This window comes from Callorhinus ursinus, unplaced genomic scaffold, assembly GCF_003265705.2.
Source record: "Callorhinus ursinus isolate GAN/ISIS: 27379988/994484 unplaced genomic scaffold, GSC_fseal_2.0 scaffold4, whole genome shotgun sequence".
Taxonomy (NCBI): Eukaryota; Metazoa; Chordata; class Mammalia; order Carnivora; family Otariidae; genus Callorhinus; species Callorhinus ursinus.
This window is the reverse complement of record NW_027397066.1, coordinates 32,464,373-32,752,730: the sequence shown is the minus strand read 5'-3', so window position 1 is coordinate 32,752,730 and position 288,358 is coordinate 32,464,373. Positions and strand designations below refer to the sequence as shown.

At 38.9% G+C, this 288,358-nt stretch overlaps 4 protein-coding genes, 2 long non-coding RNA genes and 1 other non-coding gene across 16 annotated transcripts in view; 3 read left to right on the top strand and 4 right to left on the bottom strand.

Annotated features, from left to right (window-relative positions):
* Positions 1 to 18,212: 18,212 nt before the first annotated feature.
* UBE2K (ubiquitin conjugating enzyme E2 K) lies at positions 18,213 to 88,027 on the bottom strand. Of its 2 annotated transcripts, XM_073891551.1 has the most exons (8): positions 87,794 to 88,027; positions 46,391 to 46,449; positions 44,241 to 44,334; positions 39,958 to 40,016; positions 31,057 to 31,139; positions 23,049 to 23,148; positions 18,802 to 18,930; positions 18,213 to 18,486 (listed from the first exon to the last, which is right to left on the bottom strand). In XM_073891551.1, the coding sequence occupies exons 2-8, from the start codon at positions 46,415 to 46,417 to the stop codon at positions 18,412 to 18,414; spliced, it is 567 nt and encodes a 188-aa protein (XP_073747652.1). In that variant the 5' UTR covers positions 46,418 to 46,449; positions 87,794 to 88,027; the 3' UTR covers positions 18,213 to 18,411. The 2 variants fall into 2 exon arrangements, with proteins under 2 accessions (XP_073747652.1, XP_025743054.1); XM_025887269.2 differs by lacking the exon at positions 46,391 to 46,449 and having other exon boundaries at positions 87,794 to 88,016.
* On the bottom strand, positions 72,584 to 72,729 carry LOC112836174 (U12 minor spliceosomal RNA). Its single transcript, XR_003211414.1, has one exon. It is a non-coding gene; the product is annotated as a U12 minor spliceosomal RNA (small nuclear RNA).
* A 38,084-nt stretch (positions 88,028 to 126,111) lies between the features above and the next one.
* Positions 126,112 to 139,730, top strand: LOC141372592 (uncharacterized). Its single transcript, XR_012377886.1, has 4 exons — positions 126,112 to 126,490; positions 132,822 to 132,891; positions 135,133 to 135,233; positions 139,594 to 139,730. It is a non-coding gene; the product is annotated as an uncharacterized lncRNA (long non-coding RNA).
* On the bottom strand, positions 134,300 to 144,356 carry LOC112835635 (uncharacterized). The gene is made up of 3 exons (XR_003211273.2): positions 144,088 to 144,356; positions 136,399 to 136,553; positions 134,300 to 134,944 (listed from the first exon to the last, which is right to left on the bottom strand). It is a non-coding gene; the product is annotated as an uncharacterized lncRNA (long non-coding RNA).
* A 79-nt stretch (positions 144,357 to 144,435) lies between these two features.
* On the top strand, positions 144,436 to 228,774 carry SMIM14 (small integral membrane protein 14). Of its 3 annotated transcripts, XM_073891552.1 has the most exons (6): positions 144,442 to 144,653; positions 165,464 to 165,631; positions 176,530 to 176,639; positions 200,945 to 200,993; positions 223,421 to 223,563; positions 225,660 to 228,774. In XM_073891552.1, exons 3-6 carry the CDS (start codon positions 176,565 to 176,567, stop codon positions 225,690 to 225,692), a joined length of 300 nt encoding a protein of 99 aa, XP_073747653.1. In that variant the 5' UTR covers positions 144,442 to 144,653; positions 165,464 to 165,631; positions 176,530 to 176,564; the 3' UTR covers positions 225,693 to 228,774. The 3 variants fall into 3 exon arrangements, with proteins under 3 accessions (XP_025742951.1, XP_073747653.1, XP_025742950.1); XM_025887166.2 differs by lacking the exon at positions 165,464 to 165,631 and having other exon boundaries at positions 144,436 to 144,653; positions 228,358 to 228,774; XM_025887165.2 differs by lacking the exon at positions 165,464 to 165,631 and having other exon boundaries at positions 144,450 to 144,653.
* Positions 228,775 to 241,211: 12,437 nt separating this feature from the next.
* On the top strand, positions 241,212 to 273,410 carry UGDH (UDP-glucose 6-dehydrogenase). Of its 5 annotated transcripts, none has more exons than XM_025887815.2 (12): positions 241,212 to 241,509; positions 249,277 to 249,445; positions 257,418 to 257,519; positions 260,607 to 260,807; positions 260,913 to 261,110; positions 262,199 to 262,346; positions 264,914 to 265,008; positions 267,516 to 267,646; positions 267,885 to 268,018; positions 268,989 to 269,080; positions 269,201 to 269,311; positions 272,037 to 273,410. In XM_025887815.2, exons 2-12 carry the CDS (start codon positions 249,284 to 249,286, stop codon positions 272,145 to 272,147), a joined length of 1,485 nt encoding a protein of 494 aa, XP_025743600.1. In that variant the 5' UTR covers positions 241,212 to 241,509; positions 249,277 to 249,283; the 3' UTR covers positions 272,148 to 273,410. The 5 variants fall into 5 exon arrangements, with proteins under 5 accessions (XP_025743600.1, XP_025743603.1, XP_025743602.1 ...); XM_073891549.1 differs by lacking the exon at positions 241,212 to 241,509 and adding an exon at positions 242,406 to 242,892; XM_073891550.1 differs by lacking the exon at positions 241,212 to 241,509 and adding an exon at positions 246,288 to 246,415.
* A 9,451-nt stretch (positions 273,411 to 282,861) lies between these two features.
* Positions 282,862 to 288,358, bottom strand: part of LIAS (lipoic acid synthetase) — a 16,057-nt gene continuing 10,560 nt past the window's right edge. The window contains exons 5-8 of one of the 3 annotated variants that reach the window (XM_025887820.2): positions 288,206 to 288,351; positions 286,415 to 286,485; positions 285,512 to 285,623; positions 282,862 to 283,377 (exon numbers count right to left, since the gene is read on the bottom strand). In XM_025887820.2, the coding sequence (XP_025743605.1) occupies positions 283,322 to 283,377; positions 285,512 to 285,623; positions 286,415 to 286,485; positions 288,206 to 288,351 (385 nt within the window). In that variant the 3' untranslated portion in view covers positions 282,862 to 283,321. Of the gene's footprint in view, positions 283,378 to 285,511; positions 285,624 to 286,414; positions 286,486 to 288,205; positions 288,352 to 288,358 lie in introns of those variants that run through there. The other 2 variants (XM_025887819.2, XR_003211389.2) reach the window with 2 other exon arrangements.

The window sequence follows — 288,358 nt, the reverse complement described above, 5'->3', positions numbered from 1 at the left end:
AGAAGCCTGCTTCTCCCTCTCCCACTCCCCCTGCTTGTGTTCCCCCTCTTACTGTGTCTCTCTCTGTCAAATAAATAACATCTTAAAAAAAATAAAGGGGTGCCTGGGTGGCTCAGTCGTTAAGCGTCTGGCTTCGGCTCAGGTCATGATCCCAGGGTCCTAGGATCGAGCCCCACAATGCGCTCCCTGCTCGGCAGGAAGCCTGCTTCTCCCTCTCCCACTCCCCCTACTTGTGTTCCCTCTCTCATTGTGTCTCTCTCTGTCAAATAAATAAATAAAAAATCTTAAAAAATAATAAATAAATAAATAAATAAATAAATAAAAGTAAAAGGATAGAGAGAGCTATATCATGCAAACACTAGCCAAAAGAAAGCTGGAGTATTTAATTAACCTCAGATAAACAGACTTACGAACTAGGAATACTATCAGAGACAAAGAGGGATATTAGAAAATGACAGATGTCAATTCTCCAACAAAGGACAACCTAAATGTACAAGCACCTAAAATAAATGAACTTCAATATACACAAAGCAAAAATAGATACGAAAATAAAAATATATAAATCCATAAGTATAACTGGAGACTTCAACATTATGCTCTCAGTAATTAACAAGTAGGCAGAAAATTAGTAAGGATAGAGATGACCTGAACAACACTATCAACCAACTTGACCTGACATTCAGAATACTCTGCCCCAAAATGTCAGATTATATATTCTTTCCAAGTATACATGGAATCCTTCCCAACATGGACCATGTTCTGGGCCATATGGCAAATCTTAACAAATTTAAGCAACAAAAATTTGAAAATATATGTTCTCAGACTATAACAGAACTAAATTTAAAATCAATAGAAATATTTAGAAAATTCCCAAATATTTGGAATTAAACAATAAACTATCTAGTCCTTAGATCAAAGAGGAAGTCTGAAGAGAACTTAAAAAAACAATTTAGTCTGAAAGGAAATGAAAATACAACACAGTAAAATTTGTGAGCTACATCTAAAGCAGTGCTTAGAGGAAAACCTACAGCATTAAATGTTTATATTAAGAAAAAAAAGAAAGATCTAAAATCAGTAACTTAAGCCTCCACCTTAAGAAAAATAAGCAAACTAAACCCAAAACAAACAGAAGTAAATAAAGATTAAAGGGAAAGTAATGAAAGTGAAAATAAAAAAAGCAAAAAAGTAAATGAAACTTAAAGCTTGTTTCATAAAGCAATAAGATTGATAAAGCTCTAGCCCAAATGACTGAGAAAAAAATGGAGAAGATAAATATTACCAATATCAGCAATGAAAAAAGAGCTATCACTAGAAATCCCACAGACATTAAAAGAATAATAAGGGAATACTACAGAAATCTCTATACCCGTAAATTCAACATCTTAGATGACATGGACCACTTCCTTCCTCGAAAACAACAAAACTCACTCAAGAAGAGACAATCTGAATTGTTCTATATCCACTAAAGACATCAAATTTGTACCTAAAAATCTTCCAAAAAAGAATATCCTAGGTCCAGATGGTGCCTGGCTGGCTCAGTCAGTAGAGCACACAACTTTTTTTTTTTTTTTTTTGAGCACACAACTCTTGATCTGGGGTGATGAGTTCAAGTTCCATGTTGGGTGTACAGCCTACTTAAAAAAAATAATTTTTTTTTTTTAAAGTATAACCACCAATTGAGGAGACTCCAGAGAAAACAGTGGTTTCAGGAAGTAATCAAGATTCAATTTTGCTCCTGAGAATTCTATGAATTAGGGCATGGTGGAAAGAGGTGGAGAGGGCCAGTTAGTAAGATTGGGTCAGATCAGGCAATAGCTTTATAGGGTAAAAAGTCTAGGTGTCGTCAAATAACTTTAAGAGTCTTGAACTGGGGTGCCTGGGTAGCTCAGTTGGTTAAGCATCTGCCTTTGGCTCAAGTCATGATCCAGGGTCCTGGGATCGAGCCCCACATTAGGCTCCTTGCTCAGTGGGGAGCCTGCTCCTCCCTCTCCCACTCCTACTGCTTGTGTTCCCTCTCTCTCTCTGTCAAATAAATAAATAAAATCTTAAAAAAAAAAATCTTGAACTGGGTGAATGGGGTAAACCAAGACGAAAAGCATGATGGGATTAAGTCTTGAAAAGTTTTAGAGGTTGGGTAATCAGTTGGGATTATAGCTTCCTTATTGGGATCAGTTTCTTAGGCAGTTTGTTGTGATGAAGTGGGTGACAGATGGTGGTGGTCTTACCAGTATTACAAGGAATGTTTTGGGTGTCCCTTAAAACTGGGGGAAAATCAAATTTACTTTTTTAACTATGTAAGCATTAAAATTTTTAAGTGCTTTGTTATTCTAAGTTCCTTTTTCATAGCATCCTGTTCTTTTTGGATGGGTGCAACGAATTCTTAACTAGATTTGTTTTAACTACTCTTCTGTTCCCTATGTTATTTCTTCCAGGTTGATTTTTTTCTTTTTACATTGGTTTCTTTCATGTTGAAGACTTTTCTCTAATCTTTATCTTAGTTTTCTGCATATGGCTAGTAGTGAGGCACCGAAAGATAGATTAAGAGTACTGTGACTATAGTTATTGACTGTCAGGCTTTTCCTTTAAGATAATCGTGCAGGGGGCACCTGGGTGGTTCAGTCAGTTGACCGCCTGCCTTCAGCTCAGGTCATGATCTTGGGGTCCTGGGACTGAGCCCCACATCAGGCTCTCTGCTTGGCAGCAAGTCTGCTTCTCTTATTCTCCCTCTGTGCTCCGTCTCAAATAAATAAAATCTTAAAAAAAAAAAAGGTAATCCGTTAACTAAGTAAAGTTTAAAGTAAAAAAATATATATATAATTGGGATGCCTGGGTGGCTCAGTCAGCTAAGTGTCTGCATTCAGCTCGGGTCATGATCCCAGGGTCCTGGGATCAAGTCCCATGTCAGGCTCCTTGCTCAGTGGGGAGCCTGCTTCTCCCTCTGCCTGCCGATTGCCCTGCTTGTGCTTGTAGTCTTTCTCTGAGACAAATAAAATCTTAAAAAAATAAAACAGATAATCATGCAGGGTGGGGATTAAGAGTTATATATCCTCATTTTCATTCAATTCACATTTTTAAGCCTCTTATCCAATTTATATCTTCACACAATACCTAGGTTCTTCAAGGCCCATCCTTTTCCACAGTTCAAAGCTCTCTGCATTCTAGCTAAGCTGTGGCTTTTACCATTATGTAGCATTACTTCACACCCATTGGGTAATACTTTGCAGGACTTTGCCTTATCCACTGTTGAGTCTATCCTATTTTTATTGTTGTCAGCTTATATGTATAATTACCTTGTATTCCTTTTTTTTTTTAAATTTTTATTTGATAGAGAGAGAGGGAGAGGATAGAGGGAGAAACAGACTTCCTGCTGAGCAGAGAGCCTGATGTGGGGCTTGATCCCAGGACTCTGGCATCATGACCTGAGCTGAAGGCAGACAACTTAACCGACTGAGCCACCCAGGCGCCCCCCTTGTATTCCTTTAAATGTGACCTTTTAAAAGAAATGTAGGATAAATATACCAATCCATTTTAGCTTTAATCAGAAGTCAGCACTGAAATGCTAAAGAGAGAAATCAGATATTTAATGTAGTTTTGAAAATAACTAAGGTGTCTTTTTTTTTTTTAAGATTTTATTCATTTATTTGACAGAGAGAGACACAGTGAGAGACGGAACACAAGCAGGGGGAATGGGAGAGGGAGAAGCAGGCTTCCTGCCGAGCAGGAAGCCCGATGTGGGGCTGGATCCCAGGACCCTGGGATCATGACCTGAGCTGAAGGCAAACACTTAAAACTGAGCCACCCAGGTGCCCCATTTAAGGTGTCTCTTAACAGGAAGATAAAACAGGAAGTTGGGTTACTATTCATTGAGTCCTGGTCAGCTGCTCATCCTGTTTCTTCAGTGTAAAACAAATAGAATTTAAAAAGTACTCCATTTGTTTTGAAGTATTAAGTGAGATAATACATAATATCTAAAATGCCACCTGAGGATGCCTGGGTGGCTCAGTAATTAAGCATCTGCCTTCGGCTCAGGTCATGATCCAGGGTCCTGGGATAGAGTCCTACATCAGGCTCCTTGCTCAACAGGGAGCCTGCTTCTCCCTCTGCCTGCCACTCCCCCATGCTTGTGCTCTCTCTAACAAATAAATAAAATCTTTAAAAAATTAAATAAAATGCCATCTAAAGTAAAAACCCAGTATTAATTCACATTCTGCTTTGAAAAACAATGCTAAGATTATTCTAATTTCTTAAGAAATACTTAAGACTGCAAAATTCAAGTGAACAAGGGACCTGAACATACCAATGCAAATTAACCCTTGAAATGACAAGCAATCACACTATACCTTAAAAAACAAACCTACATTACTTGCACCTTCACAGTTTTTTACGATTTTATTTGACAGAGAGGCAGGCAGAGGGAGAGGGAAAAGCAGGCTCCCTGCTGAGCAGAGAGCACAACAGTATTTTTTAAATGAATTACTTACATTTCAGAAAGAGTGGGGTGACCCTTTCATGTATGTTAGTGGTAATATTAATTAGTACATCATAGGAAAGTATTTTAGCAATAAAGCAAACCCCTACAAATTGTCCTTTTTTAAAATTTATTTTTATTTAAAGATTTATTTCAGTGAGAGACAGCACAAGTGAGCATGCGGAAGGAGGGGCAGAGGGAGGGAGTGTCCCAAGCAGACTCTGTGTTGAGTGTGGAGCCTGACACGAGGCTCAATCTCATGACCCTGAGATCACAACTTGATCTGAAACCAAGAGTCTGATGTTCATAACCAACTGTGCCACCCAGGAGTCCCTTTAATTTTTATTTTTTAGGTAATCTTTACACCCAATATGGGGATCAAACTCATAACCCCGAAATGAAGAGTCACATGCCTCACTGACTGAGCCAACCAGGTGCTCCTGCAGATTGTCCTTAATTAAGGAAAAAATCTGAAATGCATACAAAGTGATTCAATATGGCATTTTTCATTTTATCAAAGTAGTATATATAGATTTTAAGTCAACTAAAGGATTATTTTTAAAAAACAACTAGTAAAGGCTGTTTTGGAGTAATGAAAATGACTAAAATGAGCTAACAGATGCACAACCCTGTGAATATACTAAAAGCCAGTGAACTGTGTATTTTAAGATTTTATTTATTTATTTGACAGAGAGCAAGAGACAAGCAGGGGGAGAGGGAGAAGCAGGCTCCCTGCTCAATGCAGGCCTCAATCCCAGGACCCCAGGGATCATGGCCTGAGCCAAAGGCAGAAGCTTAATGGACTGAGCCACCCAGGCACCCCTGAACTGTATATATATTTTTTTTTACATTTTATTTTTTTAAAGGTTCATTTATTTGACAGAGAGAGAGTGCACAAGCAGGGGGAGCAGCAGGCAGGAGAGGGAGAAGCAGGCCCCCCCTGGAGCAGGGAGCCCAACACAGGGCTGGATCCCAGGACCCCAGGATCATGACCTGAGTCGAAGGCAGATGCCCAACCAACAGCCACCCAGGCACCCCTGAACTGTACATTTTAAATGGGCAAATGATATGGTATGTGAATTACATCTCACCAAGTCTGTTAAAAACACACACATAGCTTATCTTGACACACACAGCCTATAATTTCATTTAAGGGCAAACATTTTCAAAATATACTTACACGACTATATTTTTATTCATTGACTTAAAACATACTTTAAAGGTAGACAAGTTCTTAGCTCTCTTAGATCATCCATCCCCCTTCCATTCTTCATGTTTTAGTATTTGGCAAATCTGGTAAAATAGTTTACATTATGACTATGTGGTTATTGATTGCTAAATGACCATGCTTTGAATGTTTTTTACATCTTTATTTTCCTAGAACAATTACATCTTTTTTCTAAGATTTATTATTATTTTTAAAGATTTTATTTATCCGACAGAGAGAGACACGGCGAGAGAGGGAACACAAGCAGGGGCAGTGGGAGAGGGAGAAGCAGACTTCCCGCCAAGCAGGGAGCCCGATGTGGGACTCGATCCCAGGACCCTGGGATGACCTGAGCCAAAGGCAGACGCTTAACGACTGAGCCACCCAGGCGCCCTAAGATTTATTTTATTTTATTTTATTTTATTTTTTTTAAAGATTTTATTTATTTGAGAGAGAGAGAATGAGAGATAGAGAGCACGAGAGGGATGAGGGTCAGAGGGAGAAGCAGACTCCCTGCTGAGCAGGGAGCCCGATGCGGGACTCAATCCCGGGACTCCAGGATCATGACCTGAGCCGAAGGCAGTCGCTTAACCAACTGAGCCACCCAGGCGCCCCCCTAAGATTTATTTTAGAGAGAGAGCAAGCACGCGTGAGCAATCAAGGGGAGCAGCAGAGGGAGAGGGAGAATTCTGAAGCAGACTCTCCACTGAGTACTGAGCTCAACTTGGGGCCCAATCCCAGGACACTGAGATCATGATCTGAGCTGAAATCAAGTCAGCTGCTTAACCGACTGAGCTACTGCAGTGCCCCACATCTTTTTTTTAATTAGCTTTCTGTATACCTACTACTGTCAATTTTTTCCTTGCACTCTAATTCCAATGTAATTTCACATATGGTAAAATATATTAGATAATCTATTAGTTCCTTTCCTTTTGTTGATCTTCTCCAGACTATTTCATCCTTCTGGTGGGCCCTCTATATATTGGAATGGCTGTTCAAGCCTGCTGCACAACTGGCATTTGGATTTCCCTTCACTCATTCCAGAAACAACCAACTCCTATATTGTATCTCATGTCTTTCTTTTGCACAGCTTATTCCTCCATTTTGGTGAGTGCATGATTCAAGTGCTTCCCAAAAAAAAGACAATAAAAGACAAAAATGTTTTGAGACTTGAATATATGAAATTTTTTTTAAAAAAGATTTTATTTTTTTATTTGAGAGAGGGAGAGCACAAGACGAGGGAGGGCCAGGGGGAGAAGCAGACTCCCTGCTGAGCAGGGAGCCAGATGCGGGACTCAATCCCGGGACTCCAGGTTCATGACCTGAGCCGAAGGTAGTCGCTTAACCAACTGAGTCACCCAGGCGCCCAACTGAGCCATCCAGGTGCCCAAAACTATCTTTAGCCTACACTGACACCTCACCTGGGAACAGAATTTAGAAATAATTTTTCACTCAAAGCTTCTCAATCTTCATTGTCCTAGCTTCCCATATCACTGCTGAGAAACTTGACATTTTTCCCCCAATTTTTATTGTTATGTTAATCACCATACATAACATCATTAGTTTTTAATGTAGTGTTCCATGATTCATTGTTTGCGCATAACACCTAGTGCTCCATTCAATACGTGCCCTTTAACGCCCATCACCAGGCTAACCCATCCCCCCACTCGCCTCCCCTCTAGAACCCTCAGTTTGTTTCTGAAGAGTCCAGTCTCTCATGGTTCGTTTCCCACTACGATTTCCCCCCTTCATTTTTCCCTTCCTACTTTTTTTTTAACATATAATGTACTGTTTCAGAGGTACAGGTCTGTGGCTCATCAGTCTTACACAATTCACAGCGCTCACCGTAGCACATACCCTCCCCGATGTCTATCACCCAGCCACCCCATACCTCCCACCCCCCACCACTCCAGCAACCCTCAATTTTTTTCCTGAGATTAAGAATTCCACTTGAGGACATTCTTACCCCCGTTCATTTAAGGGGCCTATTTCCCAAACCCCCAATTCCATTTTTTGGGCGGTCTCATTTTCCTAATGTTTTGAAACAAAACATGCCTCACTGTGGGTCTTTTCCCATTGCGTTGGGTGCTCAATAGGCTCCCTCACAGTACAGTGTCCTGAAATGTCCTTGATTATTTTAATACTTTGCCTCATTCCATTTTCTTAAGTTCCTATTAAGGGTGCCTGGGTGGCTCAGTTGGTTAAGCAACCAACTCTTGGTTTTAGCTCAGGTCCTGTGTTGAGCTCTGTGTGGAGTCTGAGATTCTCTCTCCCTCTTCCCCAGTTCGTGCTCTCTCTAAAATAAAGAAAATATTTTTTTAAAAAAAGTTCCTAGGGCGCCTGGGGAAACTGCCTTCGGCTTGGGTCATGATCCCAGGGTCCTGGGATAGAGCCCTGCATCGGGCCCCCTGCTCAGCGGGGAGCCTGCTTCTCCCTCTCCCTCTGCCTGCTGCTGCCCCTGCTTGTACACTCTCTGTCAAATAAATAAATTAAAAATCTTAAAAAAAAAAAGTTCCTATTAGATGTTGGACCTTCTGGAGTGATCCTGTAATTTTAAACATTTTGTATTTTTTAATTTTTATTTTACTTTTTTTAAAAAAAGATTTATTAGAGAGAAAGAACATGCAAGAGAGCCAGGGGAGGGGCAGACGGAAGGGCCTGATAAGGGGCTCGATCTCATGACCCTGAGACCATGAGCCGAGCTGAAATCAAGAGTTGGATGTTAAGAGATAAAGCCACCCAGGCGCCCCTTTATTGTTGTACTTATTAAACTTCAAATGTTTTAACTAAATTTTGTCATAGTAATTTACAAAATCTATTTTATAAAGCATTCTGTACTTTCCTCATGGACGCAAGAGCTTATCTTGTCTTTGAAGGTAGTTGTATTTTCAGATTTTCTTCTCCCTGTACTGATCTTGTTTTGGTCTTGGTCATTAGCCTTGGGGCAATTTTCACAAACCTGGTGCTTGCTGGGGCGCCTGGGTGGCTCAGTCAGTTGAGTGATCGACTCTTAATTTCAACTCAGGTCATGATCTCAGGGTCATGAGATGGAGTCCCATAGTGAGCTCCACACTCAGTGCAGTCGCTTGAGATTGTCCCCCCCCCACCCCGCCCACTCTCTAAAACACATAAAATCTTTTTAAAAAACTGGTAATTTTTGAGTTTGTTCATACTTTGAGGCTCATTGTGTAGGGCACTCTGCTTTCTCACTGGAAAACCTTCAAATGTCTGAATCCCTTTGAAGGTCTTTTCTCTGGGATCATGGAGTTTCTATAGGAAAGGATCCTCCCAGGGCACCTGGGTAGCTCAAATCAGTTAAGTGTCTAACTCTTGATCTCTGCTCAGGTCTGGATCTCAGTCATGAATTCAATCCCTGCATTGTACTCCATGCTGGGCATGGAGCACACTTGGGGGTGAGGGTGGGGTAAGGATCCTGTCTCCCTTTCCCTGAGATTTAACTGTCAGCATTCTAGAAACTAGGAATCTATTATCCAATATACTGAATTTTAATTGATCTTCATTTTCAAACTATAACTGGTATCTGTCTGAAGACTTATTTTAAATTCTCAAGAGTAATTCTCCTTCCATGGTAAGAGTACAGTAGTTAAGAGAATAGCTAGGTTACTACTATATATATATATATATTTTTTTTTTAAGATTTTATTCATTTATTTGACAGCACAAGCAGGTGGGAGCAGCAGGCAGAGGGAGAAGCAGGCTCCCCATTGAGCAAGGAGCCCGATGTGGGACTCCATCCCAGAACCCTGGGATCATGACCTGAGCTTAAGGCAGACTCTCAGCCGACTGAGCCACCCAGGCATCCCTACTGATTTCTATTTTTAAAAATATGTCATTTCAGTTGAGTTTTAGGAGGAAGCTAGCATTAAAGCATTTGTTGTAGGAATCATGTTTAATCAGAAGCCCCTGCAGCATAATGTGTAATTGAAAACAATTTGCACATCAAATAGGTAACTGGTATGTAAAATATGGTAACCCTATTCAATGGCCTGTCTTTAGCCATTCAAAATATTTACATAAAGTTTAAGAGCTGTGATGATCAGTTTTAAAAAGCTGAATATTGGGCGCTTGAGTGGCTCAGTTGGTTAAGGGACTGCCTTTGGCTCAGGTGATGATCCAGGAGTCCCTGGATTGAGTCCCGCATCAGGCTCCCTGCGCAGCAGAGTCTGCTTCTCCCTCTGACCCTCCCCCCTCTCAAGTGCTCTCTCTCTCTCATTCTGTCTCAAAAAAAAAAAAAAATCTTAAAAAAAAAAAGCTGAATATTGATAATTATATAGGATTACCTTAGTTGCATTAAAACAGTAAAGAAGAGAATACTCCAGAATATTAAGTCTAGGAGGTAGTAGGATTAGGACTTTTTTTGGGACTTATTTTTAAGTTCCCTGAATGAGCATATTTTTATCACACACACACATACAAATGCTTTTAAAAATAAAGAAGTATAGTGGATAGAAAACCCAAATTCTCAATCTAATAACATCAGTCATCAGGTTACTTTTGGGCAAGTAAAGACCTCATTTTTTTATATCTGTAATTTGAAGGGCTGCAGAATTTTCAGGCCAACTTTAGTATTATAATGGAGGCCAAGACCCAAAATTTGAGAATTAAATAAAGAAAAGGTTAAGGAAGCAAACTATTCAGGAAGCACCATTTTGTTCAGTGTGACAGAAAGTAGGGGAAAAAAATAAAAGCATGAACAGTTTAATGGAAAAAAGCATTGGAATAAAGAACTGCTGGATGATGAAAAAATCATCTAAGAACCATGGAAATAAAGAATATAAGGAAGTTTGTCTGGGAGGAGAAGCTCCTCAAAGGCCCAGTGAAGAAAGTATTAATCTACTCAATTGAGAGAATTGGGGATAGAAGGTTGGTACAGCAACTTGAGCACATTAAAAGGATTACCACTTAGGGCCCCGTTTTTGGCTGCACTCCCTACATGGATGTCTTCCAACATAGCACTCCTTTCCCTTCCTCTCCTGCCCTCCTCAGGTTTACAGTCTTGATCTTTTACTACATTTTGATTTTTCTTTCTTCCTTTCATGGTCTCTCCATTATATCTTCTCCTTCTAATTATTACCGTAATCTAGATATAATTTCCTTGTTTCAGTCATTCCTTATTTCTACTTCAGTTCCAATGAGTAGGTGCCCCTTACCTATCCATGTCCTGCCCCCAAAGTCACCCTACTTTCTCAATGCTTTCATGCATGTAACAACCCTCCCTCAACCTAAATTCCATTGTAGATCCTCATCAACTTACAATGGAGTTACATACCAATAAAACAATAGTAAGCTGAAAATACCATAAACTGAAAATGCACTTAATATTACCTAGTATCACAGCTTAGTTTAGCCTATTTTTTTAAATTTTTAAAAGATTTTATTTATTTGAATGAGAGAGTGAGCACAAGCAGGTGCAGAGGGAGAGGGAGAAGCAGACTCCCCACTGAGCAGGGAGCCTGAGGCGGGGCTTGATCCCAGAACCCCGGGATCACATTGAGTCGAAGGCAGACGCTTAATCAATTGAGCCACCCTCCCAGGCGCCCGAGTTAGGCCTCTTTTAAACGTGCTCAAAACACATTAGCATACAGTTGGGTAAAATCTCTAACACAAAGCCTATTCTGAAATAAAGTGCTGAATATATCATGTAATTTATTGAATACTGTATTGAAAGTGAAAAACAGGATGGCTATGTGTACAGAATCATTCTATCATTATTTACCCTTGGATTACGTGGCTAACTGGGAGCTGCAGCTCACTGCTACTGCCCAGCATCACAAGAGACTATCATACTGCAAACTACTAAGCCAGAAAAAGATAATAATTCAAAATTTGAAGTATGGTTTCTAAAGAATGCAAATTGCTTTTGCACCACAAGGTAAAAAAAAAAATTGTAAATTAAACCACTGAAAGTCAGGGACTATCTGTACTAAATGAAGGTTAGGGATAAAATAAGAGTGAAGAGATACTACGTATAATTGATGGAACAGAAATGTAATTAATATAGGTGTTACAAAGCCTAGAGGTAACCTAAAAAGGAAAACCAGAAACATTTAAAAGCTACTTTCTCAATGGATTAGTACTACAGGTAGGAAGAGGACTACAGATTTCCCATTATGAACTCTTCACTACTTCTTATTGTTAAAAATCCATGTTTATCATTTGGAAAACATATTTCTTAAAGGAAAATCAACCACGCTAATAATCACCTCAGCAGACTATCATCCTGAATTCGTTTTTTGTTTTTCTAAATAAACTCTACGTCCAATGTGGGGCTTGAAATCACGACCCCAAGATCAAGAGTCACATACTCTACCTACTGAACCAGCTAGGTGCCCCACATTTGTTCCTTTATAAAAATTTTGCCTTTTGATTTTACCTTAATGTCATGACATCTTAGTAAGGTTAACCTGAAATGAGCTACACCTCTCTCATAGAAACAGAAGTATGACATTATTCAATTATGAACTTGAAGTATCTGTAGTGGAATAAAATATTAAAACAAATGGAATAAAATAGTTTTTAGGGCCAATTAGATTTTGTGGTTTAAAAAATCATCTTCTATGGGCTCCATAAACCAAGAACACTGCTATTTATTCTATTACAAAAACAGAAAATAGTATGTTTGGTACATGTAAAGCAACTTCATAAGAAGTCATGGAACCTTAAATACAGCTGAAGCTAGTTTACCAAAATATTCTGTTCAATTCATACCATTGATTTGACTGGTTTGGGTACATTTTCCTTGAAGACCTTACTCCCACCTGAACTGGTTTTCCTTTTCATGCTTGCAAATGATCCCTTCATATTTCCTATTTTTAAGGAAAACAAGAATAGCATTAAAACGTCTTAAAAACGCTACCTAGTAGGCACACATAAATATGATGGGGTTTCTACAACAAAAACCCTGTGACTCTAGGTATCCAAGTGATTTAATTTTCTATATTAAAAAAAAAAGTGAGCCTGGAAGCTCCCCCTTTTCCCTTAAAATTATACAATTCTATAAATATTGTTAGGAGATACCAGTGCAATGTCAATGCCATTACTCTTGTTCCTCAATATTGCTCAGGACACAAGGTCATTCATCTAATATAATGCAAATAATAATGTGCATAAAAAGGAATACATGTACTTCACATATTAAAAATGAACTGAGGAATAAATACAATAATTAAAGAGCTGTATGTTAGTTGTGAGTGAAAAGGCACTACTAGTTGCCCTTAACTCAAGTTAGGCATACTCTGTACATGCAGCAAAGCTTTTATGCTGTAAATGAGAAACAAAGTATTAGGTATATTAACTCTGTTAAGAAATATACTTTGGGTTTCTCAAATGTCTAAGTTTCACAGTATTTGTCTTATTTTACCTTTATTAATAAAAGGCTCTATAAATATTGTACACTGAGTATTTAAACAGCTTGGCCTTTTTGACTTTGGTTCTATATCTTACTAAAAGGTACTACTTTACAATACGGAGATTAGAATACAGTTGTGCTTTAATGTCTTTTTACTGAAATGGGGTAAAATGAACATTACAACATGAATGCATGGATAGTATATTACTGTAGGACATACTCCTATGAGGTATTAGAGAATTCATGTTATCTCACTGAAAATCTTTAATTCTTTGATAACTGAAACAAAACTTATACCAAGTGTTTACTACCCTATAAATCTGACCATCCTTTGCTAGGGGTTGGTATGAGAGCTCACTTGAATTCCATATGTTATTCTTGATTTAATATGTAAAGATCCAGCTTGCTCCATGAAAAGAGCACTTCATACTGATATTCCCATCAGGAGCAATTCCATCTCCAGGCTACAGAAAAGTCATAGGTCTGCTGAAAGCTGGTTATGAATGCCCTAGAGACATAAAGTAACAATCAGTTTTGCCATGTAAAAAAACTAGTACAAACCCTAACCAATTGTCTCTTTTAATTATCAGTATTAGAGGCAGGGGATAATCCAAGAATAGTAACCCAGGTCTTTCTGAAACAATTCAAGAGTCTTTTCCATGGGAACAGGCACCCTCCTTTCCAGAATTACTTGTGTGCATAGATGAAAACAGAATAAACATTACCTTCAGTATCAATTCACTCTGGATTACTCTAAATTTTGGATTAGGACCTAGCCAAATAATGTTCTATTTTCAAATAAATAACTTTAAACAGTTTCAACGCATTTTAAAATTCAAAGATCTAATATAATTTATCCCATTTATCACCATATGCTCATTACTATGAACCTTGTCTAGGAGACAGATCTACTTGCTTCTTTTTCTTGCTCAAAGTAATGTGGAAGTTTAACCGCCTACCTAGATGAATACCCAGAAAGAAGATATAAACCATTTTCAGGGGAAAACATGCATGCATTTATTTTTAAGAATTCCCAGTAAGGGGGGGAAAAAAAATTCAACATCTTTAAAAATGTGTTTATTTTTTAAAAAATCAGTTGTGTACAAAAGTGTTTCGTAGTTTTTAATTCTCAAGACAAATACCCAACCCTCCACCCATAGCCCACCCCACTTCAATGGTCTTTCTGGTAACCCTCCCATTTTCCCCTTACAGGAAGTTAATGGCTCAGAATAGACCCTCCTACAGAATTTATCATCACTAACAGATTGTTTAGAATAGAGATCTAGAGAAGCTAACAAGCAAGGTTCTTTCTCAGTGAGGTTAATGAGAATCCCTATAATGGCAGTAGACTTCCAGCAGACACCACAACAAAGCACCATCAATTGCTGAAAGCTAAAAAATAGATTATTATTTTCAATAGTATTTCATTTTCTATTGGAAAAGTCTTTAAATTACATTAAATAAGTCTCTTTCCCCCCAAAGAAATAGTCTAGCTTTTATTATGATGCCTGTAAAAAGTAGGTAACAGCAAGCACACAAGGATCGTTTAACAGCACAGTGCAATGATTTGTATTCACTCATCCCTAGAACCAAACTGATAAACTGTGCCACACCTGATTATATATATAGCAGCATGGTTGAAATAACCAAGCAAAAGGTGACACATTCACAACTTACATTTAGGTGACGATCACAGGCTTATGAGGGTAGATCAGTCCAATAAAGCAGTAACAGAACAAACAGGACAAGGGAGAGACTAACATTCCCCTATCCCTATGCCACAAGATTTTTGATCCATATTGCAACAGTGCAAACAGAACATGTGACATTATATGTTAGACACTGCAGGAAAGTAACATTTGGGAAAAAGGCTATTTATCAGTACATACTTCAAGTTGCCTTCTTCCCCAGTGATAGCAAACAGCTGATGTTAAGCATTTATTTTAAACTGGTACTAAAGGAATGGAAATGCAAATTTTTTAAACCAATGGTTTGTACCCTGGAATTGAAATTTCTTGAACTAGAAAAAGTGATTAATACATCATTTTGTAAAAGTCCATGAAATAAAGTTAACTGTAAACGGACAGCTTCCTTTATCATATCCAAACATTGTTTCCATCTATGTACAAGGAAGTATACCTGGCTCCAACCCTTCCCTGCCCGAATCCATCTTAAATCTTTAAAACAACAACAAAAATGCTTTATTTCCTGTGTCGCTACAAGTACTGTGGGAACATTATCATACCCTTGCTGCAGAGTTTTAAAAGCTCAAATCAGGCATACACTTATAGCCAAGATCTGCTTTTCACATCGATCAACTTATTAATAAGCAGCCTAAACAGTAACACAATATGCTGCATTCTGTAGTGCATAAATAAGCAATATCCACTCTAACTGCCAATTCTTTCTTATACTTTAAAAAATTATTTTTGCATAGTTTTAAGCGCCATCACAAATGTGAAATACTTCCAAAAAGAAAAAAGTCAGTCTTTCATTTCATAGATTACTCTTCTCAAAAGCAAAATACCCAGAATCCAAACATATATATACTTGAATGTATTATGTGTTTAAGTAAACCACAGTCACAATTCCAAATATTTGGGGGAGCCAACTCAGAGAATCTAATTTAGTACAAAGTTCTCAAATACTGATATACCACCTACTGTATACTTACTTGGGTAACAAATTGCTATTCATTCATGATCTGTAGTGAAATTCTACTATACAGCTAAGTATTTGTCCTTTTAAAAGTTGGGCACATACCCAGGAAATAGACCCAATTATAATAAAAACCTACCGAAATATCAGCGACCTCTAGCAAATCTGCCTGCCCTAAATGAGATATTATATATATATATATGTTAAATATATATATATTTAACCATAATTTTTGAGGCCTTCACAACTGATGAATCACAAAAAATTGAGAATTATAAAAATAATTTCCACCAGGGTACCTTTTCTCTAGACCTGCAATTTTAGTGTTTTAGTGTCCTTTTCCCAAACCCTTAAGACCAGAGGAAAAAAAGCAATTGCCTTAATTTTTGTTTGGGAAAACTACATTTATCTGTAGAGAAGTGAAAAACAAGAAACAGAAGGAAAGTGGGAAATGCACCAGAAAGGAAAGGGGGATTATCACATTTAATGTAAATGAGGTAAATATATTTTTGAAATGAAAAATGCATTATGGAAAACCTCTTTTACCAAATATTGTACTTTTCAATTTCCTGGGCACTGAGGATACTGAATTGTAGTTGGATGAGATTACCTATGGGGTTAATGTGCTTAAAAATCAAAGGCAAGGTATAAAGGTATAGCTGCCTCCAAGAGCTAAGTATGTAATGTTTGACCTTAGTAACCTCTGAGTTCATTCTCTCTTGTCTAACCACAGGACAATTAAATATACCCTGATAATACAGGCAAATAGCAAATTGGGTAGATGTGTTTGATATTGAAAATAATCCAGATATTACCAAGCCAACCCTCCACTAAAAGAAAAAGAATTAATTCTAACCAACGGTGGAACAAAACTGTCCACATTTCATACAATCCCAACCTTACTTCAAAATATAAAGAAAAGTACAAGGTTTTAGCTATTTAAAATAAATAAAGAAAAATCTTGTTTCCTTTGGCATCTTTAGAAAGTAACTAAACTATAACAATTAAAGGAGGTGATTGTATAAAGAAATTTATGCTTAAGCAAACATATAGGGGAAAAAAACATAGCAACTTGTGTTTAGTATGCAATAGTATCAACTACAAGAGCTTACTATTAATTAGCCTTACAAGTTTTTGGAAGAACCTTCACATCTTTAACATTACAATATATTTAATAATGGTTCTTTTATTGCTTCTAAGATTATTGAGAAGTCAAATGAAATTATGCTGAATTTATGGTTCAAAACTATTTTCCAAACACTTAATGATTATAATTTAGGATAAATAACACTTGAAGAAAGCAAACCTTTTATAATATGACTTTCAATATACAGCCTTACTTTAATTCATTCTCATTCCATTACATTGTTATTTGCATTGGTCCTGAAAATTTAATAAGAACTGTGTTTCTATGTATAGAACTGTCTGCATAAATCCATTTCAGCCTTCATAAAATGGTCACATTAGTGTTTGAGCTTGCAAAACTAATAATTTTCAAACTTTTGAACTTAGAATGAAATGTAACTTTAATACGAATAGAAAGTCTGACTATGTACAAGAAAAGGTAAAGTTTTCAATTCTCATCAGAAACATCATAAAGAAAGCTAGATTTATAACACACTTCTATTCCTATGTGTATCTGAAGTATGTACAGTAAAACACCACACAGCTTTCATGTGTCAATAGGGGCAAATGCAAGCAAGAGTGACTTGTAAAGTACCTGATAAAGCAATCTCTATAAAGCCAAAATTAGGCTAAAAAACTGCCAACAGTTGATTGCATCCTTGCAAGTTCTCAAAGAAAATTTCATCAGTTTAAAAATAGAAAAATGTCAAATTCACTGAAAAACTAAGTTGGGTTCTTTCATTAAATCTTGGGAATACTACAACATTAAGTATTTACTGTTTTTGCAAGAGGAACAAAATTGGCAGCTCCATTTTTACATTATTACTCACATAGGAAAGTTTTAAGAGTGAAGAACTGTAACAAAACATTCCAAATGGACAACCTAAAAATGGAGCAAGGGATACTGCCCCTCGGCATTTTCCTCCACCAAATATAGAGAAATTTACTATTAGAATATTAGCTGTGTGTGGTAAGAGGGGGAAAAATAGATATGGTGTCCCAGTCTGTTGACAAGGACAAAAAGGCTCTGAATAGGTCACCATCTTCAATTCTGGATAAATCTCATATTTAAGAATTCTCAAATGCTTAAAATGGTGGTCTTTTCAGCTACCCATCCTAAGAAGTCAAGTACAAGCATGCAAGTAAATTCACAGGCACAGAGGATCCATGTTAAAAACAGTTAAGGTAGCTGTGATGCAACACCAACAATTTGAATGGCCCTGACACACTCAAAATATTATCTTAATTATTCAACAAAATCCTGAAGCAAACTCTTGCTAGTCTTGGTACACTGCTAAACACTAAAGTAGCATGTTTTTTCCATGGTTTTAGCTTAGCTCAAAGAATTTTTACACTATTAAGAAAAAAAATTAAAGTATTTCCCCTTTTTAAATTTACACAGACGTTTAATTAGCTTTATTTACAGAGCAGGGATTTTTTTCAGTCTCCAATGTTGCCTAGATAACATCATTAGGCAAGAATGCCAGTTTAAAAGAAATCTATGCAGAATCCTAAAAATAACAGATGTTGATGCTCCTCAAGAAGGGGCAAGCTTGACTATATCAGCAGCTCTTTCTCTATGCCTCAGTTACTCAGAAGCAATTCTGTTGCAGTCTCTACATCCCATGATTTTGAAGACAAGGCCACTATTACCGCATTCTGTAGAGAAGAAAAGGGGACAAAAAAAACAAATCTCAAAATATTTTTAAAATACTGAATCATGCACTATCTTTATATTGAGAAAGCACACCTTGTTTTCTTAAGTTGCCTTGTATTTGTAGTGCATAAAAAGCTTCTAAACCAATGACTGGAATTAGCAAAAGGAAAAGAAACGAATCACTGATTGTAGTAACAGAAGAAAGTTTATAAAAACTAGATTTAGAGTATCTTTGAACCACTTTTGTCAGCCAAGGATCTGCAGCAATAATTTAACTCAATCAATGTATCAAAATAAGCAAGCCTTTTGGTACTTACCCTATCAAAGCCCATAGCACATAGGTTTTCTATTTTTTTGGTGTATTCTGGACTAGAAACTGGTGCTCCAGCATACACATGTGCCCAAAGTCGAGCTGTCTGTTTGAACATTTCAGGATTTTGTTTGTACTACAATGAAGAAACAAATTGAATGACATGACAATGCAGTCACAATATTCAATAGTAATTACCTAAGAACTGGCTTTTTCTAAGTAAAAGTAATTTACATTTAAAATGTAATTGATTCAACTTTCTGTTGCATATAAGGTCACTCAAGAAAAAAGGTCCGACCTGAAGCTGTGATTCACAAGTGTTGGCTAAAAAAAAAGACCAATTATATTTATGAACTTTAATCTCCAATTTCAATAGATATAAGTAACAGAAAACTAATACTAATTGAAGTGAGGTACAGACATGTTTCTGAACACTGCAAAGTGTCAAACATTATACAACCAAACAAAATTGTTTTCTTCTAAAATTGTATGGACATTAACTAACAAATGTGACAGACTTTTGTATTAACCACAGCTCAGAAAAAAATACAACTAGACTTTGCTGCTTTGCTAGAACTGTATTCGTATACAATGATTTAAGAAAATACCATGTGCAAAGCCTTTTTAAAAAGATTTTATTTTGGGGGCACCTGGCTCGCTCAGTTGGTAGAGCATGCAACTCTTGTTCTCAGTGTTTTGAGTTCAGGCCCCATGTTGGGCATGGAGCCTACTTAAAGGAAAAAAAAAAGATTTTTAAGTAATCTCTACACCCATCATGGGGCTCAAACTTACAACCCTGAGATCAAGAGTCACATGCTCCACTGACTCAACATGGAGTTTCTTTTTTTTTAAGATTTTATTTATTTTTTTGTCAGAGAGCGCACAAGTAGGGAGAGCTGCAGGTAGAGGGAGAGGGAGAAGGAGGCTCACCAAGCAGGGAGCACGATACGGGGCTCGATCCCAGGATGCTGGGATCATGACCTGCGCCGAAGGCAGACACTTAACCAACTGAGCCACCCAGGAGTCCCTCGATAAACAGTCTCAATTTATAGCATCTTTTGAGATGTTTATGAACTCACCATATAGTACTTCTAAAAGGTAAGACTTCCCATTCTCGTTAGAAAGAGATAAATTCATTCTTAAATACTCTGGAACCAATATTACTTAACAAATGAAGTATAAATTTAAAATAACTGTTCAATTCACTTTAATATTTCTTTTAAAAGCACATGTATTGAATATTTTAAGACTGATCAGCTTCTATTATATATTAAAATGATAAATCTAGTTTCTACCTTAATTCCTAACAAGGAAGTCAAATTACTGAACTCTGAGGAGCTACAGGAAAGCTCTAAGTCCAACTTCAGCCTTTGAGGCTCAGAACTCCACAGGACATCAAAGCTGAGATTCAAGCCATGCTTCTGACTACCAAAAGCAAATCAACAGTACATACATACAGCATGTAAAACCCTAATTCTAAGCACCCTGAAACAAACAACAGTAGAATGTATTAACAAAGATATACATAAAATAAGGAGTGAACAGCTTTTCAAGGGAAAGGAATAGGTTTACTAAGAGGAACCAGGCAGAGGAAACATGGCAGATTGAGTGAAATGACTGGCAGAAATGAACACCATCTTGAAAATGCAGGAGTCCAAGAAATAGTAAAAATTTAGGAGATGAAGCCGGGTTTGTAGACAGTTCAAACCATGGAAAGACTCCTATAAATGAAAGAATCTAGATTTACCAAGTAGGTGATAGCAGAGCTTCTTTAAAAAAAAAAAAAAAAAAGATTTTATTTATTTATTTGACAGGGAGAGACACAGCGAGAGAGGGAACACAAGCAGAGGGGGTGGGAGAGGGAGAAGCAGCTTCCCGCCAAGCAGGGAGTCTGATGCGGGGCTCGATCCCAGGACCCTGGGATAATGACCTGAGCTGAAGGCAGATGCTTAACAACTGAGCCACCCAGGCACCCCCAAAAGCAGAGCTTCTAATAGATTTTTAGTAGTAAAATAAAGTAAGATTTGTACTTTAAAAAGTTCACTGGTATCAATGCAGAAGATGGGATGAGGAAGAGATCGAGGAAGGGACAGCTATCAGAGTAGTTGAATTGAGAATTTTTTTTTTTTTTTTAAGATTTGAGAGGGAGAGTACAGAGGGATAGTGACAGGGAGAAGCAGACTCCCGCTGAGCAGAGAGCCCGTTGTGGGACTCGATCCCAGGACCCTGAGATCATGACCTAAGCCAAAGGGAGACGCCTAACCGACTGAGCCACCCAGGCTCCTGAGAAGTTTTTTAAAATGTGAACTAAGGCAAATCAGAGAAGTATGACAGAGATACTGAAAATGGAATCACCAAGAGAAAAGGAGGCATAGAGAATTCCAACTCTGTGGCTTGGATATTTAACTAAGCTGATGATGGTATCACATAAGGATGGACAAGTTCATAGGATTTAAGATTCTATGTTCAGTATGGGAATGTTGTGCTGAGGTATCCATGAAACATTCATAAAGAACTATCCAGTTCTTTTCTTTCCTTTTTTTTTTTTTTTTAAAGATTTTTATTTATTTATTTGACGGAGAGTGAGAGCAGGAACACAAGCAGGGGGAGTGGGAGAGGAAGAAGCAGGCTTCCCGCTGAGCAGGGAGCCCAACGTGGGGCTCGATCCCAGGACCCTGGGATCCTGACCTGAGCCGAAGGCACATGCTTAACAACTGAGTCACCCAGGCGCCCCTAGAACTATCCAGTTCTGAATAGGCTCTTGGGCTCAGGGAGAAGTCAAGCCTAAACATTTTCTCAATTTACAGGTGATAATATCAGTGTGGATATGATCATCCAAGTGACCATATGTAATGGAAAATAAAAGGAACAATGTCTAAACCAAGGAACTCTATTTAAAAGGAGGAAGAAGAGAAATTGTAGGAACTATGAAGGAACAACTACAACTACCAAGATGAGAACAGAGTAGTATCTCAGAAGTCAAGAGAAGAAAAAAATTCTAGGTCGGGGTGGGGGAAAAAAAGGCTCAGTAAATCCTAATGGCTTAGAATAGGGGTTGAGGCAAACTTTCTCACAGGAGCAGATAATAATTATTTCAAGCTTTCAGACCATACCGTTTTTGTTGCAACTACTCAACCCTGCCACTTGTGGCTGGAAGGTAAACAAATGGATGTGGCTGTATTCCAATAAAACATTATTTACAAAAATAGTAAGTCTAGCTATAATTTGCTGACCTCTGCCTTGGAGATCAGATCAGAAGTGAAAAATATTTATTCCATTTGGCAATTTTAAGATCCTTCGTAACTTTTACCATGCCATTTCAGCCACAGCCGGAGCTGGTTAAAATTATCATCAGGTGGGGGAGAACATGGAGCAAATGTTTTACAACCTGAACCTCAGAACTGTGATCCTCCAAGGAAGTGCTACTTGAAGAAAAGAAAAAAAGTCGAATGGCTTCTCAGGCATTTTGTTTCCTGTGCACATAAAAGCCATAGCTGCAGTAGAGTGGCCCGTGTTTTGAGCACTCAGATTTCAGTTCTTTTTTAAAAGATTTTATTTATTTATTTGACAGAGAGAGACACAGCGAGAGAGGGAACACAAGCAGGGGGAGTGGGAGAGGGAGAAGCAGGCTTCCTGCCGAGCAGGGAGCCCGATGTGGGGCTCGATCCCAGCACCCTGGGATCATGACCTGAGCCGAAGGCAGACGCTTAACGACTGAGCCACCCAGGCGCCCCAGATTTCAGTTCTCTTAAAAGTGAAAAAGGGATCGACTGACCGTTCATTGTTGTTCCGTAACTAGTGTAAAATATGTATATGTTTAACTTTATTTTTATAACATGCAAATACATTTAAATTTAGTTACAAAAAATTATCACCAGGAAGGAATTATCACTAAATGGAGCGATAGATAGATACACACACGATTAAGCAGGTATAGTAAAATCTCAATCACAGAATCCAGATGTAGGTAGGAATATGGGAGTTCACTATATAAATCTTTTGACACTGTGTGTTTGAAAATTTCCGTTAGTTTTTTTTAAAAACCATCTATCATATATCCAATTAAATTAGGATATTAAAAATCAATAAAGTTTTTACTATGACAGCTGACAAAATAATCTTACCACAAGAAAGAAAAGCACTTCCAAATTTAGTTTCAATAGAACCACGCACATGTGTTAATACTGCAAACCATTATAGTAGTAGAGACTCATAGGTAAACATAAGGACGTCTTTCAAAAGCAGCCATCTTACCTGATTTGCTACTACTGCATCCTGTGGATCATCTGGTTCTGCAGCTGCCAATAGGGCTTGCAATGACAATAATACCGTGCGGAGAGTCATTGCTGCTGCCCTAAAAATCAAAACAGGAAAATATCGCAGTTAAGAACATGCTGCATGACAAAAGCAAAGTGGATGTTTTCTGAATAAAATATAAAAACTACTGGAGCTAAAAAAAAAAATCTAGATTTTATCTTAATCATGTAATTTATAGAAATTTATATATCTCTCATATTTTTTTTCAGACAAGTCAAACCATCCTGAACTGGACTTGCTTTTCTTACTGTTGTATCCTTCTGGTCAGCTTTACTCATTGACTTTTTATCCATTTCTCTACACATAAAGTGATAAACTAGTATATACAACTTTCTTTCAGTGCCATCCCAAAAACATGTAAAATACCATCAAGCAAATATTTCTTACTTTCAAGAAAGTGTGAAATCATTCCATAACATTCTGACTAGAGCAAGTTATTTGCTTAAAATATATCACTTAATCCATGCATCTATATAAAGCAAGTATTTATCTGAAAGCTTCATGACACTGGAGTTGACAATGATTTCTTGGATAGGACATAGAAAGTGCAGGCAACAACAGAAAAAATAGAGAAATTGGTCTAACTATATCAAAGTTAACTGTGTAGAGAAAAATCTCCCGTGCAAAGGATAAAAATTAACAGAGTGAAAGGCAGTCCAGAGAATGGGAGAAAATATTTGCAAATTATGGATCTGATAAAGGGTTAATGTCTGGAATATATAAAGAACTCCTATAACTCAACAATAAAAACCCAATTAAAAAATAAGAAAGGACTTGAACAGACATTTCTCCAGAAGATATACAAATATCTGATAAGCACATGAAAAGATGCTTAATATCACTCATCATTAGGGAAACAAATCAAACAATGAGATACTACCTCACATCCATTAGGATGGCTACTATCAAAACAAAAAATAACAGTTGTTGGTGAAGATGCAGAGTCATTGGAACCCTTATGCACAGTTGGTGGGAATGCAAAATGAACAACAATTACAGAAAACAGTATAGCAATTCTTCAAAAAACTTAAACACAGAATTACCATATGATCCAACAATTCCACTTGTAGGGAGGTACATATCCAAAATAAGTGAAACCAAGGACTCAGATATTTGTACACCCATGTTTATACAAGGATTATTCACAATAGCCAGAAGGTAGAAGTAACTCACTTCCATCAACCCATGAATGAATAAAATATGGTATATACATACATTGGAATATTATTCAGCCTTACAAAGGAAGATAAATCAGACACATGCTACAACATGGATGAGTCCTGATGACATTATGTTAAATGAAGCCAGGAATAAAAAGATAAATACTATGATTCATGAGGTACCTAGAAAAGCCAAATTCATAGAGACAGAAAGTAGAATGGTGGTTGTCACTGGTTGGAGGGTGAGAAAAACAGGAAGTTATTGTTTAATAGGTATGGTTTCAGTTTTGAAAGATGAAAAGGTGGGAGGGGACAGGGTAGAAGGATGAAGAGGGCACAGAGGACTTTTAGGGGAGTGAAAATACTCTGTATACCACAATGATGGATACATGTCATCATACACTTGTTCAAATGTATAGAATGGACAACACCAAGAGTGAACCATAATATAAACTAAGGACTCTGGGTGACTGAGATAGGTCAATGCAGGTTCCTCAGCTTTAACAAATGTACCATTCTGACAGAGAATGCTGATTATAGGGGAGGCTATGTATATGTAGGGACAGGGAGTATATGGGAAATTTTGGTACCTTCCTCTCAATTTTGCTATGAATCTAGAACTGCTCTAAAAAAATAAAGTCCTGGAGACTGGTAGCATAACAATGTGAATATACTTAGTAATACTCATCTATACACTTACCTGAAACAGTGAAGATTTCCACGTTATATGTCAATTAAAAAAACCAAGATGATAAATTTTATGTCATATATTTTACAATATAAAAAACTTATTATTTTTAAAAGATTTGTCATAGAGAGGGAGAGCAACAGGGAGAGCAGCAGGCAGAGGGCAAAGCAGGCTCCCTGCTGAGCAAGGAACCCAATGCGGGACTCAATCCCAGGACCCTGGGATCATGACCTGAGCCGAAGGGAGACGCTTAACTGACTGAACCACCCAGGAGTCCTTAAAAAACTTTATTTTTTATTTTTTTAAGATTTATTTTTTTTAGGGCACCTGAGGGATCCTGTTCTCCCTCTCCCACTCCCCCTGCTTGTATTCCCTCTCTCTCTCTTTTTTTTTTTTAAGATTTTATTTATTTATCTGACAGAGAGAAACATAGTGAGTGAGGGAACACAAGCAGGGGGAGAGGGAGAAGCAGGCCTCCCGCCGAGCAGGGAGCCCGATGCAGGGCTCGATCCCAGGACCCTGGGATCACGACCCGAGCCGAAGGCAGACGCCCAACGATGGAGCCACCCAGGCACCCCTAAAAAACTTTTTTTAAAGTCAGGAGTTCTTCCCTTAAAGATTTGTAAGTTTTTATTATAAATACTTTCTACTTCTTTTATTTACAGTTTTATTTCATTTGTTTTACTTACAGTCTTTATTGGGAGGACACAAACTATTATAGACCTCAGATTTACAACTTCAAAAATCAGAAACTAAGGACCTAAAGATGAACATTTTGAAAGGGACAGTTTGCTCTCAATATGAAAGGAAAAATCTTAGATTTGATTCATAATAATCTCAATGAGAAAAAGTTATGTTTTCTGTATGCTTCAAATTTTTCATAATGAAATGTTGGGGGAGGTATTTAAAAAAAAAAAGAATTAGTTGGCTAAAAAGAAATCTAAATGACACCTGGAATTAATATTGCATGTCAACTATACCTCAATAAAAAAAAACATAAAACTCATTTAGTTGGTTAAGTGTCTGACTCTTGATTTTGGCTCAGGTCATGATCTCGGGGTTGTGAGATCCATCCCCATGTTGGGCTCCGTGCTGGGCGTGGAGTCTGCATAAAATTCTCTCTCTCCCTCTGCAGCCCCCCTTAAAAAAAAACAAACAAAAGTAAGAGTGGGTGCAGGTAAAAATGAATGAATGAATGAATGAATGAATAAATTTTTTTAAAATGCCAGAGGAAAAAAAAAAACCCCTAAATGCAAAGTTTTAAGCTGGACAAAAAATTAATGGTAAACAGTGACACTGTTTTAATAATCAGTTGTAGTAAAATTATTATTAAAACATAACCTAGAATCATGGAACACTACATCAAAAACTAATGATGTAATGTATGGTGATTAACATAACAATAAAAAATTATTTTAAAAAAATAAAAAAATAAAACATAACCTAGTCTTCTGGCTCTAAATACTATAGCAATTACAACATCTTTGATAGTGTAAAGAAATGTGTACATTTTTGGGGGTGCCTGGGTGGCTCAGTTGGTTAAGCATCTGCCTTCGGCTCAGGTCATGATCCCAGGGTCCTGGGATTGAGCCCCATGTCAAGCTCCCTGCTCAGCGGAGAGCCTGCCTCTCCCTTTCTCCCCCACACCCGCTCATGCTCTCTCAAATAAATAAAATCTTAGAAAAAAAAATTTTTTAAACATGTATGCTGACTGATCTACATTAATTTTTAAATCTAAATTTAGTAATGTGAAAAAGTATACAAGTAAAAATATAATCTTTCATTCCATTTATTGTTCTTTTTACATAGTACTGACTAAATTCATAATGCACTGAGATTTTTTAGGATTCAGTGTAAAAAACAAACCCTAACAGGCAAATAGGAATATGAAATTTCAAAATGTCAGCTAATTTTAATAGTTAATGGATGATGTACCTTATAAATCTATCCTCAGTAAATTAATTTTGCCCAGATCTCAATAAACACAGTTAAGATGGCTAAATAAATATTCATGCATACAGACTCAGAAGGGTCTCCAAAACATACAATAGCTATGTGAATCGTCAATACTGCTGACTAACTTTCTGTTAAGGGTCTTCAGAAGACGATCAATATAATTGATGTTTATTCAAAACACTGACTGCTACTTAAAGAGTATGGCAGCTTTTTTGTTATAATTTTTTATTAAAATATAATAAGCAGAGTTAAATGCTATACATGTGGATGAATTTTTGTATATGTATATACCCATGTAACCAACACATAGATCAAAATTTAGAGTATTTCCAGCACTCAAAAAAAACTTCACTCTTGCAACTCCCTTTCACAACCCTCACATACCCCACCACTGTCCTAATTTCTATCACCATAAATTAGTTTAGGCTTATTTATTTGAGAGAGAGAGAGAGAGAGCATGAGGAGAGGGGCAGAAGGAGAAGCAGACTCCCCGCTGAGCAGGGAGCCCAATGCGGAACTCCATCCCAGGACCCTGAGACCATGACCTGAGCTGAAGGCAGATGCTTAACTGACTGTGCCCCAGTTTTGGCTCATTTTGAATTTTGTAAGAATAGAATCATACAGTATGTGCTTCTTTGTGTCTGCTTTGGTCACTCAACATGTCTGTGAGAATTATCCATGCTGTTTGTGTCAATATGTTTTTTTTTTTTAAGATTTTATTTATTTATTTGACAGAGAGAGACAGTGAGAACAGGAACACAAGCAGGGGGAGTGGGAGAGGGAGAAGCAGGCTTCCCGCTGAGCAGGGAGCCCGATGTGGGACTTGATCCCAGGACCCTGGGATCATGACCTGAGCCAAAGGTAGACGCTTAACGACTGAACCACCCAGGCGCCCAATATACTTTTTTTTTTTAAACTACTATGTAGTGTTTCACTGTACAATTATTCCATCATATATCCATTTTCTTGTTAATAGACATTTGGGTTACTGAATAAATGTGCTATGAGTATTTTTGTACAAGTCTTTTGGGGGACATATGCATTCATTTCTCTTGGATATAGACCTAGAGGTGGAATTGCTAGGCCCTATCAAAGGTGTACGTTTAGCTCTGGTAGATACTGCTGGTTGAGTAGTTGAACCACATTCCTACCATCAATGCATGACAACTATTTATAAGTATGTAGCAGTATCTAATTGTAATTTTAATTTGCATCTCCCTAATAACTAATGATGCTGAGCACTGCTTATCAACCACGTAGGTATTCTCTTAATGCCTGTTCATGTCTTTTAAAAGGGCAGTATCACTGAGTGCAATTTTTATGTGTAGTCATTTTCTTCTATTTCCCCAGGTAAATAGACACCTATAGTCATAATAGGTGTCAGTGGAAAAACATCAGAAAATAGTTTCCACATAGAATACACTGGAGTGTGGAGTTAATAAACCATACTAACATACAGTTGTTAAATATTAAAGGTAAACCGCCATATGTATTAACAAAAGACCAAGAGTTTTCTAGCACACCTATCCCAAATTATTCAATGTTTATTCAATTTATTTTTCTGAAGATTACTACCCTCTAGTTTTCTTTACCAAATTCCAGCTCTGAAGCCTAAGTAAACATGAATATCCACTGACTGTCAATTATACCTCAATAAATTGGGGGGGGGCTTAGGATATCCATGCATACCTAATCTCACCTATTTTTATCTGACGTGTCTTTGACATTTTAAAATATTTCAATTACATAGATATGAAATGAGGCTAAATTCAGCTATTTCACATCTGCCTAAGGAAATGGGAACAGTTGACAACTGTTTCAGTACAAAAGTGCCAAGTTCTCTCTCTACATATATACCATAATTTTTCAACTGTCTATAGGGAGATAATCAGAAGTGGCAGTACTGCTGGCTTAACTCTGAACAAAAAGGGGAGTCAGTGGAAAATTTTAGTCTGGAGCTGTATTTGTTTTTAAAAAGGGATGGATGTGGGGAGGGGGGAGCAGGGAGGAGAGTATCATTCTCTGAGAATTGCTGAGTAGGACAAAGTCAGAAGCAGGGAGACAGGCTACAGTAATCATCGAGGGAAGAGGTAATGCGATTTGGGCCAGGTAGTAGTAAATGAAACTGCTGATAAGATTTTGGATGTTTCACTAATAAGATTTGCAAACAGGGTACAGGGTACCAGAGAAACAAGAACCAAGGATCATGATGAGGTTTTGGCCAGAGCAACTGCAACAATGTAGTTGCCAACAGCTTAGATGGGGTGATGCAGGTTTGGGGTTAGGGGAGTATCAGTTCAGTTTTCAACATGTTTTAAATGTCTACTACATACATATTGAAGTACAGGTGTTAAGCAGGCAGCAGCATATGAGTGTGGAGTCCAAGAAAGATAAACTTATGAGTTGCTGGTATTTAAAAAGTGAAGTTCTAAAATCAGATGAGCATACCAGGAAAGTGAGTATAGATGAAAAGTAGCAGAGATAAAGACTTAGCTCCGAGGTACTCTCATGTGCAAAGCTGCTAGAAACAAGGAGGAACTAGTTAAGAAATCTGGGAATGGGCACAGAAAAGGGCAGAATAGAAGAACTAATGTCCCAGAAACCAAGTGAAAGAAGTACAACGTCTGCAAATATTCATTAGTATCACTGAATGATCGAACTATTATAAGGGGCCTCTGAAATAAATTTATGGATAAAAACACTGAGGCCCACAAACTGCGAAAAGTCACAAATTAAAAGAATGACAGAATAAAATTAGTTCTATTTCACACTATTCCGTGTTTAAGGGTATGGAATACAGATCAAGAAACTAGACCCCAAGAGATGATCTGAGGGAGGAGGCTTTACTCAGATGTGCTATTAGAATGGAAAAGCAAAACCAAACCAACAATTCTTGTCTGTTTATCCAATTACTAAATAAACCAAATCATCCAAACACTAAATGTTGTCATTTTGTTTCACCTTGTTCATGTTCAAGTTCCATCCTTTCCCTTTCTTAAATCAAACACATAGCTTATTACTGTTTTCACCCACTCTGATAACTTTTTTATATACTTGTCTTAGTTTTTTTCCATTCATATTATTAGAATATACCAGGCTCTATTCTAAGAAAATTACATAAAACAATTCATTTAATCCTTTTAACAGCCCTATGAAGTATTAATCCCATCTTGTGAGATGAGGACACTAAGGCACAAAGGCTAGGTAATTTCCTCAAGACCGCAGTTTAGTAAATGGCAGTTAGGATTTGAACTTAATGGCTCCAGGGTAAGAATTCTTAAAACACTCTGCTGCTAAAATCAAATCAGACAAAACATGTTAAAGCACTATAAAGTGCTATGCAAATGAAGACATCACTTTACAAAGGCACTCCTTTCTTACAACTCTGAGAACCTTAACTAAGCTCACTTAACACAACTTTTAACATTTTTCTTGCCTATACCCCATCCACATCAGAGCTGATTACTTCAATACTTAAATTTTTTGTCTTTCACAAATATCTTCCAGAGACAGCAAAGAACCAAATTTACCAAAATAAATTAAATCAAGACTTTTCAAGATGTAATAAGTCACTAATTTTTTTTTAAGATTATATTTATTTCTTTGAGAGACAGCAAAAGCGATCACAGAGGCAGAGAAGTGGACTTGCCGCTCAGTGGAGAGCCCGATGTGGGGCTCGATCCCAGGACCCTGAGATCATGACCTGAGCCGAAGGCGGATGCTCAACCGACTGAGCCACCCAGGTGCCCCATAAGTCACTATTTAAATAATGATTGTGATCTCAATTCTAACACACTTTTTAATAAAGACTTATTTATTTTACAGAGGTGTAGGAGGGATAAAGGGAGAGGGAGAGAGAATCTCAAGCAGACCCCACACTTAGCGCAGAGCCAATGTGGGGCTCAATTGAGCTCATGACCTGAGCTGAAACCAAGAGTCAGATGCTTAACCAACTGCAACACCCAGACACCCCAACATATTTTTGATCATGCACTTAAGAGACTTCATAAGGTTTTAAAATTACAGCCCAAATAAGAGAAAGTATAATATATGCTTATGTGTTTTGAGGCAATTACATGCATAACACTCTAAATATAGCCTTGGAATTGACAGGGAAGAAAGTGAATTCAAAATCTCTTACCATTGATCTTTCAGGATATCCAAACAAATAGCCCCTGTGACGGAACTAATATTAGGATGCCATATTTTAGTGATAAACCGGACCTAGAATATAAAGCACACTTGAGTTTTTAAATAACAGAAATAAAACACATGTAGTTCAAGTATAATGACAAGAAAATGAAATCCTCAGATTAAAAAAATAAAGTCCATACTTACATTACTATCATTTTGCCTAGCTGAAGGGAAGGGTGTAGAAGACAAAGCATTCAGCAAGCTGAATGTTGTCAGTGACATACATTCTTTTTAAAACTTTTAATAAATGCTCCGCCCCTAAAGAAACCCAACAATTACCAGGTGTTTACAATTTACCTAGCATAATAGTCCATGCTATGAGAACTACAACACAGACTAAAATCTAGTTAGGTAAAGTAACATAAAATTAATATAGACAGTAAATGGCAATTTATTTAGTGTCAAGTAGGATGTAGCATAGCATTGAAGGACAAAGTAAGCAAAATCAGTACATGGAAGCATTTTAGTAGTAAGTGGCGGTAAGACGGCTCCTAAATTTTCTGTAGAAACTGTTTTCTCAGATTTTAAAAAAATAATTCAACAAATATTTGAAAGACACTGGCACTAAGGAGACACAGAGGCTTAGAGTTTAAAAAATTTATCCCAAATCAAATAACTAGTTAGCAAGAGAACCGTATGCAAACTTACACAATCTCATTTCAGATTCTGAGTCTCTAATCACCTCATTATTTGTCTTAGCATGGATAAGAAACCAACAAAATGAAAATGATCTAACAGACCACCAAGAAATGAAATCCAGTTCATCAGCTCTTACTTTGAGCTTCTGAAGGACCAAGTATTATTATTATTTGGAGAGGGACCTATTATTATTATTATATCTGACACATGTAATAGTCATCTGAGTCAAAACTCCTTTACACTTAATAGATTAATTATTATAAGTCAAGCATTGTTTTTTTTTTTTTTTTAAGTAGGCTCCACCATGCCCAGAGTGGAGCCCAAGTGGGGCCTGAACTCACGACCCTGAGATTAAGACCTGAGCTGATATCAAGAGTCAGATGCTTAACCACCTGAGCCACCCAGGTGCCCCAAGCAAAGCAATGTTTTAAGTACTCTACAAAAATTAACTCGTCAATATGTGCTCTAAATCTAATCCATTTATGGAAAGAAGCTAAGCAGATAGCTTCCACTTCTCTCCTTGTGACTGGATTTGTCTATACTACCTGTTATTACTTCCTCACCTAATTACTCACTAACTTATATGCTAAAAAAGAACTTCAAGTTACCAATGACTTCAAAACACCAAACTGATGGAATCTTTCCATGCCTTGATCCTTTTTAATTCTTGCCTGCAAAGGTATCTACTTCTCTCAATCCACAGAATCACCAAATTGTTAAATAAGACGTCTCATCATCCTACACTTGGGTTACTAAACAGTCTACTGACTTTAATACCTTCCGTTTGGTTTCTTTCAATCCGTTCTCCACATTGAAACCAAGAGTACCCTTTAAAACGACTGATTCACCACCCTACTTAAGGCCCTTTAATGACTTCTCATTCCCTTAAACTGACCCCCTAGCCTATCTCTCAAGTCATCTTAAAAGAAATTTTTTCCCCCTTTGGGCCTTTAATACCTGTTTCCTGTCGCAATAACACATGTTGATGCCCTCTTCTCCTGGCTAATTCCTACTTAATCCTTTCAATTTCCACATCACTTCTTCCTGATTTGTTCTCACAGCACCCTATATTTTCCTATGTCATCATACTGATCACACTTCTATAATCTCTTTCATGTCTGGCCTTCCCTAAAAGGCTCAGTTATCTCTCCTGCTTACGAGAGCCTCCCAAGTACCCAAAGTGTCTCAGACTGAATGAATATGCAATTAACATTATGACAAACCTGTTATTAGAGCTAATCAGCATCCCTCTCAAATATAGAGCAGGTCAAAGAAGACAGGCATACAGGGCTTATGTTCAACAAACATTTCTTCCTAATAGATATAACCACGATATTCATATCTTAATTTCTACCATTGAGTTTAAAGTATAAAAAATACAAAATAACCATATGCCATAATTTCAGTAACTCAAGGACATTACAGCATTTTGTGACTTTAAAACAAAAATTGGGGGGTGCCTGGGTGGCTCAGTTGTTAGGCGTCTGCCTTCGGCTCAGGTCATAATCCCAGGGTCCTGGGATCGAGCCCCGCATCGGACTCCCTGCTCCGCGGGGAGTCTGCTTCTCCCTCTCCCACTCCCCCGGCTTGTGTTCCCTCTCTCGCTGTGTCTCTCTGTCAAATAAATCAATAAAATCTTAACAAAAATTGGTTCAATCTTTTCAACACTGGAAAAAGAATTTTATTTCATTTTTTAAAAAAGATTTTTATTTTTAAGTGATCTCTACACCCAATATGGGGCTCAAACTCACAACCCGGAGATCAAGAGTCACATTCTCCACTGACTTAGCCAGCCAGGCGCCCCAAGAATTTTAAATTACTACTTAAGTCATCAGAAGGTTTATGATTAGGCAAGTGATCTAAGGTGTCTTTCTTTTCAAAGAGAAGTCTTCAATACATGATCTCTATAGACTCTATATGAAAACAAATATGCATATATGCAGGATCAAAGAACTATTTGTTACTTTGTACTAATCTATATTTTTAGGAATAGATACCTTTGAATTTGCAAATGATGTAGTAAAAAAATTTTCAAGAGGACATTCCATCACCCACTAGTATGGATGTAAGTATTTATTTAGTAGTTTTTTCTGTGGTCTACCATTCTTTATCTCCTATTCCCCTTTTGTTATTATCTATCAAGTACCTCATTTCTTAGATTTTTCACGTCTTTTTCCTTCTTGAGCCTTAATATCACTAGTGGTATCCACATGTGGTCCAGAATTGTGTCCTATTATTCTATACCCAATTAATATCTACTGTATTTGTCACTTTTTCTCATAGTGCTAACACCTCTGTTGTTTATCAACAAAAATGTAGAATCAAAACAACTTGGAAGGGATGAAGCGTAAGAGTAAAAAACAATACAAGGACACTTATTATGATCTATGTTAGTCATTTGACACTGATTACAAAACAGGTATGAAATGGTTTATACTATTAAAAGACTTAACTAATCACAATTCAAGCCTCCTTATTTTCACCAATGAAACTAATACCAGCACTATCTGGGTAAATTCAGAATACTCATTACCTTTGAGGAACACTCAAAAAAATTATATAGAAATATAAAAAATATAAATATAAACAAATATTTATAAAATATAAATTTATTAAAATATTAAAAAATTAAAGAATATTAAACATTTTATACAGAAATATTAATCTTAACACCATGTACACAGTGCGACCAGACCAAAATGTAGGAGACTATTCTTATTATCTACATTGGCACACCATCATCACTAATCTATTTTTTTTCATCACTAATCTTATCTCCTCCTGGAGGACAGTATTCTATTCATTCACTCTTCAGTTCAAACATTTCAGTAACTACTTCATGGTAAATGTAAGCTCACATTTCCACTGAATTTCCAGTTTCAAACTTGGAACTCAAGGACATTATGCTATTAAACCAGCTTTAACTAAATTATTGTACCAAAAAAATGCTATTTTAAATATGTATGTGCAGATGGGCAGACCCATTAAAAGTTATTAGTAATGGTACTTATAGTCAATTTCACATATAAAACTACATTTACAATGTCAAGGAAAAACAGGAAAATTCACAACCTAATCTCTAATACATAACTGGACAAATCATTGAGCTAGAGTTTTCCTAATTTAATGAATTTTTTCATTAATAGTATATTATAATTCACTTCAGAAATAACACTGTATGCATTGAATTAAACTCCTTCTACAAGATATATCTTCTCTATTTAGAAGCAAACCTTCTGTTCTTCAGGTTAATAAATTATTGCAGAATAATAAATGGAAATACTCTGTGACCACTGGTTATCAAACATGTAAGTTTCAACCTTGTGCAATTTTAGCTGCACAACAGAGAGAAAATATAACCAGCTACACATTATCTCATGAGGCTTAAAATTAAATCTGAGCCTACATATTAAACATATGTAAACAAAATCCAGCAAGAAATTTACAAATACTCTCCATTTTTTCCATTATATTTACCAATCAGTATAAATTCAATGTAGTACATATCTAGAACACATTTATAATGTTCATTCACATTTACTGCAAAAGCTTAATGCCATAAATGGGATGAGTACCATATTTAAAAGAATACTAAATTACAACTAAGATTAACTAGTTGAAGCCAGAGGGAGACACATTAGAATGATTAAAGGAAGACTTTTCTAAATCTTGAAGCTATCTCAATATGGAATGTCTGGAATTAGGATAGTAGTGGCCTGAAGAACAATAGGAGATCTGTTCTCCTGTTATGAGTCTATTTTTCCCACTGTGCTAAGAAAAGGAGAGTGAGAGAGGGACTAATAAAACACTGATTTCAATGATTAAATAAAATAATATATTAATGCCCGAAACAGAGCCCAGGCTATGCAATCACTTTGGAGCTATATGAGACTATAGAGGGAAAAAATTAAACAATTTCACTGAGATTATAATTCACCCATTTAAAGTATACAACTCCACCATGGTTTTCAGTACATACACAGAGCAACCATGTAACCATCAGCAGTCACTCCCCATTCCTTCACACACCCCAGTCTTAAGCAACCACTGACCTATTTTTTGTCTCTATGGATTTGCTTCTTCCAATGTTTCATATAAATGAAATCATACAATGTGTGGCCTTTTGTGTCTGGCTTCTTTCATGTAGCATGATGTTTTCAAAGTTCACCTATCTTATACCATATTATCAGTACTTCATTTGTTTTTATAACCAAAAAATATTCCATGGTATGAATATGCCACATTTTATTTATCCATTCAGTAAATGGGCATTTATGTCATTTCTACTTTTTGGCCATTATGAATAGTGCTGGTATGAACATTTGTGTACAAGTTGTTGTGTGGACATGTTTTCATTTCTACTGGGTAGGTACCTAGAAGTAGAATTGATAGGTCATAAGGTTAACTCTATGTTTACCATTTTGACCAAACTATGTTCCAAAGCAGCTCCAACATCTTAATTCTCACCAGCAATGAATGAGAATTTCAATTTATACAGGAAATATTAAGTGTCAATGCTGTACTTTCAAATGATGTCACAGAACGAAGCCATCAGGCTACTTCAAGAAGGGATTTTTAGAGTGGTAGCATTAACCAGTATAATATTTACATAGTGCTTATTCTGTGTAGGCACAGTTATATAAGTATTACTCTATCTCAGGTACCATGAATTATATAATACACCATTACTTTATGTACCCTGAGAAAGAAAAAAACTCTGCCAATTAAATTATGACATGTCATCAACGAAAGGTATATCTTAATTTCAGAGATATTAAATATGTGAAAAAGGAGCGCCTGCCAGTTAGGCATCTGCCTTCAGCTTGGGTCATGATGCTGGGGGTCCTGGGATCGAGCACCAAATCCGGCTCCCTGCTCCTCGGGGAGTCTGCTTCTCCTTCTGCCCCTCCCCCTGCTTGTGCTCTCTCAGTCTCTCTCTGTCTCTCTCTCTCTCAGAAAATAAAATAAAAAAAAAAAACTTAAAAAAAATGTGAAAAAATGTTTCTGAGAATTATTACAATAATTTGTACATGGATTAATGCCTTTAATCTTTATAATCCTACGTGAGGATTTTATAAATGAGGCAACTAGGGCACACAGCTTGCCTAAAATCATAAAGCCTAAAATTATAAAACTGGCTGGCTCAGTTAGAGCATGTAGCTCTTGATTTTGGGATAGTAAATTTGAGCGCCACATTGGGCAGAGACTACTAGGGAAAAAAAAATTATAAAGCCAGTTAAATGGCTGAGGTGGATTTGAACTTTGGTGGACTGCTCTTATTCTTGGTGGAGTCATATTTACTGTTTTAGAGATTATGCCCTCATTCCTTCCTCATATCAGGTTCAAAAAAGTAGAGCACACTGAGCCTTATGGGATTCGGGTTCCATTTAACCTCTAAGCCTCAGGTCCTTCATTTATTAGAACGGTTAAGATTGTTTCAGGAAAGGCATATAAAATTCTTAGCACAAACCAAGTGACAGCTGCTACTGCCATTACTTAATAGTAAAAAAATGTAGTGGCTGAAAGCAGTCTCTTTTGAGGTCTTTCCTTCTCCTTATTTCCATTAAAAATTTTTTCTAGGCTAAGAGGGCATCCTTAACCTTTAAACATTTAAAATCTTCTTTTGTTAAATTCATAGTACTCAACAATTAAAGTATCCTCAAGCATGTATTCATTCCAGTGATACCATTAAAACCTAGACTGAATCCAGTGGAGGGTAACCAGGATGAGGATGAAAATTAAGTCACAGATCTAAGATGACGGCTTAATAATAGAGGTCATCTCTAAATGGTCATATTGAAAAATGTTTTCTTTTTTTTTATAATTCACTACATAACTTTCTCAAATATCTACAAAAAGCACAAACTACCTTTCTAAACAAATGTTTATTTATTTTAGAAAAGAGAGAGAGACAGCATGAGGGGGAGTGGCAGAGGAAGAGAGAATCTCAAGCAGGCTCCATGCCCAGTGCGGAGCCCAACGCAAGGCTTGATCTCACAACCCTGAAATCATGACCTGAGCCGAAATCAAGAACTGGATGCTTAACCGACTGAGCCACCCAGGCGCCCCCAAATTACTCTATATAATAGAGAAAAAAAAATTAAGAAAAAAAAGAATCAACCAGCTTAAAAGGTAGAAACAGCCAAAATGTCCCTTGATGGTTGAATGGATAATGTGGCATATATGAACAAGGGAACACTATTTAACCTTAAAAAGGAATAAAATTCAGATATATGCTGAAATATGAATAAACCTTGAAGACATTATGCTAAGTGAAATAAATCAGATACAAAAGGACAAACATGGTGTGATTCCACTTAACTGAGGTACCTTAATCAAATTCATACAGAGAAAGTAGAACAATGGTTACGGGAGCTGGGGGCATGAGGTAATGGGGAGTTACTGTTTAACAGGTAAGAAGTAGTAGTTCTGGAGATGGATAAAGGTGATGATTGCACAACATGACTATTTAATATCACTGAATTGCACACTTAGAAATGGTTAAAATGGTAAATTTTATGTTATGTGTAATTTATAACAATTTAAAAGAATCAAGTGGGCGTATCAGAAAATAGATGTACATAAGATACAGAATAAGAGACACCCCAAACCAGTAGGTGATCCCAATGCACCCTGGAACTTCCATTATTATGTCTGTTCTTAAATGGGAACAACCAACAGGCTGAATGAATTCCAGAACATTTTCCGAGTGACTGCTATCATATGCTCAAGGCTCAAGGAGCCACAGAAAAGACAAAGATGTATTAAGACAAGGTCCTTCACCTCAGGGGCATAAAAGCAAGTGAAAGATACATACCCCAAATAATACATTAATTGGTACTGTATTTGTGTTGGAACTATAGCTGACCCTTAAATGACATGGGTTTGAACTGCACTGGTCAATTTATATGTGGATTTTTTCTGATAAATACAGTATAGTACTTTAAGTATATTTTCTTTTTATGATTTTAATATTTTTTCTCCAGCTTTATTGAAAGAATACAGTATTTAATACAAATATGAAATATGTGTAAATCGACTTTGTTATTGGTAAGGTTTTGGTAGGCTGGCTGACAGAAGGCTATTAAGTTTTTGGGGAGTCAAGAGATATGTGGATTTTCGACTGCACAGGGAGTCAGTGTACCTAACTCCCACATTGTTCAGAGGGTCAACTGTGTATAAATTATATAAAATGCTATTGAAAGAGTAGAGGAACAATTTGATAGATACAGCTTAATGTAAAAGGTGATATACTTTACCTAGACCTCAAAAAAAAACCCTAGAATTTTAAATGATACAGATAATGATCTGTGAAAATGACAGAAAAGTACAAAATAATAATCACCATCTATAAACAGCAAATAATCTAGGTTGGAAAATGAGACCCATGTTGAGGGTAAAGGTGGTAGAAAATCAGGATGGAAAAGACAATTGGGGTTAGGCTGTAGGAGGTTTTAAATGCCCAGCTAAGGAGTTTAGACTTTATTAACAAAGAAAGAAAAGAAACATCAAAACTGCATTTTAGGAAGATTTACAGAACAGAATTGCAAAGAATGAATAAGAGGGGCAAACATGGATTAAATAATAGGCAAAACAGGAAAGTAATAAAGCTGAATGCCTAAACTAAAGCGGTAATAGCAAAAGTAAAGACAAATGAAGCTATTCAGTGAAAAAATAAGTTTAAGTTAGTTCCCTTTGTTATACATGACCTAGGGCATTCCATTTCCTCTTTTAATATTCATCAGTTGCAATTATTTGTTCATAATTTTTTTTTTCTGCTAGAATGTGAGCTAGAAAGCAAGGGTAGTATAAGTCTTATTTATTGCTACATTGGCACTCAAATAACTATTGAATGATATTCAGAATAGACTCTTCCCTAAACAAAACAAAACAAAACAAAACAAAACTTCTTTGAGGCAAGTAAGAATCTGTTGGGTTCTTTAAATTTGGGAACACTGCAAATTTTTCCAGACCCAGAATTTAAGCCATTGGCAAATGAAAATCCTATTCCTGTCTAAAGCCATTACTAGCTGCCTCTGAGTAAGCTTGCTTTTCATTCTAATTCCAGAAGCAAACCATTTGCCATTACCTGAAATCTTCTCCATACTAAATTTACGCAGACAACTCAACAACCTTACTAAGCACTAAAATATAAATTAAATGGGGAAAAAATTTAGAAGTTCATGCACAAAAAATAGGCTTACAATACCTTAGGGGGATTAAATGGATATGTTTCTGGTATTTTTATCTCTAGCTGATATCTTCCTCCTAAAAAATGGGGAAAACAGAAAGTTAAGAATGCTGCTCACCTCAAATATTTGAAGCCAAATATAGTGACATAACTTTTCAAAACATGTACTATTTTATATTCAATTACAACAAATTCATTTTAAAGTTGAAACCCAAAAAGGAAATAAAACACTAGTTAATTGAAAGGTTATTTAAAACATATAAAATAGCCATTTTATACAACTATATTAGTTTATCAGTGAATAGGTGAGCTAGAGATAGACGAATACATTAAATCCAAAGACAATCTAATGCTTCATTGGGACAGTTAAGTAATACAGATCCCGTCTCCTTTTGTTTCCTCTAGTCCACACTGAGAAGAGTTGCTAAATAACAGAAAATATGGGAAAAAAAAAAAAGGCAAAAGAAGGAAAGGAGGTATAAGGGCATAGATGGTACAAAGAAAAAGGACATATGGTTATGTCATAAACTGAAAAAATCTACTTCTAGCTGGTTCTCTCAAATGCAAAAATGCCCCAAACTTTTAACTCGTGCCCTAATGAAAGGCCAACACTTCTTGTTAAAATTTTTAAAAATAAAATTCAACAACAGGTAGGCATAAAGACAAAAAACTATCCACTTCCTCTCAATAGGTATACAAAAGGAAACACTTTACAAGAGGTTGTTCTAACCAGTACTATGTAAACAGAACACAACATTCTTGTTTTGAAGTCATCTTGAGCAACTAGCAGCCAAATACATATTTTTAAAAAGTTTATCTAGCTTCCCATAACTGAGTAATTCAAGGGGAAAGTAACTGCCACTCAGGAAACTCTGAAGGGGGAAGTCTTCCACTGGATGAGAGGGTGAATTTGAATCCTAACTTCAAGGAACCTTCCAATCCTAAGATATTATGATCCATTTAACACAGAATACACACTATTCCAAAACGTAACAAATAAAACTGTACTACTGAAATACGTATGAAACTGTCTAGCATTCACTTCAAAATAATGAAGGGATGGATTAGATCAAAGACTGGCCCTAAGCTGATAGTTTATTAAAGCTGGATGGTAAGTACACCAAAGATTCATTGTACCATTTGTCTTCTGTATATACCTAAAACTTTTCATAATAAAAGCAAAATAAAGTAAAAACTATGCACTAGCATTATTAACTTCAAAATTTCATAATTCAATTCTCAGTATATCCTGGATTCTCTCAAATCCACCTCCCTCCGTTGTCAGGAACAGATGAATGTGGGGAGAAAAACAAAAGAGCAATTCACTTGGTACCACTTTCTTCAAGCCCTTTCTGGTTCCATTTCTTCTTTTCTTGCTAATTCTTTTTAATGGCATCCTATAGTGACTGATGGAGGAGTTGAACTAGATGCCTGAATCACAGAGCATTCGGCACCAGTGAAATCAACAAAAAAGAAAGTAGTCAAAACAAAAGAAACAAGATAGGTAAGAGGAGAGTGAGAAAATCCTGTTTACAGACAGACCTGTTTTTGTTTAGAGTGATAAATGCCAGCTTCAAATAAGTATAATAAATTTGGCCTGAGTAATATGTAGGTTCTTTTTCCTTCCTAAGAATCTTACTTTTTCTGAGAAAGTCTAGATTACTGTTTCTATAATTGTTCATATAAAGCTCTTCCTTCTTGGATGTCCAAAACAATTTCTTAGGAGCAGTGTGAGAGCCCAGAAATACTATATAAATAATGCTGGGCCCTAGAGTCCCCCCAACCCTATTTTTACTCCACATGCTATTAATATGCTTTCTTGCCTTATTATCTGACAACTTGCAATATATAACCACCATAACATTAACCATAGCATTATTTGATGTGTATATATATATATACACATGCATATATATATATACACATACACATCAGAGCAACACAACTAAGCTTTATGATAACTACATTATTCATATAAGTTTTCATCACAAATAATTTCTTCTTAAAGAATAGCTTTTTAATGTTAAAAATTTATAATCTTAAGTTCATCTAAAAAGAAGATGGGGAAGGGATGAGATTTTTAAAAATATCAACAATTATTCCATAAATTCAAAACAACTCTTAGGAAGAAAGGCTCAAGAACTAAACTGTTCCTTTGCACTATTAAAGTAAAAGAAGAAAATGGAGTTAAGTAACACATGCAATATGGTTAATTTTTCCATGGGCATTCTACTTTTCAATCTGATTACTTTTAACACAACGTAAAATAGTTTCCTCATTAACGATTATAAACAGTTTAACATTCTACATGGAAACACCTGCCTTAGTTACTGAGATTTAAAAACAAAAACTCTCAAAAACTAGCAAGAGCCCTGCAATAAATATTATCAAAATACTTCTCATATTCTTGTTTCCAAAAAGTATCTTAGTTTATGCCCTTGAATAGTGCTTTTCCTAAATAAAATGAACAACTTCTCTTCAACAGTTTTAAGATAAAAAGGACAATTTATACCCAAAAAGCATATTAAAACTAGTCTTATCAGAACAACCAAAAACTAGTATTATGAAACATTAATACCTCATTTAGTGGCAGCAGCAGAAACACTTAAATATGACCAAACTTGTTTCCAATTAATAAATATGGTATATTTATAACTTAATTATCCTACCAATGAGTACTATCCAATTTTTAAAAATTCACCTACTTTTATTAAGGGTTGCTAAGAAGGTAATGAACATTCTGCCTATCTAACTTAGTTCAGGAGGTGTCTTGTTTATAAATATCAGTTTGCTGGAAGAGTTCTAGAATGATAATGCTACTGCCATACTGTCTTTTAAAAATATATCCGAGCAACCTAAAAAAGATTCAAGAGTATTTATAATGCCTGCCTTTAAGAAGCAGCTAGTGTATCATTCCATACAATATCTACTATTAAGACAAGAACTTGATTTTTATAAGGTAACTAAAGATCTTTTTTCCATCTAATGACTGTCAAAAGGACTAAATGAACAGCATCCATGAAAGCATCCAGACAAGGCCTGGCATATAGGAGGCACTCAATAAACAATACAAAATAAAATAATGTCAAGAAATGGCTCATATTAACTATAAAACAGGAAATAAAATTTTATCATTTAAAATTTAGTAGGATATGCTAAAGACATTCTAGGGTCTTTAAAAATTTAAACGAAAACAAAGATATTCTAGAATATTGGATTTTTCTGATGACTTTGGGTTAACTGTTCATTAAGGAATTATAAAACCACCTCATTCAAAGTAGACATAACCACCACTTCCAATATTCAGTCGATCCTCATTTATTTAAAAGCAGAAAGTAATTAATTAGAAACGTTGGCCTTGAAGTCAAAGGCTATTAGGACTCAAATCCCAGCTGGGTCACTTAGATGTGTGACCTTAAACCAGGTACTTAATTTCTCTGAGCTTAAGTTTCCTCATTCTATGAAACAGTGATAACTACTTACCTCATAAGATTTGTTGTAAGGATTAAATGAGAAAATACATGTAAAGTTCTAAAAGTAAGAACTCAATAAATGCTACTACTACTACTACAAATTTGGTTATGATTTCTACTAAGCATGCATTTGAATGCCTATTATATGCAAGAACCTTGGTTATGCTACATAACCCAAATTTACAATAATATTCATTACTGAAGATTTGCCTGATGAGGAAATAAAAAGCTATAAAAAGCTTCTTTCTTTTTCTTACCACCCAATTCCATAGTCTAAAGTTGGCTACAGACTTAGTTTGTGAAAACAAAGTTCAGCAAAGTTGCCTCTTTTCTTTTCTGTCTTGAAATGATACTCAAAGCTTTCCTGAATAAAGAAAATTAAATATTTGCTATACAGCCTGTGTGAAGACTCATGAATGAATGCAATACTTAATGACAAACAGGGGAGAGGAGCTTTTTTTAAAAAAATAAATATTTTGTCAGAAATTTAAGGCAAGGTTTGTTATAAATACCATATGAAGGGTAACTGAGCATCTATAGTCCATATCTTAGAGGCTTAACATGCTAGATGTTTTCTACTGTTAAATTCTAACCTATACAAATTGTAACGGCTCTACTAAATCTATGTTGGGGAAAGAAAAAAATCAGCTAAAATTCAGTAAGAAAAATCAGTCTATATAAATATCTAAATTTATTTAAATGTTGTAATATCCTAAGCCAAATGAAGTTAACTTCCATGTAACTTATAGATGCTTAAGATTATTCTGATTTAATGTTTCAGATAAGTTCTAATACGCACAATATTTTGATACAGAAAAAAGTACTTGCCTTCATATGGTGTGTCTGGAGGTCCTGCTATTTCTCCTCTTAATTCTGTAAAATTCTCATCTACAAGATCTACTTTAATTTGATTTTTGCTTGTCTTAAAAATAAACAGAAAATAAATGTTAGTTATATCAGCAAGAAAAAAGCCTATTTTAAAGTATTATCTATAAAAAAATTTGAAACCCCCTCTTTAATAAACTTGATTATCTGCTCTACTAAAAATAATAGCCTGTCCTTTTCTGGGATTTAATTAGCCAGTTTTAAGAATAGTTAAAACCAAAAAACTAACAAATTTTCACTTCTTTTTAATGAAATAAAACCACTTTGAGCAACAGTACAATGGCTTGTTAACATTACTGGAATGTTTAGAGAAAAATAGCAGACACCTATTTTATATTTGCCAACTTCATATATGTTAGGTCCAAAGTGATAAGTCTATTATTCATCTGTAGATGAACACTGCTATCTATACCCCCAGGTTACATGGGTTCTATCCATATAAACAGAAAACTCAGGGTCATTAAAAGCCATGTAGGGTATAAACTCTCACTTAAACTAACCCCAACAACTCTAGATGTTTAGGTTAACTGAAATACTATTCCATCCACTCAGATGGTGAAAACTCTAAGCATCTAACTAATTCTCCTTTCCATGAAAATTCTTGAAGCCTAAAATGCCTCACTAGAATCATCTAATGCCTTCAATTTCTTTTTAGGTTGCTTAGTTTAACCAAAGCTAAACTGCTTAGTTTACTTCAGTGGCAGCTACCTACTTTTCAAAACAGACTGTTATTTTAAATTTATCTACATCTATTTATTTTGCACATTACATTTCTCAAAGTCCTTTCATATCTATAGTATCATTTCAATTTCTCAAACCATTCTGAGTTAACGGTGACCTTAAATGATTCAGAAAACCCTCCAGGGGGATTCACATTAATGTTCAAAAGTACCTGTCGGCAAACAAGCTCTCCACTTTAATTTTGTAATCTTCAGTAATACCTTACTGGTCTAAGTTCCTAATACGGTAAACTTTCTCTTTTTCTCAATTGTTAAAAACATAAATCCTTAATATATAAGTTATGTTTTCATTTTTTTGGCTAGGATTTCATATTTCTACCTAAGTAACACAACATATCCACTCCTACAAAAAAAGCCTTGCAAGAGATCAACAGTAAATTTTTTGCTTTCAAACCTACCTTTTTAAGCATGTTTAGGATGAACAATGTAAGAATTACTGTTTTAAGGTCCATGGCTTCCTCCCCCAACCTCCAAGAAGTAGATACCTATTGTTACCCTTTTTCTGTACTAAGCAGTTTGTATTAATACAGAATAAGTACTGAAAAAATATACAACTTAAAACCCAAATTTTAAAGATTTCATATGACTTCTAATTAATCTTATCTTTTATAACAATAACATAAGATTAAAAAACTTTATGCATTTAAAAAACCTTCTAATTAGTAGGTTTATTTCATAACTTTTTTCTATAAATTTACCTTTGGGATTAATATATTTCATATTTTTCTGAAGTTAATTTTACCCCAAAATTAAAATTAATTACAAATATACACGGGAAACTTCTTCCTGTGCCCTAAAAAATCATTATCATCCTTAGTGATTTGCAGTGGAGGATGAAATATACAATTTTACCAACGATATAGTACTTTGTCCAGTACACACAGGAATGAATGTTAAAATGAAAATCAGAGGCACCACACTTTCACTGACCAATTTAAGAAACTGCAAGTAGAACTGTAAGACTTCCAATTCTCCTCTGAGAGTTCTAAGTAAAACAAGAGTAATCAGATCTTGCAAATCATCAATGCCTTCGAAGTTCTTTATAGCTTCCCACAATATCCCCTTTCCAAAAGGAAATATATAACCCTAAAATGTCAGGATACTAAAGGACATGATTAAAGTTTTGGGGAGGAAAAAAAGGAGGTAACAGAAATTGGAGAAGCTGCCTTCCAGATTGCCCCCAATTCTCAAGTTAGTAAAATGTTAAATAAACAATTTTATTAGTATTCCTCTGTCCTTATTTCTGTCCTCATTACCCCCAAATTATAGAGGAAAATAGATCTTTTTCTCTACAGAAAGCACATTACTAGTGTATGAAAAATGTACTAAATTAGCTAAAAAAAATACAATCACCATGATGAATCCATTATAAAGAAGCATCCTATATGGTCTAGATAGAGTAGGGTCTTTATCTGCAGATAACCAAAGATAAAAAGAAAATGGAAAGTTAAAGACAAATTTTTCACAGCTTAATTTTTCCATCACGCAACAATTATCCTTTATCATCTCCACAGTTTAACATCCAGTTACTCCACAATCCAAAATTCTGATCCCAGTGCCCAACAAACTAACTTAAAATCCCACTCAAGAACTATAAGGAAGATATGGAAAATGGCAAAAGATGACAGTATTTAAAAAAGTATGGCCTTTGAAGTCAGACAGATATGAGCTGAATCCAAGCTCTGCCACTTACTTGTGGCATTAATTTAGGTAAGTCACTTAACATCTCTCAATTTTATTACTCTAAAATGAGAATACATATCTCAAATTTAAATGAGAATCTTATAGAAAGAAGTAGCATAGCTACCCTTCCCCTAGTAATATTAATTACAAAAACCTTTGCTTTCAAAGCCCTATTTTATAAAATTTATTTCACAGCTCTGTTTCTAGTCTAAGAATGGAAATGTTATTTCTAAAAATAAATAACAAAACAATGTTTATTCATTTTAATGACCAGGAACACTAAGGCTTTTGGATGAAACCCTGCAGAATGGTGTTACCACTGTACTGCATTTTTTGTGAGGACATCTGCAAATTTGCTTTTCTATATTTTCTTCTCCCAACTCAACTAAACACACAGTGGGACCTTTGGTAGTCCTGGCTTTTCTGATATTCCTTTGTGGCTCCAATGCATTTCTAACACATAAAAGGAAAAGAGATGAATAGAAGCTACAGTTCCTAGTAAACATTTTTAAAATGAACTATTAAAACATAACAAAGTATGCAAAATAGCACATAATGTTAAATCTTATCTGGATGTGGTAAAATTAGCATTACTGCTAATAAGCAATAGTGCAGAATTTAAAGCAATTCTAATAGATTTCCAAGGCCAAGTCTCTTGGTGAATTGGTATCATCATCACAAAATTTGTCCAAATAATTCCTGGAGTCTACTATATGCCAGAAAGAAATCTCAAGTGTTAATGAACAAAACTAAGTCCCTGCCCACTTGGAGCTTACATTCTAGTGAGAAAAACTAAAAACTGAAAGATTTTATCATAAAAGCTCTAAGTACATTGTTATTTAACCTGTTTAAACTAACATGTGACCTCAAGCAAGTTAATTAATCACTCTGAACCTCAGTTTCAACCTGTCAACTGGGAATTATAATTTAATGAATTAATACAATATATAAAACAATGTCTGCCACAAAGTAAATGATGAATGTATAGTAGTCATTTAACATTGTAACATGTTGACTTTTGACAATGATGTAGGAGCAGAAAACTTCCACCTAAAGCAAATATTGCATTTTGAGAACCACTTGTCACATTACTGTCGCTTGTATTTATCCCGAAAATTTATTCTAAAACAAAATTTCAATCTAAATTTCAGATAGACAAATATAACTCTAAATTACCCCTAAAGTTATAGACCATTCTCATAGGCTATAAAGAAACTATTAGTTTGTTTCCTAGTCAAATCACAACTACCAAAGTTTAGGGGCACTATTTATCAGTATCGTGCAAATAAATGTGAAATTCACTTCTACCTAATTTGCTGGAAACGAGGCTTAAAAGGTTTAAGAGTTGCCATCATTTTCCCCTAACTTAATATGAATGACTTATTTTCCCCTACTATTCTAAGGCTGCCCAAATAAGAAAAATTTTCACTTTCCAAGCAGTTATTAAGTAAAAACAATTCTGAAGCTTGGGGCATGTCACATACCCAAAGCAGGCTGACATAGAAATTAAGAGACCAGAAAGGAACTGAAGCCATGGGAACATTTATGACCCTTACTAAATACAAGTCCTAGATCAGTGCTGTCCAACAGATATATAACAATGTAAGCTACAGGACTCCTGGGTGGCTCAGTGGGTTAAGTGTCTGCCTTCGGCTCGGGTCGCGATCCCAGGATCCTGGCTCAGCGGAGAGTCGGCTTCGCCCTCTGCCCCTCCCCTCATCCCACTCATGCTCTCTTTCTCTCACTCTATCCCGCAAAAATAAATAAATAAAATCTTAAAAAAAATGTAAGCCACAAATGCACTTTAAAATTTTCTAGTAATCACATTAAAAAGAGTGAAGGTAGAGAATTAACTTTAAATTTATCTCCTATATATAAAATTATCATTTTAACATGTAATCAAAATAAAAATTTGAGATATTTTCATTTAAAAAAAAGTGTCTTCAAAATCCAATGTTTAATTTACAAATCACATGCACATTTCAATTTGGACTGCCCACATTTCAAGTGTTCAAAAGCCACATGTGATAGTCAAATCCACAGATACAGAAAGTAAATTATTGAGGGGCGCCTGGGTGGCTCAGTCGTTAAGCATCTGCCTTCGGCTCAGGTCATGATCCCAGGGTCCTGGGATCGAGCCCCGCATCGGGCTCCTTGCTCAGCGGGAAGCCTGCTTCTCCCTCTCCCACTCGCCCTGCTTCTGTTCCCTCTCTCTCTGTCAAATAATAAATAAATAAATAAAATTTTTTTTAAAAAGTAAATTATTGGTTGTTGAGAGAGGAGAGGGAAGGGAGATGGGAAGGATCTGCTGCTAATGGGTACAAGGATTATTTTTAAGGAGATGAAATGTTAGTTTTAACAGTTGCACTGTTAAACTTTGTGATATAGTAATAACCACTGATTTGTACACTCTAAGAAGTCAAAAAACAGTTTTTAAAAACTTGAAAAAAGGTCACGTGGACAGTGGCTACAACACTGGACAAGTGCAGCTATAGAGAACCAGGAAATAACAGCTTTTCCAATTACAGCAACAGTCTATCATTAAAATTTTACTTTCTGGATTTCTGTTATCATTCTTCACACAATGTATAATGCAGAATAAAGTTCTGAACACATTAATCCAATGAATATTTACTGAGTACTTACTATTTACAAGGCAAATAGGTACTGAGTGGTAAAACGATCAACCAGAAATGTTCTCTAACCCACCCTATCCACATATATAGAGCTTTCATTCTAAGGTATTAAACAATAAATTATACAACTTTTAAATGAACTACAGAATATCATGAGAGTAATATTTAACAAAGAGAATATATGAGAGTAATATTTAACAAAGAGAATATGGAGGATAAGTAGGAGCTTTTCTGAGGAAACTACCTTTAAAAGATTTACGAATGATGTCAATGATGGCATTTCAAGTCTGCCCTGTGCAAAATAGAAGCAAAAATGGTCCTGCCATGTTCAAGAATTGAAAAGCCACCAATATACACACAAAATAAAGGAGCTGAAATGAAGCAGGGAAAGTAGGCAGGAGCCAGATTATGCAGAGTCATGAAGAACAATGAGAAACATTTAAAGCTGTGACTTGACAATCAAATTTGAGTCTTTTAAATAACAAACAGCTGTATAGGGAGGAAAAAATGCCTGGAGGTAGATTAAAGCAGATACAAGAGAGAAAGGTTAGGAACCCGTGACAGTAATTAGTCCATTCTGGGGGAGGGGGGGAGTGTAGTAAATGAATTAAGAGAGATAAGAGGTAGAAGCGCCTGAGTGGCTCAGTCGGTTGAGCACCCGCCTCCTGATTTCAGCTCAGGTCATGTCATGATCTCAGGGTCATGAGATCAAGCCCCACATCAGGCTCCCTGCTCAGCTTGGATTCTGTGTATCTCTCTCCCTCTGCTCCTCCCCCTACTTGCATTCCCTCCCAAGCATGTGCTGTCTACCTCTAAAATAAATAAATAAAAATCTTAAAAAGAGAGAGATGAAGTAAAACTTCTAGGAATAAATTATTATAAACTAAAAGTGTATGATCTCTTAAAAAGGGAACAAGGATCACTCTTATAGTTTGCTTTTCTACTGAGTGGACAATAGTGCAATAAAAAACTAAGATAAGGAAACAAAGTGAGAGGTCAGAGTTTGGGGAAGTAAAAAATAAAAACTCAGATTTGGACATGTTGAGAAGAGCTATATATGAAAATCCAAAGGGCCAAGAACATGGTTCATGGTCTAAAATTCAGGAGTGATCTGAGCTGAAGATATGATGAGCAAGACAAGAAAAACCAAGATAGTCTATTATCACTGGCACCAAAGGAAGAAAAATGTTTTAAGGAGAAAGTAGCTAACATTGCTGGCAGAATAAAAATAATAGCTAATATTTATATAACACCTTATAAGTAGTATTCTGATTTATATGTAATAACTCATTTGACCTGTTAACAATCTTATGTATCTACCAATAAAGAAATTGAGCTACAAAGAGGTCACACAGCTAATAATTAGCGAAGCCAAGTTTCAAAAATGACTCATGAGCCAAGCCATACACATTTAATTTCACTAAGATACCATCAATTACAGGATGCCCTGTTGTATGCCAGTAAGAAAAAAAAAACCAAAAACCTTTACTTACACTATGACACAATATTTTGTCATTTAGATTTTTTTAAAGGGGGGACAGAGGGAGAGAATCTTAAGCAGGCTCCACACCCAGCACAAGCCAATGTGGGGCTCAATCTCACAACGCTGAAATCATGACCTGAGGTGGATGCTTAACCAACTGAGCCACCCAGGTGCCCCTAGAACTTTTTATTTTACACTTACTCAAAGAACTTTAGACTTTACATGTATCACCCTTAAGACTGCATAAAGAAAAAATAAGCAAAATAGTTATTTTCTTCACATTTTAAGCCCTGAATGTATACACACACACACACAATTTCCAAAACCATACATAAGAAACTGGCAATAATGATTCCCTTAAGGTAGTAAAACTAAGAACTATGGGAGAGCCTGGGTGGCTCCCTCAGTTAAGCATCTGCCTATGGCTCAGGTTTTGACCCTGGGGTCCTGGGATCAAGCCCTGTATCAGGCTCCCCACTCAGCGGGGGAGTCTGCCTTTCCCTCTCCCTTTGCCCCTCCCCCCCCGCTCATTTGCTCTTTTTCTCTCAAATACATAAATAAAATCTTAAAAACACACACACACTAAGACCTATGGATCTGGGATAGATGGGAGACTACAGTGCTGTTTGAAAATTATTATTAAAAGTCATCCCTTTTCCATTTTTTCCACTTCTGATGGGGCTATCATAAAGCTACTAAAATCAACAGCATGGTATTGGTAAGAGAATACACACACAGACCAATGGAACAGAATAGGGAGCGCAGAAATAGGCCCATACATATACAGTCAACTTATCTTTGATAAAGGAGTAATTTGATGGGGGAAAAACAATTATTTTCAACAAAAACAGTACTAGACCAACTGGAATCCACGTGCAAAATAATCTTATATTACATTTTACATTTTCTAAACTGGTAAAATTCTTAATATCCAATACTGGTAAGGTTGATAGGATACCAATAAAGCTCAGAAGCCCTTTTAAAGGCAATACAGCAAAAAGTATTAACACCATAAAATTTGTCACACTCTAACCCAGTATAACCACTCCTAGAAATTGCCTAACCAAATAATTTCATTACAGGTAGGAAAAAATATATAACCCTAACGGAAATCACTGATGAATTAAATATAATGAAAAACATTAATCTAGGGGCGCATGGGTGGCTCAGTCGGTTAAGCGGCTGCCTTCAGCTCAGGTCATGATCCTGGGGTCCTGGGATCGAGCCGCACGTCTGGCTCCCTGCTCAGCAGAGAGCCTGCTTCTCCCTCTCCCTGCCACTCTGCCTACTTGTGCTCTCTATCTCTCTGTTAAATAAATAAATAGGGCGCCTGGGTGGCTCAGTTGGTTAAGCGACTGCCTTCGGCTCAGGTCATGATCCTGGAGTCCCGGGATCGAGTCCCACATCGGGCTCCCTGCTCAGCGGGGAGTCTGCTTCTCCCTCTGACCCTCTTCCCTCTCGTGCTCTCTCTCTCTCATTCTCTCTCTCTCAAATAAATAAATAAAATCTTTAAAAATAAATAAATAAATAAATAAATAAATAAAATCTTTAAAAAAAAAAGAAAAACATTAATCTAAGTATCCATTAATTGAGGGATGTCTACAAGAATTACAGTGCAATTTATTATTTATTTATTTATTTTTTAAGATTTTATTTATTTGGGAGAGAGAGAGAGCGAGCAAGCACACATGAGATTGGGGGGGGCAGAGGGAGAAGCAGTCACCCCGCCAAGCAAAGAGCCAGATGCGGGACTCAATCCTGGGACTCCAGGATCATGACCTGAGTCGAAGGCAGTCGCTTAACCGACTGAGCCACCCAGGCACCCCACGGTGCAATTTAATAGAATACTACAAACAAAAATAAATGAGTATACTTCTGGTTTCCAATCCAACATGTAAAAACTTATAAATCATCACTCCCATCCACAGAAGAAAAAAGCTGAACTGACAATCCCTCAGAGAATTGAAGCCACAGGGCAAACTGCTGCCCCCAAAACTGCGGAGACATGATGGGCAGAAAATAAGACTCAAATTTATCAGGGCAAAAGCACACAAGCATGAACCATTACCTAGGTAGGAAAACGTAAACTGTAATTGACAAACTGCTGGAAGCACAGTGGGGATGAATTTGAGAGTGAAAAACTCTGAAGGGGCCTTCCCATTTTTGTTGAGTTTTTACCTCCAGGTTCCCTATCAGGTTTTCACAGTGAAGGTCAGAGGAAAATGCCCTCATGCTCCTGGCAGAGAGAAGGGGAAAGAAGCCATTTTGAAATAAACCGAGATATTTTGTTTTTCTTAACAAGGCCTGCCCTCAAGAGAAACTTTCATCAGAGCCTAACCAACTAGGGTCTTAAAATAGATCTAACCAACCTGAGGGAAGAGAAATACCCTATACCACCCTTCCAGTATCATCGAAGTGGGGTTGGGGGAGATGACTGAGAAGCACTTCTGAAGGTCACAGCCTGTGGGGGGTAGACTCCCTAAAAGACTGGGATACCTGGGTGGCTCAGTCGATTAAGCACCTGCCTTTGGCTCAGGTCATGATCCCAGGGTCCTGGGATTGAGTCCTGAAACGGGCTCCTTGTTCAGCAGGTAACCTGCTTCTCCATCTACCTGCCGCTCCCCCTGCTTGTACACTCTCTCTGACAAATAAATAAAATCTTAAAAAAAAAAAAAAAAGACTGAGACCCAATTACAGGACTATAGACTGCTTCCCCTCCCCCAACCACTACATCAATAGGGCTCCTGTGTAATAACAGGGGATTACAACTCAAAGAACTGCGTGTCTCAGACCTGACTTAAGATGTCTCTAAGGAGCCCCAGAGGCAACAGGGAAGACAAAAACAAGAGCATCAGAGGAGATTTTAGACTCTGGTATCTACAGCTACAGCAAACAGTATCCCTGGACAGACAGACATAAAGTCTCACACCAAAGGCCTATTTACCTCAGGTTCCTTTTACCCAGATCATGTGTGGCTTTCGCTTTCAAGAAAAAAATTATAAGACATACCAAAAAACAAAACCACAGAAAAAGACTCACATGGCAGAAATGCTAGAATTAGACTAAAAATTTAAAACTATTATTAATATGCTAAGTGCCATTATGGAAAAAGTTGACAACGTCTAAATCAAATGGGTAATGTTAGCAAAGAGATGGAAACTCTAAGAACGAATTAAAAGAACATGCTAGAAATAATTTAAAAAAAAACTAACAAATGAAAAATGCCTTTGTGGGCTCATTGGTAAGTGAACGCAAACAAAAAATGAATCTGTGAGCTAGAAAAAATGTCAATAGAAACTCCAAAATCAAAAATGCAAAGGAAAAACAAATGAAAAAGACAGAATAGGCTCTCCAAAAGGTATAACATGCAAGTAATGAGAATACCAGAAAGAGAAGAAAAGAAACAAAGAAATATTTGAACCAATCATGACTAAGAATTTCCCTAAATTAATGACAATCAATCACAGATCCAAGAAATTCAGAGAATATAAAATAGAATCAATCCCCAAAAATCCATAGCTAGGAATATCATATTCAAACTGAAGAAAACCAAACACAAAGAGAAAAGCTTGAAAGAAATCAGAAGAAAAAACTTTGCCAATCGAGGAGGAAAGATAAAAATTACATTGGACTTCTCTTCAGAAATCATGAAAGAAAATGGAATGTAATATTTAAAGTGTTGAAAGCAGGATCGAGTGGGTGGCTCAGTCGGTGGAGCATGTGATTCGATCTCAGAGTTGTGGGTTCAAGCCCCATGTTGGATGTGGAGACTACTTTATAAAAATAGTACTAATAAAAACAAAGTGTTGAAAGCAAAAAGCCCTACCAACCTAAAATTCTATATCCAGCAAAATTATCCTCCAGATAGGAAAGATTAAACTAAAGACTTCCCAAAAATAAAACACCTGTTGTCAGCAGACCTATCTTTTAAGAAATGTTAAAAGAAATTCTTCAGGAAGTAGGAAAATGATATACATAAAGAAAGAGCATTAGAAAAAAAATAAAGGTAAAATAAAATCTTTGATCTTTCTTACTCTTTTTGCAGGGGGAAGGAGAGTGGGGGGAAAGAGTGGGAGAAACGGCAGAGGGAGAAAGAGTCCCAAGCAGGCTCCACGCCCACCACGGAGCCTGATGCAGGGCTCAATCCCACAACCCTGAGATCATGACCTGAGCCAAAATCAAGAGTGGGATGCTTAATGGACTGAGTCACCCAGGCGCCCCTGATTTTTTTTTATTCTTAATTGATCTAACAGATAAGAGTATGTTCAAAACAGTAACAACAAAGTATCCCCTGATTATATCTTATGGGTAAGAAATGAATGACAAACGTTACAATAGACAGGAGCGAGAAAATGTGAATTTTGTTACAAAGTACTCCCACTACCTGTGAAGTAGTATAGTGTTATTACAGAGTACTTGTTAAGTGTATATGGCAAATTCAAAGGCAACTGCTAAAAAGAAAAAAGAAAAAGCACAAATAATATGCTAAAAGGAGGAAAAAATGCAATCATATAAAATGTTCAATGAAACAAGTTAAGTCAGAAAAAGAGTGTAAGACAAAAAAGAGAAAGAACAAGGGCAACGAACAAAATACAGTAAAAAAAAGGGGTGCCTGGGTGGCTCAGATGATTAAGCATTTGCCTTTGGTTTGGGTCATGACTTCCAGGTCCTGGGATCAAGCCTCATGTTGGGCTCCCAACTCAGTGGGGAGTCTGCTTCTCCCTCTCCCTCTCCTCCTGCTTGTGCTCTCTCTCTCTCTCAAATGAATAAAATCTTAAAAAAAAAACTTAAAAAAAATACAGTAAAAAAAAGGCAGACATTAATCCAAATATATCAACAATAATTTTAAATGTCAAGAGTCTAAATATAACAAGACATACTATTGGAGTGGATAAAGAAAAAGGTCCAACTATGTTATCTAAAAGAAACTCACTTTAAATATAAAGACCAAGACACATTAACAGTAAAGGAGATGGAAAAAACTATAAAACTAAGAAAACATAAAAGCTTCATGACAAATGGATTTGGCAATGATTTCCTGGATATGACACCAACAAAAATAAAAATAAACTGGAACTACATCAAAGTGAAAAATTCCTGTGCATCAAAGAACACAACAGTAAAAAGGCACCTATGGAAGAAATTATTTACAAGTCATATATAAATGACAAGTGATTAATACCCAGGATATATAAAAGAACTCTTAAAATCAACAACAAAAAAAACAGGGATGCCTGAGTGGCTCAGTCTGTTAAGCATCTGCCTTTGGCTCAGGGTCAAGTCCCGTATCATATCGGGCTCCCTGCTCAACAGGGAGCTTGTTTCTCCCTCTGCCTCTGCCTGCCGCTCCCCCTGCTTGTCCGTGCTCTCTCTCTGATAAATAAAATCTTAAAAAAAAAAAAATCAACAAAAACCAAACCCAATTAGAATATGGGTAAAGTACTTGAGCAACCCTGTTGGGACCCCTCTTACTCTTGAAAGCTTTTTCTGTATCTTCACTTAATAAACTTCTAACACTTTACTCAAAAAAAAAAGGGGGGGGTAAAGTACTTAAATAGACATTTCTCCACAAGATATACAAATGGCCAACAAGCACATAAAAAGATGTTCAACATCATTACATAACTATAATTAGGGAAATGCAAATCAAAACTACAATGAGATACACGGATCTATCGGGATGCCTACTATCAAAAAAAAAAAAAAAACCTGAAAATAACAAGTGTTGGCATGGATATGGAGAAAATGGGACCTTGTGCATTGTTGGTGGGAATGTAAAACAGTGCAACCACAATGGAAAACAGTATGTTGTTCAACAAAAAATTGAAAATGGAATTACCACGTGATCAAGCAATTCTAATTTCAGGTACATGCTCAAAAAGCAGGGTCTTGAATAATCTGCACACCCATTTCATGGCAGCATTATTCAAGAACAGCCAAAAGGGGGGGGGGGGGGCGCCTGGGTGGCTCAGTTGGATAAGTGGCTACCTTCAGCTCAGGTCATGATCTCAGGGTCCTGGGATAGAGTCCCACATTGGGTTCCTTGTTCAGCTGGGAGCCAGCTTCTCCTCTGACTGCCGCTCCCCCTGCTTCTGCTCTGACAAATAAATAAATAAAATCTTAAAAAAAAAAAAAAAAAAGGAACAGCCAAAAGCGGGTGCTTGGGTGACTCAGTAAGCTAAGCATCTGACTCTTGATTTTGGCTCAGGTCATGATCTCAGGGTCCTAGGGTACAGCTCCACGTTTTGAGGATTCTCTCTCCCTCTGCCCCTCCCCCCACTCTCTCTTCTCAAATAAATATAAATCTTTTCTAAAAAATCCTGAAAGTATATATGAGCTTAACAATGGAGTTTCAGGGGTGCCTGGGTGGCTCAGTCCGTTAAGCATCCAACTCTTGAATTCGGCTTTGTGAGATCTCAGGGTTGTGAGATCAACCCCACATCAGACCCCATACTCAAGGGGAGTCTGCTTAAGATTCTCTCTCTTACCCTGGCCACCTGGGTGGCTCAGTCAGTTAAGCGGCTGCCTTTGGCTAGGGTCACAATCTCAGGGTCCTGGGATGGGAGCCCCATGTCGTGTTCCCCACTCAGCAGGGAGTCTGCTTCGCCCTCTCCCTCTGACGCTCCCCATCTCGCATGTGCGCGCGCTCTCTCTCAAATAAAATCTTAAAAAAAAAAAAAAGATTCTCTCTCTCCCTCTCCCCCCTCAAAAATAAACAACCTTAAGAACAAAAAAACATGGAGCTTCAAAATACATGAGGCAGTAACAATAAAACTATGAGAAACAGATGAATCCACTACTATAGTCAGACTTCAACATCCCTCTACCACTATATCTCTATTTGACAAATCCAGCACACATAGATGGACTGACTGATCAGCAAACACCAAACTGAATCTAATGTACATCTATAGACTACTTCATCCAATAGTAGAAGAATATACACTCTTCTCAAGCTCAAAGAGAACAATGACTAGACCATACTTTGGCCCATAAAACACAAATTCAAAAGAACAGGAATCATACAACATATACTTTCAAACCACAATGGAATTACACTGGAAATCAGGGGCACCTGGCTGGCTCAGTCGGTAGAGCATGCAACTTTTGATCTCAGCTTTGTGAGTTCAAGCCCCACATTGGGTGTAGAGATTACTTAAAAATAAAATCTCTTAAAAATAAATAAAAATAAACTAGAAATCAATGACAGGAAGATAGCTAGAAAACCTCAAAACACTTGGGATATTAAACAACACACTTCTAAATAACACATAGGTTGAAGAATACATCTTAATGGAAATCTTAAAATATTTTGAACTAAATGAAAACAAAAAGACAACATCAAAATTTGCAGGAGATGATAAAAATAGTGCTTTGAGGGAGATACATGTTGAATGCATATATTAGAAAAAAGTCAAAATTAATATGAAATGAGAAAGAGAACAACAAAGTAAGGAAAAGGAGTAATTTAAAAGCTGAAGCAATGAAACTGAAAACAATGAAATTGAAATCAATGAAACTGAAAAGAAATATACAGAAAAGTCAACTAAACCAAAAATTGGTTCTTTGAAACAATCAAGTAAATTGATAAACTCTAGACAGATTAAGAAAAAAGAGAAAAGACACAAATTACTAAATATCAGAAATGAGAGACCCATCTCCACTAATCCCATCGACATTAAAAGGATAAAGTAATATTGCAAACAACTCTATGCTCAAAAATTTGATAACCTAGATAAAGTGAATTGATTCCTTGAAAGACACAATCTGCCAAAATTCAACAAAGATAGAGTATCTGAATAGGATTATATGTATTAAGGAAACTGAATCAATAACTTTACAAAACAAAGAACATCAGCCCCAGATAGTGTCAATGATGAATTCTACCAAACATTTAAGGAAGAAATTACACCAATTCTCTACCGCTTATAACCTCTTTCGTAAGGTAGAAGCAAAGCAAGAAGTATTTCCTAACTCATTCTATGAGGCCAGTGTTACCCTAATAACAAAAGCAGAAAAATGACAAGTAGAGACCAGTTATCTCTCATGAACATGTATGCAAAAATCCTCAAAAAAATATTAGCAAATTTACTCCAACAATGAATGAAAAGAATTATACAGTTACCCTTGAACAACAAGGGGGTCAGGGGTGCCGATGCCCTGTACAGTTGGAAATCTGCATGTAACTTTTGATTCCCCAAAAACTTAAGTACTAACAGCCCACTACTGACCAGAAGCCTTACTGATAACATAAACAATTAACACATATGTTGTATGTTACATGTATTAATACTGTATTCTTACAATAAAGTAAGCTAGAGAAAAGAATATACCAACAAGATCATAAAGAAGAGAAAATACATTTATGTTACTGTACTGTATTTGTCAAAAATGTATAAGGGGACCTGTGCTATTCAAATCTGTGTTGTTCAAGGGTCAATTGTACACCATGACAAGTGGAACTTAACCTGGGTATACATGCTGGCTCAACATTAAAAAATCAATTAATGTACCGATGATCACATCAACAGGCTAAAAGAAAAACCAATCATATCAATAGATGCAGAAAAACCATTTCACAAAATCCAAAACCCATTCACAATAAAAACACTCTATAAACTAGGAATAGAGTAGAACTTTCTCAACTTGATAAGTAATATTTACAAAAAAACACAGCTAACATAATATTTAATGGTGAGAAACTCAAAGCTTTCTCAGTAGGATCATGTACAAGTCAAGGATATCCCCCTTACCACTCATTTTTAACATTATACTAGTTCTAGCTACTGCAATAAGAAAAAGTGTACAAATTGAGAAGGAAAAAATAAAACTTTGTTCACAAATGACTCCTATGTAGAAAATCTAAAAGAAATGACAAATTCCAAGAATAAGCAATTATAGCAAGGTTGCAGGATACAAGGTTAATACACTAAAGTCAAGCACTTTATATATATATCAGCAATGAACAACTGGAAAAACACAATACCATTTAACATTAGCACCGGTAAGGCAAAATACTGAGGTATAAATCTAATAAAATACGTGCAAGAACTATATAAGGAAAACTTATAAAGCTCTGATGAATGATATCAAAGAACTAAAAAAATGTAGGATGGGGCGCCTGGGTGGCTCAGTCGTTAAGCATCTGCCTTCGGCTCAGGTCATGATCCCAGAGTCCTGGTTTTCGGGCTCCCTGCTCAGAGGTAAGCCAGCTTCTCCCTCTCCCACTCCCTCTCTCGCTGTGTCTCTGTCAAATAAATAGAATCTTTAAAAATTAAAAAAAAAAAAATGGAGGAGTGACACTACCGACCTTCAAGATTTAGAGTAAAGCTACAGTAATCAAAATATGGTACTGGCCAAAGAACAAATAATCCATGAAACGGAATAGACAGCCCAGAAATAGACCCACATAAATATAATACAGTCAACTATCTTTGACAAAAGAGCAAAGGCAATACAACAGAGCACAGTCTTTGCAACAAATATTTCTGAAACCACCAGACATACACATGGGAAAAAAAAATCTAGACACACTCACGATACCCTTCATGAAAATTGACTCAAAATGGGATTAGAGACCTAAACATAAAATACAAAAGTATAAAACTCCCAGAAGATAAAAAAAAGGGGATAATCTAGATAAACTTGGTATGGCTATGACTTTTTAGATATAACACCAAAAGTTCAATCCGTGAAAGAAATAATTGATAAGTAGGACTTCATTAAAATAAAAAACTGCAAAAGACAATGTCGTGAGAATAAAGGAAAAAGGGACTGGGAGAAAATATCTGCAAAAGACAAATCTGATAAAGGACTGTTACCCAAAATACACAGAGAATTCATAAAATTCAACAACAACACAAAAAATGAACTTAAGACCTTAACAGAAACCTCACCAAACAAGATATACAGATTGCAAATAAGCATATTAAAAGATGGTCCACTTCATATGCCATGGAGGAATTGCAAATTAAAACAACTAGATACCACTGCACACTTATCAGAACAGCCAAAATCTGGATGAAATGCGGGCAAGGATGTGGAGCAGCAGAAATTCTCCATCAGGGGCGCCTGGGTGGCTCAGTTAGTCTGCCTTCGGCTCGGGTCATGATCCTGGGGTCCTGGGATCAAGCCCCGCACTGGGCTCCCTGCTCAGCCGGAAGCCTGCTTCTCCCTCTCCCACTCCCCCGGCTTGTGTTCCCTCTCTTGCTGTCTCTCTCTCTAATTAAAAAAAAAAAAAAAAATCTAAAAAAGAAATTCTCAATCAGTGCTGGTGGGAATACAAAATTATACAGCCACCCTAGAAGACAGCTGTGGTTTTTTAGAGAACTAATCACACTCCCTGGTTATTTACCTAAAGGAGTTGAAAACTTATGTCCACACAAAAACTTGTACATGGATGTTTATAGCAGCTTTGTTCATGATTGCCAAAACTTGGAGGCAACCAAGATGTACTTCAGTAGATAAATAAACTGTGATACATTCAGATAATGGAATATTAAATATATATTTATTACATACACAAATATATAATAAAAATAGCTATCAAGCCATGAAGAGATACAGAAGAAACTTAAATGCCTATTGCTAATTGAAAGAAGCCAACTTGAAAAGGCTACATATTGTGCAATTCCGACTATATGCCATTCTGGAAAAGCAAAACTATGGAGACAGTAAAAAGGTCAGCAACGGTGGTGGTGGGGAGGGAGATGGACAGGATGACACAGAGGATTTTTAAGGCAATAAAAATACTCTGGAGAGGTGCCTGGTTGGCTCAGTTGGAAGAGCCTGCAACTTTTGATCTTGGGGTCATGAGTTCAAGCCCCACATAGGGTATAGAGATTACTAAAAAATAAACTTAAAAAAATACTCTGTATGATATTATAATAATGAACACATGTCATTACATATTACACTGCCCACAGAACAAACACCACCAAGGGTGAACCTTAAGGTAAACTATGGACTTTGGATGACTATCAGTGTAGGTTCATAGATTGTAACAGATGTAATCTATACCTTGGTAGTCTGTAGGGATGCTGATGAGAGAAGCTATGCATCTGTGGAACCACAGGGTGTCAAAAAGTTGTTCTTAAATCTTGTGATACTGCACAAGCTTTCCTTTACAACTATCATCACATACAGAGCTAAAATACTTTTAGTGTGGTTGTACCCTTGTTCATATTTATTTAAGAAAGTTCATAAACTGAAAATTCCTATATTTACTAAATATATAAATGCATAGAAAAAGTTATTGAAAGGGGCGCCTGCATGGCTCAGTCGTTAAGCATCTGCCTTTGGCTTAGGTCAGGATCCCAGGGTCCTGGGATGGAGCCCCGCCATTGGGCTCCCTGCTCCGCGGGAAGCCTGCTTCTCCCTCTCCCACTCTCCCTGCTTGTGTTCCCTCTCTCGCTGTGTCTCTTTCTGTCAAATAAATAAAATCTTTAAAAAAAAAAAGAAAGAAAAGTTATTGAAAGTTCCCTCTGAAAGAGAGGATTAGGACTGAGGAGACAAAGGAAAGGGTAAGTACTGAAAACTTTTACTCTAGGGCACCTGGATGGCATGGTAAAACATGCGACCTTGGTTTCGGTTCAGCTCATGATATCTGGGTCATCAGATCAAGCCCCACGTCAGACTCTGGGCTCAGTGTCGAGTCTGCTTAAAACTCTCTCTCCCTCTCCCTCTTCCCCCTCCCCCCACTCTCTCTGTCCTTGAAGTAAATGATCAAAAAGAAAAAAAAAAAACCAAAACTTTTACTCTGTGTGTGTATATATATATATATATTTTATTTTTTTAAGACTTTATTTGACAGAGAGAGAGACAACACAAGCAGGGGGAGTGGGAGAGGGAGAAACAGGCTTCCGGCTGAGCAGGGAGCCCGATGTGAGGCTCGATCCCAGGACCCTGGGATCATGACCTGAGCCGAAGGCAGACGCTTAACGACTGAGCCTTCCAGGCACCCCTCTGTATATTTTTCACAAAGACCCTGTATCCTTAATTTAAAACAACTTTTTGATCTTCCAAATTCCTCTATCACTAAGAAATTTCAAAGGAATTTTAAATGATAAAAAGTACTGACAGCAAAAAAGACAAAATAACTAAAGAACTGAAACCAAAGGAAGAAAAACAAAATAAAATTGAAAAGTCATGGGCTCAACTGATAAGATAAAGAATAAGTAAAACACGAGAGCCCAGAAATGGACCCTCAACTCTATGGTCAACTAATCTTTGACAAAGCAGGAAAGAATGTCCAATGGAAAAAAGACAGTCTCTTCAACAAATGGTGTTGGGAAAATTGGACAGCCACATGCAGAAGAATGAAACTGGACCATTTCCTTACACCACACACAAAAATAGACTCCATATGGTTGAAAGACCTAAATGTGAGACAGGAGTCCATCAAAATCCTAAAGGAGAACACAGGCAGCAACCTCTTCGACCTCAGCCGCAGCAACTTCTTCCTAGAAACATCACCAAAGGCAAGGGAAGCAAGGGCAAAAATGAACTATTGGGATTTCATCAAGATAAAAAGCTTTTGCACAACAAAAGAAACAGTCCACAAAACCAAAAGACAACCGACAGAATGGGAGAAAATATTTGCAAATGACATATCAGATAAAGGGCTAGTATCCAAAATCTATAAAGAAGTTATTCAACTCGGGCGCCTGGGTGGCTCAGTTGGTTAAGCGACTGCCTTCGGCTCAGGTCATGATCCTGGAGTCCCAGGATCGAGTCCTGCATCGGGCTCCCTGCTCAGCAGGGAGTCTGCTTCTCCCTCTGACCCTCTTCCCTCTTGTGCTCTCTAGCTCTCATTCTCTCTCTCTCAAATAATAAATAGATAAAAAAAAAAATGCCTTCCAGGTGCAAGGCGTTAAAAAAAAAAAAAAAAAAGAAGTTATTCAACTCAACACCCAAAGAACAAATAATCCAGTCAAGAAATGGGCAGAAGACATGAACAGACATTTTTCCAAAGAAGACATCCAAATGGCCAACAGACACATGAAAAAGTGCTCAACATCGCTTGGCATCAGGGAAATCCAAATCAAAACCTCAATGAGATACCACCTCACACCAGTGAGAATGGCTAAAATTAACAAGTCAGGAAACGACAGATGTTGGCGGGGATGCAGAGAAAGGGGAACCCTCCTACACTGTTGGTGGGAATGCAAGCTGGTGCAACCACTCCGGAAAACAGTATGGAGGTTCCTCAAACAGTTGAAAACAGAGCTACCATACGATCCAGCAATTGCACTACTGGGTATTTACCCCAAAGATACAAATGTAGGGATCCGAAGGGGTATGTGCACCCCAATGTTTATAGCAGCAATGTCCACAATAGCCAAACTGTGGAAAGAGCCAAGATGTCCATCGACAGATGAATGGATAAAGAAGATGTGGTATACCACATCTGTAATATTCCATATACACAATGGAATATTATGCAGCCATCATAAGGAATGAGATCTTGCCATTTGCAATGACGTGGATGGAACTGGAGGGTGTTATGCTGAGCGAAATAAGTCAATCAGAGAAAGACATGTATCATATGACCTCACTGATATGAGGAATTCTTAATCTCAGGAAACAAACAGAGGGTTGCTGGAGTGGTGGGGGGTGGGAGGGATGGGGTGGCTGGGTGATAGACATTGGGGAGGGTATGTGCTATGGTGAGTGCTGTGAATTGTGCAAGACTGTTGAATCACAGATCTGTACTTCTGAAACAAATAATGCAACATATGTTAAGAAAAAAGAAAAAGAAGATAGCAGGAGGGGAAGAATGAAGGGGAGTAAGTCGGAGGGGGAGACGAACCATGAGAGAGGATGGACTCTGAAAAACTAACTGAGGGTTCTATAGGGGAGGATGGGTTAGCCTGGTGATGGGTATTAAAGAGGGCACATTCTGCGTGGAGCACTGGGTGTTATGCACAAACAATGAATCATGGAACACTACATCAAGAACTAATGATGTAATATATGGTGATTAACATAACAATAAAAAAATAAAAAAAGGAATAAGTAAAATAAAGGTGGGAAAAAGAAACTAAAAAATGAAGTAAATCATTCCCTGTATTTGCTACATATTAATAAATAGATCATAAATAATAAATGAAACGTATTACATAAGTTTTAAAAACATCTAAACTGACAAAAATTTTGAACATGAACAGAACATTAAGACAGAAAAAGAAATTCACAAAAAATATGCCTTTCAGCAATTGCTCTAAAAAGCTACCTGGTTCTCAAATACATAGCCCAATTTACAAAGAATAATCCCATATGGTTTCAAAACAATTAAATGAATACAATGATCATAAACACATTTTATAAAACAAACATGGCTCTGACTCCCCCCAAACTTACCTAGCACAGTTCTGAACAAATACAGGCAAGTCTCACTAAAAAGATACACAACTCTGAACAAAATCTTGGTTAACATGAATTACAAACTAATTACAAACTGAAGTACTATTCACTATGACCAAGAGGGATTTATTCCAAGAATTCAAGAATGATTTCATTCCATGAAAACTTTTATCAAAAAGTACTTGGGGGGTGCCTGGCTCGCTCAGTTGGTGGAACATGTGACTCTTGACCTTGGTGTTGTAAATTTGAGCCCCAGCTGGGTGTAGAGATTACTTAAAAATAAAACATTAGGGGCACCTGGGTGGCTCAGTAGATTAGGCGTCTGCCTTCGGCTCAGGTCATGATCCCAGGGTCCTGGGATCGAGCCCCACACCGGGCTCCCTGTTCCGCGGGAGGCCTGCTTCTCCCTCTCCCACTCCCCCTGGCTGTGTTCCCTCTCTTGCTGTGTCTCTGTCAAATAAATAAAAAATAAAAATAAAATAAATAAAATAAAATATTAAGGGGCACCTGGGTGGTGCATTTGGTTGAGCACGAGACTCTCGGTTTTGGCTCTAGTGGTGATCTCAGGGTCTATGAGTCAGGCTCCACACTCAGCAAGGAGTGTGCATAAGTTTCTCTCTCCCTCTCCTTCTGCCCACTCCTACCCCTGCATACATGCGCTCTAAAATAAATAAATCTTAAAAATAAAATCTAAAAAAATTAAAAAGGTATTTGGAAATGTCTTAATTTGACAAATACAGACCTTGAATTTGACAAAGAATATATATCTGAAATTGAGACAAAATTATATTTTTCTTAAAAAAGGGAAAAGACAAGAAAACATGCCATCACTTCTACCACTTGAGTAATCCTTTCACCTAAATGTTTACAAACACTATTATAAAATCCAACCCGAATTTATTTTGCATAAATGTTATTTTAACCACAAGAATTTCAAACAACAAAGATCTCAAATTACTTTTGAAGCTGTGACTTGAAATCCCCAACCTCTAGAACTGTGAGAAAGTTAATTTCTGTTGTTTATGCCACCCAGACTACGGTATTTTGCTATAGTAGCTTAGGTTGACCAAGACATCCACACACTGGTAATAAAAAAAGAGAAAGGGGAAAATCATTATTGCCACTGGAGGTGACTACTATACCAAATCTTTATTCTGATAATAATTCTCATTCCAGTGGACAATGGAAATCTCTTCTTTCTAGGAGAATATTAGCTAAGCAAATGTAAAGTTGGCAATTAGGAAAATCAACTTTCTGCAACCCCCAATGTAATAACTGATGCAGGCAAGGATCAAATGACCTAGCATCGCTAACAGTGAGACAACCTGATATTACTGCACATCTACTAATGACTGAATATGAAATTTATACTACACTAGAAGTCTTCTTGCCAAAAATGTTTAACCTGAATCTAGTCAAACCTTTATATATAAATTCCCAATTTACAAGAAATACAAAAAGCACCACCATAAAGAATTCTCCATAGGACGTCTGGGTGGCTCAGTTGTTAGGCATCTGCCTTCGGCTCGGGTCATGATCCCAGGGTCCTGAGATCGAGCCCTGCATCGGGCTCCCTGCTCCGCGGGAAGCCTGTTTCTCCCTCTCCCACTCCCCCTGCTTGTGTTCTTTCCCTCGCTGTGTCTCTCTCTCTGTCAAATAAATAAATATTTAAAAAGAAATCTCCAGGGGGCGCCTGGGTGGCTCAGTCGTTAAGCATCTGCCTTCGACTCAGGTCATGATCCCAGGGTCCTGGGATCGAGCCCCGCATCAGGCTCCCTGCTCCGTGGGAAGCCTGCTTCTCCCTCTCCCACTCCCCCTGCTTGTGTTCCCTCTCTCTGGCTGTCTTTCTCTCTTGTCAAATAAATAAAATCTTAAAAAAAAAAAAAAAAAAGAAATCTCCAGGATTTTCAGCGTCAAAAAACAAAAGGGTGTGTGTGTGAGAGAACCACTGTAAATTTTAAAAACACTAAAAATTACATTCATGTGCAATTTGTAAACCCTAAGTAGATCCTGCTCCTCCTTCCCAAAATAGGCTATAAAACCTGAGGAAGTATGAATATTAGATACCAAGGAATTAACATATTCTTTGGCAGGACAATGATACTATGGTTATGTAAAAGAATGTTATTTTTAGGAGATGCACGCTCAAGATTTTAGTAGTGAATTACCTTCCTATCAGTAACACTAACAATTGTTGAATCTAGATAGTGGGAATATAAGTATACTTCAACTTTCCATTTGAAAATTTTCTTAATAAAGGGCACCTAGGTGGCTCAGTCAGTTAAGCGTCCGCTTTCAGCTCAGGTCATGATCCCAGGGTCCTGGAATCGAGCCCCCGCATCGGGCTCCCTGCTCAGCAGGGAGTCTGCTTCTCCCTCTTCCTCTGGCCCTCCCCCACCCCAGCTTGTGCTCTCTCTCTCAAATAGGATTTGAAATCTTAAAAAAAAATATTTCTTAATAAAAAGTTAAATTAAAAAATAAAATTGGACAACTGATTTTTCTATTTGACTTTAAGAAAAGATTGTATTAATGGAGAGAATATGATGAAAACAGCTGCCTCATACAGTGCCAGTGCTAGAGTAATTTACAACAAACTTTCTGGGAAGCACTTTGGTCATCAGCATATGAAAAGTTCAGATGCTAAGACCAGTAACTTTTTTTCAAGAAATCTTAGGGAAATAAATTCATATAAAAATTATATAAAGATATTCTATTCAATACACACACACACAGAGTAGAAAAAACAGAAACAACTTTTTTATTTTTTTTTATTTGACAGAGAGAGACACAGCGAGAGAGGGAACACAGGCAGGGGTAGTAGGAGAAGCAGGCTTCTGGCTGAGCAGGGAGCCCGATGCGGGGCTTGATCCCAGGACCCTGGGATCATGACCTGAGCTGAAGGCAGACGCTTAACGACTGAGCCACCCAGGTGCCCCCAGAAACAACTTTTAAATGTTCAACTAAAGAACGGTTTAGGGTGGTCTGGCTGGCTCAATTGGAAGAGCATGAGAATCTTGATCTTGGGGTCAATGAGTTCAAGCCCCACATTGGGTGTAGAGATTACTTAAATAAATAAAACTTAAAAAAAAAAGAATGGTTTAGTCAGGTAACACTAAATATTAGATATATAAATTAAATACTATTAATATTTAATGCTATTTAATATTTAAACAAGCTTTTTAAAAAGATTTTAAGTAATCTCAGGGAGCCTGAGTAGCTCAGTCATAAAGCACCTGTCTTCGGCTCAGGTCATGATCCCAGGGTCCTGAGATCGAGCCCCACATCGGGCTCCCTGCTCAGCGGGAAGCCTGCTTCTCCCTCTCCCACTCCCCCTGCTTGTGTTCCCTCTCTCGCTGTCTCTCTGTCAAATAAATAAATAAAATCTTAAAAAAAAAGGTGGGGGGGGCACCTGAGGGGCTCAGTCAGTTAAGCGGCTGCCTTCGGCTCGGGTCACGATCCCAGGGTCCTAGGATCGAGTCCCACATCGGGCTCCCTGCTCAGTGGAGAGCCTGCTTCTCCCTCTCCCTCCGCTACTCCCCCTGCTTGTAGTCTGTCAAATAAATAAAGTAAAATCTTAAAAAAAAAAAGTTAAGTAATCTCTACACCCAATGTGGGGCTCGAACTCCTAACCCCGAGATCAAGAGTCGCCCACTCCACCAACTAAGCCAGCCAGGCACCCCTAAACAGTAAACATTTTTAAAGAATATTTAATGCCACATAGAAAACATAAGATATATCGGGTGCCTGGATGGTTCAGTCAAACATCTCTCTCTCTTTTTTTTTAAGATTCTATTTATTTATTTGAGAGAAAGAAAGAGCACACACAAGTAGTAGAGCGGTAGGCAGAGGGAGAGGGAGAAAGCAGGCTCCCCGCTGAGCAGAGAGCCCAATGCAGGGCTCAATCCCAGGATGTTGGGATCATGACCCTAGCAGAAGGCAGATGCTTAAGTGACTGAGCCACCCAGGCGCCCCAAACGTCCAACTCTTGATCTCAACTCAGGTCTTGATCTCATGGTGGTGAGTTCAAGCCCCCATTGGGCATGGAACCTACTTAGGAAGGAAGGAAGGAAATATAAAATATATTAAGAGAAAAAAATACAGAACAGTATACTACATACTAAGACCTTGATTTGGTTTAAAAAAAAAAAAAAGATGTTACTAGCAACAGCAATCTGTGGCTGATGAGACTGTTGCTTATACCTGTCACCTTTGCACATTTCTAATTCTCAAAAAAGAGTAAGGACACAAAGACTGTGCTTCTAATAAATATTTCAAGACTGTAAGCTCTTATCCCCATGGTCATACACATAATTTTGTCATCACCAGAAACTACTTTCTCTGAAATCCATTTCAAGTTTCTCAGATTCCCACTCCTTAGATCAAGCTCACTAGTACTCCAAACCCAGCTATTAGCTGGCTTAATCGAACATCACCACTCTCCATCATTACCAATCACTCCTTGCTAACCTTGATGCTTTTGTTCCTTCATGGTACTCATATGGCAAAGCCCCACTGCTAGTTAAACTCATTCCCCAATTAACTTAAACAAAACAAAACAAAACCACCTCCCTGTATCTGCCCCAAGCAGCACTGCTGGGGAAAAACACACACACAACCATCATTAATTGGTCTCATATTCAAGTGAATACCACAAATCCCAAATGAAAACTTAACATTGCCCTAAGTGTTTCTGCTCCTATTAAAGATTAATCCTTCCATTTATCTAGTAATACCCCCGCCCCCCCGTTCTTCTCAAGGACTTTGCAGGTTCATTTACTCCTCCTTTCTCTAGCATAATCAATTTTTCCCATCCATCAACATATAATCAGTAGAATATGAGAAAATTTTTAAGGGGCACCTGGGGGGCGCTCAGTTGGTTAAGTGTCTGAGTCCTGATTTTGGCTCAAGTCATGATCTCAGTTGTGAGATCAAGCCCCGAGTCAGGCTCTGAGCTCAGCACAGAGTCTGCCTGTCCCTCTCCTGCCCGCGCTTGTGTGCACACACTCTCTCTAAAATAAATAAATAGAACCTTAAAAATTTTTTTTAAGATTTCTGAAGCCATATTCTTCTGCAGCTCCCCCTTTCTTCTCTGCTCCTCTGTTTAAAAACCAAAACTTTAAAACTTTAAAGCAAAACTTTAAAAAGTTGACCACAGCTGCCAGTTTCTCACCTCACTTCCTCTTACTAACTCTGTCCAACCATATATCCATCTTCACCATTCCAATGAAAATATTCTAGTCAAGGTTACCAATGATAACTGCACTGCAAATTCAGTGGTCATTTCTCTCACTCAGCAGCATGACAAAGTTGACCACTCATGGAACTCTTGTTTTCTCTTGGTTTCAAAGACACCACAGGGGCACCTGGGTGGCTCAGTCGTTAAGGATCTGCCTTCAGCTCAGGTCGTGATCCCAGGGTCCTGGGATCGAGCCCCACATCGGGCTCCCTGCTCCTCGGGAAGCCTGCTTCTCCCTCTCCCACTCCCCCTGCTTGTGCTCCCTCTCTCACTGTCTTTCTCTCTGTGAAATAAATAAAATCTTTAAAAAAAAGACACCACACTCCCCTGGTTTTCCTAACATATCACTAATAGCTCACTCTCCTTAACTTTCAATGTTTCTTCTAGGCCCAACTACAAAAGATGCTAGGGGTCCATGACAAACACTAGAACTTTGTCTAGGCTCCCTCCTTTTCTAACCAAATTCTCCTAGAGTTAAGTCACCCAGTCTAAGCTTTAACCTAACAAGAACGAAGCAAAACTCTTAAATCTTCCCCAACAGTTTTTTTTTTTTAATTTTATTTATTTATCTGAAAGAGTGAGAAAGAGCATGAGAGGGGGAGCAGGGGAGTTGGGCAAAGGGAGAGGGAGAAGCAGACTCCCCACTGCACAGGGAGCCCGATGTGGGGCTTAATCCCAGGACCCTGAGATCATGACCTGAGCCAAAGGCAGACGCTTAACCAACTGAGCCACCCAGGCACCTCTTCCCTGACACTTTCAATGTGCTCCTCCCGCTCTTTCCTATCTTGGAAAATAGCACGACCAACTGTCTGGTTGCTAAAGACAAAAGTCTAGGTGTTTTTCTAGGTTCTTCACTTTTCATCTGCATCAGCAAGCTGCTGTGACTTTACCTGTAAAACATAGCCCAAATACCTTCCTTCAGCTTCCTATTCGACTGTAATCCCAAGCTACAATCACCTCTTGCCTAGGCTATCTACAAAGGTCTTGGCTTATTAGTTCATTCCTGCCACTCCCCACCTCCACAGGGCAAGATGACTAACCAATTTCCTTTCTCCTTTTTCCTTCATAATGAAACCCTGATTTTAATTGGGGAGCAATGTGCTCAGCTAAAAAAACATTTCCCAGTTTCCCTTAAACCAAGAAGACGTTATGACACAGTCCAGGATAAAAAAAAATAAAAACAGGGCATCTGGGTGGCTCAGATGGTTAAGCGTCTGCCTTCGGCTCAGGTCATGATCCCAGGGTCCTGGGATCGAGTCCCACATCGGGCTCCCTGCTCCTTGGGAGCCTGCTTCTCCCTCTGCCTTTCTTTCTCTCTCATGAATAAATAAATAAAATCTTTAAAAAATAAATAAAAACAGAAGTCACTGAATGGGATTTCTCAGAAAGCTCTTTAAAGGGGGCAAACTGGGGCGCCTGGGTGGCTCAGTCGTTAAGCGTCTGCCTTCGGCTCAGGTCATGATCCCAGAGTCCTGGGATCGAGTCCCACATCGGGCTCCCTGCTCAGCCGGAAGCCTGCTTCTCCCTCTCCCACTCCCCCTGCTTGTGTCCCGTCTCTCGCTGTGTCTCTCTTTGTCAAATAAATAAAATCTTTAAAAAAAATAAATAAAAAATAAATAAAGGGGGCAAACTCAGCTGACATGTGGGTTATACCTTTCCCTTTCTGAAATTAAGACATGTTGTCTGGACCTCTGACAGGCATTTCGAGAGTTTAAGGACAAGGGTCAAACTCCTAAGAATGGTAAACTGAAAGTTAGTAGTTTATTAACACTGTAAAATCCCTAACCAAGCAACTCTGGGATACTTCTCTCCAGACTTGACTTTACTCCAGCCAAACTCAACCCCTAACTCCCAAATCCTTTTTATTAATTTATTTTTTTATTTCCTTGAAGATTTTATTTATTTGACAGAGAGAGAAACAGCGAGAGGGAACACAAGCAGGGGGAGTGGGAGAGGGAGAAGCAGGCCCCCACAGAGCAGGGAGCTGGATGCAGGGCTAGATCCCAGGGTTCTGGGATCATGACCTGAGCCGAGCAGACACTTAACTACTGAGCCACCCAGGCGCCCCATCCTTTTTCTTTACATCTTCAGTTTCAATTCATTCTCCACACAGCAGCCAAAGTGGTCTTTTTTTAAAGGGGGGACGGGCAGGTCTTGACTCCCAAGGATCCCACAAAGTAGATGCGTAACCTTAGGGGCAACCTTTATTTGCTCAAAAATACATCTCACATTAGCAGTGAGGAATCAGGTATCACCCTGAATTACTCCCTTAGTCATAAGTTTAAGGCATCAAAGTTTTTTGTTTTTTTTTTTAAAGAGAGATCTAGAAAGAATGCGTGGGTGGTAGGGGTAGGGTGGGTGAGGGGGAAGGGGGAGAGGGAAAGACAAGAATCCCAAGAGCGTTCCATGCCCAGCGCAGAGCCCGATGCGGGGATTGATCTCACAGCCCTGAGATTATGACCTGAGCTGAAATCAAGAGCTGGACACTCAACCAACTGAGCCACCCATGTGCCCCTGAAGTGGTCTTTTAAAAACAAAAATTTTGTTCTTTTCTTTAAATCCTCAAATGGCTTTCAGAGTCACTTAAAATACAAATTCTTTACTTTGGACTTAGGAAGTTTTATGTGATCTGGCTCCTGCCTACATCTCCAACTTCATCTTGCATCATTCACCGCCTCTTACCACAATACTCCAGCCACAATAACCTTTTGCTTGCTTAAACATAGCAAATTTATTCCTAATTTATGGCCTTTACATTCACTATTTCCTCTGATATGGAATATTTTCTTCCCCTAAAGACATAGCTTTATCATTCAGATCTCAATTTAAGTCAAGAGTCCTAGGAAAGAACTTTTCTGAACACCCAGTCAAAAACAGCCAATTAATTTCACCTATACAATACTGTATTTCTCTGCACTGCTTTTATCACTTATTTGTCTGTCTTACCTTGCCCCACTCATTACTATAGTCTCAGCACATATCATGGTACCTAGGATAAAGGGAGCCCTCAAATAGTTGTTAAATAAAGAGCTGTTGGTACTGATGATACAAAGATGAGCCAAGATGCTTACTTACTCTTGAGTTTCTCAGGGAGCACTGGGTTCCCTCCTCAGTGGGGAGTCTGCTTCTCCCTCTGCCCCTCCCCCTGCCTGTGCAGGGGGCATGCTCTCTCAAATAAATGAATAAAATCTTAAAAAAAAAAAAAAGTAGGGAAACTAGTAGTGAAAGCCAGCTTCAACTCACTGAAAAACATTAAAAATTACAAATCTGGGTTGAAAGTCTGATTGGAATTATATTCAAAGCTCTTTTAAAAACTTCTAAACGTATGTATATATATATACATGTACAGAAAAAAATGAAAGAAAAAAATAGAAGGAAATAACCAAAATGAAGATGTATCTCTACATGTTTGAAATATTTCATAGACAAAAATATTTTAAAGAAAAGAATTATCTCCAGGGGTGGGATTACAGATAATTTTTACTTTATTATAGTTCTATATACCTTCCAAAATTCAATAACATGTTACTTGTGTATTCACAGAAACTGGCCAATTATTTAAAAGAGAAAAGCAATTAAATGGTTCTACATTGACTGTATAACGATTACTAGTTCTTTCTGGATGCATGTAAGAATTGATCATCCTACTGTATGACTAAGTTAATTCCAATTTACCCTCCCAACTATCAGTTTAAGAATTATTCCCAAGGAACTCTTTCCCTGAGGTTAGGTTACCCCACCCCAACAGTTCTCCTTATTTAAACTCAATACACACACATATAATTGTTCAATGTTTCATTGCCTTACCAGACCATAATTTACTCCATAATAGCATGGACTATTTTAAAGATTTATTTATTTATTTCAGAGAGAGAGAGCGCACAAGCATGAACGGGGGAGGGGCAGAGGGAGAAGCAGACTCTCTGCTGAGCAAGGGGCCCAATGTGGGGCTCAATCCCAGGACCTTGGGATCATGACCCTAGCCGAAGGCAGAGGCTTAACTGAGCCGCCCAGACTGAGTCACCCAGGTGCCCTGGCCTAAGTCTACCTTATTAACAACATAGATGGCATTCAATAAATATTTGTTGAATAAATGAAGAAAAATGTAGACTTAAACTGAAGAGTTAACCCACAGTGATACAGATGATGTCATATATAACACTAAACAGATGCCCCCTGAGATCTTTCACAGGGAAAACTACAGAATAAATCAAAAAAAGACTGCCTTCCCACCATCTTATTTCCCAGTTTTTGGCTTTGACATTGTTATCACCCCAAAGCACAAACTGATGAAATTATCAACACTTACACTGAACAGAATAGGTCGCCTTTATCAACATATTATAAAGTCCCTAGTCTCAGAAGCAGGATAAGCAGTCATACTTTCATAATGGTTGGGTATGAGCTCCCTAGCGCTTAAAAAAAATCCTTAAACTCATTTGGGAAAACAAATGCCTCCTTCTTACCTGGCAATGAGCTAAGCAATGGAGGCCTGAAAATATAAGTCTCTGCCTTTAATGACTCACACTCACAGTTCCTAAGAGCAGATAAGAGATAAAGCACCTAAGTAAACACCTAAGGATATAACAAAGTATGACCAAGCCTACAAATACAATGTCTGACACATCTAACCACCTAATATCTCATCCAAACACCCAATGGCCTAGTAATACCACTCTCAGATACACACCTAAAATTCTTACACACGTGCACCAAAAAAAAAAAACCTAGAAATAACCAAATGTTCCATAGATGCATCAACTTCAGTATATTCTATTTTTTTTAAAAAGGAAATACTACAGAAGGATTTAAGAAAAATGAAGCAAAATGTATTATCACTGCTGAAAAGCAATAGTATCAGACAACCCACACTTTAAGTATGCCAATCCCAAATAGGATAGTTCACATAAAACAAAGAAACCTTGGGGCACCTGGGTGGCTCAGTCAGTTAAGTGTCTGCCTTAGGCTCAGGTCATGATCCTAGAGTCCTGGGATAGAGCCCTACATTGGGCTCCCTGCCCAGTGGGGAGTCTGCTTCTCCCTCTGTTCCTCCTCCGCACTCATGTTCTCTCTCGCTCGCTTAATCTCGCTCTCTCAAATTAAACAAAAACAAACCAAAAAACCCACAAAAACAAAACAAAACAAGGAAACCTAAAAGTAAAGTACCCACAGTCACTTGAGAAAGAAGTCTACATATACTAGCCCTGCATTTGTAATCACTAGAAAAATATGTAATCCCAAAAAGTCTGAAAATAGTTAAGAATAACAGGCCTGCCCTAACACCTATGCAAAGGGTTTATGCACATTCAGCAGCACCTCCAAAAAAAAGTGTAGATGCCTTCAAAGATTTTTTTGGCTTACTGTAAATGTTACTAAGCCCATCAATTCCAGGCACTACACAAGATGAAGGAAAAAAGATGAGTATCTTCAAGGAGCTCAATGATATCTAGCAGCAGCAGAAAGACATATGTACAATTACCAATATATATGTAACTACTCTAACAAAATCCTGACAAAATGACACTGGAAAATAGGGATAAACTGTGTTTTCACAAAACGTTTATCAGGAGTGGCATTTTAGGATAAGTATATTTCAAAGGCAAAGGAAGTGGTAAGGGCTTATTCAAGGCAGACAGAACAACTAAATGGTGAGCAATTTAATGTAGCTGAAGGTCTGAGAGTGAAGTATGTGTAGGCATGCAACTGTGTCGAGACTTGACAGGAAATAGGTCAAGAAAGGTAGGCTAGAACAAAAGCATAAAAGTTTTGCCTTTATGCAATAGGCAGTAGAGAAACTAAAGGAAAATGACAAGATCATATTTTAAAAATTAAATCATGTGGCATGGGGGCACCTGGGTGGCCCATGGGTGGCCCAGTCAGTTAAGTGTCTGCCTTCAGCTCAGGTCATGATCCCAGGATCCTGGGATGATGGAGCCCCGCATCAGGCTCCTTACTGAGTGGGGAGTCTGCTTCTCCGTTTCCCTCTTCCCCTTCCCGTGCTCTCTCTCTCAAATAAATAAAATCTTTTAAAATCAATCAATCAGTCCTGTGGCATGGCACCAGGAGAGCTGAACAGAGGATGCAGAGAAATAAATGTAAATAAGCAAACTGTTTGGGACGCCTGGGTGGCTCAGTCAGTTAAGCCTCTGCCTTCAGCTCCGGTCATGATCTCAGGGTACTGGGATCAGGATCAAGTCCTACATCAGGCTCCTTGCTCAGCAGGGAGTCTGCTTCTCCCTCTGCCTGCCACTCCCCCTGCTTGTGCTCTCTGACAAATAAAGTCTTTGAAAAAAAAAAACCAAAAAACTAGGGATAAAAAAGAGAGGTAAAATTTAAAAATATAATAATAAGCAAACTGTTTTACTATAGTCCATCTGGGATATGAAAACCTGACCTAGAGTAATTAATGAAAGGAATGCAAAAGAGGAAACAAAGATTTAGGAGATAGAGTTCTATCAACTTAGAAAGGGTAGTAACACAGTTATGAAGGAAAACCGGCAGTATCAGAACCACCACAAGAGGCAAGCTCTGAGAAATGAAGTGAAAGATGGACAAAATGGACTGATGAGAAGTTACTCTGCATTTGACAAATGGGAAGATACCGGTAATGCCTGAAGTAGTTGTTTCCATATGATACGGTAGAGATAGAAGCCTAAGTACAGTAAGGAAAATAACCCACATTTGCTCCTATAACCAAATATAAAATATCTTTATGATAATTAAAGATTTCTTAAACAAAATACAAAAAGCATACCATACAGGAAAAAAAAGAAAAATGTGACTTACTTTCTTTCTAAGTAAATTCTACCCCCAACACGGGGCTTGAACTCATAACCCCAAGATCTAGTCCACACTCTACCAACTGAGCCAGCCAGGCGCCCCCCTAAAAATGTGACTACTTAAAAATTAAGCTTTAGAAGATATGACAAAGTTAAGCAATATAAAACAGTCACAGAGGCGCCTGGGTGGCTCAGTCATTAAGCGTCTGCCTTTGGCTCAGGTCATGATCCCAGGGTCCTGGGATCGAGCCCCACATCGGGCTTCCTGCTTGGTGGGAAGCCTGCTTCTCCCTCTCCCACTCCCCCTGCTTGTGTTCCCTCTCTTGTTGTGTCTCTCTCTGTCAAATAAATAAATAAAATCTTTAAAAATAATATTACATTTAAAAAAAATGTAACAGTCACAGAAGGACAAATAATGTATAAGACAGTAGTTCATAGAGACAAAAAGTAGATGAACAGAATGCGCTGGGCAACAGAGAAGTAGAGTTAGCATTTAAAAGATAGAGAATTTCGGGGCGCCTGGGTGGCTCAGATGGTTAAGCGTCTGCCTTCGGCTCAAGTCATGATCCCAGGGTCCTGGGATCGAGTCCCGCATCGGGCTCCCTGCTCCTTGGGAGCCTGCTTCTCCCTCTGCTTCTCTCTCTCTCTCTCTCTCCCCCTGTCTCTCTCATGAATAAATAAATAAAATCTTAAAAAAAAAATAAAAGATACAGAATTTCGGTTTTACAAGATGAAATGAGTTCTGTAGATGGATAGCGGTAATGGTTGTACAAAAATGTACACTGAAATTGTAACTTAAAAATATACAAGATGGTAAGTTTTATATGTGTAGTGTACCACAATTACCAAAAAAAAGAGGATAAAAAAAAGTTAACAATTAAGCCACATAATGGAAGTAGACGAAATCATATAAATACAGAGTTCCTGCAAATCAATAAGGAAAATACAAACCATCCAACTTTTTTTTAAGATTTTTATTTATTGGGGCACCTGGGTGGCTCAGTCAGTTAAGCGTCTGCCTTCGGCTCGGGTCATGGTCCCAGGGTCCTGGGATTGAGCCCCATATCAGGCTCTCTGCTTAGCGGGGAGCTTGCTTCTCCCTCTCCCTGTCGCTCTGCCTACTTGTGATCTCTCTGTCAAATAAATAAAATCTTAAAAAAAATATTTTTTTATTTACTTATTTTTGCGTGTGTGTGCACACACGCAAGAGGGAGGGGGACACAAGGGGGGGTAGGGGTGGAAGGGAGGGGCAGAGGGAGAAGCAGACTCCCTGCTGTCCCAGGGCTGCACCAGGCTACGGATGTAGAACTCCATCCCAGGACCCTGGGATCATGACCTGAGCTGAAGGCAGATGCTTAACCAACTGAGCCACCCAGGTGCCCCAAATTTTTTTAAATGGGTAAGGAATAAGAACACTAAGTTTGCAAAAGAAAGCCTAATGGCCAATAAACACAAAAATATGCTTAGTATCTCTACTGGTAAAGGAAATTAAAATTAAAATAAGCTACCATTTCACATCCACCAGACTTACAAAAATGTAAGTCTTAGAAATGTCAGGTCACTAGAACTCTTACACACTGCTAGAAGAGTGTAAACTGATACAATCACTGGTAGGATGAAGCAATATCCAGCAATGCAGAAGATGCAAATACACTCAGATCCTACAATACTATCTCCTAGGAAAAACTCTCAGGTGTCTGAGAAAACATATATAGTAATGTTCGATGCTTTTTTTTTTTTTGTACAACAGCTAAAAGTTGAAACTACATGCTGTCCAGAGAATGAATAAACAACAACAAAACTGATGTGAAATACTACATAATTTAAAGAACTAAAGCAATATGCATTGTCATGGATAAATTCTCAAAAAAAAAAGAACACTAAAAAGCAAAGTTGCAGGAGGGGCATCTGGGTGGCTCAGATGGTTAAGCGTCTGCCTTAGGCTCAGGTCATGATCTCCAGGTCCTGGGATAGAGCCTCATGTCGGCCTCCCGGCTTGGTGGGGAATCCACTTCTCTCTCTCCCTCTGCCTCTCCCCCTACTTGTGCTTGCTCTGTCTCTCTCTCTCTCAAATGAATAAATAAAATCTTTAAAAGAAGAAGAGGAAGGAGGAGGAGAAGAAGAAAAGTTGCAGATGTAGAATATTACAATCTATGAAAAAAATTTTTTAAACTTTTAAAAACACTAAAAAGTGCTTTTATACTCAAAATTACTACGGTTTCAATAGTAAAAACAAAAGTATGAATGGGAAGGATACAGGCATCTTCAGCACAGTGGTTACTTCTAAGAGAATGGAAAAGGGAAAAGGTTACAAAGTGAACTTCATCTGTATATTGTTTTATTTCCTGAGGGAAAGGGCAAGTTAACCAAGTATGAGAGAGTTAAGATCTGTTAAATCTATACCATGACCATAAAGGTGTTCACACCCACTGTTTTCTAAACTTCTAAGTATAAAATATTCCATAATTTTAAAAAGCATCTTTAAAAATAATGGACAGGTAGCAAGCAGCAGACATGATTGTACACTTTTCTTTCTTTTTTTTAAGATTTTATTTATTTATTTATTTATTTATTTATTGAGAGAGAGAGAGAGAGAGAGAGAGAATGGTAGAGAGAGAGCATGAGAGGGAAGAAGGTCAGAGGGAGAAGCAGACTCCCCGCTGAGCAGGGAGCCCCATGCGGGACTCGATCCTGGGACTCCAAGATCATGACCTGAGCCGAAGGCAGTCGCTTAACTGACTGAGCCACCCAGGCGCCCTGTACACTTTTCTTTCTACCATTATCAGTAAATATTTGGGAGTCAGAGACCTAGTTTCCAACCCCTGTTCTACCAAGTTGCTCGATACTGAGAAAGTTACGTACTTTCTTCGGAGCTGCAATTTTCTAATCTGTAAAATAAAAATAACATCAATCTCATAAGGCTGCCATACATAAAAAATGCCAGATAGTAGGCATTAAACTCTAAGTATTTATTATTTTAAATTTGCTAAAAGCAAAGAACTAAAGGGAGAAAAAGGACAAAGGTTTTGAATGAAATGAAGTTCTCTCCTTTGCAAAATTACGTAAGAGACCACCACGGATGTCAGATGGATGTGACCGTCACTTTCTATTTTCCAAGACCCAATTTTAAAATAGGAATTTTAGGGGCACCTGGGCGGCTCAGTCAGTTAAGCATCTGCCTTCCACTCAGGTCGTGATCTCGGGGTCCTGGCATCCAGCCCCATCAGGCTCCCTGCGCAGCGGGGAGTCTGTTTCTCCCTCTCCCTTGCCTCTCCCCCGACTCGTGCTCTCAAGTGTGCACACTCTCTCATTCTCAAATAAAATCTCTTTTTTTAAAAGATTTTATTTATTTGACAGAGAGAGAGTGAGCATGAGCAGGGGGAGGGGCAGAGGGAGAAGCACGCTCCTTGCTGAGCCGGGGGCCCTACTCAGGGCTTGATCCCAGGACCCCAGGATCATGACCTGAGCAGAAGGCAGATGCCTAACCGACTGAGCCACGCAGGCGCCCCCTCAAATAAAACCTTAAAAAAAAAAAATAAAGTAAGATAGGAAGTTTACCAAGGGATTCAAAATTACATATACCATAGGACTGGGAATCTAGATTTCCTGGTGCAGTTCAAGGCCACCAGAGCCTTATCAAGAAATCCCAAATAATCCTGTAAAGCTGTCTTATCTGAAAGGCTTCCAAATAAAGCACTTCTTTTTCACTAAAAAGGTCACATTTTAACACAAACTCTTCCCCAATTTATAACTGTCTCCTAAAGATAACTAACATCTTGAGAACAAGGCCCACATTTTTCTTTTGCATTCCCCTTGGCCACAGGTTGTTTGCGCACAGGTGACAAAGAAACTCTATCAGAAGTACTAAAGCCCCTTCATTTAAATCTTTTCTGCAGGCAAATTCACATAGAGCTTTCACTACACCACTGAAGGAAACCTTTATGATCCGAAACAACAATAAGCAGAATATGAACATATAGCTAATTTTGACATCTTAACAGCTATCTGTTCGTATGTCCCAGGAATTGCTCTGAACCCTGTAAAGGCTCAATCTTCCTACATTCTTACAGATAGGAAAACTAAGATACAGAGTCAAAATGCTGCAGGTGTTAAATTGAAAAGCCAGGACTCAAAGCAAATCTAATTCCAAAGCCCACGCTCTTAATCACTAAGCTAAATTTACTCTATCATGCTTAAGGAGTGAAATATCTCTGCCTCCTGCCAAATTTAAGTTCTCACACCAAGACAGAAAAAAAGGCAAAATATATTTAAATACAATAGTCAATATTAAATCATCACTCATACTTTATTAGCATTCAACATTTACAGTATTATTTATGAAAAAAATAGTCCCATAAAGCAATCATATATAATGGTTAGAATGGACTGGTATGCAAAAAGCCTGGGTTCATTAACCAGATCTGTATCACTGGAAAACCATCAATCTCTTCAGGCCTCAGTTTCCTGATCTTACAGACGAGGAATCTGGCCTAGATCTAAAGTCTCTTTCAACTGGAATACTCAATGCATTTTAACGCATTTTCTAAGACACTACTAATACATTCTTTGAACAAAGATTTTTTTTCTTTTTCTTTTTTTGGTAAAGATTTTTTTATTTATTTGACAGAGAGACACAGTGAGACAGGGAACACAGCAGGGGGAGGGGGAGAGGGAGCGGGAGAAGCAGACTCCCTGCTAAGCAGGGATCCTGAGCAGGATCCCTCGATCCCGGGACCCTGGGATCATGACCTGAGCCGAAGACAGACGCTTAACGACTGAGCCTTCCAGGCACCCGTTTTGTTTTTTTCTCTAAGTAGTCTCCACGCCCAGCACAGAGCCCAATGCAGGGTTCAAACTCACAACCCTAGCCAAGATCAAGAGTTGGATGCTTAACTGACTGAGACACCCAGATGCCCCCCGAACAAAGATTCTGAAGGGCATCTTTTGAAAACCTTCAAAATTAAAACAATCATATAGTATACACTCACGCCTATTCTTTTACTCAAACATACTCAGAGCAAATCTGTACTATCAGAAGTCAGGAAAGTGCCTGGAAAGAGATGGCTGGGCGTTCCTGTGGTGCTGGTAATATTGTTTCAGACCTGATCTGGGTGCTGGTCATACCTTATGGTTATCTTTTACTTTGACATGAAAAAAGGTGTTTTTTTCCTAAAGATAATAGTGAAGATATTTAGGTGCTAATTCCACAACTATGTGTGTATATCAGAGCTGTGCACGCAAACTTTCTAAATGTATAAATGTGTTTCTTGCCTAATTTTGTCAATAATCTCTGCACCCTAGTTCCAATTCAGGTGCCTACAGAAAAAAAAAATCATTTACTTATAAATTCCAGTATTCCTGTAATTCCTTTGGCACTGTCTTCTGAAATTTGAGGTCAGTCTTAACTTTCCTTCGAAACCGAGCTCAAAAACCTCCCTCCAATATTATAGACCTGAAACTAATATAAACCTGTATATTAAGTAACTGGAATTAAAATAAAAACTACAAAACAAAAACAAAACCCTCCCTCCATACATATACCCTAAAAACTCCCATAATATTTACTCTTGCACCTAACATTTTTATTTATCTCCAACCAAGTAAATCTGGAGCTGTGGTCAATATGCTCAATAACTGTTGATAACATTATTTACTAGAAAATAAGAATATATATTCTTCACAAAGGGGTGACATGTAGGAAATCCCAGATGCATCTAAATCTATGCCTGATGGACAGAGATCAAAGTCTTTACAATAGTAAAATAAAACAAGAAATGCACCCCAAACAGTATTACTTGAACAGGTATAATTTTTTTTTTTACCCCATCAAAAGCTTTTCTCACTCAGCCCACACCCAGAACCCCCTAAGGTACACTATTCAAATAAGTTACACAGAGCTGTAACTTATGTAACTGTAAAAACTGCTTTTCTACTCTTAAAAAAACTGTTCAAATTCCAGTTACATTCATTTCCAGCAGGGAATTTCACCTTTTTCTTTAAATCAAAAAGGAAAGAGTTTAAAAGAAAAAAATCATTCACAAAGGGAAAACAAATATAAAATCTTAAAGAGATCACTCAAAACTAGTAGTAGCCATGCTATAAACTTTTTTGTACCTTTACTGTCCATCTTTTAGATAAAATATACTACACATCTTACAAAGTTAATAGTCTGAAATGTTCTTCTAAAGAGTTTTGTCCACAGCAGTGGTTCTCAACATTTGGCAAAGTCTGGAGACATTTTAGTTGCTATAACTGGCAGGGAGCGAGGGTAAGGAGGTCGGGAGGAGGGTTAGCTGTGCTACTGGCAGCTAGTGATAGAAGCCAGGGATACTACTAAAACATCCTACAATGCAAAGAAGAGCCACTCTGACAGCAAAGAATTCATTATCCGCCTAAAATGTCAATAGTGCTAAGGATGAGAAACTATGGTCTACAGAAATCAACAGATTTACTTCTAAAGACTTGCCAACTAGTTCTATAGATCAACCTAGATCAAATATATTAAATTTAAAATGACACTAAATACAAAATCCATTTAAACACATAAAAGAAAACTTACACTACAGTAGTTTCCATGAAACCAATTTGTAATGCCATAAATTTAAATATTCCCTATTGAAATCTTAGAAAATGTTAGCAAAGTACAATTACAATATGAAAAAACTACAAATAACATATAACAAACAATCAAACATGGGTATGTGCACTGACTTAAGGGCATTTTACTTCACTGAGCTTCAAATTTTAAAGTATTTTGCAGGGGTGCCTGGGTGGCTCAGTCTGTTAGGTGTCTGACTCAGTTTCGGCTCAAGTCATGACCTCAGGGTCTTGAGATGAAGCCTGATGCAGGGCTCTGAGCTCAGTGGGGAGTATGCTTGAGATTCTCTCTCTCACTCTCCTTTTGCCCCTCCCGCAGCTTGCACTCTCTCAAATAAATATTTTTTAAAAGTATTTTGAATATTAACATCAACTAAATCTTTAGAGGTTAACACTTATTTTAATGTGTTTCTTTTTTAAGATTTTATTTATTTGTCAGAGGGAGAGAGAGAGAGACCACAAGCAGGGGGAGCAGCAGGCAGAGGGAGAAGCAGGCTTCCCACTGAGCAAGGAGCCCCATGCGGGACTCGATCCCAGGATCCTGGGATCATGACCTGAGCCAAAGGCAGACGCTTAACCGACTGAGCCACCCAGGCGTCCCTTATTTTAACGTTTAAACCTATTAAATTAGGTTGTGTTTATTTATTTTTTTTAAATTAGGTTGTGTTTAAATCCTGTAACCAGTAATACAAACCAGTCTCAGTTATTTTTAAATAATTAAAGCATGCCTATCCTTGTAAAGTAATGACAGTGTGGTACAATATAAACACAAGCAGACCTAGATCCAAATCCCAAAGCTATATGTTTGCAGACAAATAATTTAACTTCTTTGAATCTCAATTTCCTCATCTAAGAAATAAGAAATCTAAATCAAAGAAATGTTCTTGAAAATTAGCAGTAATGCATAAACAAATGGTACTGAGAGCCAGCCACTCTACAAATGGTGGTTAGTTGTTAACAGCAATAATAATAATACAACCTGTGAATACGGATTATAGTTTTATTATATCCTCACAATCAACATTTCACTTAGTAATTTGACTCATAAAATAACTATAAAATGTATTTTAATCAATTTTCCATTCCTGGCAATTTGAAATATTACTTAAAATTCACACACATATAAAATTAATGTCTGACACATAAAGGATGGATTTCCAAATAGTCTCAAGGGAAAAAGGTCTAGGTGCCTTTATTTATTATTTTAAGTAAATAATATATTTGCATGACTCAAAACTCAAAAGGGATCCTTTGATGCCTGTTACCCCAGACACCCATTCCCTTATATAGAAGTAATCAATTTTACCAATTTCTCATTGAGACAAATACATATATTTTCCCCTTCTTCCAACACAAATGGTGGCCTCCTCCACACTATTCTGCACCTTGCTTTTCACATTTGATTTATCTTGATTATATTTTAATTAACACACTCCAAGAATGGCCACTTACAACTTCTTATGGTCAGAATTCAGCAAATGTCAGCTATCTTCGTAAGACAACTTAAAAGGCCAAAAAAAAAAAAAAAATCCTCAAATCAACCGGTATTCTTAGTAAACAAGAGCAGATGAAACAAACTTTGGTAAATGTGGAGAGTTACATAAATGAAATGATGAAATACTTGGTTACTTGACCAGACACTCAAAATACTACATTTCCACACTTAAAAAGGAAACACGTGGACTGTATTACAAGTCCTTCAATAAGCTGAAAGTAATCAACATTATCCACTCATAGAACTGGGCCTACTAAATTATCAATGAAATAAAATACTGGTGAAAATAAAGCTATTTATTGGTTATAATCCAAGATTAAATTATCTGACCCTTTTCTAAATGTACTCTGCAACTTATTTTCTGGAAGAAGTTTCCTTCCAGATTTATAAAGGTACTCTTCTTAAAAAAAAATAATTTGTTGCATTTCCTATTCTCTTCCTCTGAAATACTATAATGCTTACTTGAAGCAAGGCTTCAGTATCCCTTACATATAAAAAGCAGTACTGTTTTAACAATATGCATACTAGAGCAATACTAGATTTAAGCTTTAATTGAAGTACTAAAAATATCATGATGAATGTCACCTCATATAAGCAAAGAGACCATATGAATTACGAGAGCAGTAACTTACCATTTTTAAGTAATAGAAAATAAAGTATTTGAAAGAAATCTTATATTCTCAGGCTTGTACAACTTTATTACAGAAGAAATGTTTTGGGCTGTTGGCAACTGTATTAACTGAATCTTTCATTAGGAATATATATGTCAACTATCCTGGAATATATTTTCTTGCAAATAAAAAGTTAGAATTATTGTTTCACTGTATATCAGTACAGACATTTATGACCCTATTTCTGCACTGTACCGCAAAAATACAAAGTCATCCTTCCATTCAGAGTTTTGGCACTTGAACAAATACAGAGGTCAGAGTTCATACACATGCTCTGTAAAACATCATTTCTCACAGACTACTACATTCAATCAATCTGCTAGTATTGGTTATTTTTAAGTTAATTTTAAAGAATTATATTCAACATGTCTAATTGGAAAAATGATCACTGTAGAATCAGTGACACAAATAAAGCTCAAGTACTATCATTTATGTCTATTACTCATCACATACTTAGAATGATGAATTTCACAAATCATTTAGATTATCAAAGTTCCAACATAAGAGAAAGATACAAATAATGATACATTTAACAATGGTATGTGACATCTTGAAAATAATAAGTATTTCAGCATTACTTTTTCATCTCTCTTTGTTAAATCCAAGGAGGAAAAACAACTTGGCATTCTTGTTGATTTGAGTATGAAAAATTGTACCAACACTTGCATAGTTTTGAATCAAATCGCTAGGGAATTTTAAATACATTACATAAATAAATATGGCCAACATCAGAGTAAATTCTGCAAGACTCAAGAGCAGCTTGAGACCAAAAAAAATGTTTTTAATAATTTCAGATAAGATACATCGAGACAAACCTACTCAATAAGGAGGTATAATAATGTATTGATGTGGTGAAATCCCACGTTTTTAATAGGACTTTTTCAAAAGTAAGAATCAAGTTAACTATGAGGGACATCATAATGAAGTTTCATGGCACAACACAACAGTCACAGAGGCATTGTCTTAGAGACTCTGATCTGTAACTTGTAAACAATATTTTGAAATAAGCTACTCATACCCTTCATTATTTTTTCCTAACGAAAAACATTTAAATGCCTTTAATACACCAAACAACTTGCCTTCACCCAATCAAAACGCTTTAGATGTCAACAGAAAAGAGGCCTAGAAATTGGGGGCCCGGGGGTCGGTGAAAATGAGATAATGATCTAATTCGGAATTAATTTCCTACCTCAGGTGAAAATTCCCTTATCTCCCACTCAAATAAAATAGTATCCCATTATGTCTCCTCTTCTCTCCCAACACCGAACTAAGGAGGGAGTAACTCTGAACGTCCTTCTTTCATCAATACCTAAGGCCTTTTACCGCTCCTTCCCAAAGGAAAGGACAGTGGAGGCCAAACAGGCTATAATGTAGAATACCCTTAAAAGTGTGGGCCTTTGAGCAGCGCGGCTCTCCGGATCCAGTTACCACCTTTCCCCTTCCCCCAACCCACTTCCCGGGTTTTCTCAGGCTCGGCCTGCTCCCTCCACACCCTACAGCCACACTTCCAGCTGTTGCCACTGCCTCGGGGCTCTCTCTAGAGCTCACACCCCTCCAAGAAGTGCCCCCTTCTTCATCTGCCCCCCAAACCGTGTTCCTCTCCAGACCACCCGCCCGCGAGGCGGTCCATCCCAGGGCCCAGGGAGGGGAGGAGAAGGCGACGGAAGCAGGGGGAGACTGCTGCTTCCCCACAGGCAGAAGGGCGACCGCAAGGAGGGCCACCCAGGGGTTACCGGGGATACTGGGGTCTCCGGTGGAAAAACCCTCCCGCCCTGGGCTGGGGTGGGGGATGTCCGGGAGTTCATTTCTGACCTCCTCGCTCTTCAGCACCTCCTTGAACTCCCGCTTGATTCGCTGCACCGCGATGTTGGCCATGTCTCCGCCCGCAGCTGATTCGTACCCGCCTCCTCCGCCACCGCTACGACCACCGCCACCGCCGCCACCTCTTCCACCACCGCCTCCTCCCTCGGCGATTCACACCGGAGCACACGAACGCTGCCACTGCCACCCCGGCCGCCGCGCTCTCCTCAGTGTGGAATCACCTCCGCGCCCGGCCACCAAAATGGCGCCGGGTCCGCGCATGCGCAAGACGGTGACCCGGCCGGGCGGCGCAGCCGCTCCCGTTGTAGCCCCATACGCCTCAAACGCGAACCCGCGCCGAGCCGCGCCGCGCGTCTCTGCCGGAGCTGCGGCCGCGCGGCTCCGCCCTGCCGGCGTCTGGGGCCAGGAGGGTGCGGCTTCCGCGCCGGCCCGCCCTGCCAGGGCCTCCCGGGTCTTCTCTTGTGCCGCCGTCACTCTTCAGATCACTGCGGTGTGGTCGGGTCTTCCAGCCCATGGCCTCTGACTGAAGACTGAGACCAACCTAACGGGTTCACGCGGCCCCACTCGGCTACCAGCGCCTACAAGCGCCGTCCTGACTCAGCCAGACCCAGAACCCACAGGCTTAATGTGCCTGACTGTGTCTAGTGTATAAAAGCACCATTCCAGAACTCGATCCGGCCCATTTTCTGTTGGTGTAGCCCAGAAAAATCCAGTGCCGTCCGTTTTTGTTCTGAAGCCATTAGAGTGTCACTACTAATCCGATCGTTCCAGGTACCACACGTCACTGAATTAAGAGTGGTCGTTGTTGGGTCCCATCAGGTGTATTTCAAACAGGTACTCTATGTAGATGCCTGAGGTGGATTTAGAAGCCAGATGTTGATCTCTGAACTACTGAGATAATTAATACTGAGTTTTAATAGTTTTTCACCTCGAGTGTACATCAGAATCCCTGAAAAGCTTGTTAAAAAAAACCAGGTTGCTAGACCCCCATCCCTAGAGTGTGGGGTGGGTCCAATAATTTGCACCTCCAACAAGTTCTCTTGCTGCTACACTATGAGAACCACTAAACTAAAACATGTGAAAATAGTTTGTATATTAAAGTGAAAAATGGAGAAATAGAGGCTTCTTGTGGAGGAACGGTAGCTTTACTTCTGTAAGCCTAGGGCCTACAACGGTGTCTGGCACTAGTAGGCACTCAATAAATATTGAATGAACAAATGAAGATAAGAGTAAAATATTTTAAGTGGGAAGTAAGTTCGAAAGGCAATTTGAAAGTCGTTGCTAGGGTTTCAGTAAATAATATGGTTTTGGTGCCGAGCGGTGCTTTAAATAGAATAAGTAATAAAGGTTATTTAGTCTTTATTTCATGAGCTTCTTTCACCTAATCAATTAGTAAAGTGCCCTCCTAGAAAAATATCACAAATACACGGTCTTAGCAAAAATTACTAAAATTATGGCACCAAAAAGGAACTATCCCCCGGCAGTGAATCATTCAAGTGGAAATACATGGAAAAAAAGTTCTTGAACTTCTGCCACAGGAACCAAGAAGAGATTTTTGATCCCAGCTCTCCTCCATGCTAGCTATCTTAGCCAACCTTGGTTTCCTCATCAGCAAAATAAAGAAGCTGGATTAGATGATGATCTCTTTCAAGTTTTAAAAGCTCAGAATTCTAAAGCATCTTTTGGAAACATCTTCCAAAGTGGACTAACATAAATTATAAAAACCCTTCCAGCAGAGCCCCCTAGTGGTCCTAAGAGGAACCAACTATACCTCTGGGTCATGGTACAAGGAATTACTGGTATAAGGTAAATCATGCAATGCTATGTGTATTTGTGTCAGTACATTAAAAATAGTTATTTTGGAGCGCCTGGGTAGCTCAGTCGTTAAGCATCTGCCTTTGGCTCAGGTCATGATCCCAGGGTTCTGGGATCGAGCTCTGCATCAGGCTCCTGCTCCGCGGGAAGCCTGCTTCTCCCTCTCCCCCTCCCCCTGCTTGTGTTCCCTCTCTTGCTGTGTCTCTCTCTGTCAAAAAAATAAATAAAAAATCTTTAAAAAAAATAAATAAAAATAAATAAAATCTTAAGAAAAATAGTTATTTTGAAGTCTGCAAAAAGTGTTTTGAGTAATTTACATTTGTCAACTTCATTCAGTCCCCAATCTTAATCTTGGAACTTCAAAGAAACTTGCAACACTCAAAGCACAGGGGGACTGCTTAGAAGAGTATGGTAATTTCTTTGGCGGAGAGGGGTTTGGTCTTTTTTTTTTTTCTTGAGAGAGAGAGAGAAAGCAGGGGAAGGGCAAAGGGAGAAGGAGAGAGAGAATCTTATACAGGCTCCCCACTTAGCATGGAGCCCCACACAGAGGCTCCATCTCAAGGCTCTGAAATCATGACCTGAGCCAAAATCAAGAGTCGGACACTTAACCGACTGAGCCACCCAGGCGCCCCTGGTCATTTTTAAACACATATAATCATTGGCCTTGAAATTCTACTTCTAGGAAGTCATTCTACAGTCCTACCAGAGAATGAAGCAACTACATATTAACTGATAATGAGACAATTCCCAAAGTACATTTTAAGGCAAAAAAAGCAGTATGCTAAATGCAATGTGTTATCTTGGATTAGATCCTAGAACTGAAAGGACATAACTAGTGAAATCTAAGTAAATTCTGTAATTTAGTTAATAGTATTGTACCAATATTAATTTCTTAGTTTTGACATGGTACTATGGTTATGTAAGATGTTAACATTAGTAGAAGTGGGTAAAGAGTATACAAGAATCTCTGAAACTTTTCTGTAAATCTACAATTACTCCAAAATAAAAAGTTTACTTTTGAAAAAGCACTATGCAGTCCATATTGTATGTAGTATACCACCATATGTGTGAGGGAAGAAAGGAATATGCTGGTGTATATACTTGTGAATCCTCAAAATATCACTGGAAAAAGGCATAAGAAACTGACAGTAGGGCATATCTCTGAGAAAACAACTTAAATGGCTTGGAGAAGGCAAAATGGGAGAATTTTCACCATGTACCCTCTTGTATATTTTACCTATTCAAAACTAAATTTTTAAAAAATGGGTTTCCAGTAATGCAGATTATAAGCTCCTCACTATTATGATCTAGTTCTGGTTGATTACTTCATTAAAAATTAATTAATTAAACAAATAATTATTGAGTGCCTACTATGTGCCAGGCACAATGTAGGCCCTAGAGGTATATCAGTGAACAAGAAACAGAAAACCTCTGGAATTGCAGGATTTACATTCTGTCAGGGATAGGGAGAATTCATCTCAAAGTTCAGTCCACAGAAATGTGGGGGGTACCTGATAATGTTTTCGGGGATCAGTCTGCAATGACCAAACTATTATCATAATACAACTAAGACATTATTTGCCTTTTGCTATGTTGACATTTGCACTGATGACATAAAAGCAATAGCGAACAAAACAATTACTATACTATTAATAATTTTATTAATACCATGCACTCACTTTTGAAAATACCAGTTTTGGGGTGCCTGGGTGGCTCAGTTGCTTAACCATCTTACTCTTGGTTTCGGCTCAGGTCATGATCTCATGGGTGGTGAGATCAAACCCTACATCAGTCTCTGTTCGAGATTCTCTCCCTCTGCCCCTCCCCCCCAAATAAATAAATAAATCTTAAAAAAAGAAAAAGACAAAAAATACCAGTTTCAGAGGCATCTGGCTGGCTCAGTTGGTGGAGCATGCGACTTGATTTCGGGGTCCTGAATTTGAGCCCTGCATTGAGTATAGAGCTTGTTTAAAAAAAAATACCAGTTTTACTTTTTTTTTTTACTAAGAATTGCACTTTTATTTATTTATTTATTTAACATTTTTATTAAATGTTAATGGGCCCGGGGATCATGACCTGAGCCAAAGGCAGATGCTTAACTGACTGAGCACCCAGGAGCCCCTCACTTTTTTTAAAAAAAGATTCTATTTTTAAGTAATCTCTACACCCAACGTGGGGCTCGAACTTACAACCCCGACATCAAGAGTCACATGCTTGGGGAGCCTGGGTGGCTCAGTCGTTAAGCATCTGCCTTCGGCTCAGGTCTTAATCCCAGGGTCCTGGAATCGAGACCCACATTGGGCTCCCTGCTCAGTGGGAAGCCTGCTTCTCCCCCTCCCACTCCCCTTGCTTGTGTTCCCTCTCTCTCTTTCTGTCAAATAAATAAATAAAATCTTTAAAAAAAAAAGTCACATGCTCTACTAACTAAGCCAGCAAGGTGCCCCCTCCCTTTTTTTTTTTTACCAGTTTCACTTTAGAATGTGTTTGATGAAGCAGTAGAAATTGATTTTATTAAACTTCAACTTTTGAATACATGCCTTTTTAATATTCTTTGTCATTCATGGGAAGGATAGAGAAAGCACTTCTACTGCATACCAAAGCACATGGTTAAGCATTTGCACAATTGGTTGAGTTGTGAGCTAAATTAGCCATTATTTCCATGGAACTATTTTTACTTAAAATAATGATTGAGACAAACTATGTTTATCAAGAGTTGGGTATTTGGCAGACATTTTATCACAAATGAACTAGGTGAGCCTGTCACATCAAGGAAAACAACTGGCAGAATTTGTTGCCAATGATAAAATTCAAACTTCCAACTGAAAATTAGAGTTTTAGAACATATATCTGCCCCTGTGACTTGACAGCTTCTCAATACACTTAAAGATGTTTTGATTAAATTGATGGTGAGATTAATAAATGTGATTGCTTGAAATCATATAATGAAATGTGTTAATATTTGGAAGATCTGCATAAGCCAGTGAACTAATATTTTCTATATGACCAATGCATGATGTTACAAAATCATGCATGGGTATAACCTCCAGTCAAGGTGTGAGACAGACCAGTGGATTTTAATGTAACAGAGTACAAAAAAATTCACTGGTAACATTTCAGATTCCACATTGCAACTAACCTTTGAGGAATGACCCCTTGTCTGGATTTAGTGTAGTACTGAAGAATAATATCCACAATTATCTGAAAAAGTTATTAAAATATTTCTTCACTTTCCAACTACATATTTGTATGAGATTGAATTTTCTTCATCTACTTCAACCAAAACAATATATGCACATACTGACTGCAAAAGTATATGTGAAAATCCAGCTGTGATCTGTGTAGCCAGGCATTAAAAAGAGATTTGATCTTGGAAAACACAATTATTTTCACTCAAGATATATTATACAAGATATAAGAATGTAATAGGTTTATTATAGCATTTTTGGTTTATTATAGTAACTATATTGTTTTTTGTTTTTTTAAAAGATTTTATTTATTTATTTGAGAGAGAGAGAATGGGAAATAGAGAGCATGAGAGGGAAGAGGGTCAGAGGGAGAAGCAGACTCCCTGCTGGGCAGGGAGCCCGATGTGGGACTCGATCCCAGGACTCCAGGATTATGACCTGAGCCGAAGGCAGTCGCTTAACAAACTGAGCCACCCAGGCGCCCAGTAACTATATTGTTAAAGAGAGAGAGCCAGGGGCAAGTGGAGTGGGGGCAGAGGGAGAGAGAGAGAGAGAGAGAGAGGGAATCCCAAGCAGACTCCATGCCCATGCGGGGCTCAATCTCATGACCCTAACCCTGAGATCATGACCTGAACTGAAATCAAGAGTCAGCCACCCAACCGACCGAGCCACCCAGGCACCCCTATTATAGTTATTTTAAAATAAATGTTCCAATAATTTCTGTCTTAATTTCTAACACAATGTTGTTTAGCCCATGTAAACAAATGCTCTTTGGAATCCTGAATATTTTTAAAGAGTATAAAGGAGTCCTAAGTACATTTGAGTATACTGTACTGCTTAGGGACAAGGGTTAGATCTAAAAAGTCACACACTTTCAGAGTATATAATTTACATAAACATTATATATGTGAAGGTTGTCAACTTGGTTTTAGATTGATGGAGAGTTAATCTGGTAACTCTTCTGTTGCCTCTTACAGAACGATGTGTTTTGATCTGTTGATTCACATAAAAAAAAAAATGCAGCAAGGCATAATAGTGCTTTGCTGACCCCTGATAATGATCGCCAACATCTGAAATGTGCAAGTCTTCCTTTTTGTAATTCTTGCTAGTTACTGTTACTGCTCTTCAGATTCAAATTTCTTGTTCTTCCCAAGGCAGAGCAATTTTTTTTCCCCTACTGCCTTTTCCTGGCCTTGTTTTTACCAGCTTTTTGGAAACTTTTTTCCTTTCTTTCTCTCATCACTCCCTGTTCTACCCAAGCCTCTCATTTAACTTTTTTTTTTTTAATACCCAGTCATAACTCTGAGGTCATTTTGCCTTTTTTTCTTTCACTGAATTCTGTCCTTCCCATTTTGTGTGTGTGTGTGTGTGTGTGTGTGTGTGTGTCCTTCCCATCTTATCTTCTCTCCTCTCCCCAACCCACCCCAGCCGGGGCAAGGAGCTCTAGCGGCGAGAATGGAAAACAGCATTTAGATCCACAGTCGAACTTCTAAACTTAGCTCCAGGCCAGGGCACACCACAGTATTGATTGTAATGCACATTATATTATTCCAAATTTAGAGAACAGAGCAGACCTCCCCCCATCGTGGCTTTCAGAATATCTGCAGTATGGTTTTAGCTGGTTTTAATAGCACGGAATAGGTTTCCTTGTCTTAAGTTACTGATTTGGTTCCTGTTAGGCACAGAGGTTCTTTAGGTGGGAACTTTTTGAGGGAAGGACTTTCTAGTTTCACTCTTTCCAAGGAATACGCAGCTACAGCTGGGACATGGCTGTATGGCCCTCACATTTCACGTTTAAGACACGAGCCAACTTTCCCATAGGCTGCCCTCTGCTGACCATCTCAGTTGTTTTTGCTGAGTTGGTTGATTCCTTTTTGTCCTCTAAACCAGAGTCCTCTATTTTAGACCCTAGAACCATTGGGGCCCCAATGCAAAGATCCCAATCCGTTAGAAGCCACTCTCCAAAATCCCCTTCCTTTGGTCATCTCAAAGGCCAAGAACTTCCCCCTAAATAAAATCCACAACTAACTTCTATTCGACCCCTCAATCATATCAATTGTTTATCATTCATTTAGAATATAGAATTTCATAAATCATATAAGCCTCATTAAGTTGATCAGATAATCTTCGTTTGTTCCTGCAAATCCGCTCTACAAAATTCTCTACTCTGTGCCCCTAGATTCTGGAAGTATCATCTGCAACGTTGTCCTGACATCAATAAGACTTCATTACCTTTTGGATTTCAGTTGAGTGTGGCCAGTGAATGGGAGGCTCTGGCAGGAAATGAAGCTAAGGATCAGCAATCCTATATTTCCCTACCAAAGGCTGCAGTTCCTGTCCAATAGCTCTCCCCTCCAGCTGTAGCTACAGCTACTTCTAGAGTTCTTTTAGGATTCTGGTAATCTTGCTCCCTCTACCCTTTCAAGCCTGGAGGTGCCAAGCAGTCGCTGCTATTGTTAGCCTTTGTCAGCTTCCTGTAACTTTTATAGTCTCTAACAAATTCTCTGATTAACCACCTACTTTCTGCCAGGACTCTGTCTGTTAAACCAAGGTACAACAATAATTTCTTACTTTCCTAGATATTGCTGTCATTGAGGAAAGTTACCACTCTCTACTGTTCTGTAGGCTCTGCATTAGGATTAGTGAGCCCAGTGTAACAACTTTCCACTAGGGTGATGACCTAACTCAGAAGGACCAACTGAGAATGACCACTATAGGTATTGCCCTATGAATAATATAGATAAATGTCTTTCTCTTTCTTGATGTTCCTTGGAGTAGAGATTCATTGCCACTTGCAGATCACTGTAGCTGAACATTCAACTGTACTATTCTAGGGAATAGTTCCTTTCTATGGTGAATGATCCAGCTTTAAGTCTCTCTTTCCAGAGGTTTAGGGAAGCATATGCAAACAGTTCTCCCTGTGCCCTCTGAAGCTAGCAAGCAGCATAACTTAGGCACTCTCAGGAGATCCTACAGAGGCCAGGCTTCTCTGCATAGCAGAGCTGTAATGAAAAGCACAATCCAAAGTAGCAGGAGACAGACTTATTATATAAACATCTCAGCAAAAGCACTATGCTCAGAATTTGATGCAACTACATTTTATCTTCCTTTTTATGAATTAGATATATTAACAATTTTGTGAATTTTTACGCGTCTTTAACCTATTAGTATACTGTTAACATTAGGAAAGACAATTTTGTGTATTTTTCTTTTTTTTCCCCTCCTCCCCAGAAGGTTATTTTTATTTTGTTTTTAAAGATTTTATTTATTTATTTGAGAGAGAGACAGAGCATGAACAGGGGGGAGGAGGCAGAAGGAGAGGGAGAAACAGCTCCCCGCTGAGCAGGAAGCCCTACATGGGGCTCAGTCCCAGGAGCCCCAGATCATAACCCGAGCCGAAGACAGAACACTTAAGGACTGAGCCACCCAGGCACCCCTTTAGCTGTTACTTTTAGGTCTTTGATCCATTTTGAGTTAATTTTTGAATATGGTGTAAGATATGGGTCCCACATTATTGTGCATGTGGATGTCCAGTTTTCCCAGCATGATTTGTTGAAAAGATTGTCCTTTCCCCAATGAATGGTTTTGGTTCTTGTTGAAAATTCTTTGACCATATATGTAAGGGATCATCTCAAGCCTTTAAACACAGGTTATTCTTATTTTTCTTCCCAGGCAAAGCTTTACATTTGAAGAAAAGGCACTATTATCAACATTTATGAGTATACAAGTAACTATGTTAGATGCTAGGGATACATAGAGAAATAAGATGGACTCTGCTCATGAAAATACCAATTTATTGGGGGAAATAGAATATCTCATTAAAATACATATAAATAACATAGCATATGCTAATTTAAAAATAAGTGCCACTTAGGGGCGCCTGGCTGGCTCAGTTGGTGGAGTATGTGACTCTTGATCTCAGGGTTGTGAGTTCGAGCCCCACGTTGAGTGTAGAGATTACTTAAAAATAAAATCTTTATTTAAAAAAAAAGTGTCTGTGTGGCTCAGTCAGTTAAGTGTCTGCCTTCAGCTCAGGTCATGATCCCGGGGTCCTGGGATGAGCCCCACACTGGGTTCCCTGCTCAGCGGAAGCCTGCTTCTCCCTCTCCCTCTGCTGCTCCCCCTGCTTGTGTTCTCTCTCTGTGCCTATAAATATATAAATACAAATCTTTAAAAGAAAAAAGGAAAAGAAACAACCAAACTGTCTTCTGAAGGTGCTACACCATTTTGCATCACCAAGAGCAATGAGAGTTTAGTTGCTCTACATCCTCATCAGCATTTGGTATTGTCAGCATTTGGGAATTTAGCCATTCTAATAATATATCTTACTGTTTTAATTCATAATTCCTTAATGACATATTTTTTCATTGTTGGATTTTAGAAGTTTTTTCTATGTTTTGGATACAAGTGCTATATCAGATATGTATTTTGCAAATATTTTCTCCAAGTTTCTGGTTTTTCATTCTCTTGAGAGCATCTTTTGCAGAAAGTTTTAAATTTTAATTAAGTCCAACTTATTAATATCGTCTTTCAAAGATCATGCTTTTGGTGTTGTATCTAAAAATTCTAGATTTTCTCCTATATTATCTTCTAGAAGTTTTATAGTTTTGTGATTTTTTTTTGGTGAAGTCCATTTTGAGCTAATTTTTCTGATAGGTTTAAATAGGGTTAGTGTCTAGATTCATTTATTTGCATGTGTATACCTAGTATCCGGCATCATTTGTGAAAAGACTATCTTTATTCCACTGGATTGCCTTTGCTCTTTGTCGAAGATCAGTTCACTATATTCACTATACATACAGATATATATATTTTTTGCACATATTTGTATGGGTCTATTTCTGGGTACTCTGTTCTATTCACTGATCTCTTTATCCATTCTTTCACTAGTACCACACTGTCTTGATTATTGCAGCTTTATAGTAAATCTTTTTTTTAAGATTTATTTACTTATTTATTTGAGAGAAAGAGAGGGGGAGAGAGAAACAGCATGAGAGGGGAGAGGGTCAGAGGGAGAAGCAGGCTCCCACCTGAGCCAGGACCCCTGGTGTGGGACTCGATCCCAGGACTCCAGGATCATGACCTGAGCCGAAGGCAGTCGCTTAACCAACTGAGCCACCCAGGCGCTCTGTAGTAAATCTTGAAGTCAGCTAGTGTCAATCCTCCAACTTTGTCCTTCTTTTCCTGTATTGTGTTGGCTATTCTGTGCTTCGGTATTTTTTTAGAGTATTTTAAAATAAGCTGCCCAAGGATCATCTCTGACTCAGAAATTGTAACTCTGACCAATAATTGATTAGGGACCAGATGTTTCCCTGTAATAGTTGAGCTTAATTTATAGAAATAAATAGGATGTAAAGTGTTCTTCTTCTGTTGGTAGTAAGATTGTATTTTATTGTCCCTTAGGATACGGACCTGTTTTGCATCTCATTTAGCAACCTTATTTCAACATTCTTTTTCCCATTAACTATTATATGCTTCTACTTCTTCTTTTCTTTTTCTTTTTTAAAGATTTTGTTTATTTTCAGTAAACTCTACACCCAATGTTGAGCTCGAACTCACAGCCCCAAGATCAAGAGTCCCATGCTCTGGGGCACCAGGGTGGTTCTGTCGATTAAGCAACCAACTCTTGATTTCTGCTCAGGTCACAATCTCAGGGTCATGAGATACCGTGGAACCTGATTAAGATTCTCTCTCTCCCTCTCCCTCTGCCCCCACCTGCTCTCTCTCATGCACCTTCTCTCTCTTTCTCAAAAAATAAAAATAAAAATAAATGTTGCATGCTCTTCCAACTGAGCCAGCCAGATACCCCTAGTTCTATTTTTTCTGAAGGAGCTCAGAATTTTACTGATTGTCTCATTAATGAATTAAATAAAACTTTGACATGAATTCACTATATATTTGTATAATAATTAAAAAAAATCACTTTCAGAATTGTTTTCACAAAATAAAACTAAAATAATTATCTAGCCATAAATATTATAGTTATATAGCACATAAAAAACATGAAACTTTATTGAGAAGACTCAAATAAAAAGACACATCTCTCTATTGGAAGACTCAAAATTTTAATGATTTTCCCATCTGCTCAAAATAATTTATCAATTTAATGGTATTCCAAATAAAATTCCAAGGGGCTTTTTCCCCCCCTCACTGAACCATTTCATTCTAAATCTAAGAATCTTTGAAAAAGAAAGACACTATTAGATACGAAAATAAATTCTTTAAAGCTATTGAGAATCAAATCATTTTCTGAGTAGATAGTATAGCAAGAATGGACTGATCCAACAGTTTATAAAGATTTAGTACGTGATGGGCACCTGGGTGGCTCAGCAGGTTAAGATCCCAGGGTCCTGGATCAAGTCCCGCATTGGGCTCCCTGCTCAGTGGGGAGCCTGCTTCTTCCTCTCCCCACCCCCTACTCATGCTCTCTCTCTCTCTCAAATAAATAAAATCTTTAAAAAAGAAAAAGATTTACTATGTGATACATGTGGCTTTTCAAATTGTTAGAGAAATAAGGAATTGTTTAATAAGCAGTATCAAGATAATTTGGGAAAAACAAAGCTACCCTCCACCCCACAACAGGCACCAAGTACAACAGCTATGTCATTCTATTTACTGCTTCCCAAACACATGATGCTATCTATTTTCATGCTTACGTGCCTTTGTGTATGCTGTTCTCTTTGCTTGGAATTCCTTCTTTACCTCATGCATTTACTAACATCCTAATCTTTCAAGATCCAAATTAAACATCTGTGAAACTTTCCTTCCTTCTCCAAACAAACTTAACAATCTCTTTTGTGCAGTCACTGTATCTACCACATATATCTCCTATTGCATTCATAATGTTCTATGATTATTTATTTATATTTCTATACCCTTTACTAGACTGTAATCATCTTATGGCAGAGACCATGTCTTTTTATTTTTATATATATTTTTTAAGTTTTTATTTATTTGACAGAGAGAGACACAATGAGAGAGGGAACACAAGCATGGGGAGTGGGAGAGGGAGAAGTAGGCTTCCCGTGGAGCAGGGAGCCTGATGCGGGGCTCGATCCCAGGACACCAGGACCACGACCCGAGCCAAAGGCAGACGCCCAATGACTGAGCCACCCAGGCACCCCGAGACCATGTCTTTTTAATGTTGTCTCTTTATATCTAGTACAAGGAGCTTCATAACGGGCGCTCAATAAAGATTTTTTGAATTAATGAATGAAATTAAATGTGATGATACTTTGACTGAAATGTAATGATGAATAAATAAATGATTGTCATAAGCCCATGTGGTGGTCGTGAGCATGATCTCTGACCCCAGACTGCCTCAGATTTGAATCTCATATCCCCACTTACTAGTTGTGTGATCTTGGGCAAATGACTTAACCTCTCTGTATTCAGTTTCCCCATCTGAAATGACTGTAGCAGTAGTTACCTGATCGGATTGACATGAGGATTTTATTTATTTTTTTAAAGTATTTTTTTAAAGACTTTATTTATTTGAGAGAGAAAATGAGATAGAGAGAGAGAGCACGAGAGGGGGGAGTCAGAGGGAGGAGCAGACTCCCCGCTGAGCAGGGAGCCCGATGCGGGACTCGACCCCGGGACTCCAGGATCATGACCCAAGCCGAAGACAGTCGCCCGACCAACTGAACCACCCAGGCTCCCAACATGAGGATTTTTAAAAGTTAGCATAGACTTCTACATCCCGGAAGACATGGGATAGATGTCCTTTTCCCTATTTCTTCCACTAAGTGCAACTAAAATCCCTGGATACATGGAGAAGAGAAAGTGGACCAGCTAATGATGTTAAGGCCCAAGGATAACATGGTGGTGAGTTCCTGGGTTTTCTTTTCACTGTGTATATTCCAGACTGGATACTGGAAAAGCCAGCAACCTGGAACTACAAATGGACACAGATTTAAAAAAATTGTGTTCCCGGGGCACCTGGGTGGCTCAGTCGTTAAGCGTCTGCCTTCAGTTCAGGTCATGATCCCGGAGTCCTGGGATCGAGCCCCGCATCGGGCTCGCTGCTCAGCAGGAAGCCTGCTCTTCCCTCTCCCACTCCCCCTGCTTGTGTACCCCCTTTTGCTGTGTCTCTCTCTGTCAAATAAATAAAATCTTTAAAAAAAAAAATTGTGTTCCCAAGAAAAGCCTTTTCTCTCTAGCCAAAGGACCAGGAAGGGGATAGTTTGCTAGACAAAAAAAACTTTAAACAATAACTGCTTTACTTTATGCAAACATCACAGGAAAAAAAAAAGAAAAAACTGTGATTCTACCCACACAATCACCAGCAAAGGCCCAGTGGGGAGCCTAGACTTCTACTTTTTCCAGGCTGTGATGAGTCATCCCAATGACACTTACCCTGCCTGGGTAAGTGTCAGAGAAAGCCAAGTGAAGAGCTTGGTGGTTAAGAGCATGGGATTCCCAGTGGTGTCCGTGGAGACCATATGGGGAACCTGGACTTCCATCTGTACCCAAGACATCCCTCCTCTTCCTTGCTGAGTGCTGTCAGAAGAGGCCTAATAGAGTCAGGACTTTCACCACCTGTGAGTGGTAACAATGCATACACACTTCCACGGTATCAGCAGAGGCCATGTAGGAAGCCAGAACTCCATTCTTACTCAGTAGTAATGCCCCTTCCTCCACCCAGGGTATAATAGAGGAGAACCAACACTTCACCCTCACCTGGCAGTAATGAAGTAGCGCCCCCACCCCTTACCTACCAGAGCAGAGAGGCCTCCTAAAACACAAGATCTAAATAAGATCTGGAGGGGCGCCTGGGTGGCTCAGTCGTTAAGCCTCTGCCTTTGGCTCAGGTCATGATCCTGGAGTCCTGGGATGGAGCCCCGCATCAGGCTCACTGCTCAGCAGGAAGCCTGCTTCTCCCTCTCCCACTCCCCCGCTTGTGTTCTCTCTCTCACTCTCTCTCTAACAAATAAATAAAATCTTTAAAAACAAACAAACAAACAAACAAATAAATAAGATCTGGAGTCTTCTAATACCCCAAATGTCCAGGTTTCAATAAAAAATTGCTCATACCAAAAACCAGGATGATCTCAAAATGAATGAAGAAAAGACAATTAACAGATGCCAACACCAAAATGACACAGATGTTAGAATTATTTTACAAGGATTTCAAAGCAGATATCATAAATATGTTTCAACAAGCAATTATGAGCATGTTTAAAGAAAAAGAACAAAACAGAAAGTTTTGCAAAGAGACAGAAAGTCTTAGAAGAGAAATAGGATATATAAAGGAGAACCAAATGGAAATTTAGAGCCAAAAAATTCAATAACCAAAATTAAAATCTTAATGGATGGATGGGCTCAACAGAAGAATGGAGAGGACAGTTGAAAGAAGCGGTGAACTTGAAGGTAGAAGAGTAGAAATTACACAGTCTGAACAATAAGAGAAAATGGATTTTTGGAAAAATTAACAAAATCTTGAGGACTTGTGGGGCTACAACAAAAAGTCTAATAGTCATGTTTTCAGAGTCCTGGACAGAGGAAGAAGAGAACAGGACTGAAAAAGTATTTGAAGAAATAATAACTGAAAATTTCCCAAATTTGGCAAAGCCAACCAACCAACTGAAAAACCCGTAAGCAATTGCCAGAAACGGACTGAACTCCAGACAGGGTAAACTTAAAGAAATCCATGTCAAGGCACATCATAATCAAACTTTTGAAAACTGAAGACATGGGAAAATTTTTGAAAGCACTCAGAGAGAAATGAAATATTACTATAGAGAGAAAGCACTTGGAATAATAGCGGATTTCTTTTTTTTAATATAAGATTTTATTTATTTATTTGAGAGAGAGAGAGCATGAGAAGGAAGAGCGTCAGAGGGAGAAGCAGACTCCCTGCTGAGCAGGGAGCCCGACGTGGGACTCGATCCCGAGACTCCAGGATCATGACCCTAGCCGAAGGCAGTTGCTTAACCAACTGAGCCACCCAGGCGCTAGCAGATTTCTCATCAGAAGTCAAAGAGGCCAGAAGAAAATGGCACAACATTTTTGAAGTTGTGAAAGAGAAGAATTGTCAAACCGGAATTCTCTATCCAGAGACGATGTCTTTCGGAAGTGAGGGATCAATCAAGACATTCTCAGATGTGGGGCGCCTGGGTGGCTCAGTTGTTGGGCAGCTGCCTTCGGCTCAGGTCGGAATCCCAGAGTTCTTTTGAGCTCTACACTGGACTCCCTGCTCAGTGGGGAGCCCGCTTCTCCCTCTCCCCCGCCCCTCCCCCTGCTCGTGCTCGCTCTCTCTCTCTCTCTCTCTCTCTCTCTCTCTCAAATAGATAAATAAAATCTTAAAAAAAAAGACATTCTCAGATGAAGGAAAACTAAGAGAATATGACATAAAATTCACAAATTAGACATACCCTAAAAGAGTGGCTAAAGGAAGTTCTCTTAAACAGAAGGAACATCAGGAAGGAAGAACGAACACAGAAAAAGCAAAAATATAGCTAAATACAAGAGACTTTTCTTTTTTTTTTTAAAGATTTTATTTATTTATTCATGAGAGACACAGAGAGAGAGAGCGAGAGAGAGGCAGAGGGAGAAGCAGGCTCCCAAGGAGCAGGGAGCCCGACGCGGGACTCGATCCCAGGACTCTGGGATCATGACCTGAGCCGAAGGCAGACGCTTAATCATCTGAGCCACCCAGGCGCCCACAAGAGACTTTTCTTATCTTGAGTTTTCCGTTTGGCCACTGAAACAAAAATTATAACACTGTCTAATGTGGTTCTCAATGTATATAGAGTAAATATGTAAGAAAATTATAAATGTGGGATGGTAAAGGAACATAAATGGAGAAAAAAAGGTAAAATGTCAACACCAACAGATTTGATTATAGCAGTGGTTACACAAATCTACACATGTGATAAAATGACACAGAATTATACACACACATTGTACTAATGTCAAATTTTTGGCTTTGTTACTGTACTATGCTTATGTAAGAGGTAACCATTCGGGGAAACTCAATTTTACATTAAGCCATATTGAATTACTTTTTTGTATCAGCCTTTTCAGATCTTCTGGAATCTTTGTTTTGTCATTAAGCTTGTCATCTATTAATCACCCCCCATTTTGTATTAACTACAAATTTGATTAGCATGTCCAATATGCTCCTTTATGTTAAGTGATTCATGAAAATGTTTAACAGAATAGGGCCATAGAGGCCTCTGACAAACTACTAGAAACTTCTATCTCACCTTAGTATAAACTGTTTGAACTTCCAATGAACTATACTATCTCCAACGCTCCTTGCCCATGAAGATTTGTGAAATACCTTGAAAAATTAGGGATATAGGGCACCTGGGTGGCTCAGTTGGTTGGGCGACTGCCTTTGGCTCAGGTCATGATCCTGGAGTCCCGGGATCGAGTCCCACATCGGGCTTCCTGCTCAGCAGGGAGTCTGCTTCTCCCTCTGACCCTCTTCCCTCTCGTGCTCTCTATCTCTCATTCTCTCTCTCTCTCAAATAAATAAATAAATAAAATCTTTAAAAAAAAAAAAGAAAAATTAAGGATATAGAGGGTCCATACTGTTTTCTTGCTCCATCACAGTGGTGAGAGTAGTGATGAATAATAATGGCTACTACTTACTTTGATGAGACCAAAACTTTTTCATATAGAATTTTTAAGCTAGGCCTCTCAAAAAGTTTCTGACATAGGTACTATTATTTTATTTTTTGATGTGACAGAAGAATTCACGTGAGTATGGTTCGGTTTTAGCTAACCACACATTCGTTTTCTAAATATTGGCGTTTTACTGAAAGCAGAAGTATACCTGCAGAAGCTGTGGAGAGTGTGTTTGTTTGTTTGTTTGTTTGTTTTGAGGGAGTTAGAAGTGAAGGAGATGATGTAGATTCCCAAGGGAAAGAATTTTAAGGAAAGAGTCAGATTAGATAAGGAGATTTTTAAAAAGTTTTGTTGTGTCATGTATAACATAATCACCATTATTATCAATGCCTTCAAAGTTTGAATCGTTGTTGTCGTTTTGTAATAAGACCACATGTGTGAGATTGGTCTCAAGTAAGTCCCTGGGTGAGAGCAGAGCTAGCCCAAAGAAGCTCCATCACATTGGGTTACAAGTCAGGCTCTGAGAATTTGAGTGTCCAAGTCTCCCTCTTGTTTTTTTTTTTTTTTTAAAGATTTTATTTATTTATTTGAAAGAGAGAGTGAGAGAGAGCACACGAGAGGGGGGAGGGTCAGAGGGAGAAGCAGACTCCCTGCTGAGCAGGGAGCCCGATGCAGGACTTGATCCTGGGACTCCAGGATCATGACCTGAGCTGAAGGCAGTTGCTTAACGAACTGAGCCACCCAGGCGCCCCAAGTCTCCCTTTTGGTAAGTGGAGAAGCTGGGAAGGGAATTCAGCCTCATCCCACTCCCAGGCCGACCTTCTTCCCTTGTGTCACCCTGTAAGGGTCAGACCAGGAAGAGTCCAAACCCTAATAGAAAGGAAGAACTCTTCATTTAGAGCCACTTATTTTTTTAGTGAATTCATGCTGTCTTATTTTCACCACTTTTTAAAAGATTCACAAACCATTTGTCTAATTTTCCATTCCAGAATTTTGCCAAGGAAAAAAATGTGTTCACAGGCTTTTAGTTTCTTCTTTTAGAAAATGAGGACATTTGTCCATCTCCAGTCTTCTGGCACCTCTCCGGTTCCCAACAAAGTTACCACCACACTTCAGATTCTCGCAGTAAACCAGAGAAGTGAAGTTAGCACTAAAGGACTGGATGCTTTCTTACATCCTCACCTGCCTTGGACTAAAATTCTCTCTTTCATGTGTAGCTCTTACCTTTTCAAATTTGAAGATAATTCTTTGTGATGGAAAATGAAAGCAAGTAGGAGCTGATGAATTCTGCTTTTTCCTCTGTCATCTGTTATCATTACACCTTCTGTTCCTCGTTCTTCTTGCTGAGGACATCAATTTTCCTGACGCTGCCTTTATGTATTGGTACTTTTAAACACTGGTATTACAAGGTAGTATTTTTTGGATTAATTTATTAAAATATATCATAGTTTAGTACAAAACCTTGCTTTTAAAATTATTTTGCCTATTTCAAAGCATTTTAGAGCTGCTTTGCTACATAAAAGATAATAACTATAAAGTACCCTATTTACAATATTTCTTCTAAAATGTAGAGTTTCAGGCAGGAATTCAACAACTTTATTGTTAAAACGAAGACCTTTTTTTCCAGCTTCATTGAGATATAATTGACATACAACATTGCATAAGTTTAAGGTGTACACTTAAATATTGCAAAGTGATTACCACCGAAGAATTAGCTAATGCTTCCATCCTGTCACATAATTACCATTTCTTTTTTGTGGTGAGAACATTTAAGATCTACTCTCCTAGCAACTTTCAAGTATATAAGATAGTATTATTAGCTATAATTACCAAAGTTTGGAAGTTTGTACCCTTTGACCAATATCCCCCCATTTCCTCCACCCCCCAGCCCCAGCCCCTAGCAACCACCACTCTATTCTTTGTTTCTCTGATTTCAGCTTTTTTAGATTAAAATGGAGGAACTTCCAAATGGTAGGAATAGAAATTGAGTTCCTCTCTCAGAAAGTACAAAATGATAATGCAGGGGGGAAAAGAGATACTATATTAATAATAGAAATTTTGGGGCACCTGGGTGGCTTAGTCGTTTAGTGTCTGCCTTCAGCTCAGGTCATGATCCCAGGGTCCTGGGATCAAGTCCCGTATCAGGCTCCCTGCTCTGCGGGAAGCCTGCTTCTCCCTCTCCCACTCCCCCTGCTTGTGTTCCCTCTCTCGCTGTGTCTCTCTCTGTCAAATAAATAAATAAAATCTTTAAAAAAATAATAGAAATTTTGTGTATACCATTTTCCCTCTTCCAAGTTACTCATTCTCTCTGTTCACGAACTAGCCTTATGTTTTAATACTCGATTCGAATTTCCCTAGATTTCCTATTTTAAAAAAGATATTTGTCATCATTTTGTACTTCCCCAAACAGCTAGCAAGAAACCCTCTTCAAAGAAGGTGGTTACAATTCTATATTCAGTTGCTTCATTTATGTGTTTTCAAAGCTCAAAGCGGTGACTCAGAGCTGATTCGTTGGGTGGGCATCTTAGAATTCAGCCACGCAAAGTTTATGCTTGGCATTTTCAGTATTTCATCTCTTCTCTGCCCTTCCTAAATTCTCTTACTGTGACAGGATTTTCAGTCCACTTCAATGAGCTGTTCTAGAACACCTGCCATATGCAGTCCCTGTCCTTTGCATTGGATTACAACTACGAGTCGGTCCCTGCCTGTAAGACACTCATGGCCTCGCTGGGAAGACAGCCATGTCAATAAATAATATAACAGTGTGTGATGTGTGAAACAACTGAAGCATGGGCAAGGCTGTGAAATCGTGCAGAGGAGGAAATTCTCACCGCGGGCGAGGTTCAGGAAAGTGTCTCAGCACCAGTGAGTGTTGCAGTCACCAGATACGAAAGGATGAATAGGTATGCAGCGAGAAATCAAGGTGAAAAGGACATTCCAGGCAGCAGAAATACCATGTTGAAAAGAGCGTGATGTGTGTGGGAAAACAAAGATGTGACCATTGTTCTGGTACATGTATAAGTCAAGTGTGGGGTCCAGATCATGATGCCATGGAGGCTGTGTACAGGAATTTGAACTTCATCCTGGCTGCAGAGGGTTTTGAGTGGGGGGAAATGACATGGTCAGAAAAGATCTTTGAAGATTATCCTGGCAGCAGTTTGAAGGATGACTTGGAGATGGCTGGACTGGAGGTAAGACCACTAATTAGGAGATGATGTTATTAGTCTTGCTTTAATCCAGGTATTGGTACAGAAAAAGAGATTACGCCAAAATTTAAGCTAAGAGGTTATATTAACCTGGTGACCTGGTGATAGTTTGGATGTGGGAAAAGATGGCAAAATGGCTCCTAGATTTCTGGTTTGTGGGTTGGCTAGCTGTTTAAGACTTCCAAACTAATAATATCCCTGCTTCAGCTCTTCCCACTCTACCGTCTCACATAGCAGTCTGGGTGATTTTTCCCTTTTGGCTTTCTACTTTGTAAAATTTCAATTGAAAGAATAGCGTAGGGGTGCCTGGGCGGCTCAGTTGCTTAAATGTCTGACTCTTGATTTCAGCTCAGGTCATGATCTCAGTGTCGTGAGATTGAGCCCCACATCCGGCTCTGTGCTGAGCGTGGAGCCTGCTTGGGATTCTCTCTTTCCCTCTCCCTCTGACCCTCCCCTGCGCTCTCTCTCTCTCTCTCTCAAAAAAAAAAAAAAAAAGATTAGTGTAATGAACACTCGCATAGCTTTCATCTGGATATACCAATTGCTAACATTTTACCATATACCCCCTCGCTCGCTCGCCCCTCAGTCCTCTCTCCCTTTGTCTCTCTGCAGTGGATTTGTGTTGGGTCAGTTTAGCTAAACTGGAACCACATTTTCCAGATTTTACCCTCTTAAAACCCTGCCACCGTTCGTGGATCTGGCAGAAGACAGATCCCAGAGATACCCAGGTTAGAGGTAGAGGACTTTATTTTTCACGGCATAAGCAGTCAGCATGAGCTTCATGTTCATACAGCCTCTTTTGCCTTCACACTCACCCCCCACCAAGTCCCACAAGGGCAACGTGGAGGTAGACTCTGGTGGGTGTTACACATGTAATGAGTTTGTGTCACAGCTGAGAGACTTTGAGCTTAGGAAAACTCCCAATCTTTTATAATAGGCTGCAAGCAAACCTCCCCAATCTTTGCCTTGGAAGGTGTCATTATTCCATTATTGTCTTATTATATTGGAGAGCAAATAAATGTACCCTCTGCCCCAGAGTAAGACACTCTTTCTTTCAAGACTGTTCACTATACAAATATTTTTTAAAAGATATTTCAAAATAGGAGCACCTGGGTGGCTCAGTTGGTTGAGCATCTGCCTTCGGCTCAGGTCATGATCTCAAGGTCCTGGGATCGAGCCCCACGCCGGTCTCCCTGCTCGGAGGGGGGTGTCCACTTCTCTCTCTCCCTCTGTTCTTCTCCCCCACCCTGCTCATGCTCTCTCTCTCAAATAAATAAATAAATTCTTAAAAAAAAAGATATTCCAAAAAAAAGGACACTGCCTTTGCTCTGAAATGTGCAGAAAAGTGAGAGAACTATGGAGAATAGTTGCCCCACACATGGTTCCAGGGCCATGAGGGATTTCTCTGCATGAGATTTAGAAGGCAGAAGTGAAGTAGCAGCCATCTTCTTCTTATACTTATAATGTCAGGCAGAGCACCAGCAAGTGTTACAGTTGTCTCTTATCTGCTGGCTCACCTGCTAGTGTGGACAGTACTGCAACTCTAGCTCCTGCCAGATCTCCTGCAGCTTCTTCACCTCCTGGGGAGGGTGACTGAATAGCTCTTAGATGAAAAGTATCAGCTGGATTCCTTGCATTACACCCCCATCACTCAAGTTGGGAGCTTGGAGGCGATGAAAGACCTATCTGAGTTCTAGTCCATCCCATGGATGTCCAGCTCAACCTCACAAATTTCAGTTTGTTCTTGCCTCCTCCACGTCACATCCATCTTCCTTTCCTGAGTACTTGCCCTGTGGACTACAGACTCTAGAACCAGTCATAGAAACAACAGTCATATGGATCAATCAAGATAGTGTAGGACTGGCATAAAATCAATAAATAGATCAATGGAACAAAATGGCCCCCAGATAGATCCACACTTATAAAATCAGTTTATTTTTGACAAAAGCATCAAAGCAAAGCAATGGGGAAAGGAAAGTCTTTCAACAAATAGTGTTGAAATAACAAGATGTCCAAAATTGTTTTCGCTATTTTGGTTTCTTACATTTCCAAATAAATTTAAAAATCAGCTCGTCTATTTCTTCAAAGTCTTCAGAGACTTTGATTAAGATTGCATTGATTCTATAAGATCAATTTGGGCACAACTGATATCTTAACAATTTTGGATCTTTCAATCCACGAATATGATATATTTTTCTGTTACTTAGATTCTTAATTTCTCTCAGTCACGCTTTACCTTTTTTCATTGAAGAAGTCTTGGACATCTTTTGTTAAATTTATTCCTAATTATGTTATTTTTAAATGCTATAAATGTATAAATAGCCTTTAAAATTTTATATTTTCCAGTAGTTTTGTTGCTAGTGTATTGACATACAAGTGATTCTTTAACCACGCTTCCCTGCTAAATTCGTTTCTTAATTATAGCACTTTTTTAGTATATTCCCTAGGATTTTCTTTGTAAGCGATCGATCATGTGATCTGTGAATAGAAACAGTTTTACCTCTTCCTTTTGAATCTCTGTATCTTTTTTTCCTGCCTTATTGCATTAGCTAAGACCTCCAATACAATAATACTAAGTGTGTTGAATGTGGATATCCTAGCTTTATGCCCAGTCTTAGAGGGAAAGCCTTCCTTTGTCCATCCATAAGTGATACTACCTGCAGTTTTTGTACATGTTTCTATACAGACTAAGAAAATTTCTATTATTAATTTGATAAGAATTTATGTCATGAATGGTTATTTTATCAAATGCTTTTTATGTGTTGCTAGATGGAAGATATATAACTATATATATTTATATATCTATATTTAGACCTCTCCCTCCCTCTCTCTCGATATATATACACACATATATATATGTGTGTGTGTGTGTGTGTGTATGTGTGTCTGTGTGTGTGGTGCTATATAGATCAGTGGAAAAAATGTAGATAGGTATATAGATCTAGATATGTAGATATAGATGTATCTGGAACTTCTATACAACTTATTCCTCTCCAGTGCCTGGCCCCCGAGATTTTAGCCAACTCAGAGACCACAGACTCTCATGCCTGCCTCCTCACTTCAGCAGGATCTCTATGCTCTGCCCAAATTCAAGCCCTCTGCACTACAGTTAGGAAATTTTCCTTAGGCAGAGAGCCGATCAATCATGAGACTCACCTCATGGGTTTTCTTTCTCTCAGAAACTGCAGTCTATGCTGTTAATTGTACACTGTCTGAAAATAGTTGCTGAATATGTTTAATGCAGTTTTACGGTTGATCATTCCACTATGACCAGGAGTGAAATTCAAACACAGCAAAATTTCAAAAATGGTTTTCTCTTTCTCTTAAATAAGGGATAACAGGCTTCCTGTTTTTTTTATTTCCAATTTTTCTGTATTTTCCAAATTACCTCAATGACAAAGTTTCCCCTGTATTCAGGAAAAACCTATGGTTTTAAATATATGTATATTTACTTTGGCACACCTATCATCATTTTGCTTCTACTCTGGCGTGAACACACTATACTTTGAAGGCCAACATTGGATCCTGGAATGAGGTTGAAAGATCGTTAGCTAGAACAGTAGAAAACAAACATTGCACCAAGAAATTGGGACATGATGTTTCTCTTTTAGCAGCATGTCTGTATTCAGGTAGGAATAAGGGTAAAGATGGAAGGTGAAAGGTGGTATGCTAAATGGGTTTATCTCTATTCTATTGGCAAAGGAAGAATCGGTTAATGGATATTGGGTAGACAACTGGAAATCTCTGCCATGAACTCTAACGCCTGAGACCTAAGAAATCATCTAGTTCAAGGGTGCCTGGTTGGCTCAGTCTGTAACTCTTAATCTCAGGGTTGTGAGTCTGAGCCCCAGGTTGAAGGTAGAGATTATTTAAAAAATAAAATATTAAAAAAAAGAAATCATCTAGTTCACAGTCATTTTGCAAGGCCTGAAGAAGTTAGTTTGCCTCAGTAATAGAGCTTGTTAATGATAATATATTGGAGTAGAAAGAATATGAGATTTTGAGATTTGTTTCTATTCCTAGAGTCATATTCTGCCACTTTGGGGCAAGTTATTTAACCTCTCTGAGTCTCAGCTTCCTCACCTCTAAAATGATAGTAATCTTACCTACTTCAATTGATTATTGTGAAAATTAAATGTACTAACAGCTAATCCCAAATAAATGGTTGGTGATCAATAAATATTATCTCCATATTCTTTCCAGTTATTTGTGGGGTAAAGACACTATCTACAATAACTCTAGAGATTGTACAGTCTACTGCTTTGAAGAAAGAAATTCATAAGACTCAAATAACGAATACTGAAACAATATGTTTTTTATAGAACAATGACACTATAAACATTTTAAAGAAATAAACATATTTTAATTTGTATATGTTGATAATACCTGTGATTTTATGTATCTACTTGACCGTGCCATGGGGTGCCCAGATATTCAGTCAAACATTATTTTGTTTCTGATGAGATTAACATTTGAATCAATAGACTAAGTAAAGCAAATTCCCCCACCAAATGGGGGTGGGCCTCATCCAATCAGTTGAAGGGCTTGAATAAAACAAAAGGCTAACCTTCCCTCAAGTAAAGGAGAATTTTTTCTGCTTTCAGACTCAAACTGAAACATCAACTCTTCCTGGGTCTCAAGCCTGCCAGCCTTTGAACTGGAACGGAAAATTGTCTCCTAGTTCTCAGATCTTTGAACTTGGACTGGAATTGTACCATCAGCTCTCCTTGGTCTCCAGATTGCCAACTCACCCTGCAGATCTGGGGATTTGTCAGCCTCCATAACTGCATGAGCAAATTGCTCATAATAAATCTCTTTATAAAAATAAATATAGGGCACCTGGGTGGCTCAGTCAGTTAAGCGACTGCCTTCGGCTCAGGTCATGATCCCAGGGTCCTGGGATCGAGTCCCGCATCGGGCTCCCTGCTCAGCAGGGAGTCTGCTTCTACCTCTGACCCTCTTCCCTCTCGTCCTCTCTGTCTCTCATTCTCTCTCTCTCAAATAAATAAATAAAATCTTAAAAAAAATAAATATATAGAAATATATAGAAACAGACCCATTAGTATACGTGTATGTGTAGATACAAAAAACAGACACCTATATAATTATGTGTATGTCTGTATCTATGTATGTGTGTCTGTATATCTAGAGAACCCTAACACAATACATAGATATACACATGCACAAAGTTATTCCTCCCGTTTTCATAATAGTCAACAAGTGAGAATCCATTTTAGGGAATGCTTATCCAGCCACAGGAAGTTGGGAAATACTGGACAACAGCTAACTTCTCACAACTGATAAATTGCATAAGGAATATAGCTGCCTCTCTGAGAGAACAGCTCTTCTTCCAAAGAACATGGCCGGTTCTAGGAGAAATAGAGGTGACAGCAGAACCAAAGAAGACATGTCAATCAAATCCCTTCAAAACCCATGTCAAAACCCAAAAGGGATTACCTTGAGGGATAGAAATTTTGAGCAACCCTTCTGTAACATTTCCCGTTCACGGTGCCTTCGAGCAACCAGTTTTTGCAATTCTTTGCTTATGGCATCTTTTTACCAGGCTTGCCAATATCATGAATCATATTTTTGTGATTTGTTTCCTCACCAGTTGGTGACCAATGGCAGCTAAATGGGGAATGCATTAAGTAGAATACATCTTTCTAATCCTTTCACATGTTTGGACTAAGTGCTATCATCAGCTCATTAAATAAATGTTTAATGATCCTGACTTTTAAGTCCCTAAAATTAAAGTATTATCAATATATTTAATAAATAGGTAGAACTACAAAAAGTAAAAGTACCATTTTACTTTTCAGAGTAGGAATAGTGCAAACACAAAATGTTATTGCAAACACTAGAAGGCACTATTTCTCTACTGAGGCAGAAAATGAATAAAAGCACAAATTTCTTATATCCTGAACTCCTCCTTTTGCCCAGTATCTATTCAAGAACAAAAAGTACAGCATAACAAATTTAGAAATACACACTTCTACAATGTCCTAAGCAGTGTTAAAAAAAAAAGGGGGGGGTGGGGAAAGGAGAACTGGTGAGATAAAGGACACAATGAAAAATGTAAATCCAATAAAAAGACAGAAACAAAAATCTGCAAAAAGCGATAAAGGAGAAAAGGGATAATGAGAAGAAAATGAGGTCAAAGCAAGTTTTTTTGTTTTTTGTTTTTATATAACAGGAACTGTTTTCCATGTCATAGCTCTCCAGCATGTTATGTTGGAAAATGCTAATTTATAATTAATCAGTGGCTCTGTAGGACTGCACTGGCTCCTTTTTTCCAATCTCAGCCATCCTGTTTCTCTTAACTGTACCTTACAAGAAAGAAACTGGAAATGCATCAGAATCCATAATGAAGGAGGACAAGGGGTAGGGGTTTTGAGTTACCATGGAAATGCAAATACGGTTTCATAGCACTAGCTGGTAGGAAGGGGAGTAGAAAAATGTCAAACTTACCCCTCCCTAAATGATTGTGTCTGAACACTTGGTTGAGACTTACAAAGGAATTGAAGGGAGTCTAGATGATGGAGAACTAGACTGGCCTGGACTATTTGGTTAGAGGTTCTTCTTTTTTTTTAAGTAAGCTCTACGCCCAACATGGTGCCCCAACTCACAACTTGGGTTGCATGCTCTACTGACTCACCCAGCTAGGCGCCCCCTAGAGGTCTTTTTTTTCTTAAACTTTTGGGACTGTAGATTCCGCAGTAGCTGAGATTCATTTGTTCTGTTGTTGATTTTGTTTTCTTTTTCTCTCTCTTTCTCTGAGAGAATGCCTTCTGAACCTTTTAATTCTTGGCAACTAATGGCAACCAGGAGAAGGCGACATAGAGCTGGCTGCTTAGGATTTGATCTAGTTTTAAAGAGGGATCTTGAGGTTGATTTCTATTAGTCTATCTTTGAAATCAACTTAGGAAAGGAAACAGGAATTAAGGATCACATATTTGTCCAAATCAAATATTGCATACTTAAGAGCCTAGGCAATCATGTTTCAAGACTCTGAAGAAATTTTATTAATTGTGCTTTGAGGACAAGGAAATCAAAGTGGTTCATTTAGCAAACTGAGGATTAGACTGGAAGTTAAAACATCTGGCCAAATCATTTCTCAATCATCAATCCTCTATCAAGCTATGAGCTCTCAGAGAATCATGTTTTATATGTTTTACATCTTACTTGTCGTTGTACCCAGAATGCCTGACATATAGCAGGCACTCAATAAATAGTTAAATGAATAAACTTGAAAATATTCTCCTGGAGTTATGCATTCAAGCTATCAACTTCTTCGTTTTTCTCTGATTTTTTTAAGTTTATTTATGTAATCTCTATAACCAATGTGGATCTAGAACTCATGACCAAAAGATCAAAAGTCACATGTTCCTCCAACCGAGCCAACCAGGCACCCTTTCCCCGATTTATGCTTTCATCGGACCATGCCCTAATGATGGAAAGTATCAAAAATTTCCTTCTCACCTGTTATCAGGAATGTCTGAGTCTAAAGAACACAAATGAGGCTGGTGCCAATCTCTGAGTTAGAGAAAAGGGAGACTTTAAAAGCCAGTAAGTAATTTGGTAATGGCCTCAAGCTCCTTGGAGGAGTAGGAAAGAAACCACTGGGAACTTATTAACACAATGGGGAATCTTTTTTTTTTTTTAAAGATTTTATTTTATTTTTATTTTGACAGAGAGACAGTGGGAGAGGGAACACAAGCAGGGGTGTGGCAGGGGGAGAAGCAGGCTTCCCGGTGAGCAGGGAGCCTGATGCAGGGCTCTATCCCAGGACCCTGGGGTCATGACCTGAGCCGAAGGCAGACGCTTAATGACTGAGCCACCCAGGTGCCCCAACACAATGGGGAATCTTGATGACAGAGGACACATTCTTTCTTCAGTATGAATTTAGACTTTGATACCTTCAAGATAAATGATTAATGCAAGTCATTGGGAGATATACTTACCTTAAAAACGACCAAAAGAGGGGCGCCTGGGTGGCTCAGTCGGTTAAGCGACTGCCTTCGGCTCAGGTCATGATCCTGGAGTCCCGGGATCGAGTCCCACATCGGGCTCCCTGCTCAGCAGGGAGCCTGCTTCTCCCTCTGACCCTCCCCCCTCTCATGTGCTCTCTCTCTCTCTCTCTTTCTCGCTCTCTCAAATAAATAAAATCTTAAAAAAAAAAAAAAAACGACCAAAAGACTGGCAGTGTTGCTGCTCACCTAGTTGAAGTTCAGAAAATTACTTGAGACCAGAGCCCTTAAGAGTGGGTCCCCGACTCACTGATGAAAAATTCCAGCCCAGGGGCACCTGGGTGGCTCAGTTGGTTAAGCGACTGCCTTCGGCTCAGGTCATGATCCTGGAGTCCCGGGATCGAGTCCCACATAGGGCTCCCTGCTCGGCAGAGAGTCTGCTTCTCCCCCACCCTCCTCCCTCTCATGCTCTCTGTCTCTCATTCTCTCTCTCAAATAAATAAATAAAATCTTTAAAAAAAAAAAGAAAGAAAAAAAAGAAAAATTCCAGCCCAGCAGAAGCAGATTAGTATTAATATGCACTATAGTCAGCCTTCTTATAGTGATTTGTGCTGACTTCTTTCTTCTTTTATAGTCCCTTTTTGAAACAATAAGACTTAGACTCGGGCAGATGGTGGGAGAAAGGTCCAGGGGAAGAAATATTTTCCTATAGAAGAAGCAGGACCAGGTTTTTTTTCCCAAGGATAGTGTGGGGTTGTAGGACTATCTTGAAGAGGAGATGTTTGGAGCAGAGGCAGGGGCAAGAGCCTGGACTGTCCTGTTAGGAATGGAGGGAAGGGCCCCGTGAGGGCTCCGTCCCAATGAAGTCTTTGAGTGCTTTCCCTTCTGCAATGTAAAGGAAAGCTCAAGTTGTTGATATGTTACCTCTTGTCTCTTGTATATTATAGTTCTCCTTTGTAAATAATTATTTTTCTATTCCAGCACAGTCTGTTGTGTTAATCTGTGGAGGCTCAAGGGACAGGGTGATAAGGAGGAAAGGGCTCTTCCACCATTGTTCTTTTAAGCACTCCAGTAGAGAAAGAGTATAAGCCCATCGGGTAGACTCTGGCTGTTGGCTGAAGGCCTTGGTTCTTTGCCACATGAACCTCTTCTTGTGAAATGGCAACTGGCTTCCCCACCATGAGTCATCCAAGAAAAACCAACCCAGAAGCTAACCTTTATGACCTAAACTTGGAGTGACATATCATCACTTATCCCATATTCTGATGCTCACATAAACCAATCCTGATACGATATGGGAAGGCACCACAGAAGGGAGTAAGTACGCAGAGACAGGAAGGATCATTGGGAGCTATCTCAGAATTTGGCTACCACAGATGAAATTCCTAAGTGTATTTGATCACAAAACCCTTTCTTTGATATTTTCCTGGGACAGTATGTGTTCTATGGAACACATTTAGGAAATGCTGTTTAGGTAATGGAAATCCGTTGGAATTTCTGCAAAGTTATGGCATCAATCAGTCTATGTTTTATTTAAAAAAAATTTTTTTTCACTCTATGTAAAAAGCTACTAGCAGAAAGAAACATGTCAAATGAATTGAAAGAAAAGGAAAGATTAAAAGTAGAGACACTCCAGTTAGGAAGGTTTATGGCCATGGGGGATGACAATAGGGAATGAAAAGAAGGAGCTAAGATGAGATAGATTTTGGATGCAGAGACGACAGAACAATGTGATTGTGAAAGAGGGAGGCATCCTCAATCACTCTGATTTCTAGTGTAAGTGATTATGTCCATGGTGAGTCCATTAACCAACAGTGAGTATGTCAATTAGAATGCTTTTGGCTACAAGGGATATAAACCCTTATTCAAATGGGCTGGAATAATAAGGAAAGTAATGGGTTCACAAATCAGAAATCCAGAGGTGGGATGGGCTTTTAGGGCTAACCTAAAGTACCTCCAGTTCCATTTCCCTTCTCTTGCTCTATTCTTTTCCTTGTGTCAGCCTTTTTTTAGGCTGGTTTTTAAGATTCCTGCAACTTTTCTGGCCTCATACCTGGATAAGATACTTGATAGGGTTCGGGGCAGGCTACCCCCAAATATGCTTCTTTGGCATCTTGATTCTTTTGAATTAAAGTTACTTAAGGAACAGTCAGTGCAAGAAAGACACTCTCATCCTTTTCCGCCTGAAGACAGAAAATAAATCCCCCATGTGAAGTGTGCCCTCCTTGTACCAGGAGGGCAGAAGGCATCCTTATTGCCAGAGATAAGAAATTCAGGGCCAAGAAGGCTATATAAACAAACTTAGTTACTTCTTCATGAACTTGCTACCCCAAGTCCAAACTTCTTTGTCTTTTTTTTTTTTAAAGATTTTATTTATTTATTTGAAAGAGGATGAGAGAGAGAGAGAGAGCACATGAGAAGAAGGAGGGTCAGAGGGAGAAGCAGACTCCCTGCTGAGCAGGGAGCCCGATGTGTGACTCGATCCCGGGACTCCAGGATCATGACCTGAGCCGAAGGCAGTCGCTTAACCAATTGAGCCACCCAGGCATCCCCAAACTTCTTTGTCTTGTCAGTTCTTCACAAATTTATTGTGTCTTTGTCTAAAAGGTATAAAAACTCCCTGCTTTGGTCACTTCTCTGAGTGTCATATTTTTATGAGTTCCCATAATTATGAAATTAAATTTTTCTCCTGCTAATCTGTCTCATGTCATTTTCAGTATTAGACCAGCCAAAGAACCTAGAAAGGAAGAAAAAAAAATGGTTTTCCTCCCTTACACTATATTGAGGAAAAAAGAGGCCATCTCTCCATGTGGTTCTCTCTGTTTATTCACTTGTCAATGCCTAGATTGAATCTCATGCCCAGAACTAACTCAATCCCCAAGACCAAAAAGAGTGCTTTGTGCTCATTTAAACCAATAACTAGCAAGGAGGTTGGACAGGATTCTTAGCCCAGTGAAGCCTACCTCTGGACCTGGGGTGCGATGCACATAGAGGAGATAACCACAAAGTCCGCTGGAATGAATCCAACAGGCAATTGGAAATGTGATTCCACAGCACAAAGAGATACAGATTTGGAAGTCATTTGCCTTGACGTTAATTTGAAGACTTGGAAGAATTGAGGTCATTTAGGGTGACCGTGTATAGTGAGAAGAACAAGAGAACACTGAGGAAGAGTTACGTTAAAGGGTCTGCCGAGTGATGGGAGCCAGCCAAAGAAAGTGATGGGAGGCCAGAGAGGCAAGTATTTGTGGAACCAAGGTAGTAACAGCTTCTCTGGAGTCATGGGATGAATGTTTTAAAAGGAATTCACTTTTCATTTGTCTTTCTCTCCCACTCAGTGTAGTTCTTCATAGGCAAATGTCCTGTCATCTATTTCTTTTCTCTCTCACAATGCCCATCAATGTCTTATAAATGGCAAATGTTCAGTAATTATCTGTTGCTTGATTATGGTGGGAAATTCGACTATGAATGTATATGGAAAAGTGTAACCAAAAGCAAGAACACTTGAAGAACTGTGATCTTACTTAACTTCAAGTGTTGGTTTCATATTTAACAAAAAAAGTTATAAACAAGAAGTTAATTTTGTGCTACTAAAACCATTGGAAGCATCTCCTAAGTATGCTGGTGACTTTAGAAATATTGTTTGAAGCATATTTACTATTAATATAACAAAAGTGGTCAAAATGTAAAATTTCAATTAAAAGTATTAGACGCCTGTCTGTTGCATTTGAGAAAGTCTACTTTGCATTATGTCAATTTAGTGGTTCTCTTGTTACTCTTTTCCTCACAGAATAGGAGTTTATTTATTTTTTTTTTAATTTTTTTTTCTTTAAAGATTTTATTTATTCATCTGAGAGAGAGAGAGAATGAGAGATAGAGAGCATGAGAGGGAAGAGGGTCAGAGGGAAAAGCAGACTCCCTGCTGAGCAGGGAGCCCGATGCGGGACTCGATCCCGGGACTCCAGGATCATGACCTGAGCCGAAGGCAGTTGCTTAACCAACTGAGCCACCCAGGCGCCCAGAATAGGAGTTTAAATGTGCACATTTTGGATATAAGAAGGAGAACGTCAAAGAATCGCCTCTTTATCAGACAGCTCAGTCTCTGTTTCACATATTTTTATTTTTATTTATTATTTTTTAAAGATTTTATTTTTTTATTTGACAGAGAGAGGGAACACAAGCAGGGGTGTGGCAGGGGGAGAAGCAGGCTTCCCGCTGAGCAGGGAGCCCAATGTGGGGCTCCATCCCAGGACCCCAGGACCCTGGGATCATGACCTGAGCCAAAGAAAGACGCTTAACCGACTGAGCCACCCAGTCACCCCTACTTATTTTTATTTTGCATTATTTTGTGTTGTGCAGCATCTTAAAATTTCTGGAGGCAGAGATTGTTTTGCTTTATTGAAGGGGAGTGGGCATCTGTTAAAATCCTCAGCATACCAGGAAGCAGAAGGTAAGGATTTTTTTATTGGTTGATTCTTTGATTAAGATTTAAATATTAGGGCAATGCACAGTTTACAGTTAACACTGGATGATGATGATGATGATGAAGAAAGGAATGAATGAATGAGGAATAAAAGAACATACTTTATAAAAGTAGAAATTTAATTAGTGCTATGATTTGTATAAAATATGCATGCTGTATAGAGGAAGAGCTAGAATAAATTCTTATGAATTCTTCATTTGAAGTAATCACTTTTGGTGATTCAAATCTAGTGAGCTGGTTTTTTCCTTTCAGATATTCTTTCTCCATTGTTACCACTAGCCACTCTGCATAGGTCATTAAACAATGGCCTGATGTCTGAAAACTGGAGTGACTTTATGGTCTTTAGTTTCCTCATCTGTGAAAAGGTAGTAACAATGTTATCTATTGCATTGCTGTGAGTTACATACTATACCTAACACGCAGCACAAGAACTAGCACCTCAGAAATGTTCAACTACTGCTGGCTAACGCCTATCAGGTTTTATTTTAGACTGTCCCTGATGATCTATTTACTCTGCTTACAAGTAATTGGTGGACAGAGTCATCCATAATTTAATGGCAGTTTCTCCTTATGTGATTTTCAGTATCTGGGTGGAGAACTATTTATGAAAGCCAAGGACTGTGTGTTCTTTTCCTGTGTCATGTTTATTCAGTCATCAAATAACCATAGTGTCTGTCTTGTATTACTCAGTAGTCCTATTATTTAATTGTTGAAAATGATATCAGGTCCTAAATTATGTTTGAAAGTAGGGTCAGTCTTCCAGTAGGAAAAGCAGGCCTCCACCCATCTAGATCATTCTGTTAGGGGAAACTTTGTCCTAGATTTTTCCCTGGTTCAGCTACAAGTACCTCGGTTTCTATAATTTTAGGGTAAAAACAATTTCTTTGCTTTCACACTGTGCTTTAAAATATTGTCAAATACCATCTCCTTTTCATTCTTATCTGCTGGATCTAACTAATCTTATGTTTTCTCAAAACTTTTGCTCTAGTCCTAGATAACTTATATTTAAGAACTGAAAATATTTCTACGGTTAGGTTTCCAAATTATTCCCACTTCAACTCATGTGGGATGCTACAAAGTATTTCACCAACCATAGCAATTTATTCATCAATACCTCTCCTTAAATTTCCCCACTGTCTCATTTTAGACATGAAACATGGTGCCCTTAGCTTGGAGTTAGGGGAGACTCTAGGATTATAAGTTCAGATATCATAAAATCATTCTCTGGAATCTGACCATGCTCTTGGCCAACCTCAGTATGATATCATAACAGCTGAAGGTTTAGTCAAGTATTTTAATTTCAAATAAACTGCTATGTGTTGAGGATGGTTCTAATTGGAACTGGAACAGCCAGTTTTGACCCTCCCCCCTTAAGTAGTGGGGTTCTGGAGTCAAAATATTCTGCTTATTATGTTCCTCCTAAATTAAGTAATATTACAACCTTTTGTCATCCTTTATTTCCTTTCTTATCTTTTCAACAGAGTCCCTGATGATAACCTAAACTGCATGCCTTTATTTTCTTAGAATATTTTTAGTTAATGTGTAATATTTATGCATGCACTGACAGTAATAGTTACACAGGGTTTTATTGCTCAAGAAGACTCACAAGGCTCAAAATGACGGTGCTTACAAATTTACAGTCTGTTAAAAAAAAAAAGAATATATCAACGGCATTGAAGTAAAAATTGCATCACAGTAAAGGCTGCCTCACTGTCAGGGGTCCAAGAGGCCAGGGTGGGCTGTTTTGCTTGCATAAGGATTGAAGCCTGATGCAGTTTCTCTCTCAGGTCAGGAACCACTGGTGTGTGCGCAGAATATCGTGGAAGCAAAAAGCCCAAAATGGAGTCTTAGGTGGAGTTTGTTACATTTTACTGGTCATGTATGTATACTCCTGCTAAATAGCCAGTCTCAACAGCTGAGCTGAGCCCAGCGATAGAGCACTGGTCTCATTGATATTAATAATCAATCTTGACAAAGTGGTACAAATTGCAACTACCTCAAAACTCCTCAGACCCACGGTTATGAAACAACACTATCAATCGATATGCTTCTTGCCTTGACCAGGGGTCAGTGCCATGCAGGAACTTTAGCAAAACAGTGCAGGCTCATTTTTGGCCTGTGGGAATCAACTGTCACAGTTCAGTCCACCATTCTAATCTGCAGTCAAGACCTTTTTACAGCAAAACAGTTATCTCTGTTTCGACAGAAATTGACTTGCCTTACAATTGAAATGCATGCACAGATTCTAAATAAACATTTGCAATAACCAGTGAGGAGGTATTATGAATTCAAGCAGAAACTAAACCACTAAATAATATCAGCATAAATTTTCTCATATTTTTATACTGACTTTATGATTCTTCTGCCTCCTTAATCTAGAGCTATCTGAACTATAAAGTATACACCTGCTGAATGATTAAGAACCGTAATCAATCTATCATTAATCAACTCTACCTTTTCCTTGGAAAGGCCAATTCTCTTCTGTAGGGACAATGTCCTGTGAAACAAAAACCAAAAGACATAGCCACATTAGTATTTTTCTATATAGTCACAGTTAGAACTTCCCACTTTTATTATTCGTTTTAAGAATGTAGACCATTCCTGGAAGTTTGTTAGTTTTTCTTCAGCTTACTTCCTGGCTCTTCAAAACAGGAAGAGGTTTTGTTTTGTTTTGTTTTTAAGATTTTATTTATTTATTTGAGAGAGAGAGAGAGAGGGAGCAAAGAGAGAGAGATCAAAAGCCAGGGGGAGAGGCAGAGGGAGAAGCAGACTCCCCTCTGAGCAGGGAGCCCCATGCAGGGGATGCAGGCTCAATCCCAGGACCCTGGGATCATGACCTGAGCCAAAGGCAGATGCTTAACTGACTGAGCCACCCAGGCACCCCTCAAAAGAGGAAGAGATTTTGGCAGGCTCCTTCCCCTGGAACAGGCACCTGAGTCTAAACTAAGACAGAATATTATTCTTTTATTCTAAGTCTCTGTCTAAGCCTCACTAGCATTGTTAGATTTTCTCTTCTGTAAAAGCCATTTATTGGCTCCTTTCCCCTCAGCAATAATTTCACTTTTCTTTCATTAATCATTAATTTTAATTCAAACCTTTCCTCCTGAATAGGATCCCTCTGCTTTAGCCTCTGGGCTAGTCCACGTAGCTGGTAATGAGATGAAACGTGTTTGGACTTAGCTTTCAGCCGTTCCAAATTTAGGGGATCAGATTGAATAAGTAGAGAAAATGGGGCTATCCTGTCCACTAGGCAACAAAACATTTGTACAGTTAGCCCCAACTTGGCAAGGTGGGGGAAGGGAGAGTCTTTCCCATCAAGCTCTTTGAAATTCTTGCACTAGGTTCACATTAGTAGATACTATCTTGTTTTACGTTATCAGCCTCAGGAGCCCTTAATCATATATCCAGGCCAGGGACTACCAGTCCAGTGTGTTTGTTATGGACTGATTGTTTGTGTCCATCCCCACCCCCCAAATTTATCTCAAAACCCTCCCTGCAATGTGATGGTACTAGAAGGTGGAGCCTTTGGGAGGTGATTAGATTAGATGAGGATTGTTCCCTCATAAATGGGATTAGTGCCCCTATAAAAGTCATGAGGCCTACTGTTGCTCTCTGCTCTGTGCCTTGTGAGGATTCGATGAGAAATCAGTGATTTGCAAACTGAAAGAGGGCCCTCATTAGAACTCAACCATGCTGGCACTGTAATCTCTGACTTTCAGCCTCCAGAACTGTGAGAGAAATAAATTTCTTTTTTCCCAGGCGCCCGAGAGAAATAAATTTCTGTTGTACATAAGCCACCCAATCTATGGTACTTTGTTTTAACAGCCCAAATGGACTAAGACAGCATTAAAAAAGAAAAATTGTCTGGGATGCCTGGGTGGCTCAGTCGGTTAAGTGTCTGCCTTCAGCTTAGGCCAGGATCCCAGGGTCCTGGGAGCGAGTCCTGTATCAGGCTCCCTGCTCAGTGGGGAGTCTGCTTCTTCCTCTGCCCCTCCCCCTGCTCGTGCTCTCTCGCTCTGAAATAAATAAAATCTTAAAGAAAAAAGAAAATTGTCAAAACTATGAAAGACCTTTCTTTATGTACCTCTATTATCCCCTACTCTCTTTCCCCTGCTTCAACTATAAAAGCCTAACAGTTTGTTTAACTGAGACCCAACTTCAGTCTCCCTCGTGTTAAGTTGCAAAACACAAGCTAGAGGTTCGTAGACCAGTCCTTCAATCCATCGTCACCTCTGCATCTTTTTAAGTAGTTGTTGTGTTTAGTTCAATTCTAATTGTCTATTAATTGACTCCTTTGAGGGTGATAAGGAATATGATAAGCCCAGTCCATTGACTGGGATGTTTCTTCGCCCATTGTTGTACTGTGTGGGCAGAGAAGTGAGTGCTTTGATCTGAGGAAATGTAACTAACAGGGCCAAACGGTCACAATATTCTTGTTCCAGCTTTTTGGTAGTTTTAAAGACAGTGGCTTCAGTCCCGAGGTGTGCAAAACCCAACCCAGACTATGTATCAAGTTCGTTCAATATCCATCTAAGTTCCCCTGGAGCAATAGATAAAGAGTCAGTATTATCTACTGGCCAGCTATGTGCTGGACCTTCTCCCCCTGGGAATACTACCAAAGGCTAATTGTAAACAGAAACTTTATTAACAGTCTGAGTTTCAGTGAAGACCACGGGTACTTTTGTCATGAGGTCCATTGCTGCATGGCTTGAATTCCCTAATGTCAACTCATTTCATGGACCCAGGTTGCCACTTCAAGAGATCAAGGAGCTCAGCTGTTAAGCGTCTGCCTTTGGCTCAGGTCGTGATCCCGAGGTCTTGGGATGGAGCCCCGCGTCGGGTTCCCCGCTCAGTGGGAAGCCTGCTTCTCCCTCTCCCACTCCCCCCTGCTTGTCTTGCTGTGTCTCTCTCCGTCAAATAAATAAATAAAATCTTAAAAAAGAGAGAGAGAGAGAGATCAAACTTGTTGATCCCTTGCATCAGGTTTCTTTGGTGAGCAGCAACATGTTTCACTCTTGTTTGCTTTGGACTTTACATAAAGATTTCTAAAGAGCAGTACCCCTTTTATCCATCCACTGATTTTTGGCCCACTTGCTAGGCCAGATTGCAAATCCCTTGATAACAGTCCAAGAGCCAGTAGACACTCAGAGAATAGGACTTCTATTTGTATCTAATTCTATCACTGCCAGGAATACTGCCTATAAGTTAGGCCCCTGGACCAACTTGTTCTTTTCTTTCACAAGAATTTTGCCATCTACTGGACACTGGGTGGGCCACTGCTTTCCATGACCCTGAGTTTTGGAACTGCTATCAGTGAACCAGGTTGGTTGCCTGATATCCTTGAATAATCGGTTGAAATGAGGGACCCAATTCTGCAATAGCAGCAGGGAAGGCTGGGCTTAGTAACTCTAAAAGTTCTCATTTCACATCTCCAACTAGTGCTGGTCAAAGAGTCAATTAATGTATTATTCTCTTTTCAATTTTACCCAGTAGGGTGAGAAATTTCTATTAAAAACCTTATCTGTACTAATTACATATTAAAGTAAAAAAGATACCTCAATGACATACATTTTTAAAATCATACATTCTAAATTTTAACCACATTTTAATTTTTACCCTTTTATAGTGGCATTCCATATCCCTTAAATTAATTCTATCACCCTAAGGGGCTGATTAGCAAGCTTAACCAGTCTTGTACATTGTACTCCTATATTCAGTAGACCTAAAAGTTTATTTTTTATCCCTGGGCCATTTCATCCTGTCTTGGTGTTTATCTGATATACTAAAGCAGACCATGGGGGAAAATCCAAGTGATAATCTTGAGCTGACTATTGTAAGAAACAAGAGCTCACAAAAAACGATTGGATAAAAGACTCTCTAGACAAGCATTTTGGAATTAGGGGTGAAGGTTGCATAGCCAGTTGACTCTTCATTAATTATACACTTAGATGACTTATTGACAGGGAGGATTTGCAAAGATTGTAAGTGTGTAATGATGTAACATTTGACCTTAGGCAGTTGTGGGAACTGGTTAAATAGTTTATGTCTGGCTTTTGCTTCTGTGTCTGGTGCTGGGCCTGAAGCCAGCACAGCAGGCAGTCCAGAGGGAAAAATGGACGTGAAGTAGGGGAGAGCAAAGATAAACTAGAACTCAGGAGGAAAAGCTAGAATCTGCTTTGGTCCCTTACCACCTCTAAGCCTTTAACGTCAGTGATGCAGGTAACTTGCAAGAGAAGCTAGTATCCTTCATTATGAAGCTAAATGTGCAGCTGGCTCAGGAGTCAGAGTTGGAGAAGCTAAAGGAGGAGATCCAGCAGGAGATAGAGTTGCTTTGGACCCCGCTGCTGCCGCACACCTCCAAAGTGAGCCAAGAAATCACCGACAACGTGTGTGAACTGCAACAGTAGGTGCTGTGCCGCACTGACCCTTCGAGTGTACAAAGAAGATGATAATGGGTGAGTTGTATGGCTAGATGGAGAGTGAATTATGTTGAAATAAAACTTTTTTTTTTTTAAAGATTGCTCCTTTTTCACCTCTGCCTTCCAGATCTCACCCTCGCCCAAAATGTCTCTTGTGGCCCAGGCTAACCTGTACTATGTAAGGAAGAAAATTTCTGGGACTTAGTTCTTGTTTAACTAAGTTAATACACTACAAAACCACCACAAATATTGTCTGTTAACTTATGTAAATTTTGTTTAAACGTTGAAGCTGGGTGGAGAACCCACGTTCTAGCTCTAATGAAGTCATCACTGGATATAAGTAAAGGTTCTACCAATATCTTTGCAGTTAAAAAATGATATATGGGGACACCTGGGTGGCTCAGTTGGTTGGGTGTCTGCCTTCGGCTCAGGTCATGATCCCAGGGGCCTGGGATCAAGCCCCACATCAGGCTCCTTGCTGGGCAGGGAGTCTGCTTCTGCCTCTCCTCCTGCTTGTGCACTCTCTCTCACTCTGACAAATAAATAAATAAAATCTTTAAAAAAAAATAAAAAAAATGATAGGTTTACACAAGAAACTATAGAACTAAATAACACTGTAAAGAGTTAACGTTTTCTTGTCTCTAGGGAATAATATGAACTATTACTGTACTAAGAAACATTTTTTTTAAAGATTTTATTTATTTATTAGAGAGAGAGAGAGAATGAGAGATAGAAAGCAGGAGAGGGAAGAGGGTCAGAGGGAGAAGCAGACTTCCTGCTGAGCAGGGAGCCCGATGTGGGACTCGATCCCGGGACTCTAGGATCATGATCTGAGCCGAAGGCAGTCGCTTAACCGACTGAGCCACCCAGGTGCCCCAAGAAACATTTTTTTAAAGATTTTATTTATTTATTTGACAGAGAGAGACACAGAGAGAGAGGGAACACTAGCAGGGGGGAGTGAGGGCGGGAGAAGTGGGCTTCCCGCCAAGCAGGGAGCCCGATGTGGGGCTCGATGCCAGAACCCTGGGATCCTGACCTGAGCTGAAGGCAGATGCTTAATGACTGAGCCACCCAGGCGCCCTGAAACGTGTTTTTTTTTTTTTTTTAAAGCAAATATAGCTTACTTCCTGGACATCTCTTGGATGTCAAAGCGAACTAAAACCATGACTATTCATATTCAGGTCATAAGATGACAGATAACTCTGGTAGACATTAAGTAAGTAAGATGGTACTAAGCTTAGAAATTAAGTAATGCATGAGTTTTGCATAGACATGTTTCCCAATTAGAGATTAAAACTATTAAAAAGACGGGGGAAAATAGTCTTTTCGACAAGTAGTATTGGGACAACTGGGTCTCCCCATGCAAATGAATGAAGCTGGACCCCTAGCTCATAATATATAAAAATTAATTCAAAATGGGTTATAGTTCTAAAAGCTAAAGCAATAAAACACATAGAAGAAAACATAGGGGTAAATTTTCATGACCTCAGATTAGGCAATAGTTTCTTAGGTATGATACCAAAACACAAGTGACAAAAGAAAAAAATACAGAAACTGAATTTTATCAAAACTAAAAATTTTGAAGCCTTTCACTTCAAAGGACAAAGAAGTGTTGCTTCAAAGGACACTATCAAGAAAGTAAAAGGATAATCCACTGAATAAAAAAAATACTTACAAATGATATAACTGATAAGGGAGTTGAATCCAAAATATACAAATGACTCTTAAAAATCAACAATAAAAAGACAATTTGATTAAAAAATGGGTGAAAGATATGAATAGACATTTCTCCAAGGAAAACATACAAATGGCCAATAAGGACATGCAAAGATGCCCCACGTAATTAGTCATTAGGGAAATGCAAATCAAAATCACAGTGACATACCACTTCATATCCAGTAAGATGGCTAAAAAACAAAAGGCAATAACAAGTTGGTGAGAATGTAGAATATATGTGGAATGCATGGAACTCTCATACATTGTTATTATGATTGTAAAATGGCATAACCACTTTGGAAGATAGTCTGATAATTATTCAAAATGCTGAACTTAAGAGTTACCATATGCCCAAGCAATTCCACTGCTGGGCCAATATAGGCAAATCCACAGAAACAGAAAGTATAGTAGTGGTTTCCAGTGGTCGGAAGAAGGAGGTGCATGGAAAGTGATTCTTACTAAGGGTTTCTTGTTGCAGTGATGAAAATGTTCTGAGAGTAGACAGTAGTAATGGTTGCACACATCTACGAATATACAAAAAACTATGAATTGTACACTTTATTTTTTTATTTTTATTTTTTAAGATTTTATTTATTTATTCATGACAAAGAGAGAGAGAGAAGCAGAGGGAGAAGCAGTCTCCCAAGGAGCAGGGAGCCCGATGCGGGACTCGATCCCAGGACCCTGGGATCATGACCTGAGCTGAAGGCAGACGCTTAACCATCTGAGCCACCCAGGCTCTATGTTTTCTTCTATGTGTTTTATTGCTTTAGCTTTTAGAACTATGACCCATTTTGAATTAATTTTTATATATTATGAGCTAGGGGTCCAGCTTCATTCATTTGCATGGGGAGACCCAGTTGTCCCAATACTACTTGTCGAAAAGACTATTTTCCCCCGTCTTTTTAATAGTTTTAATCTCTAATTGGGAAACATGTCTATGCAAAACTCATGCATTACATAATCATCTGAGCCACCCAGGTGCCCTGAATTGTACACTTTAAAAGGGTGAATTTTATGATGTATGAATCATATCTCAATAAAGCTATTATTTATTTTTAATTTATTTTTATTTTATTTTATTTTTTTAAGGATTTTATTTATTCATTTGAGACACAGAGATACAGAGAGAGAGAAGAGAAAGCATGAGCAGGGAGAGAGGCAGAGGGAGAGGGAGAAGCACGCTCCTTGCTGAGCCAGGAGCCCGATGTGGGGCTCGATCCCAGGACCCTGGGATCATGACCTGAGCTGAAGGCAGACGCTTAACCATCTGAGCCACCCAGGCGCCCCACTATTATTTATTTTTTAAACATTTTATTTATTTGACACAGAGAGAGAGAGAGAAAGAAAGAGAGAGCACAAGCAGGGGGGAGCAGCAGGCAGAGGCAGAGGGAGAAGCAGGCTTCCTGCTGAGCAGGGAGCCCTACTCAGGGCTCGATCCTAGGACCCTGGCATCATGACCTTCAGATGCTTAACAACTGAGCCACTCAGGCACCCCAATAAAGCTATCATTTAAACAAATATGTAAAAGGAGTTCTTAGAGGAAATAGTAAATACTTGGAGGTTTAAACTTTATGTTTATACCTCTTGAAAGCTGCTTCACTAAAATCTTTAGACTTACTTGACCAAAGAGGGTATATAACAGCAAATACATACATGAAAACTATTAGATATTAGGGAAATACAAATTAATACCATAATTAGGTAACACTCCACACCTATGCCTAAAACTGAAAAGACTGACCATACCAATTATTGGTAAGGATAAGAAGGAATTAACTCTTACACGTTGCTGATGGGAATGTAAAATGGTACTTTGGCAGTGTGGCAGTTTCTTAAAAGTTAAATATGTGCCTTCCATATTACACAACCATTCCACTCCTGGGTATTTATATAAGAAACATGAAAGCATAAATGTTCCTAGTAGCTTTATTTTTAATAGCTCAAACTGAAAACCCAGAGAAGTTCATGGATAAACAAATTATGGTATACCCTACAATGGAATGTTACACAGCAATAAAAAAGAATGAACTATTGATACATGAAACAACAGGGATAAATCTCAAAATAAGCATGTTGAGTGAAAGAAGTTAAACAAAAAAGGAGTACATGTTGTGTGAATACATTTATATAAAAGTCTATAAAATGCAAAATAATCTAGGAAGTGATTGCTTGGGGAAGAGGGGCTAGAATGAGGAGGAAGGAGGGATTACAAAAGCACACGTGGGTGTGATAAATAAATTAGTTTTCTTGGTTGTGGTTGTGGTTCTAGCTTCATGGATGTATACATATGTTAATACTTATGATTATACATATGTTAATACAAGGTAATGTTTTTTAAAGCATCAAGGAAGCTCTTTATGTAGATAATTATTTTTTCTGGCAAATAAATACATAACAATTTATGTTTTCAGTGTAATGTACATATCTATGATATTTTATACACGTATAGATTTTTTTTTGCATGTGTAGATTCTTGTAACCACCACCACAGACAGGCTACAAAACAATTCAACACCTGAAATAATTCCCTCCTGCTGTCCCTATGGCCCTTTTCCACTCCTAATCTTGGCAACCACTGATCTGTATGCATTATATTTGTTCCTATAGTTTTACTTTATTTATTTATTTATTTTTAAAGATTTTATTTATTTATTTGGCAGAGAAAGACACAGTGAGAGAGGGAACACACGCAGGGGGAGTGGGAGAGGGAGAAGCAGGCTTCCCAACAAGCAGGGAGCCGGACGTGGGGCTTGATCCCAGGATCCTGAGATTATGACCTGAGCCAAAGGCAGACACTTAACCGACTGAGCCACCCAGGCACCCCTAGTTTTACCTTTTTAAAAGATTTTATTTATTTGAGAGAGAGCGTGAGCATGAGTGGGGGAGGGGCAGAGGGGGAGGGAGAAGCAGACTCCCCGCTGATCGCCGGCCAACACAGAGCTGACCCCAGGATCCTGAGATCATGTCCTGAGCTGGAGTCCGACACTCAACCAACTGAGCCACCCAGGCACCTCCCTATATTTTTACTTTTATCAGAATGTCATAGATGAAATACTACAGTACCTATCCTTTGATATGGGGTTCTTTCACTCAGCATAATACATTTGAGATTTATCTATGTTGTGTACATCAACAATCCATGCCCGTTTATTACTGAGTAGTAGTCTTTTTTGTGTGGGAAGGGGGATGGGGGAGGGGCAGAGGGAGAGGTAAAGAAAGAATCCGAAGCAGCTCCACACCCAGCACAGATCCTGACCTAGGGCTTGACTCAGGATCCCGAGCCGAAATCGAGTCGTACGCTCAACCGACTGAGCTACCCATTTACCCCCATACTTAAGATTTTTAATACGGATTCCCATTTGTTCCAGCACCAGCACTCCACACAATCATTTCCTTTTAGAAGGCACTCAGTTTATTTGAACTTAACCATGACCGCAGCAGCAGAAAGACTTGACCTTCTATAAGTGCTTTATAGATGTTTGCTATTGTTGCTGATAATGATGACTACTTGTATACGTGTACCTTCTTACAGTCCAAAAAACATTTTGCCTGGAAGTCGGGAACATAATGATGAACTAAAATGACAGTTATTCCAAATGAGTACTTTCTCTTTTTGTTCTTGAGGTTTGTTTTTTTTTGGGGGGGTGGGTGTCTTCCATAAATAATTTATCGGAAAGATAAAATATGTAACCACTTTTGCCAACTATAGTCATGTAATAATGGCAATTAATTTTACATTAAACATTATTTGAGGGGTGCCTGGGTGGCTCAGTCATTAAGCGTCTGCCTTCAGCTCAGGTCATGATCCCAGGGTCCTGGGATTGAGCCCCACTTCGGGCTCCCTGCTCAGCGGGAAGCCTGCTTCTCCCTCTCGCACTCCCCCTGCTTGTGTTCCCTCTCTCGCTCTCTGACAAAAAATAAATAAAATCTTTTAAAAAAAATAGACATTTAAAAAAATAAACCTTATTTGATATTATAGTGCAATTATTTAATATTACCTCAAAATGGAAGACTTAGGAAATGGAACATATCTTATCTTACAATGGGCCAGTTTCCCAAATTGTTATCATCAAAATATTGGTTGCAGATAAACTGTGCTGTAATGTCTCTCATTCACTTTCCATCCACTTTAAATGAGCTTGCCAATGCCTCCTTCTCTAAGAGTTTGCGCACACATAGTATTGCTCTTCAGTCCCTAGCTAGTTGGACCATGAGTGCACTAAGCTGGGCGAATTGGTTTTTCTCTCAGAATTTGGAGTTGGAGGTTTTTTTGCCCATTTGAGCTGGAGATAATACATAGCTGGTACGGGTATGCATTGCACGTGCATTTGTGCTTGTGTGGTAATGGGGCAGTTCTAGGGCCTTGCTATTCCATGTAGCACAACTTGAGTCTTGGGAAACTTGCCATTCCAAACAGTAGGTATGCAGACTGCCCCCTACTCAGCTGACACCCCCTCTCTCAGCTTTACCCACTTTCTCATGTCTTTTTAAAAAATATTTTAAGTTTTATTTATGTATTTATTTAAGTAAGCTCTCTGCCCTATGTGGGGCTTGAACTCATGACCCTAAGATCAAGTGCCTACTGACTGAGCCTACTGACTGAGCCAGCCGGGCACCCCTCTCATGTCTCTTTTTTTCTATTCCCTAGCAGCACCAGGAGAATGGCTCAGCAATTTTTAGACCAGAGGCAATCATGGATTCTCAACTTACTGAGGCAGGTAATGGTTCAGAGGGTTCAAGGACCTCTACTTTATGAACGACTCTTTTGGTAACTCCCTTCCTGGTCTTAGGGAAGGGGGACATTCTCTACTCTCCCTCACAATGTAAGGAAAGAGAATGCCCTCTCTTTAGAACACTGTATTCCCTCTAAAATGCAACTTTCATTGTTCCTGTCTTCCCTTATAGGAGGGAGGGGATAATGGTAGGGGTTTGTGTTTTCTTAACTGGTACCTCTCACTAGACCCAATGAGGAAGGGATAGACTCCAAAAGCTGATGTTTCTTCAAACACAGAATGGGTTAGGGGAGGGTAGGTCTTTTTTTTTTAAATTTTTTTATAAAGTAATCTCTACACCCAGTGTGGGGTTTGAACTCACGACCTTGCGATCAAGAGTCCCACTATCCACTGACTGAGCCAGCCAGGTTCCCAGGGGAGGGTAGTCTTTAGTATCATGTATTCTTAGCTGTGGGCTCAAAAACAGGACCCCTTTTCACTTAAAATGAAACAATCCCTGATACAATGATTAGAGCTGGACTCCTTTCAAACCGTTTCGTATAATTAGAACTGTAAGTGCATCATGTGTGGTAGAGACTTGCTAATATGTGTATAAGACTAATATTACAAATCATTCAGAATTGGTTGGTTTTTTTTTAAAGATTCTATTTATTTATTTGAGAGAGAGAGAATGAGAGATAGAGAGCACAAGAGGGAAGAGGGTCAGAGGGAGAAGCAGACTCCCTGCTGAGCAGGGAGCCCGATGCGGGACTCGATCCCGGGACTCCAGGATCATGACCTGAGCCGAAGGCAGTTGCTTAACCAACTGAGCCACCCAGGCGCCCTGAATTAGTTGGTTTTTTAATAGTCTAGTTCATTATTGTTTACAGAGCATTTTAATATAAATTGTACCATTTAATTAAATGTGTGGGTTGTTGCCTATGGGATTGAATCTATGAACATTCCAGAGTATCCCTGATTTCCCAGTTTAGTTTCTAATTGTCTTTCCTCCTCCAGGTCCGCAGCCTCCTTCCCAGAGCCAAAGGATTTCTAGTCATAGTTGATCCTAGATTAAAGCCTAGTTCAGGAAAGAATATCCTTTCATCTATTTTAATCTCCCATTAATTTGGCATTTAGATTCTTTTTAACAATTTAAAGTTGATTTCCAGTAGCAAGGGAAAGTTAAATAGGTGGCATTTTAGAATGTGGCTGAAGCTAGAAGTCTGTGGATTTAGTCAGATAAAGAGGTAATATAATAGCCAGGAAATGAGTACTTAAAATCCTCCTGTAATGCTTTGGGGTCCCTTCAAGATTTACAATTCTACATATCACATTAGGAGAAAGAATATTCTGATAGCAGAAGATGATATCTTTTATTTCCAAAATTTTTTAGAGATTTTATTTATTTATTTGAGAGAGAGAGAGAGAGTGCATGCACAAGTGGGGGAGAGGGAGAAACAGGACCCAGGGATCATGACCTGGGCTGAAGGTAGCTGCTTAACTGACTAAGCCACCCAGGTGCTCCGAAGATGATCTTTTTTTTTTTTTTTAACACTAGTCACTTTTAGTTAAAAGGACTTTAGAAGGTAGACGGCAGCCCCATTTCTTTTTCTCTCTTTTCGTTGTTTGCGTGTGGGAGCGCACACTCACACGAACACACAGAAACAGAATTAAAGGCAGAGAGCTCTGCTGTTCCTACCATGCAATCCTGTGTGATTTATGGGAGTATATCATAATGAGAGATTGTTGCTCAATCTGCAAGGTAAAGGAATTTATGTCGGATTGGCTTCATATTTGGTACTTAGGACAAATGTAGTATCTTCATCTCCATTTTGCAGATGAGGAAATTGAGGCCCTCGGAGTTCAAACAACTTGTCCATAGTCACAGTGAGTGAGTGACCTCCAGAAAGTGGTCGCTTTTCTGTTCAGAGAGTTGTTGCTATTCTTTTCTTCATTCTCCTGTTGAGTTCGTAGGTGTTTAGAATGGTTTGATCCCTATCCAGCTGAATTCCTGGGACCAGACGAAATCCAGGTCTCCTATTCCTCTGCCATCTTGCTCCTTTTCAAAGAAGATGATATCTTTTAAACTTTAAAGAGACTGAAATACTTTGGTGAGGAGTTAGATATTGGGGAATAAAAACAGACATAGCTTAATAACTGTTAGAACTCAATAAACCCTAGTTTTATTTGTGTGTGTGTGTTTAACGTGTTCCAGAGAATGAAATAATAGCTTCTATTTTTTCTAAGATTTTATTTTTAAGTGATCTCTACAAACAACGTGTGACTTGAACACACAACTCTGAGATCAAGAAGTTGCATGCTTTACCCACTGAGCCAGCCATGCGCACGTAAGTAATATCTTCTAAAAGGAAGAAATGTGGAAAGGCAAACAGCAACCAAACTGAAGCTATCACACTGCTTCTCACACTTAATAAACATTATCCCCAATGTCAACAGACAAATAATTTGCTTTTCATTTTCCTAACCCAAAGAAATGTCTTTCTTATTCAAATTTCTACTCATGAAACTTGGAAGTAAATATGATAAAGAGTAGAGATTTTTTTTTAAAAATTTTATTTATATATTTGAGAGAGAGGGAGAGAGCGAGCGAGAGAGCACAAGCAGGGGGAAGGGGCAGAGGGAGAGGGAGAAGCAGACTCCCCACCAAGTGGGGAGCCTATGTGGAACTTAATCCCAGGACCCCGGGATCATGACCTGAGCCAAAGGCAGACACTTAACCAACTAAGCCACCCAGACACCCAAGAGTAGAGAACTTTATTAAAAAGATAAAACATAAAAACATAGACCTCTCTGAACGTCAAGTTATCTCAGGCATTTTAACAGTTTGTAACATGTTTTAATAGGTGCAAACCCTTCAGGTTTGAGATAAAACATCAATCTCAACTACTGTTTGGAATGAATGGATTAGTTTTAAGAACAAAGCCCAATATCCTTAGAATAGTAATATTAAAAAACACAGTAATTCTTAATGTGCTCATTTCAGACTATAGTTCAGCTGCTGAAATATTTTTAAAATTTCAAACATGAAGGGTGCCTGGGTGGCTCAGTTGGTTGAGCATCTGACTGTTGATTTCGGCTCAGATCATAATCTCAGGGACCTGGGATTGAGCCTGTGTTGGGCTCTGCACTCAGCATGGAGTCTGCTTGAGACTCTCTTTCTCCCTCTCCCTCTGCCCCTCCCCTCACTTGTGTACACACACACTCTCTCTAAAAAAATAAATAAAATCTTAAAATTTTTCAGGGGTGCCTGGGTGGCTCAGTCGTTAGGTGTCTGCCTTTGGCTCAGGTCATGATCCCTGGGTCCTGGGATTGAGCCCTGCTTCTCCCTTTCTCACTCCCCTGCTTGTGTTCTCTCTCTCTCTCTCTCTCTCTCTCTCTCTCTGTCAAATAAATAAGTAAAATCTTTAAAAAATTTTTTTTCAAACATGGTAAAATCAGGAATTATCTCACTTCCTAACACTTTTAATATTCTTTTTTTAAGTGTTTACTCACCTGTGTAATATTCTTTACCCAGATGTAATTATCGTGTGCATGTTGTGTCATTTTTCCCCTTAACAATAGGTCCATAAGCATTTTTCCATATGTTGTATGGTAGTCATGATTCATTCACTGATGACTTCTATTCAACATTGTACTGGAAGTCCTAGCTAGAGCCATTAGGCAAGAAAAATAAATAAAAGACATCCAAATTGGAAAGGAAGTAAAATTATCTCTGTTTGCAGATGATATGATCTTATATGTAGAAAACCCTAAAGATTCCACAAAAAAACTGTTAGAACTAATAAACAAATTCAGCAAAGTTGCAGGATACAAAATCAACACTCAGAAATCAGTTGAATTTTTATATACAATGAATAATCCAAAAGAAAAATTAAGAAAACAATTCAATTTATAATTGCATCAAAAAGAACAAAATGTTTAGGAATAAACTTAACCAAGGAAGGGAAAAACTACTACACGGAAAACTAGAAAACATTGCTGAAACAATTTAAAGATACAAATAAATGAAGACATACATTCTGTGTTCATGGATTGGAAGACTTTATATTATTTTGACATCCATACTACCAAAAGTGATCTACAGATCAACACACTCCCTATCAAAATCCCAATGACATTTTTTGCAGAAATAGAAACATCATTCCTAAAATTCATATGGACTCTCAAAGGACCCTGAATCGTCAAAACAATCTTAAAATAAGAAGAAAAAAGTTGGAGGTCTCTCATTTCTGGATTTCAAAACTTACTATAGAGCCACAGTAATCATAATAAAAACATTGTGGTACTGACATAAAAATGGACACACACACACACACACACACAAACAAATATGATAGAATAGAGAACCCAGAAGTAAACACTCACATATATGGTCAGATGATTTTTGACAAGAGCATCAAGATTATTCAATAGGGAAAAAGATCAACTTCTTGATCTCAGAGTTGTGTGTTCAAGTCACACATTTCTGAGACCATTCAACAAATGGTCTCAGAAAAATGAATATCCAAATGCAAAGGAATGAAGTTAGACCCTTACCTTACACTATATATTAAAAAAATCATCTGAAAATTGATCAAAGATTTAAACTTAATAGCTAATACTATAAAACTCTTAGAAGAAAACAGATGGGGGCGCCCGGGTGGCTCAGTTGGTTAAGTGTCTGCCTTTGGGTCCAGTCATGGTCTTAGGGTCTTGGGATTGAGCCCCTCATCAGGCTCCCTGCTCAGCAGGGAGTCTGCTTCTCCCTGTGCCTCTGTGTGTGCACTCTCTCTCTCTCAAATAAATAAAATCTAAAAAAAAAAAGAAAACAGAGGAAAAGCTTCATTGGACTTGGTAATGATTTCTTGGATATGACACCAAAACCATAAGCAATAAAAGAAAAAAAAATAGATAAACTGAACTTTATCAAAATTTAAAACTTTAAAAAAAATTTTTTTAAAAGATTTTATTTATTTATTTGACAGAGAGAGCCACAGCAAGAGAGGGAATATAAGCAGGGGGAGTGGGAGAAGGAGAAACAGGCTTCCTATTGAGCAGGGAGCCCAATGTGGGGCTTGATCCCAGGACCCTGGGACCACGACCTGAGCTGAAGGCAGACGCTTAATGACTGAGCCACCCAGGCGCCCCAAAATTTAAAACTTTTGTGCAAAGGACACTGTCAACAGAGTGAAAAGGCAACCCATGCAATGAAAGAAAATGTTTGCAAATTATATATCTGATAAGGGATTAATATCCACAATATATAGAGAACTTCTACAACTCAACAACAAAAAAACGAGCCACCCAATTAAAAAATGGGCAAAGTACTTGAACAGTTTTCTAAAGAAGATACATACAAATTGCCAATAAGCACGTGTAAAGATTTTCATCACTAATTATCAGGACAATGCAAATCAAAGCTATAATGATATACCACCTCATACCCATTAGGATGAATAATATAAATAAAAAGAGGAAGTAACAAGTATCGGTGAGGATGTGGAGGAACTGGAACCCTCATGCACTGCTGGTAGGAATGTAAAATAGTGCAGCTACTGTGGAAAACAGTATGATGGTTCCTCAAAAAATTAAACATAGAATAACCATAAGATCCAGCAATTTCACTTCTGGGTATATGTTTAAAAGAATTAAAAGCACTGACTTGAATAGATATTTGTACTCCCCCATATTCACAGAAGTTTTACAATAAGCCAAAAGGTGGAAGCAACCCAAGTTTTTATCAATAGATGAACAAATAAACAAAATGTAGTGTATACATGCAATGGAAGATTATTCAGCCTTGAAAAGGAAGGCTATTCTGCTATAAGCTACATGGATGACTTTAAATTATGCTCAGTGAGGGGTGCCTGGGTGGTGAAATCAGTTTAAGCATCTGACTCTTGGTTTTGGCTCAGGTCATGATCTCAGGGTTGTGAGATTGAGCCCCATGTCCTGTGGAGTCTGCTTAAGACTCTCTCTTCCTTTCTTTTTTTTTTTTTAAGATTTTATTTATTTATTTGTGAGAGAGAGAATGAGAGACAGAGAGCACGAGAGGGAAGAGGGTCAGAGGGAGAAGCAGACCCCCTGCTGAGCAGGGAGCCCGATGTGGGACTCGATCCCGGGACTCCAGGATCATGACCTGAGCCGAAGGCAGTCGCTTAACCAACTGAGCCACCCAGGCGCCCTCTCTCTTCCTTTCTCCCTCCCCCTCCCTCTCTCTCAAAAAATTAAATCTTTAAAAAAAATAAATTGTGCTAAGTGAAATAAGTCAGTCACAAGAGGACAAATATTGTATGATTCATTTATTTTTTTAAGTCTTATTTATTTAAGTAATCTCTACACCTGAAAAGGTGGATCGAACTCACAACCCCAAGATCAAAAGTCACATGTTCTTCTGACTGAGCCAGCCAAGCACCTTTCTGTGATTTATTTATATGAAGTTCCAAGAGTAGTCAAATTTACAGAGACATAAAGTAGAATAGTGGTTGCCAGGGACTGGGGAGAAGGGGGAATGGGAAATTAGTGTTTAACAGGCACAGAGTTTTAATTGGAAAGATGAAAAAGTTCCTGAAATAGATGTTGGTGATTTTTACACAACATGAATATATTTAATGCCATAGAACTGTATTCTCAAAAATGGTTAGAATGGTAAATTTCATGTTATATATATATATAACCACTCCTATGGATTAAATTATGTCTCCTCAGATTCATATATTGAAGCCCCAACACCCAATGTGACTATATTTGGAGATAGGGCCTATAAGGAAGTAATTAAAGTTAAATGAGTTCATAAGGGTAAGCCCTAATTCAAGAGCATTGGCATCCTTATAAGAAGAGACATTAGGAGGGCCTGCGCACAGAAGAAAGGCCATGTGAGGACACAGCCAGATGGTGGCCATTTGTAAGCCAGGAAGAGAGATCTCACCAGAAACCAACCCTGTGGGCACCTTGATCTTGGATTTTGTACCACCAGAAGTTTGAGAAAATAAATTTCTGTTGTTTGAGCCATCCAGTCTGTGGTATTCTGTTATGGTAGCCTGTATACAGACAGGCAGCCTAATACAAACACAAAAAAAGGTAAAAAAAAATATTATTTTCATTGCAAAACTAATGTATTGGATATGTAAAAATTCAAACCATACAAAAGGGTAAAAAGTCATAAAGAAGGGGCGCCTGGGTGGCTCAGTCGTTAAGCGGCTGCCTTCGGCTCAGGTCATGATCCTAGCGTCCTGGGATCGAGCCCCGCATCGGGGTCCCTGCTCCACGGGAAGCCTGCTTCTCCCTCTCCCACTCCCCCTGTTTGTGTTCCCTCTCTCGCTGTGTGTCTCTCTGTCAAATAAATAAATAAAATCTTAAAAAAAAAAAGTCATAAAGAAGTCTCTCACCACTTACTTCACTCCACCTGCACCCCCTCCCCCCAGTAACCAATGTCAGTAGTTTTAGGAATATCTTCCAGAATGCTTTTATGAATATATAAAGCATATATTACTTACGAACACTTTCTTCTTCTAGATCAAGAATCAAAGTAGGGTTGGTTCAGAAAGGGGAGAAACTTTCAAGTTTGTTAGTCCCTAACACATAATTTAACATATTCATCCATTCCATTACATGTTTAGATTATTTCTAGATATTTTCTCCATCATATAAAATGTGATTAACTTTCTTAAAATCTATTTTAAATTACTTCTATACTCAAGTTTCTTAGATCCTAACATACAATGCAACAAAGTTATCTATTCCATTACCATTGTTCACATAGGTTATTTCCATGTTTTTATTCCATCATATAAATGCAATTAATATCTTTATAATGTTATTAACTTTTAAATTACTTAAGTTCCTAAAAGTGAAATTGAGCTAATAGATGAGATTTTTATAGAACTTCATATATATTGCCAAATTGATTTCCAAAAAGCTGACTGCCAACTTAAAATTTCTACCAGTAGAGCTAACAGTACCAATATTAAATACTCCTATTTAAAAATATCTCCAGGAGCATCTGGCTGGGTTGGTCAGTGGAGCATGAAACTCTTGATCTCAGGGTTGTGAGTTTGAGCCCTATGTTGGGTGTAGAGATTACTTTAAAATAAAAAATCTTTAACATCTCCATAAAGTAATAATTTTAAAAGGAAAGTTTACTTTAATTTGCATTTATTTCTGTATTTCTGTATTTATTTATTTATTTAAAGTAGGGTCCACACCCAGCATGGAGCCCAATGCAGGGTTTGAACTCAGGACCCTGAGATCAAGACCTGAGCTGAGATTAAGAGTTGGATGCTTAACTGACTGAGCCACCCAGGCACCCCTTAATTTGCATTTTTTTAAAGATTTTATTTATTTATTTGAGAGAGAGAATGAGAGAGAGAGAGCACATGAGAGGGGGGGAAGGTCAGAGGGAGAAGCAGACTTCCCGCTGAGCAGGGAGCCCAATGCGGGACTTGATCCTGGGACTCCAGGATCATGACCTGAGCCGAAGGCAGTCGCCCAACCAACTGAGCCGCCCAGGCGCCCTTAATTTACATTTTGATGAGATTGAAGATTTCTATTTTTTTAAGATTTTATTTATTTGACAGATAAAGAGAGAGAGCACAAGCAAGGGGAGCGGCAGGCAGAGGGAGAAGAAGGCTCCCCACCTAACAAGGAACCTGATGCGGGGCTTGATCCCAGGACTCTGGGATCATGACCTGAGCCAAAGGCAGACACTTAACCAACTGAGCCACCCATGCACCCAACATTGACGATTTTCAAATATTAGTTATTTGTATCTCCTTTTTGTGTGTAAACCTTCAGTTCCTACTCTATACCTACACAAGTATTAGAGGCATTAATATCTTCTTTACTGATGAGTATGAGTCCTTCATATATTATGGTGTTACTTCTTTATCAATATTTATTCCCAGTATTTTCTAAATGGTGTGTCTTTAATTTTATGTGTCCATTCAGCAAATATTTATTCAGGGGCGTCTGGGTGGCTCAATTGGTTGAGCATCCATCCGACTCTTGGTTTTTGCTCAGGTCATGATCTCATGGGTCATGGGATTGAGCCCTCCCTTGGGCATTGAACTCAGCAGGGAGTCTGCTTGAAGATTTTCTCCCTCTGCCCCTCCCGACCAGTGCAGTTGTACCCACTCTCTCTCTAAAATGGATAAATCTTTAAAAAAGTATTTATTGGGCAACCCTCTTGGGTCCCCTCCCTCTTTGGGAGCTTCATACTCTCAATAAACTTTACTATCACTCAATAAAACTTGCTTTTGCTGCCCTCCCCCAAATACATAAAAAATAATTTAAAAAGTATTTATTCAGTATCTACTATGTTCCAGGTACTACGGTAGGAATTCTGTTATTCTTCAAATTACGTATAGAATCATACACACACTTTTTGTTTTTCTATTGTTTAAAGGTTAGAAAGGTTGAACTTTACGATTGGGCATAAACCATGTAAGATCCCATATCACTGTCTGTGGGTATAAAGCTGGCCCTTTCTCTCATGAGACTGCAAATAGATGCTGGGCAGGAATGCAGTCATCTAATGCTTGGCTGGGGTTACAAGATCAGCCCAAAGTAGTTCACTCACATGGCTAGCAAGGTGGTGCAGCCGTTAGTGGAGGCTCTTATTCCTCTCCACATGGTCCCCTTAAAGAGCTGCTCGAGTGGAGTGGTGTGTACACTAACTTCCCCAATGCAAGCAATCCAAAAGAATGAGGTGGAAAGCTGCAATCAGTGCCTTTATGACCTAGTCTCAGAAGTCACACACCTTCAGCTGTATTCTATGGATGGGACTAGACTTGATTCAAAAGGCTGGAGGGGACTACATTTCCAGAGGTGAGAATCATTGGAGGTTACCTTGGCAGCTGCCTACCAAGGATCCTAACATCTTAATTTTCCTGTAATATACTTTATAAAGCAAGTATCGATAATTTTGCCACAACCCATACAATTCTAGTTTTGTGACATTACTGTTTTAAAGTGTTCTCAAACACATCTGTGCACGTGAGTGCACCCAAGCATGTAAGATGTTCCACAATTAAAGTTCCACAAATTAAAAACCCTCTGCTATAGTGTCAGCACATGAACTTCATTAGGGCATTAGATTCCACCTCAAGTTCTCTAAATTTGAGTAAATAGAGTTCAAGATGGCAGATGAACAGCCAAGAAGTTTGACTTCTATTTACTTATAATCTGTTAACAAGGAAACACTTTGAGTTTTACCAGAAACCTTTAATTTTCTAGAAATCTTTATCTTTGTGCAACATTCCACGTACATTAAAAAGATCTTGTAGATTATATTACTAATTTGCTGAAGGTGACTCAGGTGAGAGGATTTACTAAGTGGCTGGGTAGTAATTCAGAAAGGTGAAAAGGTCATCCAAGTCAGAGTAAGGAAGACTTTTTTTACAGCTAACTTTCACCTCTTCTGCAAGATAGGCAGAGGATATGCCTTTGTGAAATCTTTGTTTGGAACTTACACTTTTATTTTGCCACTGGCCCTGTTCTAATTAAAGTTTGTTAATTCATGGACCTAAAACAGAGTAGCCCTGGGGCGCCTGGGTGGCTCAGCCGTGAAGCGTCTGCCTTGGGCTCGGGTCATGATCTCAGGGTCCAGGAATCGATCCCCGCATCAGCAGGGAGCCTGCTTTTCCCTCTTCCTCTGTGCTCTCGCTCTCTCTCTCTCTCTCTCGTAAAAAAACAAACAAAAAAAAGAGTAGCCCTAAGTTTTGCCAAATTGGGAAATTTCCAGGGCTCCAAAGGTTTAGCTGGGAAACTAAGAATGTCAGAACGGGAGCGTAGGAAGCACCAAACTAGGTCCAAAAGAAGTGAGGTTCTTAGTTCCCAAATAGTATCCTTATTACAGCAACAAAGGCTTAGGGGTGCCGCTCAACAAAGCTTCCCCCCTGCCCATTCTTCACTATCTCCGGACCAGCAAGCCATGGTTGGTGACCGATTCCCTTTAATATTTCTCTTGAGCTTAATTTTAGACAGCTTTCCGGGTGCAAAAACGTTAGGGAGGGTAAAGTGGTTCAATAACTGCTACATTTGACATACTTTTGTGCATCGGACTAAATTCTCATCTCCAATTTTCACCCGGGCCTAAGTGAGCAAAAAAACCCCCCAACAACCCCAAAACAAACCAAACACACACAAAAAACCCCACAACTCTACAGGGGTACTGTTTCTCAGCAGACACGAACTTGCGCCCACCTCTACTTCTTCCCTCGATATTCTAAGGACTCAGGTCAGAGGAAGCCACCAAATCAGGCAAAAGGAGACGCACAGCAAAGGACATTGTTTACCAAAGACGAAACAGAGGTTACGCGGGCCAGTTCAACAAACACCCGGCCTCGCCCTCTTCACTTCACAGCGCTCGGCCCCACCCCTCCCAACCGGAACTGCAACCCCAGAGCTCTGCGCCCCCACGAATAGCGTGTCGCTCGCGCCCGCCCCGCCTCCTCCGACGCACTGGGCAGGCGCGGAGCGCGCGCATGCTCTGCAGGCGGGCGGCTGGGATCTTGAGTCGCTGCAATCTGTTGCGCGGCCGCCCGCGGGAGCCGGCAGATCCGGGTCTCGTGGCTTAGAGTGACGTGGTCAATCGAATCAAAACAGAGGAGGGGAGGAAGCCAGCGGCCAGGAGCAGCAGCGGCCGCGGCGTCCCGAGCAGCCGCGGCGTCCCGAGCAGCCGCAGCGTTCCGGAAGCTTCAGGCGGTCTTTCTGCCGAGCCTTGGTCCCGGCCCCCATCCTCCCCGCCCCGTCGGTTGTTGTCTGGGCGGGTGAGTGTCTTCCCCTCTACCCCCGCCGTTTGCCGGCCCACCCTCCCCTCACCCTGTTTTTCCTGGGGGCTCTTCAGGCTCTGGGGGACTGCGGCGGCTGCGGCAGAGCGGAGCTGGCTTCTCGGGCTCGGTGGTTCTCCGGCCGGGCTGGTGACTCTTCACTGGGAAAAGCCGGCTGCTGCCGAGCCCTTGTCCCCCGGCGAAGAGCGAGGCAGAGAGCCTGCAATTTGGCTTTCTCTGCAGGAAACCGGGGTCGGGGCTTAGGAAAGTAGACGGCAGCCACGGGTGGTTTTATTTTTAGGGCAAGGCAGTCAGCTCGGGTGGAGGCGTATAATGGAGTAAAAAGAAGAGAGTCGTAGCGGGAAGGAAAACCCCACAAATCCTGAAATCCACACTGTATCATTTACCTCCGTTTCTCTAGGTTTGATGAAGTCATTAGGATGCGTCCTTTGTTGTGATTGATGAAAGAGGAAAGCTGCCATCCAGAAAGCGGGAGCTTTTTTAGTCCTTATTGTGCGATTTGAAAGTATTCCCTTTTTATGTTTGTTCAGTAAGTGGAACCAGAGCTGACAGTAAAGAGGTAGCACCCTTTATAAAGATATAATGTGCGATAAGCTGGTTACCGGAGCACTTGAAGTCCAGTGTTGCTGTTTAAAGCCAAAGTTTTCCAAAGTGGCTGCTTCTGTGTGTGTTCGGATTTTAGCCAAGATGATATTTGTTAGCTGTAGAAAGTCAATAGGATGTTTTGAGTTTTCCTAGTTTGCAGAATCGAAGATAACGGCCTTAATAAGAAAAGGTGTCTTGGTTTTGCTTCGAGAGTCGGATGAGCCTCACGCACTTAATACCTGTGTTTGTTGAAGAGACCTTCCAGTTTTTGTGTTACTATCAGAAATCGTTGGCAGCTCTACATACACAATAACTTGGATGGTGTTTTAGCCTTGAGACCCTTAGGAGGCGGTCTCATGGCCCAGTTCAGTGGAGGTTGCAGAAAGCTTGCGTTCCCTTCCACTTCAGGTGATCGGCCACGCAGATTCCTCTAGTGTAGCTTGCTTCAAGCCCTGCTACCTTCCGCGCCCCCTGGACAGCACAAAGGAGACCAGAGGACCAAACCCCCTTTTTGCCCTAACTTGGTGTTTAAAAAAACCCTCCCCTTTTTTTTGTCCCCAGAGAACTGATTGAGGTGTTTCTTTGGTAAATGGCAAGAAAGAACAACAAAAGTATGTGCTAATTGATTGCCCCTTATGAAATTCAGGAAGAGTACTTAGGCATTTAGACCACTTCCTTGAAGGGTGTTTCCTTGTGTGGTAGATCATGGACCTCTTAACAAATTTCTTTCTCCTGTATGTACAATTGAGGTCTTTTTTCTTAATACCACAGTTGGAATCCTGCTGATTTAGATAAATGAAATTATGTTTCCTTGAAAAAAAAATTTTTTTTTTTTACCTTTTATGTAACCTGAATTGAATGTTCTGGCTTATATGAAATAATTTATAATTGGAGAATTATTACAATTGATAAGGAAAAAAGAAGAAAATAAGTCAATAATCCTGCCATCCAGAAATGATCAAAATGTTGGTAGTGATTTATATCCTTCCAGACTTCTTTTTTGCAGTTATACATTTTACACAAAAATGGTATACTGCATATGCTTTTTCTGTAACCTGCTCTTCTACGTGGTAGTACTTTGGAGTAACAAAATTTATATTTTCATGGAGAGGGACTTTTGGACCTTAAATTAGGGTATATTCACTGTATGTTTGCCAAACCATAATGATTAAAATTATGGTTTATTTTTTTTTTTTAAGATTTTATTTATTTGAGAGAGAGAGACCGAGCAGAGGGGAGAGGCAGAGGCAGAAGGAGAAGCAGGCTCCCCGTGGAGCAAGGAGCCTGATGCAGGACTGATCTCTGGGATCATGATCAGAGCCGAAGCAGATGCTTAACCGACTGAGCCACCCAGGGGTCTCTAAAATCATGATTTTAAAAGATTTCCTCCCAGACTTCTGTGATAGCATTAAGAAGTTAATATGCATTGTGTGTCACTATAAGGTTTTCTTGTTTAACTCTTGGGAGAGCAGGGACAGAATGGCCTAAGCTGATGATAGAACGTTTAAAAGGGTTTTGCTGATCTAGTGATTCGATTCAGGTAAAGCTTTAGTTCTGTTTGATAGCTACACTATGCTCCGAATGCTGACCACCTGGCTCGGCCTCTGTCGGTGAGATCCCCAAAGATTTTACTTTATGAATCACACTTGTGTTGGATATATGTCCGTTTAGCCCATTGCCTTCTTGGTGGTGCCAAAAGAGAAGGAAATGTCCCCTTCACCTCAGCTTCAGAGGATAAATACTTATTAGGAAGTATCCTAAATATGCTAACAACCCATTCACATCCCTTAGTCATAAACGTCCGTAAAACCTTTAAATCTCAATTTTTATCCCCTATCTCTTGGGTAATTAGTTCCAGATGCTTTCTACTTATTTTGTGACTTAGTACTTTTTCTCTGATTTGCCTTTAAGTATAGTGTTTAAATATGTATTCTTAATTTGGCCACCACTTCCCATTGCTACTGATTCTACCTTTGCCAACTCTCACTATCTCTTACCTGGCCTATTGTAGTAACATCCTGGTCTCCTGGCCTCCCCTTTGGCTTTTTATGGTGCATTCCTCTTACCAAATCACAACATGGTAAAAGATCCTTTAAAGTGTAAATCAGATTATGTTACCCTTTTTTTGGAAAGCCTTCCATCATGTTCAGAATAAAATCCAAACTACATGTTTTGGCCCTGCCTCCTTCCCTTAACTCACCATATATCCCTCTGCCTAGATTAGTACCCCAGAGCCTGGCCACGTCAGTTTCTTCCTGTTTTCCAGCCCTGCTGGCACTGTCCCTGGAACTTGCCAGGCTTGTTCCTGCCTCAGGGCATTTACGATCGCCGTACCTCGTGGCTTCAATATTCTCCCAGATCTTGCTGTGGCTGATTTCATCATGTCATTCAGGTCTCAGTTCAGATATTGTATCTTTGAGGAGATTGCTCCCTAATTATCTCTCCATTCCCTTATTTTCTTCATAACGTTTTGTACTATCTGGAATTTCCTTATTTTTTATATTCTGTTTCCTACACTAGAAATTAAACTCAGAAAATGGGGACCTTGTCTGTTCTTTTCACTGCATAGTAGGAACTCAATGTTAGTTGAATGAATGAACTTGCTGAACAGGTGCTGAACATACTGTTAATTGCTGAACATACTGTTTTATTTTATTTTATTTTATTTTAAAGATTTTATTTGAGAGAGAGAATGAGAGAGAGAGAACATGAGAGGGAAGAGGGTCAGAGGGAGAAGCAGACTCCCTGCTGAGTAGGGAGCCCGATGTGGGACTCGATCCCAGGACTCCAGGATCATGACCTGAGCCGAAGGCAGTCGCTTAACCAACTGAACCACCCAGGTCCCCCGAACATACTGTTTTAGATCAGTTCTTTGTATGGAAGAATCCTAGTTTTTAGCCTTTTTTTTTTTTTTTTTATAGGGCAGTGGCTTGATTCTCTTACTTCAGTAATTCTTGATGTTTGGGCAAGAGAATGGCCACATTCTATTTTATGTTTTATTTTTATGTTTAATTTTTTCTCCCCCCCACGTTCTACTTTAGACTTGCAGAATTAATCCCTGGGAGGAATGGGTCCTAGGAATCTGCATTTTCAACAAGCCCTTGAGGTGATTTTAATGCATATCAAAGTTTAAGAATGTCTCTTGATACTGTAATGGCCTTTCTCTGGGAGATTACTTCTTGCTTTATAGTAGTAATGATAACTACCGTTTTGGGGAACAGTCTTATGTGTTAGGTACTATGCTAAAAAAATTACATGTTTTTCATTTAATTGTTGAACAAGTTAGGTAGATATTCCTCCTCCCATTTTACAAGTGAAGGAACTGTGATATGGTAAGGGGCGGAAAGTTGGATTTAAACACATCTGTTAATCGTTGTACCCGACTGCCTTGAACTAGAGTTTAGAACTGTACACAGTACTTGGTTTGAAAGGCCATGTTTTTGTTAAGGGCAAGATAGTGTATGCTATCCCATTTCCAATCCAGTCCTTAATGAAGTCCATTGTTTTGTTGGTCTTTTTGCCTGAGGTTGCACGGGCAAAGTTGCAGGAGATGACCTCTGCAAACACTCCTAGTTTTTCTTGCTCTGCTGTATTGAGAGCCTACCAGATTTTATTTGACAGAGAGAGACACAGCGAGAGAGGGAACACAAGCAGGGGGAGTGGGGGAGGGAGAAGCAGGCTTCCCGATGCGGGGCTCGATCCCAGAACCCCCCGGGATCATGACCTGAGCCGAAGGCAGACGCTTAACCATCTGAGCCACCCAGGCGCCCCTGCATGAGAGTTTTTAATAGGGATTGCCTGCCTCGGAGGAGAGGAGAGTATCTTTTACTTTGCATTTGTTTTAACCTTTTTGTATTTGAATTTTAAAACTATAAATGTATATTGCTTTATAAAAAATTCAATTTCTTTGAAAAATTAAAATCCTGGTTCTAAACTAATACCCAATTTTTATTTTTTTATTTTTTATTTTTTATTTTTTAAAGATTTATTTATTTGAGAGAGCGAGAATGAGAGAGAGAGAGTACATGAGAGGGGAGAGGGTCAGAGGGAGAAGCAGGCTCCTCGCCGAGCAGGGAGCCTGATGCGGGACTCGATCCTGGGACTCCAGGATCATGACCTGAGCCACCCAGGTGCCCTAATACCCAATTTTTAGATATATAATAGGGTTTATGTTTTGTTTATAACATTTTAAACTTCAGTGCTTTTGTTTTGGAGAGAGTTACCTTCTCATTGCTTATTTTCATACTGAATTTTCATTTCCTTTTTTAAATTTAGATCAAAGCACAGATGTGAGTCTCAGCTTTGTAAAAATACAAAATGAAGCTGGTTTTTGCTTGACTGCACTTACTGACAAGTACTACATGTACAGTGTTTTCAGAGTTTAACAGCTAATAAAGGTGTTTCAAATCAAGAAAGGAGTGCAGTAAGCATCCTCATGGTATATGCACCAGACTTAGAGGTCAGTGTTCTGGCTGCTCTCTTGTTTTATCTTATACCTTTAAATATATAAGTTAATTTTTTTTTGCATAATATCTATTTTGTTTCTTTGTTACTCTTAGCAAAGGTAATGTACAGGAAACTGACTTGCTTAAAATTTGGAAGACTTTAGAAAAAACAGTGGTGTTTATTCATATTTCATTTTTTGATAATATTGGTTTCTTTATCACAGTGGTTCTGAATATTTTTCCTGTCCTCATGAATGGCATTTATGTGCATCTATGTAGAGATATGTTATCTAGGCATAGCATGGATGAGAGGAGTGAGTGACATGAGGTGGGAGAGCAGAAACCATAACTCCTTTCTTTTTTTTTTTTTTTTTACCATAACTCCTTTCTGTTGAGGAAATCAAATAGGCAAGCAGATGAATGAGAGAAAAAGTCTTGATTCCACTTTTAATTTATTTGAATGATTTATTTGTAAATCATTCACAAACTTATTGTGATATACTTCACAGTTTCACAACACACTGATATTTTGTAATACAGCTATTGAAAACCAATTTCTTAACTATAACTTCTATCCACTACAATTTGGGATCACATAGTATGGAATTTTTATGTCATCTTCTTTTGAATTTTTGTTTCCAACTTAGGAAAAACAGCCTTTTTTCCTTAGTTTAAGAATTTTTTATTCAGAATATGACTAATATGTACTCTTGAGTAGAAATTTTAGAAAACATTTTTCAGAATATAAAAATTTTGGTTATGATATTGAATATAAAGAAAGATCATTCACTTGAAAAGTTTTTTTTTTTAAAGATTTATTTATTTGAGAGAGCGAGAATGAGAGAGAGAGAGTACATGGGGGGGGAGGGTCAGAGGGAGAAGCAGGCTCCTCGCTGAGCAGGGAGCCCAATGTGGGACTCGATTCTGGAACTCCGGGATCATGACCTGAGCCAAAGGCAGTCGCCTAACCAACTGAGCCACCCAGGCACCCTGAAAAGTTTTCTTTGTTTGGCCATTCATGATAAATTTTACCCCAGACCTCAAGAGAATCTTGGGATTGTACAAAAGTAAGGAACAGCCAGAAAAGGAAATTCATAGGTGAGGGACCAAGATTTAGAGCAGAAGACTTTTTCTATTCTTTCTCTTTTATGCAGAAGAGTGATAGCTGAGCCTCAGGGGAATACAAACGTGCCAAAGCAGTATACAGAGATCTTGGGCTGAGAGTAGAAGATAAATTTCAAATCTAAGGGCTTAGAGTTGAATTGGCCCAGAGCATTTTATAGCTCATAAAGCACTCTTACACATTCTTTTTTTTTTTTTAAGATTTTATTTATTTATTTGACAGAGAAAGACAGCAAGAGAGGGAACACAAGCAGGGGGAGTGGGAGAGAGAGCAGACTTCCCGCTGAGCAGGGAGCCCGATGTGGGGCTCGATCCCAGGACCCTGGGATCATGACCTGAGCCGAAGGCAGATGCTTAACGACTGAGCCACCTAGGTGCCCCAGCACTCTTACACATTCTTATTTGATCCTCAAAACAGCACTTTAAAAAGAGTAGTTTCAGTTATCACTCCTGTTTTATAGTGAAACTGAAGTCACAGGGAAGCTAATTTATCCTTTTCTCAGTAGTGCCATAACTTGAAATATCTAAGATGTATTCTTTCTGCTCTCCCATGATGTTTTAGCCTAAGGTGATTCGTAGAATACAGTCAAATAGGTAAGGGAGAAAAAGGTCACTGAAGAAAGAGAAGGTAGTGTCTCAGACATAGGGAAATAGGGTCACATTAACTGAGTTTCTAGAAAAGTGGTGGCAGCCCTGGGGATGGACCTATGAGTCCTGTGCTGCCGAGATACAGAAGAATTAAAGAGCTTGATGACCTTGAAGAGTTAAGCTTTTAGAAGCAATGAGCTAGAAGGTTAGTTGAGAGTAGTACTTTTCTTCGATTTTGAGCTTTCTCCTGAGAAGTCATTTGTCTGTTACATTTATTTTGGCTGTTAATTATATACTGGTATGTAATTATTATTCTATGAGTTAATTATAATTAATAACTTGATTGCAGGCTCTTAGAGGTAGGGGATGCCTTTTATTTCTTTATATCCTCCTCTAAACTCCTCTTCCAGTTACTTAGTCCCCTGAAGACTTGTTAGATACATCCTTCTGAGGAAAGGAGAAGTGAGAGAAGACATGGGTTTGAATCCCATGTCTGCTTTGTGGCGTTGGGTAAGTCTGGGCCTCAGTTCTTTTCTCTTTAAATGAGTAGGTGAGAACTGCTGCATCCCCAGTTTTAATAGTACCAGTTGTCAAGTTGTGATCTGTTGAGTTATGAGTAAGCAGAGACTTGTCATCCTATAATGTATATCTTATCTCTACAGTGATACCTTGCACAAGCCTCTTGGTCACAATCACCTTGTTTCTTGTATACATTAGCATTCCACTCTTTGGAAAGTATTTTGTTGTTATCCTTTCTAGCCTGCTTTAGACTCTTCCTTTTGAATTGTATGTTCTCTCTGAAAGAGTATCTTAAAGCTTTTTGTTATCCGGTAAAAATATTTTGTAAGAATTTCAGATATATATGGTTTTTAATTGTATTTTCTATTGCAAATGGCTCATTCTAAGTGGAACAATATAGGGTTATCCTTTTGGATCAGTACAGGAAATATTATAGGGAATTTGTAACTATAATTGCTTGGCTATTAATTTGAGTTTTAAAACTTGTCATGATAGAATCCAGGGAGTCTTAACTCCTAAGAACAAAGAATTGTGATATTTAGGGTATATAATGGGGTTTATTTCAACATTCAAATTTTTTAAAATGTCTTTAACTTCTCCCAGGCATAACTTCAGCACAATTTTTAGCAAATGATTGACTAATTTGAACTTGTGTATGCATCCTTTCCTTGCCCACTTCCCGTCAGAGGTGCCAGTCTGTTTAAAAGTGTGTTGTTAGTAAGAAGTAATAGGAAGTCAGTTGATAGTTGGTCTGAAGTGATCTTTGTAAGCATGAAACAAATGTCACTAGCAGGATTGGTCATATCAGACAGATGTGGAATGAGTCCTGGTCAGGAATTTACATTGTGACTTCCTGTCCAGAGTCTATCTCATATTAGATGTGTGACCGTGGTCAAATTGCTAGCTTCCCTGAACCTGTTTTCCTCATTTAAAAACAGGGATAATTCTCCTGCTTTCACTTTGTCAGAAGGACTATTGTTAGCATGTGAAAGTAGTTAGCCAACCTACAGGCAAATAAAAACTATAGGTATGGCTATGTTTGATTGAGATCCATTTCTGATAAAAGAATAGAGCAAGTGAATATGTTGCAAAAAAAAAGTGTTGTATATGAGTGAATTTGAACACCTTATTACATTGAGATGTTGGGTCATCTGATGAAAGTAATCCCACCTACTCAGTTGTAGTATATTAGTCTTTAGCATCGTAATGATAGTATTACTAAAAAAAAAATTAGACAAATATTTTGTTCTCCATGTTTAATATGAAAGGTAGCCAAAGTCTTTCATTTGGTCAGTTGTCTAATTTATTACTGGATAAAAACTTCTGCATAAAAACTTGGGCTCAGAAAGCTGTTTCTAGAAGAAAATTATTTTTAGAGGTGAGCAGTTAACCTCTGTGATATAATTGGGAATAAGGTTAAAAATAGAGTAGAAAGCAAACTCAGGTGTAGGCTCCCTGAATGCCCTGGAGGCAGTTCTAGCAGTTTCTGGCATATTTCAATTTCTTGGTTTTATAACTTTGGAGCTTTCATCAGTAGAATTGATGCTTTTTAGAAAAAATGCATAGAATACTTATTCTGAGTTCCCCATTTCATTGACCATCATCTCTTTTCTGTCTTAAAAAACAAATTGTATGCATTCTAAAAATTGTTACTTTGCCTTTTGCTTTTGCTGTGGGTTTTTATTTTTTAAAAGTTTTCATCCATGCATTTTTTTTAAAAGTTTTTATTTATTTGAAGAGACATAGAGAGAGAGGGAACACAAGCAGGGGGAGTGGGAGAGGGAGAAGCAGGCTTCTCACCAAGCAGGGAGCCCGATGTGGGGCTGGATCCCAGGACCCTGGGACCATGACCTGAGCTGAAGGCAGACGCCTAATGACTGAGCCACCAGGTGCCCGTCATCAATCCATTTGACAGAGAGAGCAAGAGAGTACAAGCAAGGGGAGCAGTAAAAGGAGAGGGAGAAGCAGACTCCCTTCCAAGCCCCAATGTGGGGCTCAACCAGGACCCGAGCCGAAGGCAGATGCCCAACCATCTGAGGCACCCAGGTACCCCATGGGTTTTTGTTTTTTTTTTTAAATAGAAAGAATTTTGATAGAATTCTTGATCACTGTGAAGATTTGGTTGGCTAGGGACGCCTGGGTGGCTCAGTTGGTTAAGCGTCTGCCTTTGGCTCAGATCATGATCCCAGGGTCCTGGGATCGAGTCCCGCATCGGGCCCCCTGCTCAGCGGGGAGCCTGCTTCTCCCTCTCCCACTCCCCCTGGTTGTGTTCCCTTTCTCGCTGTGTCTCTCTGTGTCAAATAAATAAATAAAATCTTTAAAAAAAAAAAGGTTGGTTGGCTAGTTGAAAAGATGATTTCATCATAAATCACTTTTTAAAGTCACTGTAGAAGATAATTTTCATCCTCTGACCTTGAATCAGCCTTGGTTAACCCATGCTTTCTCAAGAAGAGCCCCCTATGTTTGCCTGGGGGGGAAACAGAAGAGTGTTTTGTTTTTCTGTAAAACTGTATGTATGTATGTATGTATGTATGTATTTATTTATTTCCCATCTATTTTTGTGTGAGAGAGAGAGAGCGCATGCGAGCACGACCGGGGTAGGGGAGGGAGGGGGCAGAGGGAGAAGTAGACTCCCCACTGAGCAGGGAGCCCTATGTGGGACTCAGTCCCAGGACCCGCGATCATGACCTGAGCCAAAGGCAGATGTTTAACGGACTGAGCCACCCAGGCACCCTGTAAAACTATTTTAAAAAGACCTTAAGTAGAAGAACCATGAGAGACAATGGACTCTGAAAAACAAACCGAGGGTTCTAGAGGGAAGGGGGTTAGGGAGATGGGTTAGCCTGGTGATGGGTATTAAAGAGGGCACGTTTTGCATGGAGCACTGGGTGTTATGCACAAACAATGAATCATGGAACACTACATCAAAAACTAATATAATGTATGGTGATTAACATAACAATAAAAAATTTAAAGAGGAAAGAAAAAGACCTTAAGTATGTTTGCAATTTTTGGTGCTAAAAGGTAAAATAGTATAATGATTCCTTGTATTCCTTGTACTCATCAATTGGCTTCAACAATTATTTAACTCACGGCTGTTTTATTTTGTCTATACTTCTCCCTTTGCAGGATTATTTTCAACTAGATCCCAGGCATTATCTTTCTTTAACTGAAAATACCGAGTGGGATCTCTCAGAGATAAGGACTCTTTTTAGATGTGATAATTGACATTGTAGTTATGCTAAAAAAAAAAAAAATTAGTAATTCCTAAATGTCCTTTAATCCAGTCAAGGTTCAAAGTTTCTGGTTCTTGCATAAATGTTCTTTTACAATATTTGTTTGAATCAGTATTCAAACGAGGTCTGTACATTGCAATTGATTGATGTCTCCTAAATCTCTTCACCATATCCCTGCCATATCTTTATTTACTTTTTGCCATTTACTAATAAATCTGAGTTAGTTTTCCTGGATTTAGGTACTGCATCCAAAGTTTTTTTCCTTATTGTAAGAGTTAATATATGATCATTATATGATACTTAAAATGTGTAAAGCAGAAGGTAAAATCCTGTCACCTCGAGATACCCAATGTTGAATTTTTGGTATGCATTCTTTCAACTTTTTTGAGCATGTGTTTTCCTGTGCTTTTTAACCATGTGCATGTACTATGCTTATTTTTATATCCTATTTGATACACTTTAATATTGTGATCATTTCCGCATGTCATTATGAAAGAAAATGAAACATTTGGCTGCATAATACTTTACAGTATGTATCATAATTTAAACATTCCCTTTTACCCATTTAGATTGTTCCAGTTTTTCACTCTTATAAAAATTACGAGAACCATCTTTGTATTTCAGATTTTTCTTTTTTTTTTTTTGGATAGAAGCAGAATTAATTCAGAGGGCATGAACATTTTTTAACTTCTAGATTCATATTGCCATAAAATTTATTATAGTGTGTAGTCTCAAATGCAGTCTATAGCTTACTTAAGAATCTGTTTGCATATGCTCTATGTTATTAAGATGCCTTTGCCAGCCATATTAGTCAAATGTGTTTTTTTTCCAATTCTTTTGCTCTTTTTACTTTATTTGGGATTTTTTTTTTAATGCAAACAGTATTATGTTTTAAATTTGTGGGTATTTTCCATTGTATGTGGTAGTTCTTCCACAATGGTCAAATAGTCAACTAAATTGTCTTCTAGAATTACTGATGGGTTTTTTTCCCTTCTTAATTGCTAGGAGGTTTTCCTAGGACCATTTATTAATCCTATCATTTGTAATTCAGACTTTGATGTATAAATAAATTTCATGGTTGGTATGTTCAGAAAATTCTATAAGAAAGAATTTATTTCTTATTTACTAGGTCGTAGTATTATCTCTTACCCTTCTGCTTCCTCCACCTTCTTTTTTTCTCTTTGCCATCCCAGCTATAGTGTGCATCCAGATGTCTTTGATTCTGGATGTGCCTTGGGAAAATACCTGTAACAAAACTAGTCTAGTCCTTGTCTTTTTCCTTGTGCTCTTTTTTTATGTTTATTTTTAAAATGCATTTAAAAGTGCATTCCCATTTACCTTTATTTTAAACTCAGTTTGACAAAATATCATATCAACATTAGTAGTTTGTGAGTTTGTGGTATTTACAGTTTCAGGGTTTTGATTTTCTTGTTAAAGCCTCTACCGGAGAGTGAGTAGGAGAAAGGAAGGATAAACTTTTTTTTTTAAAGGTTTTATTTATTTATTTATTTCAGAGAGTGAGAATGAGAGAGAGAGAGAGCGCACATGAGAGGGGGGAGGGTCAGAGGGAGAAGCAGACTCCCTGCTGAGCAGGGAACCTGATGCGGGACTCCAGGATCATGACCTGAGCCGAAGGCAGGTTAAGCCACCCAGACGCCCTTAAGTTTTTAATTTTAATTCCAGTGTAGTAAATATACAGCATTATGTTAGTTTCGAGTGTACAATATAGTGATTCAGCCATGCTGTACATTACTCAGTGCTCATCATGGTAAGTGTACTCTTTAGGGAAAGGTAAACTTTTCCAAACTGAGTTTGCAAAGAATGATTACCCCAGATTTAGGGCAGAGGCTGATTTTAGAAGTACCCATCGTGTGTTCCATTATATACTTAGTTCTTTCCTGTTGATGATGGGATTTGGTTCATTTTGTAATACATTTACTTAAAAAGTTTAAAAACCCTTTTATATATATGTATGTATGTGTATACACACACACACACACACACACACACACACAATTTTCTTTTTGAGAGAGGGAGAGAGAGAATCTTAAGCAGTCTTCTTTCCCAGCATGGAACCCAACATGGGGCTGTCTTACAACCCTGAGATCATGACCTGAGCCAAAGTCAAGAGTCAGAGGCTTAACCAACTGAGCCACCCAGGTGTCCCACACTTTTATATTAACTCTAGCCAACAAATTCAGGGATGACAAAGGGTCAGATAGAGGGTTAAGAAAATTTAGTATATTTAGTCCAAGAGAAAATTGAGATGCAATTATTTGTTCCTAGAGCTAATGGTTCTGGTGGGGGGAAGAACAAGAAGCTTACCTATATGGTTCTTGTAAAAAAATATTTTTTGAATAGTTTCAGAAGCCGCAAAATGGTGTACAGTGAAGTGTCCTTACTTCTTCTGCCCTGTAGCCACTTAGGCCCCCTTTCCAGAGGCAACCAATTATATAATTATTTTTAAATACTAAATTCTTCAGGTTTTAGATCATTTGCAAACATCTCTCTATAGATAAAAATTTATATTTAAGTTAGTAATGTGTGGGAGTTTTCGCATCAGTATTTTGGGTAGAATCATTTGTTTATGTATGAATGTTTATGTATGAATGTATGAATATATACAAATTTACATACCCTACGTAAATACATAATTGATTCAAGCAGTAAAATGTAGTATAGAAACTTACGAAAATGAAAAAATGTCATCTGATCACCTTAACAGAACCAGTACAATCATTGTAATGTAGCATAATTCTTCCCTGTGTTTAAATTCTGGGCATATAGTAATTCTACATACTTTTTCCCCCTTAATGATAAGACTGTCACATCGAGCATCCTGGATTTCTGACTCATTTCTTATGAGGGAAATGAATTTTTAGTAATACTGCTCTTGGAAGCAGGGCAGGGAACTAACCTTTATTGAAGAAGAGAGAAAACTAGCGATTGGCAACAAAGCAGGGAGGTTAAATAAATAAGGGTACATATTTTCATAATGCAGCCTTGAGAAAAATAAAAATCAAGTTGCAGTAATTCTGGGTTCTTAAACCTGCTTTGCTTTGCTTTGTTTTCTCTCCTTTTCTTTTCTGTTCTCCTCCCCTCCTCCCTTCCCCCTCCCCCTCCTCCCCTTCTCCCTACCCTTCACCTTCTCTGCTCCTCCTCCTCTCCCCCACCCACACCCAGTGTGGGCCTTGAACTCATGACCTGAAGAATAAGAGTTGCAGGCTCTACTGACTGAGCCAGCCAGGCGCTTGCCCACCCCCTCCCCCACCTTTTTTTAAGGGCCGAATATGAGATGTATAGAGGATAAGTTGCCATTTTGTTATGTTTTGATGTAGGTGCCAGGAGGATTTATTGAAAAAGGAAAGGAAAAGACCTTTCCAAGTCATGCATGCAGTTTATGTTGGGACCTCAATGGAGCAGGGGCAGCAGAGACTGAAGACTTCAAGTCATAAAATGTAAAGGGGTTGAATGCTTGCTTGGAAGGTCAGAAATGCCTAATATGTAGTATTCTACATCAAGTAAAAATTATTAGCCTCTTGGTAGAATTACAGGGAGGGTACCCCAAAAAGTTTCTGGAGAACGATGGAAAATTGGGGAATTAAAAGTACATTGCTCAATATTTTTTTTTAAATGTTTTATTTTTTTTATTTATTCATGAGAGTCAGAGAGAGAGGCAGAGGCAGGGGGAGAAGCAGGCTCCCCGCCCAGCAGGGAGCCCGATGCGGGACTCGATCCCAGTACGCCAGGATCATGACCCGAGCCGAAGGCAGACGCCCAACCACCTGAGCCACCCAGGTGCCCCGAAAGTACATTGCTCAATAATGCTAATTTAAGATAAATAGAATGTCAGTAATAATCTGTTTCTTTTTATCATTTGCAAGGACTCTCCTAGGATCACCTGGAAGTAGTGTTAGTCTGCTTTGTCTTCTCTGGTCTGTGATAGTTTTGTGTGCTTTTCCTTGTTTGACAGTTTTGAGGAATTTCTTATCTTTGACAGTTTTGAGGAGTACTGGTTAGGTATTTCATAGAATTCCTCTCAATTTGGGTTTGATGATTTTTCTCATAATAAGACTTAGTGTGATGTTTTGGGGGAAGAATACCACAGAGATGAACTGCCTTTCTCATCACATCTTATTAAAGGGTACATGATAGCAATGTGATTTATCACTAATGATGTATACCTTGATCTTTTGGTTAAGGTAGTATTTGCTAGGTTTCTCCACTATAAAGTCACCTTCTCTTTCAAGGTCAGAGGAGAGTTAAGCTTTACCTCTTAGAGGGGTTCAATCTACGTAAATTATTTGGAATTCTATATGGACGATTTAGTCCTTTCCATTCTTGTGCTTCCCCTCCCGTTGGAGTATTTAAAAATAAACCACAAATAACACACATGTCATTGATATGAACATTTTTTTTTTTTTTTGACAGACACAGAGAGACAGGGAATACAAGCAGGGGGAGTGGGAGAGGGAGAAGCAGGCTTCCCGCTAAGCAGGGAGCCCGATGCGGGGCTCGATCCCAGGACTCCAGGATCACGACCTGAGCTCAAGGCTGATGCCCAACGACTGAGCCACCAGGCACCCCATTGATACGAACATTTTTATAGTCCTTTTTTTTTTTTTAGGTTTATTTTTTAGTAACTCAGCACCCAGTGTGGGGCCCAAACTCACAGTCCCTAGATCAAGAGTTCAAGAGTTGCATGTTCTGCAAAGGAGCCAGCCAGGCAACCCTATAGTTCTTGATAGAGATTGTCAAATTACTAAAAGTGTTGTAGCAGTTAACTGCAGGACTAGCAGTGTATGAGTAAACTTTCAGTGTACTCTTGTACTTTCTGTGTTTTGTTTTTTAAGTGAAAGTTCACATTAATTTGCATGTATTTGATGACTTAGTTAAGGTGACCCTTTTTTTTTTTCTAAAGTAAACTCTATCCCCCAGTTTTGTTGGGGGCTGAACTAAAGATCAAGAGTCCATGCTCTACCGACTGAGCTTGCCCGGTGCCCAAGGGTGACTTTTTTATGTTTGTTAATTAGCTATAGTGACTCTTTTGGGAATTATCTTTTCTCTTGGGCTCTACCTTTCCAGAAATTTTCTAGAGACTCTCTTGGCTATTTTAGCTCTTTTGTCTCTTAGAAACTTAAGAGATTTATCTACCATTTTGCTTACTAGCCCCTAATTTTTAATGATCTTCAGGGTTTTGTCTGAAGATACAGTAAGAACTATTGTAGGTTAATTTAGTGTATGACTAGATGATTTAGCATATGACTAGATTATTTCCTTTAAAAATTCATGACTGAGTCTCCCAACCATTTTGTGTTAAAAGCACTTTTGAAATATTTACTGTTTTGCAGTGTGTTATAAAAATTGCTAACTCATTTGAAAATGACTTTTATGACCTTGAAACCTGTGTTAACGTTTATTCCATTTTGTAAATTCTTGTTACTCCTAGGTATTTGTAAAATTATCTCTTTTAAAGGAATTTAGAATATAATAGTTTCTTAAAAGGATGTAACCAAACGAAATATTTCTTCTGTAAGAGGAATCAAAATGAACACTCATATACACATACTAACATAGAAATGCTTTCCTCTCTAAATCTTTAATGGCTTGGAAGACATTTTTTTCTTTCATGTGAGTTCTTAACCTCTATGGCAACAAAAAATAGCTCCAATTTTGGTAAATGAAAGAGCTTAAGTAAAATTATCAAAAGAAAATCTAGGGTTTATTGTTATACTTTAGTTCTGTCAGCATGTCTCTGGAAGAAATCAGTGTGTTAGTTAAAACATTAAAGAAAATTAAAATACTTTCCAAATATTATTTCATATTGTCATTGGTTGTTATTTTCAGTTACTGTCTTAGGATTTTAGATCTATTTTTTTTTTTAAGGTTTTATCTATTAGAGAGAGAGCAAGTGAGAGAGAAATAGCACAAGCGGCGAGGAGGGGCAGTGGGAGAGGGAGAAGCAGACTCCCCCACTGAGCAGGGAGCCTGTTGGAGGGCTCCATCCCAGGACTCTGGGATCGTGACCTGAGCTGAAGGCAGATGCTTAACCGACTGAGCCACCCAGGCGCCCCTAGATCTTTATCGTTTGTAATTTTATTAACTGTTTAGCTAATAGTCTAAGATACATAAATATTTAAATAGGAAAAAATGTAAAAATAGTCTCTTATGAATCTGGCTTTGGAACCACCTAGAAGGAAGGGAAGCAAATAACCTATAAAACATTCTAGTCTTACTATGATATAACAATGGATTAATACTAAATAAAAAGCTATAATAAATAAATATAAAAAGCAGCTATAAAGAGCTGCTAAAATCAGTAAGACAAAAGTTTGAGAAAGAAGAAATATAAATGCCAATAAACTTGAAAAGGTATGTAGCCTTATTGGAATTAGGAAATAAAAACAAAGATATATTTTTGGGACCTGACTTTCTGGCACAGATAATTTTGAGTATATCCATATGTTTTGTACTATCAGTGAAAATAATACTGTATGTAATTACTGTGTTACACACTTAGTAACATGTACTATGTGCTGTTGATAGAATTGGCAAAGGCTTTTTGTGAATGACTGTAGGCCTAGATATTTAATTTTTTTTTTTTTTTTTGGTATTTAGCCCCACAAAAATATGGGCACAAAGACGGTTGTTGCAGTATTATAAAAAGTTGGAAAGTCCATGGGGCGCCTGGCTGGCTCACTCAGTAGAGCATGAAACTCTTGATCTCAGGGTCATTTGAAAACCCTGTTGGGGGTAGAGTTTACTTAAGAAACATTGGCAAGTCCCTAAGTAATCTCTACTAAAGGAATGCTAAAATTGTGTGTTCATGTTTTTGGAGTAGTATGTAGCCATTAAAAAGAATGAAGTAGAGTTATATGTTTTGAAAAGTCTGAAGGTTTTTTGTTTTTTTGAGATTTTATTTATTTATGTGAAAGAGAGCACAGGGAGCGGTAGGGGTAGAGGGAGAAGCACACTTCCCACTGAGCAGGGAGCTTAACGCTTAACCAGCTGAGCCACCCAGGCGCCCTGGTCTGAAGGTTTTTTATGCTACAAAAAGGTAAGTTGCAGAATATGTATAATATCCGTAAGATCCACCAAAATGATATATGTATATATGTATTTATAAGGGTGTACATACATATGAAAAGACATGCAAGTATTCATACCAGACTATCAGTGGTGGTACCTTTGGGGAAAGGGAGTAGCCTTGGGGAGGGAGGAATGGGAAAGTTGACATTTTCCATTTTACTCTGTATACTTCTGGGGATACCACTGATACCAAGTGATCTGATAAAAATATGTAACACTGATAACTTTGCTGTTTTATGATTTGCTATTAAGAATGTTTAGCCTCATTAAGAACCACTTTTAAGGGGTGCCTGAGTGGCTCAGTCAATTAAGCATCTGTCTTTGGCTCAGGTCATGATCCCGGAGTTCCGGGAACGAGCCCTGCATTGGGCTCCCAGATTAGCAGGGAGTCTGCTTCTCCCTCTGCCCTCACCCAGCTCATGCTCTCTCTTTCTCAAATAAATAAATAAAATCTTTTTTTTTTTTTTTTTTAAAGAACCACTTTTAAGAAGTTTATTTCCCAAGGAATCAGTCCTGTATATAAACATGTAATTCCAGGGCATAATTCTAGAAAATAGGATAGTGAAACTACAATATCTACTTTTTCACCTTTTCCAAAGTTTATAAGTAGGCGATTAAATTTGACTTCCTGAAGGTGAAATAAGGTAAATTAAACCCACCCAGCATGAGCTGGAGTGTTTAAGGTTCTAACAGCAGATCATAAACTGGTTAACAGCACTGGAAAGTTCCCTCAGCTTATAGAAACAGGATGACTCAACTGACTTATTACAGCTGAACTCTACCAGGGAAGGTCTGCTAGTTGCAGCGGAAGGAGGAAATGACCTGGATCTGAGGGATATGGGGAATTGCGATTGCTCTCCCAACATTCAGAGTGTATCCTTTGACTTTTCTATGATAGGAGTTAAGGAGAGGATGGTTTGAGAGCTTTAGTTGTGTGCACCAACCTTTTCTTTAAATTAACCAACCTATAAACTGTTGGTTAATTTGTGCCCATAGATTGCTGTTGCAAATATTAATTGTAACAGGAAAATACAGATGTATAAATTAAATGCTTATCAAAAATTTCAGAATAGGGAAAAGAATTATATAGGAACTCTCTAGTAGCTGTCACCCAACTTCAATAATTATCAACGAATGGCCTATTTTATTCCATCTGTTTTATCTATGCCCACATGTAATTCCTTCCTTCCTCCCCTGGATTATTTTGGATCTTAATTTTTTTCAGTGTATTTTTCATATTTTCATGACTTAGGCATTTTGTGACCAATTGCACTAAAGCTGGTTGTCTTTAAGAGTCAAGTCCATGACTTTGGTATTATTTAGCATTGTTCTCGTAGTAGGGACATATATTGAGGAGGTGAACAACAACTGTGCAACAGGGACATCAAAACCATTGTTTTAATACCCTTAGGTATTCGTAAAATACCTTGCTGTACTCTGAAATAAATTCTAGGTATTTGTAAAACACCCCAAATAAATTCTGATATACCCAGAATTCTGATTCAGTAATGATGGAGTTCTGTCTTGCCCACTATAGAGCAGCTTCTTAATGTCTCTGGACACAGATTTAAATGTGAGGTGTGATTGGTTAAATTTTTTGCTCTACTGCTTAGCTGCTGGTGTGCATTGACGCTTGTTCTGAGGTCCTGGCCAAAAAAGAACTCTTCCATTCTGTTTTCAAAAAAACCAAATAATTTTAAAAGTGGAAACTACTAACTGAAAACTGCATAGTACTTAAAATAGCTCAAGTTTATGTGAAGAAAATTCCACAGAAGCATAGCACTATTGGAGAATGTCCTGTGTATAAATACATTTTCTCATTTTACTGGATGCTAGTTAATACTGGCATATACTTTAAAATTCTAGTTGAGGGGCACCTGGGTGGCTCAGTCGGTGAAGCATCTGCGTTTGGCTCAGGTCATGATCCTGGGGTTCTGGGATCAAGCCCCGCATCGGGCTCCCTGCTCAGCAGGAAGCCTGCTTTTCCCTCTCTCCCACTCCCCCTGCTTGTGTTCCCGCTCTCACTCTCTCTCTCTGTGTCAAATAAATAAAATCTTTAAAAATAAAATAAAGTAAAATTATAGTTGATTTGGGATGCCTGGGTGGCTCAGTCAGTTAAGCATCTGCCTTCAGCTCAGGTCATGATCCCAAGGTCCTGGGATCAAGTCCCACATCGGCCTCCTTGCTCAGTGGGGAGCCTCTTTCTCCCTCTGCCTGTCACTTGCCCTGCTTGTGCTCTCTCGCTCTCTGACAAATAAGTAAAATCTTAAAAAAAATAAGGGGCGCCTGGGTGGCTCAGTTGTTAAGCGTCTGCCTTCGGCTCAGGTCATGATCCCTGGGTCCTGGGATCAAGCCCCTCATTGGGCTCCCTGCTCAGCAGGAAGCCTGCTTCTCCCTCTCCCCCTCCCCCTGCTTGTGTTCCCTCTCTCGCTGTCTGTCAAGTAAATAAATAAAATCTTTAAAAAAAAATAGTTGATTTACATGCTTCTGGCATTTATAGATACAGAGAAAATAAATGTCAGAGGTTCAGCAAATATTTATTCATTGCTGTGGCTTAAGCAGTGAAGGAGGTGTTTGGAGACAGAGTGATGACTAAGGTAGGTTCCTGCCCTCAAGAAGCTGTGGGCTGGGTGCCTGGGTGGCTCAGTTGTTAAGTGTCTGCCTTCGGCTTAGGTCATGATCCCGGGGTCCTGGGATCGAGTCCCACATTGGGCTCCCTGCTCAGCAGGAAGCCTGCTTCTCCCTCTCCCACTCCCCCTGCTTGTGTTCCCACTCTCGCTGTCTCTCTGTCAAATAAATAAATAAAATCTTTAAAAAAAAAAAAAAGCTGTGGGCTTTTTGGAGGTGGAGGGTGATGGTGGTATTGGTGGAATCTAGTTTTATTAATCAAATGGATTAAAAAAAGACTTAAGGCTAATCATTTTGTAAAAAATTGGGCTCAGATGAAACTGAAGTAGGCAGAGTTTGTATTTGGTATTTCCTACCTTCTGGAAGAGTTAGGCTCTCCAGCTTAGATGGCCTGTGACTCCTCTTCCCCTTCCAATTTCCACCTCCCCTTAGCTCAGACATACAGATCTCCGAAGATGCTAGATGGGAAGTAGGTTTGCCCTGACTGTTCTGAAACTTGATTTCACCTCAGTCTATCTTGGATACCTCCCCAAATCATTACAAAGAAATTTGCCTCTTTCTTCTTTTTTTTTTTAAGATTGATTTATTTGAGAGAGAGACAGCGAGCACGAGCAGGGGGAGTGGCAGAAGGAGAAGGACAAGATGACTCCCCGCTGAGCTCTGAGCCAGCTGCAGGGCTCCATCCCAGGACCCTAAGACCATGACCTGAGCCAAAGTCAGATGCTTAACTGACTAAGCCACCCAGGTGCCACATGCTTCATTGTTTTTCAACAGCTGTGTAGGATTTCATGTACTCATACTATCATTTATTTAAACAGAACCACATGAAGGATATACACTTTGCTTTATCATTTTTTTGCTTTCATAAACAGTGAACATCCTTATACAACAACGCTGAATGATTATTTGGATATGGATATCCAAGTTAACTAGATGTATTAATTTTTACCAGTCTTTGGATAGATGAAAGTGATAACTGGATTTGGCACCTCTTATATTTTTTGTTTATTGGCTCTGTATTTTCCTGTGAACATGATCTTTCCTCATTTTTTGTAAGGCCATTTTCTATATTGATTTTTCAGAGTTCACTGTAAATTAAGGAAATTAATCAAATATGTGTTGCAAGTGCTTTTCCAAGTTCTTTGTCTTTTTATTTTACAGTGTATTTTTGGTTTATAGAAACTTACAATTTTTGACTGTCAAATTTATTGGTCCTGTATAGTGTCTTGGATTTATGTTGCTTTGCAAGTATTCCAGTAGTCTTCTTATAGTTATACATTTGTGACTTTTAAAAATTAAACTTCTGTATTTTGAAAGTCTTAATATATGAATACACATTCATTATAATTCATTTAAAAATTGACAAAGTGAAAGTCTGTCTTAAAATTATATTCTTTTCCCTAGAGCTAACCACTTACTAATTTGGATGTATATTTTTCCAGTCTTTTATGTATGCATCATACTTCAATTTAAAAAAAAAGTTATACCACTTATTAAATAGTTGGTGGTTGAAAGTGGCACCTTTATCATATTCTAAATTCCCCTTAAAAACCACTGGTCAGTTTGTGGATATTCTATTCTAATCCATTGCTCTAGTTGCTTTAGTTGACTGTTTCTTTGTGTGGCCTTATTTTAAAAAGTTAAATCACTGGGACACCTGGGTGGCTCAGTTGGTTAAGCGGCTGCCTTCTGCTCAGGTCGTGATCCCAGGGTCCTGGGATTGAGTCCCTGCATCAGGCTTCTTGCTCAGTGGGGAGTCTGCTTCTCCCTCTCCCTCTGCCTGCCACTTCCCCTGCTTGTGTTCTCTCTCTCTCTGACAAATAAATAAATAAAATATTTTTTAAAAAAGTTAAATCACTAACAAATCTAGAATTTGTTTTGGTGTAAGGAATGAGGGTGGGGAGCCAGCTGTGCCCTATATCATTTATGGAATAATTTGTCTCCCCCCCAGTGATTTAATATGCTGTAATTAAACCTAGATAATTCTGGAAAGGACACCATTATCTCTGACCTATTGAAAGAGCATTTTGAGTAGGCTTCCTGTATTGACTAGTTTTCCTATCAGTTTTTCATAATACAGCCAAGGTGATCTTTTCGAAACATACCCTTTATAAGCTTTACATTGCTATTTGGAGGAAGACCTAATCTTGAACATGGCCTAGAAGACCCTGTGTGGCCCATCCCTTGAACTTGGTGGTCTGGTTTCAGATGACTCTTCCTGCTGTCCGGATTCCAACATATAGTGGCTTTCTTTGAGTTCCTTACTTGCTCCAGGGCCTTTACACTCCTATTCCTTTTGTGTCTGGAATGCCCTCCAGCCCCTAATCCTCACACCTTCTACTTCTATATTGTATTCCAGTGCATCCTTCCACTTTCAACTCAAAGTTAACTTCTTGATAAAATCTTCCCTGACTCCCTAGGTAAGTTTAGAACCTGTATGTGCTCTCTAAACACCATTTATCTCAAAAAAAAAAAAAAAAAAAAAAAAAGATTTAATCTCTCTGGCCAATGTGGGGCTTGAACTCATGACTCCAAGATCAAGAGTCGCACGCTCTTCTGACTGAGCCAGCCAGGTGCTTTGTTTTTCTTTCTTTCTTTCTTTTTTTTTTTTTTTTAAATAACAGCCTTTTTGAGACCTGATTCACATGCCATAACGATGCATCATTTAAAGTCTAAAATGCAGTGGTTTTTAGTATATTCATGGAGTTGTGTGACCATCGCCATAATCAATTTTAGAACATTTTCTTAACCCCAAAAGAAAGCAGGTACCAGTTAGTTAGCAGTCAGTCCCCCTTTCTTCCCAAGCCCTCTGGTTCTGGACAACCAGAATGTTTTTTTTTAAATTGTGGTAAAATATATAATATATATATTGAATAACAAATTTTGCTATTTTAACCATTCTTTCAAATTTACAATTCATTTGCACTAATTACCTTCACAGTGTTGTACAATTATCACCACTATGTATTTCCAAAACTTTTTTATCACCCCAAACAGAAATTCTGTATTTGTTAAGCAATGACTCTCCATTCCCTTTTTCCCCAGCCCCTGGAAACCACCATTCTACTTTCTGTCTGTATGAATTTTCTTGTTCTAGATATTTCATGTAAATGGAATCATACAATATTTGTTCTTTTGTGTCTGACTTACTTCACTTAGTATAATGTTTTCACAGAGTAATCCATGTGTCATAACTTCATTCCTTTTTATGGCTGAATAGTATTCCATTGCATGTATATACCACATTTTGTTTCTCCATTTATCAGTTGATGGCCGTTGTTTCTACTTTTTGGCTATCATGAATAATGCTGTTGTGAATATTTAGCATACAAGTATCTGTTTGAGTCCATTTTCAAATCTTTGGTAGAATTAGAATTGAAGTAGAATTGATGGGTCATTGATAATATATTTTTTTAAGATTTTATTCATTTGAGAGAGAGAGAGAGCACCAGCAGCTGTAGAGGCAGAGGGAGAAGGAGAAGCAGACTCCCCACTGAGCTGGGAGCCAGACATGGGGCTTGATCCCAGGACCTGAAGATCATGACCCAAGCTGAAGGCAGGCACTTAACCATCTGATCCACCCAGGCACCCCTCTGTGTTTTAACTTTTTGAGGAACCACCAAACTGTTTTCTAGAGAGGCTACACCATTTTATCTTCCCACCGGCAATATGGAAGTGTTCTGATTTCCTTTTTTTTTTTTTTAAAGATTTTATTTATTTATTTGAGACAGAATGAGAGAGAGCAAGCGCACAAATGGGGTGAGGGCCAGAGGGAGAAGCAGACTCCCTGCTGAGCAGGGAGCCCAATGTGGGACTCGATCCCGGGACTCCAGGATCATGACCTGAGCTGAAGGCAGTCGCTTAACCAACTGAGCCACCAAGGCACCCCAAGAAGTTTTCTGATTTCTTCACATCACTTTTTTTTTTGATTATAGTAATCCAAATAGGTATGAAGTGATATCTTATGGTTTTGATTTTTATTTCCCTGATGATTAATGACATTAAGCATTTTTTCATATGCTTATTTGTCATTGTATATCTTTAATGTCTATTCAAGTCCTTTACCTATTTAAAAATTGGGTTATTTTTTTCTTGTTAGAGGGGTTCTTTATATATTTTGGATATTAAACTATCAGATACATGATATACAAATATTTTTTCTCATTTTGTGGCTTGTGTTTTCAGTCCTTTGGTCCATTTATCTTTTATAGCATATACAAGTTTGTATTTATAATTTAAAAAAATATTTAGGTTAGGGGCATGTGGGTGGCTCAGTTGGTTAGCCTTTGGCTCAGGTCGTGTTCCCAGGGTGCTGGGATTGAGCCCCACATTAGGCTCTCTGCTCAGTGGGAAGCCTGTTTCTCCCTTTCCCTCTGCCTGCCACTCTCCCTGCTTGTGCTCTCTCTGCCAAATAAATAAAATCTTAGAATTAAAAACATAATTAAAAAGATAAAAAATATTTAGGTTAATGTCTGTCTTGACCATTAGAATGTGAACACTGTTGGGGAAGGACTGTTATCAGTTTTTGCTCATTTTTATATTTTTAATGCCTAATACAGGTGCTCATTTTTGAATGAATGAAGTTCCTTTAAGTTAATACATGAATTGTTTCACTGATCTGTCTCTTCCATCTTAAATATCAGTTGTAGTCCATCTTGGTGTCTCACTTGCTACTCTTTTCAAAATCTTCCCAGTTATTTCCTGGCTATTGTTAAGTTACTTAATGTGCCCTTGCCCCACTCAACTTTGGTATCATTTTAGATAACTTTTTTTCTTTCAGAGGGCTTTCTTATAAAGGCTGCAAAGTTCTTTTCATTAGTTTGGGCTGATAAAACAGCATACCAGAGACTGGGTGGCTTAGACAGCAAACATTGATTTGTCATAGTTCTGGAGTCTGGTAGGTCCATGATCAAGATGCTGGCAGATTCAGTGTCTGGTGAGAACCCTCTTCCTGGTTTGTAGATGGATGCCTTCTTGCTGTATCTTCACATGGTACAGAGACAGATCATCTCTCTCATGTCTCTTTAAGGACATTAATTCCATTCATAAGGGATCCACTCTCGTGACCTAATTACTTCTCAAAGGTCCTCCCTCCAAATACCACCATTTTGGGGATTAAGGCTTCTGCCTTTGGCTCAGGTCCCAGTGTCTGTCCATTTTTTGTTTGGGGTATTCACAGGTTGTGACATTTTTTTCTTTTTTGCTTAATCTCTGTGACAGGCCACAATTTGAGGTTCACTTTTTTTTAAGATTTTGTTTTTGGGGCACCTGGGTGGCTTAGTCAGGTAAGCATCTGCCTTGGGCTCAGGTCATGATCCTGTGGTTCTCAGATCAAGCCTCGAGTTGGGCTCCCTGCTCAGCAGGAAGTCTGCTTCTCCCTCTGCCTTTGCGCCTCCCTCTGCTTGTACTTTCTCTCTTTTTCTCTCCCATAAATAAATACAATCTTAAAAAAATAAAAAATGATTTTATTTTCATGTAATCTCCACACCAAACGTGGAGCTTGAACTCACAACCCCAAGATCAGGAGTCACATGCACTACCAACTGAGCCATCCAGGCACCCCTCTTTGTTCCTTTTTTTTTTTTTTTAAAGATTTTATTATTTGACAGAAACACAGTGAGAGGGGGAACACAAGCAGAGGCAGAAGGGGAGGGAGAAGCAGGCTTCCCGCAGAGCAGGGAGCCCGATGTGGGGCTCGATCCCAGGACCCTGGGATTACAACCTGAGACGAAGGCAGACGCTTAACGACTGAGCCACTCAGGCGCCCCTCTTTGTTCCTTTTCTGATGTTCCCGTCTTAGGGAGATCATTTGCATGGTGGTTAGCAGCTAAGAACATGCATGTAAGCTTTTGAGAATATAATGTGCCAGGGAGATTATTATGATTATTATTCAGGATGATTTCCCAGTGTTTGGAATGTACTTCAGAGCTATGGTTCCCAAGACCAAAACCAATCAAAATCAAGTAAGTCAAAGTAAAATCCTGTTGAATGAGGTCATTTTTTTTTTTTAAGCCGCACGGCTTGCTCAGTGATCTTATGTAACTGAGTTTCAACTTTCCCAGAAATGTTAATCCAGGTGCAGCAGGTAGTGGGGGTCACAGCACAGATACCTCCTTGCTCAGTTAAAAGATAAATAAGGGCTATCCTATTATGAAGAAAAACTGCAAAAAACAAACAAAAAAAACCCACAGAAAAACAAAAATAACAGCTGTGGCCAGATAGTGTAAGGATTTTTGTTGGACAGCTATTGTGGATTTTGTAATACTTTTAAGAGTTAAGGAGAGGTTTCTAATTGGAGCCTCATTTAGATTTACTCCTAACTGGAAGTAGGGCCCTGCCAAAGAAAGTGAGTCTTGAGGGGTGCCCGGGTAACTCAGATGGTTAAGCATCTGCCTTCAGCTCAGGTCATGATCTCCAGGTCCTGGGAGCGAGCCCCACGTCACGCTCCCAGCTCATTGGGGAGTCTGCTTCTCCCTCTCCCACTGTCTCTCCCCCTGCTTGTGCTCTCTCTGTCTCTCTTTCTCTCAAATGAATAAATAAAATCTTAAAAAAAAAAAAAGTGAATCTTGGATCATGAAAGCCTTGGTAGGTCTTTTCTAACTTGGCAGTGTAAATTCAGGGGAGTTGACCAATGAGGTAGAACGGGCACACTTTGATAACCAAAGAGGCATTGCTAGCTGTCTAGGCATTTATAGGCCTCAGGAGAATGATAACCACCATAAAGACAAACCCTGTCTGGGCACAAACCATTCCCGTTAAGGTAGTACTGTTAATAGATTAATTCATAGGAATTATTGTGTTTGCTTGTTCAAGCCACAGGTCAGTTAGGTTTTCTCTTTCACTTAAAAAGTTGTTCTAAATTCCATTGGGTTCCTCCCCCCCACCCCGCCCAGCAGTGGCCTGGGAGATATGGATGATAGCATCATCTTTCCAGGCCAGTATCACAGTAAAGAAAAGAAAGGGGAAATGAAAGGGTTTCATGTTTAGTTAAAACATGAAGTCTTGTTCCAGTGTCTTGGGAGGAAGCACCTCGATGTCAGCTAATCTTCCTAGTCATTTTGATTTGGAGGTCTCTGGTGTTTGTCTAGGACCAGTTGTCAGGTGTAGTTTTTGTCAGCTGTGGGATGTGTATCCAGGGTTCGAGTCCCTATCATCTGGGTAGTGAGGAGGACCTGGTATAATCCCTTCCAAGGAGATTCCAGGGCAGTCTTTGTTCTTCGTGATTCCAAATCAGAAGAGTGGGAGAAAACTGGGGACAGTAGCATGGTGTGTCTTAGCTATACTTGAGGATCCAGTCCTAATTTACATGCCTTCTTTACCAAAGATACATCCTACTTTCCTTGCATAGGGAGATGTTTCCCTTATTATGTAACATATATTAAAGTTTTTAACCTTTAGAAACCTTAGTTTCTTTTTTTAGATTTTATTTATTTGACAGAGAGAGACAGCGATAGAGGGAACACAAGCAGGGGGAGTGGGAGAGGGAGAAGCAGGCTTTCTGCTGAGCAGGGAGTCTGACGTGGGGACATGGGGCTCGAGGCTTGATCCCTGGGATCATGACCCAAACCGAAAGCAGACACTTAACGACTAAGCCACCCAGGTGCCCCAAAACCTTAGTTTCTAATGAAAGTGAAGAAGTAAACAGTTGTGAGCTGTCATTGCATTAGCATCCTGTGACTTGGCAGACTTTACTTTCTATAACTTCTAGAAACATGCTTTCCCCAAATATCTTTAGTTCCCCTGTAGAAGGAAGTAAAAAATCAATAAACCTGTGTTCAGTAATTAGTGTTTCAATATTTTATCTTATTTGGAAATGATATGGATATTTAATGAATTTAACTTAAATCACTAAAATACAGAACTTAAAGGTTTCAGGTTATCAAAAAGATTTGGAGGAAACTAAAGTTTAACAAAACTTTTTACTTAGTCTTTTTAATTGTTTTTAACAATTATGTTTAGATTACACACAAAAGCCATTAGACATTAGACAGAGCCAGCCGTTGCCCCAAGCTATTTTTTTGACAGATTTTGTGAGGGATAAAATGAACTTACTTGATTGGTATATAAGTTTTATATTTAATCCGATAACCCGAAGGACATGTCTATTTTAGTTAAACCAACATACTTAAACTAGGTTTTATACTGAAAATTATCCTAGATCATGTGACTTGAAAAACATTTGGGTTCAGTTCTATTATATTTCTGAGATTTATAAATACTTCATAAGCACTTCTTTTTAAGCCAATTAAACCGAGTTCTTTTTTAAAGTAGGCTCTACGCCCAGCATGGGGTTTGAACTCACGACTGGAGATCAAGAGTTGCATGCACTACCAACTGAGCCACCCAGGTGCCCCATGGAGAAGACTTTTAAGATTTGTATTTGTTGGGGCACCTGACTGGCTCAGTAGGAAGAGCATACGACTCTTGATCCTTAAGGTCATGAGTTCCAACCCCACATTGGGTGTAGAGATTACTAAAGAAAAAAAAGGGATTTGTATTTGTAGAGAAAAGAAATCTTAAGGAGGCTCTGGCCTAGAGTTTGGACAACAGAGCCTTATTTGCAATTTGAATTTTAAAAAGCCCCTCCCCACTTTTATTTTCAGTCTTAGGATTTGGGATGGTCTAGAGTTAATATTTTACATCTCAAAGGCACTGGGGAAGAGTGCAAGTTCCTCCGAGGACTTTGATTTCTTTGGTTCCTTAAGGTCAGTAAGCCTTTTGAGATAAATAGAGGTTTTGGAATTGGTAATAAAAGGAGTAGGTGAACTTTGAATTACCTCTAGAGCTGCATTTCTAATTTTGCCAAGATTTGTAAAATGTAGACAATTGCTCTCAATTCCTCAAAGAATTGGGTTGCAATTTAAATGATAATCGTAGGTTGATCCACCCATCTAATTACTTTTTTTTTTTTTTTTCCTGTTAGTAAATACTTTTACAAAGGCTTCAGATTTTTTTCTTTCCTTCTGGGTACCTAGTTTCATTTTAGCTTATGGGAGGAGGCCTAAAAAATATTATCAGGCTCTGTATATCCGCTTTCAATCTGGCCAATCGCCAGAGCTACTTAAAAATTCTTTTAGGTATCTTGTCCGTTTTCACCTGGGACAAACACCAAACATTTCTGGCCATATCGAATACCCCCCCCATGAATGTAAGAGGGATCCCCAAGGAGAGTGCAAAAGATAAATTCTTTCCCTTTCTTTCCTGGGTCCTACAGACTTCTGGGAGAGCTGACTCTGGTAAGAATTTTTATCCTTAGCCAGCTTCTGCCAGTTTTTCTGGGATCCCATCTGTAACTCTGTTTTTAACCAGAATTTGGCAAGATTTTTAATGTTACTTTTTCCTTGGCTATTTAAGAGAATAATGTAGCAGTTTACCAGAAAATTTCCCATTTGGAGGAGCCCTCCTTTGAGGTCAGGTATGTAAGGGGTGCCTGTAAGGTCATTAACTTGGTGGACTTTTGTTTACAGTTCATAAAGGCAACTCAGAGGAGTACTCGGATGAGTTCTCAAATAAAGGAAGATAGAGGGAAGTGGTAAGAATTAAAGCCTTTTGCTTTTAGGTACCTTTTACATCTTTAGTTTTTCACTAGCCTTTTACAACATATCTTTCAATGAAGCTCTTTTGGAATTTTGAAGGCTTTTGGAGTCTCTTGCATGCCAATTAAAATAGGCATCCCATTCTGTTTGATTTGGAAGCCTCGCTTTTAAGTGCACTTCTTTAATGATCTTATCTAATTGGAACATTTCTTGTAACGGCCATTGTAATTCTAGGTTGTAATTCCTCTGAGGACAGTTTGGTAGGACCCTAGCCACAATTAGAATTTAACCCACCTTTTCTGTGCAGCTATATCTAGCGGTAAGAGGGATGTAATCCACATTTCTGTCTGGCCACATTTTGGGGCTGCCAATCTGATGGTTACCAAGCCAGGTTGTCAGGACACAAAAAAGCTTAGTAAGATTTTGCCACTTTTGTCAATATATCTTTTGGACCATAGTTCTTAGGCATAAAATAAGCAGGGGTGCCAGAAGGAAGCATGCTTGCCTCTCTAGTTTAAGGATCCCATTAGCCAACTTTGGGTTTCTTGGAGCTGAGCTAATACCTAAAAGGGATGTGCCTCTGGGTTGAGAATTGTACAGTGTTACAGTGTAACTCATTGTACAGGAATTTTCTTGAGGTTGGCAGGTGACCTAGGGTCAACCTCACCTGTTCAATGACCCACTTAATGCAGGAGTTTTTGAGTTGGGTGATGGGTACTCTAATAGTAAGTGTTCTGTCAGTGCCCACCAATTTTTGTGGCGTTTTTTTTTTTTTAACTTCTGAGATTCTGTTAGCTATAACCCTTTATATACACAAAATAAGACAAACAAACATGTGCACCCTAACATACCAGCAGCAACCAAAAGGTGTTACCGTGTGGACTGGCCAAGAGAAGGCCTGCATACCATCACTAGTTCTCAGCATGCATTTAACCAGCAAACTCCAGTAAGTGGGGACTGTGGGTTGGAACTGAGGAAAGGACTAAACCACCAAATCCCAGTAAGTGGGTACTGTGACTGGAACTAAGGAAGGGTATTCCAAACAACTGGGGAATTGTGGACTGAACCAAGAGGTAGGGACTCAGGTTCCAGATGGAACTGTGTGTCAGCTCAAGCTGACCCACTAAGCCCTGGACTGCAAAACTGGTTAGTTTAGAAGTTCAACACAAAGAGAGCAGAGCTCAGAACTGACAGGAACTTCCCAATTCCCAATGGCCCCCAGAAATGGCTAGAAAAAAAAGAGAACTTGGAACAGTTCATGGGATACCACACCTGTGTTTCTTGTTGTCCCCAAAACTATCAGAAGTCTCGTTTATCCTACCGCTTTCACCAAATTTGTTAAGTAACAAAAATTAAACAGTAAATTTAAAGATCAAATTGGCTTTATTCAACAATTCATGAGTTGGGCAGCATCCCATCTAGTAAATAGAAAGGAGCTCCACCAAGCTGTAGAAAAGGAAAAGTTTTTAAAGGCAGAAAGGGGGTGGAAAAAGGAAATTATTAGCAAAGAATATATTGTTTTAGGCAAGGTCACCTTCCTAAGGGGAATGGAAGGGGTCTATGGATGTATTATCTCACTAGTGCTGACTAGGTAATTCCATGTTGACTGGCTATAGTTCTTAAAAGTTGAAACTGCAATTAGATTGGGTATTAGGTCTTGGTTTGCTGACATGGGCTTTAGCATGAGTGACTCCCATTTTTGGGCCTGCTGTCTCCTTTTTAACAATATGAATTTTATGGGGGACACAAGCATTTAGTCTATAGCAGTACTGTGGCTAACAAAGTTAAAAAAATTAAGCAGAGTAGGACTCTAGCATCAACTGCTTCACAGGAGAGGCAGGATAGAGCATCTGAAGACATTCACATTTGTAGGAAATTAGTCTGATGGTAGAAGGGGTAGGTAATCATTTCTATATATTCATAATTTATATAACTCATAATTTATATATGGTTAGTAATAAATTCATAAATATAGGCCATTAATAAATATGAACTATCTGTAGTTTAAGAGAATTATTATGAGTCTTTACAATAATATGAATTTTTCATAGCTCAACAGAAAGAGTAACGCTCAGTAGTTGTCTAATATTTTTTTTCTTGCTCCTAGATTTAAACAGTCGAGTTAAATCAAGCTGGGCAGTCATGGCAGAAGGTGGATTCGATCCCTGTGAATGTGTTTGCTCTCATGAACATGCAATGAGAAGGCTGATCAATCTGGTGAGATGAATTGGACAGTCCTATTTGGAATTGAACTGTACCCCTTCTGTCCTATATTTGTGGGAATGGGTTATTTTCATCTGATGGTCACTAAAATTATTTCATAATTGAAATTCCACAGTGCTTTAAGTCATAATGGTCAAAGTACTTGCCAGCAATTCTTTTATTAGAGATAAAAACAGATTGTCATCTATGGTAGATTTATGTTGGTGATCTCACCATCATAGGTAAGTAATGTGGGTATAGCCTTTTCTGTTCTGTATTAAGGAATATAGCCTTTAGCTATATGGAGCTTGTTTACCTGATAAATTGCTGTGAAGTCACAGTCTGTTGTGACATGGTTCAGATCCTACTCTAACAAATGACATGACAATAAAAATCTCTATATAAAGCATTTCCAAATCCAAATCAATTATTCTACAGAGGCAGGTTTCTGAACAGCAGGCTTTAGATAGTCTCATTGAATTGATAATGAGATTTGAATTTGTAAGGTTTTTAAGACTTTCCCAAGTGTCTAGAATCTTAAATACAGGACTTTTTATGTATTATACTTTATACTTTTTATATGCGAAAGAAGAAATTTAACTATTGTTAACAATAAGATATATTATTATTATATTAGACAACATTTTGTTGTTCTAGAATACTCTTGTACAGAGATATATTATCATAGACCGGTTAATAAAGCCAGGAATAAACATTTGCTCAAATATTTGAATTTTTAGTGGTTAATAAGCAGGTTTTCTGCTGACTCAGTGTCTATGTATAGTGACCAGAAGTATGTTTCTTGTGAATGATATTCCCCTTTGAGTCAGCATATGCTAGGACTTATGATCCTAAAGAATGTCTTAGAGGGAAATCAATAAAATAAGAACTTATAAGTTAGACTTTTGACTATAGAGATAGAATGGCAATTTCATATCTCTGATAACTTGATGTAAAAATAGATGAGTCTGAGGAGAGAATATTTAAAATATTTTCTCCTATTTATGACATTAAATAGCTGGTAGTTTTTATGTCTAAATTTAAACATAACGCAGTTTCTTTCTTTCTTTTTTTTTTTTAAAGATTTTATTTATTTTTATTTATTCATGAGAGACAGAGGGAGAGGGAGAGAGAGAAGCAGAGGGAGAAGCAGGCTCCCAAGGAGCAGGGAGCCCGATGCGGGACCCGATCCCAGGACCCTGGGATCATGACCTGAGCTGAAGGCAGATGCTCAACCATCTGAGCCACCCAGGCACCCCAAGGCAATTTTTTTTTCAAATTACTGTAATACTAGAAATAAAAAAATAGACTTGAATTTAACTGGTAAATTTTCCCAGGACATCAGTTTTTTAATATGAATTACTACCTCTTTTTTTCTTAGTATAGTATTTTTATTTTTAACATAGTATCATGCTTTTTTCTCTTAGCTCTGCTGCCTTTTTTTTTAGAGATGGCTAAAACTAAGCCCTACTTTTTATGATTCCCTGTACATTTCTGTCCTCTTTAGTAGACTGTCAGGAAAACCATATTTAGCTTTTGTTTTGTTTTGTCTTTAATGCATACATTCATGCCTGATGGAACATTGTTTATAGCAATTCTAGTGGAAAGTACTTGATGTGAATATAGATTTTAGATTTTACAAACCTTTAAAAGTCCACAGTTTTTAGTCTGTGCTGGATATTTTCACATGCTATAAATCACTGATGGGTGATCCTGGATGGGGGATCCCCTGGTATACAACAGGTACAGACAGCAGATACTGAGGATATCTCCTGATAGCAGAATTGAAGATGCCAGAAGGGAGGAGAAACAGCAATAATTCAGTAAGGAAACTTGCTGATGAGGTTTGATAGACATTTGTTTGATTTGAATTGTGCTTTATAATTTTTATTTCTTCTTTTATTTAAACTCCAAGTCAAGCAGCATTTTGGGGCCATATCTACTTTGTAGCTATTAAGTGCTTTCTCAAAACGTTTTTTTTTTTCTGAAAGAGTATCTTTTGAAAAACATCTCTAATTTCAGGGGCGCCTGGGTGCCTTAGTTGTTAAGTGTCTGCCTTCGGCTCAGGTCATGATCCCAGGGTCCTGGGATCGAGCCCCGCATTGGGCTCCCTGGTCCACGGGAAGCCTGCTTCTCCCTTTCCCACTCCCCCTGCTTGTGTTCCCTCTCTCACTGTGTCTCTCTCTGTCAAATAAATAAAATCCTTAAAAAAAAAAAATCTCTAATTTCAGAAATTCAGAAGTAAGGTCTAATTTCTCTAAATTCAGTAATGTGTAATACTCTTTACTGTAGTATTATTTCTAGTAGTGAATAGTTATAAACAAACCTAATTGCCTACCAGTAGGGCAGTGGTTATATCATGGTATGTTCATGTGATGGAATTTTATACAGATGTTTAAAATAATTACGTCTTTAAAGAATATATAATAGGGCGCCTGGGTGGCTCAGTCATTAAGTGTCTGCCTTCAGCTCAGGTCATGATCCCAGAGTCCTGGGATCAAGTCCTGCATTAGGCTCCCTGCTGTGCGGTAAGTCTGCTTCTCCCTCTCCCATTCCCCCCTGCTTGTGTTCCCTCTCTCGCTGTCTCTCTCTCTGTCAAATAAATAAATAAAAATCTTAAAAAAATATATATAATAACATAAGGGAAATTCATATATGAAATGAATAAAAAGCAAGATATAGAAATGGCATTTAGTACGGTCTTGCTTTTCTGTACCCACACACACCATATATATGTGCACACAGGAAAAAAAAGACTTGAAGAAAATACATCAAAGTGTTAACTGTTTATCTCTGGATTGTAGAATTTTAGGTGAGACTTTTTTTTATAGTTTTCTGTATTTTCTGTGATAATATATCTTATAATCAGAAAAAGATTTTAAAAAAACTATCTTTTTTTCATTTAAATATTTTCAGCTTATAATATGTTAGGCTTTTCTACCTCCCATTCATTATCTTCTGCTTTTATACTTTTTAGTACCTTTATCTTATTACTCTTTGAAAGTCTAACTGCCCAGCCTCTATTTTAAAAGCAGTTTATCCGAGGGTATAATTTTTGTGTATTAGTTATAGCCACCAGAATTTAGATGTCTGCATGTTCAGGACACTCATGGATACAATAATGTATTACAGTATGATGATGGAGCAGGAATTTATTCCCATCTTTCTAAAAACAGACATTTAGTTCATCCTTGCAATAGAGTAGCATCTCATTAATTTTAGGTACTAATTTGGAATTTTTGTTATTTTTTTACCTCATATAATCAAATTGGATTTTCTTTTTTTTTTTTTTTTTAAGATTTTATTTATTTGACAGAGAGACACAGCGAGAGAGGGAACACAAGCAGGGGGAGAGGGAGAGGGAGAAGCAGGCTTCCCGCTGAGCAGGGAGCCCAATGCGGGGCTCGATCCCAGAACCCCGGGATCATGACCTGAGCCGAAGGCAGACGCTCAACGACTGAGCCACCCAGGCACCCCTCAAATTGGATTTTCTTGTAGGTTAGAGTATTATCAATTCCTGAGGATTTAAAGTGCTAATAGCAAGTAAAATCCTGGGGAAACTTGAGGATTTTAATGATTATTTATGGTTTGCTCATTAGTTGTATGCTGTGGTGCAGATTCATTTTGCCTGTTCTGTGGAAATAGATGGGCTTTGCCAAAGGATATATTCAGCTTAGGAGCAGTTAAGATTTCACCTTTATTTCCTTTCTGTTTTAATAAAGGGCTGTTCATTCACAATTTAAAATTAACTTTTTCCCCCTAATTTAGTAATAATATCAGTTAAAGTTCTTTATTATAGGTTATAGAAGTTCTGAGTTATGTAGAAAAAGACATATTAAAAGGATATTATGTGGCTCACATGGGAGAACCTGGCACGGAAAATGAATAGGATCAAAGGAAGGGTAAGTGCCAAAACAAGAAAGAGCCAAAGTCATGCCATAGAACAAGAGCAGCCAAGATGCTGCTTGCTCCCAAATTCCAGAATTTTATATGTCCAGGTGTTGATGCAACATCTCTATCTAGATAAATTGTAGGCATCTTACATTTAATGTGTGCATTACCAAACTTTTTTTCTCGCTGTCAAGCTTAAACTTCCTTGTCTTCTTATTTACTCTATTATTCTGGTTGCTTAGGCAATACCTTTTGTGTCAGTTTTTACTCTTTCAACCTCATAGCTAATGCAGAAACAAATCCTTTTGGCTCAACCTTGAAAATATATCCAGAATCCAAACATTTCTTACAATTCCAGTACAACATCCTGGTCTAGTCTACCATCAGCTCTTGCCTGGATTATTGAAATTAGCCTCCTTATGTGTCTCCTTGCTTCTACCCTCCTGTCATGCCCCATTTTCTTCAAGTTTAGTTCTCACTACAGCAGCTGAAGTGATCTGTTTTCGATATATCAGATAATGTTCTCAAAATCCTACAGTAGCTCGGCACAACACTTAGAGTGAAAAAAAAAACAACACAATTTATGTAGCCCTATGTGATCATTCCCCCCTCTACCCTACTCTTTCCCTTTGCTCACTTTGTTCTAACAATTCTGGCCTTCTTGCTGTTCTTGGAAAATACAGGTCACATACAAAGAATCAAGAATATAAAGACTTTAGACTTTTCAGCAGCAGATTGGCACAAAGATGTTAAGTTCTGAAGGGAAATTATTACAACTCCAGCATTCTGTATTCAACCAAAGTATTGGTCAAATAGGAGGGAGTCTTCAAAAATGCCACCTCATGTACCATTTCTTAGATAGTTACTAGAGGATGAACTATTTTTCACCAAAAAGAAGGCATAAACCCAGGAAGAAGAAGTAAGACTTGAGTGTAGAAAGCAGGAGATCTGGCACATGCAAGAAGCAAAAGTAACTTCAAGATAATGGTGAACAGAGATCCCGAGGTGATAGCTGCGCACCAGGACCACAAGATGGCTGGTTTCATTGAGAGGGGGTCACAAGGCTCTAGCAGAGATTTTTTTCAGAAAGATGAATTGATAGAATACCTGGTAAGTCTAGGCATCTTGTGATCTAGAAAAATGAAAACAAGTTGTCAAAAGTCATAGGAAACCAAGTAAGTAGGGAGAAAAAAGAATAAGGAAGTACAGAAAATAGTACAGAAAAGAAAAAGTAATTAGAGTTTACTACATGATTCAACTGTGAAGAGCATTTGCATAGTCATAATGTTAAAACTGACTATTGAGCTAAACAAATTTATGATATAAATATTAGGAAATGGCAAGAGTGCACATGTGTGGTTTGTGCAGAAAAGAGAGAACTAGGTCTTCATATTTTATACTGGTGAATCAGTGGATATTGTTTAAAACTGAAAAATCAAGAAGTAGCAATAATGCATATTTATATATAAAGACATGGAGGTAAATACTAAAATACTCACCTAAAATTTAAAAGTGGTTGCCTCTGTGGGAGGGGAAATGGGTAGGAAGGGATAGGAACTGCTTTTTTTGGGAGAGAGCACACAAAGTATTAGAAGAAGAAACATATTTTAGAAGTATCTGAGAAATGATAGTAAAAGCCATAGAGATGCCTTTGCAGATTGGAGTATGAGAGTGTGTGTGGGAGGTATGTGTGTAGGTCAGTATATGGTTGTAAATACATAGAAATGGTTTCCAAGGGATCTACCTCAGGCTCGTAATAATGGTTACATTGAGAATTTGAAGCTAGTCTAGGTACTAGTTTAAGCCCATAGAAAGTCTCTGATGGGGCGCCTGGGTGGCTCAGTTGGTTAAGCGACTGCCTTCGGCTCAGGTCATGATCCTGGGGTCCCTGGATCGAGTCCCGCATCGGGCTCCCTGCTCAGCAGGGAGACTGCTTCTCCCTCTGACCCTCCCCCCTCTCATGTGCTCTCTCTCTCTCTCTCTCTCAAATAAATAAATAAAATCTTTAAAAAAAAAAGTCTCTGATGTAAGTTTTCCTTTTACAAATGAGGAAACTGAGGCACGGAGAGGTTAAGTCACTTTTCCCAGGTGTCAGACCTGACCAGAGAGTGGCAGAGGCATATTCAACCCTGGCAGCTTCGCTCTCGGCACTGGGTTGTTTCTTTAGTGCCATGCTCAGGTCTACTGCCTGTTGGTCTCCTTCAGGCACCTTTAAACATTTTATTTGTGATCAAGGGGACCTTAAGGGGATAGGAGAAAGCAGTAAGGGAGATTCTTCACTGTATTTTCACATTTTAAAACTATGTGAATGCATTACCTAGTCAAATAATTAACCTTAAAAATAAAACTTTTTTTTAAAGATTTATTTATTTGAGAGAGAGAGAGAGCCGCCGCCGTGGGAGGGGCAGAGGGTGAGGGAGGGAGAGAGAGAGAGAGAGTCTTTAGCAGACTCCCTGCTGAGCTCGGAGCTTGATGTGGGGCTTGAGCCCATGACACTAAGATCGTGACTTGAGCCAGAATCAAGAGTCAGTGGCTTAACTGACTGAGCCACCCGGGCACCCCTAAAAACAAAACTTTGTAAGCTACTTCAAAGACATTATAAGCAGTGACATAATATACAATTGTTAGGGCATACTTTTTTCACTGAGGAATAAAAGTTTTGAATGCACTATTGTTATATGATTTGAAAAGAAGATATATTCTATGATGTTTAGTTTTCCAATAATTCTAACAAGACTTTCTTTGATTTCTAAATTGGTAGAATTTTTTCTCATCAGCATTTAAAAATATATATTAAAATAGAAAAAGCTAGCGGCGCCAAGGTGGCTCAGTCAGTTAAACATCTGACTTCCACTCAGGTCATGATCTCCAGGTCCGGGGATTGAGCCCTGCACTGGGCTCCCTGCTCAGTGGGGAGTCTGCTTGTCCCTCTTCCTCTGCCCACCCCCCACTTGTGCTCTGTTTCTCTCTCAAATAAATAAACAAAACCTTTAAAAAAAATAGAAAAAATTTGTTGTGTTTCCTAAGGCAAAATGGACACAAGCAGCAATTCAAATTCTTTACTATTGCCTCATCAGTGTTTATGTAAGTTTTGATTCTTTAACTGCTAAGCTGTACTGGTACAAAGATTATAAATCTGATTTTCATTCATTTTATTGTCTGCACTATTGACTTTAAAGCAAATGACTGTATTTCTGATTGCATTATAGGAGTGTTTTAGATGATACATTATAAACAATTTAAGTGTAAGATTGATAAGACTGCAGTACAAAGAATGCCCATTTTGGGGTGCTCATGACAAAGCTTTGCTTACTCATTTGGCATGTCTCCTTCCAGTGACTTAATTACATCATTGAGTTACACACATGTTCATAACACAGTTGTATTTTGCTAGGTGCATGCATGTTTCTGTTTGTCTCAGGAATGTTCAGAAAAACAATAAATAGAGGCATTACTGACACTATAGTCTATTTCTATCCTATTCTTTTTTTTTTTAAAGATTTTATTTATTTATTTGAGAGAGAGAAATGAGATAGAGAGCATGAGAGGGGGAGGGTCAGAGGGAGAAGCAGACTCCCCGCTAAGCAGGTAGCCCCATGCGGGACTCGATTTGGGGACTCCAGGATCATGACCTGAGCCGAAGGCAACCGCCCAACCAACTGAGCCTCCCAGGCGCCCTATTTCTATCCTATTCTAATTAGTGCTTTACTCATTAAATACTGGCTGATAAGACCCAAAGAAGTGGTTAAGAATATACAGTGAGTTCCTTTCAATTAAAATCAGATATCTTTGGGTGCCTGGGTGGCTCAGTCGTTAAGCGTCTGCCTTCGGCTCAGGTCACGGTCCTGGGGTCCTGGGATCGAGTCCTGCATCAGGCTCCCTGCTCAGTGGGGAGTCTGCTTCTCCCTCTGCCCCTCTCCCGTCTCATGTGCTCTCTCTCTCATTCTCTCTCTCTCAAATAAATAAATAAAATCTTTAAAAAAAATAAAATCAGATATCTTTATCAAGTTATTCTGTGTTTCATTACTTGATTTAATATGGGAATATGCCCGGTGATAAGTACAGATTTTTCTTGACATAGTAGTAGAATACTACTACATGTGTAGAAAGATGCCAACACAAAACTGTAATCTAATTATAAATCGTTTTTTTAAAAGATTCTGTTGATTGATTGATTGATTTGAGAGAGACAGAAAAAGCAGGAGCAGGAGGAGGACCAGAGGGAGAGGGACAAGCAGACTCTGTGCTGAGCACAAAGCCCCATGCGGGGCTCGACCTTACGATTCTGAGATGATGACCTGAGCCAGAATCAAGAGTTGGATGCTTAACCAGCTCAGCCCCTCAGGTACCCCATAAATCATTTTTTAAGTTGTCTGGTATTTTGTGTGTGTCCCTTGTGAGGTTAGTATTTAAAAAAAAAAAAAAAAAAAAAGGCACTTCCTTAGAACTACTGTATTTAGTTGTTTTTGGGTTTAGTTTTTTTTTTTTTTATGACTAATATTTCCTTTAAACAATAAAAATGGCCTGCAGAGGGACTTTTTCCATTCCCATTGAAGCCATTTGCAGAATTATTCTGGCTTCACTCTCTTCTGCTCTCTTGCCACCTCCTTCTCCTGTTCTCCTTGACTGGCTGTCTCTTGGCATAAAGTTTCTTTTATTAATGATAGTTCCAGAAATAACGAACAGATAGATTTAGTAATATGAACTTGGATTATGCTCTGTGTTTTTCCTGTTCTCTGTTGTAACCTAAGATTTGGAATACAGATAATCCCCCCCTTTTTTTTGGTTTGTTGAGCTCTGTATTTCAGCTCTAAACTGTGTAACTGAAACTTCTACATTTTTAATTTACTTAAATTTATCTTCATATTAAAGTACTATAAGCATGTGATCTGGGAGATCCTTGGTCAGATTCCTTTTTATAGGCCCAAAGGCCCTATAAATTGTGGCTAAGGTTCACTGTACTTAAATAAGTCACATTAAGATTGGCCTTTTTCCCAGAAGAAAAATATGTGTGCCTGAAAAATTTCTTGAGAAACCTCTCCACCTAGCAAATATAGCTACTGCTATTATCTTTTCTTATTTATTTTAATTGTAAAGTTAAATTGTAAAATATTTAGTTATTGAAATATACAGATATGTTCTTTCAAAAAAAAAAATCAGTACATTAAAAGTAAGACTAAACTCTCGTCACTCACTTCCCTGTATCTGGCTTATTCTCTACTTCCCTAAAAGAATTTGGTATGCATCTCCCCAGATCTTTCTAACAAATATGTATTTAGATACTGTGGTGGGTGTGTATTTTTATATATATATATATATATATATTTCCCCAATTTAATAATAATATTTAGCATTTTACGTGTGGTTACAAAGCCTTTTTAATCATCTCACTAACTTTTGGGTTTTATTTTAGTCAGTAAAGGAAATTTTTGTCAACTTTTTTCTTTCAAATCTTAATACTTTTTATCAGTATCATCCAGGCATTGGAAGACTAGTTAGTCCTTCTGTGATAAAGTATAATTCACTTTACCAATTAGGAAGTGAGGTTATACCTTATTTAAAAGATAAAATGATAATTGCATGTCAGTATATTTAATTGAATAATTCAAGCAGTATACTAAGTGTCAAAAGAGAAAGTAAAAATCTCCCTATATTCTCCAAACCGTCATTGCTTCTTTACTGAATATGAACTATTAACTGTTTCTTTTATATTATTCCAGCTGTATATCAGCATAGCAAATTAGTCCAGAACTTGGTGGCATAAAACAACCTTTTATTAAGCTGACAAACTGTGTGTCTGAAGTTTTTTTTTTTTTTTAATTTTTTTATTGTTATGTTAATCCCCATATATTACATCATTAGTTTTTGATGCAGTGTTCCATGATTCATTGTTTGTTCATAACACCCAGTGTGTCTGAAGTTTATACAGAGCATCATGGAGATGGCTTGTGTGCTGCTTCATGTCTGGGTTCTTAGCTGTAAGACTCAGAGGCTAGGAGCAGGAAGCATCTGGAGGCTCACTTTCTCACTGTCTGGCAGTTGATACTGGTAGATGACTGAAACCCTACCTAGTGCTGTCAGTCAGAACACCTCCATATGGCTTTTTCATGTGGCTGCTTGGCTTCCTCATAGCATGGTGGCTTGGTTGCAAGGTTGAGTATCCATCCCAAGGGAGGATGGGGGAGGGAGAGAACTAGGCAACAGGTGGATACTTTTTTTTTTTTCCTTAAGTAATCCCTACACCCAACATGGGGCTTGAATTCACAACCCTAGGATCAAGAGTTGCATGCTCTACCGACTGAGCCAGCCAGGTGCCCCAGCAGCTGGATGCTTCTTAAGACCTGGCCTAAAAAGTTGCATACAGCACTTCTGTTATACTTTTTGGTTTTCAATTTTTTTTAAAGATTTTGTTTATTTATTTGACAGCACAAGCAGGCCCAGCAGCAGGCAGAGGGAGAGGGAGAAGACATCTAACCAACTGAGCCACCCAGGTGCCCCCTTTTTAAAATTTTTATTTTAAGTAGGCTCCATGCCCAGTGTGGGGCTCTAATTCACCACCCTGAGATCAAGAGTCATATGCTCTACCGACTGAACCAGGCAGGTGCCCTCTTTATTAAATTTTTTTGTTGTTATACTTTTTTTTTTTAAGAACTTATGGGGGGGGAGGGGCAGAGGGAGAGGGACAAGAAGACTCCCCGCTGAGTAGCGGGCCCTTAGTAGGGTTCAATCCCAGGACCCTGAGATCATGACCTGAGTGGAAGTCAGATGCTTAACTGACTGAGCCAGCAGGTACCCCTATCTTTTTTTTTTTTTTTGAAGATTTATTTATTTGAGAGAGAGAGCAAGCGCATGCACACGTGAGTGCAGCCAGGAAGGGCAGGGAGAGAGAGAGAGAGTGAGAGAGAATCTCAAGCAGACTCCCAAATTAAAAAAAAAAAATCTTAAAAAAAGGGCATCAGTCCTATTCATAAGGGCTCCATCCTTATGACCTAATCACCTCTGAAAGGCCCCACCTCCGAATACTAGCACATTAGGGATTAAGATTTCAGCATTTTTAACAGTGTAATGGTATTGGAATTTTGTCTTTTAGAAACACTAGTAAGATGTAAATATTTAAATTGTGAATACTTGAAATAATGTAGAAAAATAGAGCAAAAAGTCAAAGTCTTTTGACTTTGGCAACTTCCTGTGGCCTACCCCTCACCTCTCTGACCCCATGATCACTATTGCTTGCTTGGCTAGAGGTTGCGTTTAGCTCGTGGACTTCTCAGTCACGTATCTATGCATTTATATATCTTTACAGATAAATATACATATATATATGTGTGTATATATATGTATATATCCTTGTATATGTATAAAATCAAAATCGCTTGTACCGTAAAGGTATAGCATATGAATTATACTGTTTTCTTATCAGTGGCCTTAAATTGTGTGTTGATTTTTGGTTCAGTAAATTAATTAAACTCAAAATCAGAAGGTATTTTGTAGGATTGGAGAAAGTATATCATTTGGGCAGAGTAACCCAACCTGTTAGTGTTAGACGTTTAAAAAATATTTTCAAAATATTCAGACTTGCCTTTAACCCAGTTATTTGAAGTCTTGGAGATTAAAAGGTGCATGGATTATTGTGGTTGTCGCAAGTTATTTTTGTTAATGTTATAGGAAAATATGTAGAGATGCTACTTAGTCATTAAGAACTAATTGTGATCAGGAGCACCAGGGTGGCTCAGTTGGTCAAGCGTCTGCCTTTGGCTCAGGTCATGGTACCAGGGTCCTGGGATCGAGCCCTGCATCGCGCTACCTGCTCAGTGGGGAGTCTGCTTCTCCCTCTGACCCTTCCCCTTCCTCTTCTTGTGTTCTCTCTTTAAAAAAAAAAAAAAAAGAAAGAAAGATTTGTGGGGTGCCTGGGTGGCTCAGTCGTTAAGCGCCTGCCTTCGGCTCAGGTTATGAGCCCAGGGTTCTGGGATTGAGCCCCGCACTGGGCTCCCTGCTTGGCGGGAAGCCTGCTTCTCCCTCTCCCACTCCCCCTGCTTATGTTCTCTCTCTTGCTGTGTCTCTCTGTGCCAAATAAATAAATAAAATCTTTAAAAAAAATTTTTGTGACTAGTTGCTGAGTATGGCAAAAAGATAGCAAAATAACATGGAGAGGGTTCTGTTTTGTAAAATTTTATACACACACACACACACATACATACGTATATGTACTTGACCCTTGAACAACACAGGTTTGTATAGTGTGGGTCCACATATACACAGGGTTTTTTTGGATAGATACAGTACCATACTGTATTTTCTCTTATGATTATCTTAATAACATTTTCTTTTCTCTAGCTTGCGTTATTATAAGAATACAGTATATGGTACATATAGCATACATAATATGTGTTAACTGTTATCAGTAAAGCTTTCAGTCAACAGTCGTGTATTAGAAGTTAAGTTTTGGGGGAGTCAAAACTTATACACGGATTTTTGACAGGGGTCAACATCCCTAACCACTGTGTTGTTCAGAGATCAACTGTATTACAAATATGTATGTCTGGAATATATTAACCAGAATGTTAACAAAGAGTTACTGTGTGGTAGGATTTTGTCCATTTTGGTCACTACTCTATCCCTAAGAACTACTAGAACATTACAAACATAGAATCACTTTAGAATGTAAGAAATGTTCTGTATTTATGTTTTGAGGAAAGCCACAAGAATCTCACTGCTCAGAGATTTTCAAGCCAACCTTACCACTGTGAGCTGTGTGAGGTCTAGCTAGAGAAGACATTGACCCAACTGTTTAGTCATTGCTTTGAAAGTACTTTTGTGTTGTTGGTTTTAGAATTTTATTTTTTTTAAAGATTTTATTTATTTGAGAGAGAGAGAATGAGAGACAGAGCATGAGAGGGAAGGGGTCAGAGGGAGAAGCAGACCCCATGCTGAGCAGGGAGCCCGATGTGGGACATGATCCCGGCACTTCAGGATCATGACCTGAGCCGAAGGCAGTTGCTTAACCAACTGACCCACCCAGGCGCCCTAGAATTTCATTTTTTTAAAAAAAAGTACTGATAAATTTGATCATGCTTATTTCACAAACAGGCAGCTCTGTTTAATATTAAAAGGACTTTTCCCCTCTTGTCTGTATATTATTGCTATGATGCTATGATCTAAAAACATCCTGGGGTGCCTGGTTGGCTCAGTTGGTTAACTGATTGCCTTCGGCTCCGGTCATGATCCTGGAGTCCCGGGATCGAGTCCCACATCGGGCTCCCTGCTTAGCAGGGAGTCTGCTTCTCCCTCTGACCCTCCCCCGTCTTGGGCTGTCTCTCTCTCTCTCTCATTCTCTCTCTCAAATAAATAAATAAAATCTTTAAAAACAAAAATCCTGTGGGCCATGAACTGGGTTTTTAATATACATATTTAGTTTTATATATGTTTAATTATATCATTTAATCCTCACAATGCCTTAAGGTTCATGATGTTGGGTAGGTAGTTGGGCATGAACAAGGAGGGATAAAGGAGATGCTGGCCACACCCTCGCAGCCATCCCTGAGGGTTAACAGCCACACCTTCAGAGGCACCTCCAAGGGCTAACAGAACAGGAAAGGCCTAGCCACAGAGCTGGCTCTGAAGCCACAAGGGGACTTCCAAGAGCTGAGCAGGCATACAAAAGGTGCAGTTTGTCCTAAGGTCCAGGCAAAAACTCATTAGAAACTCATAAATATACAATACATAAGTAAATACAGTTACAACAGAATGCATCATGGGTAGGCAGATGCGCAGAAGCCAAAATGTTATAACCAGCTGTCAATCAAAAATGTCAATCAAAACCATATTTACATATACAAAAAGCAGGCTTAGAAGGCTGCAGCTAGAGCTTCTTGGGGCCATGGCCATTCTTGCTCCGGCAGTGACCTGCTTTCTCTCTTGAAAATGTATTATATAGGGGTGCCTGGGTGGCTTAGTTGGTTAAGCGACTGCCTTCAGCTCAGGTCATGATCCTGGAGTCCCAGGATCGAGTCCCAGATTGGGCTTCCTGCGAGCCTGCTTCTCCCTCTGACCCTCTTCCTTCTCGTGCTTTCTATCTCTCATTCTCTCTCTCTTTCAAATAAATAAATAAAATCTTAAAAAAAAAGAAAATGTATTATATATACTTGGTATCTACTCACTAAACTCTATCTCCCCATTCTCGTCTGGGGTCTCTAATTCTTTGGTTTATCTGGGACAGGAACCAAGCAGCCCAGTGACATCAATAGGTTATATTTATGTCTTTTATAGTTTGAAACTTTATAGAAAGTAACAGACACAGAATTTGAACCCAGATACCTCTGACTTTAAAGCTTCCCTTTTAACCACTGTTCTGTTCACCAGTGCAGAGGCAGCTCCTGTTCATGGAAAAGGAGGGGACTTCCAATATATGTGAGGTTCTTGAGCAGACATCAAAAAATAGCAAATAAGTTCTTGTTTACATATTGTCTTAGTTCGGGCCACTATAGCAAAATACCACAAACAGGGGACTTAAACAGCAAATATTTATTTCTCACAGTTTGGGAGTCTTGAAAGTCCAAGATCAAGTGCAGGCAGATTTGGTGTCTGGTGATAACTCTCTACTTGGTTGGCAGACAGTTGCCTTCTTGCTGTATCCTCACATGGCACGGAGAGAAGGGGAAGTCTCTGGTCTCTTCTAGGGCACTAGTACCATCATGGGGGCTTCACCCTTATGACCTCCTTTAAACCTGATTACCTCCCAAAGGCCCTGCTTCGAAATACCAATCACATTGGGGATTTAGGGCTTCAGCATATGAAGTTGGGGCACAAACATTCAGTCTCCATAACAGGTATATTTGTAATTCTTTTCAATAATTTTTTCCAAAGTAAGATTCCTCATAGAAGATGTTCTTTTTGTCGTTAGAATCTTCTCTTTGCTGTACGTTTTTCCCGTAGGCCTCTGACAGCCAAGGTTTTCTGTTAGGCTTCTGGGATATCCTAACAAATTATTTAGATTCTTCAGTGTTCCCTAACACGAAATCTCTGTGCCAGGTGATCTCTTTTATTCTTTCAGTCTCTTTTAATCTCTGTTTTCTGCCTTTTTCCCCAATTGAAGAAATTATTCTACTCATACTGTGCTGTCTCTGTGATTTTGGAAGCTAACTCACTTCAAGAACTTTCCATGACCGGGGCACTGGGGTGGCTCAGTTGTTAAGCGTCTGCCTTCGGCTCAGGTCATGAGCCCAGGGTCCTGGGATCGAGCCCCGTATCGGGCTCTCTGCTCAGCAGGGAGTCTGCTTCTCCCTCTCCCACTCCCCCTGCTTGTGTTCCCTCTCTCGCTGTCTCTCTCTCTGTCAAATAAATAAATAAAATCTTAAAAAAAAACAACAAAAAACTTTCCATGACCATCCTAGTTAGGTGGAGAGACCTAAATCTACTTTTATTTCTTTTCTGGGATCCTGGTATCAGTGTTAACATGAAAGTTTACCTGGACAGCAACTATTCGCCATAGATAGTCCACATGTGGTTCCTTCCTCAACCCCTCCATTGTCATACAGAAAATATTTGAAGTCTATGACCATCCTATAGATACATTTCTATTTCCTTCACATATTATCCTTGGTTTTCTTCTGTTTGTTTTCATAAATAGAGTCCTTTTGGAGTAGCCAAAATTAGCATCAATAGTTCCACTGTATTCTCCAAATAAGTCAAGAGAAAACTGAGATGTATTGTAAATTGGACCTTTGTTTAAAGAGTTCCATAAAAACAGTGGAATTCTCTTGTAATAAATAGGTGGTTTTTGAATTTTTTAAAGATTTTTTTTTTTTATTTGACAGAGAACATGAACAGGGGGAGCGGCAGGCAGAGGGAAAGGGAGAAGCAGGCTCCCTGCTGAGCAAGGAACCCGACGCAGGGCTTGATCCCAGAACCCTGAGATCATGACCTGAGCTGAAGGCAGATACTTAACTGACTGAGCCACCCAGGTGCACCTGGTTTTTTAATTTTTTAAAGACTGTAATTTATTCATCATAGTTGTTTGAATCTGAACACTGAATATATATTCCAAAACACTGGTTTGGAAAAACACTAAGTGTTGAATTAGGAATGTGGTCATGATACTTTGGCACCTCATTCATTATTCAGAGCCTGCAGCATTGCCTGCTTGTGAACATGAAGAGTGTCACCAGGAACTCAAAGAAGACCGGCCAGAAGAGCAGGATCCAACCACAGCTCTTGGTGAAATGTCCCAGAGATTCACTGCAGCTTGAACTAGGGATGAAGTGCTGCACTCAGCCAGGCTCCCAATGAATAAATTCTTCTCATTCTTGGTTGTGTGTGTGTGTGCACGCGCTTGTGCACATGGACATGCCCGCAGGCACTCATTTTTAATTTTCTTAAAGCTGAAGGAGCTCCTGCCTGCACAGCATGAGCCAAAGGGTTTATCCTTTCCTGCTGAAATCACTTCTCTCCCACTCTTCTGGCTTCCTTTACCTAGGAAAAATCACTTATTATGAACCAGCACGGCTTCCACATTAAACTGACATAATTTCTCTTTTTAATAATTATATGTGAATTAATTAATTTTCTAAAAACTTATATAGCAGGACAAATAGTACCTTACCATTTTTAATCATAGTCCCAAAGGGAAGCCTACTCTTTCTTCCCATGGCACTTTTTTCTTTTTTTTTTTTTTGAATAATTTCTATACCCAATGTGGGACTTGAACTCACGATCCCATGATCAAGAGTCACTTGCTGTATGGAGTGAGCCAGCCAGGCGCCTCAAGAGACCTCTCTTTTAGTGCAGAAGGAAAACATTGGCTATGTTGGTCTTAGAGGCTATTTAATAACTATACCTAGGGTTATTTTCACTTTAGTCTGAATTTGCTTCAGTTCAATTATACAGTACATTAGTTCATCAAGTAACCATTCAGAATTGTGCTTGAGAGAATGTAATGATAGGTTAACTAAAGTTAAGATAACAGAATTTTGTACATTGTAAAGTAGAATGAAATTGTGTTAAGAATTTTTTTTTTAAAGATTTTTTTATTTATTTGACAGAAAGATAGAAGCACTAGTAGGCCGAGAGGCAGGCAGAGGGAGAAGCAGCCTCCCCGCTGAGCAGGGAGCCCAATGTGGGACTCAATCCCAGGACCCCGGGATCATGACCTGAGCTGAAGGCAGCCGCCCAACTGACTGAGCCACCCAGGCGCCCTGAAATTGTGTTAAGAATTTAGACGTGGGGTGCCTGGGTGGCTTAGTTGTTAAGCGTCTGCCTTTGGCTCAGGTCATGGTCCCAGAGTCTTGGGATCGAGCCCCGCATCAGGCTCCCTGCTCCACCGGAAGCCTGCTTCTCCCTCTCCCACTCCCCCTGCTTGTGTTCCCTCTCTCACTGTGTCTCTCTCTGTCAAATAAATAAAATCTTAAAAAAAAAAAAAAGAATTTAGACTTCAGGTGGCATCACAGTTCGGGACTTCAAGCTCAATTACAAAGCTGTAATCATCAAGACAATATGGTACTCGCACAAAAACAGACAACGTACATCAATGGAACAGAATAGAGAGCCCAGAAATGGACCCTCAACTCTATGGTCAACTAATCTTCGACAAAGCAGGAAAGAATGTCCAGTGGAAAAAAGACAGTCTCTTCAACAAATAGTGTTGGGAAAATTGGACAGCCACATGCAGAAGAATGAAACTGGACCATTTCCTTACACCACACACAAAAATAGACTCAAAATGGATGAAAGACCTAAATTGTGACAGGAGTCCATCAAAATCCTAGAGGAGAACACAGGCAGCAACCTCTTCGACCTCAGCTGCAGCAACTTCTTCCTAGAAACATCACCAAAGGCAAGGGAAGCAAGGGCAAAAATGAACTATTGGGACTTTATCGAGATATAAAGCTTTTGCACAGCAAAGGAAACCGTCAGCAAAACCAAAAGACAACTGACAGAATGGGAAAAGATATTTGCAAATGACATAACAGATAAAGGGCTAGTATCCAAAATCTATAAAGAACTTATCAAACTTAACACCCAAAGAAAACTAATCCAATCAAGAAATGGGCAGAAGACATGAACATTTTTCCAAAGAAGACATCCAAATGGCCAACAGACACATGAAAAAGTGCTCAACATCACTTGGCATCAGGGAAATACAAATCAAAACCTAAAATTTAACAGGTCAGGAAATGACAGATGTTGGCAAGGATGCGGAGAAAGGGGAACCCTCCTACAGTGTTGGTGGGAATGCAAGCTGGTGCAGCCACTCTGGAAAACAGTCTGGAGGTTCCTCAGAAAGTTGAAAATAGAGCTACCCTATGATCCAGCAGTTGCACTACTGGGTATTTACCCCAAAGATACAAATGTAGGGACCTGAAGGGGTACATGCACCCCGATGTTTATAGCAGCAATGTCCACAATAGCCAAACTGTGGAAAGAGCCAAGATGTGCATCAACAGATGAATAGATAAAGAAGTGGTATATATACACAATGGAATATTATGCAGCCATCAAAAGGAATGAAATCTTGCCATTTGCAACAACGTGGATGGAACTAAAGGGTATCATGCTCAGCAAAATAAGTCAGTCAGAGAAAGATAAGTATCATATGATCTCACTGATATGAAGATTTTGAGAAACAAGACAGGATCATAGGGGAAGGGAGGGAAAAATAAAACAAGACAAAACCAGAGAGGGAGACAAACCATAAGAGACTCTTAATCTCAGGAAACAAACTCAGGGTTGCTGGAGTGGAGGGGGGTGGGAGGGATGGGGTGGCTGGGTGATGGACATTGAGGAGAATATGTGCTATGGGGAGTGCTGTGAATTGTGTAAGACTGTTGAATCACAGATCTATACCTCTGAAGCAAATAATACATTATATGTTAATAATAAAAAAAATGAATTTAGACTTTAGGGTGCCTGGGTAACTCATTCGGCTAAGCGTCTGCCTTCGGCTCAGATCATGATCCTGGGGTCCTGGAATGGAGCCCCACATCAGGCTCCTTGCTGAGTGGGGAGCCTGCTTTTCCCTCTGCCCCTCACTCGTGCTTGCTCTCTCCAGTGCTCGCTCGCTCTCTCAAATAGGTAGATAAAATCTTAAAAAAAAAGAATTTAGCCTTCAGAAAAAAAATTTATAATTGGGAGTTCATACTGGGTAGCTAGCTGACCTTCCCCAAACTCAAGTTTCGTCCATTGGTAAAATAGCAGTAATAAAACCTGCCTCCTTGGGGTGCCTGGGTGGCTTAGTCAGTTAAACGTCTGCCTTTGGCTCAGGTCATGATTCCAGGGTCCTGGGATCAAGCCCTACGTGGGGCTCCCTGCTCAGCAGGGAGCCTGCTTCTCCTGCTGCCTCTGTCCCTTCCTCCCCCCACTTGTTCTCTCTCTCTCTCTCTTTCTCCTCCTCCCCCCACGCATGTGCACTCTCAAATAAATAAATATATAAAGAAAAACTGCCTCCAGCCCTTGGTTGAAGATTAAAGAACACAACAAGTTGGGCGCCTGGGTGGCTCAGTCGGTTAAGCGACTGCCTTCGGCTCAGGTCATGATCCTGGAGTCCCAGGATCGAGTCCCACATCGGGCTCCCTGCTCAGCAGGGAGTCTGCTTCTCCCTCTGACCTTCTTCCCTCTCATGCTTTCTCTCTACCATTCTCTCTCTCTCTCCATAAATAAAAATCTTTAAAAAAAAAAAAAGAACACAACAAGTTAAAGTTCTTAGTACAGTACCTACCACATACGAGTTTCCAATATTTATTATTATCATAAATGTAATTATGTGAAAGTGTGCATATTTTAAGACTAGAAAAGAATACATGGGGCAGTGAGTTAATCCACATTAATTTCTAAGTATTCATAATGTTTTTATTGTAATATATATATTGTTTAAATTATAATAAATCACTTTAAAAGTAATTCGTAAATTTTAACATATTAAAATATTTTTATTTAAATGTATCTTAAATATTATATAATGAGAAAGTATTCCAGTTCCACATTGATGAACCATAAAGGTATCTGTTGCATATTGGTATGTCTAAGAGTTGGAGGCAGTCAGACAAATGACATCAATAGCATACTGTGATGATTTGAGCACATAGAGCGTTTGGTTCTGGGGTTAAGTACAACAGCTAAGTAATGTGGCTCTTATGCTCGAGCCACAGTAGCGTTGTGGTTCCTCATTGCCTTTCCTAGTTGTTTACTCTGCCTAGAATGCCCAGAATGCTCATCTGCACTATCATGTAGATAGCCCCTTAAGTGTTACCGCCTCTGTCTGCTGCCTGATTTAGATATAATGCTATCCTGTTTTTGTTCTCTACAAGGCTCTCTGACATTTTTGTGATATATTTATTTGTTAATTGTCTGACTTCCCCCATAAGACTGTATGATCTGCAACAGTAGAAACTTTGTCTTTTTCATATCATATCCTCAGTACCTAGAACTATACCTGGCACAGAATAGGCATTCGATAAATATTTTGAATAAGTGAACAAATGATTGTTGTGTCATTATTATTATGTAGATGTAATTCATGAGCATGTCACATTTCTATACGAACATTTTTATATAGCTACACAGAAATATTTGTTTTTTTCTCTTATCCCATGTGTTATTTTCTAGGTTCAGTGATTTAAGGGCAAGGTAGTAAGTATTTTAGGCTTCATGTCTCTATACTCACCTCAGCTGTTGTAGTGAAAGCAGCCATAGACAATATGTAAATGAATGAGTGTGGCTACGTTTTAGTTAAACTACAGGCATACCTCATTTTATTGCACTTTATTGCACTTTGCACAAACTGGGTTTTTTACAAATTGAAGGTTTGTAGCAACTCTGCATTGAGTCAGGTCTTATCAGTACCATTTTTCTATCTGCATTTGCTCACTTCGTGTCTCTGTGTCACATTTGGGTAATTCTTGTAATATTTCAAGCTTTATCATTATTGTTGTGTTTATTATGGTGATCTGTGGTCAGTAGTCTTTGATGTTACCATTATAATTGATTTGGGGGCACCATGAACTGCACCCATATAAGATGGCAAACTTAATACATAGATGTTGTGTGTTCTGACTGCTACACCAACTAGCTATCCACCCCCCTCCACCCCCCCATCTCTCTCCCTCTCCTCAGTCCTCGTTATTCCCTGAGACACAACTGTATTGACATTGGGTCAGTGAATAACCCTACGATGACCTCTAAGTGTTCAAGTGAAAGGAAGAGTCCCACATCTCACACTTTAATTTAAAAACTAGAAATGATTAAGCTTAGTGAGAAAGGCGTGTCAAAAACCGAGATAGACTGAAGGCTAGGCCTCTTGTGCCGGTTAGCCAAGCTGTGAATGCAAAAGAAAAGTTCTTGAAAGAAAATTAAAAGTTCTATTCCAGTGACCACATGAATGATAAGAAAGCAAAACAGCCTTATTGCTGATAATGGGGAAAGTTTGAGTGGTCTGGATAGAAGACCAACCAGCCACGATCTTCCCTTAAGCAAAAGCCTAATCCAGAGCAAGATCCTAACTCTCTTCAATTCCACGAAGTCTGAGAGAGGTGAAGAAGCTACAGAAGAAAAGTCTGAAGCTAACAGAGGTTGGTTCATGAGTTTTAAGGAAAGAGGTCATCTCTATAACAAAAAGGGCAAGGTAAAGTAAAGCCCCTGGTGTTGACCTGGAAGCTGCAGCAAGTTACCCAGGAGATCTAGCTAAGATAGTCAATGACAGTAACTACACTAAACAGTAGATTGTCAATGTAGATGAAACAGCTTCTATTGGAAGAAGACACCATTTAGGACTTTTCTTAGCCAGAGAGGAGAAGTCAGTGCCTGGCTTCAAAGGACAAGCTGACTGTCTTATGAGAGGCTAATGTAGATGGTGACTTCAAGTTGAAGCTAGTGCTCGTTTACTGTTCCCCAAATTCTAGGGTTCTTAAGAATTATTCTAATTCTATTCTGCTGGTACTCTATAAGTGGAACAACAAAGCCTGCATGACAGCACATCTGTTCACAGCATGGTTTACTGAGTATTTTAAACCCACCACTGAGACTTACTGCTCAGAAAAAAGAGATTCCTTTCAAAACATTACTGCTCATGGACCATGCACCTTGTTACTCAAGAGCTGTGATGGTAATCTGTGACAAGGTGAATGTTGTTTTCATGCCTGCTAACACAGCATCCAATCTGCAGCCCATGAATCAAGGAATCATTTTAGCATTCAAGGCTTATTACTTAAGAAAAACATTTCATCAGGTTAGAGCTGTCACACAGTGATTCCTCTGATGGATCTGGGTCATACAGTATTTATCTTTTTCTTTGTGACTTTCTTCACTTAGCCTATTGTCTTCAAGGTCCATCCATGTTGTTGCAAATGGCAAGATTTCGTTTTTTTTAAATGGCTGAATAATATTCCATTGTATATATATTTGCCACATTTTCCTTATCCATTTGTACATTGATGGACATTTAGATTGCTTCCATGTCTTGGCTATGGTAAATAATGCTGCAGTGAAGTGGGGGGGTACATATATTTTCAAATTAGTATTTTCCTTTTCTTCAGGTAAATACCCAGAAGTGGAATTGCTGAATCATATGGTGATTCTATTTTTAATTTTTTGAGGAACTTCCATACTGTTTTCCATAGTGGCTGCACCAGCTTGCATTCCCACCAACAGTGCACAAGGGCTCCCTTTTCACCACATCTTTGCCAATGCTTGTTTTTTGTCTTTTTGATAATGGCCATAGAATGTATAATTTTTAAAGAGGTTTTTGATTAATTCCTTTCATATTTAGGGCTAGGATATACAGCATATTTTTACATTAAGATCTGTTTTCCCATTTTAATTCAAGTAGGATGACTTTTAGGTACACACCAAAGCAAGTCCAGTCATCTTAGAGAACAGTTTACAAAATGATTTGTGTAGTTGTTAATTGCAGTAATTGTTTAGATGAGGTTGTAATTGGTGTGGCACAGTAGTTATAATAGCTAACATTCCTTGGGTTCTTACTACATTTCACATGCATTATCTATTTTAATCCTCCCTAGTACTCAAATATAGGTAGCATTATCCCCGTTTGCCAGGTGAGGAAACTAAAGCTTAGAAGTGTTAAAGACCTTGCCCAAGGCCTTGAAACTCTAGAAAGTTGCAGTTTCAGACTTGAAGTGCAGGTCTTTCTGCAGAACTCATACTTAACCAGCTAGGCACAACCGCTCCATTGTTGCTTGCTTTCTTTCTTTTTTTTTTTTTTTAAAGATTTTTTTTAAATTTATTTATTTGAGACAGAATGAGAGAGAGAGAGAGAGCACATGAGAGGGGGGAGGGTCAGAGGGAGAAGCAGACTCTCCGCCAAGCAGGGAGCCTGATGCGGGACGCGATCCAGGGACTCCTGGATCATGACCTGAGCCAAAGGCAGTCGCTTAACCAACTGAGCCACCCAGGCGCCCTCCGTTGTTGCTTTCCCAAGCAATGAGTCATTGCTGTAATGGAGGGAGGGTGTTATTACATAGTAACAAAGCTGATTTGAAAAGTTACATGCTCCTCATTCTCTTTGATTTATCATATTATTTCTTTTTTTTTTTTAATTTATTCATGAGAGACAGAGAGAGAGAGAGGGAGGCAGAGGGAGAAGCAGGCTCCCAAGGAGCAGGGAGCCCGATGCGGGATTTGATCCCAGGACCCTGGGATCATGACCTGAGCCGAAGGCAGACGCTTAACCATCTGAGCCACCTAGGCTCCCCATATTATCATTTCTAAACATCCTAAAATGCCTCAGCATAGGGTGAACATAAAAGGATGATGTTTACGATCGGTTTTTTCTTTTTAAATTTTCTTTTTAAAATTGATAATCACATTATTCCAAAATTAAATTTTGTAAAAAGATAGACATTAAAAACTTTAGCTTTCATCTCTGTCAGAGTCTGCTCCTCCATCCTCTCTCAACTCCTGTGGTATCCATTTTTATTAGTTTCTTATTTATCCAGCCACTGTTTATGCAGATATAAGCAAAAAGGGAAAAAATATGTTGCTCCCTTTCAAAGATGAACTTTCTACAAATAGAATCTGTTTTTTCTCTATCTGCTTCTAATTGTCAATGAGAAAAAAAATCTCATTAACAAAGTTTACTCTTTCTAGTAGTCTTTCTCTACAGTTTAGTGCTTTTCCTTTGAGAAGTCTAAAACATGCAGCAGGAGTTTCTGTCACAGGTGATTTTTTTTTTTTAAATTCCTTAATTTAGATGAGTGAATTACACTAGATCACAGTATATTTGAAAATTATTTTGAGTAGAAAAAAGTCCCCCAAAGCTGGACTGCTCTTCAATGTAGTCTGTGTTTGTATTTGATTCTGAAAGTACAGTATATCTACTATGGTAGTATTCATTAAAAAATAAAACATGATTTTTCTAATAAAGATTATCCATTTTTGGTTAAGTCCAATGGCTAACTTTCCTTTCTTCTTATTCATTGTAGTTGAGGCAGTCCCAGTCCTACTGCACAGACACAGAATGTCTTCAGGAATGTAAGTAATGGTGAGACAGGAGGAACCTTGGCATTGGGGGCAGAATTAGAGGACCGATAACTGTGAATATTTGTTGGAAATTTTTCTTACAGTTTGCTGTTTAAGGAAATGGTTTTCAATAATGTATTTCCTACTTAAATATTTCATTTTTTAACTTAAAAATTTTTTTTTTGCCTCGAAAAACTCTGGTCGTTGAAGAAAATTTTAAAATCATAGATAAGAAAAAACTTCCACAATACTAAAAGATAACCATTATTGACAGCTTGGTGCAGAACCTTTCAGACCTTTTTCTTGGCAAACATATGTGTAACAGTGCACTTTTAGCTGGTTGAACCGGACCATCAAGGCTGCTAGCACAAACCTCTCACCCTTTCTCTAGCATCTCTTTGCATCTGTTGGCAGCTTTGGGAACTTCTGAATGAAGGAAGGAAGCCATTCTTTCCTATGGTTTGGAAACTTTGGGCCTTTTGGCTCTGACATTGTCATTCTCGAGAGAGCATAGGCAGTTGGGAGGTTTCTTAATGTGGCTTTTTGGGCAGTGTTGATGGTAAAGTGAGAATGAGAGCAGGAAGATGGATCCTGCATTGTGAATATAGCTGAGAGACTTGGTGGCTATTTTTTTTTTTTTAGATTTATTTTAGGGAGGGAGTGAGCATGTGTGTCTGTGAGTAGGGGGAGGGGCAGGGGGCGAGGAAAAGGGGAGAGAATCTCAAGCAGACTCCCCCCTGAGCATGGAGCTGATTTGGGGCTCAGTCTCACAACCCCTAGGATCATGACCTGAGCCAAAACCCAGAGTTGAAGGCTCAACCGAATGAGCCACCCAGGTGCCCCTAGATTTGGTGGCTGTTAGGTGAGACATCTTTTTTTTAGGACACAAATGACTTGGGGGGAATTAATAACTAACATTTAAGCCAGTTCTGTCTTAGACCATAATTTGACTAAGAATAGAAGTATGATATTAATAGGAGGGTGAAACCTGGCACAGTTAATTTCAGATACACTTACGAAAATGGGATACTTTGTATGTGTTGTTTTTCACTACTGTATTATAAACATATCAGTATATATTTATCTTAAAAAATAGTAACTGACTAAATAATAGTACTTTATGGGGCTATACCAGTGTTTGTTTATTTTTTTTTAAAGAAGATTGATTTTAGAGCCTGAGCGCCTGCGAGCAAGTGGGGGAGGGGCACAGGGAGAGGGATAGAGAATCTCAAGCAGACTCCCTGCTGAGTGTGGAGCCCGACTTGGGGCTTGATCTCATGACTGTGACATCATGACCTGCGCTGAAATCAAGAGTTGGATGCTTAGCTGACTGAGCTACCCAGGCGCCCCAGGATATACCAGTGTTTAAATTATTTCCTTTTGTTAGAATCTTAGGCTGCTGATACATCTTTTGCTATTACAAATAATAGTTGAACAAACATCCTTTGTATGCACATTTTTTAATTAATTAAATTGTTTTTTACTTTTTCTTTCCACTTTACCTTCTCCTACCCTTCACCTCCCTCTGGCAACCACCAGTAGTTTCTTTGTGTCTGAGAGCTTGTTTTGTTTTGTTAGATCCACATATAAGTGAGATAATGTGGTATTTGTCTTTCTCTGTCTTGCTTATTTCACATCCATCCATGTTGTCACAAATGGCAAAATTTCATTATTTTTTATGGCTGAATAATATTCTATTGTGTATATATATACTGCAAGTTCTTTTTCCATTCATTCATTGATGGACACTTAGATTGTTTCCATTTCTTAGCTATTGTAAATAGTGCTGCAGTGAACATGGGCGTGCATATATCTTTTTGAATTAATGTTTTCATTTTCTTTGGAAAAAACCAAGAAGTGGAATTGCTGGATCATATAATGGTAGTTCTTGTTTAAATTTTTTGAGGAACCTACATACTGTCATAGTGGCTGTACCAATTTACATTCCTACCAATAGTGCACAAGGGTTCCTTTTCTCTGTCTCCTCACCAACACTTATGTCTTGTCTTTTGGGTAATAGACTTTCTAACAGGTATGAGATGATACCTCATTATGGTTTTGTTTGCATTTCCTGATAATTAGTGATTTTGACTTGTTGGCCATCTGTGTCTTCTTTGGGAAAATGCCTATTCAAGTCTTCTGATGATTTTTAAATCAGATGGTTTGTTTTTGCTATTGAGTTGTATGGGTTCTTTATATATTTTGGATATTAACACCTTATATATGATTTGCAAATATTTTTTTTTAAAGATTTATTTTAGAGAGAGCACATGCTCAGTGGGAAGGGGCAGAGAGAAAGGGAGAGAGAGTCTTAAGCAGACTCTTTGCTGAGCATGGAACCCAACGCAGGGCTCGATCTCATGACCCTGAGATCGACCTGAGCTGAAACCAAGAGTTGCATGCTTAACTCACTGTACCACCCAGGCACCCCCCCCCTTTTTTTTAAAGAGCAAATATTTTCTTGTATGCAGTAGGTTACCTTTTTATTTTGTTGGTTGTTTTCTTTGCTGTGCAGAAGTCTTTTAGTTTGGGGCACCTGGGTGGCTGAGTCAGTGAGGCATCTGCCTTTGACTCAGGTCATGATCTTAGGGTCTTGGGACTGAGCCCTACAGGGAGCCTGCTTCTCCCTCTCCCTCTGTCTGCCACTCCGCCTGCTTGTGCTGTCTTTCTCTCTGTCAAATAAATAAATAAAATCTTAAAAAAAAAAAGTCTTTTAGTTTTTATTAGTCCCACTTGTTTATTTTTGCTTTTGTTGGTTTTACTTTTGGTGTTAGATTCATAAGGTCATTGACAAGACCTTTGTCAAGGAGATAATTTGCCTGTATTTTCTTCTAGGAGTTTTGTGGTTTCAGGTCTACTTTCAAATCTTTGATCCATTCTGAGATAATTTTGTGTATGGTATAAGATAGTGGTCCGGTTTCATTCTTTTGCATGTGGCTGTCCAGTTTTCTAATACCATTTATTGAAGAGATTATCCTTTCCCCATTGTATATATTTTTTTAAAAGATTTTATTATTTATTTGACAGAGATAGACACAGCAAGAGAGGGAACACAAGCAGGGGAGTGGGAGAGGGAGAAGCAGGCTTCCAGCGGAGCAGGGAGCCCAGTGCGGGGCTCGATCCCAGGACCTTGGGATCATGACCTGAGCCGAAGGCAGACGCTTAATGACTGAGCCACCCAGGCGCCCCTCCCCATTGTATATTTTTGACTCCTTTGTTGTAAATTAATTGATCATATATGCATGTTCATTTCTGGGCTCTATTCTATTCCACTGAGATTGTGTGTGTGTGTGTGTGTGTGTGTGTGTGTGTGTGTGTGTGTGTAGAGTGAGAGAAAGCAAGAGTCAGGGGTAGAGGGAGAAACAGGCTCCCCACTGAGTAGGGAGCCAGAAGGGGGGCCCGATCCCAGAACTCTGGGATCATGACCTGAGCCAAAGGCAGGCACTTTACAACTGAGCCACCCAGGCACCTCTGGGTGTCTTATAGTTTCAACATACAGGTCTTTCACTTCCTTGGTTAAATTAATTCCTAGGTATTTTATTCTTTTTGATGCAATTATAAATGATATTATTATTATTATTTTTAAAGATTTTATTTATTTTTTGACAGAGAGAGACACAGCGAGAGGGGGAACACAAGCAGGGGGAGTGGGAGAGGGAGAAGCAGGCTTCCCGCAGAGCAGGGAGCCCAATGCGGGGCTCGATCCCAGGACCTTGGGATCATGACCTGAGCCGAAGGCAGACGCTTAACGACTGAGCCACCCAGGTGCCCAAATGATATTATTTTTTTAATTTCTCTTTTTGCTAGTTTGTTATTAGCATATAGAAACACAACAGATTTGTGTATTGATTTTGTATCTTACAATATTACTGACTTTGTTTATTCTAACATCTTTTTTGATGGCATATTTAGGGTCTTCTATATATAATGTCATCTGCTAATAGTGACACTTTTACTTCTTTCTTTTAAATTTGGTTGCCTTTTATTTCTTTTTCTTACCTAATTGCTCTGGCTAGGATTTCCAATGCCATGTTGAATAAAAGTGGCCAGAGTGAACATCTTTGTCGTGTTCCTGATTTTGGAGGAAAAGGTTTCAGGTTTCACAGTTAAGTATGGTGTTAGCTGTAGGCTTTATTATGTTGAGGGACATTTCCACTTTGTTGAGAGTTTTTGTCATAAATGAATGTTTAGTTTTGTCAAACGCTTTTCCTGTATCTATCGAGATGAACATATGATTTTTATCCTTAATTTTTTAATGTAGTATATCACATTGACTGATTTGTTGATGTTGAGCCAACCTTACATCCATGGAGTAAATCCCACTTGATCATCATGTATGATCTTTTTAATGACTTGTTGAATTCCATTTGCTAATATTTTGTTGAGGATTTTTGCATCTGTGTTCATAAGGGACATTAGCCTGTAACTTTTTTTCTTGTGGCATCCTTGTTGGTTTTCATATCAGGGTAATGTTTGCTTCATAAAATGAGTTTAGTAGTGTTAACTCCTCTTCTATTTTTAGATGAGTTTGAGAAGTACTGTATTAATACTTCTTTAAATCTTTGGTAGAACTCACCAGTGAAGCCATCTGGTGCTGGACTTTGTTGGGAGGTTTTTGATTACTGATTCAGTCTCCTTACTAGTTATCAGTCTGTTCAGATTTTCTGTTTCATGATACAGTCTTGTTTTATCATGCAGGCTCTATGTTTCTAGGAATTTATTCATTTCTTCTAGGTTCTCCAATTTGTTGGGTGTATGATTATTCATAGTAATCTGTTGTGATCCTTTATATTTCTTTAGTATCAGTTGTAACATCTCCTCTTTCATTTCTGATTTTAGTTAAGTCCTGTCCCTCTTTTTTTGGTTAGTCTGAATAAATATCAGTTTTGTTTATCTTTTCAGAGAATCAGCTCTAAGTTGTATTGATCTTTTCTGTTAACTTTTTCTTTTTTTTTTAGATTTTATTTATTTATTTGACAGAAAGAGACACAGTGAGAGAGGAAACACAAGTAGGGGGAGTGGGAGAGGGAGAAGCAGGCTTCCCACCAAGCAGGGAGCCCAATGCAGGGCTTGATCCCAGGCCCCTGGGATCATGACCTGAGCCGAAGGCAGACACTTAACGACTGAGCCACCCAGGCGCCCCTGTATCATTTATTTCTATTCTAGTCTTTGTTATTTCCTTACATCTACTGACTCTGGGCTTCATTTGTTCTTTTTTTTAATAGCTTTTGAGGTGTAAAATTAGATTGAGACTTTTCTTATTTCTTGAGGTGGGCATTTATTACTGTGAACTTCCCTCTTAGAACTGCTTTTGCTGCATCCCATAAAATGTTATATTTCCATTTTTGTTTGTTTTGGGATATTTTTTGATTTTATAAAAATTTTTTCTGGGGTGACTAGCTGGCTTAGTTGGTAGAGCATGTAACTTTTGATCTCAGGGTCCTGAGTTCAAGCCCCATGTTGGGTATGGAGCCTACTTTCAAAAGTAAAAATAAATAGGGAGGATGAGCAAGATGGTGGAGGGGTAGGAGACCTAAATTTCGTCTGGTCCCAGGAATTCAGCTAGATAACTATCAAACCATTCTGAACACCTATGAACTCAACAAATCGAAGAAGAGCAGCAACTCTCTGAACAGAATAGCAACCACTTTCTGGAAGATTCATATTCTATGCCTTCATTGTAGTTAAACTTATTTTTGGTATATATGTAAGTTGTTATCTCTTTAAAATTTTGGGATACAGTTTCTTCTAACAGACCAAAATATACCCTAAATCTCTAGTGTATGGCTTTGTTCTAGTCTCCTGCCTGATCACATTCTCTCCCTTTTTTAAAAAATTTCTTTCTTTTTTCAACCAATTTCTTATCAATTCCTTTTATAAAATCTTTTATAATTTTCATCTTTACAGTCATATTTCATCCCTTCATTGTATTTACCCTTATTTTTGTACATATATAAGTTTTTCTTTCCTCAAAATTTTGGGAGGCAGTTTCTTCTAACAGACGAAAATACACCCAAAATCTAGTGTGTGGTACTGATCTATTCACCAGCCAGATCATATTTGATCATATCCTTTTTTCCTTTTTCTTTTCTTTTTTTCCCTTTCTTTTCCCCCGGTTTCGGGACTCTTCTGATTTGTTTAGTGTATATTTTTCTGGGGTCGTTGTTATCCTGTTAGCATTTTGTTCTCTCAGCTATTCCCCTCTGGACAAAATGACAAGATGGAAACACCCACCTCAAAAAAACAAGAGGCAGTACCGACTACCAGGGACCTAATCAATACAGACATTAGTAAGGTGTCGGAACTAGAGGTCAGATTGACGATAAGATACTAGCTGGGCTTGAAAAAAAGCATGGAAGAGGGCGCCTGGGTGGCTCAGATGGTTAAGCGTCTGCCTTCACCTCTAGAGTCCTGGGATCGAGTCCCACATCGGGCTCCCTGCTCCTTGGGAGCCTGCTTCTCCCTCTGCCTCTCTCTCTCTCTGTCTCTCATGAATAAATAAATAAAAATCTTTAAAAAAAAATAAAAGGATATGACAATTAAAAAAAAAGCATGGAAGTTACTAGAGAAACCCTTTCTGGAGAAATAAAAGAACTAAAAATCTAACCAAGTCGAAATCAAAAAGTCTAATAATGAGGTGCAATAAAAAATGGAGGCCCTAACTGCTAGGATAAATGAGGCAGAAGAGAGAATTAGTGATATAGAAGACCAAATGATGGAGAATAAAGAAGCTGAGAAAAAGAGATAAACAACTACTGGATCACGAGGGCAGAATTCAAGAGATAAGTGATACTATAAGACGAAATAGTATTAGAATAATTGGGATCCCAGAAGAAGAAGGAGAGAGATGGGCAAAAGGTATATTGGAGCAAATTATAGCAGAGAACTTCCCTAATTTGGGGAAGGAAACAGGCATCAAAATCCAGGAGGCACAGAGAACCTCCCTCAAAATCAGTAAAAATAGTTCAACACCCTGACATCTAATAGTAAAACTCACAAGTCTCAGAAATAAAGAGAAAATCCTGAAAGCAGCTTGGGACAAGATGTCTATAACCTACAATGGTAAAAACATTCTGGCAGGCCAGAAACAATTGACATGATATATTCATAGCACTAGATGAGAAAAATATGCAGCCAAGAATATTATATCCAGCTAGGCTGTCATTGAAAATAAAAGGAGAGATAAAAAGCTTCCAGGACAAACAAAAACTAAAAGAATTTGCAAACATGAAACCAGCCCTACAAGAAATATTGAAAGGGGTTCTCTAAGGAAAGCGAGAGCCTAAAAGTAACATAGACTAGAAAGGAACAGAGATAATAAAGGAACAGAGATAATATACAGTAACAGTCACCTTACAGGCAATACAGTGACACTAAATTCATATCTTTCAATAGTTACCCTGAATGTAAATGGGCTAAATGCCCCAATCAAAAGACAGAGGGTATCAGATTGGATAAAAAAATAAGACTGATCGATATGCTGTCTGCAAGAGATTCATTTTAGAGGCAAAGACCCCTCCAGATTGAAAGTGAGGGGGCGGAAAACCATTTACCATGCTAATGGACATCAAAAGAAAGCTGGAGTGGCAATTCTTATATCAGACAAATTGGATTTTAAACCAAAGACCATAATAAGAGATGAGGAAGGACAGTATATCATACTTAAAGGGTCTATCCAACAAGAAGATCTAACAGTTGTAAATATCTATGCCCCTAACACGGGTGCAGCCAATTATATAAGCCAATTAATAACAAAATCAAAGAAATACATGGACAACAATGCAATAATAATAGGGGACTTTAACACCTCCTTCACTGAAATGGACAAATCATCTAAGCAAAAGATCAACAAGGAAATAAAGACTTTAAATGACACACTAGAGCAAATGGATTTGACAGATAGATTCAGAACATTCCATCCCAAAGCAGCAGAATACACATTCTTCTCAAGTGCCCATGGAACATTCTCCAGAATAGATCACATCCTGGGTCACAAATCAGGTCCCAAGTAGTACCAAAAGATTGGGATCATTCCCTGCATATTTTTGGACCACAATGCTTTGAAACTAGAACTCAATCACAAGAGGAAAGTTGGAAAGAACGCAAATACATGGAGGCTGAAGAGCATCCTACTAAAGAATGAATGGGTCAACCAGGAAATTAAAGAAAATTAAAAAAAATTCATGGAAACAAATGAAAATGAAAACACAACTGTTCAAAGTCTTTGGGATGCAGCCACGGTGGTCCTAAGAGGAAAGTATATAGCAATACAAGCCTTTCTCAAGAAACAAGAAAGGTCTCAAATACACAACCTAACCCTACACCTAAAGGAGCTGGAGAAAGAACAGTAAATAAAGCCTAAACCCAGCAGGAGAAAAGAAATAATAAAGATCAAAGCAGAAATCAATGAAATAGAAACCCAAAGAACAGTAGAACAGATCAATGAAATTAGGAGCTGATTCTTTGAAAGAATTAATAAAATTGATAAACCCCTGGCCAGGCTTATCAAAAAGAAAAGAGAAATGACCCAAATAAATAAAATCATGAATGAAAGAGGAGAGATCACAACCAACACAAAAGAAATACAATTAAAAGAGCATATTATGAGCAACTATATGCTAGCAAATTAGATAATCTGGAAGAAATGGATGCATTCCTACCAAAACTGAACCAGGAAGAAATAGAAAACCTGAACAGACCTATAACCACTAAGGAAATTGAAGCAGTCATCAAAAATCTCCCAACAAACAAAAGCCCAGGGCCAGATGGCTTCCCAGGGGAATTCTATCAGACATTTAAAGAAGAATTAATACTTGTTCTCCTGAAACTGTTCCAAAAAATAGAAATGGAAGGAAAACTTCCAAACTCATTTTATAAGGCCAGCATTACCTTGATCCCAAAATCAGACAAAGACCCCATCAAAAACAATTACAGACCAATATCCCTGATGAATACGTATGCAAAAATTCTCACTAAAATACTAGCCAATAGGATCCAACAGTACATTAAAAGGATTATTCACCATGACCAAATGGGATTTATCCCTGGGCTGCAAGGTTGGTTCAACATCCACAAATCAATCAGTGTGATACAGTACATTAATAAAAGAAAGAACAAGAACCATATGATCCTCTCAATAGATGCAGAAAAAGCATTTGACAAAGTACAGCATCCTTTCTTGATTAAAACTCTTCACAGTGTAGGGATAGAGGGTACATACCTCAATATCATAAAAGCCATCTATGAAAAACCCACAGCAAATATCATTCTCAGTGGGGGAAAAACAGATCTTTTCCCCTAAGGTCAGGAACACGGCAGGGATGTCCACTATCACCACTGCTATTCAACATAGTACTAGAAGTCCTAGCCACAGCAATCAGACAACAGAAAGAAATAAAAGGCATCCAAATCAACAAAGAAGTCAGACTCACTCTTTGCAGATGATATGATACTTCATGTGGAAAACCCAAAAGACTCCACCCCAAAAACTGCTAGAACTCATACAGGAATTCAGTAAAGTGGCAGGATATAAAATCAGTGCACAGAAATCAATTGCATTTCTATACACCAACAACAAGACAGAAGAAAGAGAAATTAAGGAGTCGATCCCATTTACAATTGCACCCAAAACCATAAGATATCTAGGAATAAATCGAACCAAGAGGCAAAGAATCTGTACTCAGAAAACTATAAAATACTCATGAAAGAAATTGAGGAAGACACAAAGAAATGGAAAAACATTCCATGCTCATGGATTGGAAGAACAAATATTGTGAAAATGTCAATGCTACCTAGAGCAATCTACACATTTAATGCAATCCCCGTCAAAATACCATCTACTTTTTCAAAGAAATGGAACAAATAATCCTAAAATTTGTACGGATCCAGAAAAGACCCTGAATAGCCAGAGGAATGTTGAAAAAGAAAAGCAAAGCTGTTGGCGTCACAATCCCGGACTTCAAACTATTACAAAGCTGAAATCACTTTGTATGGTATGTGCCAGTATGGTACTGGCACAAAAACAGACACATACATCAATGGAACAGAATAGAGAGCCCAGAAATGGACCCTCAACTCTATGGTCAACTCATCTTTGACAAAACAGGAAAGAATGTCCAATGGAAAAGTCTCTTCAACAAATGGTGTTGGGAAAATTGGACAGCCACATGAAGAAGAATGAAACTGGACCATTTCCTTACACCACACACAAAAATAGACTCAAAATGGATGAAAGACCTAAATGTGAGACAGGAGTCCATCAAAATCCTAGAGGAGAACGCAGGCAGCAACCTCTTCGACCTCAGCCGCAGCAACTTCTTCCTAGAAACATTGCCAAAGGCAAGGGAAGCCAGGGCAAAAATGAACTATTGGGACTTCATCAAGATAAAAAGCTTTTGCACAGCAAAGGAAACAGTCCACAACACCAAAAGACAACTGACAGAATGGGAGAAGATATTTGCAAATGACATATCAGATAAAGGGCTAGTATCCAAAATCTATAAAGAACTTATCAAACTCAACACCCAGAGAACAACTAATCCAATCAAGAAATGGGCAGAAGACATGAACATTTTTCCAAAGAAGACATCCAGATGGCCAACAGACACATGAAAAAGTGCTCAACATCACTTGGCATCAGGGAAATACAAATGAAAACCTCAATGAGATACCACCTCACAAAATTAACAATTCAGGAAACGACAGATGTTGGCAAGGATGCAGAGAAAGGGGAACCCTCCTACAGTGTTGGTGGGAATGCACGCTGGTGCAGCCACTCTGGAAAACAGTCTGGAGGTTCCTCAAAAAGTTGAAAATCAAGCTACCCTACGACCCAGCAATTGCACTACTGGGTATTTACCCGTGCATCCCAGTGTTTATAGAGCAATGTCAAAAATAGCCAAATTATGGAAAGAGCCAAGATGTCCATCAACAGATGAATGGATAAAGAAGATGTGGTATATATATATATATACAATGGACTGTCATGTAGCCTTAAAAAAAAAATCTTGCCATTTGCAACGACATGGTTGGAACTAGAGGGTATTATGCTAAGCGAGGTAAATGAGTCAGAGAAAGACATGTATCATATGATCTCACTGATATGAGGAATTCTTTTTTTTTTTTGATATGAGGAATTCTTAATCTCAGGAAGCAAACTGAAGGTTGCTGGAGTGGTGGGGGGTGGGAGGGATGGGGTGGCTGGGTGATAGACACTGGGGAGGGTATGTGCTATGGTGAGCGCTGTGAATTGTGTAAGACTGATGAATCACAGACCTGTACCTCTCAAACAAATATGTTAAAGAAAAAAAGTAGGAAGGGAAAAATGAAGGGGGGAATCAGAGGAGTAGATGAACTATGAGAGACTATGGACTCTGAGAAACAAACTGAGGGTTCTAGAGGGGAGGGGAGTGGGGGGATGGATTAGCCTGGTGATGGGTATTAAAGAGGGCACGTTCTGCATGGAGCACTGGGTGTTATACGCAAACAATCATGGAACAGTACATCAAAAAAAAATACATACAAAGATACATAAATAAAATAAAAGTGGGTGAATACTGTCTTTAAAAAAATTTGTTTTTCTTTAACCCACTGGTTGTTCAGTAGCATGTTTAATATCTCCATATTTGTGAATTTTCCAGCTTTCCTTGTCTTAATTGATTTCTAGTTTTATATTGCTGTGGTCGGAAAGGATGCTTGATATTATTTCAGTCCTCTTAAATTTATTAAGACTTGTTTTGTGGTCAACATCTGATCTGTTCTAAAGAATGTTCTATGTGCACTTGGGAAAAATGTGTATTCTGTTGCTTTTGGGTGGAATGTTCTGTATATACAGTTAAGTCCATCTGGTCTGGCGTGTCATTTAAGGCCAGTGTTTCCATATTGATTTTCTCTCTTTTTTTTTTAAGATTTTATTTATTTATTTATTTGACAGACACAGTGAGAGAGGGACCACAAGCAGGGGGATTGGGAGAGGGAGAAGCAGAGAGCCCGATGTGGGGCTCGATCCTAGGACCCTGGGATCATGACCTGAGCCGAAGGCAGTTGCTTAATGACTGAGCCACCCACGTGCCCCTCCATATTGATTTTCTGTCTGGATGATCTATCCATTGGTGTAAGTGAGGTATTGAAGTCCCCTATTACTGTATTGCTGTCTGTTTCTTCATTTTGGTCTGTTAGTATTTGCTTTATATATTAGGTGCTCCTATAAATATTTACAAATGTTATATCCTCTTATTGGATTTAACCCTTCATCATTATGTAATGCCCTTATTTGTCTCTGATAGTCTTTGTATTAAAATTGATTTTATCTGATATAAGTATAGCTACTCCAGCTTTCTTTTGGTTTTTATTTGCATGGAACATCTTTTTCTGTGCCTTTCCTTTCAGTCTGTGTATGTCATTACATTTAAAATGAGTCTGTCTTTTTTTTTTTTTTTAAGATTTTATTTATTTGACAGAGACACAGCAAGAGAGGGAACACAAGCAGGGCGAGTGGGAGAGGGAGAAGCAGGCTTCCTGCCAAGCAGGGAGCCCAATGCGGGGTTCGATCCCAGGACCCTGGGATCATTACCTGAGCTGAAGGCAGATGCTTAACGACTGAGCCACTTTTTTTTTTTTTTAATCCATTCAGCCACTCTGTGCCTTTTTTTTTATTTTTCAAGTAAACTCTGCACCCATTGTGGGGCTCAAACTCATGACCCTGAGATCAAAAGTCACAAGCTCTACTGACTGAGCCAGCCAGGCGCCCCACCACTCTATATCTTTTGATTGGAGAATTTAGTTTGTTTACAGTTAAAGTAATTAGTGATAGGTATATACTTATTTCCATTGTGTTCATTGTTTTCGGGCTGTTTTTGTAGTTCCTTTCTGTTCCTTTCTTCTCTTGCTTTCTTCCTTTGTGGTTTGATGACTGTTCTTTAGTGTTATGCTTATTTTTCCTTCTCTTTATCTTTTGTGTATTTACTGTAGGTTTTTGTTTTATGGTTACCTTATGGTTACATATAACAACTTATTAGTCTCTTTTAAGTTGGTAACAACTCAAGTTTGATCCCATTCTAAATCCCAACATTTTAACTCCCTCTGCTACATTTTATGTACATTTTAAGGCTTTTTGCGTATTACCAAATTGCATTTATTAATAGGCTAGTTGCTTATACTTATCATCCCTGAAGCTGAGCTCCACTTTATTTTGTATATGAAGCTAAAACACAGTAAGGTACTATTATAAAGGGACTTGTTATTACACTGTTAATTACTGTTACCACTGTGTAAACTGGATGTCCCATTAAATTCTTTAAATATAACAACTTAGAGAAATAGGAGCTAGTACAGTGCTCAGCCCAAAGTAGAAATTTTGTCAGAACATTGTCAGTTGGTGCAACAGAGTGGTAATCATATGCCTCTGGACAAGAAGGTAGTGGTAATGTGTGGACTTTGTGTTAGTTTTTGGGATCATGGGTGGTTGTTCCTCCACTCCTGATTTCTTTATGTTGCTTTTACAGTAGCATTCATTAATCTACAGTGTGCCCCCTGATAAGCAGCTCAGAATTTTCCCCTAGTAGGTAAAGCTAAAACCTGTTCTTCTAGTTGAAAATAATCTTATTGAACTCCTTATGGCAAAATAAGTATTTATTACATTTGTGGTATTTGCGATGCTTGAGCCAGCTGCACCTTAAACCAAATACACTCTATTTCTTGGAGTGAAATTTCATTTCCTTAATCTAAATATAAAGACAAAACTCTAGAGTTTAAATGTTAATTTAGTTATATTGGCCAGTTTTTCTCCCCTGCTGCTTTTAGCATTTGGTGGAAATCCTTTCTGAAAGCCATGTTTTTAAATGGTTTTTTGCAGTTGTTTCCTGTGGGCAATAGAATTTTCTTTGTATTCTAAATTTTCTCTAGTGAGTTTATGCTGTTTTCATAAATATATGTTAATCAGGAGTTCCCACAGTCCCTCCTCAGGTTCAGTAATTCGCTAGAATGGCTCACAGAACTCAGGAAAACAGTTTACTTACATTACCAGTGTATCATAAAGGGTACGACTCAAGAACAAATAGAAGGGTTGCACAGGGCAAGGAATGTGGTAGAGGGGTACAGAGTTTCCCTGTTTTCTCTGGGTGTGCCACTTTCCCAGCACCTTGAGGTATTCACCAGTTAGGAAGCTGAACCCCACTGTTTAGAGTTTTTATGGAGGTTCCATTTTGTAGACATGAATGGTTAAATCATTGGCAATTGGTGATTAACTAAATCTCCTGCCCCTCTCCTTCTGGAGGTTAGGGAGTGGAGCTGAAAGTTCCAGCTCTCTAATTATATGGTCCAACTCTGGCAACCAGACCCCATTCTGAAGCTTTCTAGGGGCCTACCAAGGTGACCTCATTTGCATACACTCAGGTTTATTATTAATAACAACAAATGACATTTCTCTCCTATGTCTCAGGAAATTCCAAGGGTTTTAGGATTTCTGTGCCAGGAACTGGAATGAAAACCAAATCTTTATTTCTTATTATATCACAATACCCATTGTGCCTGCCATGGTATCATGTTGCATGTATTTGAGATGATTTAATTGAATATGGAGCTTATTACTTTGTGTGGTAGCAGAATTTAGCTGCAATGTATTAGCAGATTCAGTTGCTGCATGATTCTTTATATTGAGCTAACCTCCATTTCATTGTTGTGTTCACCCATAGTTTTGCTCTGTAGAGCAAGTGTGCTAACTCTTCAGAAAGACTGCCTTTCAGATAAAGTGTTGTATGGAAACCGGCTCCATCACTAACTTAATTCTGGAGTAAATCAACTTGAAAACCAGTAACTGTGCTGAAGATAATGTAATTATTCTCTACAACCCCAGAATTGCGAAGTTAAAGCTCCTGGTGCTAATGCACCACGTTCACTGTTGTTCTGTTTCTACTTTTCCACTGGAAACCTGTATCAGTTTAAAGAAATAGTCCTTTGGGATCTACCAGCTTTTAGAGCATCCCTCTCTACTCTTTCATCTTCCTGGTGTCCAGCTAAGTTAATGGTTTTATTGTGAATATTCCATTTGGCAAGTTATTTGTAATACATTTCCTTGTAACTAAAGACTTAAACCCTAAGCAAAATAGAATGCTGTACTTTGATGTAGAGTCCTTTACATTTTTTGATCTGATCTTTCCAGACCATAGAGTAAAAAAGTATTTACTCTCTTAAGGCAAATAGTTTCTAGGCAGTGAGGGAACTGACTTTAAAATAGCTGCTCCTTTGGGCGCCTGGCTGGCTCATTCAGAAAAGCTTGTGACTCTTGATCTCGGGGTTGTGAGTTTGAGCCCCATGTTGGGTGTAGACGTTACTTAAAACTAAAGCTTTTAAAAAAATTAAAAAAAAAAAAGCTGCTCCTTATACTTGTTTGTATTTGCTGCATGTAGTATATGGGAGTTTGAGTAGCATACCTGTTTTGAGACTTTATGAAGTGCTTTGTCATAAGGGACTGCAAATAATCACAGAAACCCTTCAGTGACTCCATTCATCTCTGTTTCTGAATATTTCAAGAAGTCCAAGTCAGTTCAGATACCCAGTATGATACCCAGTATCTCCAACCCTGAAATATTTTAGGGCTACTCTTTTTGTTTAGTTCAGTGTATTTAATTTTTTATAAATATAGTTCCCAAATCAAGAAGTTAATTAATATACAGTGAAAAGTTGTCTTCCTATTTATATGCTCCCATCTACCCAGGTGCTGTCTCCAGGTTTCATTAGCTTTTTATGTATCTTTCCAGAACTTACGTGTGTACAAGCAAAATGTGTATTATTTGCCCCCTTTCTTTGTACACAGTTTTTTTATCTGCTTTTTTTTCTGGGCAAAAACAAATAGCATATCTCATGGAGACTTCCTTAAATATTTTTTACAGCTTCATAATATTACATTGTATAATTGTGCCATAATTTACTAATCAAACACTCTTGGCAGGCATTTAGGTTTGTTTCTAGTTTTGTTTTTTTTTTTTTTTTTTTATTAACCTAGCCCATGGGCCACCTGGATGACTCAGTTGGTTAAGGAACCAGCTCTTGATTTTGACTCAGGTCATGATTTCAGGGTCTTAAGATCGAGCCCCACATTGGGCACTGCACTGAGCTTGGGGCCTGCTTAAGATTCTCTCTCTCCACTCCCCCTCTCTCTCTCTGAAAAAAATAAAAGATTTCCCAAAATGATATTTAAATAAGCTGGCACAGTATGCCCATGTGAAAATACGTTCTAGAGCCATCTTAATTTTGTGGGACTAATATAAACAAAAAAACACTGACTGTGGTCAAGAGGTTCAACTCTAATTGATTCAGCTATTATTCTTTATTGTGAGATGGGCCTTGAATTGTTGGAGAATAAGAGAAATTATCTAATCAGACTTTGAAGATTAGGAAAACTATATCCATTTAGCCCTTTTTTTTAAAAAAAGATTTTATTTATTTGAGAGAGAGAGAAGTGAGATAGCAAGAGAGAGCATGAGCAGGGAGGAGAAGGAGAAGCAGTTTCCCTGTGAGCAGGGAGCCCAACATCGGGCTCGATCGCAGGACCCCAAGATCATGACCTGAGCCAAAGGCAGATGCTTAACTGAACCACTCAGGTACCCCAGCCACCACCACCTTCTTCTTCTTTTTTTTTTTTTTAAAGTAGGCTCCACACCCAGCATGGAGCCAAATGTGGGGCTTGAACTGACGACCCTAAGATCAAGACCTGAGCCGAGATTGGACTTTTAACCAACTGAGCCACCCAGGCGCCCCTTCTACCTTTTTAAGTAGAGAAATTTTACTACACATTACTACACTTCAGAAATTTTAGAGGCATCCTTAACTTTCTTTTTCTTCTCCCTTCTACTGTCAGTCGGGTCAGTCACCATGTGTTCTGCATCTTCCGTCCTAGTACCATTTGTATTTGACCCTTTTCCATTCCCACTTCAGCACGTTATCCAGCCTAGTTAGTCACACCAGCCTATATCTGCGCTCAGACTTCTCTGCATGCATAATATTGGTAATGGCCAGTGTTTACCAAATACCTCCTGTGTACCAGGCACTGTACTAACTGCTCCTTATGTACTGATCATTTCAATCCTTACAACTACTCTCTGAGATTATAGTAATATTTCTATTTCACAGGTAAAGAAATTGAGGCACAGAGAGATTACATAGCTAAGAGGTAATGGAGTCAAACAGCTATGAGATGGTCTCAGTTCTTAAAAAGTTAATGTCCTGAGATGCTGGGTGGCTTAGTTGGTTAAGCATCTGCCTTTGGCTCAGGTCATGATCCCAGGGTCCTGGGATCGAGCCCCGCATCGGACTTCCTGCTAAGTGGGAGATCTGCTTCACCCTCTCCCTCTGCCTCTCCTCCAGGCTTGTGCTTTCTCTCTCTCTCTCAAATAAATAAATAAAATCTTAAAAAAAAAAAGTTAATATCCTAATGAGGACAAATAGGAAACCATTCCTTCAAACTAGAAATGCCACAGTAGTCCAGAGTAGAAAGGAAAGAGTGGACTGAGAAAATGGAGATTTTTACAGAAGAGAGGGATGTAGGTGATATGGAGGTTATTTGGAAGAACATACCAGACAGGGAGAAGTCATGAGTTACCCCACGAGTACTGACTTTGCAAAATTGGCAAATGCCATCAGCCAAACTAGCACTGAACTGGTCCATCAGATTCATTTGGAAAGCTTTTCAAATGTTGTTGGTTCCTGACCCCATCCTTGAGCCGCTCCAGAATTTAGATGGTGTGAGGCAGGGCTATAGAATCTGTGGTATTGATACCATCACAGGCCAGGGAACCACTAACTAAAGAAGGAAGAAGATAATGGGGGTGACTAGAGCAGAGGGATGCTTTTTCTGAGAAACATTAAGAGTTAATCTGATGAGTAGGGCCAAATCATACAAGGAAAGGTCAGGCTGAGGAATTCAGAGTTGAAGAAGTCAGCAGAAAAAGTGAGTCAGCAGATGTATTACAAGCAGTGTCCGAAGCAGAATTTTCTGACAGCATTATGCAGGAAGGAAAGGCAGCAATAAGAACCAAGCTAGGAGACAGCTATAGGGAACTGAAAACCATAATATCACTATGAGAGTCTTTTTTTATGATTTTATATATTTACTTGACAGAGATATAGCGAGAGAGGGAACACAAGCAGGGGGAGTGGGAGAGGGAGAAGCAGGCTTCCCACCAAGCAGGGAGCCTGATGCGGGGCTCAATCCCAGGACCCTGGGATCATGACCTGAGCCGAAGGTAGATGTTTAACGCCTGAGCCACCCAGGTGCCCCTCACTATGAGAGTCTTACAGAGGAGTAGACATTTTGCTAGGGCTGCTTTGTCTAAGACATGAATTAGTAAATTTGTGATCTGAGGTTCAATTAAAGAGTATTTTATGTGCAAAGAGTATCAAAAATTAAGAGACTTGGGGTGCCTGGCTGGCTTAGTTGGTAGAGCATGCAACTCTTGATCCTCAGGGTTGTGAGTTTGAGTCGCAATGTTGGGTGTAGAGATTACTTAAAAAATAAATCTTTCAAAAAAAGAGACCCACCTGGGGAGCCTGGGTGGCTCAGTCGTTGGGCGTCTGCCTTCGGCTCAGGTCATGATCCCAGGGTCCTGGGATCGAGCCCCGCATCGGGCTCCCTGCTCGGCGGGAAGCCTGCTTCTCCCTCTCCCACTCCCCCTGCTTGTGTTCCCTCTCTTGCTGTGTCTCTCTCTGTCAAATAAATAAATAAAATCTTTAAAAAAAAAAAAAGACCCATTTTCCAAATTGAATAATATATAAGAATTGACATTGGGGTTGTACTTTTTTTTTTTTTTTTTTAAGATTTTATTTATTTATTTGACAGAGAGATAGCGACAGCAGGAACACAAGCAGGGAGAGTGGGAGAGGGAGAAGCAGGCTTCCCGCCAAGCACGGATCCCGATGTGGGGCTCGATCCCAGAACCCTGGGATCATGACCTGAGCCTAAGGCAGATGCTTAACAACTGAGTCACCCAGGTGCCCCTGAGGTTGTACTTCTATATAATTAACCTGGCATTTTATTTCTGAGAGAGAGGGGCACTATAAGAAGTGATAATATGTAGAAGTCACAGTTATCCTTCTTTGACTAACTTTAAATAATCTAATTTTACCTAACTGCTAGTTATAAATTTATTCATCAAAAATTCCTTTTAAATCTGTATTTTCCAATTTTACTACTCACAGGACAAATACCTTTCAGGGCTCTGTCTGACTCTGCAGTATTGTTGGAGATTCTGACGTGGCAAAGGGATTAAGAACACAGGCTCTGGAATGAGACCAGCTGTATTAAAATCCCAGTTTGGCCACATACTAACTGTATGACATTGGTATTTAATCTCCTTTTTCCCCAGTTTCCTCATCTAGAAAATGAAAATATGATAGTAATTACCATAAAATAAGATTGTTAGGATTAATATTTGGGGCGCCTGGGTGGCTCAGTTGGTTAAGCGTCCGACTCTTGATCTCAGCTCAGATCCTGATCTCAGGGTTGTGAGTTCAAGCCCTGTGTACCCTACTTAAAAAAAAATTTAAAAGGATTAACAGAGATGATGTCTGGTTTAAAGTAACCACTCAAATTTTAGCTATTATTTAGTAATAAAAATAATAGTATTTGCTTTTTTAAAAACAGCACTCTTGGAGCAGCATAGAGGATAGAATTAGAGAAGGCAAGAATAGGTATAGGGAGATCTGTTAAGAGGCTGTCACAATAAACCAGACAAGAAGTGATGCTAGCTTCAGCAGGTATGGAATGCCACTATAAGTAAATTTGATGGGGGTGCCTGGGTGGCTCAGTTGGTTAAGCGTCTGACTCTTTGATTTTAGCTCAGGTCATGATCTCAGGGTCATAAGATCGAGTCCTTCATCGGCTCTGCACTGAGCGTGGAGTCTGCTTAAGATTCTCTCTCTCCCTCTCCCTCTGCTCCTCCCCCTGCCCCACTCATATGTGCATGCACACATGCTCTCTCTCTCTCTCTCAAAAAAAAAAAAGGTTTGAGTGATATTTAGGAATTAAAATTGACAGAAAACTTCAAAATGGAGTAAATAGAAGGTCACTGAGAGAGAACAATAGATGTTTTCTTAAATTTTTGGCCTAATGGAGACCCAACTTCATGGGGCATGGAGGATGGGGCTAGAAGAGATTTTCATGATTTTAGTTTGGGACATTGAGTATTTTAAGTGCAAGGTGGGATTTAATCATCTGCATTTTTAAGAAGCTGCTGAATCGCTGGAACGTATACTACAGTTTAAGAACTGTTGGTATGAAAGGGCGCTTGGGTGGCTCGGGTGGGTGTCTGCCTTCGGTTCAGGTCATGATCCTGGGGTCCTGGGATCGAGCCCCATATCAGGCTCTGTACTCAGCGGGGAGCCTGCTTCTCCCTCTGCCTCTGCCTGATGCTCCCCCTGCTTGTGCTCTCTCTGTGTCAAATAAATAAATAAAATCTGTAAAAAAAAAACTGTTGGTATGAAGATAAAAAAAAATAGTTGTAGACATACAGTTGGATATTTGGTCTGAAGTTCAGAAGAGCTGGGGTTGGTATATATAAATTTAGAGGTGGTCTGCATATAGAAAGTAAATGAAACCACTGGTGAGGATGACCGTGTGTGGAGCAAGAAGAGAAAGGAATCTAAAATTGACCATGAGAATCCCAAAATTTAAAAGCCAGGAAGAGGAAAACAAACATGTATGGAGTGGGAAGTGTAAGACAGAAAAGTACGCAGTGGTAAGGCAAGAAGACAAAGGAAGAATGTGCTTTAAAAGGAGAGACCGGTCATGGAAAAGGAGCACTGTAATTATCCGTGAGGCTTCCCAGCATGGAGGTGTATAGGTGACCTTTTGAAGAGCTGTTTGCAGGATGCAGGTGGGTACCCACCTGAAGAGTGAATGGGGGGTAGTGAAATATAGTCATTTCTTAAGATGTTAGCTTTGATAGCTGGACAGGGAAAGGGTTTGAGGGAGGGATTTTTTTTTTCCCTAAGAGGGTGGAAACTTGATTGTGTTTAAGTGATTTACAGGATGGCTGGAACGGAGTGGGGTGTTGAATACCTGAGAGAGAGGATAATGGATAAGATCTCTAAAAGAGTGATGGGATTCAAAGCTTAAGTGGAGAAATTTGTCTTAGTTATGAGGGGAGGCAGGTTTAGTATAGTAGGAGAGAACAAAGAAAGGAGTGGATATGGATATAGAGGAAAAAAACACTGATGCATTGTGTGATTATGCAATTTTGGTGACCTGGAGTTATGTTATCTGTTTCTGGGGAAGTGATGGGGGTTTGGACAAGGGGCCGCATTCCTGTCCAGCCTGCTCTTGGGCCAGCCCAGCAGTGTGCTTGGCTTTTGTTCCCTTTGGTCACTAATCCTTTGGCCTCATGTAAGGCCACCCATCCCTTCCCTTTCTTGGGAGTGAGACCTGGGCCCACGTACCCCAATGCAGTGTATCAGCTTAGTTTCAACTTCTTGTCTGGATTTCTTTTACTTTTTCTCCAGGCAGGGAGATCAAAACTACAGTTATAGTCCTGATGAACTATTTTAGTAACCATGTAGATATACTGTTTTTCTTTAGAAATCTAATCTATAATTTTCATTTTTGACAACTGAGTTCTCTAATGTACATCAACTATAAGTCTGTTTTATTTATCAGAAATTTGTTAAGCTCATACTGTGGGCCAGGCACTATGCTAGGTACTTGTTACAATGGATTAAATAAGATATGGCTGCCTTAAGGAGCTGGGAGAGACTACTACCATCACACACAGCCCTGACTTTTTTCTCTTGATAAATGCATAGACTTTAGAATATCTAGATCTGAATCCAACTTCTTTTTGCAAAAAAAGGCCAAATTATTATCTCTTTGTTTGAGAATATCGTGAAAGGGATCTTTAATTTATGTATTATACAACCCAAATGGTCCCTTTTCCTTACACTCTGGTATTTTTTCATGCTGCTTCTATAATTAAAATACAGAACTTTCCCCTCCTGAAGTAGAGTGTTTTTACTGTACATCAGGTGGTCTTAACCTGGGTTTTGTCGATCTCAGGATTGGTGGTTTTGTGAGTTCATGAACCTTCCCAAATTATATGCAAAATTGAGTGTGTACATATGGGTTCTTAGAGTAGAAAGAGTCCTTAATTTTTTTAAACTCCCAAAGAATTCTATCACACCAAAATATTAAGAACCACTATATTAAAATCCTTATATAATAGGTTTTGTCCTATGACTATTTATACTGTTTACTATTTAGATTTTCTCACAAGAGGAAAGGGAAATTGAAGATGTAATATTTCATAATTGCATTTCTTAAAATTATTTATACAATTTTAATATACAATTATTGAAATTAGCATTTAAACGTTAGGATTTCTTTTTACATCATCTAACAATATTATAACCATGCTGCGGTTTTTGTTGCAAATATATTTTTTGTTTGTCTTTAGTACCAGGGCCCTCTGGTGATAATGGCATCAGTATTACCATGATCTTGATGGCCTGGATGGTTATTGCAGTGATCTTGTTTCTACTGAGACCTCCTAATCTAAGAGGATCCAACCTAACTGGCAAGCCAACCAGTCCTCATAATGTAAGTGTTGTGGATTAGAAATTCATTTGGGTAGGGGATGGGTGTGACCTGGAATGGAAGGAATTTGTTTTGACTGAAATACTAGAATTAGCAAAGGGAAGACTTAACTCACGGAATAAGTTCTTCCAGTGTAGTCCTTGTAAATCTTGCAACCCCAAATGGCTTAGTCTTCGTGCAGTTACATACAGAGAAAAGCACAGACCAGTAGCCCAAAAAGAATTTAAAATACATTCCAATCTTCACTCACATTCCAGTCTTTCTTTAATAAAAAAATGATCCAGTTCATAATAATCCATAGCAGTATTTCTCAAATCTCAGTCTTCCACTCCCTAGTTCCTCACAGTTGACCCCTCACTTCTCATGGTTCCAGCTCCCTAAATTCTCTTACTAGCTACAGTTCAAATGTTTTTCCCTCTACTTCGTTTTCTCCCCTTCTGTCCTAGCTATTAAATACAGTAGAGGCCCTGAGCCTGTCTGGTGAAATCCCATTTTCCTCTTGTTTTCCCATCCAAATTCTCTTAAACTCTTCCAGTTCTGCATCATAACAGGTCAGCTGAACTGACAGAGGAGAGGTAGGCTCATTCATGTTGGTAAATCTTGATAGTCATGATTACTACCATTTTTAGAACCTTCTAGATAAAAAATATGATAAATAAAGTGACCCAACAGGGGGTTTTTGGTGCTGTCTTTAACAGAAACTTCACTGAAGGATTCCTTGTAATTGTTTTGAGAACCTGTATTTATATTTTTTTCTTTTCTATTTGACTTGGGTGTTACCTCTTTAAAGATATTTACATGATGAATTCACTTGTCGAACACCAAATTATCCCACTAATTCCCTTCTCCAACCTTCACCATGTGGAATTCCTAAAATAATTTTTTTTTCCACAGTCTTGTATTGCTAATATTAGAAGTTTTAGTTAAACTATTTCCTTACGTAGGAGAAAGCAAATCTGGAATGATGATTGGTCAGTGCTGTGGTTTGTTTAGGAATAGAACATTTAGATATGTAGCCATGCTGACTTTATGAAAGAATACATCATTAGCACTATATAAAAATTTGCCTTAAATTTATTTTTTGTTTCTCTTGGAGAAGTTATCCATAAAACAGCTTATATATTGTCCTGATAAGATGCTTTCTCCTCAGTGTTTTTTCTTACTTTCTAGGTACAGTTTTATTACTTTCATATCAAAGAGCAACTTCCTCAACATTTGCATCTAAAGAAATCCAACTTAATAAGCTGGCCTAGAAGCCATCAAAAGGGACAGAAATTTAAGATGACACCTCCTAAACCTTACTTCATTGTAGGCCAGCAGTTCTTGGATAGTAGGCCCACTGCCCTAGGAGTAAGCAAGAAAACATACTAATTTCAAGTAGAAAATTGACCACCCTCAACCAGGGCCACATATAACATGTCAGAGTAAATAAATGGAATCTTCCTGAAGATTCCTAAAAGCTCTGATCTTTCCTTTCCAGTTCAAATACCTTCTCTTGCCAGTAACAAAGATCAGCTCCACCTGGTTTAAACAAGTGGCTGTATTGGTTTACACATTAGAAAATCCAGAGAGGTAGGGTCAGGGTTTTAGATTGTTTAACAGTATCATCAAAGACTGACTTTCTTTCTTCATTCCATCAGCTTCCTTCCAAAGTGGGCTCCCTTTGTGGTCATAGGATGCCTGCTGGTAGCCAACTGGAGCCACATGCTTCCTCATTGACATTCTGTAGTGAGAAGCAAAAGTCTCTTCTTTCACTTTGTAATGTGCCCAGTCACCTTAAGCAAGAGGGATGATACTACCTTTATTGGTTTAAATGTCATCTCTGGAGCTGTCAGGGAGAGCAGTTTCATCCATATCATTTTACTGTTACATAGTTTTCCTTTCTTCCATGCCACAGGGAGAAATAAGACAAACATTGGGAATTATAGTGTTAAGCTAGTGTTCCCTTGTGCAAAAACATATGAAAAATTCAAATAAGTATATGATTAGGGATTGGAGGGTGGGGGGAGGCATGCTGCTCAGTTCTTACTATATGTGTTAGATTGGTGGCACTGGGATTTAAGAAGTCAGTTCCATAATTTCTGTCTTTCTAATGCCAGGGACAAGATCCACCAGCCCCTCCTGTGGACTAACTTTGTGATATGGGAAGTGAAAATAGTTAACACCTTGCACGACCAAATGAACGAAGATGACCAGAGTACTCTTAACCCCATTAGACTGTTTTTCCTTTTGCATCTGCAATATGGGATGGTATTGTTTTCATGAGCTTCTAGAAATTTCACTTGAAAGCTTATTTTTGCTTCCTGTGTTATCACCATTCCTTTTTACAGTATATTTGAGTAAGTGATTTTATTAAAAAAGTTACATGGGCTTTTTTGGTTATCCTAAACTTAAACATTCCACTCATTCTGTTTGTAACTGTGGTCATAATTTTTTGTGATGATTTCTGGCCTGATTGAAGGAAATTTGAGATCCTGCCTTTAAATATTTTAAATAGTTTTGATAGGTTTTAAAATTACTTTTTTTTCATAAGGTATTTATAAAGTTACTTGGGGTTGTCTGAGATTGTATGAAAAAATTAGAACCACACTGTATTTGCATTTACCTTAATAGTTTATTTGTGGGTGGCAGTTTTTTCTAGTTCTTGGGACTGTGGCAGCCTTTGGAATATTTTACAAATCTGTGTCATCCACTACAGCTGGCTTGTGTGGCTAGAAAAAGAGGGGAGAAGAAATGAAATAGTTGTTTACTAAGTTTTTTATTCCCACAAAAATGTCTAATATTAGGAGAACTTTAAACATGATTTAAATATAGTGGGTGATTTACAGTCCATTATAGCCTTATAAGGTTCATGAAAGGAGGAAAAAAGTTAATGCTTTCTGCCTTTGCCAGGTATATTCTATACAGTAATAATTTAAGCTATAATTTATTTGTTAAATGGGTGCCTCTCAGGAACCTTTTCTGTTCTAACACTTCCCTGCTAAATGGAACTATCTTAAAGCTATATTGGGGGCCTATTTGGTTACTGACATTTGAATGCTATTTACTTATTTAGTCTGTTTTTTTCTGTGAAGAAAAAATTGAGTCTTTTGTTATCCTTCTGACTTCAGAAAATATTTGATGGTTTACTCCAAGGGAAAAGGAGGAAAATGAAAAAGCAATCAAGGATCTTTTTCTCACCCCTTATCTCATTCTTGTTTAGTAATAAGATGGATTGGGTTGGAGAGGAGCATTAATATAAGTAAAATTTTGAAATGTATAAAAAGTAAAAGGTTGCATTGTTTTGCTCAGTTTGAAAGAAAATGAATACAAATGGGATAAAGACAAGTCTGCATCACCTATGTGGTTGTGGAATTTTTTTCTTAGCAAGTGATTACAGGTGGTTTATGGGGGCTAGAAGATATTTTGCTATCAGTGTAAGGATTTCCCCCCCAGATCACTCTAGCTTTTCACTGTATCGATCTGAGAAATTACTTGTATGAATTAATAAACTTCTCTATATCATTTTACTGTTAATAGAGTCTCTGATAAAATTATGTGATGCTCCTAGGGTATTCTTTTCCCCTTTATTATTATATACATTTTAGGCCATAAACTTTTTAAGGGCATCATTTCATTATGTAATCCAATATTGACTGCTTGCATTCCTTCTGTGCATCTTAGCTTTGTACTCAACTTCTTGACATAGTATCACCTACTCTTAATTACTTGTGGGGTAATTGAGGGGTATCATAACACAGGTAAGTCAAATCTTGGATAAGTGAGCACTATAGATTTAAGGTTCTTCCTCTTGCTGTGGCCTACTGGAAGCCTTCCCAGCTTTATAGCTGTTAGAGTATTCAATGCAGAAAGGGCAGGGATGGCATGAAATGGAGTTAAATCTCTATAAGCATTCCCTTTTCTGCTCTTGGTCCCTGGACTTTGAAGGCTTGCACATACATCCTACCAGTCTGTTCTCTAAGCTGCTAGAAAGCCAACCTCTGGCAGAGATACTGATGCATTCACTGAATCTATGGCTCACAAGTAATTGAGAATTGGCTTTGGTTGAAGCCAGTTGGGCTTGACATGGAAACAGAATGTCTAGTGTTAGAGACTTACAAATCTAGGTTCTTATTCCTGGTTCTTCCTTTCTGTCACATACACTTAATTGACAGTACATCTAGTATATTAACCTTTTCTATATGGACCATCTATTTAATTAGCAACAAAAGTTCCTAGAGAAATATTTAGTTTTGGTTTTTTTGCTTGTAAAATTTCTCTACATTCCTGAGAAAGACCGCATACTACTGCATATAAAGTGTTCCTGTTAACCTAACTAGTAATTTATATTATTCTATTTAATTCCTAAAGCTTCTACATGTGGCCTTTTTATTGAGCACACTCTTATTCATTACTTGGCTTATAAACATTCACCGGAACTGTGGCTACAGTCATTTTTAAATAATCTGGAAAAAAGAAAGATAAAGCTTCATATTTTAATCACTTTTGGCTCTTAAAATAATCCACAAATAACATTAAGTTTATTTTGTTTTAGAGTCATGTAATGTCCCTTATGCAAACTAAGGTTTTCTTGCTTTCCATATGGAAAAAGTTAACATTGGAACAGTGTATAGTAAAAGATTTTATCATGTATCTATCCAAGCACTATCCCATGGCCAGCAAGTCATATTTTAAATAACTTGCAGAGATTTTCTGAAGTAACTGTTAGGTTCAGCTATTCCATTGTTACTTTTGGTGTCATTGTGGTATGTGATGTGATAGTGTTTATAGAATTACTGAATTCTTTTATTTTCAAAGGAACCTTGGAAATTTACCACTCTGAATTAAAGCCTGTCACTCTAAATAAACGTGCTAAAATTTGACCAGCTCATCAGCTTAAGACACAAAACAGCAACTTGAAGGAGAAATGAAGAGTTTACACATAAGGGGTTAAATTTTTGTTGTTGCAATAGTAGGTTTAGTCTTAACATAATATTTCTAAATGAAAAAGCATATGTATTTGTTACCATGTCTGATGATTACTTTGTTAAAAGCGAAAGTGGTCATGTGATTGTACTAAATATTAATTGCTGTTTTTAAATGTTTAAATCATGCCAAACAAATCATGTCTGTGCCATCCAGGGTTTATTGTAATCTTTTACTGAGTACTTGGACTGGGATAAAGGGCTTGTACTATGCACTTTTTATTAATGAATAAATAGAAAACGTTAGTAATGTATTGTTTTCTGTTTGGCTTTTGTGGGCAATGAAGCTAGCATCTTTTGCTTAGTAAAATGTTTACATCCTTTATTAAACAGTTTCTTTGTAAGACTTTTTACCCCTAACTAAAGGCCTTCTATAGAGAGAACTTTAAGTTACAAGAAAAATATGGATGTAATAGCAGCGGGGCCAATATTCAGAAGTAGGGATTCTGAGAATCTCTAGGAAATTAGGTTGCAATTGCATTGCTTTACTTATTCTTTTTTTTATTTCTTCCTAGAATACAGGGTTAGTAGACATTTGCTTTGAGGGAATAATATGCAACAGTGTTAATTATATATTTGAGCAGACCTGTATTACTTCAAAGGAGCTAGACGTGTAACTATACTGAACACATACAAAAGTAAAGATTTGCTTTTGTCTTATGACCTGGAATGCACCCAGATACTAAAGATCATTAATCCCCATATACATGTAAAAATGGTAAAATTGCTCTGGCATGGTCAGTGTCTCTGTGATACTTAAGTTTTCTTTAAAATAGCAAAATTTGTGAAATATATAATTTCCTGGAGATAGTTAATGATTTCAATCTAAAGTTTGTCATGTATGTCAGTAGATACCTGAACTCCTGTAAAACTAAGTTTTCATTAAATGGTTCTGCAATACTAGTTTCCCTCCCAGAAAGTAGAATTCTCATAAAATAAGGTTTTTTTGCTTCTTGCCATTTCATCTGATAGTTGTCTCAGTTCCAAATCTCAGTTTATAAGAGTCAGTTTTTCTGCCCACCCAGAAGTTCCATAAACACCAACTACGATTATCATGCTCACATTTTTTTTTTAAGATTATTTTTTTAATTTATTTTTTGACAGAGAGAAAGACAGTGAGAGAGGGAACACAAGCAGGAGGAGTGGGAGAGGGAGAAGCAGATTTCCCGCCAAGCAGGGAGCCCAGTGCGGGGCTCGATCCCAGGCCCCTGGGATCATGACCTGAGCCGAAGGCAGATGCTTAACGATTGAGTCACCCAGGCGCCCCATCATGCTCACATTTTTATTTTTTTAAAGATTTTATTTATTTGAGAGAGAGAGAATGAGAGATAGAGAGCACGAGAGGGAAGAGGGTCAGAGGGAGAAGCAGACTCCCCGTCGAGCAGGAGCCCGATGTGGGACTCGATCCCGGGACTCCAGGATCATGACCTGAGCCGGAGGCAGTCGCTTAACCAACTGAGCCACCCAGGCGCCCCGTGCTCACATTTTTAAAAACTGGAGTTATCAAAGTGATCTTTTCCCCTGAGCAACTTAACTTTTACTATCTTTTCTCAAACAAATGGACTATGTTGGTTCAATAAACATTTCAACAGTGTTTATATTTGTTTATTAACTTTCTGCTTTAAAATGGGTGTTATTCAGAATTATGTTACAGAAAACATTTTAAACCTTCAGATGCCAAATTAAGATGTCTTTCGAAAGGGAGGTGGAAGGAGATGTTTGGGAAGCAGGGAATACATAGGGATGAAGAATAATATGTGTAGTTTTAAGAATAAAGCCAACTTTCATATCAAAAAAGAATATTCCCGGGATGCCTGCGTGGCTCAGTCGGTTGAGTATCCAGCTCTTGATTTCTGTTCAGGTCATGATCTCAGGGTTGTGGGACGGAGCCATGCTTTGGGCTCTGCACTCAGTGGGGAGTCTGCTTGGGATTCTCTCTCTCTCCCTCTCCCTCTGCCCCACCCCCTCTAAAATAAATAAATCTTAAAAAAAATCATATTCCCTTGTATGACACTCTGCTTAGTTCCAGGAAATTTAGGAATGAGAAAAAAATATTTATAATCCCTGAAATACTAGAGGCCTGACCTCTTAAATATTTGGTTCCCATACTGCTCATAACCTCAGACACTCAGGCTGTGTTTTGATGATTAATGGATTTGAATTGCATTATTTTTATTCATTTTGAAGAACTGAGCAGAATCAAAGAGCACATGTACTACAAAGCAGATTCAGCATTATGGAATAAGTCTATGTTGTTTTTTATAAGATTTTATTTATTTATTTGAGAGAGAGAGGGAGAGCACAGAGGGAAAAGCAGACTCCCCGCTGAGCAGAGAGCCCAATGCGGGACTCGATCCTAGGACCCTGAGATCATGACCTGAGCCAAAGGCAGATGCTTAACTGACTGAACCACACAGGCACCCTTCTATGTTGCTTTTAAAGAAATGAATCTGTTGGGATCCCTGGGTGGCTCAGTCGAGTGTCTGGCTGAGATCATGATCTTGGGATTGTGAGATATAGCACCCCACCCCCTGCTCTCTCTTTAAATAAATAATCTTCCTTTTAAAAAAAAATAATCTGTTAGATAGTCACTCATTAATTCAGTGCCAAAGGAAGAAGCACTATATATACAAAAGGCATTACAGACTGAATGTAATTCAGAGAAAGCCTGAATGCAGCTTTCCCTGATAACTAATTAGTATATAAACATTAAACTTTTGAAGTCTGGGTGTCTTAAAGGGGATTCCTTGCAATTAATCCAGCAAGTAGAATTTTGTGGTGACAACATATAGAACAGATACAAATCTGACACCAGAACTCCCAACAAATGGATTAAGATTTATATCCTTGCAAATATGCTTAGCCTTCAATTTTAATCTAACAACCTTTTCTTAGAAACTACATTTTAGTCTGTCCTGTCTCACATCACACCTCTATCAATATCCTCTTTCCCGGAGGGTTTCACTAACAACAGCCTACTGAAAGCTGGTGTTCTCAAGCTTCAAGAATGATTCCATTAGCCAGAGCTAAGTCAGAAAATACGAGGCTTAAAGAAAGCTTAAATAAAGTATAATTAAAAATTATAATTTCTCCATTGAAGAATGGGTAGTAATTTTCTCCCTCCACAACATTAAAGAAATTCTTTTCATTGTGTCACAATAGTTTAAGAACTCGAAAGTCACATCAATAGGTATAAACTGGCAACAGTTAAGGTTGAAAAATTGTAGCAATATTCTTGTAATAAAAATAATCTTGTCGGGGCGCCTGGGTGGTTCAGTCATTGTCTGCCTTCTGCTCAGGTCATGATCCCAGGGTCCTGGGATCGAGCCCCATGTCAGGCTCTCTGCTCGGCAGGGAACCTGCTTCTCCCTCTCCTGCTCCCCCTGCTTGTGTTTCTTCTCTTCGCTGTCTCTGTCAAATAAATAAAATCTTTAAAAAAAAGAATTGGTTATTAACATTTAAAAAATAATCTTGTCATAAATTCCAGTGCTAATCTACAAAAGTATCAGTGATATTGAAAGGGTGTTTTTGTGTGAGATAGTTGACAATTGGTGTTCTTTATCACTTTTTCTGTAATTTTTGTCCAATTCTCAAACTACTATCTTAATTGTAGTGATTGTCTCATGTGCAATAAAAATATGTAATATTGCCAATAGTGTTTAACCTTGGGGAAAAAGTGCTCAAGTAGCTTTGTGTGAGGTGGGCTTAATGTTAAGGTAAAGAATTCATTCAGATCTTTAGCTTTTCTTACATCTAAAAGATAGCATATAGTTTATAGCATATAGCTTATAGTGATTCTCAAACTTTCTGGTTTGGAGACTCCAAAGAATTTTTGTTTATATGTATTGTTATATTTATCAATATATACTGTATCCAAAATTAAAACATTTAAAAGCATTAGGTATTTTAAAATAACAATAAACCCAATACATGTTAATATAAAGGTTTTTATGAAAAAATAGGCATTTTCCAAAATGAAAATTTAGTGAGAAGCGTGGCACTGTTTTACATTTTTGCACATCTCTTTAATAGCTGGCTTAAAAGAAGGCTGGGTTATCTTTTTTTTTAAAGATTTTATTTATTTGAGAGAGAGAGTGGGGAGGGGCAGAGGGAGAGAAAATCTCCAGCCTACCCCACACTGATTGGGGAGCCCCATGCGGGGCTTGATCTCAAGACCCCAAGATCATGACCAAGAGCCAGACACTTAACTGACTGAGCCACCCAGGCGACCCGGGTTATATTTCTACTTCTGCATTCAATATGTTACAACATGTTCCCTTCTTGTGAAACTGTGTGAATACTAGTGTTTGGTAACTAAATGACTAATGGTATTTTGAGCAGACTATACTAAGGAAAACAAGTTATGTGACCCTTGGGCAGCCCACTTAATTCGGAGCATTAGTTTCCTCATTTACTTATCAAATATGGTACTTTACAGAACGCTGAAGTAAAAAGCAAATGAAATGTTTGTAAAAACGTAAAGTCCTAAACGTAAAGTTATGTGAAGGCCCTCACCATCCCAACACACACACATACACATATACATACACATACACACTCTCCCTTTTCAAAACCTTAAGTTGTACAGAAACTCGATATTTGGGAGGTACTTCCATTGAATTTCTATTGGAAAGAATTCACTCTACTAAGAATGGACAATGGCACTTTAGGTCAGAGTCTGGCATAAGAAAAACATTAAAGATTAAAACATTAAAAAGAAGGGCGCCTGAGTGGCTCAGTCTTTAAGCGTCTGCCTTCGGCTCAGGTCATGATCCCAGGGTCCTGGGATCAAGCCCCACATCAGGCTCCCTGCTCAGCGGGGAGCCTGCTTCTCCTTCTCACACTCCCCCTGCTTGTGTTCCCTCTCTTGCTGTGTCTCTCTCTGTCAAATAAATAAAATCTTTAAAAAACAAAAAACAAAAAACAATAAATAGATTGTCACAGTTTCCAATCAAGATTTTAAAATCCTTGAAAAGTAAACTGGAAAGCAAATACATTTTGACTAATAGGTGACTAAATCCATTACCATAAAAGCTAAAGAGCAAACTAATTAGACTAATAGTTCTCAACTTTGGTTGCACTTTGAGAGCTTTAAAAACCTGGTGCTTTGGCTCCACACCTCAGAGATTCTGGTATGGGGTTTGACCTAAGCATCTACAGGTGATTCCAGTGGCAGCTAAGGGTAAGAACTGCTGGCATTAAGAATGCTAAATCTTGGGGCACCTGGGTGGCTCAGTTGGTTAAGCGTCTGACTCTTGATTTCTGCTCAGGTCATGATCTCTGGGTGGTGAGGTTAAGCCCCGTGGTCCAGCCCCTGGCGAGCCCTGTCAACTGACTCTGGGGTCAGTGGGGAGTCTGCTCAAGATTCTCTCTCTCCCTCTGCCTCCCCCTTTCTAAAATAAATAAATCTTTAAAAAAAATGCTAAAGCTTGTGTTTAGTTCTAGAGATGAAAAAACAAAAGGAAAAATTAATTTCCTTTATATTAGATGATTTCTATATATGGGCAGGGAATTAAGTCAAATCTTAAATTCTGCAGTAGAGTTATTTTTTTTTTTTAAGATTTTATTTTATTTGACAGAGAGAGAGACACAGCGAGAGAGGGAACACAAGCAGGGGGAGTGGGAGAGGGAGAAGCAGGCTTCCCGCCGAACAGGGAGCCCGATGCGGGGCTCGATCCCAGGACTCTGGGATCATGACCTGAGCCGAAGGCAGACGCTTAATGACTGAGCCACCCAGGTGCCCCTGCAGTAGAGTTATTTTTAATAATGATATTTCACAGTTTTTCCTGATGCTTAAAAATAATGCTTTTTTATTTTCTCAATTTTTTCTTGTGGGGATGAGGAAGGGAGATGTCATCCTTCTTCATGGATGGCCATAAAAGAAGCCTGTTCAGTTCATGAGAAGGCTCTATGTTAAAAAAAAAAAAAAAAAAAAAAAGGAAGAAGGAAGGAAGGAAAGAAAGAAGAAGGAAGGAAGAGAGAACAAAACATGCCAAGGAAGCAAACACCACTGTTAAGGAATAAAGGTGGGATTATTACTTTGTAAGGGCTTGGATCACAATTGTTTTTTGTTGTTGTTTGTGTTTTTGTTTTAAAGATTTTATTTATTTGACAGAAACACACCGAGAGAGGGAACACAAGCAGGGGGAGTGGGAGAGGGAGAAGCAGGCTTCCCACTGAGCAGGGAGCCCGATGCGGGGCTGGATCCCAGGATCCTGGGACCATGGCCTGAGCCGAAGGCAGACGCTTAACGATGGAGCCACGCAGGCGCCCCGATCACAATTGTTAATAGGATAAATATTCATTCTTCACATAATAGACTACAGCTTGCTTTAGGTATTCAGAACTCAAACTCTTATCTTGTTACTACACTGACTCCTAGAGCAGTGTTTCTCAAATGGCTGTTGTCCACCTGATGTTGTCCTTCTCTGCATTGTCAAAGATAGTTCACACAATACTCACTGGGTCAGTGCTCCAGCCTGAGGGGAGGTGGGGAAGGAAACATGGAGGGCCTACCTGTTCATTTAGGGGTTTGTCCTGGAAGTTGTACATCTCCCTTCCATTCACATTCCATGAGCCCGAACTTGGTAACATGACCATACCTGAAAGAGGCTAGATGTAGTCGATGTTCATCCTGGAAAATACCTGCCCAGTTAAAATTTGGGAATTCTCTTACCAAATAAGTGAAGTGTGGCTGTTGGGGTCAGCTGGCAGTCGCTGCCACAGAGGAAAAACAATACTTAGGTGTTGGCTGTGATGATTTTAAGGTGCATACGACACATCGAAATGGAGCTCTTGAGTAGGTAGTTGGATAGAGACATATAGAGCTAAGTAAGGTTCCATCATGAAGAGAGAAAAATAAAAGCCAACAGAATACAGATAATATTTGAATAATCTCTGGGACTGAATAAAGTTACTTAAAGAGACAGTAAGGCACAGAACAGAAGGAATCCCAGGACTGTGACTCAGGGTACTGCAATATTTAGAGCTCTGGTTTAGAAAGAGGAACCAACACACTGAGAAGGAGCATCCAGTGAGAGAAGAAAACCATGTCTGATAATGATGTCAAATCATGGGGACAGAGAATTGAACATTTTAGCAGAAAAGATTCACTGGTGAGCTTGATAAAAGATGTTTTGGTGGAGTGATGGGGGTGAAAGCCCATCTGGAGTAGTTAAGGAAAGAACTGGGGTTACAGAAGGAGAGAAGTACAAGCAGTTCTTTGGAGGAGTTTTACAATGAATGGGGGCAGAGCAAAGGGGCAGTTACTTGAGTGGGTTTTGAATCTGGGATGAGAGGGAGATGTTCTTACTGTTTTATTGAGTTGGAAGAAAAGATTATCTACAGACTTGTTAAAAGATACCCACAGAACACTCTCTGCCTCCCCACAGTGGTGTCACCTCTTTGTTGGTCTCAGCACCACTATCCTCATGTCTGAAAGGAAGACCCATTGAGATCTACATGTTTTTCCAAGGCTTCCCTCAACCCTGCCTTCCTATACTCTCCCTACACTCATGGCCTCGCTATAATTGGCCTTAGAGATTATCATGATTAATCCAATCACATCCTATACCCCTGTTTTTATTGGTGTTCACTAGAAGTCCAAGACTCCCAGGTCATCACTCAGCCATCCCCCTTAGCTGCTTCAATCTTACACCCTTTCTTATGCCTCAAACATCCTAAACTCAAAGGCCATCAGCAAAAGCCCCATACCTTCACCCTTTTTCTCTGAACATACCCTTCACCAAACTTGGCATCTCCTTATGCACACTGTCTCTCCTGTTGCCCTCTCAAATGGGAGTTGTTGTCTTTTCCAGACCCTATAACCAAAGAATGTCAAGGTAGGGTGAGCTTCTTCCCAGCTTCTCATTTTGGCTGCCAGGCTGTCCTCTCCTTAAACTTTCCAACTCTTTGAAAGCTCCTACTGGCAAAGCATTCCATATGATACTCTATCTTCCAAAGCCATAGACCCCTGGATCACTCCTCAGTTTTACTGGACTTTCTGCCTTTTCAGCACTTTTCCTATTGTGACTCTTGGGGATATCAATATCCAAGTAGACAATTCAATACTCAGTCCCCTCACCACTCCTCCAGCCATCTTGTTTTTCACACAACTGCAGCCACCCACCCCTGTTGGTATATTCTAGACCTGTAATTTCTAACTTTGCTGCTTGTATATTCCTAAAAGAATTGTGAAAAACTATGTATGGTCTTGCACATTTTTTCCTTTTAGATGTACAATTCCCAAAAAAAAATGCAATGCAAAGCAATCTTGATGCTCTCCCCTAATAAAAGTTCATATATATATTCCTCCCACTTCAGTCACTTGCGCAACTAACAATACTGTTGATGTCATTTAATTCTTTTCACTTTATTTGGCCAAAATATACAAGGAGGCAGAAGGGTATCTAAGCCTTGATTTGTATCTTTTCACCTAAATTCACTTGGCTCCATCAGTGAGCAAACCAAGTGGAATCTCTACTCCACGTTCAAAATTACCTCCATCTGTTTTAATACAATTTTTGGGTAAAGACACCTAGTGACAGCAAGAACACAATGCAGAAACTACAAGAGAATTTGCAAGACATTACACAAAACTGGATAGCTTCAAAGCATTAAAACAATCACAATCCCAGCTCCCGTCCAGAGTGCCAGAATCCATGTGATTAAACAGCTTGGAAATTTTGGAGAGTGGCTCTGACTTCAGTCAATGCCTCACACATTTTAAGTTGACATTTAATATGGTCCTATGTATAAGTGAGTATAATTTTGTTAATAAAAAGTATTAAACAGGGGCGCCAGGGTGGTTCAGTCATTAGGCGTCTGCCTTCGGCTCAGGTCATGGTCCCAGGGTCCTGGGATCGAGCCCCACATCAGGCTCTCTGCTCCACGGGAAGCCTGCTTCTCCCTCTCCCACTCCCCCTGCTTGTGTTCCCTTTCTCGCTGTGTCTCTGTCAAATAAATAAACTCTTAAAAAAAACAAAAAGTATTAAACATTGTATAAAATGAAGACTACAAGTGAAAAACATCTCTTAAGATTTGATATAACTAAGTTAAACTATTTTACTGAATAAATCTTGTAAATTTTCTCCATTTCAATTTTATCCAATATTTTTTGAAAATTTTAGTAGTCCTGCAAAATACTCAAGTTGCTTTTTAACTTTTTTATTTATTTTTAAAGATCTTGTTTATTTATTTGACAGAGAGCACAAACAAGGGGAGCGGCAGGCAGAGGGAGAGGGAGAAGCAGGCTCCCTGCCGAGCAGGGAGCCCGATGCGGGACTCGATCCCAGGACCCTGGGATCATGACCCAAGCCGAAGGCAGATGCTAAACCAACTAGCTACCCAGGTGCCCTCAAGTTGCTTTTTTAAAGATTTTATTTATTTATTTGAGAGAGAGAGAGAGAGCACATGCTCAAGAGTGGGGCTGTTGGTGGGGAGGGGATGTGGCAAGGAGCCCGGGGAGGAGCAAAGGGAGAAGGAAGAGGAAAGAATCTAAAGCAAACTCCATGCTGAGCACAATGCGAAGCTCTGTCTCTCGACCCTGAGATCAAGACCTGAGCCAAAACCAAGAGTCAGACACTTACTGACTGAGCCACCCAGGTGCCCCAATACTCAGGTTGCTTTTAAAAGAATCAAGGTCACTAATTTATATGGCATCTTCTGTTTGGAATTCAGAATATCCCAACATAGGCCAACATGTCCTGTTTCTCTGGACTTCAGCCTTAGCAAAAATAAGTATAAAGTGAAGAAAGATGGATTTGAGGTGTCTTTACTAACCACCATAGGGGACTTCCCCCAAACAATAATCCAGTTTACTTCTTTGGTACTCAGAAGTTTACCCCTGGGTAATGGATGGTAGTAGGTTTTACTTGGGTGAAAGGTAAGCCTTTCTTTTATAAAATGGACTAATTTAGCATATTTTAAGCTAGTTAAGATAATTAAGATAATTAAGCATATCAATTTTGGGAAAGAGTACCTGTGGAAGTTGAGGAGCTGGAAATTGATTTCCTTAAATATATCTGTGCAAGGCAAAACTAAAATATATTGTCAGAAATCAGGATAGTGTCACCTTTGGTGTGTGTTGGGGGGTGTGGGGGTGTTGGAGAATATTACCAAAGTCTTACTGCCTTTATTTCCTGATCATCTCTTGAATCCGTCCATTTCTCTGAATCTCCATGGCTACTACACTGGACATGCTATTTCTAATTCTTAATTACTGTAATTAGTTCTGAATTGTTCGCCTCATATTCACTCTTTTTATTCCTGTAACTACCCTCTTCATTTCCCCCAGTTAATTCCCATATTTCCTTTAGGAGTTCAATTATCACAACTTGAGGAAACATCCCTACCTACTATGTTAAATACTCCTATTGTATACTCTCATAAGACTATATATATATCCCACCTTAATAAAGTTGTAATTTTACATTTATCTGTGTGATTGATTGATGTTTCCCCATAGAGTAAAATTTATAAAGGAAGGGAATGTATCATTCTTTACTCAGTTGTATTCCTAGTGACTAGCACGTAGGAAATACTTGGAGAGAAATACTTATTCAGTGAATGAATCGATGTTTTTCAAGTTTGTAGAGGAACCCATGTATAAATTGAAATCGTACATAAAAAAATTGATATATAAAGCAGATTAAACAGATAAAAGTAGAACTGCTCTGATTTGGAGGAAAGGGGAGATATATGTAGGAGACCTAGAGCTCTGTTTTAACCTTCCACTCATCCACTCATTCTCTTTCCTCACAGAGTGACACACCACCAGAGAAACTTAGAGCTCCGTGAAACATAATTTGAAAATAATTGGTATCAAGCAGTTCTCAAGCTTTTTGTTCTCAGGACTCCTTAACACATTTAAAATTTGAAGGCCCAAAAAAGTTTTTTCATGTTGATTATAGATATTGGTATTTACCTTATTAGAAATGAAAATTGACAAATTATGAAAAATACATAAATTCCTTAACACTGACAATAATAAATCCATGACATGAATAAGAATCATAGAAAAGTGGTTTTTATTATGAAGCTAACTATAATAGGTAATTTAAATCTAACTATATGCCAAGTTCAGAAAGATAACTATTATAGCAGTGTATTTGTCACATGTATTGCAATTACTTGTTCACTTATCTCTCCTAATAGCCTGTGAGCTTTGGAAGAACTTGGGCCTTAATCCATTTTGCATCTTTGGTCTCTAGGATAAAGTCTAACACACAATAGGCACTAAATATTTGTTGGACAAATGAATTTACCTGCTTTGAATGTACAAACACCTACATATCATACTTTCTACAATCTATAGCAAACTGTTGAATCAATATTCAACAGTTTTCTTAAAGTTGTCATGATCCTGTCAAGAAAACCATCATCTTGGGGCGGTTGGGTGGCTCGATAGGTTGGGCGTCTGCCTTCCGCTCGGGTTATGATCCCGGTGTCCGGGGATCAGCGGGCATAGGGCTCCCTGCTCACCAGGAGTCTGCTTCTCCCCCTCCTTCCCGCTAGTGCTGTGTCTCACTCTCTCTCTCTCAAATATTTAAAGAAAAAAAAAAAAACCAACATCTCGGGGTGCCTGGTTGGCTCATTCGGAAGAGCATGGGACTCTTGATCTCCTGATGGTGAGTTGGAGCCCCATGTTGAGTGTAGAGATTACTTAAATAAAACTTAAAAAAAAAACCCATCATCTATGAGGTATTTTAATGTGTCTTTATAAACTCCTAATCACGTCCCTCATGACGTATTTAAAAATGTTCTTCAAGTACAGATTATGTAACCTGATGTAATTCTTAATGAGGAACACAAAAAAAGTCATGACTGCTTTTCTCTTAGATCTGAGATTTAAGATGACTTTGGAGAGAAGAAAGAGAACAGAACGGCCCTCCTCATTTAAAAAACAAAACAAAACCAAACGGGCAGCGTCCATACATTGATTTTACTCTTCCTCATACACGGAACTTGTATCTTGCAAACTCTCAGCACAGACAGCCCAGATCCCGAACTTGGCAGGAGTAGCTCTGGAAAATATGTCTGGAGGGCGTGGGTGTCATTTCTCCCCGGGATCAGGGCGGAGGCTCTAACTGGTCCAGTCCTGTCAAGACTCAGCATCCTACGGACGCTAGGCGCCTCCTTCCCAGAAGTGGCGAGGGAAGGGATCTGACTAAACCTTGGGCCGCCGGCCCGCAGGACGTGGCGGGGGCTGGTGGTGGTAAGCCGCCGGGCGGTCTCACCCGCAGGGTCTGGGGGGCCGAAAGACAAGGTCGGCCGTCGGGGCCCCTGGGGAGACCGGAAAGGGGGCCGAGACCTTCCGGTCCCCTCGGGCCGCAGCCGGCCCAGTATCCCCGCAGTCCTAGATTATGGCCGACCTGGCACTCAGGCGGTACCACCTCAGCGCTGACCGTCAGCGGAGGCCGCGACACAGGGAGGGAAGCGGGGCCAGACGACTAGACACGGGCTTCATGCCGGGAGACTATTCCCGGCCTAGCGGCACCTGGAACCCCACCCCGTGGGCCTCAGCCAACTCGCCGCGCACGCAGCTCCGCCCCGTGGCGCTCGCGGTAGGGGCGGGACCGCCGAGCTGGCTCGAGCGGATTCGCCCAGGGTCGGCTAGGGGCGGGGCCTCCTCATCTGGCTACGATTAGCCCCGCCCCGACTCCCCGCCCCTAGGGCCAGCAGGAAATAGGGGCGGGCCCGGGCCTAGGGTGGCGGGAGGAGCAGGGATGTGGCGGAGGGCAGCGTCCTGACGGGCCTGGCTGCGGGGGAATGAAGCCTCCGCCTCCTCGGGCAGAATCCTTTAAATACGGGCTCGAGCCCGGGACTCTGGGTGCTGTGCTTGGCAGCCTGAAGGAGGGGCGTACGGCGAGGGGAGGTCAGGCGGAGCAGGACGAGAGCGCAGAAGCTGCTGCAGCGCGGCGGGTAGCGAGGAACTGTCCGAGAGGTCGGAATAGGAGCGGCCGCTGCGCTCGGTGCCTGGAAGTGGGTAAGCGCCTTTCTGGAGCTGGCCCTGCCGCCCCTTTGGGAAGGTCCCGGGTCCCGGTGGGATGTGCGGGGAGCGGGGCGGGGGAGTGCGCGCTGCTCCCGGTTGCGCTCTGCGCTCGGTCAGGGGCTCCCAGTCTCAGGAGCCTGGTCTCCTCCTTTGGCCTCTGGGCGGGAATCGCCTTTTGGTCCGCTGCCCCGAGAATGGGATAGCTTGAGCTTTTTATTCTCCCCTCGCGAGTCTTCCAGCCACTTCTCTTTCTTCTTTTTCTCACTTTCTGACTTGAAACAAATGAGATTTTCCCAGGAAGCCGAACGTCCACCGAAGGAAGCGGTCCTCTGGTTAGGGACCCCATTTTGGTCTCAGAGTCCTGGTCTTTTGTTTGTGTTTGGTCTGCTAACCTGGAGAGCTGCTGCCTTCCTCCTGTCACTAACCACCCTTCTTAAGAAACTAAAGAGAAAACGGAGCCAGAAAGCCCTTGAGGGCGAAATCCTGACATTCTATCGTGACATCTGTACGGGCTGTCCTGGAATCCATTGTTGACTGCCACACCATGTAATTGCTTTATTTCATGTCAGGGAAGGCCTTTCTTGGGTACTTCAGAAGATGTTTGTGTGAGACCTTGAAAAATCATACTTCTTGGGGCGCCCGGGTGGCTCAGTCGGTTAAGCGCCTGCCTTGGCTCAGGTCATGATCTCAGGGTCCTAGGATCGAGCCCCGCATCGGGCTCCCTGCTCAGTGGGGAATCTGTTTCTCCCTCTGCCTCTGCCCCTGCTTGTGCTCTCTCTCTCAAATGAATAAATAATCTTTAAAAAAGAAAAGAAACAAGAAAAATCATACTTCTTATATATAGGAAGATAACTGAGCAGTCTTGAAAATTGGTTTATTGAAAAGAAGGATTCACTGGTAGGGAGCTTTTTACAGATATAGAGGAGTAGCTGTCCATTGACTGCCCTCAAAGACACAGTGAGTCTTTGAGTTTCTTCAAATCCCCTATGAAATGGAGAACAGTAGTCTAGTCTGTTTCTTCAGGGGGATTCTGGAAATGAAAGAGCTTACTGTCTGCTCTGAGATGTGCTTGTTAGTACCCAGCATCTAGTTAAGGTAAGTGGTAGACAAACCTGATTGAAAGGATCTCATTTCTTCTCCCATTGCTGTACTCCTTTCTCAAACATTAAGTATGTAACTAATGAGCATACTTCATCTTCCTTCTTATTTACATGGCTTTATATGATGCCCTTTAGATATAACATTAACAGTGCCTTTCTCACTGATAAAATATTTTTCCCCGGGTCAGGCATCTGTTAGTATTTAATTTTTGGAAATGACTGTGATGATGTGTGAAGTTGATGTATCCAACTACAACGTCCATTGCCTTAGCTACTGGTAATTATGCCGAGTATACTGAAGAGGGGTGGGGATGGATGGATTATATTCAGCTTAGATTGTAATAGGACCTTCAATATTTGTTAGCCACATCAAGGTTGAAATATTGATCTGAATTTATAAAATTTTAGATGAAGGGTAGTTTTGAAACAGTCTGGGTTATTGAGATTTTCCCAAAATACAGAGGTAAAAACTCATTTCAAACTGACACACTCAGTAAGCAGACATTCCCATTTCCCTGACAGCACAACAGAAGATCAGAAGGTACATAAAAGTAGAAATGGAATATGGAATCAGAAGACATCTGTGTCAGGGAAAGTATATTACTAACACTAATGCTGTATCAAACTCCATAATAAAGATTGAAGATTTTATTGAAACTTGCAAGTGACAATTTATTGGGACTTGCACAGTTCTTCAGTAATTTTCCCATTGTCATCTACAAGCCATGCTTCATGTGAAATAGCACCACAGGGACACCCCAAAACACATGTAAGTCTGTAATATAGGTCTATCAATAGTTTACCTAGCTGCTGTATGTAAGGCAAGCTGAATACAGCCTGGTGATCAAGGTGGATAAGAAGTATCTCTGAAAGGGCGCCTGGGTGGCTCAGTTGGTTGACTGACTGCCTTCGGCTCAGGTCATGATCCTGGAGTCCCGGGATCAAGTCCCATATCGGAGCTCTGTGCTCAGTGGGGAGTCTGCTTCTCCCTCTGACCCTCCCCCCTCTCATGCTCTCTCTCTGTCTCACTCTTTCTCTCTCAAATAAATAAAATCTTTGAAGAAAAAAAAAGTATCTCTGGAAAGACATGCCAAAGTTCTACATAAAAAAGAAAGGCTGATAGTATTCTGGACAATTTCAGCAAAAATACAGTGATCAGCCATCTGAGCTAAAGATATTCAAATAACAGTCTTCATCTCAAACAGGCCTTTATGGAGAGTTACTCATTCATTCAATTAGTATTTATTGAGAACCTACTATTCTAAGTGCTGAGGTAACATCAACAGATAAGAGCTGTTAGCCTGGGAGCACCTTATTAAATTATGAACTCCTTGAACCCAAGAGTTGCATTGTGTAGACATTCAATCTATGTTTATATAAGAATGTTGTAACCTCTTGGCTCTGGGATTCAATGGTAACCCTGGAAGATCCTCTGGTCCAAAAATACTTTGAAATTTTACTTTTTAGGTGTTCCAGATATACTGGTTGTAATTAGAGAGGTTGGCTAGCTGTTTAGTAAGGGGGTTACATTGTGATAATTCTTTAGGTTCATCACAGTTCAGAACTTCATCTTCAGCCTTGCAGATCTGGAAGGTAGATTTTTTTTTTTTTTCCTTCATGGGCCCACGGTTAATGAGACTTTAGATATTAACTTAAAATGATTAAACTCGTAAGAGATTAATGGCTACATTAGAATGAAACTTTGATATTATAGTAGGGAAATTTTATTGCAGTACCTGTAATACTTATATCTCAAATCTGAGTCATTCCTTTCTATTATGATTCCTGGGAATCTGAATTCATAAGGGAGAGTGGAATCATCGCAAAGAATCTTCGGAGAACATGCCATCTGAGCATTGGGAAAGCCTATTCTTACCCCACCTCTCTGAAACCAGAACACTTTTTTTTTTTTTAAGATTTTATTTATTCATTTGAGATAGAGACAGAGAGAGTACAAGCAGGGGGAGAGGCAGAGGGAGAGGGAGAAGCAGGCTCCCCACTGAGCTGAGAGCTGGGCGCTGGGCGCAGGGCTCGATCCCAGGACCTGGAGATCATGAACTGAGCCGAAGGCAGACGCTTAACCATCTGAGCCACCCAGGGGCCCCAACCAGAACACTTACGATTTCCAGATTCTGTGTCACTCTTCTCTAGACAGCGCTGAAGTAAACACATCATTTTTGTTCTTAACTCCCTCTTTCCGGGCTACAAGTTGATCCTCCCTTTTTTCTTCCCCTCCCTTTTAGCTACACAAATGCTATTGATTGTTATGGTTACTTTCAATTATGTTACCTTATTTTATTTTATTTTTTTAAGATTTTATTTTTGTGAGAGAGCGGGTGAGCGAGCACTAGCAGGGGGGAGGGGCAGGCAGAGGGAGAAGCAGACCCCTACTGAGCACGGAGCCTGATGTGGGGATTGATCCCAGGACCCCAAGATCATGACCTGAGCAGAAGACAGATACTTAACCTACTGAGCCACCCGGGAGCCCATGCTACCTTAAGTTATTAAATAATAGCCTCCTGAATTGTCATAGACATGCTTCCCTGAAAGGGGCATTTGAGACCCTTTAAATTCATTTCCACTCTACAAGACAGTTATTACCTCTTACCACTTCTTAATACCCATATCTTTATCCAAGTAGGCTGATCTTTACTTCTTTGGACTCATTTCTGTTTATGAGTCCTTACTTACTCCTTCCTCCCCCCAATCTGGAATGCTCTCCCCCACCTACCTTTTCTTTCTATATCCTACTTATTCTTCAGGCCAAGCTTAGATTCTACATTTCCCTTGTTTTAGATACCTTCTTATTTGTTTTCCCTCTGGACTTTCATACTCATTTTGTCATTTGATTGATTATACTGCCTTATATGTTACTTGGGTGTGCTAACTCCTTTTCATCTTTTTTTAAGATTTTATTTATTTATTTATTTGAGAGAGGGGAAGAGAGAGAATCACAAGCAGACTCTGCACTGAGTGAGCATGGAGCCCGACAAGGGGCTCCATCTCACAACCCTGAGATCATGAACGTAACCGACTGAGCCATTCAGGCACTTCTCCTTTTCTTTTTTAATTTTTTTAAAAGATTTTTATTTATTTATTGAGAGAGAGAGAATGGTAGAGAGAGAGCATGAGAGGGAAGAAGGTCAGAGGGAGAAGCAGACTCCCCGCTGAGCGGGGAGCCCGATGCGGGACTCGATCCTGGGACTCCAGGATCGTGACCTGAGCCGAAGGCAGTCACTTAACCAACTGAGCCACCCAGGCGCCTAAGGTACTCCTCCTTTTCATCTTTTAAGTCAGCCTACAAGTCACTTTCTCAGAGAGTCCTTCTTTAACTGCCCTATCTACAGTAGTTCTTTCCCCATAGACAGTCTGTCCCTCTCCACCTACATGTTTATTTCCTTTATATGGAATGTATCACAGCTACCATTATTTTGTTTTGCGTTTTCCCACTAGAATATAACTCTGTAAGAGTAGGAACTGTACCTGTCATGTTTACTATTGTATCCACAGTACCTAGAACATTAGTGGCTGTAACATAGTAGGGTGTTTAATAAATGTTTTTCAATTGAATTTTTCCCTAAGTAAATTGTTAAATTCTTGAGTGTGAGGACCTATATCTATGGCCAGAATCTCTGCTGTGCCCACAGGTAGACCCTTAAATTGGGAATATTAATTTTTCATGAAAGTGAACAAGGGACTAGGCCTGAAGCAGTTGAAGTAATTTTTCTGACATCCGATGCCAAGCCCTTTCTACTGTAGAGGTGGGGAGATCAGCAGCAAATGCTGGAGACACATCTATGGTAAGCCTCCTCCAGGCTCAACTGTCCCCCAGGTGGGAGCTTTTCAGAACATTCTCCTGAGCTTTAGTTGCTTGGCAATCCCAGTGCAGTCCTTTCCTCCTAGCAGTGTCTCTTTCTCCTTGTGTATAGGGCACTTGAAGCCTGGAGAGTAGTAAGTCAGAACTGAAGTGTAGAAGAAGGGTGAAGAAATGAAAGATGAATGGTTGCCAAAATAAATTTTGTTAGGCTTAGTATTTTTGCAGTGGTGAATTTTGGAACCCTAAAAGTTTAATAGGAATACCATGTTTGTGTGGCTTCACAGGTGATAGATATTAGGGAACTCTTAACCCATTTATTTAGGTTATTAAAGAGAGACTCTACCCAGGGCATATGGCTGGCTCAGCTGGTAAAGCATGCGTCTCTTGGTCTCAGGGTCATGAGTTCAAGCCCCACGTTGGGCATGGGGCCTACTTCAAAAAATAAGTAATTAGAGAGGATCTACCAGATTTAGCATGGTTTTAATATTTCCTGGTAAGTACATCCACACAATGGAATACAGTGTAACTGTTTCTAAAAGGGAGAGAGTTTTACCGGAAACAGAAAAAAATAAAAATAAAAAGAGAGAGCAAGAGAGAGGGAAATAGGTCTTAAGAATACATTAAGTGAAAAAAGCCGATTGTTGATAATAAATTATAGTATTCTACCTATTGGATTTAGAAAGAATGGATTATTAAGATATATACATGTATTTACTTGTACTTTATTGGAAACACTGGAAGGATACACAAGTAACTAATAAAAGGGTTGCTTGTGGAAGCAAAGTAGTGGGTAGTCAAGAGATAAGGATGGGGTAGACTTGAGGCTTCTTACTGTATACTTTGTTATACAGATTTAATTTTGAACCATATGAATTTATTACCTATTCAAAACAAAAAATAAATTTTATTTTATTTTATTGTTTTTAAAGATTTTATTTATTTATTGGACAGAGAGTGAGAGAGCACAAGCAGGAGGAGCAGCAGAGGGAGAGGGAGAAGCAGGCTCCCCGCTGAGCAGGGAGCCTGATGCGGGACTCGATCCCAGGACCCTGGGATCATGACCTGAGCCGAAGGCAGATGCTTAACTGACTGAGGCACCCAGGAGTCCCACAAAAACTAAATTTTCAAAATTTCTTTGTATATATATCACTGAGAATATTGCTCTCTTTTGTAGAATCAATAGATTCCAAATTTTGCTCATATTTACTGTTTTACCAAATTTTTTTTTTTTATAAAGTTTCTGGGGTCATTAGACTTTGAATTGATATCTGCTAAACATGGCCACTGAAGATTGATTCATAAGCTGACTTACTTGTTTCCTAACACAGACCAGGATACTTGTATGGGTTATTCAGCTTATTTTCTTCCAGTAGTAAAGTCTACCCAGAAAACCAGTGATTAGAACATTGTTTGATTAATACAGATTAAAACTTAAGGGAACTGGATCATCTTAATTATGTGGCTTGTGTATCTTTTCTCACAATAGGGTTGTACTCGCCAGGCATTATACCTTCTCTGACCCATGCAGGAGTATACTAACAAGTACTTAAACTCTTTGATTACCATTTTCCTTCTCTTTGGAATCCATGAATGGGTTAGATTAGATGATGTCCGAGGTCGGTCTTGGTAAGGACTAAAATTCTAAGAATCTCATCAGTTTGACAGTTCTAGTTCTCATTATAATGAATAAACTGACATTCATATATATATATCAGTACCTTGTCATTTGGATTAGTGTGAATCATTTCATCCAAATGGCTTTTGAAAACCCATCAAAATCTGTGTAACAGCTTTGCTAAATACAGAAATCACTTTCCTTTAGCCATCTCATAGTTTCTGATTAAAGTTGAAATGGAGTTTAAGATCATTGTCAAGTACCTAAAAATAAACTGCTGAAGCCAAATTGTATAGGGAATATAATCACAGAGGCCACTTCTGGACTTTCAAACTAGTCTTATTATCTGTCGTGTTAGTCTAAACCTGCCATAAGGCTGACCTTTGTAAACCAGCATTTATTTAAGCAAGAATTGCACTGGTTGTTCACCCTTGAGTTTTTCCTCACCAGTCAAAGTTATCCTAGTGGTCTGGGAGACCTAAGTATGGTTTTATTTTGCTTCTTGAATTTTTGAATATTAGATCATTATAATCTTTGTGACACTTCTTCAGTAATACCAGTTACTTTTTTTTTGTCCATGTTTTATGTTAGCGCGGCCGAGAACGGACATTCCAATTGGAATATTATATATTATCGCTCTTTTAATAATTTTTTTAAAAGATTTTATTTATTTATTTGACAGAGAGACATAGCCAGAGAGGGAACACAAGCAGGGGGAGTGGGAGAGGGAGAAGCAGGCTTCCCGCCAAGCAGGGAGCCCAATGAGGGGCTCCATCCCAGGACCCTGGGATCATGACCTGAGCCGAAGGCAGACACTTAACCTACTGAGCCACCCAGGCGCCCCTCTTTCAATAATTCCTTTTCAAATTTTATTTATTTATTTATTTTTTAAAGATTTTGTTTATTTGACAGAGAGATACACAGTGAGAGAAGGAACACAAGCAGGGGGTAGTGGGAGAGGGAGAAGCAGGCTTCCCGCGGAGCAGGGAGCCCGATGCGGGGCTCAATCCCAGGACCCCGGGATCATGACCTGAACCGAAGGCAGATGCTTAACGACTGAGCCACCCAGGCGCCCCTCTTTTAATAATTCTTAATGAGTATGAATGCAGGCAATCTTTCCAGATTATCTGTCACCTTGACAGTTTTTATAAAGCATGATAAATGTGCAATGTGATTTCTTTAAATTTTCTGTTTTCAATAGTAGAATAGTCTTACTGCTTTCCTTCTAGTTTAATCATGTTTGAAATTAAGAAGATCTGTTGCATTGGTGCGGGCTATGTTGGAGGACCTACATGTAGTGTCATTGCTCATATGTGCCCTGAAATCAGGGTAACAGTTGTTGATGTCAATGAATCAAGAATCAATGCATGGAACTCTCCTACACTCCCTATTTATGAGGTAAACCATTTTAAACAGCTCTTTGTTCTTATGTCTTTTGTTTTCTGTTTTTGTTAAATAAATTGCTATTAATGTAAAAATCTGTGACTGCAACTGAAAAGGAATTAAATGAGAAATCTAGATACACAATGTTGTGGACATCACATTTATAATTATGTCAAGTATGCCCAAGGAAAATGACTGGGAAGAAATATATTAGAATATTAATAATGGTTGTATTAGTGCAGTGAGAATATGGGTAATTTTTTCTCTTCTCTGTTTTCTACTTTTGTTAATATGGTTACCATATTGTACTAGTAAAATATTAGAAAGGTATTCTGTACAAAGAAAATAATAAAACTGTGGATGTTTATAATACTAATTCATATAAGTCCATTATATTTGGGGGTAATTGTACTGTACTTATAGCAGGTAAACCATGAGTGGATAAATGATGTCTTTTATATCTAGTGCTTAGTATCACAAATTTGTTTAATTAGAATTTGAAAATTGCTGTGAATTTAGATAATATATAGTTAGGAAAATATGCTTCCAGCTATTTTATTAAGATATGTGGATCCCATTTTGAAAAATTTCACTATAAAATGAGTTCATGATATTATGCTTTTGAAACCCAACAGAGAAGCCTTTGAAAATTTGTGTTGTTTTTTTTTTTTTTCCAACATTAATATATTCTTATTTTTTTTCCTTTGGGAAAGCCTTGTTATTTGTAAGACTGTTATCAACCATAGTCTCTCTCTCTTTCTTTCTTTCTAAGATTTATTTATTTTAGAGAGAGAGTGTGAGCAAGGGGAGGGACAGAGAGAGAGGGAGAGAAACTCAAGCAGTCTCCCCACTGAGCAGGGAGCCTGATCAGGGCTCCATCTCACCACCCTGAGATCATGACCTGAGCCAAAATCAAGAGTCGGTTGCTTAATCAGTTTTTAAATGTGTTAGTCCTTTGGAAGGGAAGTCTCAACCAGTTTTATAGGTATATGAAATATAGAAATCCATGAAAAAGCACCCACAGAGTAGTAGCTACCCAACATCATGGATATATTCCTCTCTGAATCAGACTTTGAATTAAAAAAAAAAAATCTCTCTGTGTGTGTGGTAGCTTCTGTTTGTGCTTTACCCTTTCTTTTTCTACCAGATGAGCTATCCATAATAGTTCTTTAAAGATATTTATTTATTTATGTATGTATTTATTTATTTGCGAGGGACAGAGCGGTGGGAGGGGCAGTGAGGGAGGGAGAGAGACAAGCAGACTCTGCACTGTGGAGTCCAGTGCAGTCCCTGTCCCATGACCCTGAGATCGTGACTCTAGCCAAAACCAAGAGTCTGTTGCTTCACTGACTGAGCCACCCAGGCACCCCCCAACCCCATAATAGTTCTTTAAATTACTTTAGTGCTATAGCATTTATTTTCCTGTTATAACATTACTACTAGATTTGGTTTTGGAGAATTAAAATTTTTTTGGAAAGATAACTTAATAAAAGTTTTATAAAAGGGCTGCATGTCATCTGAAATCCTGTAAGCCATATTTATATCCAATCATTCAGTAACTAATTCTGCCAGCAGTGTACTCTAGTCTTCAGAAACAAAGGACACTTATCAGAATGGCTAAAATTATTACTACTGACAATACTAAATGTTAGCAAGGATTTAGAGCAATTGGAATTTTACACAGTGCTGCCAGAATGTAGTCTGGTATAGCCACTTTCAAAAAAGTGCTCGGCGGTATCTACTGAAGCTGAAAATCTGTGTAGTCTGATCCAGCAATTCCACTTGTAGGTATATATCCAACAGAAATGCATACCTATGTGCACCAAAAGACAGGTATTAACAGTACTATTCATAGTAGACTTAAATAGGAAACAACCTAAATGTTAATCAGCATTGGAATGGATACATAAATTATAGCATAATCCTGCAATGAAATTCTATACTGCATTGAAAATCAATGAAACTACTCCGACATGCAAGAATTTGGTTAAATTCTCCCCAAAATAATGTGCTATCAGACATAAAGTAGTACATATTGTATAATTCTACTTGTATAAAGTTCAAATATAAGCAAATTGATCTCTGATGATAGAATTCAGCATGATGTTAATTTGAGCCATGGTAGTGACTTAGAGAGGGCAAACTGCAGGTTCTGATTTACGGTTAATATTCTAATTCTTATTACAGATAGTGGTTACACAAGTGTGTTCACTTTTGAAAATTGAGCTACATACTTTTCTATATTAATGTATATGCAATTTTATATATTTTTGTTTTATTTCAATAAAAATTAGCTTAAAAACAAAAAACAGAGGTACCCTGAGTTGGAAAAAAGGCAAACTAAGGGCACCTGAATGGCTCAGTGGGTTGAGTGTCTGACTCTTGGTTTTGGCTCAGGTCATGAGCCTGAGCTCAGTGGTGAGACTGAGCCCAGAGTGGGGGAGTCTGCTTGAAGATTCTCTCCCACTGCCCCTCCCCCCACTCACATGTGCACTCACGCTCGCGTGCTCTCTCTCTCTCCCTAAAATAAATAAATCTTAAAAAATACAAACTATAGGGGCACCTGGGTGGCTCAGTCGTTGGGCATCTGCCTTCGGCTCTTGTCGTGATCCCAGGGTCCTGGGATCGAGCCCCGTATCGGGCTCCCTGCTCCGCGGGAAGTCTGCTTCTCCCTCTCCCACTCCCCCTTGCTTGTGTTCCCTCTCTCGCTGTCTCTCTCCGTCAAATAAATAAATAAGTAAATAAAGACTTTATTAACCTGGGTGGCTCAGTTGGTTAAGCGGCTGCCTTCGGCTCAGGTCATGATCCTGGAGTCCCGGGATCGAGTCCCGCATCGGGCTCTCTGCTCAGCGGGGAGTCTGCTTCTCCCTCTGACCTTCTTCCCTCTCGTGCTGTCTCTCACTCTCTCTTTCTCAAATAAATAAATAAAATCTTTAAAAAAAACTAATTTAAAAAAAAGACTTTATTAATCAAATAAAAGCCATACCATATTTAAAAAAATACAAACTATAATGTATTGGAATTAGACATTTTTCTTGGAGAAAACAAAAAAATCAATTGGCCAGGCATGTTCCCTGGCCAGATTCTTATTGTTGGTATTACTATTTACATTGATTGACATCTGAAACTCTTCTTGCTAAGACTTCAGTGTTTTATTTTATTTATTTATTTTTTAAAAGATTTTGTTTATTTATTTGACGGAGAGAGACACAGAGAGAGAGGGAACACAAGCAGGGGGAGTGGGAGAGGGAGAAGCAGGCTTCTCCTGGATCAGGGGGCCCGATGCAGGGCTGGATCCCAGGACCTGGGATCATGACCTGAGCCGAAGGCAGGTGCTTAACGACTGAGCCACCCAAGCTCCACCTAAGACTTCAGTGCTTTAAATTTAAGATAGTATGTTCTACATTGACATTGAATCCAGCTGGGATATATAGTTAGATTGAGAAAGTTAAGATCTAAAATAATTTCTTTTCCATATCATACTTGTTTTTTCTCAATAACCTATCTTTTATAAACAAAGAAACAGAAGTGTTATATTTCATACTTTTATTTCATAAATGAATTTTTTCTTCTTTAAATCTCTTTATAAAGAATATAAAAGATTTGAAAGTCTAGCTGGCACTGTCCTCATTAGAGTCAATGTCTGAGTTTTCAAAACCCTGACATCTCATAATTGTATTGGCTTTATTTAATGGTTATAACTTATTTTTATCTCTCTCTCTTGTGCACGTGCTGTCTTTTTTTTTTAAATAAGTAATCTCTATACCCCACATGGGGCTTAAACTCACAACCCCCAAATTAAGAGTGGCATGCTCTTCCAGCCGAGCCAGCCAGGTGCCCCTATCTCATTTTTAATATGTTAATTCCAGGAAATTAGATAAACCATAAGCAGCTATTTTAGTTTTGCACTATTTAGTGTAGCCTACAAAAGAAATGAAATCTTTTTCCAAAACCCACTGGCTTTGGAGGTTAAAAACATGGCACTCGTACTTTAAAATTCTAGAAGGAATCATCTTAGTAAGTAGAATGATTTTCCTCTTAGCAAGTAAATGACTTTAGGCTTATAATTTTCCTGTGTCTTTCTTAGACATCAGTTAAGAGAAGCCTGCTTAGGGGCGCCTGGGTGCCCTAAATTGGTGAAGTCACCAATTACATAGAGAAGGAAAGGTCAAAATGTAAGAAGGGGCTAATTGATGGAATAAAGTCCAGAAAGAGAGTGAAAGGATGGAATCAAAAGCACAAGGATTGGCCTTGAAAGCCTCTTCCTTGGAGACTGGAGGAAAGTAAACAAGAATGGATAAAGATATGGGCAGTTTTGTTTGTGGGGACATGAAAGAAAGGTGACTGACATATTGGCAATTTCAATTGTCTGTTAGTAAGAGGTGAGATATTTTGAAGAAGATAGAAGGGGTCATGTTGGGTCAAGGACTTGCAAATAGTGGAGGTGCAGAGCAATAATCTCAGAATAGAGAGGACAAAGTAAAAGATTATCGGGTCACATTGAAAACCCAGCTAGGAGTCCCTGGGTAGCACAGTTAAGCATCTGCCTTCGGCTCAGGTCGTGATCTCCAGGTCCTGGGATCGAGCCCCACATCAGGCTCCCTGCTCAGCAGAGAGTCTGCTTCTCCCTTTGCCTCTGCCCCTCCTCACTCACTGCTTGTGATTTCTCTCTCTCTCTCTCTCTCTCAAATAAATAAATAAATAAATAAATAAAATCTTTAAAAAAAAGAAAGAAAACCCAGTTAAATATACTTAGGGTCCATGAGCTTGTTTATTGTGGTTCTTTCTAATTCAATATGTTTATATTTTATGGGCCAAAAGTAGATGAATAAAAAAATGGTCATTTTTACTGCTGGAAAAGGAAATAGTAATGATCATCAGATAAAATATGGTGACAAGATACTTAAGTGTTTACTCAGAAAATAGTATAGTAGAAAGTGTTAATATTTAACAATTAAAATATTTTATTTTGTATTGCCATATTTTTTGAACAGTCACTGCTTTTCTTTTTTTTTTAAAGATTTATTTATTTATTTGACAGAGAGAGAGACACACAGTGAAAGAGGGAACACAGCAGTGGGAGTGGGAAAGGGAGAGGGAGAAGCAGGCTTCCCGCGGAGCAGGGAGCCCGATGCGGGGCTCGATCCCAGGACCCTGGGATCATGACCTGAGCCGAAGGCAGATGCTTACTGAGCCACCCAGGCGCCCGTCACTGCTTTTCTTGTTAACTTTGTAACAATAGCTACTTTTTAAAAAGTAAAATGGATAATTTGCTTTACTTTTTCTGAATTAAAATGAATGATAATTTTACCCTGTGAAAGGATTTGAGTTCTTCCATAAAAAGTATCCTATAAATTCTCAATACTAATTGTGATAATTACATAATGAATTTAATAAGAGGTAGAACCTATATTATTAACTACTTCTGCATCAGTTTTGGAGATCTACAAATATCCCATTGATTTTAACAGAATAATATAGTTGTTTGTTTTGAGGTATTATTAAGGCTTAGTTAGTATAAATCCTGCATTGCTCTGATTTTAGGTTACTTTAAATATTAGGGGATTATATATAAGACTAAATTCAGTCTTCTCTGCAAAATCCCTACTCCATAATCTTTTACTCTCATTTTCTAGAACCAAGGAAATGGTTTCTATGACCCATGGGCTCCCTCTCCCTCTGCCCCCCCCGACATGTGCTCTCTCTCTCTCTCTCTACCTTATCTCTCTCTCTTTCAAATAAATAAATAAAATCTTGAAAAAAAAAAGATAATGGGGCGCCTGGGTGGCTCAGTCATTAAGCGTCTGCCTTCGGCTCAGGTCATGATCCCAGGGTCCTGGGATTGAGCCCTGCATCAGGCTCTCTGCTCTGCGGGAAGCCTGCTTCTCCCTCTCCCACTCCCCCTGCTTGTGTTCCTTCTCTTGCTGTGTGTCTCTGTCAAATAAATAAATAAAATCTTGAAAAAAAGATAATAGGGGCGCCTGGGTGGCTCAGTCATTAAGCGTCTGCCTTCAGCTCAGGTCGTGATCCCGGGGTCCTGGGATCGAGCCCCACTTTGGGCTCCCTGCTCGGCAGAGAACCTGCTTCTCCATCTCCTGCTCCCCCTGCTTATGTTCCTTCTCTCACTGTCTCTCTCTTTGTCAAATAAATAAAATCTTTCTAAAAAAAAAAAGATAATTATTTTAAAAACATAAGCATGTCACCTGGGGCACCTGGGTAGCTCAGTTGGTTAAGCATCTAACTCTTGATTTCCACTCAGGTCATGATCTCAGGGTTGTGAGATCAAGCCCCACTTTGGGCTCTGCACTCTGCATGGAGTCTGCTGGAGATTGTTTCTCTCCTTCTCCCTGTGCCCCTCCCCCTGCTTGCTTGCTCTCCTGTGTTCTTTCTCTCTGAATAAATAAATAAAGTCTTAAAAAAAAAAAGTAAACATGTCACCATTGTTACTACTACAAATTTTAAGAATAGTTTCTTTATATCAAGAATTCTTATACGGGTCCTTCTTCCCGTAGTTTATTTAAATCAACATCCAAGTAAGATCCATAAACTGCAATAGATTTTTATCACTTGTGTCTTTTAAGACCATAGTATTTTAGGGTGCCTGGGTGGCTCAGTTGTTAAGCGTCTGCCTTCGGCTCCTGTTATGATCCTGGGGTCTTGGGATCGAGCCCCGCATCAGGAAGCCTGCTTCTCCCTCTCCCACTCCCCCTGCTTGTATTCCCTCTCTCGCTGTGTCTCTCTGTCAGATAAATAAATGAAATCTTTAAAAAAAAAAAAAGACCATAGTATTTTAATCTCTCTTTCTCTCTGTTTTTCTCTTCAGTTTATTTGTTGAAGAAACTAGGTTGTTTATCCTATAGAAATTCTCAGTCTGGGTTTTGCTGATTGTACTGATCTAAGCAGATTTATCTTTTATTTGTTTAAAAGATTTTATTTAGTTATTTATTTATTTGAAAGAGAGAGCACAAGCAGGAGGCAGAGGCAGAGGGAGAGGGAGAAGCAGACTCCCTGCCGAGCAAGGAGTCCGATGCAGAACTCGATCCCAGGACCCTGGGAATCATGACCTGAGCCAAAGGCAGGTGCTTAACCGACTGAGCCACCCAGGTGCCCTGATCTAAGCAGATTTAGATCTGATTTTTTTTTTCTTGTCTTCCCTCCCTCCATCCTTCCCTTCCTTCCTTTCTTTCTTTGGCAAGGATACTTAGGTGGTTTTGTACAGCTCAATATTCTTTTTTTTTTTTTTAAGATTTTATTTATTTATTTATTTGAGAGAGCGAGAATGAGAGAGAGAGAGAGAGCACATGAGAGGGGGGAGGGTCAGAGGGAGAAGCAGACTCCCTGCTGAGCAGCAGGGAGCCGATGCGGGACTCGATCCCAGGACTCCAGGGTCATGACCTGAGCCAAAGGCAGTCGCTTAACCAACTGAGCCAGCCACCTAGGCGCCCTGTATTTCCTGTTAAACTGTATGGGGAACGTAATAAAATTTTCAGTTAAAATGTTTCTTACATTAGGACTTAGAAAAAATATATATTTAGGTATGCATGAAGTAAATGTTGACTGTTTGACAACCAGTTATATGACTTGAATTCTTAGGGGTAAAAACCTGCGTTCATGATGATGACGCAAAATCAAATGTTTGCTTGAAATCACAGAAGACCTTGAATTTTCTGATAATTGTATTGATACTCAGTTAATTGTTAACTCTTATGAAACAAACACATGGTAAACAATGAGACATTAAAGTGAGCTGGTGCTTTTATTGTGGCAAAGTCAATTTTGCTCTATTTAGTATTGTTACATAATGTACACTTTTGGCCTTTGGTGTAGGATCCTAGATTTTTCTACAGAGGTGTTATTTGAGAGCAAGTCTAGACCTTTAAATTGTAATATAACTTTCTCTTTTAACAAAGGTAATTCTATGCTATTAGGTAATCTCATATGATGGGTAAACTGTATATACAACTCTTTTTTTTTTTTTTCTGTTTAGCCAGGACTAAAAGAAGTGGTAGAATCCTGTCGAGGAAAAAATCTATTTTTTTCTACCAATATTGATGATGCCATTAAAGAAGCTGATCTTGTATTTATTTCTGTAAGTATTTTCTTTTGCTGTGTGAGTTTTAATGCGTTCTTTTCTATACAGAAGTTTCATTGTATTTGAATAGTAATCTGTTGGTATCAAGCCACATCATTACTTAGTATAGGGTTGTCCAGTTGAATTTTGGTTGTTACCTTGCCTAACACTTCACCATACCCTGTAATCACCTGGTCACATATATCACTGATCATTGATCAAATAAATTTGGAGGAAGTTCTAGTCTGGGATCTAGAATTAGGAAGTGCTGATGTGAGTTCATGTGGTAATAGTATATATATTTCATCATTTCTTGTTTTGACCACTGCAAAGCATGTGTGCAAATTTATGGGCATCTCCTATCTAGATGAATTATGTTCCAGAAGTCATTTTATTTCTTATTTTTTGAATTTTTAAAAAAGATTTCAGGGCTCCTGGGTGGCTCAGTCGTTAAGCGTCTGCCTTCGGCTCAGGTTATGATCCCAGGATCCTGGGATCGAGCCCTGCATCGGGCTCCCTGCTCAGAGGGAAGCCTGCTTCTCCCTCTTCCACTCCCCCTGCTTGTATTTCCTCTCTCTCTGTCTCTCTCTCTGTCAAATAAATAAATAAAATCTTTAAAACAAAACAAAACAAAAAATAAAAAAGATCTCATTTTTAAGTGATCTGTACCCCTAACTTGGGGCTCGAACTTGCAGCTCCAAGATCAGGAGTCTCATGCTCTACTGAGCCAGCCAGCTGCCCTAGCAGAAATCATTTTAAATGAACTCTTTGCAGTTTGGCTTGTGTTCATTAGGTTACAAGCTAGTCCACAGGCACCTTTGGCTCATAATATGGCTCATAATATGATGTACCTTTGTAATGAAAAAATAGAACCAGTACTTGGGAGTTAAACTCTGGTAATCTAATATTTGAACCAAGGTAACTTTTGCTGTCCTTGTAGCCATTTACTCAAATAGTCTGTGTGGGATCAGTATAGTAATCATCAATTTGTGGCTGAGCTAGAGTGTTCTATGACTCTATGACTCAAGACCTTCAGGGCCTTAAAGAATAAAGGGAAAGCAGGTGGCATGGGCTTTCACCGAGTCCCATGAACTTAAGAAGAGAAATATCATAGGGGCCCTAGAGGGTAGATGTTGTTGAATTGATTATGCATGTTGTTGATGATTGTAAGTTGTTGAATTAGGGGTTGTTTTCTGACTGATGAGACAAAAGCAGTACCATAAAGATAACTCCAGAAGAAAGTGGTAATGACGCCAGTGGTGAAACCATAATGAATTCATTCTCTTTTTTGGCATTCTTAATTACTTCAGAGAAATTGGTACAGCTTCTGTGACTTGCCTGCCCATCATCTACTTAAGCTTGGGGAAGGTTAAGAGACAAGGCATAGAAAATGAGAAAAGATTTTGGAGTAGCCAGGTACTTGGAGAAAATCAAGAAGTTATCTTAGTCCAACTTTTAGATAACGAGAGTCTGGAATGGGAGTAGTGGAATTTTCCATAAAAAATATTTAAAAAGATCTGTTCTCGGGCAGTAGAGTCCACCGTAGGGTGGTCTGGCCAGACAGCTAATTTTACACTTGCCTCTCTGTGGATCTAGCTGAGCTGTCCTGAATCTTTCCAAGCTATTACTTTGCGTACCTGTTATGGTAATTTATTACTGTATAACTCACATCCACTTCCCATTATTCTCTGGATCAGCTTTTTAAAATTTATTTGTTGTCTACTTTTCATTATGGAAAATATCAAATTCATACAAGGGATGAAGACAATAATACAATGAATCCTATTTACCCATTCTCCATTGTCAGCAGTTACCATGGCTGATCCTGTTTCATTTACTACTTCTCTCTCTTTCCTCCTACCCCAGGCTATTTTTAGGCATATTCCAGGTAGGAGTAGTTTTATATGAATCAGTGTTCAGTTGTCCCCTTCAGAGCATCTTTACTAGGGGAGGCTGTCTGCTCCTCTCTCATCTTTAGCATGTTCCACCGTATCCTATTAGCGGTCTTGGCCCTTCTGTGCTCCAGTGCACCCTGACTTCCACGTCGAAGGCTTTTCCTAAGTTGTTCCATGCAAATAAACAACTTTTGTTCTCCTGATTTTCACACCTCAACAGTCTTTGAGTTTTGATTTATTTCACCTTCTTCCTTTATTTAGTCTCCCATTAGGTTATAAGCTTGTCAAGAGAAGAGAATTGATACCACTAATTATTGGTTCAAAAACTCTTCCTGTATAGGGGCACCTGGCTGACTCAGTTGGCAGAGTTGACAAGACTCAATCTTAGGGTCCTGACTTCAAGCCCTACATTGGGTGTGGAGCCTACTTAAACACACACACACACACACACACACACACACACACACACACACAGTTCCTGTATAGAATTTTGGGCTTTCTGGAGTGCTTTGATTTTTACCAAAGCATTATAAAACCCACATGTTAGATTTTAGAGCACACGCTATCCTCATTTTCCAATGAGGTAATTGGAGCAAAGGCAGCTACGCTTCTCCAAGGTTACATGGCACAGCTAAGCCAAAAGTAAATGCCTAGACTCTGGACTCATGATTTCTTTTTCTCTCTATTTGATAATCGTCTACATAGTATTTGAGTCCTGAAGATGCTATATAATGTCTAGCTTTAATGATCTGAGAAAGCCATTTGTGAATGATACTGCAAATATTTTTGAAAAGCTATTGATATAGGTCTATTAAAAAGGAGGATAGAAAAGGTTTTAAAGACCAAGGTAATATATTACATACAATAAAGAGAGGAAAGAAAACTTACATTTCATTTCAGACTTTGAACTCCTCGAGGACAGCAACAGTCTCATTCATCTTTGTATCTCCAGGGCTTAGCTTGGAACCTGCCTGCCCTAATATCTGTCACTATATAGTAGATTCTCAACAAAAATTTGTTGAAGGAGTTCCCCAGATGCTTCAGGATGTCCTGTCTGATGATTATATTATTAAAATGTATCATTTCCATGAAATTAATAGGGGGGTTAAATTTCCCGCTTAACTAGTTAATTGATGGTTCAAGATTCATGTTGAAATCACTGAATCTCTCACAGACACTTCTTGTTCATAATCCCATATGCTCTCATCAGGTGAACACCCCAACAAAAACCTACGGAATGGGGAAAGGTCGCGCAGCAGACCTGAAGTATATCGAGGCTTGTGCCAGACGCATTGTGCAAAACTCACATGGGTACAAAATTGTGACTGAGAAAAGCACAGTTCCAGTGCGGGCAGCAGAAAGTATTCGTCGAATATTTGATGCAAACACAAAACCCAACTTGAATTTACAGGTATAAACGAAGCATTGGAACCTGATTCTTAAATAAATATTGATGCCTTATAGTTGCCAACGGTTAATTCTAAGTTTAAAACTTTGCTTTGCATTGGAATTCTAGGTGCTGTCCAACCCTGAGTTCTTGGCGGAAGGAACAGCCATCAAGGACCTAAGGAACCCAGACAGAGTACTGATTGGAGGGGATGAAACCCCAGAGGGCCAGAGAGCGGTGCAGGCACTGTGTGCAGTGTATGAGCACTGGGTTCCCAGAGAAAAGATCCTCACCACTAATACTTGGTCTTCAGAACTTTCCAAACTGGTTGGTACATAGCATTGGATCCTCCATTAAATTTAAAGCTAAGGACTTATTTCTCTTAAGCCTGATAAGCCACACAGGTACTTTCTTAATATTAATATTTAGAACATAATATTCTTGTCCATTATGAGATAATTTTCACAAGGGAAATCAAATATCAGGGTATAAAATATTCTGGAAAATTCTCAATTTTTAATAAAATGCAACATAAAGTGGAGGGTGCATTAAAATAGTAGTTTTTTTTTTTTTAAAGACTTTATTTATTTGAGAGAGAGAGAGACGGAGACAGAGATTGCGAGAGAGAACACAAGTGGGGAGGAGAAGGAGAAGCAGGCTCCCTGAGGTCAATGCAGGACTTGACCCCAGTACCCTGGGATCATGACCTGAGCCGAAGGCAGACGCTTAACAACTGAGCCTCCCATGCGTCCCAAAATAGTAGTTTTTTTAATGGGGCTCTTGGGTGGCTCAGTCGGTTGAGTGTCTGACTCTTGATTTCGGCTCAGGTCATGATCCCAGGGTCATGGGATCTAGCCCCAAGTCAGGCTCTGTGTTCAGTGGAGAATCTGCTTGAGATTCTCTCTCCCCCTCTGCCCCTTCCCCACCCCTGCACTTGCTTGCTCCCTTTCTCTTTCTCTCATATAAATAAATCTTTTTAAAAAAATAGTTTTTAAAATCACTCTATCTTTAATCCCATTCTTAATCATCTTTCTTCTCTAAAACATTTTCCTTGGGACGCCTGGGTGGCTCGGTAGGTTCTGTGTCTGCCTTCCGCTTGGGTCGTGATCCCAGGTCCTGGGATAGAGTCCATCATCAAGCTCCTTGCTTGGCGGGGAGCCTGCTTCTCCCTCTACCTGCTGCTCCCCCTGCTTGGGCTCTCTCTCTCTCTCTCTCTTTCTGTCTCTCTGACAAATAAATAAATAAAAATTAAAAAATTTTTTTTTCCTTTACCAACACACCCATAGCATCCTCAAATTGAGCCTATCAGTAACTTTTATATCTCCCTCAGTAATTTGTATCAACTCAATGAAATATAATCCAGACATATAAAATTGCTATTTAACTCATCATAATTTTCCTTCCCCCCCCCCAAGGCAGCAAATGCTTTTCTTGCCCAGAGGATCAGCAGCATTAACTCCATAAGTGCCCTCTGTGAAGCAACAGGGGCTGATGTAGAAGAAGTGGCAACAGCCATTGGAATGGACCAGAGAATTGGAAACAAGTTTCTGAAAGCCAGTGTTGGTAAACTGAAATTTTTCTGTACATAGAGTAGATTCCTTTAGCTAGGTCTTTAACTTTAAGGAAGTCTTTGTATAACTTAATGCCCTTAGAATGATTCCATGATACATGTAACCTTCAACCTATCAAGAACTTGCCAAGTGAAGCAGTAATTAAACTTATATTGTTTTAATAATTACTGATTGATTAGTAAGATAAACATAGTTCACTGTTTTAGGAGGATTAATTAACATTTAAGTAGAACATTTAGGAAGAGTAAGTTCGGGAGACTACATAGGACATAACTCAGTACCTTACTAAAGCCAATGGGAAGAACATCCCCTATCATTTGCTTTGCCTACTACAGTAGGCACTGTATACAGTGTATGTATTACAATGTAATACAGTCGGTCCTCATTATTTGCCAGTTCTGTACGTATGAATTATCCTACTTGCTAAAACTTATTTGTAATCCCCAAATCAATGCTCATAGTGCTTTCATGGTCATCTGCAGACACACACACAGCAGCAAAAAATTTGAGTCACCCAACACAGACGTTCCCAGCTGAATTTGTGACAGGCAATGCTCTTGTTTTCTCGTTTCAGCTCCCATTCTGTAAACAAGAGCTCTTTTTGTGGTCTATTTAGTGTCACATTTTTTACATTTTTGTGCTTTTTGTTGGTGATTTACCTTTTTTAAATTGCCCCCAGGTATATTGTGTGTGAAGTGCTAGTGTTATCTAGTGTTCTGAAATGCCAGGAGGCTGTGATGTGTGCCCCTCAGACAAAATACATGTGGTTAGATAAGCTTTATTCAGGCCCGAGTTATAGTGCTGTTGGCTGTGAGTTTAGTGTTAATGAATCAATAATATATATTAAATAAGGTGTCTTTAAACACACAAAAATAAAAACAGGGGCACCTGGCTGGCTCAATTGATAGAGCATGCAACTCTTGATCTCGGGGTCATGAGTTTGAGCCTCATGTTGGGGGTACAGTTTACTTTAAAAAAAAAAAGCAACACAAAATGATTATGTATCAACAAAACTAAAATACAACCTACTGAATGAGAGAAGGTATTTGCAAATAACATATCCGATAAACAATATCCAAAATATAAAAGAACTTATATAACAACACCCAAAAAACTAAATAATCCAATAAAAAATGGATACAGGGCACCTGCCTGGCTCAGTCTGTAGAGCATGTGACTCTTGATCTCAGGGTCATGAGTTCAAGCCCCATTTTGAGCATAGAGCTTTAAAAAAGGGTTGGGGTGGAAGACATGAACAAACATGAACAAACATTTCTTTAAAGAATACATACAGATGGCCAGCAGACACATGAAAAGACTCAACATCACTCATCATCAGGGAAATACAAATCAAAACCATAATGAGATACCACACCTGTCAGAATGGCTAAAATCAAAAACACATGAAACAACAAGTGTTAGCAAGGAGGCAGAGAAAAAGGAACACTTGTGCATTGTTGGTGGGGATGTAAGATGGTGCAGCCACTGTGGAAAACAGTGTGGAGGTTCCTCATAAATTAAAAATAGAATTACCATATGATCCAGTAATCCCACTACTGGGTAGTGGAATACACACACACACACGTGTGTGTATGTGTATTAGAATATTACTCAGCCATAAAAAAAATGAAATGTTGCTATTTGCAATAACAGGAATAGATGTAGAGTATAATGCTAAGTGAAATAAGTCAGTCAGAGAAAGACAAATACCATATGATTTTACTCATATATGGAATTTAAGAAACGAAACGAAGGAGAAAAGAGACAAACCAAGAAACGGACTCAACTATAAAGAACATAGTTAGAGAGGAGGGGGGTGGGGGATGGGTGAAATAGGTGATGGGGATTAAAGAGTACACTTGGCCGTGGCTATTTTATTACACGTTGTCTGACTGCTTCTGAGCAAAGGCAGAGTTAATAGTTGTGCCAGAGACTGTGTGGCCCATGAAGGCTAAAATATTTACAATTTGTCCCATAAAAGTTTACCAGCCCTGTGCTAAAGTAAGAGATGTAGGGCAGTGATACCAGATGAATGAGAGAGAAAATAGAAAATGTAGCCATAATAAAACATTAACGAGAAGATTATCTGGAAATTATTTATAGAGTTTATTAGTTGCTTGAAGATTTCACACAGTCTGTAAACCCACTAAATTTCCAACATCTGAATTTTAGTATTAAAAATCCTAGGGGTGCCTGTGTGACTCACTTGGTTAAATATCTGACCCTTGATTTCCTCTCAGGTTGTGATCTCAGGGTTGTGAGATCTGCCCTGGGCATGGAGCCTGCTTAAGATTCTCTCTCTCCCTCCCCCTCTAACCCCCCCCCCCCCCCCTTCTCTCTAAAAAAAAAAAAAAAAAATCCTAGCATAGGGCCATCTGGCTGGCACAGTCAGTAGAGCACGTGGCTCTTGATCTCGGGGTTGTGAGTTCGAGCCCCACTTGTGGTATGGAGTTTACTTAGAAAAAAATTCTAGCATAGGCCCTCAAATTTAGTATGACAGATTTGTCACATGATTCAGTCGTGGTTCTTAAATGAAAATATTGTCACTTTTTTCTTCAGGTTTTGGTGGAAGCTGCTTTCAGAAAGATGTTCTGAATTTGGTTTATCTCTGTGAGGCTCTGAATTTGCCTGAAGTAGCTCGTTATTGGCAGCAGGTATTAATCTTGATAGTCAACAACTTTTGATTAACTTCTAATTAAAACATGTGACCCTTTGTCTATAAGGTGCTTTTGATAGGATTTATTTATTCCAGGAACTCTATAATTATATTCGTTTATTTTATTTTTTAAAAGATTTTATTTATTTATTTGATGGAGAGAGAGACAGCGAGAGAGGGAACACAAGCGGGGGAATGGGAGAGGGAGAAGCAGGCTCCCTGCATAGCAGGAAGCCTGATGCGGGGCTCGATCCCAGGACCCTGGGATCATGACCTGAGCTGAAGGCAGACGCTTAACGACTGAGCCACCCAGGCACCCCTATATTCATTTATTTTAGTTTTATTTCTTAGGCTTCTCTGTTTTTAATTGTCTTTTTTGCTAATGAACTCTGATGGTAATTCTGGTAAACCATATTTCTCTAGTTTTATAACAAGTTTGCTCCCAAAATAAAGCAAGAACTATTATTCTTTTTGTGGGGGAAAGGGCAGAGGGAGAGAAGATCTTAAGCAGACTCCACACTCAGCCCGGAGCCCCACATGGGGCTTGATCTCATGACTCTGAGACTCTGAGATCATGACCTGAACCAAAATCAAGAGTGGGATGCTTAACCGACTGTGCTACTCAGACATCCTAAGAACCATTATTCTTAATTATAACTCTTTTCAGGCACCTGGGTGGCGCAGTCAGTTAAAGATAGAACTCTTGGTTTGGGTCCGAGCCCCACCTCGGGCTCCGCGTTCAGCATGGAGTCTGCTTGAGATTCCCTCTCCCTCACCCTCTCCCTCTGCCCCCTGCCCCACATTCTCATTCACTCTCTTTCTAAAATAAATGAATAAATCTTTGAAAAAATTATAACTCTTTTCTGGAGTGCCTGGGTGGCTCAGTCAGTTGGGCATCTGCCTTCCGCTCAGGTCGTGGTCCCAGGGTCCTGGGATTGAGCGCCTGCATTGGGCTCCCTGCTCAGCAGGGGGAGTCTGCTTCTCCCTCTCCCTCTGCTGCTCCCCCTGCTCGTGCTCTCTCTCTCACTCATTCTGTCACTCAAATAAATAAAATCTTTTAAAAATAAACAAATAAAAGAATATTTTTTTAAAAAAGAAAAAATTATAACTCTTTTCTATCTTGAAAGGCAGAAAATCAAAATGAAGGAAGAACCTGTATTGTAATGCTTTCAAGTGGCTTGTGTGTGTTGATATCTGTTTTGTCCTTTTGAGATTCACAGAGCTAAACTTAGAGACCCTTCCCAAATTGAAAATAGAGTTAACACCAATTGAGTGCTTTCTCTGTGCCAGGCATTTTTTTAGGTACTTTGCATGTAGTATTTCGTTTAGTCCTCATCACTAATGTTATCCCCCATTTATAGGTGAGGAAACTGAGTCTTAGAGATGTCAAATAATTTGTCCAAGATACCAGCCAGTATATAGATCTTCCCCCAAAATTTTCCTCCAAGTTTTTAGTTTTATAGATTTCAGCAGTGGGTGAGAATATAGAAAAATGCACATTTTTAAGAAAAATGTAGTGTAAAAGATGGTTTCACTCGATCCAGCAAGATGACCCTATCTTCCTGTCCATCATAGCAAAAATGCAGATGAATGCTTGATTTGTAATATTTTGGGCTCATTTCCCAAGCTCTCAAATTTTGTGACAGCCGCTAGAAATCAGAGCCTTAAAAAAAAAAAAAGTAAAAACCAGTCTCTTTCCTTATATTCATCTGGTCACCAATATGAAGATTGTTTATACCCTTAGGAGAGTAAAGGATTAGGTGATCAGAGACTTTTACTCTTATAATATCAATTTAAAAACTTTGCCAAGGGAGAGGGGCACCTAGGTGGCTCAGTCGGTTAAGCTTCCAAACTCTTGATTTTGGCTCAGGTCATGATCTCAAGGTCGTGAGATCTCATTGAGCCTGCTTAAGTTTCTCTCTCTCTCCCTTTCCCCCTCCCTGCACACACACTCTCTCTCTCCAAAAAAAAAAAAAAAAAGTTTGCCAAGGGTTAGTGGTATTATGGTTCATCCCGAGGGCAACTATAACTCTGTGCATTGTTCAACTGTTCTCTGTCCACTTTCTACTCACTGGTGAGGGCTGAGGGGTAAGCATTGGGATTTTATTGCTTATAGCTTTGCTTCCACAGGGTTTGGGGAAGTTGGCTAAGGAAAACACTTGTTTTCTATGTGCCTTTTTTAGGCTGTTCTTATAGTAGATCTCTAGTGGGGTTGAAACTTAACTGTACTCCCCATCTTTATATTCATTCCATCCCAGATTGGTGCATGGAGAGTTAAGCCAAATGAAAATTTTCCTGATGGCTTTAAGTGGTAGCGTGCTAATTCTTTTTTTTAAATCAGTAGATACTAAAGAGGTTGGTTAATCTTTGCCTCCTGTTACTTTATGAGGCTGGTATTCATACAATAGTACTGTAAAACTGTGAGCAGTGTATGGCATAGGCTGTACTTCTTTTAACTCCACTAACTGTACACGCAACATTGCATAATTGTATGTGTAATTTCAGGTTATAGATATGAATGATTACCAGAGGAGGAGGTTTGCTTCCCGGATTATAGACAGCTTGTTTAATACGGTAACTGATAAGAAGATAGCTATTTTGGGATTTGCATTCAAAAAGGACACTGGTGATACAAGGTATCAGTTCTTTAAAATATTTCTGCCCCTTTGCGAGTGCTAACTCTTCATCTCATTTTGATTTTTAATGGTGGATGTGTGCATGTGAAATATATACATATATATATAGTATAAAGAATAAAAATAAAGTGACTATCTGTAGCCTCACAAGAAATACAATCTTAACCTCTAAAAACTCCTAGATATTAGAATATATGCCATTTCAAAGCTTAGCAATACTGGGTTTTTTTTCCTTCAGAGAATCTTCTAGTATATATATCAGCAAATATTTGATGGATGAAGGTGCACATCTCCATATATATGATCCAAAAGTACCAAGGGAACAAATAGTTGTGGATCTTTCTCACCCAGGAGTTTCACAGGATGACCAAGGTAAGGTTTTGAGTCTCATGAATCACTTTGAGTATGGGCCCTAAAACCTGTTTGTTCTCTAGAAACCTTTGGTTGTTCTGTCCTTGTGTGTGTGTGTTTTAATGAAATGCTGCGTTTAAAAAAAGTTTTAATTCCAGTATAGTTAACATACAGTATTATATTAGTTTCTGATTTACAGTTTGGTGATTGAACAATTATATACATTACTCAGTGCTCCTCATGATAAGTGTGCTCTTTAACCCCCATCACCTGTTTCACCACCACCCCCCCACCTCCCCTCTGGTAGCCATCAGTTTGTTCTCTATAGTTGAGTCTGTTTCTTGATTTGTCTCTCTCTCTCTCTCTTTTTTCCTTTGTTTTTTGTTGTTGTTGTTGTTGTTGTTTCTTAAATTCCACATAACGGAAATCATATGGTATTTGTTTCTCTGACTTAACTTCACTTAGCATCATACTCTCTAGCTCCATCTATGTCATTGCAAATGGCAAGATTTCATTCTTTTTTATGGCTGAATAATATTCCATTGTATATGTGTGTATACACAATGGAATATATATTATTATTTATACATATATATAAAACATCTTCTTTACCCATTCATCTATTGATGCACATTTGTGTTGCTTCTTTGGTCGTTCCATTTATATCATTGGTAGGCCCTCTTTTCAGCCTCATTTCTCTAAAATTAAACTCTTAGACATTGTTCCATCAACTTTGATTTGAAGTGATCGGCAGTGGGTTAGTCTAATGGTTTTTCCAACATATTCTAAAAAGCCTCAGAGGTTCCAAGGAGATGCTGCTAGGGCAAGGTGCAGGTGCTCCAGGCATCCACCATTCCTCTCATTCTCACTTCAACCAGACCATTCCACTTCTGTCAGACCCTCAACTCTGCCTGCAATCCTAGTAGTAAAGTGCATAATTTCAGATAACTCCTTTCTTACTGCCAGTATCTCGTGGCTGTTGTCGTTATAGTGTCCCGGCTCGTGACCATTTCCAAGGATCCATACGAAGCCTGTGATGGCGCCCATGCTGTGGTTATTTGCACAGAGTGGGACATGTTTAAGGTGAGGTGACAGAAGTCATATTAACGAAAATTTTAGAAGTATTCTGGTATCATTTGGGGTTGAGTGTGTGTTCATGTATATGTTCTAATTGTTTTGTTTTTTTTCGTTCTGTCTTTATAGGAACTGGATTATGAACGCATTCATAAAAAAATGCTGAAGCCAGCCTTTATCTTTGATGGGCGACGTGTCCTAGATGGGCTCCACAATGAATTACAAACCATTGGCTTCCAGGTAATTATAGTCCCAGGCTGGTTTGGTTTTGTTTGTTTGGTCATTTACTTTTTAGTGGGTTTGAGTTTTAGTATTTTAATATTCCCTTCTTTAGCAATAACATAAATTGGGGCAACGTGTTCTCTGGGAAATCTCTATGTGATTTTTGTAATTACTTTATTCCCTCCTTAATTTGTGATCTAAAGATCATTCAGTATTGGTCTTTCTTATGTAGTACCTAGGATTCAGCAGTTGCCTATTATATAGGGATAGACTGTACCTTGCCTTACCTCATCTAAAGATCAAGTAAGAAAATATACAAACTTAAAAGTAAATGTTTTTCGGGCGCCTGGGGTGGCTCAGTTGGTTGGGCGACTGCCTTTGGCTCAGGTCATGGTCCCGGGGCTCTGGGATCGAGCCACACATTGGGCTCCTTGTTCAGCGGGGAGCCTGCTTCTCCCTCTGCCTCTGCCTGCCACTCCCCCTGCTTGTGCTCTCTCTCTGTCAGATAAATAAACAAAATCTTAAAAAAAAAAAAAGTTAATTTTTTTCTTCCCAGAGCTACTCAGGCTGCTCTGCCAAACTGCAGCACACTGACCCCTCAGAGGCCAGGTCTCTTATTCCTATATGAATGTTTTGAAAACTGCAAAATGGGGACACCCGGGTGGCTCAGTCAGTTAAGCGTCCGCCTTTGGCTCAGGTCATGGTCCCAGGGTCCTGGGATCGAGCCCCGCATCGGGCTCCCTGCTCAGTGAGGAGCCTGCTTCTCCCTCTGCCTGCCACTCCCCTGGCTTGTGCTCTTTCTCTCTCTTTTTCTGACAAATAAATAAATAAAATCTTAAAATGAAACAAAACTGCAAAATACAGTATAGTTGTCACATGTTGTATAGGATCCTATACCTTCTGAGTGTTCAGCACTGTTCTAGCACCTGAGAGGTCTGAGTGAAAAGTATGGGAGCTTCAGTGGACTGGCCCTTTTCAATTCCAAGTTTGTCAATTAATTATGGAATGTTTAGAAAGCTGACGGTAACCAGACCAGTACATTTTATGTTGCATCTATTTCAATTTCCCCCGGGAGTCCCAAGAGTATTAATGAGAAGGAGGTACTTTCCATTTCCTCAGAGCAGTGTGTATGTGGGGGCGGGAGGCTTGAGGTGAGGTTGAGGAGGATAAAGAAACATGCCAGGAGATTGCAGTCAGCATAGTCCTTGAGCAGAGCAGAGCGGGGCAGGGGTTAGAGCTGGCCATGTGCGTCTGCTCAGCACCAGCTGTCTTGCAGAGGCACTGCTAGGGCCTTATCTACTGCTCAGAATATGTGATCTGGTTCTCGTAACCTGTCACTGAGTTCTTGAAGGTCCTTCTTATTTAGAATTGGTGCTCATTTCTCATTCATGAGAGATTCACTTGCAACAAGAATCAGATGACATCCTTGTCTGTTAACACTCCATCAGGGACCTTGGGGATTCTTCTATCCTGCCCCTCCTTAGTGAGTAACAGCATGACTACTTTTCCCAGTCATGACTTAAACGGAAGCAATGTTATTTTTTAAAGATGACTTCCAAGGCATAGACACATTTTCTCTTCTACTTGTATGACTCATCTAAGGGAGAAGAGATGTAAAGATATATATATTCTTTTTTTTTTTTTTAAAGATTTATTTGTTTATTTGAGAGTGAGAGAGAGAGAGCATGAGAGGGAAGAGGGTCAGAGGGAGAAGCACACTCCCCGCCAAGCAGGGAGCCCGATGCGGGACTCGATCCCGGGACTCCAGGATCATGACCTGAGCCGAAGGCAGTCGCTCAACCAACTGAGCCACCCAGGCGCCCTATATATATTCTTTAATACATATATATTTCATGTGAGTTTGGGTTCTTATAAAAGTTAACTTTTTGTGGTAGGGATTTTAAAAAATAGGGAAAAAATTTGGAATGGAATCACTAAATAAGGGCATTTATAAGTTACTGAGACAATTGATGAATACAAAGCAGAAGCCCTTTGAGTCAGAATTAAATATTAATTTTTAACTCAAAAGACCTTTATGAAAATTGTATAGTATATTTTTGCTGTAGAGAGGAGCTCAATTTATGATCATTGAAGAAGCAGTGCCTTTAAAAATTAGTGATTTTGGATATGTGAGGAAAAGTTTAAGATGTAATATGCAAAATAAAAATTGACTACCATTTATTTATTGAAGGCTGACTTGTCTGCCAGGCATAGTGCTGAGCACTTTATGTAATTTAATCCATACCACAACCTTTTGAAGTAAGTGGTAGTGACACCATTTACAAATGAGGAAGAAAGACCTAGAGAGCTTAGGTGACACAGTTATCAGTCAGGAATCCAGCTGGGGCCTTTCAGACTCTGAAGCCTGAACTCCTGAAATCTGTGCTATGACAGCTTATGCTAATTTTTTAGAATAAGGGAAGCAGACATGAGAAGAAAGTTTGAGAGAAAATGTGATTTCCCTGGAATCTGGTCTGTGAGTTGCTTCCATCCATGTGCTGAGACAGTGGTGGCATGTGAGCCAGTTCTGTTTGAGGGGGCCTGGAGTTGGGAGGGGCAGGAGTAAGAATCTCTAGACATGACTGGGAAGAGTGGAGTGTCGATTGACTCTAGAAACATAAAAAAGATGGAAGGAACCGAAGATCTTTCATAGCAACCCAGCCAACTTGAGACCCTCTTTTGCTTTTAAAAGGAAAAAAATACTCTAGATTTTCTTTCTAAAATCTTTTTCTTTCCCCCCTAGATTGAAACAATTGGGAAAAAGGTGTCTTCAAAGAGAATTCCGTATGCTCCTTCTGGGGAAATTCCAAAGTTTAGTCTTCAGGATCCACCGAACAAGAAACCCAGAGTATAGACATTGCCATTTTTTTTGGTAATTTTTTTGGTACTTTAGGATAGCAGATATCTATCTGATATTAAATGGTAAATGAACCAAGTGTTTTTAAGGAAACAAAGCTATTTTTTTAATAATCAAATTTATCCTAGCTGTATGGGAATTAGCATATCTGGTATTATGAATCTAGTATATTTTTTACATATTTTTATAATGTTATTACCTCAGTGATTGGATGAGTGGTAAATAATCATGTTGGTTTTAATGGTGTCAATTTTTGTAAAATAAAAATTAAACCTGAAACACTTTTTACTTTACAAAATGTCCATAGGCAGCACTTTAATATCATGTTGTAAAGGAAAAGGCACTCTTTGGTTTTTCTGATCACTGGTTTATTTACTTGTCTTTAAATAATGTATTTTAAACCATGAGATTGCTGTCCTAAATACTGGGCTAAACCTGCTAACCTTTCAAAAAGTGTCCTGGAGACTTGGAGGTTTCTGGCTTAATTGGGTAAGGTGTTTGCCAAGCCACTTCTTGTCTCTTTGAACCTGGAAGGAAGATGCAGTGGACAGAATGGGGCCTTGTGTACTTTTCTTTTTCTTTTTGGATGTGCTTAAAACATTTTCCCTGTGCTTCCATGTTACTAGTGACCCTATAAGTTTGGTTTGGGAGTTTGCTCCTTTTGTTTTAAGGAGCTGTGTTTTTTTTTTAGCCCAAGAAGATCATCACTGCTCATTTCCAATCAATCCAAATAAGACTAAAAGGCAATTTTATTTTTAACATGAATAGAATATCAGTATTGGTCTAGTTTATGCTTCACATCTCATTTTTTTTCTCACTGATCATTATTTTTTTAGTTCAAGAGCCAAAAATATTTGTTACCTTCATTTTACATTTTTATTTCTGTAACTCATTGAAGTTTCCCCTTTTTCTTTAAATAAGAAAACCAATATAATCTCATGTATGAACTTAAGTAGATTTTACAAATTACGTATAGCATAATTCTAAAATAAGAATTTTTGTATGTTTCCATGTGCTTTTTTCTTATGGCTTTTATTGACTTATATTTGATTTTCTCTTGTACTTCATCATTATTGAAATATGTCAGATGTCCATTTGATGCTTGTGCTCTGCTGAGAATGTACATATCAAGTTAAACAGATACAAGTCTCATTCTTTAGGAATTTTGTAGCTCAGTGAGAATGCAGAGACAAATATAAAGATGAGGACAGACATCTGTACAGATGTCAAATACATAAATAAAATATTCTGTGTCATCAATTGCATGGGTGTATTTTTTGTCATAGTGCAAGTAACAAATGAGTCATGACAGTCTGACATTCGATAGAAAAACATTACTCCTTTTTTGGGAAAAGGGTATTACATCATTCTTTCAAATGTTGTAAAAAAGGGTGGGAATTTAGCAAATAGATCAGATTTTGGCAAACCAAAGCTCATGGGCCAAATCCGGCCAGCCACCTGGAAGCTAAGAATGGTTTTTATATTTTTACGTGATTACATTTTATTTTATTTTATTTTATTTTTTTAAAGATTTTATTTATTTGAGAGAGAGAGAATGAGAGATAGAGAGCACGAGAGGGAAGAGGGTCAGAGGGAGAAGCAGACTCCTTGCTGAGCAGGGAGCCCGATGTGGGACTCGATCCCGGGACTCCAGGATCATGACCTGAGCCGAAGGCAGTCACTTAACCAACTGAGCCACCCAGGCACCCCTACATGATTACATTTTAAATGGTTATGTAAGTCCCCAATTTTGCCCCTTGTCCTGAAAAGCCTAAAATATTTGCTATCTGGCTCTTTAAGAAAACGTTTGCAGATCAGAGTGAAAAAAACAAAATATCAGAAAAACACCAGAGTGATTCAACATAAAATAATTCTTTACTCATAAGACCCTGAGGTGAGAATGAGCTTATTAATTAGAATTTGCTTTACATTCCTGCTTGAAAATATTCTTGTATCCTGCTTAATAATCTTATATTCTGTTAAGGGGATTATAACCTAAAGATTTCCTGTGAAAGCAGATAGAATCAGGCACTGATTTTAAGTTGCAGGACACTTCAATGCCTAGGATTGATAAGTAAATAATTTGTGTATAGTTATTGACTAAAAAGAAGGAAAAAAGGGCAAGAGATAACTCATAGAACCATGTATATTTGCTGTTTGTAATGGGGAGGGAAAAAAAACCAGTAACTGGGCAAGTAACCTAACACAGCAATTTGAGTCCTTTGTGTGAAAAGTCACAAGAAGGTGATTAGCATTTTTCTCCCTACTAAGAAAATTAAAGACTGTGTGTGTGTGTGTTTTAAATGACATAAGGTTTCTATTTTTATTAGCTGGTATAGTTTTGATTGGGGCAATGAATACTGGTGAGATTATTAACTAGGATTTACAATTGAAAATAATACAGGGACAGCACCCGGGTGGCTCATTTAGTTAAGCGTTGGACTCTTGGCTTTGGCTCATTTCATGATCTCGGGGTTGCGAGATAGAGCCCTTTGTTGGGCTCCATGCTGGGCTTGGAGCCTGCTTGGGATTCCCTCTGGCCCTCTCCTCTTCCCTTCCTATAAAAAGGAAAGAAGGAAAAAATAAAAAAATTAAAAAAAAAAAAAAGGAAGGGAGAGAGGGAGGAAGAGAGGGAGGGGGAAAGGAAAGGGGGAAAGAAGAAAGAAAACAATACAGGGACATGGTACAAAACAAAACAAAACATTCAAATAGATACAAAAATATATATAGAAAAGTGAAATCTCTCTCACAATTCTCACATTCTCCAGAATGTGTCATTCCACTTAAGCGTTAAATCCTAACTGCACTACCTATTAGCATGTGATACCTTGGCTAAGTTACCTGAAAGCCTTATTTTTCCTCTAACCTTATTTAACCTCTAACACCAAGAGTTGTTACAAAGATTATGTGAGATCAGTGTTCATGCAAAGATCTTACTGCACGGTGGCTGGCGGGTGATGGACATTGCCATTAGACACCGTAACAAGCTGGTCCCACTGAACCAGAGCCACGTGGAGGCTCTGGAATCACTAAGAGTATAATAATTAACACAGCTTACAAAGGCAGGCTCTGTGCCAAGCCCTTTAGGTGCATCTTCTCATCTACTCTTCACATAAGTCCTCTGAGATAAGTTCTATCCCCATTTTCAGGTGAAGGCAGGAGGCTAGGGAGAGTAAGTCATTTGCTCAAGGTCACAACAGTTTGAATAGGAACTTTTCTTGGCGTTGAAAACATCCTAATTTTAGAGGTATTATGAAGAGTGAGCCCCTGTGGCCTTAGGCAGACTAAAGGAATAGCACCCCAAGGAGAGAATCAGAAGGTGGATAGGACAAAAGAGCCTGAGCAGCAGCTGAGAAGGATGTGAGTCCCTGCCCTTTATCGATAACTCTCGGAGACTCCCAACTACCAGAAAGGGGTCTGAAGTCCCACTGCAGGCTGAGGACAGAAAGGGGAGACGATTAGGACGGCGAAATTAAGGGCTGGCTCTCTGTAAATCCACTGTATTCACATTCAGGTAGCAATATTTAAACTGTTTCAAATTCAGTGTCTGTACCCACTATAAAGCAGATGCCATGAGGTGCTGTAAAATGGAGGGCATAGGTGAATGAGAAGTCTTGTAGAGAAGCTAAGACACATAGAGAAATAATCGATTAAATGTGAGAATTGCCATACATGATAAAAACAAAATGCTATGTGGGCACAAAGGTAACGTTCACTCCAGCTGAGGAAAACAGGAAGGTTTCCTGGAGGCAGGATGGCATTTGAGGTAGGTCTTATTGGACATGATTTGGAAGGAAAGGGTGGGTAGAATGAGCACATCAGTGGCAGAAGCAATGGAAGCAAAAAGATGGACTCAGGAAGATTCAGACTGGTTTTCGGGAAAGCAAGTTGCCTTTTCTCTAGAGTTGAAAGGAGAATGAAGAGGAAGAGCTGATCTGGAAGCTTACACTAAGAACAAATTGTAGGAACCCTTGAACGACAAGCTGAGTGTGGGCTTCATTTTGTTGTCAAAATGGAGACATCAATAGCTACACAACACTGTGAATGTGCCTAATGCAACTGACTTGTACACTTTAGAATATGGTTAAAATGATAAAACGGAAACACTGAAGGTTTTCTTTTTAAAATGTAGTCACTTTCTTAAAAACAAACAAAAATTAAACCAGATGTTACCATCTAATTTAATCATATTCTGGCACTGAATTCAAATTTTAGACCAAGAAGAAATACATTAGCACCAGCCTTGTAAAATAATATTTATTTTTCTTAAAAGATTTATTTATTTATTTTAGAGATTGAGAGAGAAAGAGAGCACAAGCAAACCAGGGGAGGGGCAGAGAGAGAGAAGCAGACTCCCCGCTGAGCGGGAGCCTGCCACGGGGCTCGATCTCACGACCCTGAGATCAGAACCTGAGCTGAAATCAAGGGTCAGATGCTCAATGGACTGGGAGGCACCCAAGCACCCCTATAAGTAACCTTTAAACTTCAGAGGATAAATTGGATACAGTGACCTTGCTTCCTTCTTCCCTTCCTTTTTTCTAAATGCAGACAGATAAAAGAGAGTACTCATTGTAGATCTGCATTTTACAATATACCACTACTACCATGGGAGATTAATTTTAGGTGAATATACATTTTTTCTTAATTTTAATAGGAATTTATTTTGAAGGTGTTAGAATAAACATCATTTACAAATTATATTAGTTAGTATATATACTTGGCTGCTCTAACAGAGACCAAAAAGTACAGTGTCTTAAACAGAGCAGAAATACATTTCTCTCTCATACAGAAGTCAGGGGGAATGGTCCAGGGCTGGTAGAGCACTTTCATAGAGGTCTTGGCATATTCACCTGGTTGCCCTGCCATCCTTGACACAAGTCTATCTCAGGGTCCACGATGGCCGCACCAGCTCCAAAGTCATGTTCTCATTCTAGCCAGCAGGGAGGAGGAGAAAGAAGGGAAAGGTATGACCCACCCTTTAAGAACAAATTTAGAAGTAGCACAAATCATTTCTGTTCACCTACTGCTGGTCAAAACTTAGCCACATATTCACAACCAGCTACAGTGGAGTCTGGGAAATATAATTTTTAGCAGGACTACCAACTATGAGCCAGCTAAAAATTCTATAATCATAGGAGGCTGATAAAAATTGGGAACAATTAGCAGACTCTTACACATAAAATCAACATTTTCTTTGCTATTGCTGATTTTTCCATTATGGTAGGGGGATATAAAATTTCACTTTAAAGGGATTTAAGTTTAGGGGCACCTGGGTGGCTCAGTCGTTAAGTGTCTGCCTTCGGCTCAGGTCATGATCCCAGGGTCCTGGGATCGAGCCCCACATCGGGCTCCCTGCTCAGCAGGAAGCCTGCTTCCCCCTCTCCCACTCCCCCTGCTTGTGTTCCCTCTCTCGCTGTGTCTCTCTCTGTCAAATAAATAAAATAAATAAATAAAATCTTTAAAAAAAGGGGGGGATTTAAGTTTAGAAATTCAGTTGTAAAAAAAAAATTAACACTGTAGTTCCCATTGAGATAGGGCAAAAATTGTAGAGGTTGTATATGAATGAGTAGAGTTTAAGAAATACCCTGGCCGTTTTAATTAGTAACACTAAACTTAGGAGGCTACCAGGGATGATAGTTTTTCTTAACACTTAAAGACCATGCCTACGTAATGGCAAACATACAGATGTAAAGTGAAAATTCGGTGTTAATAGTTCTGTAGCAGTGATTTTCAAACTGTGACCCAAGCATCTCTACAGAGGTGTTTCAGGGAGCCTGCAAATGACTGATTTAAATATAAATACATATATACACACACAGATAATTACAGTATAAATGTAAAACTACCTACAAAGCTATTATTAAAATGTAGACAGCAAGCAGAGCTGTCAGCCTGGTATACTGAGCACACACATCCTCTGCCTTCTTAGAACCCCATTAAAATTATAGCAAGAGGGGGAAAAGGCATAATCCAATAAAACAAAGAGAATAGGAAGGGGCCATCTGTGGTCAAGAGATTTAAAGAAATTCCTGGAAAGCATTGAGCAGATGGATGTATATTGACTAAGAAGAGCTCCTTCCTGGATTACTGGCAGAGGAGGAGGCCCCGCCCCACGGAACAGCAGACCCTCTACCCAAAAGGATGTGGGAGAGAGAGGGATACACATAGGGGGCTTAACTGAGGGTCTTTAACTTCTCACCCAGTCCTCCTCTAGAAGCAGAATGGCAGGCAGCCCGGCGCATTTACCACTATGTGACTACATCTCTCAGCCCCCGGGGTCCAACCAAAACCAAAACCCAAACCAACAAACTGGGTAGAGTTAGGGACAGGGTTCTTCTCTAAAGAAATTGATTAAACTGTTTGGGGAGCACTAGAGCGATGAGAATTGTCCTGCACGAGAACTAAGCCTTCTTTCTGCCTTCTGAGTCCAACACCACTTTGCCCCAAAGGAAAGCCAGCGAGTCAAAAGACTGTCTGGACTTCCAGTTACATGTGTTGAATTAAACACATGCACTATTTTCATTCTCTCCTAAATGAGAGAATGAGCCCTTACTCGAGCTTACTTACCAACATGACAGTAAAGGAAAAATAAGATAAAATGGCAGGAAAGGAGTGAGAAAGCTAGAAACAGACAAAGAGAGTGAGAAAGGAGGCACGCATGGATGAGAGATGTCAACAAATGCCTAGGTGGAAAGCAACGGGAACCTAAGTAACTTAGGAAGAGTGAGCAGAAACATCAATGCCCATGTAAGGGACTGTTTCTTGGTGTAGGTAAATGGCTCCTTAGAAGATCTCAAGGAGGGGCGCCTGGGGGGCTCAGTCAGTTAAGCGTCTGCCTTCGGCTGGGGTCATGATCCCAGGGTCCTGGGGTCGGGCTCCCTGCTCAGCGGGGAGCCTGCTTCTCCTTCTCCCTGCCCATGCTCTCTTCTCACACTCTGTCTCTCTCTCTCTCAAATAAATAAAATCTTAAAAAAAAAAAAATCTCAAGGATTGGAAGCACCGGGTATCACAGAGGATGGAGCCTAAGTGTGGGGTGGAAACAGAGGACTTCTGTGGAAGACCGTACATGTAAGGAAGTTCGTTGCACCCGGTCTCTTTCCTGCCTTATAAGAAGAAACTACCTTTCCCACCCCTCACTCTCATAGGCTATTAGAGGTTTATTTTCAGGAAGACTAGAGTCAGAAAGTTTCAGACGTAGGGAGGGTGTTAGTGAGATGCCATCCTGGAAACAAGTGAACTAATTAAAAGGCTGCACGCTGAACAGAGACCCACACCCCCCTATCATCCTCCTTGCTGTTCTTCACCCGGTTCTGAGAAAGTCAGCCCCCAAGTTGGTAACCCTTAAGGCTATTTTAAAAAATATTCTTTTTAAACTTGAATGGCTTTAGAGAAATAATCCAAATATTTGGGAGTTCCTCACTGAGGAATCCAGCTCCCCCTCCCAAACACTACAGGGGGCTCCCCCACCCCAGCTTCCTGGCAGCTTGAGGGCGGCTCATCACTCAGTGGGCATGTGCCGCCAAGGATCACGAGATAGTTGAGGAGACCCTTCAACGCAAAGGGCAGAGATAAAACAAAGGAAACAGAGACAGTGCTCAATGTGGAGAAACACAACTTCAAAAGACTAGTTATCCTCAGAGAGAAAAATAGAAGAACTTGCAGCTAGGAAACAAGAACAGGATGCTATTTTTAAAAAAAGAAGAAGAAAAAGGAATCATCAGAGAACTCTTGAAAGTGAAAATGCGGTGGCCAAAATTTTAGCAAGGGAATCGTTGTCAGAGGAAATTTTCACGGAAGCCCAACTTAAAATAGATTGAAATGGTATTTTATTAGCACAAATGTACGTGAAAGCGTGTGTGGCTGGATCCTCGGGGGGGTGAAGGGCATGTTCTCACATCCCTCTCACGGCTGGTCCTGTTAATTTTGTTCTGCTTACATTCTGAATCCTTCTTTGGGATGTTGTTCCCATTTTTCTGCAAAGCCACTGGTGCGCGTGTTTGTTAATGTAATACCTCTGATACTGATAATATCTCTGAAGTTACATGCTTTCAGCTTCAAGTAAGAGAAACTCCTATTCAAACTGGTTTCATTTTTTTTTAAAGGCTTCATTTATTTGTCAGAGAGAGAGAGAGAGAGAGAGAGAGAGAGAGAGAGAAAACAAGCAGGGGGGAGGGGCAGAGGGCTTCCCGCTGAGCAAAGAGTCCGATGCGGGGCTCGATTCCAGGACCCCGGGATCATGACCTGAGCTGAAGGCAGACACTTAACCGACTGAGCCACCCAGGCGTCCCAAACTGGTTTCATTAAGATTTTATTTACTAGAGAGAGAGAAAGTGAGCACGTGAGAGAGCACAAAGAGGGGGAGGGGCAGAGGGTGAGGGAGAAGCAGACTTCCCACTGAGCAGGAGCTCCATGCAGGGCTGGAGCTGGATGAGGGGCTCAACGCGGGACTGATCTCAGGACGCTGGGATCATGACCTGAGCAGAAGGCAGAGGCTCAACCGACTGAGCCACCCAGGTGCCCCAAAACTGGTTTCATTAATGAAGATATTTATTATCTCACCAAACAGAAAGTGGTTTTCAGGGTTGGCAGATTCAGTGGTTGGAAAAGGAGCTGGGACTCTTGTATTACTTGATATCTTAAAAACCACGTGCATTTATCACTTTCATTTTCTTTTTTTTAAAGATTTTATTTATTTGACAGATAGAGACACAGTGAGAGAAAGAACACAAGCAGGGGGAGCGGGAGAGGGAGAAGCAGGCCTCCCGCCGAGCAGGGAGCCGGATGTGGGACTTGATCCCAGGACTCTGGGATCATGACCTGAGTCGAAGGCAGATGCCTAACGACTGAGCCACCCAGGCGCCCCTCGATCAACAATTTTTATATAGACCTCCTGTCCTGTCTGTGCATTTAAATGTGCTTATTAATGCATCATTGTTTAGGAAGGTCAAAGCTCTGCCCTGGCTTTTTAAGATTCCGGCCTGTCCATTCTTGTACAGTTGTGCAAGGGAGTATATCTCTACACACGTTAACCACACTCAAATGTCCAGCAAGACCCAGGTATTCGGTCACATGGTCTAGTCACAGCATAATGGCCAGTTATGTAATAAGGAGTGAAGAAATAAATTCAGAAGATAACAATTTGTGATTCCACTTTTTTTGTTGTTGTTGCTGTTTTGTTTTTCAAGATTTTATTTATTTGAGAGAGAGCATGAGAGAGAAAGCTCACAAGCAGGGGAGGGGGTAGAGATCCCACTTTGGGACTTGATCCCAGGACCCTGGGATCATGACCTGAGCCGAAGGCAGACACTTAGCCTACTGAGCCACCCAGGCGTCCTGTGATTCCACTTCGAAACAAACATTTCCTGCTACTCTTCTTTCAATTTTTGGCACTAAGTTTAACTGGAGAGTATCCTGAGATTGCAAGAGTAGGTGTTTTAAAATTTTGTCTAATTCACTATTATTTCACCCTATCAGTTTTCTTGATACTGTGCTGCAGCTGACCAAAAACTGCAAAAGTCATCCATGACTCCCAATGCCGCATTTGTATCAAAATAGCTTCATTTTATCATTTGCGTTTTTAGATACAGTTCCAAATATGTAACTGTATGAAACTAACATGTATTTGCACTAATGAAGTGCTGTTTTAATTATTTTACATTGAAATCCATAAAAATTCGTTAGACAAAATTCTGCTGCTGCTAAAATGTTTCATTACCATTCACCTACATTGTGCAAAATTAGGAAATATCCAGATTATGTCACAGAATCAGAATCTGAAAAGTAATCCATTTTTCCTGTGAAAAAAGATTTTTGAAAGCTTTATTTTATTCATTTAAGGATTTTATTTTTAAGCAGTCTCTACATCCAGTATGGGGCTCAAACCCACAACCCTGAGATCAAGAATCATACGCTCCACTGACTGAGCAGCCAGGCGCCCCTGAAATAACAGATTTTAAGGAGGGTGGTTGCCTGAGATGTTTAAAGTTGGGGTAATTTTACAAAACAAAATTTATTAGGATCTATAAAGTAAGCCAAAGTATATATGGCTCCTTCGAGTTAAATTAAAATGTAACTCATGTTCAAAGTTATGCATTACTTTTATAAAAAAAAATTAGTTCGCCTATTTGAAAATTCAAAATCAAACTGGCCTTCTACATTATATATTTTATGATTTTAACCATCTAAAAACTTCCTTTGCAAGAATGTAGTAGAAAAACAGGATTTAGAGTCAAAAGATGAAGTTGAATTCTAGTACCTGGGAAAGAAAATCCTCCTCAGGTCATTACCATCACATACAACCCCCTTACCGGAGTGGTGTGAAAAATAGAAGGAATCAATGGGATAGTACACGTGGATGTAGCAAACTACTGTAAAATGAGGGTTGACACCCTTTTTCTTAGGTTCTACTTCCCTGTCTTCGGATACCATCATGATCTTGGTTTCCCCGAGGTCCTACCCAAGTAACTATTGTGAAACTATTTTGCAGGTCTGAAGCAGTCATCCCAATGTAAAGAATCAACATGCAAACTCATCAGCCTTTCTAAATTATTCCAGCGATGCTGCAGTATTCTGTAAAGGACAGATGCCGACTGTAAGGAAGCAGATCACAGCCTCGAGCTGTTTCTGTTCCATCACGGTATGTCATTTTTCACAAGTGAAATGTGACGATGATGTACAGGTAATAGGATTGGAAGCTTTTCTAGTAGTTTTTCATGTATTTTTATTTATACTGTTAACAGTAAAACTCTTAAAAGATATTTTATGATTATATCACAGCAAGCAATTGTTTAATAGAACAAAGAAGATACGCTAAAAGGCAAGTGAATTAATTAAATATGCACAGCTGTCGACGTGTTTTTTTTTTTAATTTTATTTATTTATTTCAGAGATAGAGAGAATGAGAGATAGAAAGCACGAGAGGGAAGAGGGTCAGAGGGAGAAGCAGACTCCCCGCCGAGCAGGGAGCCCGATGTGGGACTCGATCCCGGGACTCCAGGATCATGACCTGAGCCGAAGGCAGTCGCTTAACCAACTGAGCCACCCAGGCGCCCTCGACGTGTTTCTTAAAACAAAGAGACTGAGGTATGTCCACTGGAGTCAGGCATTCTGGTACCACTCCTATTAGCCATTGGAATCAGATATTCACAATTCATGTGATCTTGAAGGTCTTGTTATATTTGAGAGGACTTTTTTCTTTTAGCCACTAGATTTTTCAGGAAAAATTCACCTATTTAGGAAAAATGAAAACATATTACTACCAATTTAACGTAAATTCAGAATTACACTTCAGTGTTTCCCTTCTATTTTTTAATTATTTTTTTAATGTTAAGGTCTACACCCAATGTGGAGCTTGAACTTGCAACCCTGAAATCAAGAGTTGCATGCTCTGCTGACTGAGCCAGCCAGGCACCCCATTAGCTTTATCTTTTTTTTTAAGTAAACTCTACCCCTAATGCTTACAAAAATTTTTTTATCACTACAGTCTCTGTTATTCTTTCTAGTAACTCAACATTTTAAAAGGGTAACCCTATCGTATCTACGTACTATTGTATTGTATGCTTTTGAACATTTATTCCACTTTATGTGCACTATCTATTCCTCACCACTGACAAAGTATTGCTGTTGGCACAATCCATTTCAGAGAGCAATTCTGCTACATTATTAGCCTGGATCTGATGTTTATAAAACAGACCTCATTGCAGTTGAGCAGACTCATCTGATGGAATCCCTTTAGCTTATTCCCCTCTAGGGAAGCAAGAGCTCTTCATTTATAATGGGCTTTCTCCCCACCCCCTCAGTTGTGCCTGAGCATTAAGATAGCTGCTCAGAGGGGGCACATTTCCTTTTCAGGTCATTAGGGTTCCATTTAGTCTCTCACTGTTACAGCACAGCTCAGTGCTTATTGGCAGAGCCCAGCACCGCAGGCCTGGTTTTATGAGTCTGGTGAACTTTGCTATGTCATCTTATATACACGTATAACTGCAATGATCATATGTGTACCACAACCACTAAGAATCCCAAGGTTCACAACCCAGCCAAGTAATGGAGAGTTATCCATGCTCCTCTAGACCTTATCTAAATCTGGCAGGAGCAGAACCAACATTACCAGACCCTAACCCATCATCTGAGTCTAATGCTCTACATAGTAGATCTTTTATTAGTAACTTTAAAAGCATTAAAAAGTTCATAATTCACTTTCTTATAAATGTTAAAAGTTTTCCTTAAAAAACAAAATAAAAACTCCTTGCAGGTGATTTTACTTTACTCTAACCACTCTGGAAGCTGATGTTAGTTCTATTCTTTACAGAGGTTTTCAGCTTGCCAGCAGAATTCTTCTTGCTTGAAGAATCACTTTATTGGCTTCCAAAGCCTCCACATCCTGTGAGTCAGTGTTGAATCAAAGTCTTGGGTTTTATAACTAGGATAAGCTGTTGTTAGTTCATTGAAATGTCCTGAATTTCTTTATAGGAACACACTGAACATCACTAATACATGAACATTAGTTTTTACCAATAGAATGCATGCCTAATTTAAATATATCCATGATTTAAACCCAATATATAACACAATCATCTAAAAGATCATTTACAGTAATCATGTAGTTTGGATTGATCCAAAAATAACTGCTTATTCTTCAAGATATTGTAATTGTTATGTCCAACTGACAGGGAAAACATAAACATTTTTTGGATTAAATTCAGGCTTCAGATATGTTCTCATAGACTTTTTGATGGCCATTATCACATGACTTTTTATCCCTTGGAAAAGGCTTTTCTTTTCATAAGTCAGCTCAAGCTATTGATCAAAATAAGAGCTGAAATTACAAAGGTGAAGAACTGCAGTGTAGCTAGTAAAAACAGTAACAATTTCTATAAGGAAAATAACCTTACGAATTTTTTTCCCCGTTGCCTCTGGGAGGAAAACCACAGAGATATTAAGAGAAACAGCAATGCAGTCAAACAGCTACTTCTCAGGATTTAAACTGATCTGAAATTAGGAGTTTAGAGATGCAGCAGGCATGACAGCGAATGAATACACATTTTTCAGAAAAACCACATTATATACTTAACTGGTATTTGTCACTTCTGAATAACCTACTATTGAAATCCACACAAAGAATAAGCTGATTCCTCCTGCTTTCGTCACAGTAGCTGAGCTAGAAAGGGGGAGCGGATTCTTTATTTAAAGAAAAAAACAGGCTTAAGAGAAATTTTTCCTTAACATGTCCTCTATGGAGCAAAGTTCCTAAGGAAGTTCCAGAAAAAAACTTATTTTTTCCTACAAAAGGCAACCACAGCTATTATAAATTTAACATGGAAAGTTATGGTCTAAATAAAACCATGCCCTGCAGTCTAACTTACCTGCTTTATATGAAGAACGCACCAGAGGGCCACTAGCAGTGTAATGAAATCCAAGTTCATTTCCTACTTTTTCCCAGTATTTGAACTTTTCAGGAGTAATGTATTCGTCAACCTACATTTAAAGAATTCATTCAGATAAATATTAGAATTTCCCTAAATCATTGTGATTCTGTAGAAAATCTATGCTCATGCATTCAGGATGGTTTTCACTTCAGAATTTACCCAGTTGCCCAGAGGCTTTTCTCCTCTCCTTCCGCACAGACGACCTGTCTACTGGTTACTGGGCCCCTCTATCAGTACTCGATCACGGGGAATTAGAGAGGAGGGAAAACATCAATTTTGTAGTACATTAACTATTCCAAAAGATGAGAAAGACGAGATTATCTATAGAGATTACATATCTGTATTACTCCTTCACTGACTAACAGGTATAATCAAGAATTAATCACATCTCTAAGGTTCGTGAGGACCAGACTTCCATGTCTTGTCTCGTCTTTGGTGCTCAGCCCTGTGTCTGGCACACAGTCACTACTCGACAAAAGGTTCTTGAACGAACGAATGTCCAATACAGAAATAAGAAGACTGACTTTTCCTTTTTACTTCACCTCTGGCTCTCATGTCACTCTAAAACAAATCACAAGATGACCAAGTGTGAATGAATGCCATTTCCCAACTATTTAATTCTTTTCCTGTACATTCACTGAAGTCGTACAATTTTCAGGGCAGCAAAAAAAGTGCCAGTATATCTGTTGGCTTTATGCAGATAATAAAAAGGAAACTGGGACTTGGAAATATACAGGGAACATTACAGTAGAAAGTCAGCAGCTTCTTAATTGTACCTATGGACGACAAAGATCTAATTCAAATTACCAGTGAACGTTCGGTAATTCAAGATAGCAATACCTTAAGGTGGCGCTTTGTTGGTTGCATATATTGTCCTAAAGTCAAACAGTCCACATCGGCTTCACGAAGTGCTGTAGAAAAAAGGCACACATTACATTAACAGATTGTTTTTAAAGATTTCTTAACTTAGAAAAAAAATTTATTTTTAACTAATCGCTACACCCAAAAGGGGGTACGAACTTATGATCCCGAGATCCAGAGTTGCATGCTCTATAGACTGGGCCAGCCAGGCGCCCCAAGATTTTTTTATTTTTAAGTAATCTCTACACCCAAGGTGGGACTCAAACTCAGAACCCTGAGATCAAGAGTCATATGCTCCACAGACTGAGGAAGCCAGACGCTCCATTGGCAGATGTTTTTATGATGCTGTAATTGTAGATTTAAGCATAATTTCCCTGGGCATAATTTTACTGCAGAACAGTGTGAATTTTACACTGTCCCAAAACCCTGATGTTGGGGAGTAAGACTATATCTATCCATTTAAAAGTGCCAGGGAATATGAAAAGGATTGGAAACATAGGAATGAGTAAGACAGTCATGAGGGGCTGACAGAAAGAAGGACAAATAACTCTAATACTATGGAATAAATGCTAAAATATGGGTTAAGGGTACTTCGAGCAGGAGTCTGTTGGGCAGAAAAGAGGAAGGGAATGGTATACAAAAGGCCTGAAATCACTCATATTATAGACCAGACATGATATACTCAGTTTTAGTACCTGTGCAAGATATGCTTGGAGGATGTGATTTGACCTCTCATGTATCGGAATCTTTCTAGTACAACTGTAATTTTACTCTAGTAAAGAGGAGCTTTTTTTTTTTTTAAAGATTTTTTATTTATTTATTTGACAGAGACAGCGAGAGAGGGAACACAAGCAGGGGGAGTGGGAGAGGGAGAAGCAGGCTTCCCGTCGAGCAGGGAGCCCGATGCGGGGCTCGATCCCAGGTCCCTGGGATTATGACCTGAGCCGAAGGTAGGCACCCAACGACTGAGCCACCCAGGTGCCCCAAGAGGAGCCTTTAATTACTATTTGCACTTGTTACTCTTAGAACCAATAAATAACTGCAAGTAGGCAAAGGATCCTCATGTAAATAACAGGGTTTTTTTTGTCTTTGTTTTGTTTTGTTTTTTACAATTTATAAAGCCCAAGAATCATAAAGCAGATGGGGTTATGAGACTAAGATTCAGCAAAGTCCAAAGCACATCATATTATGTGACGTTACCAGTAAGCTCTTCCTCAAAGGCCTGGCTTCATCTTATTCAACTTGTCACTGCCTGTCAGAGCTCCTGGTACCTGGCGGGCTCTTAAAACTATGCAATAACTAAATAAGAAATCTGGATAAAATATTATTTTCACTTGATTAAAGGGTACGGAATAAAATGGGATACAAATTTCATATCCTTTCTGCATAACATTCCATAGTGTTCTAAGAAAACATACTTCTGGGCGCCTGGGTGGCTCAGTCAGTTAAGCGTCTGCCTTCAGCTCAGGTCATGATCCCAGGGTCCTGGGATCAAGTCCGTGTTGTGCTCCCTGAGCAGCGGGGAGTCTGCTTCTCCCTTTCCCCACTCTCCCTCTGTGCTTTCCCTCTGACAAATAAATAAATAAAATCTTTAAAAAAAGAAAACTACTTCCTTACTTTTTATGCTGCTATTATAATCATATTCTGTACTTTGTTCTTATTGGCACTTTCGCTGAGACTATGGAGGAAGCATAACACGGCCTTCAAAATGGAGTTCCTGCTATTACTCAAATTAAATGAAAAAGAGTTTTCATTTTCCAATTTCTTTACCTTTCATTGTTGCATATATTTGCTCATCATTTTCGCCTAAGCCCAACATTATAGATGTTTTAGAAATCACACCAGGCCGAACCTCCTTGGCGTGTTTCAGTACGCGCAGAGACTGGTTGAAATTGGCCCGGGGATCACGAACTTTCCTTGAAA

Coding starts and splice junctions, on each gene's coding strand:
- SMIM14 (XM_073891552.1), top strand. CDS start 176,565: ATGGCAGAAGGTGGATTCGATCCCTGTGAATGTGTTTGCTCTCATGAA. Junction 200,994..223,420: donor CACAGAATGTCTTCAGGAAT/GTAAGTAATGGT, acceptor GTTTGTCTTTAG/TACCAGGGCCCTCTGGTGAT. Junction 223,564..225,659: donor AGCCAACCAGTCCTCATAAT/GTAAGTGTTGTG, acceptor TTCTAATGCCAG/GGACAAGATCCACCAGCCCC.
- UGDH (XM_073891549.1), top strand. CDS start 242,831: ATGACTGTGATGATGTGTGAAGTTGATGTATCCAACTACAACGTCCAT. Junction 267,647..267,884: donor AAGGACACTGGTGATACAAG/GTATCAGTTCTT, acceptor TTTTTCCTTCAG/AGAATCTTCTAGTATATATA. Junction 268,019..268,988: donor AGTTTCACAGGATGACCAAG/GTAAGGTTTTGA, acceptor TTGTCGTTATAG/TGTCCCGGCTCGTGACCATT.
- UBE2K (XM_025887269.2), bottom strand. CDS start 87,856: ATGGCCAACATCGCGGTGCAGCGAATCAAGCGGGAGTTCAAGGAGGTG. Junction 40,017..44,240: donor TCCAGACACACCATATGAAG/GCAAGTACTTTT, acceptor CCCATTTTTTAG/GAGGAAGATATCAGCTAGAG. Junction 18,931..23,048: donor ATGCAGTAGTAGCAAATCAG/GTAAGATGGCTG, acceptor TCTTCATTGTAG/TACAAACAAAATCCTGAAAT.